A 270,277-nucleotide genomic window follows, 5' to 3' on the forward strand; every position below is an offset into this window, starting at 1 on the left:
TTTAGGGAGTTTCTTGAACAGATGGTGTAGCTTCTTTTGGTAACCCTCAGTGGGATCAGAGGGTAATGGCCTGTAGAATGTGGTGTCAGAGAGTTGTCTAGCAGCCTCTCGTTCATATTCCGACCTATTCATGATGACGACCGCACCTCCTTTGTCAGCCTTTTTGATTATGATGTCAGAGTTGTTTCTGAAGCTGTGGATGGCGTTGTGTTCTGCACAGCTGAGGTTATGGGGCAAGCGATGCTGCTTTTCCACAATTTCAGACCGTGCACGTCGGCAGAAGCACTCTATGTAGAAATTCAGTCTGCTGTTTCAACCTTCAGGAGGAGTCCAGGCAGAATCCTACTTTTTGCAGTGTCGGTAGGAAGCTTCCTGGGGGTTAGTATGCTGTTCAGCGGTGTGTTGGAAATATTCCTTGAGTCGGAGCCTGGGAGTGGTTGGGTCATTACAAAACCTAAACCTAATTTCCCCAATACTAATTTCCCCTTACCGTTACTCACACCTTCTTGTCAACTGTCTGAAATGAGCCACTCATTACCACTGCAAAAGTTATTTTTCCTCCCTTGGTATCCTGCTGTTAATTGATTTGTCTCGTTAGACTGACCTCACACTTGATAAGGCAACTCACATCTTTTCATGTATTTATACCTTCTCTTGTATTTTCCACTCCATGCATTTGATGAAGTGGGTTCTAGCCCACGAAAGCTTATGCTCTAATAAATTTGTTAGTCTCTAAGGAGCCACACGTACTCCTGTTCTTTTTGCGGATACGGACTAACACGGCTACCACTCTGAAACCAATAGCCTGTGAGAAACCCAGGTTCCAGTGTCTGCTCCATACTCATCTGGGATCTGAGACACCCAGGTACAACCCCCTGTTCTGCCTGATATGGAGTGGCGACTTGGGCTCCCACATCCCCAATGAGTGCCCTAACTATGGGGCTATTGGCTATTCTGGTCTCTCTCTCTCTTTCTCTCTCTCTCCCTCCCTCCACCCCCATCCTGGACCTGAGAAATCATCCTGACAAAAATTTCATTGAAACAATTACCTTTCTGCAAAACATTTTGGTTTTGATGGAGAAAAAAAAAAAGGTTCTTGGAATATTTTTCAATCACTTCTTAGACCCATTTTGTTTGAAAGACCTGATCTTCACTGGGCTTTGGATCAGGCCCCAAATGAAGTAGTGAACACAACATATTGTGTTAATGCCTGCTGCACTCCCCTCCATCCTGAGTAGAGGAAACGAAACAACATGAACTATGTCTTTGTTTGCTAATGAAACTTTGGATTTGCTGCAATGTCTCAAATTGCTGTTTTTCATGTTAGATTCTGCATGCTGGTAGATGCTGAAATGCTTTACATTCATTAAGATTAGGCCCATTTACTCTGTGCAAGCAAAGCAAGTACATATATCTCAGACCCACAAAGCATAAGCCTGGAATTACACAGCAAATAAATGAGTCTAAACCAGAAGTCCAGATTCCAGATCACTAAAGCTTAACAAACACCTTCGATACATGTGACCTATTTTAAATGAAACATTTGTGTAATTTGACAACTGTCAATAATTCCCTCGTTATGCCAGATGAACTTGTCATCCATGGAGGTGGATGGATGGCTGATCTTGATTTGCTGAGAAAAAATGCAAAGAGAAATTTCTGCTAAGATTAAAGTATCTGATTCTTAAAAACACAGTGGGGCACTTTCTAACATGTCCCTCCTGGAACCCTGGATTCTGACTGGGTGAGGCCCCTTATACGATTTCTTTTTCTAACCCTATCAGAATGGAGCTTTACCATATGAGAACAGTGAGCAATTGTCTCTCTAAATCACCATTGTCCCCTCAGTCTATTGTACTGAATTTATTTTTAATCATGGTGTATAATAGAAATAAAATCACTGGATTAAGCATATATCTAGCAGTGGGAGCCAATTATCCTTTTGACAATGTTCTGTTTCATTGATATTATATCTTCATCATAGACAGTTTCTTTGCCATCATTAGTCCTAAAATGACTATTAATTTCAAGAGTTTCTCCCTAATCCAGAATAAGATTTACTTGTTAACTCTACAAAACAAAACAGAGATGTGCTTCTATTGTTTTACTGCTGCAGAAGCCCTCTTTCAAGAACAGTCTATTCAGAACAGTTTGAGACTAAATCCAGACAATATAAATATTAAGTGTTTCTCTGCATGATTCTATAACAAGGAGGAAACCTTTGTGAATGTTGCCTGTGTGTTTCTCACAGTGGTTTAATGTTACCGAAATGAGCAGTGATGATTCCTTTGTTAGATTACCTGACTCCTGAACCAAGTGGAATCTGTGATTCCTCTTCTAGTGGTTTTCAGACCCATCAAAGGAAGCCCAGGTAAGGTACATTTTCTCTACAAAGCACTGAAAGAGGTTATCAGACTCCACTTGAAAGAGGAGGAGGAAGAGTCAGAAAAACTTCTGCGCGGGGTCACGAGCAACTCTCCAGTGATAAATGCCAGTTAATGGAGTCAGCACTAACATGTGTAAATAAAGAACTCCTTCAGCATACTGATTCCCTGGGGATAAGCCAACAGCTTTTCCTTTGCACCAATGGCAGTCACAGTTAAATCTAATACTGGATTTTTCCTTACCTTGTAGAATGAAGCAGAGATAGCCCAGAGGAGAGAGAAGGCCTATTTATCTTACAGATATCTTCAAGATGGCAGCCTTCTCTATGATAATCATTATCCCTACAGATTACCTCTTCTTAAGGGTGAGTTATTGATGTTAGGTAAGGGCTGGGGTAGGGACATGCACATCCTAAAGATAAATGCCAGGCTGCACAGATGGTGTCCTTGACCAGGGGATGCTATTCCAGAAGGAGTGCTGCTGGGAAGAGATGGGGTCCACCTGACCAAGAAGGGGAAGAGTATCTTCACACGCTGAATCACCAACCTAGCAAGGAGGCCTTTAAACTTGGCTCAAAGGGGGCAGGTGACAAAAGCCAACAGGTAAGTATTAAAAGGTAACCTTAGAATGCTAGATGTGGTGGGAGAGAAAATGGAAATTACAGTAGAATCATAGGAGAAGCAAGAGGGAAAACCATGGGGGAATTTCCTTAACATCTTAGATGTCTATACACAAATGCAAGGAATACAGGGAATAAATGGGAAGAACTGGAAGTCTTAGTATACAAGCTACATTATGACTTAATTGGCTTCACAGATTTGGTGGGATAAATCTCACGACTGAAATATTGGTAGAGAGGGGTATAGATTGTTCAGGACGCACGGGCAGGGAAAAAAGGGAGGGGCGTTGCTTTATATATCAAGAATATATACACTTGTTCTGAGGACAAGAAGGAGGTGAAAGGCAGACCAGCTGAAAGTCTCTGAGTGAAGACAAAAGGGGCAGAGGAAACAAGGGTGACCTCATGTTATGTGTCTGCTATAGACCACCAAATCAGGATAAAGAGGTGGATAAGGCAGTTCTAAAACAAAACAGAAATATTCAAAACTCAAGTGTTAGGATATAGATATTCTGGACTGTCTGTAAAGGCCTATACTCTAAGAATTTAGGTGTATTCTTATCACTTGGCTAGTTAGAGGTATAAAAGAAAATCAAAATCACTGTCTGCCAGTGTAAGGTCCTTCTCTTACTGTGACAGTCTGAGGCCCTGTTCTTAGGCTAAGGCCTTTGGCTAAGCAGCAGAGGCAGCCATAAACTGGGAAATGACCGGTCACATCCTCACAATCCAAACTAGTCACGTTGAAAGAAGGTGCTATTTGGCTGTTAGGAATACAATCCTGTCCTGATAGTGCCTATCACCTCCAGAGAAAGGGAAGTGCCTAGAAAATGTAAAAGGAAACTTAGTTTGATAGCATCCTGTCTGGCAAGAACTCACTTACCAATAGCTGGGATGTGAAATCCTCACTTCTGTATTGTTTTGTCATTATAGTTCTCACTTTGCTATTGTTTGTCTGTATAATCTCAGTCTGGTTCTGTGATTGTTTCTGTCTGCTGTATAATTACTTTTGCTGGGTGTAAACTAATTAAGGTGGTGGGATATAATTGGTTACATAATCATGTTACAATATGTTAGGATTGGTTAGTTAAATTTCAGGAAAATGATTGGTTAAGGTGTAGCTAAGCAGAACTCAAGTTTTACTATATAGTCTGCAGTCAATCAGGAAGTGGGTTGGGTAGGTGTGTGGGTGGGAAATGGGAACAGGGAATGGGGGTAGGGAAATTGGAATCATGTTTGGCTAAGGGCAGGAATGGGAACAAGGACACAGGTGTAAGGCTTTGTGGTGTCAGAGCTGGGAAGGGGGACACTAAGGAAGGAAACTGGAATCATGCTTGCTGGAAGTTCACCCCAATAAACATTGAATTGTTTGCACCTTTGGACTTTGGGTATTGTTGCTCTCTGTTCATGCGAGAAGGACCAGGGAAGTAAGTGGGTGAAGGAATAAGCCCCCTAACACCAAGACCTGGTAGTAATGAGGAACTTTAACTACCCAGACATCTGTCAGAAAAGGAATATGGTAAAACACAAAATCTCCAGTAAGTTGTTGAAATGTGTTGAGGACAAGTTCTTGTTTCAGAAGGTGGAGGAAGAAACTGCGGGGCAACCATTTTAGACTTGATTCTGACCACAGGAAGGAATTGGTTGCAAATCTGAGGGTTGAAGGCAATTTGGGAAAGAGTGATCATGAAATTATAGATAGGGATAATTATTATATATAAGGCAATGAAGGAGTGAGAGCGGCAGAATACGGACAGTGGATTTCAAGAAACAGATCTTAAACTCAGAGAACAGATAGGTAGGACTCCATGGGAAGATAATCTATGGGAACAAGGAGTTCAGGAGAGCTGTCAGTTTTTCAAAGAGACAGCATTAAAGCAAACAGCAGCAACCTGATGTGAAGGACAGATAGAAAGAATAGTGCTCCATCAGGAGCTCTTTAATGACCTGAAAAACAAAGGGAATCCTACAAAAAGTGGAAATATGGACAAATTGCTAAGGATGAATTCAAAGAATAGCACAAGCATGTAGGGACAAAATCAGAAAGGCTAAAGGACATAAAAGATAAGAAGAAGAGGTTCTAGAAATATATTAGGAGAAAGACAAAGGAAAGTGTAGGTCCGCTAGTTAGAAGGGCAGCAGAATTAATAACAAATGACATTAGGAAGCCTGTGGTATTTAATGCCTATTCTGCTTCAGGCTTCACTAAAGAGGTTAATTGTGTCCCGATGCTTAACACAGTTAATATTAACAACAAAGGGGAATGGACACAAGCCAAAATAGGGAAAGATCAGATTAAAGAATATTTAGATAAGTTATAAGTATTCAAATCATCAGGGCCTGAGGAAATTCACCCTAGGATACTTGGGAACTAGCTGAAGCAATCTCTGATTATCATTAATGATTATCTTTGAGAACTCATGGAGGATGAATGAGGTCCCAGAGGACTTGAGAAGGGAAAACATAGCATCTGTCTTTAAAAAGGATAACAAAGAGGACCCTGGGAATTTTAGACCAATCAGCCTAACTTCAATACCTGGAAAGATTCCAGAAAAAAATTATTTAACAATCTAGTTGTGAGCACTTTGAGAATAACAGGGTAATAAGTAATAATCAATATGGATTTGTCAAGAACAAACAAGGCCAAACCAACCTAATTTCCTTCTTTGACAAAATTACTGACCCAGTAGATCAGGGGGAGCAGTAGACAAGATATATCTTGATTTTAGTAAGGCCTTGGACACAGTTCCATATCTCATTCTCATGAGCAAACTAGGGAAATATCGTCCGTCTGAAATTATTATAAGGTGGGTGTATATCTGGCTGAAAGACCATACTCAAGAGTAGTTACCAATGCTTTGTTGTCAAAGTGGGAAAATGTATTTAGTGGGGTCTCACAGAGGTCTGTCCTGGGTTTGGTACTATTCGGTATTTTCTCTGATGACTTAGATAATGGAGTGGAGAGCATGCTTATAAAATGTGCCGATGACACCAAGCTGGGAGGGTTTGCAAACACTCTAGTGGACAGGATTGGAATTCAAAATGATCTTGATAAACTGGAGAATTGGTCTATAAAATCGAGATGAAATTCAGTAAAAACAAGTGCAAAGTACTACACTGAGGAAGGGAAAATCAAATGCACAAACACAAAATAGGAAATAACTTGGATAGGCAGTAAATACTCCTGTGACACTGAGCCAGCGAGGGTTAAGCAACCAACCAGCAGGCTGAATGACCTAAAAGCAACCCTTAAGGACATAGAAGAATATTGAAATGATAAACAGGGCCATTCCTTGTAGACATGTTAAATAGATTAGAATCCTTAATATGTAGGCCTGCATTGTTAGAGGATCAAAAGTAGATACTAATTGTATTTGTCTGTTTTTACTTATATATTGTTAGAAGTTTAACAATGTGATCTAATCAGCTTGTAGATGCTAAAATTCTGTTCCTGTCTTTAATGATTCATTAGGTATTCTATTGATTCAGAGGTCAAAAGGGGATATTATCATTTAGAAGGGACTTATAGTGTAATAATAATATGGTCTTCATTTCTCTTTGAAATTTGTAATTCCACCTGGTAAAACTACCTGTGAACTGTTTGAATGGCTAATTGCCTTATGCTAATGAATACAACTAGTTATTGATGTATGCCTAGGAAACAGACATTAGCTTCAAAGCAACAACGTACATTACCTATTCTTCATCCAAGGAAGGCTGCTGTGATCATTTGCTGTCAAGAGACTTATCTGCTGAACTTCAGCTATATGGAAAGTTTCGGGTCGGATCCTTTCTATCTCAGATCTGCTTAGTCTTTGACAGGGAAAGTCTAAGCCCACAAGACTGAAGTCTCCAGGTCTACTCAGGATTAAATCGTAATTCTCATGGAAGAATTTGAACAAACACTGCACATGGACTGCTTATTGGACTATAATCTTTTAAATCTATTCCAGAAGGATTTTCACAAATCAGCAGCATCACCATCTCTGCTATGAAACTGACCTAAGGACTTTATTCAGATCTGTATGTATATTGATCTTTTAACCATAGCAACTCTATTTTCTTTTTATTAATAAATCTTAGATTTAATTAATAAGGATTGGCTCTAAGCATATATTTGGGTGAGATATGAAATATTCATTGATGTGGTGGCAATGTGTCTGGTCTCTTGGGATTGGTAGAACTTTATATATGGTGAATAAGGTTGTTAGTAACCTGACTATATTAGACTTGGCTGTTTGGGTGGGAGCCAAAGGCTGGATTGCTTGAAGAGGACTGTATTTTGGCTTCTTGGTAACCAGTAAGGGATTACAGAAACTGTGTGGTTACTGTCTTGGTGAAATCTAATTATAGAATAAACCACCAGTTTTGGGGATTGTTTGCCTTATTCTTTGCAGTTTGCCCTGAATAAGCATTCTCAGTGTAGCCCCTCTAGACACCATCATCACAACTCCTGAAAAGGATCTGGAGTTGTAGTGAACCACAAATTGAATAAAAGCTAACAATGTGATGCAGTTGCAAAAAGGCCAGTATTCTGTGGTATGTAAGACACAGGAGGTAATTGTCCCGCTCTACTCTGCACTGGTGAGGCCTCAGTTAGAATATTGTGACAAGTTTTGGGTGCAATGTTTTAAGAAGGATGGGGATAAACTGCAGAAAATCCAAAGGAGAGCAACAAAAATGATAAAGTGTTTAGAAAACCTGATTTCTGAGGAAAGGTTAAAAAAAATCGGTATGTTTCGTCTTGAGAAAAGACGACTGAGGTGGGAATCTGATAATCTTCAAATATGTTAAGGGCTGTTATAAAGAGAACAATTATCAATTTCCACTGACGGTAGGAGAAGTAATACTTGGCTTAACCTGCAGCAAGGGAGATTTAAGCTAGCTATTAGGAAAACGTTCTCATTATAAGGCTAGTTAAGAATTGGAATAGTCTTCCAAGGGAGGCTGTGGAATCTCCATCATTGAGGTTTTTAAGAACAGGTTAGAGAAACACCTGGTCTAGGTATATTTCATCCTGCCTCAGCACAGGGGGCTGGACTTGATGACCTTTCAAGGTCCCTTCCAGCCCTACATTTCTATGATTCTGTGTTATCAAGTGGCACTCATTTTATGTTGAAATTGCTAGCAACGTTTAGAGCATCTGCATAGATATTTCAGCTGAGAGAGTGGTTTCAATACGTGTCTAAAATAGCTTTGCAGATGCTCTAAATGTTGCTAGTAATTTCAACATAAAATGAGTGCCACTTGATAACACAGAATCATAGAAATATGAAATCCCTCTGAAAATATTTCTGAATAGGGGAATGCGGAAGGCACATAATAATCATAGAAGGTTTTACATTGACACCTAACTACATGGAGTGATATCAGGATCCTCACTATTATTTCCACTTTTCAAGGGAAGGATTTTTGGAATTATGTCACAGATCAGTGGGTATTTCTGTAGCATCCACAAGTAGCAGCAGTGTTAAGTAAAAATATTCTCCTATTTGAATTGTCAAAAATTGTAAATTGTTTGCAATTATTCAGCTAATTTGAAATATTTTTCCATTAAGTGTCTTACAGTTTACAACTCAAAAGCCCTTTTAATAACAATATATGTCCTTCCCTCCCTTCTCAGTATTATATAAATTCTATTATTCAGTCACAGGAGACACTCAACTACAGAGGCATAAAAGGAAAATTTGTCCTCAACAATAGAGAGAGAAATATGGATCCATACAAGGGAAAAAGAAAACCTGGCAAATGTTTTTTCAGAGTCTCACAGGGACAAGAGGTTGCAAAGAACTAACCGGTATGTTTAGAATCCTAATGAAATCACAAGCCATTTTTTATATGTTGCTTTTAAGTGAACAGACTCTTTAAGTAAACAAAATCATTGCCAGGTAAGCTTTTAATAGTGTATTTGTACATGACATTCTCTTATGGAATTGCTGGTTATATGCCACCACATTTCTTGTTGAGTTTGCAAGTTAGCATCGCCTTGTTTCGTCTGCAAGTTACAATTAGAAATACACAACGATGCAAGTCGCTGATCAAGCTGCAGAGGGAAGATGGATGGTTCTAAAGCTGGAGCACATGATGTTGCTAGCATAGCCATAGAAGCAGCAGTGGATAGAAAAGCTACAGTGCCACAGACATCAAATGCCCAAATATCTGTTCATTTTGCTTAAAGCATCACACACCGTGTTCAGATCACTCCGAAGGTCCTGGACAACGTTTTCTATACTTCTGGTGTCTTTCAGAATTTCAATGCTTTGCGTGTATGGGTTGAAATACACTGAAAAGGGACGGTTGATTGATTTTGCAAAGTCCCTGAAAGAAAAAGAAAATTAACACCTATTTCTGCCACATCCAGAGAAGGGAAAATAAGATTTCGTTTTTAAGAGTCAAGGGAAATAATTTACCTCATCTTTTCTTTGGCTTCTTCAAAACTTTCTGAGACAAAGTAAGCTTCCTGAAAAGTGGTGATAAGGCATTCTTGCAAGCAAGTTGTCTTTGGATCAAATGTTCTCACACTGGCCTTGTCAGACAAAGCATGCTGCAAAATACACCACACAATTTGTTAAACTGTGTTATGAGGCTCCTGAATGCCTATGCAGTGTTTTCTGTATACACCCAGCTTTTATATCACTGTTATTGTACACTCCCAGTCAATAGCTAGTCTCATGTTTTACACACAATGGATCTTTCATCGTGAACAGAATAATTCAATCTATTAGCTAGTCTTTTTTTCTACCCAAAGTTATTACTTTAAATAATCAAGGGCAGTTCAGTTATGTATCTACCCCATAGGTATAGAAACTACAATCATCAGCTGGAAGAGGTAAAAGTAATAAAATATGTATATATATTTTTCTGGAATACAACTACACACATCTGTATCCCAAAAATCTCTCTTAAATGGCAGAATTTATAATTACCTCTGCAGGTAAACAGAGTCTGACTAAATCATTCAGATAATCTGTGCCATCCATTTTCAGGCCATATGTGCATGCCATTTGCGTTACAGTGAGTTTAAGACTGGAGCTAGATATCTGAAGACCATTACATAATGTTCACTTAGTGTGTACTGATGAAATACATTACCTTTCCACCAAGTACACTTGAGCAATAATGCACCAAATAAATATTGCATGGAAACAAGAAGAAACAGGCATATTTATGTACCAAACAGACATTAGAAAGACAAGGAAAACAAGTGTGATTACTTGGAGAATAGCTATTAGAGCTGTGTTCCTCCTCACATGATTGGCACGTGGCCACTAGGAACAAAGACTCTGGATTTCAATGCTGAGAACTAGCTATTGCAAAATTTTGAGGCAGCTCACCTTCCACTCCTTCACTTTTTATTTACAATACCTCTACTAGCTCCTGTATCTGTCTTATACCTTAGAGGACTAAGGACAAGTATATTTATATTTATTCTTGGTGCTCTGCATTGAGGTACCAGAACTGAAGGCAAGTGCATTTGTTTTCAGTAGTGCAAGTCCTTGATCTATCTATCTGCATTGAAAGGTTCTGTACATAAACCTTAGACAGATAAATTACACACGGGGAACAGGACTGCTGAGTACAAAGGTTCCTCTTTTTTTTTTTTAAACAGACTCTTCAGAGTAGCACAACACCAAGCACGTGCTAATTCAATTATTCAGGTAGAATATGTGCATGTATATTTACAATACAACATAAACCGATAAAAAGAACCATGTTGACCCAACTTGTCTGCCTTAGCCAGCACCCATTTTAAACGAAAATTGCATTCCAATACCACTTTACGTTCCTTGAATAGTCTGAACCCTTCCTGCACCTGGCAAGCCATGCCTCCCTTGCAGATCCCATTGGATACTCTCTACCTTTAAAGGGGCATTAGCAATTGTACCAGCCAGTTTGTCATATTTTCTTTTGAGCTCTGGTGCCACCATTGTCTAAGGGCTAAATCCATAAAGGGACTTTAGACATTGCAATGCTCAGTGTTGCAGTGCCTAACTTTTAGGTACTTTGCCAACCAATGGAATCCACAACCCATTAATTAGGTGCCTAGACTTCTTATACAAGCCATGAGGAGAGAGAGGTGCCTAAGAATAGAATCCACAAAAGCCAGCCCACTAGGTGGGGAGCTGCCTAAGCTAGCCAATAGCAGATGTAGATGCCAAGGAAAGGGGTGGGTCTTAAGCCCTGCCCCTCTCAGGGAGTTCGGTGCCTAAATCCAGGTTTGATGGAGGCACCTGTTTCCAGCTGGGTCTCACAGCTGTGAACTCTCTCCTGGAACCAGGCACATAAGCCATTTTTCTGCAGTGGGACATGCCTAACGACACGCAACATGGCAGTGGCAGCCTATAGCCCCATAGTTAAGGCACTCACCCAGGATGCAGGTGGCCCAGGTTCAGGGGATGGGGAGCTGGGATTTGTAGATGAGTCGCCCACTTGCAGGTGAGTGTCTTAAGCACTGGGGGATTCTGGTGTGGGTCTTTCTCGGTCTTTCCTGGTGAAGCTGAGCCACTCTGTATTTCTGTATTCACTGGGCCAAAGAGCAAGCGAGAATGACTCTCTAGTCCAATAGTTAGGGCACTTACCTGAGAGAGAGGAAACCCATGTTCAAATCCCTTCCCCTTACCAGGCAGATGGGGAAATTGAAATGGGGTCTCCCATGTCCCAGCTGAGTGCTCTAACCACTGGGATAATTGTTATGAAGGAGGCTGCTTTCTTCTTTTCCTTCTCTTCCCAGACGTTTTGTGTGGAGTTAGGCATGCTCTGAGCTCACCTACTACATTGGGTCTGATAGGCAATATAGATGGGACAACAACTAATTTGGGGTTTAGATGTGTCAAAGGCACTGAGCTCCTGGGCAAGGTCAAGACTGAGGCAGCTGTGTGCATACCAAATATGGGTGCTTAGGGTAATTTTACAGTGGCAATATAATCATAAAGGGACTTTAGGTGCTTGTAGGGTTAGACAGCAGCTGAATTAGGGGTTTGAGGATCTCAGTGGTTCCTAAATGTTGGAGTTGGGCACCTAAAGTGGCAGTTAGCCACCAAAGTCCTTTTGTGGATTTGGCCCTACATTTTTTAATTCTGAAGCACTGTGAACAATGGAGTATGCAAATTCTGAAATTGGTAGTGTCAGGGTGTCATAAGTATAAAGGGAAGGGTAACCACCTTTCTGTATACAGTGCTATAAAATCCCTCCTGGCCAGAGGCAAAACCCTTTCACTTGTAAAGGGTTAAGAAGCTAAGGTAGTCTAGCTGGCACCTAACCCAAATGACCAATGAGAGGATAAGATACTTTCAAATCAGGGTCGGGGGGGGGGGGAGGGGAACAAAGGGTTTTTCTGTCTGTATGATGCTTTTGCTGGGAACAGATCAAGAAGGCAGCCTCAGAACTTCTGTTAAGTTAGTAAGTAATCTAGCTAGAAATGCATTAGATTTCCTTTTGTTTACTGGCTGGTAAAATAAGCTGTGCTGGATGGAATGTATATTCCTGGTTATCAAGGTTCCTTCCCCACTCTGAACTCTAGGGTACAGATGTGGGGACCTGCATGAAAACCTCCTAAGCTTACTTTTACCAGCTTAGGTTAAAACTTCCCCAAGGTACAAACTATTTTACCTTTTGCCCTTGGACTTTTGCTGCCACCACCAAATGTCTAACCGGTATTATTATTAGGAAAGAGTCCATTTGGAAACGTCTTCCCCCCCCCTGAATCCTCCCAAACATTACCCCCCCTTTCCTGGGTAAGGTTTAATAAAATTCCTCACCAATTTGCATAGGTGACCACAGACCCAAACCCTTGGATCTTAAGAACAATGACAAAGCATTCAGTTTCTTAAAAGAAGAATTTTAATAGAAGTAAAAAGAATAACCTCTGTAAAATCAGGATGGTAAATACCTTTCAGGGTAATTAGATTCAAAACATAGAGAATCCCTCTAGACAAAACCTTAAGTTACAAAAAGACACAAAAAGAGGACTATCCATTCCATTCAGCACAGCTTATTTTCTCAGCCATTTAAAGAAATCAGAATCTAACGCATATCTAGCTAGATTACTTACTAAGTTCTAAGACTCCATTCCTGTTCTGTCCCCGGCAAAAGCATCACACAGACAGAGAGTGAGACTTTGTTTCTCCCTCCCCCCAGCTTTTGAAAGTATCTTGTCTCCTCATTGGTCATTTTGGTCAGGTGCCAGCAAGGTTACCCTAGCTTCTTAACCCTTTACAGGTGAAAGGGTTTTTCCTCTGGCCAGGAGGGATTTTAAAGGTGTTTACCCTTCCCTTTATATTTATGATACTGGTTTTGTGTCTTTTTGTAACTTAAAGTTTTGCCTAGAGGGATTCTCTATGTTTTGAATCTGATTACCCTGTAAGGTATTAACCATCCTGATTTTCAGAGGTGATTCTTTTACCTTTTCTTTAATTAAAATTCTTCTTTTAAGAACCTGATTGATTTTTCATTGTTCTTAAGATCCAAGTCTTTGGATCTGTGTTCACCTGTACAAATTGGTGAGGATTCTTATCAAGCCTTCCCCAGGACAGGGGGTGTAAGGCTTGGGGGGATATTTTGGGGGAAGACGTCTCCAAGTGGGCTCTTTCCCTGTTCTTTGTTTAAAACGCTTGGTAGTGGCAGCATACGGTTCAAGGACAAGGCAAAGTTTGTACCTTGGGAAAGTTTTAACCGAAGCTGGTAAGATTAAGCTTAGAGGGTCTTTCATGCGGGTCCCCACATCTGTACCCTAGAGTTCAGAGTGGGGAAGAAACCTTGACACAGGACTTGACAGAGAGCTCTTAGCCAGACCTCCTGGGTCCCTTCCTATGCTGTCTTAAAGCAAAGTGGGACAACAAGAACATCAGAAAGGTTGTAGGACATCTGGTTAATTTTTCAGGTGGACCCTAGTGCTGTGAATGTCAAAGTCTGCTTGCTCTGTAGGGAATGTTCTGTATGCTCATGTGCTCAGCTAATGCTCAGTAGGGAGTGCGCAGGGATGTGCTCGGTAGGGAGTGCAGAATCTCAAAGCAGAAAAACTATTAAATTGGTGGGTCCGGACCATTTTATATGGAGGTGTAATCACAATGTCACATCCTGGTTTCTTTAGGGACATTAGCTATTTATGTAATGTTGTAAGCAGTAAAAAAAACCTCACAACATGTGCAGTTATATTGGCTACCCACCATTTGCTTTGGATATGTTGTTTGCCCATATGTTTTCAGACAACCAAGATGTGGAAGTATCTAGTAAATATTTCCCTACCCCCATCCTCTTCCTTTATCTGTCTTCACGGAATGTAATTGCTAATGTGTATGTGTACCACAGCCTGCAGTTGAATGGAATGTCATGCCATCTCAAGGGCTCGTGGTAGAGGCCTCCTCTAGAGGCTTATTCACACAGGAAATAAACTGTTGCTCTAGTACAGTCAATGGGGATTTTCCATTAGCTCAAGCTGGGAGACTTGGTATTTTATGGAGCAATGGTTCCAAGTTCAATCCTTGCTGATACCTATGAAAGGTAGCAGTATTTGACAATGGGACTGCTCAAGAGTGATAGGATATGCTCCTTTTTGCTGGGAACAAGCATAATACCTCCACAGCATTTCCAGCTCTGCTAGCAAAGGCAGAGAGAGACAACCTATCAATGCCATATTAAAAGAGAGTTTTGTTGTATGCTTGCTCATTTGAGTGTAAAGACTGGGTTGTAATCATGTAACACACACTTATTGAGGTTTACAAAAATACCACCAAAAAACCTTCCGATAGCAAGAGGAGAAACTTGAGATGGGTTATAAATGCTGTACTCTCTGTAGGCCAGAATCAAACCCTTGGGTGATAAGAAATTATCCGCATCCCTGTATTGGTTTTATTGTCTTGTTATTCTGTGGGAGAACACAAGAGTACCCAGGAAAAACATGCTCCTAAATGTTTTTCTGCTGATCTGCAAATGGGCTATTTCCAAATTGTGTGCTGATGTTCCCAGAACTTTTTTATGATACCAATAGAATTTTATATATTGTTCAAACAAACAGAAAAACACTTTAGTGGTAAGAGGTAGTAAAATGTGTACTGGGCATCCAGGTGTTGTTATAGCCATTGTCTCCACCCTCAACAAAAAAAAAAAGTGTTGTTGTTGAATCCACTGCTCTTAGTTTTTAGGTTATAATCAGGGACATACTAGTTTTATCTATTCATAATCAGATGTTTTATTGTGAGCACCTTTGACTGAAAAAGGTATAATTCTACAGGACTGGAACTCTGCTTCCTCATTAAACACAGCAATGTGGCACAGTAGACCAGGTGTACAGCCCAATGAAGTCAGTGGGAAGACTTCCACTGACAGCAGAGTTCTTTGATTCAGACCCTTAATGAAAGGGCTCAAGAATACATTATGAAATCCATGGACAACATATTTTTAAACACATTTGATCTGCCTTTTTTAGAATCATAACTACTTCGTAGAAATAGCGTGTTTACTGAATTGTGTATTCAGTCTGACTTCTGAACCACAAATGTATATTGTGTAATAGCCTTATCTAGAGTTAACCTGACTTTATTAGGGCTGAACATTTTATAACAGCTCACTCTTTTGGTTCCTTTCCCACACTGGTTTTAGCTTTTAATCCTCTCTTTCTCCTTTGTGTGTGTCTGCATGTGCGAGCTTTCTGTATTTTCTGCTTAATGCATTTTTTCCCATGTAGCACATATTTTCTTCTGCATTTTGTTGTGTCTTATATTCAGACTAGTTCTAAATATTGAAAAAAAAATCTTTGGGGGGTGTAGTGGGGTGGCTGCCCACTCCTATCCTAGATGGGGCTTCAGCAGGCCAGGGAGGTGGTGCAGGTGGGTGGCCAATCAGAGAAGGCCTGCTAGGGAGCCAATCAGAGGCTGAGTTAGAGACAGCCAATCAGAGACAGACTCAGCCATATATAAAGGCTGCCCAAGAAGGGAGTGGGTAGTCTCCCCCTGGTGGTCAAGGGAGGAGGACTGGCTCCTGGGCTGAAAGGTAGCACCTTGGACAGAGCAGTGCTGGGGAGCTCTGACCAAGGAAAACCCCAAGCTGCTGGCCTAGGCCAGGCAGGGGCGTAGGGCCGAAAGGGAAGAGGCCCAGGGACAATAGCAGGGCAAGGGGAGAGAAGGATGGCAGAGAGGCTGCTGCTAGAGGGTCCCTGGGTCGGGACCCAGAGTAGCAGGTGGGCCTGGGTCTGTCCCCCTCTTCCCCTTGTGCTACACCTGGCAGAAGGGGAGCGTGGCCTGATCCAGGCTGTGGCTGGTTCCTGTGATAAGGGACTAGACTTAGAGGCTGCAGCTGGCCACTACAACAGGTGCAGATTGTGGTCTGCTGGTAACACCAAACCCCTGGAAGGGGGTGAGACTGGAGCAGTGGGCACTGCTGGAGGGCAGTATCCTGAAGAGGACGCTGCCGAGTAGGGAGCAACGAGGGTCCCTGAAGCAGCAGAGCAGATGAAGGGCAAGGCACCATGCGAAAAAGGTGCTCCATGACTGGACAGAGCTAATTCCCGGAGCAACCAGCGGGAGGTGCCAGCGGTGGTGAGTCCTAACCCCGTCACAGGGGGGAAAAAGCTGCTTTGTACCTACATTCCTCTGATTTTTAGTTTCTTGCTGCTGAAGCCATTGGCCAATTTTCTAGAGAAGAGCCATGTAAGGCAGAAAAAGAGAGAATGAGGTTTGGTTGAGTTTGAATATATGCCAAAATATTACCCAGCAAATTCACTCTTAACAGTTTGTGTTGCCTGACACTTTTCCATCTTGTTAAATATTTATAAACAAGACCATTAAATATGTATATTTACTATTCAGAAATATACTTGAGATCTAGATTTATTTGTATATAGGTGTGCCATAGCGGAGAGGGATGTCAGCTCTGAAGCAATTTGGTGATATAACTGGGAATGAGGTAGTGGATACAATTTTCAAAAACACTTAAGTGACTAAGACCTATTTTCAAACATGCCTATAGGCCAGATTTACGAAGGTATTTAGGTGCCTAAAGATACAGATAAGCACCTAGTGGGAGTATCAAAAGCACGAAAGCAGGTTAGGTGCCTAACTCCCATTGATAGTGGGATTTACATACCTAACTCACTTAGGCACTTCTAAAAATCCCACTAGGTGCCTATCTGTATCTTAGACACATAAATCAATTTGTAAACACCTAGACGATAATAGAAAGAATAGTGAGCACGGATTTGTCAATAATGCCAAACAAGTTTAATTTTCTTCTTTGAAAGGGGCACTAGTCTAGAAGATTCGGGGAGGCAGTAGATGTGATATATCTTGATTTTAGTAAGACTTTTGACACGACATTCTCATAAGCAAACTAGGGAAATGTGGTCCAGGTGAAATTATTATAAAGTGGGTTCAAAACTGGTTGAAAGACCATACTCTAAGAGTAGATATCAATGGTTTACTGTCAAAGTGGGAGGGCATATCTAGTAGGGTCCTGCAGGGTTCAGTCCTGCAGCCAATGTTTTAATTAGTGACTTGGATAATGGAGTGGAGAGTGCTTATAAAATTTGCAGATGACACCAGCTGGGAGAGGTTGAAAGCACTTTGGAGGACAGGATTAGAACTCAAAACGATGTTGACAAACTGAAGAATTAGTTTGAAATCAACAAGATGTAATTCAATAAGTACAAGTGCAAAGTACTTAATTTAGGAAAGAAATCAAATGCACAACAGCAAAACTGTCAATAACTGACTAGTCGGTAGAACGGCTAAAAATGATCTGGGAGTTGTAGTGGTTCACAAATTGCATACGAGTCAACAATGTGATGCAGCTGCAAAACAGGCTAATATCATTCTGGGATGTATTAACAGGAGTGTCCATATATATGACATTGGAGGCAATTGCCCACTCTACTTGGCACGGGTGAAACCTCAGCTGGAACACTGTGTCCAATTCTGGGCATCACACCTAAGAAAAGATGTGGACAAATCAGACAGAGTCCAGAGGACAGCAACAAAAATTCATAAAAGGTTTAGCCAATCTGATTTATACAGAAAGGTTAAAAATAACTGGGCATGTTTAATCTTGAGAAAAGAGGACTGATAAGTCTTCAAATATGTGAAGGAGTGTTATAAAGAGTACAGTGAGCTATTGTTCTTCATGTCCACTCAAGGTAGGACGAGAAATAATGAGCTTAATCTGCAGCCAGAAATTTAGAAACCTTCCTTATAAGGGTAGTTAAGCTCTGGAATAGTCTTCCAAGGGATGCTGTGAAATTCCCATCATTAGAGGCGTCAGGGATGGTCTACATTTACAGTACTTAGTCCTGCTTCAGCACAGAGGTTGGACTTGATGACTTAAAGTTCCTTCCAGCCCTACATTTCTTGGATTCTATCATTCTAAATATGTTTGCAAATCTGGCCCTTAGGCACTTTTGAAAATATTTTCCATTTATCCTTTTCGGATAAGAGGTATCACTGCAGAGCTGTTCTCCTGCACTTATTTTATGTAATACTTTTACAGTTTAATTATTCAAAGAAAAGTTCCCCATTTTTTCTCATATACAATTTTCATTAATAAATCAAGTTAATAAAATGTTCACTGACATAACATTAAACTATGTAACCCTGGAACCAAACTGACATACATGGTGAAATAAGAGGGCCTGATGGGTTGAGCAGTGAATAGATCCAATCAGCTGGAAGTGATAACACTGCATAATAAGGCACACAATAGGCAGTGTATTGATTGTACAATAATTCATGTTTACATGCTCTGTGGAATGAGACCTCCGAATGAGTGCCATCAAGTCACCTTACAGAGGCTAAATCCTGGTTACTTGACTCGTGCTGCAAATTAGTCCCCCTCTGTTATTGCTAGAGGTATATAAATATTGTTGCATATGTAACATAATAGGAAAAGTATTTGATATATGGTATGCAGACTAACCTTTGAAGCTGATCAATAGATGTCATTTATGTGCACATACATCATTTTTAGTGTTGCTTTGGAAAGGGTTGAAAGTTCATATTTTGAGATTACTGCTGAACAAATAATACTTATCTGGGGTCAGAGTTAAGGCTGTTTTTGTGATGAAATATGCTTTTCAGTATACTTGATAAGAATAATCTGTTCATTTATGGACAGCATAAGGTTTATGATCTTGACTATTCACATGCTTGCACATATGTGTTTATTTGTAAATAGTGTGATAAGTGACAACAATGAAATTACTTAACTGTTATTTTAAAGTAAGGGCCTGCTTTTCCATGGGACCTTGTGTAGATTTTTAGGACTCAGTTCTCAAAAGGTGTTGGACCAAAGGGATGGGAGACAGAAGTGTTCAGCACTTTAATGGATTGAGCCTTAACCCTGTAAAATACTACCATTCTGATACCGTGAGGAGTAAAATTGTCGTACTGAAATCCTGTGTTGTAGTCAGAACAATGATAAAAGTGTCAATATATTTTTTCCTTATCCCTTTTTTCATGTTTTTTTTACTGCTCTAACAATCTTAGTCACATAAGGGACATAATGAGTCTAACTAGTTCCAGCTAGGACATTTAAATACACAGAATAGACAAAAAAGTAGAGAGACTGAGTTATTAATAAAAGCACTAACAGCATTTGTAGGCCCCAGTACAGAAAAGCTTGGCTGTGCCTGACTAGAGCTGGTTGAAAACACAGTAAAAAATGTTGCAAATATCTTGTAAATTTGTCCTGTTTGGGGTTTTTTTATTTCAACAATTTGGATCCTGTGAATACTTATTGAACCCACATGCTTAAATTTACACAGTCCAATTGACTTCAGTGGAACTACTCACAATATGTAAATTTAAATACCTTTGGTTTTGAAGGATTGGGGCCCTATTCAGGAAGGTCAGTTAAGCTTACATGGCTTCCTGAACAAGGAGGGATATAAGCACATACTTAAATGTTTTCCTAAATCAGGGCCTTAATATTTCTAGATTGTGATCTGAACACTACTCACTTTACTCAGAGGAGTAATCCCACTGCAGTACACAGGATTACTCACTTAAATAAGGCAAGCAGGATTTGGCCTTATATTGCCATATTATGCAAACAATTTTTTTTACATAAGGGTCCCAGAAGCTGTGATATAAGAAACCTCCTACTCAGTAAATAGAAAGGGATTAATGTCTTCACTAGAAGTAAATTCATGTGTCTCATTGGCTACCAAATCTTTAAAAGCAAGCAAACACGCAACAACAAAAATGCGCTTTGCAACTTTTCAGTTTTAGCACATCAGTTCTTATTGACTTGTTTCACACGCCAAATTCCTGCTGAATTTTGGGAGTAAACCTTCAATCTAAAATACCTGACCACTTTTTTTTAAAGTAAAAATATTCACACTTCGTTAATAATTTTCCATCATTCTAAAAAACTTATTTCAGCCTGCAGGGTACTTTCACTCACATACCTTTAATTCGCCAATAGAAGACAGGAGTCCTGCCCCGTAAGCACGTAGCTGTCCCTCTTGCTTGCAAAGGCCAAATTCGATAGTAAAAAAATAGCACTGTGAAAATAGATAGATACAGATATATGTAGCGAAGCTGTAGACAAGCACTTGAGTAGCACCAATTGGTACTATTTTCACTTGAGAGCCCCATTTCCTCAGATTTTCATGTTTTTTAAATAAGTTGAGATCAAAGACACTTACTGTTACGTACTTTAAATGTCATGTTAGCAGTGAAGTAGAGCTGTATAAAAAAATAACACACTGGGAAAAAACCAGCAAGATTGTGCTTTTTCTCTGGTTTCCCAGTCACCAAGGGCCAGATTTTAAAAGGTATCTAGGTGCCTAAAGATACAGATTGGTGCTGAGTGGTCTTTTAAAAAAATCCTAAAGACATTTAGGTCTAGATTTTTAAAAGGTATTTAAGTGCCTAAATCCTACTGATTTCAATGGGAGTTTGGCACCTAACCTGGTTGGGCACTTTTGAAAATCCCAATGGGCACCTCTGCATCTTTAGGCACCTAAATACCTCTGAAAATCCCATCCCTAGGTCCTAGTTCAGGACACCATTTAAGCATATTCTTAATTGCAAGTAAATGCTTAAGACCCATTGACTGATGGAATTAAAGCTGACCGTGTGCTTAAGAACTTTCCTGAACTGGGGCCTTAGACCTCATAAGATTTTACTAACTTTGCCATAAGTGAAGAAAAATGTCACTTGCTTTCTAAATTACACAATTACAGCCACTCCAGTAAGCTCAGTGGACCAATCCTTTCCAATTGTTCATTGAGGTCTATGTTCAACCCATAAAACTAGAAGGGCAGTTCGTACTGTCTGAACAAAATTACTGATGAGAAATTGTGAAAAAGATTAGCATAAGAATAACTACATCTAATTTGCATTAACTACATAAAACTCTGTTAAATATTACAGAAACCTTTGGGAAACAGGTATTTCAATATCTCTAAACTGGAAAAGAAAAGCCAAATCACTTCTGCTCCTAACAAGTTTTTAGCTTTTGATATTACACATTAAGACTTTTTCTTTACCGTATATCAGCATGTAAAAATAAGGAAATATTATTGCTCACCCCAAATAAAGCATCCACATCAAATTAGAGTAGTAAATAACTATGTGCACACAAAGGTTTTGGGAATCTGGTTTCCAGTACCCATGGAAATACTTCATTCATAGATGTAATTGTGCACTATTGCTTTATCTGACACTAGACCAAATTCAGTGTTTGTGTAAAGGAAGTACAACATCATTGAAGCTAATGGAGTTGCATCTCTTGTATGAGATCTGAATTTAGCGTATTGTTTCAATTAAATGCATCCAGTAATGGATGATGCTCAACAGTATTTGGAGCTCAAGGTTCTCTTGAGAAAAACAGTCCAGAATTTAATACTTATTTGAAGCTTATCTGAACCTCTTGAGTCTGGATCACTCAAGAGTTTTTGTACTGGCTGTTTCTCTCAGCAGTTCTGCTCTTCTTCTTCTGGTAGCTGATAGAACTCAGAAATGAAAAATAGTTTTTAAAAGTTAACCAAACATTTCAGAAATGAGAGTTTCATATGGAATTTGGCTCCAGAAATGCCAAATTCCAAATGAAATGCATGGTTGGTTTCCCCCCCCACACACACACAAACTGTTTCCCCCATACAAATATTTATCTAGCTACTCATTAATATCAAATTTTTTATTTTCTTTTTCTCATATAAAAGTTGAGGAGGGACTACTAATTTGTTTACTACAGCACTATGCAAAAATATAAGGTAGAGTTTAATGAAAACATGCACCTATGGCCTGAATCAAAGCCCACTAAAATCAATGAGTCTTTCCATTGACTTCAGAGGGGAATTTATCAGGTACCACTGTAACTGCCAACAGGCACTGAAAATCACAAAGAAAGCATGGTTACAGCACAAGAGTAAATCAAGAAATCTAGATTCTATTTCCATCTTTGTCTTCGGCTTGTGCAACTCAGCTGTGGACAGATTTTCAAAGCTAGGCACAAGCAGCTAACATGCACTAGTAAATGAATGCCAAGTCAATTGTTTAGACAAGGCAGGTGAGGTAATATCTGTTGTTGGACCAACTTCTGTTGGTGAGAGAAGCTTTCCAGCTACACAGAGCTCTTCCTCTGATCTAGGGTAGGTACTCAGTGTCACAGCTAAATTACAAGATTGAACAGCTAGTTTAGCATAAGTAGCTAGCACACATTCTAAGGAACCATTCAAGGTGAAGTGGCCCATTAACACCCCTGTGCTTGGAGGACAAAAGGGGGGGGCAGAAGGCTAGTGGGTTACAGTGTGTTGTAATAAGCCATAAATCTAGTGTCTTTATTAAGACCATGATTTTAGTGTTTAGCAGAGTTATGAACATAAGTTCCCAGGCTCGTCTTTTGAAACTGTGTTGTGCAGGTTTTCTTTAAGTCAGTTGATTCACATATAGCTGCCCTTAGGCAACATGAAAACACCAGACTGTAAGCTCTTTGGGGCATTGACTGTTTCTCACTATGTATTTGCACATCACCAAGCACAGTGTCCTTGGCTGGTGTCTGTAGGTGCTACCATAATATAAATAAATACTTGAATTGCTCACACAAATTAGGTAGCTTGAAATCATACATTGGCCGCAGGCAAATGTGTACGCAAAATCTAGCCCTTGATCTCACTATTAGTTTCCCCATTTGTAAAATAGGGACAATATTTTCCTATCTGACAGGGATGTAATTAACCCATATTTATTTGCAAAGCTATTTGAGATCCCTGCATGGCAGATGCTATAGAACTGCAAAAAGCATTATCATTATTATAAAAGGAATAACTTTTATGAGCATGCACATGCTGAAAGAACAGATTTTTGTTAGAATGGCAGTTTTGGAAAGCCTGTATTCTCTGTGTAACTTATTTAAATCAAACATCTAAAGTGACCAGATGGTAAAATATAATGTGTGTCTGCCTACTACTAATTTATGGCAACGTTACACATTAAGAAAAACCCTTTAAATGAAAAGCTGATGTTGGGATACATTTGCCATATGCAAATAGCTACAATATATCCATATATATCTTTGAAGAGGTCTCTGCTTTAAGTAAGAAAATGAGATAGCTCACACAATGCTGCCATCTTCAGATCATTAGTCAGCAGTACATCATTATCACCACTACTGAAGATCCAGTTTATTATTATCTGTGATCTTGCAGGCTTTGAACAACTGTTCTACCAAGTCTACAAATAATGAAGCATATTGATAAAGAAGCTAAACATTAGTCATATTAAAAACCAGAGGCATAATATATGTGCACAATTGCATGTGTACAGCTGCATGGTTAACTGCCATGACTGCACAAATGGTATAAATGCAAATGCTGTTTGAGTTATTGAAGGAACAAAAAATCACCTGCCATGCAAAATCATTCAATTTGCACATGCAGGCACAAATGTGAGCATGCAGGCTTTGGTTCTCTGGTTTCAAAGAGATGACCGACAATTTCTCCAGTCTATCCAAAACACTGCAGCTACATTCATCTTCCTGCCCCGCTGCTCCAACCATGTCAATCCCTCTCAAACGCCTCCACATCAAGGTCAGCCTCACCTTTGCAGAGCTACTCTGTTCCACTTTAGCCTAAATCTGACAGCTCTTGATACTCTCCCGCTTGTGACCTATGCTGTTGCACACTCCCTTCTACTTAACTATCCCTGTGTAGCCTTCTCACACTGCCATCTCCATGCCTTCCGCCCACCCCAAGCCTCTTTGCCTGGAATAGCCTGGCTTAGTTCTTTCTACACACCCAGTACCATCACCCCTCTAACTCCGGCCTCAAAACACTCTCTCTCTCTTTCTGTTTTTCTACCGCCCAATCTCCAGTCTGGTGCTCTCTGCTCCCACTGTCACCTGTTATCATTTACAATGAAGGGAAATGCAAATACATTAAAACTGTAAACAAGTATTTTTAAAATATTACAACTCAAAATATGCACTAAATAAAACAAATCTCATCAGCTTCCATTGTAAACAATGAACCCTTTCAATATCCCTTTTTCCCCTTTTCTTTGTCTCTTATCCTTCCCTTCCAAAAAAGATTAATACTATATAATAGGAGCAAAGATCAAATGCCTCCATTCAACAGCATTGCTGGATATGTTTACTATAGCAATGGTAAATACTAACATTACACAATGTTATACAGCAGCTCCTAGCAATCACAGAGGTAGATGCTCTCTATTAGGGGCCTGATCTAGCTCTCCCTGAAATAATCAGAAACACTGCCTTGACTTCAGTGAGAACTGGAACAAGCCCTGGAATGCAAGATAGGCAGACAGGGAGTCTATTCTATTAGAGCACTGTGATTGTGGTTTCCTGGGGGAATGATCAATGCAAACAGCAAGCCACAGGAACAGTGGGATGACTCACAGAAGCAGAAAGTTTATCCTTCATTCCCCTGCTGGTCCTTGAAAAGCCTTTGCTTGAAATTCCACTTTTGACCAAAATCAGCAAAGTGAGAAGATGAAGCGAAGGGTCAAAAACTAAAGGGTTTAAAAGAAATGAGAAAACGAAGAGCCAGAAGTGGTGTTCAAGGCTGCGCCTACAGGTCCAATATATAGCAGATCTACAAGTCAGCATGGATTTAATTTTAGACTACTTATTTTGGCACATTTGGCTTAAGAATATGGAAGAGCATTTACAGTAGTGCACATGAAAGGTGTAAGGCCCCAGAGACGGGCACCCTCTGTTTACTGACAGGACAGGTACAGCAGCAAAGTAAGATTTGGCAGAACTTCCAGCCAGTATACCTCAGAGCTCGTTGTAGAGGTACCTCTCTCTGCAGAGGTCAAAGGGTAGTTCATTATCCATACACAGTATTTTGCCTTGCCACCTAGGCTGCCAACAAACATGCCAATTAGAGCTAGTTGGAAAAGATTTTTCATTCAAATTGAAATGGAAGCTTTTCAAAGGCAAAAATGGGAGTTAGATGCCCAACTCCCATTGACTTTTCATGGGAGTGGGGCACCTAACTGTTCATATCTTTGAAAATGCCTCTTACAACATTTCAGTGTCCTGTCCCGTCCCCCCCCCCAACCGCCATACCAGTTATGTGCTGGTGGATCTCTCTGCTGGGACCTGGGCTGAGGTCACCAATTCATTCACATAGCCAGCTGATGTGGGATCAGAGGATAATGTCCTTCAGTCACTATTTCAGCAGCTGACTTATGTGAAAAATCTCTTTATCCCATTCTATCTAATGTAGTTTTCCCATGGTACAGCTTCAGAAACTGATGTTTGCACTTAATAAACAGTCTTCCACATTATGCATGACATTTGATTTTAGCACTCCCCAAAAATACCTATTCAGGAATTATCTAAGATGATGATTTAGGGCCCAATCCTGCACACACCAACCCATGTCAGTAACTTTACACACATGCTTAGTCGCATTTAAGACAAATGATTGATCACAGGATGAGGGCCTAGGAAGCTTCTTTGATGTGTTGGTTCTTCCACTTGATCATCTGCTTAAGAGGGTATTTTAATGCACAACTCTTAACTCAAAATATCTGATATGTCCCAAAACACGCAAAGGAATATTCTTGTCTCCTCCATGGAAGAGGAGGAAAGCTTTGACCTTTTAGCTCTAAAATTGCTGCCCTGAGGACTGCATGGCTCAGAGAATTGGTAAATAGTTACATGCAAAGGGGAAACTTACAAAAATAACTCCAGTGCAGTTTAAGCCTGCAAGTTATAGAAAATTGAATACCTGAACAACTTGCCTACAAATATTGATGGAATTTAAAATACATTTTAATTCAAGCATGTTTGTGATCCTTTCCAGTTGGCTTTCTGCCCCACTGAGCTTTACTGGCATGAACGTTTGCAAAAATCCACTGTTAAAGGCTTGAACATTCACAAAAAGTGCATTCTGAATTGCACATTTGATTGAAATATCCTAAATTTGTGAAATTCACAGTTACATACAAGAGGTCATCCTATATAGGAAAGAGATACAATATATGACTTAGGTAAGTAACCAATATAGCACAAGTGTTGGAATTTGAATATCAAGCAGTCAAGTCTCCTTGGCAGCTCTTGATACAGGAAAATCTTTGCTTAGAAATTCATGCATAAATCAAAGAATTTTGTGATGAGCTCATGAATAGTTCACAAACAGAACGAGAGGCAAAATTCAATGAATAAATTATTCATTCCGGATTATTTGCTCAGTTCTGCTAAAAAAAAAGTGACCCTATTCATAGCCTACAGCATTTCTAAATAAGAAAACTAAGCTTACTCTAATTTTTCAGGCTAGTCTTCATTGAAGCATATTGTGTAGCTCACTACCTTGAAACACATTTGGGCTCATTCAGTTGAAGTTTCCTTCATGGCTTCCAAAGAATATCAGTATAACACTTTCTTTTATCAGCCTACTGCTTTGCATTCATCTTTTTCCGACAGTGAGTGTTTGGAATAAACTGTCTATACACAAACTTGAACATGTATGGCACCTATTCATTGGTGCATTGTGGGATAGAAGTAATGCAGCACACAGAACTTACAGTGGTTGCACTTCTGTTTGCAAACATCCACATTTTGATACAGCGTATTACTTCATGCAAATCCCTGATTCTGAGGTTTGCAGAGGTCATACTCAGTGACAATATGAACATTGCTGTCTACACTGACCCAAAGGTAGGGCTGTTATTTAGCTGCCACCCCTTACTGACTGGCTGCCAGAATGACACTGTGATCCCCACTGAACTTCTTCTCCCCATAATGCCTTCCTAGACATGGTGCTCCTGGATGTCTCTGCATGGAGGGGAGGAATAAAACAGAACCAGATGGAAGGTATTTCAATCCCTCTGGAGACAACACAGACAAGGCTAACAGTAGGCATAACCAAAGTAAGTATAAGACTTCTTAGGTTTTGAACTATGCTTGCAGTCCAGTGCATTTTTGCTTTTTAGAATCCTAGAAATACCATGTTTCTTTTCCAGTCAAACATTTGGAATTACCACGCAGTTTCCTGGGTTCTGCATTAAAATTAGTTCACTGCTGTCTTCAACTGTGTCCTCCAAACTTTTCCAGGATAGCTCTTTCCATCCAAGATTCTTCCATGTCCTGCCTTGATCTTGCACAGTGCAGGTTCAGAGTATTGTAATTAAAAGGACAAGATTTGAAAAGTGGTGACGAGGACGGGGAACACAGTGGGATCCAGTCCTGCACTGATGAAACCATCGCTGCTAACTTACTCCTCTCTAGAAGTAAGAATAATGCCAAAGAGAGGAGCACATAGCTAAGCATTTCATTTACATACTGAGGGTTGCATTGAAGTCTACAGCTTCTCAGACCTATCCATTCTCCATCCACACACTGACCTTATCCTACTTTGCTCTATTGAAAGTAAAGGGAGGTGTGCAAAAGGCTTCAGACTTACTTCTGCTCAGCACCAGGGCTGGATTAAGGCACAGATTCTACAGCACTGTAGCCCCTCCCTAGCTCCTGATCGTGTCGCTATATCAGAATCTCAGCTTTCTGTTTTCAAAAGTTTCTAGCCCCAAATAATGGTGAAGAAAAGCTTGAAAAAATAAACCAAGCATAGCTGCCACTGCAGCATCTGCCTGAGTCTACAGCCAGCCAGAAACATAAGCTCTGAGAGGTGTGATATTAGCAGCTCAGTGGGATATTAGCTCCAAGACCTACAGCTCTACAGGGGCCCACACTGGAAGGCTTAGAAGAGGAGTTTGTAGCAGGCATAACCAGCCCAGCCATGCAGATGCACCCCAGATGCTGGAGTAGGTACCGGGGGATCACCCTATTGCCATCCTTGCCTCTTGGGAAGAAGGAAAGAGTGAATCCCTGCTAACACCCCCCCCGCTGATCCTGAAGGGGCCCTACTGCACTTCTTGGGGGAGGGGAGAGGAGGAGCTCCATGCTGTTGCCCTGGCCTCTCTGGAAGGAGAGGGCAGGGCCATGGGGTGGGAGCCATGGGAGGGCCCATATGTTGGTGTGCCTAAGGCCCCAAATGATTTTATACCAGTCCTGCTCAGCACAGAGAACTATGTCTTGTGTCTCCACCTCACCACCATTCTCTCTTCACTGCAGTGCAACAGCTTGGAGCTCCCTGCTGCAGATTGAGCAAAGATGCAGAATTAAGACCTCTGTAACTAGCCAGTAGGTATTTCAACGTAACAGGGTGCTGCTGGTTAATTCAACAGTTACTATATCTCTGGCTAAAGAAACGGCTTTGGCATTAATTTAAAACAGGGTAGGATTACTACCATGCAAACAGGAAGTGCCCTCAAATGATCCAGTTCAGGCCAGCACTCAGTATTATTTCCAGTGTCACCCAGGAGACTAGGAAGAGCCCACACCATCACCAGTCTGTTACCCTGAGCTGCAGTTAGCATATCACAGAACAGTAAGGAAAAGAACCTCACATTTTTGCATCCTAATTAACTGGCAGGTCTGCAGCACAACGTAATTACAAGTAGATAAGACCACTGAAAGTCTCCTACGAGCTGCTGCTTAAAGCATCTGTTAAAAGTGCTGTACTTAAGCCCAAAGGCTTTGCTCTTCCTGGCTTCACTTCCCTGTCATTTGACTCTTATCTTCAGCAGCTCCCAAGACTTGGGGCTTGAGGTTTATTATTTTTTATGGCGTTATTAAGAATGAATGATGTGCAATAATGAGCAGCATTCTTTCCAATTTACTTTACAATGTGTCAGATGAATTCATATCCAAGGTTCTCCACAGGAGCTGGAATGAACATGTGCTCATTTGTTTTTCAAGCTCTTGCTTCAGTTCTGGCTGTCTGACGTAGCTCTTGCTGCTTGCTCAAGAGAGGAAGACCAAGGCTTTTCGACATCCTCTCTGGGACTCCAGGAGATGGGATCCTCTGAACGTCAAGTTAAAACAAATAAGCTCGGTAAACATGTGTCATCTCTGTCCTCCCACAGCTTATGGTGTCTGGCATGCCAGAGCTGCTATAGTATCATCCTTTGCAGTGCAGAGGCTAGAGTCAGGTGAATGTTATGTCAAGTCACCATTCAAAACAGTGGCAGCTTACAGTCCTTGAAAAGAGGCATGGCAGAGCCCTAAAAACAAACGTCCATAGCAAAAGCATTCATAATTGAATATAGTCTAGCCCTAGAGTGGGACCTCAGGAGTGCCTCTCAGCGTTCGGATTCATACTTCAGCATGGCACAACTTGAAACCTACAGCGGAGAACTCTGGACTCTGATGTCAATAGGATTGCACCAATCTAAGTGAGATTAGAATTTGGAACATATGCATGCTAAGATTAGAAAAGCAGAGAGGTCACCTTGCAGTCCATTGCCTGCTGGGATTTCCCCTATTTTCTAGTGGTTTATGTAGCGTAATGGCTCAGGAGATGGTGGCCCCAATCCTGAGAGCTGCACCTTTCAGTCAGTGCAGCTACACAGGCACAATCTGATGGTGGGCACAGATGACTTTAAGTTGCCCTGTGTCCTGGATTCTAGGCTTCTTTCCCCTCGACCCCATGCAGCTGCAGGGGCGCTGAATTATGGATGCTTCCTGCAGTCACTTGTAGGCCACCCCAACTGTCCAAAATAGTACAGCGCACGCTGGCCACCCCCTCTAACACTCCTGCATACACCCTAAGATGGGGGGCTGTGAGGAGGCACTGAAGGGCTGCTCCACCTGCCCTAGACGACCAAAGAAGACCCTAAATGCCAAGGAGACATTGGCCACTTTACACTGTAGGAGTATCATAAAGGAGCAATAGCAGGGAAGAGAATTGAGGTTAAAGTTTCCCCTAGCCTCCTTGGAAGGCTATTCCATTGCCCAGCTTGTGTCACCATGAGGAAGATTCTGCAGAGTTACAAGAAGCAAGGTCACAGCTACCAAAGGAAATGACAGAACCTCCTTACTTAGAGCTGGTCTTCACTACCGGGAGATCGACACTGCTGCAAACAATGCAGCAGGAATTGATTTATTTTAGCGGGTCTAGTGAAGACCCACTAAATCAATGGCAGAGCACTCTCCGGTCAACCCTGGTACTTCAGCTCTCCGAGAAGAGTAAGGGAAGTTGACTGGAGACTATTTCCCATCGACACAGTGCAGTGAAGACACTGGGGTAAGTAGACCTAAGCTACGTCGACTTCAGCTATGTTATGGAGTAGCATAGCTTAGGTCAACTTACCCCAGTAATGAAGACAAGCCATTAGTAAACAGAGAGCTTTCTGAATCACTGGCCTAAATCAGCCCAGAGACAAAATTACTTCTGGCTGCGGAGCCCTTTAAAACTTATGCTTGGCTAATGTACAGCCAGAGCCCAAGCCTCTCTGCGATGTTATTTCAGGGGACGCATGTGATCCCCCTGATGTCATTCCCTGGGGCAGACTGACCCACCTAACTGCCAGACCAATTATCACCCACAGCAATTGCACTCAGGAACAGTGTCAGGAGAGTTACTGAGCCTGCTGAGTGCATCCCCTGACATATTAGCTGCGGGTTAATGGGATTCATGAACATCTGGCTTGGTCAGCAGAGAAAGGCCTAATTTACCTGCTAATGAGGAGAAACCACCTCCTCAGAATTGTGAGCAGCCTCCATGGACTGTGGTGCCTAGGAGGATTTTGGAATTTTTGCAGGCTCTGCAGCTGTGGAGGCAAAAACCAGGCAGAAGATAGCACAATATAGTAAACAAGGGTACCTTTCACCCTGCCAAACCTCGCTGGGGAAAACATTTCAGGAGAAAACATTTAATATTTTTGGTGGTAATTTTCCTTTCCTAAATTAAAAACCTCAGTTTGCAAAAAAAATTATTAATTTCCTAATACATTTAAATTAATAAAATAACAAATCCTGCACTTTTTAGCTATTTTAAAAATTAATGATTTTTTTAACAAAAGTTAAATGTACTGTATCTGTTTACTAAGAGCTAATTCAAGAGCCAGAAAGTACATCCTTGTCTTTTAAAAAAAAATCTCAGATTCCAAAGAGTTTTACTGTTGTAGTTAAACTTGGAAACTCTGTTCTTTTTACCATTTTTATGTGAACCTACGTGGACCCCAGAGACCTTCTGTGGCTCTTGATGCATGTGTGTGTCCTGCTTTGAGGGGGGGGAAAAAAAAGGAAGACATCAGTGCAAAGGTATCAGTTTCCAGCTGAAGAACAGACCAAGGGAGAATCATAACTTGGGGAATTTTAAGTGTCTATTAATTATGTTGCTAAAAAATATACCCAAACAAGAAATTTTTTTCACAGTCCCTAAAAAAGTGTACATTGAGCATCTCCCAGCATGCTTTTCAGCAGTAAGGGCATAGACAAAAATCTGTCATAAATACAGATTAGCTGGATGAGTCACCGTTGAGTTTCCTGCCAGAAGTTTGTAAACATATCATAGATGATCTGAATATACCCAACAAAGTGGAAGCAAGTTATACTGAGCAAGTGCTTGTCATTACGAAGATCACAGTAATCCACTGTGTTCCCCAAATGGCCTGAACAATATACAGTACCTAGGATGTAGTAATAGAGGCATAGTAAGCTACCCATATGAAAATAACACTGAAGTCGTCACTAATCACACACAGACAGGTGGATAAGATCTGTCCTGTAAATTGCCCAAATTAACTGCATACGTATGACAAACTGTTTATAAACTGCAAACCCCCAAAGTTGAAAGTTTAAGTGTAGGAAAATATAAAAAAGTGAGAAAGTAAAAATGGCTAATTATATCATTATGGTTTTTGACTAGAGTTATTAGTGAATACAATCTTACTGGATGCCATAAGGATGCATTACAGCCAGTTATGCCTTCAGAGCAGTGTGCAAAGACCTGCTGGTTGCATCAATTCAGTTAGTGGAGTAGCGGATTTCTCTTGTCCCAGATCATTCATAGAAGTTTGCTTTTCCTCTCACAGACTCTGCTGAATTAGTACTAACTGAAGCTGACTAACAGGAGAGTTGGTGGGTGGATAAGAACAATGGAAGAGAGAAAGAAGTGAACGAGGGGAAATCCATGCATTGGCTAGAAAAAGAGAAAGATTTACACTATACCACCACTTCTCTATATCTAGTTCATTCACTGTAGAAACCCACATGCCTACAATGCTTTTTGGTAAGCAATGGATTAAAGTTGATAATGCAGGGTCAAATTCCATCCTCATATACATGTATGGACTCACACAAACTGTTATGGGGCTGCACACATGGAAAACAAAACAGAATTTGGCACAGAGGTCCAAACCCATTTAAGTCACTGGCAAAACACCCATTCATTTATGTGGTGTCAGAATTGGACCTGCTAAGTATGGTAGATCACCTAAAAAGATCTCAACTAAAAATCTGGAAGAGCACAGTTCATCCAGCACTTTGGTGCCATTTGATACTAAGATGACAACAGATATTAGAACCAGTTCAAAAGCTGTAGCACTAAGTAGTTAAGTATCAGACATAGTCAGCTCCTTACAGGTATCAACCATATTTTGTCTAACTTTTTTATTTTATCTACACATGCAAAGATGATGTCCAACAACATACCGGCTGAGAGAATCAGTTTGGTACATTTTGTTGTGCCCAGTTTGGCTAGACAACAATTAAACAAATGCACAATTGTGAATACTAAAATGAGCACTTTTTCCTTTGAGCAATAAGATAAAACTCCTGCTTACACGGCTGTGTAGAAACATGGATTTTCAGAATCTTTCCACAAAAAGATGACGTTTGTGCTAATGTTAGTAGACACAACTAGGAATATTCCTTTTGGGAGCAATTACTTACTGAAAGATTCCAGACGTTAACAAAGCTAACGTGTGGTTTGCAGACCTTTCCTTTACCCTTTATTGACTCAGTCCATACCTTTAGAAAAAGTCGGAACAGAAATCCTTGGCACTGCTTTATGGATGAGCAGAGCAGGCCCAGGTAGCAGTAATATGTATGAAAGGGTTTTATTTCCCAGGTGAGTATAGATTTCCTGCGGATTGGCTGGAGTAGAACATCGAGAGGCACCTCTTTCGTTTAGGCAATCTTTTTATAGTACGTATACGCAAGCATAGAAAAGGTAGGCTCAGATCGGTTGTTGATATGGTTAATAAATGTTGCAGTATTAACCGTAAAGGGAGTCTGAGCTGCTATCTCCCTAATCTCCAACTTTCCCTTATAGCTACACACTGCTGGAGGAAGACCTCAATTATTTGCACTAATGACTGGCTAACTACCATTGTGCGTAACTGAATCTTGCAGATTTAGCAAGTAAGTATACAAACACAATAAAAAAGCACGTATGCTGCATCATAAAATGTACTTTGCTCACTTACGCTGACATCTGTAGATTCAACTGATAGTAATTTTTAATGTACTGTAGTATGTTACACAAATAAAGCCTTAGTGACTTAGACATCCATGGTACTGATTTGAACATGCACAATACTGTGACTAAATGCAAAATTTTAAAAAGTAGCAGTGTCAACATGTATTACATTTTCACAGAGCTCGCTCTCTTGCTCTCTTTTTCAGTGTGTATGTGAAGGACAAGGAGAGTTAATGGGTTATCATCAATGTTGTGTTGACACCCTGCTCTACATCCTCCTCCTCATCAGGCTCAAGTGGAAGTATTTCTCTGCTCTCCCAGCAGCAGACAGACATAAGAATTTAGATGAAATCTAGCAGAGGCTGAAAAATTCAGGAGTGATTCTTGTTGATGGGGGTGGGGGGGGGGAGGGGAGGGGAGTGTTGTAAAGAAGAACTAGCCAGCCCTCAAATGGTCACTTTGGGGTCAAACTCAAGGAATTCACTGTGGTGCATAACAGTATCATGGTGCTTGCTTTAATGGCTATGGTTTACTCAAAAGCCTACTACTTCATGGCATGGCACATGAACTTTGCAGAAACTCTCAGAAGTCAGCCCCAAGGGTGAGCTCACAAAGACAGGGACAGTGATTCTGAAAATCACTCCTGCCAGAAATCCATCTGACCCTGAAACTGACCACATTCAGACAACATGGCAAAATGAGCCTTGCTTCCACTAATGAGAGTTAGCTGCCATTTCCCTGGGCAAGTAATCTCATTGCTGGCATTTCCTCTTTTTAATTGTTGGCCTGATACATGTGTAAGATGGAGTATGTGCCCCCTGCATTTGGTGAGCCTCTGCTGGTCTAAATTATACAAACTCTACCCAGCTGATATGGTGATGTCTGTGATGAACAAACAATGTTGCAAAAATCTCCCTTTCCAAAACTGTGCAAGAAGGGGCATCCTGGTCTAGTGTTCAGAGCACTGGGCTGGGATCCAGGGCACCTGGGTTCTAATCTCAGCTCTGCCACTGACTTGCTGTGTGACCTCAGCCTTCTCTGTGCCCATTTCCCTTCCCACACTTTACTATCTAGACTGTTCACGTCACGGTCTGTCTATTACTATGTGTTTATACAGTGCCTAGCACAATGGGGTCCCAAGTGCTACTGTAATACTACTACTAATAAGGCAGAGGCATGGAAGAGATCAGGCGCAAGTGCAATTTTTAACTGTAAGGGTCAAATTCCACTCTGATATTCTCTTGTGGTTCCCACTAACTTCAATCCCACGGATTTTTGCGGCTCACAGAACTACTAGGAGAGAATTTAACTCTGATGAACGTAGTTGAGTTTTTTAAATCTCTGCCATGGTGGGATCTTCATTTCAACCTTGCAGACAATAAATATATATAAATTTTAGAAACAGCAACAGATTTAGAACCCTTCAATTAATAAAACAGTTAAACAATTTTTTCTTTATGGAAGCCACTAACCCTCTAACTTATGTGATTTGTGTGTTTAGAACCTGGAATTTCTATAGACACGTGTGCAGTTGCTGCTCACTAGTGGCTCTTGCTGGGTGCCTCTCTTTCTACAGACTTCTATGGCGTTTACAAAAGACACTGTTTGTGCTTCTTTGCTAGCATGATTCCTGCTTTTTACACCTAAAAAGAAAATCAGTGAACAAAACCAAACCACAAAGACTCCATCAAAATACATTAGCCCCCTCCTACCTAATCTGAACTTCAATCTACATCAGCTAACACCAATGCTGAAGCGGCCAAGGTTCATTATTTATGCGCACACCTAAATTCTACAAATTCTCACAGAGCTACTTAGTTAGAGTATCTTTTTTTATTACCACTCTGGCAGAGCACACAGTCACTGTATTAGCTACTGAACTGCCAGCAAGGACTGCGATTGCAAAATCTGTACTTTCTTAATTATAAGAATGTTTCTCCTGAAAATAAGTAGTCATAACATTTAAATGTTTTGTCAAATCCACACCATTCTCTTATCTTGTAATGTCAAAATATATTACTTTTGTGATGTAAATTTGTACTTGTACTTCAATAATTCACTGGACAATTTTTATTATTTGACAAATTTTATTTCAGAACTATAAACACTGTCTAGACTATTATTACAATACACTGCTAAGTTTCCATGTAGCCTGTACATTTTCAGCCTTCTAAAGTTTTTTCTGCATTTTTAACTATTTAGGGCCTGATTTTCATAAACAGCATCGCATTTTTGCGGGAGCAATTTTATATCTAAGACACCCCAAATTGTGACCCGCAACTAATTTTCAAGTAGTCCTCTTATACATCTACCTACCTGATTACAATGCCAAATCAATGCCTTCATCTTACAGTTGGATCCCTGCAACACCTACATGAATTTGATTGCAGGCCTGGGGCCTAAGGAGCTAAACGTATTAATGATATCATGCCCAAGATCAATCTATAAAATCTGTAATTATTTGTGGGTGCAGAATTGTGCCTGAAAACTGGAGGCCCATTCAGCAATCAGGCTGAACAATTGCTTAAGCACGTCACAGCAATCTTTACTGCTTACCTTCAAAACAATAAATAACTTTCTATTCCTTCTCTTACCTTTGAATGATATTTTAGAAAGCATAAATGCTTTATTTCCACGTGCAAAGTGTATCCTGCTAGGACTAACCTACTTAGCTTATAAACTACCTAAGCAGGAACCTTGTCTTTTTAAGTGTTTTTCAAAACACATTTACTCTACCCTATAAATAATAAAAACAGCAGCCGCAATGGCCCAATTCTCCACCACAGTTGCAAGGCTTGGCACAGGTGATTTCTCCACATGTTGAATAATTTCTCTGTCTCCACCACAGAGCAGCAGAAGAGCTGCTCTGAAGCCCCTACTGCTGCCCTGAAGCTACAGGAACCCATTCCACAGGGATCCGTGACTGATAGAGCCACACAGCAATTGATCCACCAGGCTTGCCTCCTGCATAGTATCCAGAAGCCATTTCTTCCCTCTCCAGCAGAACCACGCCAGTTCCACTGCACCGGGGGTCCTCTGTAGCCAGAGAAGAGAGCAGGATTTTGGCTTTTTGAGATTATGGGATACCCCACTTCTAAATTCGGTACGAGTCAAATAAAATAAAATCTGGCTTGAACCCTCAACACCATTCATGATCAAAACCCAAACCACTTTGGAACTGGTTTGTTTACAGTAGCTCACTCTCTTGTTTGTAGCCTTAGCCTTTGTATCTCTCACTCTCCTTTCTTTTCCCAATTCTAAATGCATGATAGTTCCTAATCAAAGCCCATTGCTGTACCCTACTCCTGTCCAGAATGAGGAATTTAGCGGGCTGGGCTGCCCAAAATTTTCTTTGAAGTGTAACATTCTCTACCACTTGCAATGAGAGTACCTTTGGTGTTCTTGCTATTGTATTTTTTCTAGTGTCTTGGTAATGATTTTCTTAAATAACTGCGTCAGGATTAATTGCTTCTGACTCTCAAAGCTTGTTAGATATTGCCACTAAGCATTTGTTTCTCTGCCCATGCGTCTCTGAACTAGCGCCCTTGATAAAGCATTGTAAGGAGTGTAGCAATATTCTAATAACGCAAAACTGATTCCTTGAATCCACCAGGTCTTTTTCATTTAGTCTCGTTCTTTTCTGCTAGTTTATTTGCCTGTGCATACTTGAGGAAGGACTTTACATGACGTGCTGCAGCTGATTTAGCTGAGAGACTTGCTGAAATGAGCCACCTGCAATTATTAACAACTCAGCAGGAATTCCAAAATGAGAAACCTGCACATTGCAATGTGCAATTAGATTGCTACTCCATGTGCTGTGCCACAGCTCACTTTAGAGAACAAGAGAAGTAACCCACTCATAAGAGGTTATCTTTCTCTTTTAATTCAAAGAGATCTGTGCAACTCTTGGGGTGACTGGGAATCTCATGTGGTTTCAGGAGTTCTTTTGTATTCCATTTCTTATATCTATTGCAGATTTTACAATGGGATACATATCCAAATAAATCCAGTTGGAAGCATTTATGCCTGGCCAGAACAGAATGGCTCAGGTGTGTTCTTGTACTTCTCAACCAGACAGGCATTGTGGATCATGCTTAGCATTTTCATGATGTATCCCATCATGTGTGGCAGTTTCCTCTCTACTGTCCTAATAAGTTTTTATCATTGGAGGTGCTTGGGCCTTTCCTTTTGTCCAAGTATCTAGAATCACGCTCTCTAGCTTTTATCAAGTTGGCTCATTATGGGTTTCTCATCTGAGCCTGTCAAATTTTGTTTGGCAGAGGAGTAGATTTTGAGTCATATTTACTTCAAACTCTTCTTGCAACTCCCAGTTTCACTATTTATAGGTGTTTGTGGAAGCAAGATCTCTATAAGAAACAACTTCACTTATTCATTGTGTTGTACATTTTTACTGTGCTCATCCCTAGCAAAAAAATTTCAGAGGAGCTTGCTTTGATTGATCAGTGGAGTTTTCTGAAGGCTGCAGCAGTCCCACAGGCCTATGGGAATTTTAGTTCATTGAATTAATTGTTTCATAATGAAAGAGACAGCTGCCCAGCTTTTAACCCTCTCTTACAACTCAGAATGAATGAGAATCCTCCAAAATTGAGGTAATGTGCCAGCTCCACCTACAGGCAGACATACTTCAGGCAGACACTATGCAAGCCTACGGAAAGAGCAGTTACAAGGCAACTCAGTCCTTATCTTCAACAGCCCCATTTTTCTTGTTCTGGTTATCTCCTTAGCTGATACAATGGGCAATTGTCCTGAATTAGGTGCCTCCTGTTCAGTCTGGACAAAAGAGCTAGGATGAAGCCAACAAATTCAAATAATATTGATCTTCAATGAGGAAAAGCAAATGGACTAACCCAACGGACCACTTAGTTTACCCTTACTAAGAGATTTCTGAATGTTCATTTTTTAATATGCATACATACAGTATTTTGTATATACATGTATATAACACACATATATAGACAAATAGTCTGCTTTAAAAAGACTGACTACATCACTGGCCTCATTTATTGTTCAGTGAAGAGTAAATCATTTACATTTATAACAACAAGCTTGAAATTAATTTATGAAACCTCATCACGTTCAAATTCCTCCAGTTTCAGAAGCAATTCATTGCAGAAGTTTTCTGTACACAGACCAGCAAAAACAGGATAAATTGCTTGGTTTCCACTATGCTCTACTATCAAAATGTTAAAATAAATATTACAAAGGGAGAGAGAAAGGGGACACCGATTTTCACCTCTGGAGACTTCAAGGTTTAAATGCAGCTTCAAGTAAGAGACAACAGGAAAGAGTTTAATGCTGTCACTTAGTCTCTAATGGCCATGCCCTTAACTAGACAGATTTGTTGACAAACCTGGGGGAAAGGGGAGGCAATATCTGTATGCACTATTCCTGCTTTGGAGTACTAACAGTTAACACTTTCCATCCAAAATAGAGAGAGAGAATATGTGTGTGTGTGTGTAAAAATAAAAGTAAAATTAGGTCAGAAAACTGGAAACATGAAGCTAACCACAGTGCTCCAAGCAGTAAAATAGTCTGTTTTAGTGGTTTGTATTTTTACGGTGCTTTGTGTGTTAGCCACTTGCTTTCTATACTGCTTCTCTCTTTGCGGAAAATTTATTGGTTTCCTCCCTCCCCAGAACTTCTTAAAGAGAAAATCCACTCTGAAAAATTACTGTAAAAATGACCTTGTGGGCCTCTTTCGATATTTATTTTCTCTCAAGGATTCATAACACAAATATGCTCAGCTTACAGATAAAGAGGCTCTTCCTAGCAGCCAGAGCTTCAAATATCACCTGAGAGCTGAGAGTTAAGCTGAGTTCTTGCCTTCTCATGCAGCACCACCACTAATAACGGTTCAACAGAGAAACCACTGAATGCATCCAATGAAGTGAGCTGTAGCTCACGAAAGCTTATGCTCAAATAAATTGGTTAGTCTCTAAGGTGCCACAAGTACTCCTTTTCTTTTTGCGAATACAGACTAACATGGCCGCTACTCTGACACCTGTCATTTTCACACTGACATCTATAAAATATAAGTCTTTAAAATATGCTCTCAGTCACACCAGTGCAGTGTCACTGACTTTAATGGGCATGCACGGGTGAGTAACTTACTGGAACTTAGTGAACGATTCCGTTCATGTACAAGGAATAGAATCCCACTCACATTCTCTCAGTTGTGTTCGTGCTGCAGGATGAATGGGAGTTAAAAAAAAAAATCAAACTTATTTTTGCCTGTAATACACACACAGAGTAGATCTGCTGAGTAAGAAGGTGCCATTTTTACACAGTTGCTTTTCAGAGCAGAACCTCACTAAGTTCATGGAAACACCTATTAGGAAATCACCTGTAATAAACTTCCCCATTTCTGGTCTGAATTCCTGAGTTTTTTTTCTCTCTTCCCAAAGCCATTCTCCTTCTCAGTGATGTCTCAGTTGTTAATCTCATTATCTTTTGAAACAGGTCATGATAATGGGTTACTTGCTTCAGCACGTTACTCTAGGCACATTAGTATGCAAGCTCTAGGTCAGTTCATCTGTTTCAGTATTTACTTTGAAGCTGCCTAGCTGGAATCTCATTCTGTTTTCTGTCTTAGATCTTTGGCTGATAGTCTGCAGCTCATTTTGTTTTCATATCTCATTTCCATCCCTGGTTAAACATAAAATGTTGTTGTAAAAGTCAATTAATAGCAACTTGGATGCCATTTAATGGATAAAATTAAAGCTGTTCCCTTTGCCCGCCCCCCCCCCCACATGCTAACTGCTGAGAAGCAGTAAAAGACCCTATTCTTTTCACCTGCCCTCATGTAGACTCCCACATCCTGATCCTACATGTTATTAATGTGTGTGTGAAAGATTTTTCCCTGTATGGGAGATCACAAAGCAAATTTTAGGAGCTGCAGTGTGGTATTGGTCTTCTTGTTGCTGTGTCCTCATACTGCTTCCCACCACACCCGTACAGATGCGACTACTCGATCATGGCACTATGGCATGTCACTGGAAGAGCATTCTTGCTCAAGCAGCTGGTATCAGAGGAAATGGTTCATATTTTGAGGCTCTCTGCCACAGTCTTAGGTATAGGGGCCAGTGATGTAGCCTCACTTAATGATCAAGTCTCTAGACTGGCCAACTCTAGTGTGGAGTCGATTAAGGCAACACCATATAATCCAGGGGTGATCTGCACTGGATGATATGCACTCAACTAGTGGGAGCCAGAGCACATCATCTGCAGGTTCGTTCTTTATTCTTGTTTGTCATAACTGAGCCCTTGGTGACAATCTTAGGAGTTTAATGATGGCAAGAAAACTTTCTTGTGACTTCAGTCGACTCAATATTGGTGTTATATCGTACTACCACTTTCCCATTTCTTATTACTGTGATAATACAAAACAAAAGGAAGACGTCAATGACCAGAACTTGCATCCAAGCCTGGACACCAAGAGTCCTCCTTGAGACTAGTGCTATCTGTTCTCTCCATAAACGTTGAAGGACTGACAGCTTCTAAAGAGGCAATGATTGCTAAATGGTATTGGTGATTCACTAGGCACCCTTCCCCCTCACTTGTCGTCTTTCACAAGAGGATTAAAGCCAAAGTCCTGATCTTTTGTGGCCATTAAAATCCCATTACATATCTCACAGGAATGCAGGTGTTATTTCCAGTTGTCTGGCTAAATTCTAACTTGGGCATTTACGTTCTGCCTATTTAAAAGTTCTCTTGTAGGTTCAACTGCATATGGAATTTTTAGATATTGGAAATATTCATGTTTGTTGAGTTATCTGAAGAATGTGGTTTACAAAATTATTTATAGTATTTGTTTTATAAGGATAGAAAATGAAGGGTACAATAAATTAAAACCAAACTATAAAATGTATCAAATCATCTCGTTATTAGACATGCCCTAGGGGGAGTATCAGCTAAACACATTCATTCTAAATTCATTAGTCCATCATATACTATATTATATTGCACACCTTCAAAACAGATCAGAAAGAGGGAGACAGACAGCGGTACCACTAAGGGCCACATCAGCTCCCATATACAGACAGCTCCCATTTAGGAGAACTTGGAGCTGCACGCACAAACAAAGGAAGACATTTTCCCTAAAAATGTCTTAGTTGCTTTGTTTCCAGAACCTGGAACAGGAATAATCAATGTTAACTAAACCTTGAGATTAGGTGGTACAATATAGAAATATTAGTGTTACAAAGCATCCAGTGACCATATGCTTGTTCCCGCTCCTATTAAAGACAATGGAAAAATATCAGTGCCTTCAATAGGGGCCATATAAGGGCTTGTAATTGTAACACCACAGTCGTCATCTGAAAACTGAAGAATACATTTTAGAAGCCATTAGACAACTCTTCATTTTAGTAACCAAAGAGAAACATAAGTCAGGGAAAAGATGCAGCGATTGACTCACAGTAGCTAGTTTCTGAACTTCTTCATCAGATGCTCCCAGTGAGGCCAGTCCTATTTCTTGTGAAAACTGGGCAAACTTGGGATCAGCCAGTAGAGGCACATGCCCCAGGAGTTCATGGCACGTATCTCTGACAGGAATTAGAAGGAGAAGAGAATGTTACACATATAGAAATAGCATTAGCTAGTATATTATCACTGAGAGCAGTTTGATACAAGCCATTCTATGCACAGTTACTGCCCCTCAAATGTATATGTACCATTAGTATTTCTTACAGTTAAATATTTCTATTGCAGTACCAGCACACTCAAATGTATACAACTCTATATAGATGAATGCATTTGCTTTTACAAATAAATAGATTAAGTTATTCATTATATTACCATCGCACCTCAGAGCCCCAGTCATGGACCAGGTCCCCATTGTGCTAGGCACTGTACAAACAGAGAAAAGACATCCCCCGCCCCAAAGAGCTTAAAATCTAAGTGTCGATTATCCCCACTTGCCCCTTAACCTCACCAATCGTTATATAGTTGTCAGTAAGGGTCTGAGCACTGTGTAACTCGGCCAAGAGGGCAGCAAAGACCTAACTGCCCAAAAGAAAAGAAAATCAAGCCCACTCACGGATACAATTTTCACCATTTCTCCCCAAGTGGAGTGAACCTGGCACTACAAAAATAAAAAAAAGTCTCAACTCTCTTGGATTCAAGCTCTCGAGCACTGTGTTTTGTTATCTGAGGTTGAAAAATATGGTTGTGAAATTGTACTGTTTCTGTTGTATCCTCTTGCTGGGCACAAGTGATTGAACGTCCCCGCCCCGAGATCCCGTATTGAAGTTTAAACCATAAACATAACGGGCCAGATCTGCAACCTGCTTTGTTCCTGTAGTGGCATAACCCTCTCCTAACTGGCCATTTGAGGATTCCCCACAGTCAGGGGATCTTCAGGTGGTACAGAACTGCCATCACAGCTCCCACAGCACCTCCTGTCTCAGCTGCAGCACAGGAGGTCCCTGCCCCTAGATGATCCTCAGCTGCTGAAGTAGCTTCAGGCTGCTCTGTTTTGTGATGGGAAGTGTACTGGCACTGGGTTGGCTCCAGGATTAGGGGCTTAAAGTCACTTTTGCGCCCTTCTTCAGTTTTGCACGGAACACAGCTTAGCCAAAGCAGAGAATCTAGCCCGTTTCAAAAAGGCTTGGCATCTGCTCAGCCATGGATCTTTTGCAGTCCACAGCTGGAAGTACAATATTAGTCACCACAAAACGCAGTCACATATTCACAAATAAAGAGAGTATGTACAGCATCTAAAAAAGCTCTTATACTGAACATTCTCATAACTGTGTATTTGTTTCCAACAAAATAATGGACCTGGTGTAGTAAAGTTCGATTTAAAATCTAATCTGACATTTCCTTTCCTTTTGTCTCTTTAAAGAGGTTTCTTTTTTTATTGTAGCTGTAAAGAAATGTTTTAAAGGCAGCGAGAGAACGTCAGGTTTTTATTTTCTATCCAAAATCATCCCATTTGTCTTTTATAAGGTATGTTTTGTGCTGAATGACACAGAATCTGACATTTCAGATAAATCACAAAAAGAAAAATCAACTCTCTATTTAATTTAAAGGCTCCTATTTGTAAGCACTATTCTTCACTCAGAAGTATGTGGTGTCTGTCCCTAGGTAGAAAGTAGTTCCTGCTTTCACACAAAATAATGTTAACATTTTTGTTACTCTCTCCCCTCCTCTCACCCTCCCCCCCGCCGCACATCCACCCCAAGAGTTCACTGATTCAGTTGCATTTTGTGGCCTGTTATCCCAGCTGTCCTCAGTCACAACAGTGTAACGCAGTATTGGCTAGACAAGCTGTATTCACACTGCCCCACTCACTGTTGCTCCTAGTGAGACAATCATAGGTCTCTAGTTACGTAATGCTATCCACGTACATGACTGGCTAGTTATATGATACGAAAGAATTAGGCAATCTCACTTTCCTTATGTCTATTTTATCTGTATACACTTTCCTATGATAACAGGAAAATATGCCAGGGGTATTACGAATATAGTTGCAGCTTTAATCCCCAACATTCATAGCCTGGTCTGAGCATTCACTGCTCGCAAAACCAGACTAGTGATGTCTCCTGGCCAACTGAACAATGTTCCAGAAAAGCCTTGCACTGAGTATTGCCTTGAAAAGTTACTTTCTTCTGAGCACTACAGCTATCTCTGCAGAAGAAAGATGGCAAATTGGGGAGCTGAACATGAACTAATCTGATTTCTAGATTACCACCGGGTCAGGTGAACTCTGTGCAAGGAATATGGATGCACTCAGTCCACAATGACAGCCCACCATTTCTGCTCTACAAATACAAAACACATATGATATAGCTGACCAAAAGCAGTAGGAGACATTGGAAGAGTCGTTACCCTAATGTAAACATGAGGTAAAGCAGAGATACACAATGAAGAGAATTCCAGGTCTGAGATGCACAGTTACTCATGCTTCCCCAATGGCAGAACATTCACTGCTTTAGCAATCCTAATCTCCCTCTGTTTCCTACAATATCCCAGGTCAGCATGATTAAAGCACCAAAGTCTGACCACCTCATTTCCCAGAAGACAGCTGCAGCATGAACAAGCGAACAATGAGGGATGGAAGAGGTAATGGAATACACAGAAGCAACCATCAAGATTGAGACCCTTACTATTTCTAGAGTCAGGAACAGACTATCAGATCCAGTGGGAGGCCATGAAAACAGCCAGAGGCACATATGGACAGACCCAACAGGAATCTTGGAAACTCAGTGTCCAGGAGAGAGCGCTTCAGAAGGAAAACAATATCCCACAGTACCTCTTATTGAAAAGAAGGACTTCAGTGCTAAGCTCCCTAGAAGGTCACCCGGCACCCATTTTTCCCCCTCAACTAATGCAAACTGCCTGCAAAGGATGCACCGATGCAAACCAATAGAGGTGATACAACCATTTGCTGAAGCATTGTGTCCCAAAGTAAGTGCTGAACTAATTCCATCTAGGGGTCAAAGTGTTATGCCTTAAAGAAGGCTCCAAATCATCATAATCTTTCAAAGGTGCCAGTGAAGCAGAGCCCAAAAGCAATGCCTGCTCATTCTGAAGCTGTGATGTACCAATCCTTGGCAGGGGGGCTGTGGCCATAGGCACCGACTCCAGGGCTGGAGCACCCACAGGGAAAAAATTAGCTCTCCTCCCCGCTGCCCCACCTCCTCCTCCCCCCCAAGTGCGCCGCATCCCCGCTCCTCCATCTACCTTCCCGTCCGGCCGCCAAACAGCTGTTTGGCAGCATTAGCACGTTTGAGGTGGGGGGAGGAGCACGAACATGGCGCAACTCAGGGGAGGAAGCAGGGCCAGGGCAGAGACTTGGGGAAGGAGCTGGAATATTGGCAGGGAGGGGGCAGAGTTGGGGCAGGGACTTTGGGGAAAGGGTTGGAATGGGGGTGGGAAGAGGCGGGGCCTCCTGGAAGAGGTGGAGTGGGGGCAGGGCCAGGGCCGGAAGGGGGGTCAAGCACCCACATGAAAGAGGGGAAGTCGGCGCCTATGGCTGTGGCCATGCTGAGGCATCAAAATATAGGGTGAGCAGAATCCCATTTTTAACGGGACAGTCCCGTATTTAAGCCCTCCTGCAGGTGTACCAACGTTTTCTTAAAAACGGGCAAATTGTCTCGTATTTTCTGTTCCCACCCCCAACAGTACTGGTGGGTCCTGCTGCTGGCTGGATCCCTGCTCTCCAGCCAGAAGTGTGTGTGTGGGGGGGGTCCAATGGCTGACAATGGTGGGGAGGTGCAAGACTGGTGGAGGGGAGAAGATTCAGAGCGCAGGGCCAGCCGCTCCCCCTGCTGGTCCTTTAGCACAGCCCACGCTGCGTGCTGGCTCTTGGCTAGCAGGGCCCTGCCCCCCGTCCCGTTTCCAGCTGGCACAGGCTGCATGCTGTGGTAGGTGGTGAGTGGTGGCCAGTTACGTGTCAGCTCTGCTGACGTGCTCCCCCTCTTGCTTTCCTCTCCCTGCTTTGCCTCTTCACACACACCCCCGCCCACGCCCCGCCAGCCCCACTGCTCCTCCACATCCCCCCACAGCGGGGCGCATCCCACTTCCAGCGCTGTGCAGTGAACCAGCCCTTGGTCAGAATGCTCAGCTCACTAGCAGCCTGGCCGGCCCGCTCCTTCCTTCCCCCCACTGCCTCTGGCTGGGCTGGCACCCCAGGAAACCCCAAGACCCTCTGGCCCGGGGCGCTGGCAAGGAGGAACCGAGTCCTGCATGTGTCAAAGCTCCACACAGCGCTGGCACAGAGAAGCCTCTTCACCCCTCAGCTAAGCTCTGGAGTCATGGGGGAGGGGAAACTATTTCCAGCCTGTTCACACTGCGAACCTGCAGGCTCCACAGCAGCCCCCTGGGTAGGGGCTTAGTGCCCTCTTCACCCCCCACACACCCAGGTCCTGCCCCCCTGAGAGCGTGGGGCTGCTCTGGCCCCTAGGCACCCTCCTCTGCTGAGCCACCTTTCTCGTGGGGTTCACTGACGCCCCTGCAGTGAGGTTCCCTGGGCTCTGGTGCACAACGCATCCTAAGGGATTAACCCCTTCCTGCCTACACTGTAGCCAAGGGACAGGAGGCAGCTGGGTTACGTCGGTGGCCAGCAGCAGCCTGGAGGTGTTAGCTGCCTTTCGACACTGTGCGGGCAGGAAAGGACAAGCTGCTTCCAGCCACACAGGAGTGGTGGGGGAAGACGTGAGCTCTGCAAAGACACAGGCCAGGTCATCCCTTCCCCCTCCTCCTCCCCTGTGGCTGGAAGCAGCTCCCTTCCCTTCCCTCCCCTCCCACACAGTGCCGAAAGGCTGCTGCTGGCCACATTCTGATGTGAATCCTGGCAGAAATCTGGGGAGGGGGGCATGTGACCTTGTGTGCCCCCCCTCCACGTGTTGCCTCGAGAAGACATGGTGCCAGGTACCAGGAGAGGTGGGTCTATCCCGGGGGCCCAGCCAGGCACGGAAGATGGACAGCGCCAGATAGGGAGAGTCAGGTTGATTGGTCACCACCCGTGTGAGAGAGGGGTATGGGTGTGCATGTGTCACCTCTCCCTATGTGAATCCTAAAGCCTTAAAGATAAGAAGGTAAATAAAAAGAATCCAACTACACAGTATTTCTTTTTAAGAGAGGCTCAGTCAACTTGATGTTAATTTAAATGTTTGTACGATTGATTGCCATTGAACTCACTTGAATACGAGTGATTTTACCAGGTGTCCCGTATTCAGCATAGGGAAATACGGCCACCCTATCAAAATGCCAAGCCAAAATAGTTGAACAGCTTAAGCACCCGGAGCTCTCTAAAGCCCCAAAGTACTAACTCTTAATAGAGATGTTGGGGTTATTCTGAAGTGCTGATGTGTCCCGACATAGGCACTGAAGTGCCAAGACTCTGTAGACGCATGAGGGCCATTCTGAGCATACAGAGCTGTGCTGAGCTCCACTTCATGGTGGTGACAGGCTGAGGCTATTATGGAAGAAGATCTTAATGTGCTGAGGGCCAGGGCATCAACAGTGGGGCTAGCATCCCAATGCAATGTGAGACACTGAGTTACTGCCACATCAAGGACCTACTAAGGCCTTTTTTGCCCAGAGATAACTATGCACAGAGGCCTCATGTGCTGATGGCCTGAGGCATTAATTTGTCAAGGTTATAAGGCTTCAGAATAATGACGACTCACCTAGGGCCTCTCTAAGGTACTGGGGAAGGACACCACCAGAGTTACCAAGGGCCTGACAGACACAAAAGCTCTGATGCCTCAAGTCTCTAAAGTATCAAAGGCCTACTGAGACCTCGTCTGATGAGCCAAGGGCTGCTCCATTTCAATGATGCATTGAGACACAGATGAACTGATTCATGAGGGTTCTGAAGGCTGACCAGAGATCCTAATACATTGAGGGCTATGCTATGCCATGCCAAGCCAAGATCCATACTGAAGGTCTGTGGACTGCACCAAAGACCCAAGGCCTGTGAGGAGCAGAAGCCCATAGTGATACTGTTGTGCCAAGGGGTCACTGATGTCAGAAAACAGCACAAGTCTAGCCCTGTCCCCAACATACCAGTCTAGCTCGGCCAGCCAGTGCAGAACCTTGACCCCTTTCCAGGCCTCTCCACCCACACTGGAGAAGCTAATACTGTTGTCTATACTACAAGAGAATACAAGGACTAGCCCTGCACAAGGACTAGCCATGCACATGGCAACAGGTCTGATGAGAGGCTGTTTGCACCCTTTACATCCTTGCAAACCCACAAAAGGGTAGACATAATCTTGCCCTATCCAATTTGCTACATTAGCAACCACCCCACTTTTGGCTTATATATTTCTCTGTGGGAAAAAAATTTTTTTTTTTTTTTTTACATGTGCTGTTACAGAGAGTTGCCTTTAAAAAAAAACAAAACAAAAAACACAAAACAGTACCGTGCAGGCAGAATCATGTACCGATGTTTGGAATTGTCATAACAGTCTCATAGATTTCCCAGCAAGTCTGGTCCTTTAGAGATAGTCTAAACAATATAACTCTTTTCTTAACTACCAGACTCAATTCTTTTGTTTTGTGCTATTTGAAAAATAATTAAGTGGCTTTAATTTATTCATACACATTGAGAGGAAAAGATTTCAGTAATAGTTTTCACTGTGAAAGATTTTTGTAGGAGCAAATTGGCCAGCAGAGGAAATCCATATAGTTCTATGAAGGTAGTAGAAATATCATAAAACCAGGAAAGAAAATGTTTTAAAACGCAGATAGTGATGATAAAAATCAAAAATCAAGCAAAGTGAATTCCCTAATTTCCATCTGGCTCTACAGTGTGGGTGGGAAGCCTGATCATGAAACCTTATTCTCAAATAAATTTATTAGTCTCTAAGGTGCCACAAGTCCTCCTTTTCTTTTTTTAAAATCAGTAGGAGTCATTTCGTCAGGTTGATCGTATTCATATGCAACATTCACAGCCTCAGACACCTGCAACAAACCGCAATATGTTTCCATACATCAAATAAGAGAGAGCAGGGCACTGCAATTATTGTACTGCAAAAGGGTGAATATTAAGGGTGAAATCCTCTCCCCACTGGAGTCAATATGAGTTTTGTCATTGACTTTAATGGAGCCAGAATTTCATCCTCAGTTTCTGAGAGTATCTGCTGTATGCAAAATCTTATGAAAAATCAGACAACGTTAACAAGGTATTTATCATTTTTTGCTCTTCATTTTTCTGAAATTTTATTATTTTAGAACAAAGATCTGCATAAAAAGAATAAAGGTCCTTTTTATAATTAGCTTCTTAACAGTGTTTCAAATGCTAGTACTGTACCTATATAATTTATATAGGTCTAATGCTTGGAGTCATCAAGGCAATAAGGATTTCCCATTAAATTCAGAAACAAAAGTAATAATTTTAATTTCACTAGAATTACTACAGTGACTCTTAGGACACCATGAATGGGCAGTTTTTCATAAGAATTTCTGTTATTATTAGGGTTGCCAACTTTGTAATATTTAAAAACCGGACACTCGAGCAGGAATGCCAAAACCTCCTCTTCCCCCTGAGGACCCGCCCCTGCCCTGTCTCTTCCCGCCCAGGTCTCACCCACTGACCTCCCTCTTTTCCTGAGGCCCCACTCCTGCCCTACCCCCTGAGGACCCACCCCCCGTTTGCTCCTCTTTCCCCCCTTCCTCCATCACTCACTGCTTTTCCCCTCCTCCCTGCATGGGTCGGGACAGACTCACCTGCAGAGCTGGGGCTGGGAGCTGCAGTTGCCCAATGCAGGTAGGGGGCTGCCCCGTCTGAGACAGGGCTGGCACGAGTGATGACCTGGCGCCTCCCCACCTCCCCTGCTGGCAGTAACCGACTTTGGGTGTCCGGTCAGTTGATCTGACTGGACACCATAAGGTCCCCTTTTTGACCAGACTTTCCATCTGGCCACCCTAGTTATTACATATTACGACCTAATTTCTAAGACTTGCTACACAGTTCGGAGCCTGTATCAGACTAAGCATTGATACCATAAATATAGTAGCCAAAGGGACAGCTCATGTGAGCAAAGTTACACACATGCTTAAAGTGTTTGCTGTCTCAAGGCCTTTGCACTTACTGGGATAAATCTCCATAAATCTCCTTGCACTGGCTAAGAATATACTCCAATTGTTTTTACTTCATAAATATCATCCCTCCTCTGCTGAGTGTTAGCAGATTTTGGGGCTTGGCAGGTTGTCTCCCCATTGGAAAGATCAGTGTAGCAGAGTCTAGTATTTTCTTAGAGCTGTTTATTTATTTATGCTATGGGTTCGTCTACACTACCCTGCAGTTTGGACTATGGGGGGCGTGAATAGCAGTGTGCACCAAACTGCTGCACTGTAACTCCCCTGGTGTGCATGCTGAAGGTGAAAACTGAAAGGTTCCTAGTTCTCATTAACGTAGTCTTCTTCACACAGGATTATATTAATGCAGAGTAGGAACCTTTCAGTTCACACCCACAGTAGGTATATGGGGGAGTTACAGCAGAGCACTTTGGTGCGCCCTGATATTCATGACCCCCCCATAGTCTGAACTGCGCAGCAGTGTATACATGCCATATATACACAGAGGTGGTCAAACAGCATGCAATTAATCCCCTTTTTCAGGAATCTCAGCCAAAACACCAGAGCTCAGTTTCTTTGCAGCAGCTCTGCCTCAGGAACTGACTCTCCTTTGACGCTTGCCACAGCTTCCCCCAAAAGATCATGCATTACAAAACTAGCAATCCATCGTTTCTTCAAATGGTGTACAAAGCTCCCACCATAAGAAAGAGAACTTCTAGCGTGATGTGTAACAGTGCCACCTGGTGATTCCCACCATAATGGTACATTAAATTATTTTTAGATATAGCTTTTAACTGTAAAATAAATTTTAAAAATGCAGCTAGGTTATTGGATTTATATCTTAAGATGTTTTCCCAGGGCTTCAATGGATCTGCTCTTGTGAGCAAAGTTATGCATGGGCTTAAGTGTTTGCAGGATTAGGGCCGCAGATATTAACTCATTTGTAAAAAGAAAAGGAGTACTAGTGGCACCTTAGAGACTAACCAATTTATTTGAGCATAAGCTTTCGTGAGCTACAGCTCACTTCATTGGATGCATTTATGCTCAAATAAACTGGTTAGTCTCTAAGGTGCCACTAGTACTCCTTTTCTTTTTGCGAATAAAGACTAACCCGGCTGCTACTCTGAAACCAATAACTCATTTGTGTAAGCTTTGGCTTTGGTTTTTGTTGCCATATACTTTACAAAAATAAAATACACCAAAATGGTACATGCTGAATAAAGAAAGACCATCATTTCATGCTAGATATCTGATAATTGGTAAACTGCTCAAACATGGCCCTTATGGTTTATGCAGTCAGCAGTGTCTCTTGATGGAATTACTATTCTATTATTTACTTGCATAGAACATGAAACATTCAATACCAAAAAAAAAAAAAAAAAAAAAAAAAATCTCCTAGAGGAGCTATTTGGAATTTTTTTAAGGATATTAAGAGTTTTCAGTTTTCATCTAAAACCCAAACATTTCAATTTGAAAATGCTGGTGTGGTGCCTCATTGGAGTCATAGTTTGAGAGCCGGCAACGGCCGGGTATGGGCCCAACGCTCCAGCGCCATCCATTTTCAGGGCTAGTTGATTCGGCAGGTGAGTTGTTACACACTCCTTAGCGGATTCCAACTTCCATGGCCACTGTCCTGCATCTGAAGAAGTGGTGTTTTACCCATGAAAGTTTATGCCCAAATAAATCTGTTAGTCTTTAAGGTTCCACCAGACTCCTTGTTATAGTTTGAGAGCGTCACACTCAAGTTCTCTTCTATGGCCCAGGTTCTCTGATCAGATTACATCTCCCATATTGCTCCACAGTCCCCTCTCCTGGTGAGGGGAGGCAGTGTGTCATGGAATACCATGCCTGAGGTGTATGAGAAATGAAGTCAGGTTGGGGAGTCCAGCCCATAGAGTAGAACAGGGACATGGAGATACCCAAACTACTACTCCCAGGAGGCACCATGGTGGTATATCTACATTAAAAGATTTCAGTTTTTGGCCAAACACTGGGGGGAGGTGGGGTGGGAATTGGTTTTCATGCCTCTGGTTTGTAGACCAAAAAAGCCTGACATTTTCTGCAGACGCTTTGACGAAAAAATTTATTTAGTTGAAAACCCAAATTTTCCATCAAAAACAGCTGAGACAGGAAAAAATTCAACCAGCCCTACAAACAACAGATGCCAAATCCTCAGACCTACCACAAAGCCCACGTTAAAAAAAAACCCCAACTTTGGGTGAAATTCTTACTCCCCTTATGTCAGTCAGAGTTCTGCAATTGACTCCACCAGAGAAAAGATTTCATGCTTTGTGCAAAGGTTCTCCAACTGGAGTCTAGGAAAAGAAGTGGATTGTCGAAAGGGCTGAATCAACATAACAATTTAGAAAATTAAGTTATAGTTATAGTTGATTTTAATAACAAATGAATAGGACAAGGTATACTTACGGTTCTGGCGTGTAGAGAGGGTCAGAGCCATGCCGTACATATTGAGTGCAGTGAAAAACTCTATAGGCTAATCCTGCTAAAAAATCTCGAGGAGATAGATATCCAGCAACTGGTCTCACCGTGAAGCCAGACCTTTCTAAAGTGGAAGAGACAGTGAAAAGACCAAATTGGATACATCAACACCTGAGAGCAAGCAAGGATTTGTAGTTATTTATTCTGTCCGAAACAAGGCACTGAAAACCTTGGCCAAAAATGCTATACTATTTGCACCCACCTTGCACTGCTAAAATACCCTTAATTAAAACAGCTTGAAGTAATTCATGGCTTAAGAACTTTTACTAGAAAAGAAGTCAAGTCTATAGTGAGTAATAACATCATGAAATATCTGTTTTTATGTATGGCACCAAACAAGAACAATATAAAAGTTTCCAACACAGAACCTGAATTCTGTGAAATATGATGTAAATCACCTTTACTGAAATTAAACTATATAAAAAAATAAGCGTACATTTAAAGTACTATCTTATAAATTATTTAAACATATGGTGACATGAATATATCAGATGCTCATTTTTACATTTAATAATGCATTCCTTTGTCAGATTAGTCCTACAGGGGAGTTATTTCAGACTCACAGTGACTTTGAACAGGCCAGTTCTTTCCCAAGTTCTCTCTCTACTCATTAGTGGCTGTTTTCAAGGTGTTTACAGGAAAATATTCCAAGTTCAGTTTCCACAAAAATTGTGCCTGCTTTGACTGGTCTGAAAGTGTATTTCTGTAGCTCTGTTGCTGTTTTTAGCTTCTCATTAAGAAAAAAAGAATCATGATTCACCATTCCCTCAGACCAAGAGAACAACATATTAGTGACTTAGGAAGATATGACCAAACTCAAAAAGCGATGAGCCAATTGTTGCTGAATGCTGGCGACCATAAACAAGAGGTAAGCATGTAGCAGGGAAGAAGGAAATGGGTACAGTTATTCTTTCATACCAAACAGTGTATTTATTTTAAGTTAAAATTCTTCCATATACATTTTGGACACCACTGTTCCTTACCTTTTTTTGTATGGCACTTATAGCACAAAAGATTTTTGTTTTATAAACATTTGTAGGATATTATACACTTGAGCTCCCAGGATTGCTGCAAGAGACAGCAGCATGTTCCTGCCCCTGAAGTTCTCAAGATATCTTTGAGGGGAATGGACAATGAAAGAATTAGAACTGACAGACTGCTCTGAACCTTGAGGGCAAGCCACTAGAGGGCTCAACATCTGCATCTTCTCCTTTCATACAAGGCATGTTTTCATCAGAGATGGGGAAGAAGGGCTTTTTCAAAAGCAAATAATCATTTAGGCCTTGATCATTCAAGGAAATTCGCTGAAGGAGAACCTCTGCACCTTTATGGGGCCCTGTTCACGTGGAGCTCATTGCAGCGCTGGGACCTTGATAGGTGTATATAAAATGGGTCTGTCACTCCAAAACCAGAACTTCAAAATTGTACTGGAATCCTGCAAAGTTCACTTGGGAATATTCGAACACATCTGGATAAATGCATTCCCACCATCTGCAACCCTTGGCATAGATACAGATATTGTAATGAACGAGGATGCCTGAAGTCATCTTTAAATTCTACTATCTCAACATTTCATTCTTCCTCCCCACTAGGAGGAGCTACATGAGAAGCAGCGTTCCTTCAGTGTGTTCATTACAACAGCACAGCTATCTGTGCTCGCCACCCGTGTCACACCACAAGACCTTCCTCTACCTCCAATATAATTTTATATGATGTGTAGCGTGCAAACTCATTTAGGTGTGCTACCTAGCCACCTTTCTGAACTTCCTACATTCCTATTAAAACAACTATCACTCACTCCAACAATTTCTCTCCTGTGGAAAACATTGCAATGAGTGCGTGCTTGTTGACTAATGGCCTGATTTAAAATCCACGGACATCAATGAAATTTGGATCAGGTCCTAAGAGAAGACAACATTTTTCCATGACATCATGCCTATTCAAAAATCAAACATGAACCTTACCTTTAAGAAAAATAGAAACATCTTCCAGTTGGGGTACATTATCCTCTCTATAACCACAGTACTTGGTCAGCAAAGGGAAGTTTTTTAAATATTCACGACAAGCATGAGTGGGATAGAGTTTTGTGAGTTCCCTGAATACTGTCCCCCAAGTTTTAATTTCTTCAGCTGTGTACTCCACCCTGGGAATGGGTTGACCACTAAAAAGAAGGAGAAATATTCTTAAACACATAACAGTTGCTAGACTGATTTTAGACAGTAAATTCTTCGGAGCAGGAACGTCACTTCCATGTATCTTTTATTTCTACATCAGTAAATAACTGTGTGCATTAATGGTCCTATCTAAATAATAAAAACCTGAAATCAAACCTTCTGTTAAAACAAATACAAATATTATTGGGATGTTTCCTGACATTGCTTTTGTTCTATATTAATAATAAATACATTGTGGTATCAGGAAGGACTCCTTGCACCACATAAACCGTGTATTTCTGAACGTGAGGCCACTTATCCTTTCACACTGGCTGCATGAATATCATGATTCAGTCCCTTTGTTTTCTCTCTCTCAAGCAATTTCTGATCGATGACAGAAATTGTATCTGTCACCCTAGACTACTTTCTGTAGTGGCCCCTTGTGAGGAATTTGCCAAGTGCTCACTTAAAGTCCAAACAATTAAATCTACCAATTCTCCTTTATCCACTCTTTTGTTGAGGTGCCCAAAGAATTTTAATAGATTGGAGAGGCACACATCTCCTTAAAGAAGCTGTGTCAATTTGTCCGTATCGTATTGGACCACACCTTCAGAATTAGCCGTCTGGCATCCAGCTCAATTTAGGATGGAGGGCACCACTAAAATGCCTGTAAGCCACCTTCATGCCCCACCCATCCTCAGGCTGCCAGTCTGATCCTGAAGAGCATAACAGCTGCTCCAAGTTGTGTCAGCTGCAATGGACCTGTGGGGCTGTTCTATCAGCCAAGGATCACCAGAGCACAATGTTCTAGCCATGTCCCTTTTTCTGCAGCCACACTCTGTGCTGGGGAAGCATGAGGTAGAGGTTGGCACAGATCCAGCAACATCACTAGAAAATTCCCTGCAATATGGGAAGCCTCATCTGGCCATGTAAGCTGGCTTCATATCGGCTTTGTGTCACTGAAGAGGTGCAAAAAAGCTAAGAAATTGGGGCATTTTAAACTTGGGTGTTTTGTAATTTATTTGTTGTCCCAACTAATTCATTAGACCCTGGCTTAACGTTCATTCACCTTTAAATTCCCTATCAGAAGGTGCATCCTGTCTATGTGAGTTTGTTCTACCTGTTCCTCCCTCTTTCCATCTCATCATGACACCAATTTCCTCAGCTGGAGGATCAGTGAAGCCAGTTCTGAGTTGAGCCTGCTCTCTCACGTCTATACATGCCACATCTACAAATAATTCCATCTCACTGCCATCTTCCACTCAGCATCTCTGTCCACAGGCTCGGAGGCCCACGAGCTGCTTGCACCACCAGGAAAGTGGCGGTGGTGCATGATGAATTTGCAATCTGTGCAATGAACAGGGTAGCCCCAAACCTGAATGATGTGTTGCTGAACTTTTACTACCCTTAGTTACAGTGGAGGCTTTACTCAGGGCCGGCTCTAGGATTCTTGCCGTCCCAAGCAAAAAAAATTTTGGCCGCCCCCAGCTCCGCCCCTTCCCCAAATCCCCAGCCCTGCCTCCTCCCCCAGGCGTGCCACATTCCCCCCCACTTTGCTTCCTGCAGCTCCCCCCCCCCGCAACCCCCAGCCCTAGCTCACCTCCACTCCGCCTGCTCCCCTGAACACGCCGCCGCTCTGCTTCTCCCCCCTCCCTCTCAGGCAAGGGAGAGGCAGCGCGTTCGGGGAGCAGGCAGAACGGAGGTGAGCGGGGGGTGGGGAGGGAGTAAGGGAGGTGGTAGAGAAACAGCTCCCTGCCCCAGCTCACCTCCGCTCCACCACTGCCACCTCCCCGCTTCTCCTCCCTCCCTCCCTCCCTCCCAGGCTTGCTGTTTCGCGCGGGGCAAGCCTGGCGGGGGGAGAAGCAGAGCAGTGGTGGCGTGTTCAGGGGAGCAGGCGGAGGTGAGCTGGGGCGGCGCGGGCACCTTTCTAGGGGCGACATGGCCGGTGCCGGAACGCCGCCCCTAGAACTGTGCCACCCCAAGCACCTGCTCGTTTTGCTGATGCCTAGAGCCGGCCCTGGCTTTCCTCCAACTGAGGACTAAGGGTGACCAAGATTTTATCCATCTCTAAGTTAAAAGATGAGGGTTTTTTCCTGGCTAGCCACCCAAATAAACACACAGGATCTCGGATGGGGTTGTACTTGTGCGGGTTTAGCCTATGCCACTGCCTGGGCCACCACAGTCACACTGCTATTTGTAAACCGACTAGCTTGGGCGGAGGTCGCGTGTGTATGTCTACCCAAGCTGGGAATTACATCTCCCAGCCGCAGTACAAATGTACCCCGCCCAGATGGCTAGGTCAGACCAACCTGGAGCATTTGGTAGGTTCGTATCTATGTAAAAAACACGAGTAGGCAACAGTGAACAAGAGAGTGTAAGCAGGAGAGAGAAAATGTATTCTGTAACTAATCACAAGATACAAATGCCCTCCCTCCTCCCCCACTGTATAGTTATTAGCTTTATAGAAAAACATCATAACTTTTTACAGGCTGTTTTAAAAGGTTTTTTTTTTTCCCCTCTGTCAAGTTGGTTTTTTTCTACTCATTTTTTTTTTTATGTTTAAATAATCAAAGTAGATACAAACAAGAAAAATGACAAATCTAAAAAGGGATGCATAAAGTTGAAAAGAACAAGAAATTAATATGTGCCTTCCCCTATGTGCTAGGACTTAGGCCTATTACAAATAAAATTTGAATGTGATTGAAATTCATTTGACTTGGAAGCATGTGTGACAAGAAAATTACAACACAGCAGGTATTTGTAGGTAGCGCAGAAAAATTACTAACTCCTGGGGATGGTAATGAATTCAAAATATAGGCTTGATTTGGCAAGACAAAATTAAAAGTATGTAACTGTTGTATTTGTATGTGAAGGAACAGATACCATTAACTCCAGAGAAATTCACTACATCAATCAGAGTAGTGTTAGCAAGACTAATAAGGGTACTCTGCAATCTCCAGAATAAGAAAAGCAGAGAACAAAACAGCATATGACAAGAACGGAAAACTTAGATAGCAACAGGGAGAGTTTGGCTAACTTTAGTTTTCCTATTACCAAGCCAAATCCTGAAATGCTAATTCACTCTTTACTTATTTGAAGTCAATGAGACTAACGAATGAGCAAAAAGAGAGTTAGCACTTAACTACATGGCGACACTTGCAGATGTAAAAGCGCTTTGAGTTAAACCAGCCTTCAGAGAGCGCAATAGGGAAAGCGCTGCAGTCTGTCCACACTGACAGCTTCAAGTGCACTGGTGTGGCCACATTTGCGGCACTTGCAGCGGTGCATTGTGAGCAGCTATCCCAGCATGCAAGTGACTGCAACATGCTTTTCAAATGGGGTGGAGTGTGACAGGGAGTGTGTTGTGTGTATGTGGGGGGCTGAGAGCATGTCAGCATGCTGTCTTGTAAGTTCAGACAGCAGCAGACCCCCCTCCAACGCCCCTCCCCGCCTCTCTCTCTCACATGGCATTCCACACTAATGGTTGCTTTGTCTCGGAGCAGATAAGCAGCCGGCTGTCAGAAACGGTGCTTTCAAAGGGCATATCTGCATTCCTGCAGCAATTCAAAAACAATGACAAGAGTGGCCACTTGACTTAAGGGGATTATGGGACGTTTCCGGAGGCTGATCAGAGTACAGTAATGCAACACCTCGTTCATACTGACACCTGGGCATTTCAGCCAAGATGCAGCAAGCGTTAATCTTCTCACTGAGGTGGAGTACCAAGCCGTGAAGTCAGAGTGCTCTACGTGCCTTGCCAATGTGGATGGGTAGTGAGCTAGGGCGCCCGGGTCTGCTTTAATGTGCTCTAACTCGCAAGTGTAGCCAAGCCCTTGGAGGTACATCTGAAATACTATTAGCAGTGTGGAGACGAATGAGGGGTAGAAAGTCAAAAGGGGGCTGGGCACCTGACTACACTAGGGCCCTTTTGAAAAAACCCATCCTTAATTTACTATTGAGCCTGCACACAAAGTCAAGGACCATTCTCAAAACAGCTGATGTACACAGGAGATCAGACTGTCCCATAATTAATAATTAAGAGACTGTCTTGTCACCCAGCCACACCCCATTAAGGATTGCACGTACCAGTTACTCTGCATTTGGGGACCCACATACACACACACCCCCGCCAAAAAAAAACCACCCAAAAACCCAACAATTTTGTGACAATAATGACATGAAAAAGTAACACTAAGAAAATAGCTAATGGATTTTTATCTTCTTTTAATATGACTTAGCATCTGGAAACAAGGGAGAGAGCCAGCACCATGCAACTAGCCAGCACCAATCATACCACGAATTGCAATTTGTGAATCAGTACAGAAGATATTAGCTCGTGATTTAAATATTAATCAGACCATGGTCACTTGATCTTAACAGCTCAAAGGCATTTTATTTATTGATGAGTTTTTCATGTTGGTGGGGAACAAGTTATGAAATATCTGACTTACCCAACTGTCCAGATAGCAATAAAATATTTGCAGAGTAACATACCTGATACAGAAAAAGCATGAGCCAAATATCTGGCACCCCAGGAAATTCCCCAAAAGGACTGCTTAAGATTAGGCCTAAAATGGTCTCATTAGCTTCCAATACCAGAGAATGGGGAGAGGAAACTCCACCAAAATATGAGGAAGCAAGAGAGAAGTGTAAAGGAATATGCTACATTTTTAACTGATCTGGAACAAAACTGAATGAGGCATATATATAAAACTGTGGGCTAAATCCTGACTGAAGTTAATAGTAAACTCCCATTGACTTCAACAGAAGCAGGCTTGGGCCTTTTTGTATGAGAACCTTTCTTTGTGAGCAATGGGAACAGAATCTGGCCCTAGGGAACTTTGTAAAAAAACAACAACCAGGACTCCACTGGTTATTATCAACTACAGGAGGATTATAAAAGGGCCCAACTCATGTGCACTGGTTGTATATTGGTATAATTCCATCGACTTCACTGTAATTTGCACTGAAGTAACTTTGAGCAGGCTCAAAGTATTCTTTGCCCTGACTGCTTGACTTCAACCTGAGAAAACTTTGTACTAAACTACTGTAATTGATGTTTGCATGCACCTGCTAAGTCAGATCTATCATTTTCTGTATTTTATAGAGGGGTAAAATAGGTCTTATAGGTCACCATAATAGAGGCTCAACTTAAATGTATACCCCAAATTAAAAAACATAGTAACAGAACCAAAAAAGAGCTACTGTGGCTAAACAACAAAGTAAAAGAAGCAGTGAGAAGCAAAAAGGCATCCTTTAAAAAGTGTAAGTTAAATCCTAGTGAAGAAAATAGAAAGGAGCATAAACACTGGCAAATGAAGTGTAAAAAGCACTCAAGGACGATAAGGCCATTGCGGAGAAACTAAATGAATTATTTGCATTGGTCTTTACGGCTGAGGATGTGAGGAAGATTCCCAAACCTGAGCCATTCTTTTTAGGTGACAGATCTGAGGAACTGTCCCAGATTGAGGTATCATTAGAGGTGGTTTTGGAACAAATTGATTAATTAAACAGCAATAAGTCACCAGGACCAGATGGTATTCACCCAAGAGTTCTGAAGGAACTCAAATGTGAAATTGCAGAACTACTAACTGTAGTCTGTAACCTATCATTTCAATCAGCTTCTGTACCAGATGACTGGAGGATAGCTAATGTGACGCCAATTTTTAAAAAGGGCTCCGGAGGTGATCCCGGCAATTACAGGCCTGTAAGCCTGACTTCAGTACCAGGCAAACTGGTCGAAACTATAATAAAGAACAATATTGTCAGACATATAGATGAACATAATTTGTTGAGGAAGAGTCAAGATGGTTTTAGTAAAGGGAAATCATGCCTCACCAATCTACTAGAATTCTTTGAGGGGGTCAACGAGCATGTGGACCAATGGGATCTAGTGGATATAGTGTACTTAGATTTTCATAAAGCCTTTGACAAGGTCCCTCACCAAAGGCTCTTACGCAAAGTAAGCTGCCACGGGATAAGAGAGAAGGTGCTCTCATGGATTGGTAACTGGTTAAAAGATAGGAAACAAAGTGTAGGTATAAATGGTCAGTTTTCAGAATGGAGAGAGGTAAATAATGGTGTCCCCCAGGGATCTGTTCTGGGACCAGTCCTATTCAACATATTCATAAATGATCTGCAAAAGGGGGTAAACAGTGAAGTGGCAAAATCTGCAGATGATACAAAACTACTTAAGACAGTTAAGACCCAGGCAGACTGCAAAGAGCTACAAAAGGATCTCTCAAAACTGGGTGACTGGACAACAAAATGGCAGATGAAATTTAACGTTGATAAATGCAAAGTAATGCACATTGGAAAGCATAATCCCAACTATACATATAAAATGATGGGGTCTAAATTAGCTGTTACCACTCAAGAAAGATCTCGGAGTCATTGTGGATAGTTCACTGAAAACATCCACTCAACGTGCAGCGGCAGTCAAAAAAGCTAACAGAATGCTGGGAATAATTAAGAAAGGGATAGATAATAGGGCAGAAAATATCATATTGCCTCTATATAAATCTGTGGTACGCCCATGTCTTGAATACTGTGTGCAGATGTGGTCGCCCCATCTCAAAAAAAGATATATTGGAATTGGAAAAGGTTCAGAAAAGGGCAACAAAAATTATTAGGGGTATGGAATGGCTTCCATATGAGGAGAGATTAATAAAACTGGGACTTTTCAGCTTGGAAAAGAGACGGCTAAGGGGAGATATGATTGAGGTCTATAAGATCATGCCTGGTGTAGAGAAAGTAGATAAGGAAGTGTTGTTTACTACTCCCCATACCACAAGAACTAGGGGTCACCAAATGAAATTAATAGGCAGCAGGTTTAAAACAAATAAAAGGAAATATTTCTTCACACAACACACAGTCAACCTGTGGAACTTCTTGCCAGAGAATATTGTGAAGGCCAAGACCATAACAGGGTTCAGAAAAGAACTAGATATATTCACGGAGGATAGGTCCATCAATGGCTATTAGCCAGGATGGGCAGGAATGGTGTCCCTACCCTCTGTTTGCCAGAAGCTGGGAATGAGACAAGGGATGGATCACTTGATGATTACGTGTTGTGTTCATTCCCTCTGGGGTACCTGGCACTGCTATGGTCGGAAGACAGGATACTGGGCTAGATGGACCTTTGATCTGACCCAGTAGGGCCGTTCTTATGTCTTACTATATTAGCTTTGAATTTGGCTGTCTCCCACACTGCAAGCAAACAAATGCATTACCTGTAGAACTGTCACAAGGCTAATTGTTGAAGCATCGTGTCTTGGAGGACTAAATAAATCATCTTGCAGGGCAGGACTTAAGATATTTCTAATGCTCCTATCTATGTATTAGCTATGGCTGGAATCAATGATCTAGGCCTTTTTCCTCGCAAACATTTTATGATTCTATCTCCTGTACCTCAGGAATGTTCTCTCAGCTGTGTATGTGCAAACAGGGTAATACTTCTAACAGCTTGTTTTAATCCTAGGTAGTGACATAGACACTCCAGTGAGTGTGTATCATGTTCCTCTGCAGACACAGAAATCTACGGGCAATGCTCAGCATGTTTAGGCTTGCTTGTTCCTCTGTCGCTTTCAGGTTCCTGTTAATATAAGTTTTGAAATGGCTTATTTCCCTTCTTCGTACCAATGTTTTTCCTTACTTCTGTGGATTATATTATTTGCTTTGCCCTTTCACAGTTCTGATAAGAAACTCAGAGATTTAATACTAACCTCCAGTGGGATTCCTGCTGCCTCTTCAATAAATCTCACATACTCCTATTCTGTTCTAGAAGTTATTTTCCCAATCAGCTGCCTCATACCTCATCCTGTCTTTTCAAATTAATTTGTAACTGACCGTTTCCCCACTTTTGCTTTATGTTCTGGCCGTATAAGTTGGTTCTCTTTTTTTTTCTCTCTCTCTCTCTCTGGGGCTGGCACATAACTATCACCCAACCCCCAATACACACATCCCTCTGCTTTCCTCTACCTGCCTTTGAGGCCTCATTCTTCCCCAGACATCAGACTGGCTGGCACTTATTAATTGGTCAGAGGTGCTTCCCCCCGCAGCAGGAGCAGGTGCTTGCGGCTCCAGCCCCATGGGGTGGAGGGGCGCGGAGGCTCAGAGCTTTCGGCCCACGGTGTGGAGACTTGCCACAGGCCAGATGTTCCCCATCCCTACTATAAACCCTGAGAGACCCAGCTCCAGTTAAGCCTCCACAGCTTCCAGGGTTGCCAAGCTCCTGGCTTCATGGCTGGGAATGTGGAAGCCTGAGAGCCCCATTTTAAGCCTGCCTGCCTCTGAGCCCTGAAGGCTTCCAGAGTCTGCAGCTCTGAGGCAGCCCCACCATGCCAACTGCTTCAGAGTCAAGGACAACAGGACTTCCAGGCTCGTAGCAACTCTGGGAGTCCCAGCTGGAATCTCCTGCTGGGGGCCTCGGGGCGTCCAAACTTCCTGCCATGCAGCCTACGTCTGCCTGTGGCAGAAGTTCATAGAAATCTAAATGTTTCCATGAAACATTTCATTTTGGACAATTTAGCATTTTCTGATGAGAAAACACTTAGAAAATTCCCAATCCGCTCTAATCATGCAAACACTTTGTATGATGCTGCCCTCTAGTGGCTGTTCTGGAGAGAGAAAAGGGATTCCATTTGTAGTGGGGGAACTCTTCTTTGGCTCAAGTGCTAGAGGCCTATGTTCTGGAGTGAAAAGACCAGGGTTCTAGGCCAATTACAGGAGGCGTCTGTGTCCATGGCACATGGGGATTCATTTCATTATAGGATACGCAAACATTTGTAAAATAGCTCCTTACATTAAACTAGCCAGGAACATAATGGTGACAATGTAGCACTTAGCCTCTAAACGCCTCACTTGCTTATGGTTATATTGAAAATTATATGATTTCAAGCTTTTGGTTTGTCATTTGTAACATATACTAAACTGGTCAAAGATCAATGGCTCACTTCTTTTTTCCAAAACTTCATGCTAACAGAATTAAGTGGAGTGGAATTTTTTCTAACTTAGCAGCACAGAAAAGAAATATACCAGTACTTACTATTTATAACTCATGGCAACATCCACAAAATACTTTCTTCTCTGTCGATATACATTGTCCTTAAATCCCTTGAGAAAGGAAGACGAGATTAATTTATAACAAAGAGAAAGAAAATTAGCTGTAAGAATTTTAAAATTAATCATTAAAGTGTTTACTTTGCATTTAATTATATTGCTTTCTGATTAACAGCATCTATTTTAATAAGATATATAATAATAAATAATAAATATAATAATAAGAGAAAAATAAGCTAGTATCACACTTCCTCCAAAAGGAACATTTCCAGGAGAGGTGCTATGCACTAGTGCCATCACACAGCCAAAAATATTAAGTATGGGAAAACTGGTTATGACTCAACTTCAGCCCACCCAAACACCTCCATTACCTGACTGGAGTCTCCCAAGCAGGCAAGAATCTGGGTTCTTGGCTCATGCATCACACTTCTTTCATGGCTTGGAAACTGAAGTGCCTCAGAATTCATGAAGAGCTTGTTTTGAAGATGCTACTGTGATGGCCACCATCTTGGCTATCACGCTGGGGACTGAACCAAAAACCTCCAGAGCTAAAGCATGAGCTGCTGCAGCTTGCGCTAAAGTCCTGTAACTGTGGCTGTAACGGACTTATTTTCTTTGAGGATCAGCCGCAGAGGGACGTATGTGTAACGTAAACACCTGTGGGCTAGACTACTTTCTGTTATTCTAAACCCCATGCAACATTTCTTCTTTATACACAAAACACTCAGACACACTTCACTTTTCAGGCTAAGTAGTAAGTGTCAACTTCAAAGGCAAGATTGGAGTGGGTTAAAATTTAATTTCAAACAGGCATAGCAGCCCAGAAAGTATATTTGCACTCGCCCCACTCAACTGGGCAGTAGTGTAACCAGAAAAAAAATACCACTCTCCTCTGTCACTATGCATGGACAAAAACACAAAAATGATAGAAAAATGGCTGTTGGTCCACACAGCTTCGATTCATAGATTTCATAGCCAGCGGAACTATTTGTGATCATCTAGTCTGACCTCCTGTATAGCATAGAGAACTTCCCTAAAACAATTTTTATAGCAGAGCTTTTAGAAAAACCTCCAATCTTGATTTAAAAATGGTCAGTGATGGAGAATCCCACATGACCCTTGGTAAATTGTTCCAATGGTTAATTATCCTCACTAAAAAAATTTATGCCTTATTTCTAGTCTGAATTTGTCTAGCTTCAACTTCCAGTCATTGGATAGTGTTACAAAACTTTTTCTGCCAGACGGAAGAGCCCATTATTGAACATTTGTTCCCATGAAGGTAGTTATTGACTGTACTCAGGTCACACCTCCTCTTTGTTAAACTAAATGGATTGAGCTCTTTGAGTCTATCACTATAAGGCATGCTTTTTAATCCTTTAGATCAATCTCATGGCTCTTCTCTGAACCCTCTCCAATTTATCAACATCCTTCTTGAACTGTGGACACCAAAACTGGACACAGTATTTCAGCAGTAGTTGCATCAGTTCCAAATACAGAGGTAAAATAACCTCTCTACTCCTACTCAAGATTCCCCTATTTATGCATCCCAGGATCCCATTAGCTCTTTTGGCCACAGCATCACACTGGGAGCTCATGTTCAGCTGATTATCTATCATGATCCCCAAACCTTTTTCAGAGTCACTGCTTCCAGGGATAGAGTCCCCCCCCCACTGGAAGTATGGCCTATATTCTTTGTTCCTAGATGCATATAATTACATATTTAAATGAATATTGTTTGCTTGCCTAAGCTTCCAGAACATTTTGGATTTGTAACAGTCATGGGGCTCTCAGCCGCAGCTAGTGCACTAAGAGTGGCAGGAAGCAGCCACTATAAAGTACATGCACGCACACTTGTGTGTGTACACACACGTACTGCTGCGGGATGTAGGAGAGAAAACAAAAGGGATTGTGAAAGCATTCAAGCTTCCTACTCTCAAGCCACAGTCCAAGGCAGCAGAGGCCTTGCAACATCACTCAGATGTTTGGAGGACATATTTCCCCTTAGTTCCACTAGCATGACTCGTCTAGCCTACATCTACAAAGAGAAAGCTAGTTCATGAACGCTATTTCTTCACTATTTTGGTCGCAGCTTCCAAAAACCATAGTTATTCCCCTTCCCTCCCCCTATACTTTTGTTGGCTGCTGTACATTGTTTTAAGTGAATCTCTAATGAAGAAGAATAGTTCAGGGTGACAACGGTGAATTATATGGAAAATTATGGAAAAGGTTTCTTACAGGCATAAAGTTGTTGATCCTTACTGGAGTTACACCTTGACTGTTTAAAACCTTTATGAGTTAATAAGCTGCAGACTTTGGATCAATGGTTAGGGGGATACCTTTTTCCTCCTAAGAGAGGCAAATGATTTTGTAGGCTCAGGTAGAAAGGGACGGACGGTAGTATAACTGGTTTGTTGTGACTCAAGAGTGTGTGTCATATGTAGTGAAATTCTGTTCCTGTTAACAGGACTGGTCCTAGAGCTCAGAGGATATTTCTACACCAGGGGCAGGGAACCTACGGCCAGTGAGCTGGATCCAGCCCTCTGCCTAATTTCATCCCACCTGCAGCAAGTCTCCGTGCCGCGGGTCGGAAGCCCCAAGGCTTGGCGTCCCCCTGTGGGGCTTGACCCGCGAGCACTGCCTCACCCTGTTGCAGGGGGAAGCTAGGGTTGCCAGGCCATTAAAAGTCTGGTTGGGTCTGCACAGCTCCCGCAAGCAGCTGGCATGTCCCTGCGTCCCCTAGGCACAGGTGCGATCAGGGAACCATGGCTAATGGGAGCTGCAGGGTCAGCACCTGCGGGCGCAGACAGAGTGCACCACACAGAGCTTCCTGGCAACGCCTCTGCCTAGGGGCTGCAGGGACATGCCAGCTGCTTCTGGGAGCAGTGCTGAGCCAGGGCAGGCAGGGAGCCTGCCTTAGCCACACTGCACTGCCGGAAGCCACCTGAGGTAAGCGTTGCCCCGCTGGAGCCTGCACCCTGAACCCCCGACCCAGGTCAGAATCCCCTCCCACACCCCAACTCCCTCCCAGAGCCCAGAGCCCCTCCTGCACCCCAACCCCCTGCCCCAGTTTTGAGCCTCCTAATGGAGCCTGCACCCTGCACACCAACCCGCACACCAACCCCTTGCCCCAGTCCCGAGCCTGCTCTCACATTCCAAACCCTTTGGCCCCAGCCCGGAGCCCCCTCCTGCGCCCAAACTCCCTCATCCCCAGCCCCACCCCAGAGCCCACTGTGATGTGTCATTCCATATTCTTTATGAAAATATGCTTATGATATGAATATGACATAACTACGATATACTTTATGCAAAATGGCTCATGTGAGATATCATTGGAAAGGTTATGATTTACTGAATGTGATTATCCTATTTGTATGCATGTATCATTTCTGTATCTGAAATTATGAATATTGACTATGTATGTATATTTCAACTATGTTACTTTGGGTGACGCCCCCGCTAATACTTCAGGTACAACAATGAAAAAGTCTGACAGTGCTGATGGGCCATCAGCAAGAGACAATGGACTGTAAAAGAGCTTAGTCTTCCTGTGAATGTGTGGGTCAGCCTGTGAAGAATGGCTACAGGGGTCCTACAGAGGCATGTGACCAAGTCACCTGATACTGGAACCCATCTTGAATTCTGTACTTTTCCATGAGAAGCTGGGGGTGGGGGTGGGGTCTCAAACTAGGAAACAAAGGACTCCCACCTTATGTAAATCCCATTTAAGGGTGGGAGTGAGGTAATCCAGGTCATCAACTCTCCCCTGCTATCCCACCCAAGATGACTGCTGGAAACAACTAACACTGAACTGGGGGGAAGAACTGGACCCAGACTGGAAGGGTGTCTGGCCTGTGAAGAAGATTATTAGAACCACATTTAGGGTGAGAACTTACATGTAACCAGTTTCTCTAGTGTTTTAAGCTTAGTTTGCGTGCTCTGTTTTATTTTCTTAGTAATCTGCCTTGTTCTGTCTGCTCCCTCCTTAACTACTTAAAATACACCTGTTGTAGTTAATATATTGTAAACCAGAAATAAATTTAACAGTTCATGAGATTTCTAACTGGGGTGGGGGGAGAGAAGTTGTGTATACACTCAAACATTGAGGGAAGAGGCGAATTTCATATAATTTTGGGTTTGTACTCCAAAGGCAGGTGGACATCTGGGTGCTGTGGCAAGCCTCTTAAACTGAGCCTTCTCAGAGTGGCTCTGTTTCTCTGTGCAGCTGGCTGTGGCCCTGCCTGTGTGCTTGGCTGGAAAAGGCTGGGGAGCCTAGCCCAGCAAGACCAGGTAAAAGGGGGCACTGGCTGGCAGAAAAGGCTGCCTCAGTGGTGTCCCAGCACACCAAGTGACATCCCGAGCAGTCCAACCCGTCACACCCACATACGCAGCTGGAGCCCTCACTCCTCCCACACCCCAACCCCTGCCCCTCTGCAGAGCCCCCTCCCGAACACTGAACCCACTTCTGGCCCTACCCCGGAGCCTGGGGAAGCCCTGAGCCTCAGCACCCCCTCCCCCGCACAGGGCTGTGTGTGGCCCATGACTGATTTTTCTGTGGGTCATGATAGGACCTTGATAGAAAAAAGGTTCCCCACCCCTGGTCTACACGACAGTGTAAGCCTAGGGTTAGTAGAATTTGAGTTAGCAGATCCAGGGTTTCAGGGGCATGTACAGAAATTTAACTTTGACCCCTTTTGGGGTGGCATGTTCTGTTTCCCTTTCCCCGCCAGCTCTGGCAGAAGCTCACTCTTCCATCCCTCTCCCCTGCCCTGACTCCGGCTCCAGTAGGAAGTTGCTCTTCCCTCGACCCGACAGGAACTTGCTCTCCTCCCCACAGCCCCGGGGCCAGGAGGAGCTTGCTCTCTCTGCCACCATGGCCCCAGGGCTGGAGGAGTTCTGTGCCCCCAACAATTATTGGTGAGGCCCATGCCCCTACTTCCCCCACCCCCTTGTGTGCACCCCTGTTGGGTTTGTTAACCTAGGGCTTGAGCAGCTGCACTCATTTGTAACCCAAGGTTAGGAATTGTTGAATGTTGGGTCCCAATCTGGGGCTCCAGTATCTACACTGCATTATGCAGGTCCAAGTCCCACTACCCATAGTCAAGACTTGGCAGTGCTCTCCCAAAATGTGGCCGGTTCTACCCCTTTGTTCATGGTGCAGTGTGGGAAAACTTGACTGTCCTCTGAACTTAACTACCCAGAGAACAAAGAAAATCAGTCCACAGGATTGTGGGATACTTTTGGTGGACTCCCATGCAAGAGTCCAGTGGGGTGAGTCCAGGGTCTACACTGCAAAGCAATAGGCTTGAACCCTGGGTCCTGACTTGACTCAGGCTCAAACCATACACTCCCATGTGGTCCTGGGACCCTAAGTCCAAGCGCTGGGTTAGCACGATTTGTGTGCAGACAGAAGTGGAATTAGACTTGAGCCTGAGTTCAAACTCTGGGTTTACACTGCAATGTAGACATACCCATGGTGGCCTTGTGCTGCCCCTGCATCAGGGTAGTTCTTCATGGCCCATTATGACTCCTGTATGGCGCCTATACACTCCACAGAGGGGTCAGAGGAGAGACCAGAAATAGTCTATTGGTGTCCAACAGTAGGTTTTGTTCCATTTCTAAGTCCTAGCGTTCTGTGTAGGTATGGTACAAATGTGGTGTAAATTATGCCTATCTGAGTTGTCTAAAGTGTAATAAAAACTCTGCTTTTATTTCATGCAAATGTCTTTTTCATTGTGTATAAAACTAAAGTGATCTGCAGAAACCTGCCTTATGTATTCAGTGTAGGCACCAGCTCGAAATATAAAACAATATTAAGTTGATGATTGTGATGGGCCAGGTGAGGCTGAAATGCTTCTATTTGAAGCAGAGTTACTATTAGTGGCCACAGGTGCCAACTTTCCTTGGTGGCGGTGGGTGCTTGTGCCCCCGGCCCCGCCCCGTCCCTGCCCCTATCGGACACCTCCCCAAATCCCCGCCCCAGCCCCACCTCTTCCCCAAGTGCGCCGCGTTCCTCCTCCTCTTCCTCCTCCCCCATCCCTCCCCGCGCTTGCCGTGTGAAACAGCTGTTTCTTGGCGCAAGCGCTGGGAGGGAGGGGGGAGAAGCAGGACGTGGCGGTGCGCTATGGGAAGGAGGCGGAGGCGGGGCGGAGGCAAGCTGGGGAGGGGTAGGGAGCTGCCAGTGGGTGCAGAGCACCCACTGAGTCAGCGCCTAGGTTAGTGGCTGAAGGTAATCTGCAGATTTGGGAGTTTCCGAAGATGCAGACTCTCACCCTTGCCCATGATAAAGAAGTGCACAGAATGACTCAGGATTTCAGGGTGTGCTCCCCTTGGGTAATGATCCAATACAGCAGCCTTCAGCTATTGTGAGCTACACAAACGTAAATTAAACCAGGTGTCAAGGGTTCCTAGGGTCTGATACAGAAGCCAATGGTCAGCAAGGCACAAGAAAGCCCTGGTAAAGCCTGGCCATTTCCCAAGGGTAATAGGGAGGGGCTGACACAGCAGTTGATGGGCTGGCTCTATACCCTTATAAGATCCCCTACACTGAGGTGATCCTCCCTACAGTATAGAGCCACTTTGCACCAGAAGCACAAAGCAAAGCAGCCTCAATACAGAGGAGAATCCACGACAAGTTTATAACATGACAACGAACTACAGGTAAGTAACATGTGAAACAGTAATTTTTCCACTCTGTAAATTCTTCAAATATATATGAGTGATATATCTTACAGAATGTTTATCCCCTCCCACCCCCAGTTACTAAGTTCAAATGCTCTATATAGCCCAGTGGTTCTCAAACTTTTGTACTGGTGACCCCTTTCCCATAGCAAGCCTCTGAGTGCAACTCCCACTATAAATTAAAAACACTTTTTAATATATATAACACCATTATAAATGCTGGATGCAAAGCGGGGCTTGGGTGGAGGCTGACAGCTCGTGTCCCCCCGTGTAATAACCTCCCGATGACCCCCAGTTTGAGAACCCCATAGCCCCTCCCCATTCTGAAAACCAAAATAGAAGCAAGCCAACAAAAACAGTTGTGGAAAGTTTTTGATTGTTTCCATTCACTTTGATGATTGCCCATCTATTAGAGCAGAGACAATGCAGATGATATAAACAGATGAGTTTCTTCTAGCAGCCTATCATTATAGTTCATTCTTAAAGTCTCTTAGGTTAGGCATATGTTGAAGAAAACCATGATTGAATGAAAAAAAAAAATTACTAAGGGCTCATATTCCTTAGCTTTAGATTTGGAATATTTAGGCATTACACAGGGTATGAAATAGGGACTTATACACTGGCATTGATTTCAGAAAGCACAGTAAGAAACCTATCCATACACTGTATTCATGCAGAGATTGGAGTGTACTGTGCTGTTGTACCTTGTAACTATCCCCTAGTCTGAGGGCGAGCATTCTTTCAAATGCTTTGTTCTTCTACACCCACATTGATCTGAATTTTTATTTAATGTCCATATTCTTTGATTTGTGGCAGAACCTAGGTTTACAATAACCCAAACTGTTTAGAATATCAAAGCTTCTATCCGCCATCTATTTTAAAAATATGAATGCAGTGTATAAATGGGGATCAAACATGATTTTGGAGTGCCTCAGTTTTTGAGTCTCCCAACTTGAGAAACTGAATGAATTCATTGAATGACACCCTCTAAAGGGACCTGATTTTCGTAAAGTGCTGGTCACTCACCTGCTGAAAATCAGGCCCCTTTACGGTGCCAAAAAAATGGAGGCCCCCCAAAATTGCTAATCAATTTTGAAAATCTTTGCCATGGTGCTTATAACTCGACTGGTTAAACAATATGAATAACTATCTACAAAATTATTTTTAAATTCTGTTGTGGATAACAAATTGCCCTGCAACTAGGACTTAAAATCCAAATAAGATAATGAATTTATTTCACACTTACTGGGTGATCTGCATCCAGCTCAGAGCCATACATTAGAACTCTCTGCGAGCATTTGTCTAATTCAGCAATCTTCCTGGGGAACCAAGGGACACAATCAAGTTCTGTGGAAGATAGAGTGGGAGAAAATATTAGAGGATAAGACTGGTGTGGTTTCTAAATGAAATGTTTGCTAATTTCTAAATAAAGCAGCTTTACCGTCTTCATCAGTCCAGATGTTCTCTGGTGGATTAAGAGTTACGATGTTAGTCTGAAACTTTAGCAACTGAATTAGTTCATTAAATTCTTTCTTACTGCAGTCACATTCCACAAAAATTTCTACCTCTGAATTCCTCCTCTTGGATTTTCTTGATTCAATGTGAACCATACTCACATGCTTCTCCTGTGGGAAGATGAAACATTGGACTCTATATATAAACAATTCATTTAGAACAACAAAATTGGTAGCATGAATTTCTGTTATAGAAGTTCACATTAAAAATACTCAGCCTACTACTAAATGCATAACCAGTGATTTGTAGTGTATTAAAGAAAAAAATCTGCTCGCTTAAGGTAAAAATTGCTCTTTTTCATTAGATGACTATGATAGCTATAATATCCACAGGGGATTTAAATGTGATTTACCAAGACCTTCTTTTACAAAGGATATTATGTTAGTTGTTTTAAAAATGATAATACAATGCTACATTGATATCAAAGGTAGATATAAAATATGCAGTGCATTGTCAGTGTTAATTTCAGTATATTTTAGTTTTTCCAGCTAAGAACACCATTGGTACAAGAAGCTGCATTTATTCAATCTCTCTCTCGACAAGCTAAGAGAACATTTATTTTGTGATGATAATTATATTTCATTTCTCATCTATCTTCCTTGTACTAATTAGGAATCACCCTGGAATAAGAGTAACAAAATGCAAGTCCAGACCAACTGATTGTCTAGAATAACGACCCTGGTAAGATCTACAACCCTCAGTGAATATGGATGTCAAAATGGCCTTCCCCTGGTAGAACTCTCCCACCACACCACTGCTGATCTGCGAACGGGTGTCAAGAGGAGACTGCAAAACATTCATAATGATTTCTATTTTTGCATGCATGAGGCACAAACCTGTCAACCAATCCATTACTTTTTACTACCTTCCTCCCCACCCATTAAAGAATGCCAAATCTGAAGAGATCTCTGCCGCTGTCTACACTTGGCCCCTACACTGTATGTATTTTCATTCTGGGTAAAATTCACCCCAGGGCAAAGGGCCAAGCACAAGTTTCTGCCAGTCCCTATGCACCTTCAGAGGCTTAAATGGTATGCAGTTTTTCCTCTGGCTTCCTGTATAGGGGTATGTTTCACCCTTGGTTAATACATTTGCATCTAATACTTATGTTCACAATAAAAGAAGTTTCCACCCTGATCACTTGTTGTAAACTCAATAAGATATTTCAGTTCATGTATTCTGGTACTGAATGCATACCTAGTTGCATTAGTGACATTACCCCGGCACTATGCCTACTGGCACACTACAGCATCATTCCTGTAACTGATAGCGCTTCGATGGCCTGCTGTGCTAGCAGTCTGCCCATCTGCAATCAACTGTATCAGGGCCTTAATGTGTATTAACATGTCATAATTCCCATTCTACTGCCGAAGACCCTGATCCAACACCACACTTAAGCACAGGCTTTAAGCAAATGAATAGTCCCACTGGAGTCAACACCAACATTAGAGTCAATGAGATGATTCTTGTGCTTAAAACTTAAGCTCAAGCTTCAGTGCTTTGCTGGATCAGGGCCTCTGACAGCTAGAACTTTAAGCACATGAGCAGTCCATTCATTTAACGGGGACTACGTATGTGCCCAAGTCAAACACATGCTTTAAATACTTTGCTGGATTGGTTACATGCTCAGTTAGCAATCAAATTGAAAGTGTTATGTCACATGCTTCTTTGACTTCAGCGGAGCTACACCAGTTTACACCAGCTAACAATTGACCCAAATGTCTCCAACCTTTCCATTAATTCTAATGATTTGTAATATTTACCTGGAAGAGCCTGAGAGCTTTCACTAATCCACCAACTTCATTTTTCAAGGAAAACACTACAGCAGTCTTTCCGCTTTCAGAAACTGATTCACTTTTGCTGTTTCCTTTATTCCCTTTCTTCTCATCATTTTTACCAGAATTGGCTCGGTTTGGCTACAAGAAAGTAGATACAAAATACAGTAGTTTCCAATGCGCATTTCTGAAAAATATCAAACATTCCTTTCACACAGACAGCTTTTGTCAGAAAACATCCGAATGAAAGTGATCCAAAAAAGATAAGCAGCATATTCAAAATCAGAAAAGGTAACAGACAAATGTCAGAGACGGAAGAGACCAATACAGAAATATGACACAAATAAAGCAATGTTACTATAGGTAATAAACAAAGATTGGATGGAACAATTCCTCACCCGGCTAAATTGTCGTAGCTCTGACTGCAATGGACTGTGCTGACTGACACCAGCTGATGATCTGGCCCAGAATTTTGAAAATATTTGAATTGTCCATAAAATCCACAAGCAGAAACTTCATATTCCCCATTGGACTAGATTTAACGTTGCCGCCTACTTTTCATTGCTCCTAATGAACTAAAAGCTATCCACTGATTATACAAATTAAAAAGGGAGAGATGTTTAGGCTCTATCTATCATAGAAGAAATCTGAACTAACTGAACCTTTTTAAAATTTGTTTCAGCCAACTAAGTCTGACCTCCTGAGAACAATCCATTTATCCCAAAGGAGCATTTCCTTTTTTATTTTTACACTGTTGAGCTTCCCACACCTGTAAGATTCTCTCTGTGCTGAATTTCCTTCTATATTTTCCAATAGTGCAACATCCACAGCTTAAGTCTTTTTTGAGATGCCTCTAGGTAGTCCATACATATATCAAGAGCTTTAGTAATACTGGCCAAGATTCTCAAAAGTGACTAGCACTGGGTATCGTGCTTGAGATACCTGAATGCAGACAGATCTTCAGAGGGCATGTGTTCTGCACTTATGAACATCAGACCCCTTTAAAAGTGTTTCAGATGTTTGCAACCAAAAAACATGACTATCTTGGCCACTGTGTCCATTTCCAATGTAAATGTTCATTGGTAAATTCTGTTCTTGAGATAAAAACAGTGAACCAGCAATTTGGGGAGAGGGGAGCCAACAATACAGGAGGGCAGCTAACAAGGTTTGGAACCTTTAAAGCCATGTTCAAATCATTCCAAAAAACTATTTTTAAGAATAGGTGGGAACCCTGCAGCAGTTCACCTCCTTATTTCCATCAGATCCTCCAGTGACTTCAGTGGAGCTGTGACAATTTACTCCAACTGAGGAGCTGCCCTGAGTCCCAAACACAGTTTTCAAAAGCAGATTTAATAAGGTTTTGCCTAGTCCTCATTGACCAGGCACAGTATCTTAAACTTCTTTTATGCTAAATCCTTTAAAAATTGGATCAGATACTTTCTAAAACAAATCTCCATTGCTGACAAGGACTAATCTGTAATTGACACAGTTTCAGTACAGACAGTTCAGTGCATCCACACTGAACTGATTTAAGTTTTACCCCCAGGCTAGTCCATACTAGCAGTGTCCTAAACTATTTAAATTACAATGTCCTCTGGGTAAATAGCCTGCAATTCCCCGGTCAGTTCCCAGAAGCTAGGCATTCTGGAACATTTCACACAGTCACCATACATGGTGGGAAGGTAGAGAGGCGACAAGTGACGTGTTTCAGCTTCTCTGAATCCACACCGGCACTAAAGCAGTACAAGCTGAACCGGTTAAACTTTAACTAGTTACAAAACCAGTTAAAACCTTTAGCCTGTTCTAACCATTTATTCGAGTATTTGTATATCATCTGGGGTGTTTTGTCTGTGTGGACACAGGCATCCTAGAGGCTTTAACCAATTTAATTTTTCTAGTGAAGACTGTCTGAGCCCTGGTCTACACTGGGGCGGGGGGGGGGGGGGGGGGAAATCGATCTAAGTTATGCAACTTCAACTACGTGAATAACGTAGCTGAAGTCGGCATACTTAGATCAACTTACTGTGGTGTCTTCACCGCGGTGAGTCAACTGCTGCAGCTCCCCCGTCGACTCTGCCTGCGCCTCTCATGGCGCTGGAGTACAGGAGTCGATGGGAGAGCACTCGGGGGTTGATTTATCGCGTCTAGACTAGACGCGATAGATCGATCCCCGCTGTATTGATCGCTGCCTGCCGATCCGGCGGGTAATGAAGACATACCCTCAGTGTCAGTAACAAGTGCAGGTAGGTGCACCAGTGCTGTATGTAGTTTAGCAGTAAACTAGGCTTTCACACATTTTTTTTGGCCAGTCAAAACTTGTTTGAATCCAGTTTATCTAGAACTTGTAGAAAGGGCCAAGTGGTTCAGTAACCATGTGTGGGCTAGTTCCCTATTTTATGCTCAAACTTTTTTAAAAAACAGTTTTAAAGAATGTTTGGCCCCATATTGGGTGATAGGATTGTCTGAAATCAATCCAGCTGGAACTATGTTTAGATTGAGTCCAAACTTAAACAGTTTTCTAACATGGTTAAAAGTCAAGTGTAGACAGGGTCTGCATGAGTTTGCACTTATGAAATGGATCACCCCATTGTCTTTAGCTAGCAAGCCTCTTTTAGGCCCTGATTCAGGAAAGCACTCAAGTATATGCTTAACTTGAAATACGTGCTCCTGAATTGGGGCCTTACAAATTTGTGTTTTTAATCTTTTTTTTTTTTTTTTGTTATAGTTAAACATTTTTTCCCAATTATTATTTGGGAGATAACTTACATGTCAAGTATGCAGCCTACATGTGCTTTGACAAAAATACTATTTTTAATTTTGCAGTCTATCTAGACTTGTCTGTGTGTGTCCATTTTTAGAAGGAAAGTACAGAGAAGCATATTAATTTACTTCCCAATCCTGAAAGGTGCTAAGCACCAATTGACTTCAGTGGGAAATGATGGTACTCAGCACCTCCCAAGATTGAGCCCCCTGAGTTCTTGTAATTGTGTCAAATGGATAATATCTGAAATGTCTGCTAAAAGCCACCATTCAGCTTGTGAAAACTAGATGAGCTAATCATTATGAAATAACAGAAGAAACTGTGATACTATGAGAATTAACTTTATTAGCCATGCAGGTTATTACTGTATGTGATTAAATAATGACTTGTAGATGGTCTTTCCTAATGATGATGACGTATTATTATCAGGAGCAAGTGCAAATATTCAAGAAATCATAGAGTTAAAGCAGAATCCTAGTGAAGAGAGAAACACTAAGACATCTTATATAGGCAGTAAAACAGATTCACCCCGTTTAGTCCAGTGATCCTTATTCTAAGATTTCCCAGTGATATCAATAAACACCAATAAAACAGGTAGAGATGAGTAAACACTTAAATATGCATATATGATAGTAACACAAATAGGGATATTTCATCTTTACTATAAAGACAATGGGTCAAATCCACAGCTGGTGTAAAATGGCATAACTCCAGTGAATCCGATAAAGCTATGCTGATTTACATCAATTGAGGGTCTGGCCCCATATTTTCCACATCTCTCTCTCTCTGTTTTACTATTATTTGTCAAAGTAGATTATTAATATGTATGAATTATATTAGGATTTTATACAAAAATTTACAGATACCATTTGTTTGCATAAAAAGTTGAAATACAACCATGAAGTGGTTGGTGTAACACTCTGAAAATACCAAAGTATCTGCTGGGTCTTCAGATCATGCTACAAAGATTATTTTACATCTTTTGATAGTATTTTTACCTGAGGAGACATTTTTAGCTACACATTTTTCTATATGCTATTGTATCAAAAGAATCAAAACTCCAATATGTCAAAGCCAAGTATTCACACTGTATCAAAATGCTGGACTCACCAACTCAGTGTAAATGTATCTGATTTGTAAATGATCTCAAAATAATTGGTCCCAAACCTGCAACTGACTCTGTGAAGATAGACTGTGCTGCCCATGGAGCATCAATTGCAAGATCAGAGTCTATAAAATTACTTAGGTATTTTCCTCTTATTGACTCTGATTCAATCAAACACTTAAGCACATGTCTAATCTGAGAGTGCAGGTTAGTCCAATTGACTTTGCTGGGACTACTCACAGGCTTAACATAAGACAGGCATTTACTAACTAGCTGAATGGAGGCCAAACTCATTTACCATTGATTTTAGGAGTACTAAACATGGTGATTCTCTCTGATATTGCCTGTGAAATTTAATAGGCTTTTTGCTATATTTTATCTGAAGAAACTATACAAAAGTACTAGTGGTGATTAGGACTAGAAGGAATTGGTCAAACCTAGTTACAAATAAACAAGGTCATTCGATATTTTTAGTTACAAATAATTAAAAATATCGAATGACCTTGTTTATTTAAAAACAAGGCCAATAGGTAGCTTGCAGGGTTCCCCCAGGTGTGTAAACTATTTGTAGCATTAGCTATCTGAATAAAAATGACTTATTTAGAAGAATCTAAGAATAAGATTATCTGCTTTCCCTCTCTGTATTTGGGCTTATGTTATTTTCCTTGTATGCTTGCTTTCTTTGTTTTTGCTGCTACCACCACGTGATAATTACTATTCTGAAATATTGAAACCAAGATTACAATTTTCCTTTTGAGAGTTCTCAATAACTTCTGTTGCTTGCTTTGGAAACCACGTACTAAAGACGGGCAGAACCTTTGATGCTACTTTTTGGATTTAAAAAGCAAAATCAAGAAAGCCCTAAAATACGGAGCACATGCAAGCCCACCCGCTGAGCACAAAACACATCCCAAGAGCGATGCAGTGTTATTGTCCCCCTCCCCCCCGTATCTCTCTTTAGCATCACTGGATTAGAGGTTTACAGTCGGTGAGTATCGCGTGGGAATACGTACACACTCCAAACAGTAATTGACAGAGTTTGGGCGCACAATGGAGGTAAATCAGAGCCCATCGTTATCGAGCACACGGATGCCCTGGGCAGCTGCAGCGTGACAGCCCGGGATACTTACTGTCAGGTTGCTGAGTCCTGGGTGCTCCCCGGGCACGGCTGAGTCGAGGGAGAGCCCTCTCCTGGCCCAGTATTTACTGGAGAACATCATCATTGCGGGCTGCATGGGGCCCCGTGTGTAGTTTTCTTCCTCCACAGCAGGGGGAACCCGGCGGCAGGCTGCAGGCAGCGCGTTGTGAGCTCTCCCCTGGCGGCGGCGGCGGCTTTTATGCGCCCGGCCGGCAGCTGATGGGAGGCTGATAGGGAGGCTCGCGTGTGGCTGGCGGTGGCGGGCGGATGCCAGCGCAGGTTGCCTTGGCGGGAGCTGGTTCGTTCACACGCTGGCTGCGCTGTCGCAGCCCGGAGGAGCGGCCGGGTTAGGTTTTTACACCGATCCTGGAGGGGGGCGGCTTCACCTGCGGGCAAAGGGGCCCCAGCCAGGCTCGAGCCGGCGTGGCTGCTGTGGCTGGTGCCGGGAACCCCCCGCCCCAGCCCGGGAGCTAATGAGGCTGCTTGCGGTGTGGAAACGTTCCGCAGCTGCTCACATCTGGGCTGATGCCCGCCCCAGGGGAAGCTGTGGAAGGAGCCCAGCGACCCAGCCCCCCTCCAGGCTACCTTACACCTGTGGGGGGTGGGGCAGCGACTCAGCCACCTCCAGGGCTGCCTGACACCTGTGGGGCCCAGCCCCCCGCTGGGCTACCTTACACATGTAGGGCCCAGCCCTCTGGCCACCTCCCTGGCTGCCTTACACCCATAGGGGTCAGTCCCCCGCCAAACTGCCTTACATCTGTGGGGCCCAGCGATCCGGCCACAGCCCGGGCTGCCTTACACCTGTGGGGTCCAGCAACATAATACTTCTGGCCTGTCACTTCCTCCCTTCCTCCTCCACCCCCTAATTCCTTCTGTAGCACACTGTTTTGTCCCTGTCACTGGGCTACGCACCTAGAACATTATTGAACTCAATGTTAGTTAACATTATGATCGTCCTGAGGCAAAATGAACAGAAGCCAGCACAACACAGCTCCAAGTCGGGGAGGTAGTTCCTCCTTCACTCAGACCGGCATGGGGGGAAAGGTGACTTAAAAAACACAGCACAACAGCCTGAGTTGTGGCCTGCAGCCCTGCACTTATGATTTCCCAGGTTTCCCTCAGTTAATGCCAGCAGTGGCCTTTAAAGGAGAGCTGGAGAGGAATGGTACTCAACTTACTTCCTATTTGCATAAAATCACAGCTGTTAGAGAGGGGAAAGACCTATCAAATCTTCCAGACAGCCGTCCAAGCTTGATTTAAAGGTCTCATCCTAATTCATCGTCCAGCCAGTGCATAATCATTCCCTACTATGGAGCTTCCAGGGACCACAGATCTGTTATTGAACATTCCAGGTCCTCAGGTGTTCTCTACAGACCCTAGAACAGGGTCGGCAACCTGCAGCACGCAAACCGATTTTTACTGGCACGCTGCTGCCAGCCGGGGTCCCAGCCGCTGGCCCCACTCAGCCCACTGCCTGCCTGGATGAATGGGACCCCAGGCCGGCAGCAGGCTGAGTGGGGCCGGCGGACAGGACCCCGGCTGGCAGGAGCCGACGGACGGAACCCCAGACCGGCGGCAGGTGAGCCGCTGCCGGTCTGGGGTTCTGTCTGCCACCCCGCTCAGCCTACTGACAGTCTGGGGTTCCAGCCGCTGGCCCCTTGCCAGCCAGGATCCCAGCCATGGGCCCTGCTCAGCCTGCTGCTGGCCTGGGATACCAGCCGCTGGCCCCACTCACCTCGCTACTGGTCTGGGGTTCCAGCCGGGGTCCTGGCCACCGGACCCGCTCAGCCCACTGCCAGTTTGGGGTTCCGTTGGGGGCCCCGTAAAATTTATTATTGGCACGCGAAACCTTAATTAAGACTTGGCATGCCACTTCTCAAAGGTTGCCAACCCCTGTCCTAGAAGATCCATAGCTACAGCCCAACCCACACACTAGGCCTAACCTTGCTCACTACAAGGACCACATTTAGCACTACAGAGCTTTCAAGGTCCACAGGTAGGATCACTTTCAAAGTTTGTGGAATGATTATGCAGAACTTGTAGGCTGTGTTTATTGCTATTATCCCCATGACTCTCCTAAAGTCTACAGACCACTAACTACATTAAGTGAGTTTACAAACTGTACAGGCACACTCAAGAACATGTGTAAATTCCATGAGTCAAACAGCTCCCATTTAAGGAGCTTACAAAGCCAGTAGAACTGAATTCTGTAAGAAACTAAGCGGGAATTATTAAACCATCTGAGTCTGGTCTCAAAGGGAGTAAACACTGACCCACACAATCAAACCCCTCAAACAGAAAACTTTTTAAAGTAGGTGACATACAGAAAAATCCTTACACAATGAGTTTCTGTAGAGGATTTTCACCATGGAAAATTCCTATGCCAGAGTTTAGATGTGGATTTTTTTTCTTTTAGAAAGAAACTCAAGATGCAGAACTTTTTCTTCATAGAAACTCACTTAATTTTTCTTTTTATGTGAAAAATTGAAGATGGTTCAGAGAAGAGCCATACAAATTATTCCAGGACTGTAAAAAAATGCCTGATAGATTTAAGGAGCTCATTTTAATTAATTTTGTCAAAGAGCGTTTAAGAGATGATCACATTCAATAGGATTACCTAGGAAGGAGTACTGTGGAAAGGGATCTGGGGGTCATAGTGGACCACAAGCTAAATATGAGTCAACAGTGTAATACTGTTGCAAAAAAAGTGAACATCATTCTGGGATGTATTAGCAGGAATGTTGTAAGCAAGACACGAGAAGTAATTCTTCCGCTCTACTCCAAGCTGATTAGCCCTCAACTCGAGTATTGTATCCAGTTCTGGGTGCCATATTTCAGGAAAGATGTGGACAAAGTAGAGAAAGTCCAGAGAAGAGCAACAAAAATGATTAAAGGTCTAGAAGACATGACCTATGAGGGAAGATGGAAAAAATTGGGTTTGTTTAGTCTGGAAAAAAGGATACAGAGGGGACAGGATAACAGTTTTCAAGTACATAAAAGGTTGTTACAAGGAGGGAGAGAGAAAAAAAATGTTGTTCTTAACCTCTGAGGATAGGACAAGAAGCAATAGGCATTAGGAAAAACTTCCTGTCAGGGTGGTTAAGCACTGGAATAAATTACCTACGGAGGTTGTGGAATCTCCATCATTGGAGATTTTTAAGCACAGTTTAGACAAACACCTGTCAGGGATGGTCTAGATCAGGGGTGGCCAACCTGTGGCTCTTCAGAAGTTAATATGCAGCTCCTTGTATAGGCACCGACTCCGGGACTGGAGCTACAGGCGCCAACTTTCCAATGTGCCAGGGGGTGCTCACTGCTCAACCCATGGCTCTGCCATGGGCCCTGCCCCCACTCCACCCCTCCTGCAGTGCCCTTGCTCCCCCCCCCCCCCAGCCTCCTGCAAGGAACGAAACAGCTCATCAGGAGGTGCAGGGAGGGAGGGGGAGGTGCTGATCGATAGGGCTGCCGGTGGGTGGGAGGTGCCGGGAGCAGGGTAGGGGAGCTGATGGGGGGCTGCTGACATATTACTGTGGCTCTTTGGCAATGTACATTGGTAAATTCTGGCTCCTTCTCAGGCTCAGGTTGGCCACCCCTGGACTAGGTAATCATGATGATCCCATCTAACCTTAAGAATCTATACATCAATCTTTTTCTATGAATTCTTCTATAAAAACCTCAGAGGTTTTTTTCTGCTTATACATACCATGACTTCATTCCTCAGTTATACACGTCCATCTGAAGGGGTGAAACATAAAAGCTTTTAAGCAGCCCAAGACAACATAAGTACTGAACTTGATTATTGTACCTTAGGCAAATAAAACTTGGATAATTTAAGTGAGTAGAACTTAATTACTCAAACAGTAATTTAGCCAGAATACCATAGTTGAATGTCTACGTTTTGGAGGACTAGTATTGGAATTGTTTCAGGATTTGTTTTTAAATCAACAAAATTAACAATTTTAGACCAAATCAAATATCCCATTTCACATGGCAATCTTCTCTTGCTTTCTCTTATTTTTGCTCTCTTTCCTTCTTCCCTTTTCTGATGCTTAGCCATAAAAACACTTTGAATAAAGAAGTTATTTTATATAAAGTAAATGAAACTGAGCTACCAATGCAGTGGGATTTTTAATAAGTGTCAAAATCTCTGCTTTAAGTCTCATTCAAACATACTGTTTCCAGCTTTATAGTGTTCTCTAACGCCATTCTGGGGCATTGGTTACTACCACGTCAAATGAAAGAGTGCCCTCTATTGAGCCACCAACACAGCTTTCTGCAGAAGTTTCCCATCCAGCGACTGCCTAGGCCCAACCTGGCTGAGGAGGACATTAACAAGATCAAAGCCTAAAATGGTATGACTATAAAATACATACAAATTGCAAATGAGAAACTGCAAGTAGATGTCAGTGACTAGGATACTAGCTTATTAGTCCAGGGCTACACTAGAAAAGTTTTGTGGGCACAGCTGTAGTGGCAACCCTCTCTACCATAGATGCAGCTTATACGAGAAAAAAAATGGTATTGCTGTACCAGCAAAACTCACTTTTAGCTGGTATAATTAATTGCGGTTAGGGCTTATGCCACTGTAGAAATGTTGCAATACATAAATCCCCTCACCAACATTGCTATACTGGCGAAAGTTTCTAGTGGTAGGCCTGGCCTTTGTCAATCAAGCCACTTCTCCCCAGAGGAAGAATGGTCTTGTGGTTGAGGATTAGGACTGTGAATTCAAGTGTCATAGTTTCAATTCCCAGCTCTACCATAAACTTCTTGTGTGACCGTGGACAAGTCATTTAATCTCTGTGTCTCAGTTCCCTATCTGTAAAGCAGAGTAATACTTCCTTTCTCCCACCCTTTGCTTGTCTATTTAGATTAACTCATGAGAGCAGGGACTGTTGCTTGCTATGTATATTGTGACAAAGTTCCTCCTCTGCCTCGGTGGGTCCTGCGCTTATTGCCTCAGAGATTTCACGGCAGCCCTCAGTTTGGCCACTCTTGCTAGTGGCTCAAACCTGCCATCCACTCAGCTAACCTCATTACTGGCCGGCATGGGGGAAACGCAGAACAATCCCCACAGTCTCTGTGTCCCACCTAGTGGGTCGGGGACAGGGCAGATCCCTTTCCAATTTAGACCTTCCCTTCTGATGTTTCTCACAGACCAGGTCAACTCCTCCTGTGTCTGATCAGGAGTTGGGGAGATGGGGGGGAACCCGGGCCCACCCTCTACACCAGGTTCCAGCCCAGGGCCATGTGGATAGCAGCTGTCCACAATGTTCCCTATATCAGCTGGGCTACTTCCCCATTGCCTTCCTCCCAGCATCTTCTTTATCCTCACTGCAGGATCTTCCTCCTGAAGCCTGATCACACTTGAACTTTTCACTCCTCCAGCAGCACGCCTTCTCACTCCCTGCTCCTGGTGCGCTCCCCTACTAACTGATGGGAGGTCCTTTTTAAACCAGGTGTCCTGATTAGCCTGCCTACTGTAATTGAATCTAGAAAGTTCTTAATTGGCTCCAGGTGTCTTGATTAGTTTGCCTGTCTTAATTGGTTCTGGCAGGTTCCTGATTGCTCTAGGGCAGCCCCTGCTCTGGTCACTCAGGGAACAGAAAACTGTTCATTCAGTGGCCAATATATTTGCCTTCTACCAGACTCCTGCATCCCACTGCTCTGGGTCTGTCACAATATGTAGATGGTCCAAGTCAATCTCAGTTAGGTCCTGTAGTTGCTACTGTAAAACAACAACAAAAATGGGTAACTCACTTCTTGTAACTGTTGTTCTTCAAGATGTGTTGTTCAAGTCCATTCCAATCAGGTGTGTGCAAACATGCATGGCAGTTGGAAGATTTTTCCCCTAGCAGTGTCAGTTGGGTCGGGGTCCAGGCACCCCCTGGAGTGGCACCATCATGGCGCTCAATATAGGGCCTACTGACCTGCCACCTCCTCAGTTCCTTCTTGCCAGCTACTCTGACAGAGCGGTAGGTGGGTGGGTATTGGAATGGACATGAACACCACAACTCGAACAACTGTTACGAGAAGGTGAGTAACCGTTTTTTCTTCTTCAAGTGCTTGTTCATGTCAATTCCAATCAGGTGACTCCCAAGCCTAAATTCAGGGGGCGGCATCAGAGCTATCCACTGATCTACTGAAGGCCGCATCGCCTCTGGCCTGCTGGGTAATCGCATAATGCGCAGTGAGAGTAGGTATGGAGGCCCACGTTGCCGCTCTGCATATTTCCTGGGTCGGGACTTGTGCCAGGAACACTGCTGAAGAAACTTGCACCCTAGTGGAGTGCGCTGTTAGTGGAGGGGCAAGCACCTCTGCCAGGTTATAGCATTCATGGATGCAGGATGTGATCCATGAGGAAATTCATCGGGAGGAGACTGGAAGATCCTTGATCCTGTCTGCCACGGCCACAAACAGTTGAATGGACTTCCTAAACTGTTTCATTCTGTCGATGTAAAAGGCTAGCGCTCTGTGGACGTCCAATGAATGAAGCCTCTGCTCTCTGCCACTTGAGTGTGGCTTAGGATAGAACACTGGGAGGAAGATGTCCTGGTTGATGTGAAACTGGGAGACAAGCTTCGGGAGAAAAGCTGGATGTGGCCTGAGCTGAACCTTGTACTTACAGAACACGGCGTAAGGGGGCTCTGATGTTAGGGCCTTGAGCTCAGACACCCTCCTAGCTGAGGTTATCGCTACCAGAAACGCCACCTTGTATGACAGGTAGAGAACAAGTTGCCAGTGGTTCAAAGGGCAGATCCATCAATTTGGAAAGGGCCAGATTGAGATCCCAGGTCGGGGTCAGTTGCCGGACATGTAGATATAGCCTGTTGTGACCATTCAGGAAATGGCTAACCATAGGGTTGGCAAAAACCACCAGCCCTCTGAGCCTGGATGGAAGGCAGAGATGGTGGCCAAGTGAACCCTTATTGACAACATGGGCAGACCCTGCTGCTTGAGATGGAGAAGGTAGTCCAGTATGAGTGGTATAGAGGTGAGCATCGGGGACAAGTGATGCTGCGCTGACCAGAATGAGAATTTCTTCCACTTGGCAAGGCAGGTAGCCCTGGTTGAGGATTTCCTACTACCAAAGAGGAGTTGTTTAACCAGGTCCAAGCAGAAGAGCTCAGTGGGGTTCAGCCAGGGAGCTTCCACACCATGAGGCACAACGACTCGAGGTTCAGATGCTGGAGGTGGCTGTGATCCTTAGTTATTAAGTCCGAGAGGAGCAGCAGGGTGAATGAGGTTTCCACTCACATTTCCCAGGGTGATGTGTACCAGTGTTGGCGGAGCCAGGCTGGAGCTATCAATATGACTGAAGACTCTTCCATCTGTATTTTGACGAGCACCTTGTGAACGTGTTACCAGCACAAAATTCTCTGTTACTCACCCACTTAAGGGCACCTACCTTTATCCAGTTCCTAGGGCTCAAGGTGTAACCCTCTTAATTTAGGCACCCCCACCCTTTCCCAGTTCCTAGGGCTCTAGGCAAAAACACCGAACTTTACCCCCCGTGGGCTCCGGACAAACACCCTTTCCCTGTGGACTCAGGGCTTAATCTTTTGTGGGTTTACGGGGTCTTTTACTAGTGAAAGTTCCTTACTCAGTAATATAGTACATAACCTCTATTTATTAAAAATAACCAAAAACAGAATGCACACACTACACATACAATGCTCACCACTCCCAATAAGACAGATGAACTTTTCTTGATGGCCAGTCAGGATCAGGTCAGTGTTGAGGTCTCTGATCTTTGGGGCTGTGTCCTGGAGGTGGTTCCCAAAGAACTTCCTTTTGGACCCCAGTTTATTGAATCCTTTTTAGCTGTACCTTAACCAATCATTATACTAAAATTTTAATAACCAATCCTAACATAGTGTAACAAAATTCTCTAACCAGTCCTATCCCACCACCTTAATTAATTTATACATACATAATTAATTTTGCTAACAGACAGAAACAATTAAAGAACCAGACAGAGACCATATGGATAAACAATAGGGAAGTGGGGACCATAATGACAAAACAATAAAGAAATGAGGATTTCACAACCACAACTATTGATAAGTGATTTCCTGACAGACAGGAGGAGTCTGGTGGACTTTAAATGCATCTGAAGAAGTGTTTTTTTTACCCACAAAAGCTTTTGCCCAAATAACTCTGTTAGGCTTTAAGGTGCCACTGGCCTCCTTGTTGTTTTGTGTGCGTGTTTGTGTGTGCGTGCACACATACAGTGTACTTATTCCATGGCCTTGCATCTGGATTACATAAAAGATATTCCTTCATGTTTATTCATTATTGTTCAGGGAAAGAAGTGTGTGTCATCTTCTCCAGGCCCTGATATATCACACTGATAGATCTGAGGCATCTTGACAAATTTCCTGAGGTTGCCTGACTTATGTGAGCAAGATTGCCTGTCACTATCTGAAACGCTCCAGTGACTACAACAAGCGCTGCTGTGCAGGTTTTTCTTTTCTTGGAATGACAGAGCAGGGCCACCTCTGCTGTTAGATTCTAGTTTTCCAGCTAGGACATCACACAAAACTAAGATGACCCTGTTACCCAGACAGTAGCATTGCTCCTCTATCACAGCTGAGTTTGGTAACAAGCGTGTAGTAAAGGTATTCTCTCTTTTTCATTCTTTTAATTCTCTTTAGCATAACTGATGAAGACAAAGTGAATGAAGATGACACTATGACAGTACAAACTATAGAGCATTCAGGGATGATCAATTAATCAGATTACTCAACTGTTTTAACAATCCTACCCCTGCAATTCATTTCATAAACGGTTCTTTGGTGTGTTCCATTTTAACAGTTGGACTCTACCATATTAAGGCTACCCTGCGGGACAAACATTTACTGGACTAAAAGTTTATTTCATATCTCACTACTTTTATTACAGTGTACATATTTCTCTGGGAGTACCAGTGTTTATGCTACAGAGGTCATTCAGAGTTCACTAAACAGAACTACTTACCTTCAGTTCATAGTACTACAGGCAAAAAAGTAGAACACCTGAATAAATACTCAATACAAATTCACAGACCAAAAACTACATTAAGATGCAGTTAAAACGGAGTGTAAGAAACAACCACCATGAAATAACCATATAATTATGATTAACGGGCATTTTAGTGTTTGTGGTCCCAGATTTTGAGAGAGATTTTTCCTGATTTTAGCATCATTATAGGGCACAGCAAAATTGTTTGGGTGCCTTAACTGTATCTCTCTTACACTTAAGGTTATCCTAAAACATTTGGATTTCCCTTACCTCTGAATTTCCTGGATTTATAATGGTTGGTTTTGAGATAATGGCAACATCTCTGTAATTTATTTTTACCCTTAATTTATTGATACATACTCTCAACCTTAATTCCATTTTAATTTAAGTGTTTTTTTCTGGAATTTCCATGGAAACTCAAAGAATCAACTTTAAATCTTTATTTTATTTTAACATTCCAGGGCACATTTCACTGATACACCACAGCAATGTACTCAGAACACAGCCAGCCCATCAAAATGCGCTTACAACTGCTTTGCGTTGCCAGGTCACCACAAAGCAGATGAAGCATACTGGTGAGTTTGCCCCTTAATCTGAATTGACATACTGGCTTAGAGGGGTGCATTACTGAGACTGGAGATGTGTGAAGTGGGAGCAAGGAGAGCCTCGTCGTTAGGGTTGCTCCTGCACTTCTGCCTCAGTTTCCCCAGCAGTACTGTTTCAGTGTGCAGTGGAGCCAAGGCACCAATGCCTTTAAGCACTGATGCATGCAGACATGGAATCTATAAAAAACAGTGACAGTTGGGCCAAGAAATCAATGAGAATGTTTGACATCTCCCTCAAACCACTGAGTCATTACACCAACAGAACTCTTGCATGCAAATTACCTGTAGTGGAAAGGTGACGATGGGAGTTACTTTTGATGTCTCAGGGGACCTCCTTTCAGCTTGGTCTTGAGAAGAAAGGTGCATTCTTAAGTTAAAATCCCGTGAAGATGGCAGTTTGTAGTTTTTACAGAAGTTAGTAGTGGAGGAAAGTTGAGGAAAAAATTAGTCCAACTCAACTTGCTAATGTCTGTGAAAACTATGAACTGCTTTGTTTTTGCTAGGATTTTACCTTGGGTTAGGAAAGAAAGGTGTCTTATTAACTAATGAAAACAGCCTAAGAGTTATCTTAGCTGTTGACCGAAGGCTGTTTAACCTAAACAATATTAGTAATTAGATACATTTGTTAATTTAGTTTAATTATAAATTGATTTCTTCACATGTAGTCTCTGCAGAGAAGGTCAATTAATTTTAACTATATGGACAGTTTGGAAAGTCTGTTTTATTCCATTGTGAAGATTGCTGATGAAAAAGAAAACAGACTGACAAGTGCTAAATTTCTTTAAAGGCCCAATTTTAATTAAAACTCAAACTAACAAAATTTCTTGTAAATTCTCAGAAAATTCAGTCTCTTCCACAGATTAAGTGGTATCATTTTTGGAAGCATACACTGTATTTTTCATACCAAACAAAGAGGTTAAATCACTGCTTTAATTGCAAAATGGAACTCAAACTTAAGTCTGGAGTTGGGACCAGTGCCTCCATAATACAGCACATCTTAGGGCACTAATCACATTATTACTAAATTCAAAAATACAAAACATATTCTGAATCATAATTCCTTTTCTTTCTTCAACCCCTGAGTAAATATTCCTGATGTCTTCACTGAAGGAACAAATGTTTGCACACTCAAGTACAATGGTTGCACATGTAAATGTCTACTGAAATACTCCGCTGGACATTTGTGCATGCTATCACTCAATTTGCATGTGCAATCACAGCAATAATTTATCCTAATGCAGGTGCATTGGACAGACCTTCAGTCTCCTCTTAAAAATTTGCCTTTTAAGGGCCAAGCAGGATTGCCCATTTTAAAATAAAGAGGATCTTGTGGATCACCCCCCCCCCCATGGTTGTATAGCCCAGTTTCATCCTATTTTTAATAGCATAGAGAATCTTCTCTCCCATCCATGATCACGTAACACCAGTGTGGCAAATACAACAATTTTTTACATGAGACAATAATGTTATTAAAACATTGAATGTATTCTAGTTATTTTAATGTGTATTAGCACCCAGAGCCATGTGACCATCCCGTTCTCCATCAACCACAGAGGACCACATCTGGGGAAATTCACTGTTAGGGCTTGTCTATAGAGCCCTGCAAATCTGTGGATATTTGACCATTTTTGTGGATAATGGTTCGGATGCAGATACAACCACGCAGGGCTCTACCCACCGGCGGCACCTGGCCCGCAGCATCTAGGTCAGGCAACCCAAGGTGCACAGCGCACTCGGGGACAGTGGCCAGCAGCCAGTGTCTGGGACTGGGCAGCAGGCTGCAGATGGGGCTGTCCGGCACTCGCTCACTGTGCCGCTTCCTCTCCAGCAGCTTGGGCCTCCTCAGGCAGCGCCAGCGTATCCAGCCCGGCAGCACTGGCCACGCTCCCAGTCCTGGGCCTGGCCACAGGGATTGGAGTGGGCAGGGCCCCAGCGCCTCACCCGTCTGCCCCACTGTGATGCAACACGCAGTGCTGCTGTCATGTGCCATCGCTTGCGAGCCCCCAGGAGCAGCATGCAATGTGACACCCCTCAGGCCCCTTCCCCGCACCACCTTTCTTCGAGACCGTGCCCCCACACTGCTCCTTACTTCCAGTCCCCATCCTTGCACTGCCTCTTCCCTCCAAGACACCCCCGCCTCCCTCGTCGCTAGCCCTTGTGAGACGGCTTGCTGCTGCGGGTGTGGATATGGATACAGGTAAAAGATGGCTAGGGGATCGCACCGTGGGTTGATCCTGGTGGATTCGGATTGTATGTGGATCCCTATTTTTGTATCCACGCAGCGCTCTACTTGTCTACATGGGGAAATTGACTAGAGTAACTATTGTGGAATAAGTCATTCTGCTACAACTATTCAAGGATAGCTCCCCCTGTGGATGCTATTCTGAATAAACCGCATTCGGAAATAATGAGCGCCCTTCTAAGCAGAAGAAGTACTCCAGTACAAAATCACTTTTGTTCTGGAATTGTGTCCATGAGGGGAGTTATTCTGGAATAGCTATTGCAGAATAGCTTATTCTGAAATAGCTATTCCAGTCACTATCCCCAGGCAAACAAACCATCAGATAAAATATGAGAGCAGTTCTTAACAAGGGGCCGCAAGCAGGTTCCAGAGGGTCTGCCAAAATAAACTAGAGAGCAGGGTCGGCATTAGACTCCTTGGGGCCCAGGGCAGAAAGCTGAAGCCCGAGCCCTGCCACCTGAGGCTGAAGCCAGAGCAACTTAACTTCATGGGGCCCCCTGTAGCGTGGGACCCTGAGCAATTGCCCTGCTTGCTACCACCTAACACCAGCCCTGGCTTTTAATCTACTAGATATGCAGAAAACCAGTTCTTGTGGCACAAGTGAGCCATGGACTTTTTATAGCATGTTGAGTGCGCAGTGGGGGGGAGGGGGGTGTCAAAGGTTGAGACTGCCTGCAATATGAGTCTGTAACAAACATCACTCTCCTTTTTAAAAAGTGGAATTTAAAAAGCAGGCTGAAAAGGAGCAGATGTGTGGGGGGGGGGGGGGGGGGGGGGGGGGGAGACAAACTTTCTTTCTTGGAAGTAATATTTCTCTGATGGGCAACATCACTCTCTAACTAGATAGGGATTCACTTGCATCACACTTGAACAGCCATGAGCAGCCAGTGAAACTGCAGCATTTTAAAATCTGGTTGTCCCAAAGCTCCTGTTAACGTCTCTAGCAGTGAATGCCATAGCACTTAGAATAAAATGTACTTCCAAGCTGGGATGCAAGTTATGAAATGGGAAATTACTAGAGAACTTCTAGTGCTCACCAGCAGGGTCCATATTGGCCAGCTGGTGCATGACTCACTAATTTACACCCCTTTGGTGCGGACTAAAGCACCACATAGACAAGTCCTAGGAATGTAAAAAGCAATCACTATACAAATACAATTAGAGCAGAATAATCAACAATGCAACATTAAGTCACTAATTTGTCCTTAGGAAAAATACCATATGAAAATTTTTAAAAAAATTCTCCAAGTGGACAAAATCAGTAACAAGATGGGATCTGTTAACATTCTTTCAATTCTCAACTTCACTCAAACTTACAGTTCAATGCAAAAAAGTTGCTAAATAAAATAGAAATCAAGGAATTTGATATTATAGTCCTTAAAGCAACCACAACTCTTATAGCACAAACGTAGCACCTATACTGTTCAGAGGTATCATTTATGCCAAACCAATACATATTCTCTTCCATTGAAGAGTGTTTAAGACACATTCGCTAGCCCCCCCAACGGTGCACACACAATTGTTTAAAAACCATGTCTGACACACAAACCATCTACACATTTATTTCAGTTGAATTGAACTAGGTTTAAAATTTCAGATGTGTACAGGTAAGTAACGCTCTTCCTCTCACTAATCCATCCTTTCTTTCTGGCAACATTAAAAGCTACTATAAATCAAACACTTGAGTAGGTTTAAAAACTTTCAAGGAACCGCTGATGTTTCTCCTTTTTCCCATAGCTCTCCTCTTGCCCAAAACAAAAAGCAAACAAAAACCCAAGAGAAGGCATCTTCAAAACTAGTGTAATTTTTTGTATGAGCAGGCCTGTAAGGGCAAATCACTATTGTGGACTGTCAGATAAGCAAAACTATATATATTTTTATAACTGATGTAATAAATGGAGTTAAGGTTGAGAGTATTAGTACTTTAACAGTTTAAAAAAAATACAGGGATGTTGTAATTATCCCCAAACCAAGCATTACAAAAACCCAAAAATTCAGAGTCAAGTTTACACTTAAAATAAATCCAAGATCACACTACCATATGATTAAGGCTGATTGTGGTCTCAGATTAGAGTAATGCATCCATAAAAATCAGTGGTAGATTTTTCCCCTTCAGCTGCATCACTGAACAGTCTACAGAAGAAGAGTCTACTAATGAGTGATCTTGCAATGGAGCCATCACTGTCATCAAAACATATCCAACCCGCTCCAAGCCTTCCAGCAGCTCTTTAGCACCAGTTCAAGTGCTGACCCTTTTAATCTTCAGCACCCCAAAAGTGGCAAAGATCTATCAATCAATACGGTCATTACAGCAAGTGAAAGGCAGAGTTTAACCGAAGAAAGTTGCAACCTTCTTTTAATGTTAATAACACCTTCTGTGTAATAAAAATAAACAATTTAAAGAAATGATTGAAACAATTCAACCTGAATATATTCTTCCTAAACTTCTAATACACTTATGTTCACCATACTGTTCAAATCTTGTTGAGAAAGGAGTAACAGGCAGCACAGTTCTAAGCCACACTGCAGAAGTTCAACATTTCTTCTGCAGCCACCAGCTTCGTCAGCGGTATCTGAAAAAGGAGGACTGATACCCCAGCTTTCCAATGGCATTGAGTGGAACTCTCAAAGATTGTCTTTCTGTATTTTCCATAAATGTGTTGAAATATCCATGGATCTCAGGACAGTCTTTGATCTAAAGATAGGATTTGTTTTACACAAAAAGGACGGAACTCTATGGAGAGACTCAATTTACAAATTTCAGAGTAACAGCCGTGTTAGTCTGTATTCTCAAAAAGAAAAGGAGTACTTGTGGCACCTTAGAGACTAACCAATTTATTTGAGCATGAGCTTTCATGAGCTACAGCTCACTTCATCGGATGAAGCTCATGCTCAAATAAATTGGTTAGTCTCTAAGGTGCCACAAGTACTCCTTTTCAATTTACAAAAGCAATTCGAAGGGCTTGACAAATTACAGACTGAAGATATTGTTGTTGCAGTTTCAATATGGCTTGATTTAATTAACAAAACACTGGAACCACACACAGATACTTCAAATATAAGATTCTGAGTCAGCAGGACTGAATTAAAAAAATAACTGTCATAGCATGAGCCCATATGAAGATCCTAGCATGAGGACGAATAAGCTTAATGCTAGCTCATGAAACAAACATGTGTTCCTTCCTTTTCTACCATTTAACGTCGAAGATCCAGATTTGTATCCCAAATATAGATTTGCAAAGGTAGTTTTTCAACAATTCATTATATCAAATTGTTGACAGTAAGTTCACAGAAGCCAGGATATGTTGAATTCAGAATTTTATACAATTCTGAACACCTCTGCATTCCTTCCAGCCAGCTCAGCATCAACGGAACGTGTTTTAACACACACAGATTGTTTTGGATAAGGATAGGTATTACAAAAGCAAATAAGTTGGTAAAAGATACTGATATCTAAGGACAGGGTGAAGATTGGTAGGCCTACTGAATTATCGGACCGAGGGACTGTATTCTTACATTTTAATGAACAGAAAGGCAACCATTATAATTTGGAAAATGCGTGCCTCTTTAGATTTGAGAAATACACACACATACAAGATGAACCACACAATATGCCTTTAAAAAAAAAATCTTTGTGCATTTGGGAGGGATGGGAACCTGTTCCATTGTGCTTTTTTCATGAAAGAAAAAAGCCACACTAACCTTGCAGATTACACTTTGGGGACTTTTTTTTTTTGGGGGGGGGGGGGGAAGGGGGGGGTCTCATAATATAGAATACATGAGATAATGGCGAAGAAATGAGCAAAGCTTGCCATGACAGTCTTCCTACTAAAACTTCACAGCTTGTGTATGGTTTAGCCATATTACCGATATAACATTTCTTTCACAGGATTATCCATGCAAATATTCTAGAAATATATTGTGCAAGGTTCTCAGTGAAACAAGGTATTTTGCTCTAGAACACACTAAAGCAAAACTCCGTTAATTTTATACTTTTAACTCATGTAATATACCAGAACAAATAAAGCATTAGATTTTTTGTTATGTAAAAAGAATTACCCAAACGGGAACAAAGGTATCATGATGCTTCCAAGCAATTTCCTGTAAAACAGGAAATTAAAGACTGTGGAGATGCTGAGTTCTGAATCCTTGACTTTTGCTGAATGAGTTTTTTAGTTATTAACTGATGAGAGATAACACACTGATGATATTAAAAACAAAATCTGTACTGATTCAACTAACTCTTTGCCATGTTTGCTCACAACAGGTGTGAGAAGTTGAACCAGGTCTCCAGTCATTGCAATGATTTGCTTTATCGACTGAAGCCTTTCTGTGTCAATTTAAGTATTTGCTTTGGACAGTTCCAGCATCATTTATAATAGTAAGTTGTTCCAAAGTAGGAGGGGGAAATACCTCCTCTGCCTACTCACTGTCAACAAACGCCTTGAGATGAACAATATATTCTACTCTGGAGAAATCAGATTTTTCCATTGCCCTTCGTTACCCATTCAAAACAAAATTTAAGTGACTTGGAAACTGCCATTAGGTATGTCCCATCTTCTACCTGTTTTCTCATATCAACAACCAGACAATTAAGTTTTTTCTCTAAATATGATTTAATTAAAAAACACTAAATTGGTTTTGAGGTTTATTTTATAATATGTACAATAGTTGCAAAATAACAATGAATATATTGAATCAGTTTTGTTAAATACCACAAGACTTAAGAAGATCATACAGCATGGCATGGTATAAACTCACACTGCCTTTTTCATATACAAAAGAATGTTTTATTAAGATCATTGTGATTACTATTTTCCAATAGTTTTGTACCTGCTTTTAAATGCCCTAAGGAGTCGGACATAGAAACAGTTTAAGTAGGAGTTTACTGATCAGTTAATATACTACTAGCAAATTTAATAAACATTATTGGTAAAGATAAACTTTGCAAGAAATTAATTGTAAAATTACACCAGGCGTAGGACTGATCATGCCCACAAGAAATAGTTATTATTTAGAAAATAGTTTTCAAAAAGACCCCAGGTTGAAATTGTTGTGTATTAATTTGGTCAAACTGACTAATGAACAGTGAAGTTTATTCAAATATTGAAAATATGCCTATCCTTTTAGTATTCACACATAATTGCTTATGTAGATAGTATATATATGTAAGTGAAGAGATGTTAAATGTAAAAAATATATTGTTTGTCCATTCCTGGGTTACACAAAATTCAGCATCTGGACATTAAAACGTCATAAGTCAAAACGTCCATTTCAAATCTACATTCAAACAGCAACAAATATTTTTGTAAACATTTGAGAAGGAAAAACCTCTGTTCATTTACAAAATGTTCCTCTTCTGGAAATCAGCATCTTTTCAGCATGGAAATGCTGCACAGGAGCTTCAGTTCACCCATTTTGAATCTGATCAAAACCAAAGAATCACCAAAGCTTAGAATAATAAAAGTCAAAACTCAGCAGATGCATCATTTCCAAATCACCCACCTTGTAACTATTAGCCATTTCCAGTTCATCACCAAAAAAGAAATGCACTTTGCTACAAAAATAGTAAGGAATGTTATTGAAAACAAAAGGCTATTTCGGTAGAAGTAACTACAAAAATAATTAGGTCAGGTCATGTTGTAAAGCTTTAATGCAAGAGCATTACAGTACAGAATTTCTTTCCAAAACCTTAAAGCTTAATCAAACACCAAATTTTAAACATCCACCTCTCAAGTGCTTGGAAAAAGAGCTGCAGTAAAGTGTCTCTTCAAGAATTTAACCAAGTGAATTATGTAGGTGTCAATCTATGGGCACTATGTGTCACAGCCATATGTTGTGCGTTATCTTTTGTTCCGTTGGCAGCAGTTACAGGCATTGAGATATTTTGATATGTTGATGCAGAACGACTCATCATAGTAACACTTTCATCTTCTCCAGTGTCTGAATCTGGTGTTGTTACAGCACTGTTCTCCATCCCCAGGATCTCACAAACTGCTTGAGGCAATTCCTATGAGGAGGAAACATTTATCATTGTATTTTTTATTCTATTAAACAAATTAAATTGAAGAGTTAATTGAAACACATTAGCAAGCATATTATGCTTAATAACTTCTTGAAAGCACTTATAAGAATAAAAGTCTAATCTGTAGTGAAAATGTGTTTAAATATTAATTTTGCGTAAGGGTTGATTGTTTTCAAGAATATTATCAGCTGCTATCTTTGCTCCCTGAAAAGATCTTTAAAGGTGATAGGGAAACCTTTATGCCACAGTCTAAATTATATTAATGTAATTATTATCTGATTAACAATGCTATTCATCTTTGCTCTGAACCCAAAGTATAAGTCAAATCAAATCAAACCAAACATTATAAATTTCATAACACTGCCTAAAGCTTTTTCTACCAATCTATCAATACTCAACTTTTCAGCACACAACAAAACTAAGTCTATGTGCTTTTAGTCCAGTAGGTAGCAGGGTAACTCAGACTCCCCTCTCATCCCTCCCCACACATCAAAAATCAACTCACCTGTATACCAGCTAATCTAACCTGAACGAAGTAAAAATAACAACCTATCCAAGAGCAAAACTCCAGCTTTTTTCACACAATAATACACTTTTGATAGTGAATGTACAACTCTTGCCTGGACAAGTGTATGAGGCTTTTGTAAATATCTAATCAAAGGCTGACAGCATATTTCCATCACTTCCAAAAACTGAATTATTTCAAAAGGGACTATTTCAAAAGGTATACATGTATATGAATATAGACAACTATGTATTTTTTTACTATCTCAAATACTCATAGATATACTTTAAAATAACTTTACCTTGCAATTCATCATCTGGATAGAAATTGCTTCCGCTTTACAGAGTATATCTTCCACATCAATTTTCATAGACAGTTCATTTATATGCTAAAAATATATTCACAAAAAATAAGAATGGAACAGTAGACTAGAAAAAATATGCTGTTGTATTAAAATAATAATATTCTCCTCTATTGTAAGTGCCACGATGGACATTAAGGGGTCAAACCTCCAAAATGCTCAAAACACTGCACATGCATTGATAAACAGGAGCTGAATGTGTTCAATCTCTCCAAGCAATTGATCAGCATTTTATAGGATTCTTAAAACGAGTCTATATCAGTGTTTCTTACTCTAATGTAATATACAATAGCATATCACACCAGGCAACCATAATTCCCAGAGCTGAAGAGGTAATAATAAATAAGTGTATAGAAGATAAAGTAACAATGATTTAGATTTCTGCAACTTCCTAGACGGTTTAAAAAGAGTAAGTGCTAATATTCTATCTACTAGAGTGAAAGTATTATTGACACTTATTAACCCAACACTAGAGGTTTAGCCTCTAAATATAGGTGAAAAATTACTGATCCATAATTACATTTGTTGGGTTGCCTTGCCCCTTAAAGAGTTCTGGAATGAAGTAACTATAACCGCTCAGAAGACACACTGTACATCTATGTCTTTTTCAGTATAGAACCAGAAAAGAATCCATTCAAAGGGTTAATTTACACTTAAAATTAAGAACCTCAGCAGATACCTTTAGTATTTCATTAAAACCATAATGCTTGTCCATTATTTGCTGCTTTTCAGATTCCAGGATAGCACAACAGATGAGAAGATGAAAATTCTGGCAAGGCAACTCTGTCCACATTACCTGTTAAAACGTTAAAACTGCTTTTTAAATTGGAAATGAGAATTTATGCCTTTCTTCTGAAGAGCAAGACAGACATTGAAGTATAACAACTTTTCACATTTAATAATAATATAGCGTCAGTATGCCTCCTAAGCCTAATGGTTTAATTAAACAACAAGCTCCTTTTTTAAGCCAACTGAATATTACTATCACTGGCCAAAAAACAGTTAGTGATAAATAAGTCTAAGTAGTTACATGCACAGTCCATCAAGACCATAGGTCCGCTGAGGATGTCTACGATGGATACTCTCAAGCCCAATGTGCTTTTATGGTCTTACTGATGCCTGCTGGTTCTGTCCTAGTTCAAGAAAAAAAAATCTCTTACGCAAACAAGAGGACAGGTAATTGTGTACAAAACATTTATGAATTCTAATTGTTTTACATGGCTTGACAGGTCTTGGTATAAAGCCTGGAGAATCCAGCGAATTGACAGAAACGCTTACTGTGCTTTCAAATCTTTACAAAAGGTTCTTATAAGCCAAACTGCCCCTCCATCCTCACCCTACCACTCTATAACAAGCCTGTAGTCAAAGAGCATGTATGCAAACTAATGGCTTGCTGCTTTGGGTCAAATACTGATCAAAGAAATCAATAGAAAAACCCCTCATTGCGTTCAATGGGACCAAGATTTAGCTCTTTGAACACAGTACACTTATAATTATGATGGCTCCATTTTAACATTAGGATTGGTGACTAAAAGAGGAGATTATAACAATTGTTTGAGGGAAGGGGAAATCATAAATGAAAGACCGAAACCCGCAAAATCTACTTGCAAGAGTAGTCCTTATTCAAGTGAGTAAAACCACCGAAGTTAATGGGACCTACTCCTTTAGCAAAGATTACAAACAAGAGTAAGAGTTCAGGAATCAGGCTTTGTTTAGATATGACATGGGGGGGGTGAAGAGCGAGAGGAAGGTTTACATAAAATAAGGTTCTGAAGTTGCTGCTTTCCACAAGGCCCGCACAAGTTTATCCGTGCCCCCCCCCCCCAAACACACAGTCATCTTGCATTCTTAAATGAATATTCAATAAAAGAGGATATTTTCTAACTAGAAAACTTTTCACTGAATATCCTTCAGGGAATAGTATGGAAATGGTTAATCAAACATCTTTTGTGCCAGGTATTTTCCCCCATATACATACAGGCACGATGGCAATCGACAATACAATCAGTAAGCAATATTCTTAACATATTTCAATGAAAGAGTTGCCTTCCTGACAGCACCTTATTGGATTTTTACTTTTACTAGTGAAACTTAAAGCATTTTACACTTCCAAACATTGTACAAACATCAAATCAATCAATCCTCAACACCCCTTTGTGGGAAAATCGAGGCAGAATGATTAGATGACTTGGCCCAGGTCACAGTGATTCAGCAGTAGATCCAAGATTACAAACACAGGCGTTCTTGATTCAGAGGTCCAAAATCAACCCACCAGACTATGCTATCCAAAGACAGCTTGGATTCTGGGTTTCTAGACTGAGCTGTTCATGTTCTAGAAACACAACTTTTTTAAAAAAGGAAGCAAAAAAACTGAACACTACACTAACCATACAAAGATTACGACCTAAAAATCTAAAGCTGGAGGCTATACAATTACATATAATTCATTACTCACAGTAAAGTACTGCTTTGCAATCCCAGCTCAGACCAATGTCACATTGTGGCTGTATGTCCAGTGGTGGATTTAGAGTTAGTGGGCCCTGTGTGCAGCCTCATTTTCGGCGCCCCACCCCAGGGGACCCAGCCAAGAAAAAGAACATTATATCTCCTGCCCATTTTTCATTCTTTTTTCCTTCATCCTCCTCCTATATTATAAGTAATGGGAAGTAAATGAAAATGAAGTGAGGTACCTTGATTGGGGCAGAGGGTTGGGGTGCAGGAGGCAGTGCAAGGGTTGGGGTCTGGGAGGGAGTTTGGGTGCTGGGTGCAGGCTCTGGGCTGGGGCAGGGGTGTGGGATGGGTCGGGCTCTGGGAGGAAGTTTGGGAGCGGGCTGGAGCTGCGGAGTCAGCGCCCAGGGCAGGGGCAACGTACAGAGACGCCCCCACCCAGAGGCCGCAGGGATATGCCGGCCGCTTCCGGGAGGGAGGCAGAGGGAGGGAGGCAGAGCGGGCAGGGAGCCAACTTAGCCCTGCTGCTGGCAAATCTCTGCGCGACCCTTGGGGGGAGGAAGGCAGCAGGCCTCCGTGCACTGCCCAGGGTGGGGGCAGCATGCAGAGTTGCCTCTCCCCAGCCTGGTGCACGCAGAGAATGCCAGCAGCCGGCCCCTTCCGGGAGCGGCGTGGAGCCACTGGCCAACGGCATGGAGGCAGCCTGCCTGCGCCTTGCTGTGCCGCCGGCCGTGACTCAGGCAGGTTGTCAGATGAGATTTGTCCTGCATTCTGGGGGCTCTGTGCCATCGCACAGTTTGTTTCATGGTAAATCTGCTCCTGCGTACGTCTACCTGAGCTGGGAATTACACCTCCCAAATGCTGTAACCTAAGTGACTTGCCTGATGTCACACAGCAAGTCTGTTGTAGAGCCAGGAATCTAAATCAGATCTCCTGAGTGAGTGCTTTAACCACAAGACCATCCTTACTCTTAAATCAACTAATGATTAAGAGACCGTCAAGCAGAACTAGAAAACATTTAAAATTCTCAGAGCAGATAGCCAATTGTATAGGCTAAGCCCCACCATTCACACTGTAAGGGTAATGGCAAGAACTCAGCAAGAGTCACCGTTACTTTCTACGTTTACATTTACCTTTTTCAAATTTCCTGCCAAAATATTCTTTTGGTTTAGAGTAATACCATAATAAATATATGAAATGTCCTTGCCCATGTTTCAGCAAGTATCCAGCAGTTGTGTTCCACATTTCTTTACATTACTGTGGTATCTCATATAGTCCAAAAATATTTTTTTGCTGAATTACAGAAAAAACAAGTGATTTTTTTTACTACAATAACTTAGACGACTAGAGAAAAACACACACGAGTTCTGTGTCACTTTTTCCCAAAAGTAAATGTTTTCATTTAGGTATGAGCAGCAGTACTTTCAGCAACAGTCAGGAGCCCAATTTTGTACAACTCTCAGAGCAAACAAAGGCAGCCTCAAAACTGTTCATCATGTTAAGAGTCAGCAGAACAAGCAAAGAATGTGATGTTCTGCTCCTCTGCTTCCAGCAAATACTTCATTCTCTGGAGAGCAGAAATTCTGATTTCACCAAAGAACTCTGCAGCAATCCATTTATATTCCATTTTTCTCTCCATGTCTTTGGAGACCAATTATCCCATTTTCTTTCTTCATGCAGATTATGGGAACCCACTGGGCCCTAGGAATTGTAGGAGAGGGCAAGTTTACAGTATGACGCCTAAAAAAGATCACTTTTCCATGATCCTCTCCTGAGAAACTGTCAGTGGACAAAGGCCATGACTACACTGCACACCTCTTGCAGTGGCATGTAGGGTATGTGTAGCTACACGCTGCAATGAAAAGCAGGTGTCAATGAAATCATGATTCATTCAGAGCTCTCAGATTTGAAGGTAACTATTTGCACCTCTCAGTAAAATAGGATCATACATAGTTCTCTGAAGTCAGTTCTGACCATTCCTAACTCATGTTCCCATTTGGAGTGGGATCAACACTCAGTTTTCACCACCTCTGGCACTAGTAGCCAACCACTTCTAGTGACAGTGTTGTAGTTTTTTGTTTGTTTGTTTGTTTTTACTAACTAGATGATTTGTCCTTCAAAGAAAATTCCCCTCAAGGAATGTGATTAAAATTCTAAGTTAATTGTTCTATTTCAGAGTCTAGGGCAACCAAAATAAATTCATCTTCTAGTTAACAGATAATGTTTACAATAATCACGCTGAGATTCAAGGGTATCAGCTGCATTCCTTCCTTCAGACTTTTTCTGGAGTTCTAGGTAGCAGCCTTGACAGCAAGAAGATTTCAGCTAGAGACATTACTTTTTACTACTATTTATTTATTCTTATTTAACAGCCTCATGTACCTCCGTGAACCCCTTTGAAAAGATTAGTAGTGGGTGACCTCATCCTAAATTTATGCCCACCCAACACCCTGGGACTATAAGGTACAAGTTGATTTAATAGTATCTTCCTCACAGGGATATTAGCCATCCCCAGCTTATAGGAAGAGGACCAGAGAAGAGGCCCATCCGCTATTTAGGCAGTTTTGGAAGCTAAGGGAGGCCATTTTGGGTATAATTTGCCGCTGCAGAGCTCTCTTCCCACAAACCACAGGAAAAAAGTGGTCCAAGTTCTCAAAGACAAGACAACTACCACATATGTGTTTGCCTTGCCTCTGTCAGCAGTTAGAACAATGATGCAGAAAAATGGAGGTTCCCTAAGTGGTTTCTGAATTTTATCAGAATGTAATCATGTCTTCCAGTTTGTTTGGGATGTTTCTTTGATTAATACACAAAGCAGCATAGCAATTCTGAGGTATGTTATGCAGAGCACCAAATCCTTTGCGTCAAAAAGTATTATGCAAAAGCACCAAACCCTTCTGGAAATCATCCTAGTTTGACGTTTTTGGCAAAAAGTCTAAGGTGAAGCAATTTTTGCCCCGAGATTATTTAAACAATTTAAGTTTTACATTTAAATCAGCACTAGAGACACATGACACTCATTCTACCAGAATAGCAACCACTTCCAAGATTTCTCTCTGAAAATGTATTTATTATAGATATTTGTCAGATTGCCACTTGTCACTTTTACTCAACATTACTATTTCATAACTGGAGCCAAACTGAATGCTCATTTCAGTGAAGTAGTCCTCCAGTGTTTAATCAGCTAACCACTTTTCAAGTAGTATTTCTGAGGAATGTTGCCACTTGTTCATCTCTTGTAGTGTAGATCTGCATAGGTAATTTCAGGTTGGGGAAAAATTACTTGCATATGGAATTCTCTGAACATATTTTCTTTGCACAACCACACTGACCCCCTTTCCTTCCCTACTTCTTCAGATTTGTACAACTAGTTTAGAAGAGGGAGGGAGGAACCAAAGGTGGTTATGGGATAGTACCTTTTATAACCATGTTGGAACATCTGAACTGTAGGACAGCATTTACGTTACTTTAAAATAGTTTTGGGATAATAAAGCCTAGCAAACGACTCTTATAGTGGGAATGTGAAGAGGCAATATATTTTGAGAGCTCGGTCCTGGCAAGTAATCTTTCATTGTTTGAATTTTTTTTGTTATTATTACAAACAGATTAATATGTTATTTCCAGCAAGATTATCTCAAATCTCTAAAGTTCCACTTTAGCTAATATCTTGCAAGCTATATTATTTAAATGAGATGGGCATATAGTTACTACATTTATCTCCTCTCAGTCTCAAGTGTTATAAGTGCACTCCTGTGAGAAACAAACAGTAAACCCTCTTGAAGGCTGTACTGTACATTACACAAAATGTTTCCTCTATTTTCCTTCAAATGTTTGAAAATTTAAGTTGAGACGTCATTTAACATGCCTGTCTTTCTACAGCTCAGATCAATTTAATACCAATTCCAGAGCTGCAACTGATTGACTTACATTATCTTTCTGGGAACTTAATTACCTTAGCAAATATATTTTTCAGGAAAAAAAAATCATTCAGTTGGCATTTGGCAGGGTGACTGACTATTCTTTTCTGATACAGATTTTCATTTGAAGATATAAAATATTTCATTAACATTATCAGTGGCTCTACTCAAACCTTTTTCAACAGGTCATAGCATGTCCATTTTATTGTTATTTTGCTTGTTTTTTCTATAAATTAAAGTTTCCCTGCGTTTTCTCTCAATTCAAAAATTCATGCTTTACTACAAATAATGAAAACAGTTTAGATTTTCTTTCCTTACAGGCCTCAGGTCTAGTTTTCATCAGTTGTGTTAATAATTATTAATGAGGCAGAAACTTTAAGGAACCTAGAAGGGAAGCACTTAGAAGCCCTGAGGAAATTCCTCTGCAGAACATCCAGGGCTGAAAAGAACCAGAAGGGAGCTCCATTATAAAATTCTCCCACATCCCTTTTTGACAAACTCAAAAATAGAGTGAAGAATTCTTAGCTCCAGTCATCCCTGCCCAAGTATCAAAAAGAGGAACATTGCCCATGTTTTGCAAAACCTTGAAATGATGGCAACCTGGAAAAGACCTTGTTTGAAAGGCCAGGATCTTTTATTACTGTCACTGGGTGCCAATCTCTATAGCAAATATTTGCTTGGTGGTGTTCTCAATTATCCTATCACCAATGAGCCAAATCTCACAATAAGAGATGGGCAGATTTCCTTTAGCCTTCATGAGGCAAGACAGATGGCAGTTTGACTGGGCCAACCTAATGTGCAACTCAGTTTTCCTGGTACACAGTGGATCTGACAAATAGCAGAAAGTTTTGATGCTTTCTGTAACGATGCTTTGCTTTTCAAGACTTTCTTATTGGTTGACATAGATGGCTAACGCTATGCTATTGATAAAGAGAGACTTAACTGACAAAGAACAGTTTGGAGACTTCTCAGGGATAGCACAGGAGTAGCTTATCTATTACAGATCAAGTGCAGCAGCTGCCTCTGTGTCTTCTCTTCTTAGAACCATAGTTTAACCCTACACCTAAACCAAAAAAAAACCACCTGCACTTGAAGCATAAACAAGAGTACAACAAAAAAATAAAATCCAACAGAAGTCCAAAACCCTTTACCTCATGAGTGCAGGGCTCACCCCAGGTAGCTCAGGGACTCTCAGAAGTCTTTTGCCAAACAAAAACTTACCCCACTCTGAGGCTCTGTACACAACTCCCTGCCTCCTCCACAGACCTTTAAGAGGCTTATTCTGACACCTCGTCCAGGCAGTTCTTCCCTGGCTCCCTCTCAGCTAAAGACCCTACAGCAGGTCATGGCCAGTCATCAGTCACTGGAGAGCCCAGCACATTTTTGCTTGGCCACCTCACCACTCAGTGGTTTAGGACGACTTATTTTAAAGAAGCCAGCAGAATGACAAACTAGCTATGCTTCAAAGTTTCAAATACCTTAAGTATTGAGTAATATCTACTTAAACTACATAAAAACATATTTATATTGCATTTATGGTTGCAATATCCATGTGATGAACACCACCACCATACAATATATCATGCACATTTTACCACATCAGCAACAGTCTGTCCAATAATCCCTCTCTAATGAGACTACTTGTAACATTCTAAACTTTTGAGCAGCTTTACACAGCTGCCTTTCCTTCTTATGTGGAATTTCCCTGTGTAATTATACTGGTCTACAATAAAGGGCAATCCTATAAAACTACAAATTTATGGTTTGGTATCTGGCAAACTATCAATGGTAGAAATGGATGTTTTATAGCATTGAAGCACTGGGAATTCCCCCTTTCCAAAATAATTTATCATTTATTTTTAGCCCTTATTGTGTGTGAGATAGATATTAAAATAATATTAAGATGATCTATAATAACTTTTTAGAATATACATTATTAGAGGCTTCTAAAATGAGTTAGCTATAATTTTCCTCTCCTTCGAAGACCTGGTATCTTGGCAGCCTGGGAGATCACAAACGAGACAATATTTTATTGGCACTATTTTTTGTAAAGGTTTTTTTTTTTTTTTTTTTTTTGAAGACTTTCTAGAGTTTTTCTGGAAAATAGGTGGCTTAAACCAAATACACGCTCATATGGCGAGGTATAAAGGTTTTACTGCCACTGCATAATCTACTCATAGTATTCCAACTCATGAATAATAAAAGTCATTCCAAAATCATACTGACAGAACATTTCTAACCATCATAAGAACATAAGAACGGCCATATTGGGTCAGACCAATGGTCCATCTAGCCCAGTATCCTGTTTTCTGACAGCGGCCAATGCCAGGTGTTTCAGAGTGAATGAACAAACAAGAAAATTATTGAGTGATTCATCCCATCATCCACTCCCGGGTTCTGGCAGTCAGAGACTAGGGATACCCAGAGCATGCATTTTTGACCTTCTTGGCTAATAGCCACTACTGATTCATCTAGTCTCCATGAATTTATCTAATTCTTTTTCTAATTCAGTTAGTTTTGGCCTTCACAACATCCTCTAGCAACAAATTCCGCAGGCTGACTGTGCATTGTGTGAAGAAGTACTTGCTTTTGTTTGTTGTATACTTGCTGCCTCTTAATTTCACTGGCTGACCCCGAATTCTGCGTTATGTGAAGTAGTAAAAGACAGTTACCTTTTCTGTTACTGGTGTTCTTCAAGACGTGTTGCTCAAGTCCCTTTCATATCAGGTGTGCGTGCTTGCCACATGCACCAGTGTCGGAAGTTTTTCCCTCAGCAGTATCCATAGGGGACCGACTCTGGCACTCTCTGGAGTGGTGCCCACATGGCATGGTATAAGGAACGCCCCCGGCTTCCCCAGCCCCTCCTCAGTTCCTTCTTGCCGGAAACTCCGACAGTGGGGAAGGAGGGCAGGTTTCGGAAAGGACATGAGCAACACATCTTGAAGAACACCAGTTACGGAAAAGGTAACTGTCTTTTCTTCGAGTGCTTCCTCATGTCCATTCCATATTAGGTGACTCCCAAGCAATACCCATGCAGGTGGGGAGGAGTTAACGGACATGTAGATTACAACACAGCTCTGCCGAATTCAGCATCATCTCTGGCTTGCTGAGTGATGGCATAATGAGCAGTAAACGTGTGAACAGAGGACCACATTGCGGCTCCACAAATGTCCTGGATAGCAATGTATGCCAGGAAGGCTACCAAAGACGCCTGTGCTCTCATTGAGTGGGCTCTGACAATCGGCGGCAGTGGAACCCCCACCAGGTCCTAATGCACGAGGGGATCCAATTGGAAATCCTCTGCAAGGACACCAAGTGATCCTTCATCCTATCCGTTGTAGTGATGAAGAGTTGAGTCGATTTACGGAAAGGCTTAGTACATTCTAAGTAGAAAGCCAAGGCTCCCTGAACGTCCAGGGCATGAAGATGCCTCTCCTCACTGGTCTTGTGTGGTTTGGGACAGAACACTGGGAGGAAGATGTCCTGGTTCATATGGAATGTGGAGACCACCTTTGACCGGAAGGCTGGGTGGGGCCACAACTGAACCCTTATCTTTGTAGAAGACTGTGTATGGAGGTTCTGAAGTCAAGGCTTTAATTTCAGAGACTCGTCTTGCCGACATCACTGCCACCAGGAACACGACCTTCTACGAGAGGTGGGAAAGGGAGCAGGAATCCAGCTGCTCAAAGGGTGGGCCAGTGAGCCTAGAGAGGACCAAGTTAAGATCCCACTGTGGGACAGGGGCCCGTACCTGCGGGAAGAGTCTCTCAAGCCCCTTCAGGAATCTGACCGTCACGTCATGAGAAAACACCATCTGTCCTTGGATCAGAGGGTGAAAAGCGGAGATGGCTGCGAGATGCACTTGAATGGAAGTGTGCGCCAGGCCCTGGTTCCTCAACTGGAGCAAGTAGTCCAGGACAGCCTGTGTGGAGGAATGTAAGGGAGAGATGCCCCATTCAGACACCCAGCAGGAAAACCTCGTCCACTTGGCCAGGTAAGTCAGTCTAGTTGAGGGCTTCCTACTTTCCAGGAGGACCTACTGGACTCCTTCCGAACAGGTCCGCTCCTCCAGGTTCAGCCACACAGACAGGTGGAGAGATCTGATAGGTTGGGGTGTAGGAGTCGACCGTGGTCCTGTGACAGTAGGTCCGGTCGGTTAGGCAGGGGCCAGGAAGGGGGCGCTGACAGGCTCATGAGCGTGCTGAATCAGTGCTGGCGAGGCTACACTGGGGTGGGGGATCATGATGACCTGTGCCTTGTCTCGCTTGATCTTTGCCAGGGCTCTGTTGATGAGTTGAATCAGAGGGAATGCATACATCAGGCTTCCTGACCACGACAGGAGGAAGACATCGGAGAGGGAGCCCTTTCTCAGACCTTGCCAAGAACAAAACTGGTGGCATGTCCTGTTCTGTCTGGCAGCGAACAGATCCACTTGGAGAGTTCCCCATCTTTGGAAGATCATGCAGGCTACCTCTGGATGGAGCGACCACTCGTGGTCAGAGGAGAAGTCCCTGCTGAGCTGGGCCGCCAGTGTATTCCTAATGCCAGGAAGGTGACAAGCTTCCAGTTGGATCTCGTAGCTGATGCAGAAGTCCCATAGACAGAGTGCCTCCTGACAGAGAGCCGATGAGCGTGCTCCCCGTTGCCTGTTTATGTACAAGATTGAGGCTGTGTTGTCTGTCAGGACTCGTACCACCTTGCCCGACAGGTGGGGCAAGAAGACTCCGCACACCAGATGGACTGCTCGGAGCTCTCTGACATTTATGTGCAACCACACTTCATCCAGGGACCACATCCCCTGAGTCCAGAGGATGCCGGTATGTGCCCCCCAGCAAAGGTCCAAGGCGGCCGACACCAACTTGATTGAGTGTTGAGGGCTGTCAAACAGAACCCCCTTCACGACTGTCCTGCGGGCTGTCCACCATCACAGCAAGATAAGTATCACCTGGGAAATGGTAACAATCTTCTCCGGGGGGGGTCTCGGGACTGGGAATAGACCATTGCCATTGCTGCAGGGGCTGCATCCGGAGCCTGGCACGGTGGACCACGTAAGGGCACGCTGCCATGTGACCCAGGAGACGCAGAAAGACCCTGGCTGTAGTCAGAGGGAATGCGGAGACTTCTGTGATGAGGTCTGCCATTACATGGAACCCTTCCAGCAGCAGGAATGCCCTAGCGCAGGTCAAGTCGAGGACTGCTCCGATTAACTCTATCCTCTGCACTGGCACGAACGTCAACTTTTTGTCATTTACCAGTAGGCCCAGAGAGTGGCACGTAGCTTGAAGCACCACAACATCCCTTTGGACTTGAGACCTGGAGCTGCCCTTGACAAGCCAGCTGTCGAGGTACGGGTAGATCTGGATACCCCGGCGCCTGAGGTAAACCGCTACTACTGACATGCACTTGGTAAACACTCTCGGTGCTGTTGCCAGGCCAAACAGGAGGACCGCAAACTGGTAGTGGTGGGGCCCCACTGTAAACAGGAGGAAGTATCTGTGTCCTTGAAAGATCGCTATGTGGAAGTATGCGTTTTTCAAGTCGAGGGTGGCATACCAGTCTCCAGGATCCAGAGAGGGGATAATAGAAGCTGGGGAACCCATGCAGAACTTTAGCTTCTTTCGGTACTTGTTGAGGTCTTGCAAGTCCAGGATGGGCCACAGACTGCCCTTGGTCTTTGCGATTAAAAAGTACAGGGAATAGAACCCCTTGTTCCTGTACTCAAGAAGAATATCTTTTATTGCACCCAGCTGTAGCAACCCCTTTACCTCCTGCACGAGTAGACTTTCGTGAGAGGGGTCCCTGAAAAGGGATAGGGAAGGCAGGTGGGACGGGGGCAAGGTGGATTTGATTTAAATCACTAGTCAGGAAGACTATTTAATCATGGATTTTTACATAAAAGTGCATTCTTGTTGATTGTTACAACCTTATCTACTCAGAGATAGATGTAGGTTTCATTTTTAGAAGGTACACACTATAAATTTTTAAAGTGATTTATTTTGAAAACTTTTCAAATTAGTTTTACAGCTATATTAGAAAATGAATGATTGTTTGGTTATTTCATTTACCAACGGTAATTGAAGCAGGTATTTATGAAGTCATTGGGAGGTGAACTATCTCCAGTTTAACAAGTTAATCATTAATATTTGGTTTCAGAGTAGCAGCCGTGTTAGTCTGTATTCGCAAAAAGAAAAGGAGTACTAGTGGCACCTTAGAGACTAACCAATTTATTTGAGCATAAGCTTTCGTGAGCTACAGCTCACTTCATTGGATGCATTATTAATATTTGGAGGATTTTCTTGCCAGGCTGTATTAGGAGGAAAACATCACCAGACAGACATTTAAATTGTTTTATTTAAATAAAACAACGTTATGTACTCTTGATTTTTTTCTTCAACAGCAAACATAATATTTTAACAAAACAAGCATATGAATTTTTGAATTTAAACAGTTTTTTAAAATCAGGTTTGTTTGTTAAAATTGTTGTTAATTAAAATAGTTAAATGAAATAATTAAAAAAAACAAATTAAATTAAACGGACTATGTCAGCCAGATCAAAGGTAACTGAAGCAAATATTTATGAAGTCATTGGGAGGTGATCTTCAATTCAGCAAGTTAATCATCAATATTTGGAGGATTTTCTTGCCATGCTGCATTAGGAGAAGAACATCACCAGACCTTGCATTTCTTTGTTGCACTGTTTGCATTTTGCACACATGCCTGTCTTAAGGAACTTCACTAAAATATTCCCAAACTGGGGCTCTTTTACAGCCTGCGGCCATTATAGGTTTTCACTTCTAGTGAGAGAACGGTATGGTAAATCTCAAATCAATGAAGGCTACACTCAGAAAGACCTCAAGACTTCTGGAATATGCTGCTCAAAGACGTTTCATTTTTGTTTCTACTGCCTGTCCCTCCCTTCTCACATTTATCTCCAGACTTCTTCTCGTTGTCCAGATCTAATCCACCCCCCAACAACCTTCTATTCATTGAACTTTTTAAAACATTGTACTTTTAGAGAAAGTTAAGGGATTGACAATGTGTACACAAATTTGCAGAGGGACAATAGGGTTGAGGTCTGTTATTTCTCACCTCTATATATTTAGATATTTATTTAAAAACATTTTTGCTGTTAGCAAGCATGTTATCTCTGGAGAGACAAATCCACAGTTTGAGAACTGCAAAAATAAGCATCTCGGATGGTATCTTCTAGACTGAGCACTGAGTCCCATTGGGTAGATTGAAAGATTAACCTAAATAATCTATACAGGAGCCCCCGGAACCCCATAAGATTGGGTCCCTAATCCATGAACTACTGGAAATCATTTACAAAACTTTTCTTAAACATTACATGAATATATTGTCTCATACTATAGAATTAGAATTTATAATCCCTATTCCATGGTGAGATATCTTTGAGCTATAATCAGGGCCGGCTCTATGTTTTTTGTTGCCCGCAAGCTCCGAGAGTGCAACTGCCCAAGCAAAAAAGGATGGCCAGAAGGCTGCACATGCTTGCTTTGCTGGTGCCTAGAGCTGGTCCTGACTATAATGTATCTTAATTAAAACTATCTTCAGATCAGTTTTTTTGATAAAATGCTTTTTGAGGAAAAAAATACGTTTTTTTTATTTTTTTTTTTAAAAAAACATTGATTTTTATCCACCCTGGAAAGGGGGCGTAAAAAGGAACTATAGAGTATAACCCTGTTCCACTGTGCTGAGGACCCAGTGGTCCGAGGTTATAGCCGTCCAGACGGGGAGGAAGAGGGAAAGGCGGTTGGAGAACACTGGGAAAAATGGATCTGGGGAATAGTATGGTAGGTCGCCCTCGGGCGTACCCTCAAAATGACCATTTGGCCCTCTGCTTATTCTGGGTCGAGCCCAACTGAGAAGAGGGTGGAGGTGGGTGGCTCAGACGGTGCTTATAGCCCTTGGCTTGTTTATGGGGCTGGTCCTGCCGAGGCTGGTTCCCCTGGCCCTAAGGCTACTGCAGTTTCAACTGCTTATGCGCCTGCTTATGACCCTGCTTATGACCCAGGGTCTTCAGAGTGGTGCACGAGTCCTTGAGGCAATGCAATTTTCTGTCTGTTTGCTCTGCAAATAGGGCCCAGCCGTCGAAGTGCAGGTCCTGCATAGACGCCTGGGCCTCGGTGGACAGCCCAGAGAGGAGCAGACAAGAGACTCATCGCATGGAGATAGCGGAAGCCATAGTGTGAGCAGCAGCAACGTCTGACACCACCTGGAGGGTCGCCCTGGCTGCGGTCATGCCCTCATCGAGGATCCCTCGGAACTCCTTCCTGGAAGCCTCGGAGAGCAATTCTTCCAACTTGTTAAGTTTTATTACTTTTTTATATATATATATATATATATATATATATATATATATATATATATATATATATATATATATATATATATATATATATATGAGAGAGAGAGAGAGCGCGCGCGCACTTTTATCCCAAGTGCTTTACAAGAGTTAGCAAACGGTACAAACAACATTTGGAAAGATCATTAAGTGGTTCGATGAGACCCTCAGCAATTTTCAAGTGGTCTGCGAAAAAAAAAGTTTAAGAACCACTGGTATAAACTAATTTAATTCCTCTCATTTTGTATGTATAATTGGGATTATGTTTTCTATTGTGCATTAATTTGCATTTACCAACACTAAATTTCATCTGCTATTTTGTTGTCCAGTAACCCAGTTTTGTGAGATCCCTCTGTAACTCTTCACAGTCTGCTTTGTGCTTAACTATCTTGAGTAATTTTGTATCTGCAAATTTTGCCACCTCACTGTTTACCCCTTTTACCAGATCATTTATGAATATGTTGAACAGCACTGTCCCAGTACAGATCCCCGGGGGACTCTGCTATTTACCTCTCTCCATTCTGAAAACTGACCATTTATTCTTTCTTCCTACAGCATATGAAGCTCTTGATTCATGAACTAATGTCCTACACCCAGCATTTCTAAGATATACTACGCTCAAAACATAAATAGAACTACTTTCACATTTTATCAGAATTTTCTACACATCCTAAACTGATAACATTTAATTTGTATCAAACAAACGTTAATTATAAAGGATGGTGTATGCAGGGTAATAACTTTTTACAATATTTCCATTTTGTATGCATATGCAATATGAGAACATTCCAATATTATACTGGTAAATGCTGAAATTATGTACTCGGATGTAACCTAACAAACTTTTCTACAAAAAATGTCACTATACATATATACATGAATGAGTCAATTTGAAAAGACAGCTTGTTAGCTCTATCCCATTCCAAAAGTTTTAGCAAGACATGTAAGCTCTCTTCCAGCTTACTCTGAAGAAGTTGCTTAATTATTACAATTACACGGTAAGAATGGAAAGAAGCAGTACTTTGGTGTTGAATGACCTTTCACATTATTCTATTACATGTTTTCATTTTAAAATATTTTTGCACAGTATTACTTTACTTGACTATTTCAAGTAAGAACTCTTTCACTCAACCTACTGTATTTAGTTATTATAGGAGCATGAAAAAATGGGTTTACTCCATGGTTATAAGTTGATCTTGCAACATATGAAGCAGGGGCTGGCAACCTTTTAGAAGTGGTGTGCCGAGTCTTCATTTATTCACTTTAATTTAAGGTTTTGCGTGCCAATACTACATTTTAACGTTTTTAGAAGGTCTCTCTCTAGAAGTCTATATATTATATAACTAAACTACTGTTGTATGTAAACAAGGTTTTCAAAATGTTTAAGAAGCTTCATTTAAAATTAAATTAACATGCTGATCTTACACCGCCTGCCCGCTCAGCCCGCTGCCGACCTGGGGTTCTGTTCACCTAGGCCGGCAGCGGGCTGAGCAGGGCCTGCACCCGGTACCCCGGCTGGCAAGGGGTCGGCAGCCAGAACCCCAGACTGGCAGCGGGCTGAGCGGGGTCAGTGGCTGGGACCCTAGACCAGCAGTAAGCTGAGCAGCTCAGCCCACTGCCACCTCAGCCCGCTGCCGGTCTGGGGTCCCGGCCCTGTCCACATAGAGTAGGTACCTACTTTCTCCCTGGTTCTGGCCCATTCTCTTCCTCTCTCTGCACTCTCTCTGAGATGAGGGTGGGAGTGCACTGAGAACAGGGCTGGGGTGAAGGAGCAGGCTCGGGGTTGGAGTACAGGGTCTGGCCAGGAGCTAGAATGAGGGAGGGGGTTCAGGGTTGGGGCAGGAGGTTTGGGTGTGGAGCGCTTACCTGGGCAGCTCCCATTTGGTGCGAGGGGTGCAGGTGTGTGTGTAGGAGCTCCCATTTGGTGCTCAGGGTGGGGATGTGGATGTGGGGGGTGCAAGAGTCAGGGCAGGGGGCTGGGTATGTGTGGGGGGTGCCGGAGTCAGGGCTGGGGTTGTGCAGGGGTCAGGGCAGAGGGCTGGGGTGTTTGGGGGGTGCAGGGGTGAGGGCAGAGGGCTGGGGGTGTGTGAGGGTGGTGCAGGGGTCACTGCAGAGGACTGGGGGTGTGGGCTGAGGTCATGGGGGTGCTCCCAGCCGCCTGCCCTGAGCAGCTCACGGCAGGGGGCTGGAGGGGATATACCGATTCCACCCACTTCCCCAAGGTCCCCGGAGCAGAGAGCGTGCTGTGGCTCCGCTTTTCCCTCTCCCACTCCATAGCAGGGGCCATCAGCTGATCGGCCGCAGGGCAGGAGAGAAGGAGGGGCAGGAACCCTGCACGCTGGGGGAAGAGGCGGGGATAGTGGGAAGCTTGCCTGCCCTGCAAGGAGAGAGCGGTGGGTGGGGGCGGAGAAGAGTGGGCCGGGCAGGATTTTTAATTGCCTTAAAAATTGATACGCGTGCCATAGGTTGCCAACCCCGATATAAAGTAAGGAGAGACTGCCAGCCTTAAACTCATAAGCAATTCAGAGTTACAGCAGACCTTTCAAATTGCTGTAAACACCTGTTGCATTTAATTTTACTACCATATAGATCTCACTTATGTCCTGTGGCAAGCTTTATGAAGGATATTCAGCTCTATACAGGAACTGTTATAATGCATCATTAGTTTTATGCTGTTACATCCAGAAATCAATAAATTCCCTAAAGCAAATGCTGCACAGAAGGCAGACATTTATTAGGCCAGTTAAACAAGCCTGGTAACAGGGAAAAGGTATAAGCAATTCCTCCTTGAAATCTTCTGGTGCTCCATTTGTGTCTTTGATGTCAGGGGGTTGATATTAGAAGTAATTTCTATCCTAGCTAGCACAATTATAGTTTCTGCACTATTTAAGATTCGGGGTCACTGCTATTGAAGCTAAAAGAATAGTCTATTTCATTCTTGCACAATTGTCATTGCAATGCACCCAGCCCTTCACTAGAACTGCATAAATCTGAGTGATATCCAAACTAAATTCAATTAAAAATGTTTAATTATAATGCAATTAACCTTGAAAGTTTCATTTTACTAAGCCATGACACAGATTAAGAATCTATTTCAAATATCCGATATTCCTTTTTGTAATTAACTGTAATTCATTCTTTAGAAAGAAACAATGTAAAAGGGTTGATAAATAGAACAAACTGTATCAAAGTGAATTGCATGCAGAGTCCACTTCTGTGATAATTTTCTTTTAATTCTGCTGTTCTCACACTATAAAATAAACACACATTAATTGCCATGCAAGGATGTTGCTAGCAATCAAATTGTTGCCCGCCCACCCCAACTCCCCTGCAGTATACTCAAATTCCCCTGGTAGATACATCATTATTAAGGTCCTAATTAATTCGCAATATTGAGGAAATTGTGGATTCCGGAGTATTAGGCTTTCACCGTAATTTTGCTTTAAATTAGCTTACTTTGCACAGTCCACAATTTTGAGGTTTGCAACACACTTTTTTCCCCACTAGTACATTAAATAATCTTGGAGAGTTTTGGGTAGGGCTCTAACTAGGGTGAGGCAAGCTGCGTATCCGCCCAGGGTGCACAGCCGAATGTGGCAGTGGTCAATGGAAAAATGACTAAAAAAACAGAAGGGGGTAGAACCCTGCAGCAGGCATGGTATTGCCACCCTTACTTCTGTGCTGCTGCTGGCAGAGGCTGCACTATCTTCAGAGCTGGGCAGCTGGAGAGTGGCGGCCGCAGGCCAGGCGCCCAGCTCTGAAGGCAGAGATGCCAAGAGTAGCAGCGCAGAAGCAAGGGTGGCAATATCATGCTCGTTTCAGGGCTCTATCCCCTACTTTTTCTTCATCATTCCCACCCCCCGTGTTCCACCCGTCCCCAGCTTTGCACCCTGGATGGCTGCCCCACACACCCTGCCCTGGGTATGGCCCTGTAGTTGCGTCAAATTGTCTGGTTATCAAAAACATTTGAAGGCATAACATAATAGTTGAGTGTTTATATCGTTCCAGCAAATTTTTCTTAAACAAATACATCTACTGTGGCTTTTCCAAATTACTGCTATTAATAGAGGTCTATTACTTTTCTGAGATTTTCCATGTCTTGTACGCAATTATTTGAAGATCATCCTGTGATTCAGGTAAGGTCTTAATCATTATATATAAACATAATCACTAACGTAACAGGTATAGTTACTATTAACAGAGATCTAGCAGCATGTTAAAAGGAATATGGAGCTGAAAATGTCACCTCCAGGAATTTAAAATTGTACACCAAACACAAATGATGGACACCAGCCTACAGTAAAGATAGTGGAATCCTATCAAAATACAGCTTTGATTAAAGATCTGTCAACTTGAATATTTTTTCAAGTTTAAATTTCTTAAAAAAAATGTGGTTTTCTAATAGAAACCCCTTTAAACCAGATATACTGAATTTTAAAAATATCTTTTAAAGAAGAAGTTTTTATAAGAGGAGGTTACTAACCCTGTGCAGTAACTGACGTTCTTCGAGATGAGTGTCCCTGTGGGTGCTCCACTTCAGGTCAAGATGCATCCCAGCGCCTTCGATCTGAGATTTCTACAGCAGTACTCCTATGGACTGCGCATGTGCTGTGCCTGCTTCTTGAGCTGTCAGCGTTTGAATAGCGAGTGCATAGCCCGGGCTCCTCAGTTCCCTCTCTACAACCATGTGCATTACTAATTCTGAAGTAGAGGGGAGGAGGGCGGGTAGTGGAGCATCCACAGGGACACTCATCTCGAAGAACGTCAGTTACTGCACAGGGTGAGTAACCTCCTCTTCTTCGAGAGATGTCCCTGTGGGTGCTCCACTTCAGGTGACTGAAAAGCAGCATCCCTTAGGATGGTTGGGACTTCGGATGAGGCAAGAAGGCTGTTGACAAGACAGCTCTACCCCATCTGGTATCAGATGCTGCAGTGTGGATGAGAGCATAGTGATGAGTGAAGGTAAGATTCGATGCCCAGTAGCTGCCTTGCATATGTCAGACAGTGGGACATTACGGAGAAAGACCGTGGAGGTGGAGACAGCTCTGGTAGAGTGGGTTCTAATTGACATAGGAGGCTGTATTTGCCTGAGTTGGTAACAAAGGCATATGCAGTCAGCAATCCATTTGGAAAGTCTCTGTGTAGAGATAGCATTTCCTTGTGAGCGCTGAGTAGTAAAGACAAAAAGTCTGGGGGTTTTCCTAAACGGTTTTGTTCTATCCAGGTAAAATGATAATGCTCTGTGAACATTAAGAGTGTGCATTGTCGTTTCAAAGGCGTTAGCATGAGGTTCTGGGGAAAATGTTGGAAAGTGTATAGGTTCATTGAGGTGAAAGGAAGAGTGTATCTTAGGTAAGAACCTTGGATGCGTTCGGAGTGTGACCTTATCGCAGAAGAACATGGTATACAGAGGGTCCGCCATAAGCGCCCCCATTTCTCCTACTTGTCTGGTAGACGTGACTGCTATGAGGAAGGAAGTCTTCATGGATAGGTGGAGAAGGGAGCAGGTAGCCATCAGTTCAAAGGGTGTATCCATCAGGGCTTTGAGGACTAGGTGTAAATCCCAAGGTGCAGCAGGCGGTTTCACGTCTAGGTATAACATCTGGATACCCTTCAGGAACCTTTTGGTGATTGGATGGGCAAAGACCGTTACATTGTCAATCTTATGGTGGAAGGTGGTGATTGCCGCGAGGTGGACCTTGAGTGAGCTCGTGGAGAGGCCAGGTGTAACAGGTAATCCAGTATCAGTGGGAGTGAAGCAGAAACTGGAGACGTCTGCTTGTCAGCACACCAAGATGTGAACCGTTTCCATTTATGCAGGTAGGTAGTGTGCGTGTTTGTGTGTTCTGCTGTGTAGCAAGACAGAGCATACTTGGTCTGAACGTGTTACCTCCGCATTACAGACCCACTGATCATCCAGCCCCTCAGGTGGAAACGTTGTACGTTGGGGTGAAATAGTTGTCCGCTGTGTTATGACAGAAGGTTGCTGAGTGGGGGAAAGGGAATAGGTGGCTTGACCAACATGCGCAGGAGGAAGGGGTACCACGGTTATCTGGCCCACGCTGGGGCTATGAGAATGATGTTGGCTCTGTCTGTGCGTATCTTCTGAATTACTCTGTGTCATAGAAGCACTGGTGGGAACGCATACATGAGAGTTTCAGTCCAAGGGAGCATAAAGGTGTCTCCCCATGAGTGTTTCCCCAGGCCTACTCTGGAGCAGAATGTCGGGCATTTGTTTGTTTGTTGCTGTGGCAAGTGGATCCAGTTGGGGATAACCCCAGGTCTAGAAAATGTTGGAAAGAATGGTGTTGAGTTCCCAGTCGTGCTGTATGGGGAACGATTGGCTGAGCTTGTCCACGGTGGTATTCTGAGAACCTGGCAAGTACGAGGAGGAGATATGGATCTTGTGTTGAAGGCACCAGTTCCAAAGTTTTACCGCCTCTGCGCAGAGGGAGTGTGACCGGGCTCCCCCCGTCTGTTGACATAAAACATGCACGTGATGCTGTCAGTCATGATTCAAATTCGGCAGTTTTGGATGATGGGAAGGAAATGGAGACAGGCATTGCGTACAGCCCAGAGCTCTAGCAAATTTATGTGAAGCCTGGTTTCTGAAGTGGCCCAGAGACCCTGAGTGGTGAGGTGGCCGATGTGGGCTCCCCATCCTGTGAGGGATGCATCTGTGGTGATGGTAATTCAAGGGGGATCTCGTCAGAAGGGAATCCCGGTGCAGAGGTTGATGGGAGAGGTCCACCAGGGAAGCGAGTCCTTGACTTTCTGGGGCATAGTTAGTAACTTGTTTAGCCTGTGCTTGTTTGGTTTGTATACCATGGCTACCCAACCCTGAAGGCATCGCATGTACAGGCGAGCATTTGCGACCACAAATGTGCAAGTAGCCATATGTCCTAAGCGCTGTAGGGAGTCTCGGCCTGCAGTCTGTGGGCTGGCACGTATCTAGGTAATAAGGATGCCCGTTGTGTGGAATCTGTCCTGGGGGAATCGAGGTGGGTTCCGATGAAGTCGATTTGTTGGGTAGGTTGTAAGGTAGATTTGTTTTTGTTTATTTGCGTGCCCAAGGTGCGGAAGCAGTGAACGGTTGCAAGAGTTGCGTGGTTTGCTTCTAACTGAGTGGGAGACTTGAGGAGACAACTGTCCAGGTAAGGAAATATGAGAATTTCTTTTTTCCTGAGATGTGCTATTATAACTGCTAGAATCTTGGAGAAGACACGTGGTGCAGCGGAGAGGCCAAATGGGAGGACTTTGTACTGGTAGTGTTGTGCTCCCACAGCAAACCTGAGGAAATGTCGATGGGCAGGATGGATAGAGACATGGAAATGTGTGTCTTGGAGGTCAAGGGTTGAAAAACAATCTCCTTGTTCCAGCATTGGAATTATCATTGGGAGAGTAACCATTCAGAATTTCTGTTTCTTGACAAAATTTTTAAAACGTCGAAGATCAAGGATGGGGCGCCAACCACCATTTTTCTTTTCCATGAAGAAGTAGTGGGAGTAAAACCTTTTCCCTCTGGGTTGAGGGGGTAACTCCTCTATTGTTCCGAGATGTATGAGATGTTGTACCTCCTGACAGAGCAATTGTTCGTGGGAGGGATCCCTGAAGAGGGACGGGGTGGGAGTGAGGTAAGGAGAGGAAGGAGATGGCATAACCCAATCTGATAATTTCCAGGACGCATCTGTCCATAGTGATGGTTTGCCAGTTGGCCAGGAATGGACGCAAACGGTATAAAAAAAGTGGTTGGTTGGAGTTGGCGCTGGAGAGGGTGCGAGGTTTTCCATACCCACGACCAAGACTTCAAATTTGTTTATTTGGGTAAGGAGGGTGGGTTGCCGTTGTTAGCGGAGGGCAACGTTGTCGGTTCCTGGGCCTGTGTCGTTGTCGCGTATCATAGTGTCTGAAAGGTGGATGTTGCACAAAGGTATGGTAATGTGGTTGTTGGTATGGCTGATATCTATATTGTCTCTTCTTTGAGGCAGATGTTTGGATGCCTAAGGATCGGAGTGTGCCACAGGAGCCCTTCATAGAGTGAAGGACCTCATTGGTCACAGAGGCGAAGAAACTTGCCTCCATCGAAAGGGAGATCTTCGACCGTATTCTGTATCTCCTTCAGAAAGGAGGAAGAAGCACGCCATGAGGACCGCCGCATGACGACAGCTGTGGCTGTGGATCTAGCTGCTGCATCCGCAGCATCGAGGGCAGTTTGAAGATCTGTGTGGGAGATCAATTGGCCCTTGGACATCACTGCTTTAAATTGTTATCTTTTATCCTCCGACACATTATCAATAAATTGCACTACCTTGGCATAGTTTTTGTGGTCATATTTTGCTAAGAGCGCCACATAGTTCGCTACTTTAAATTGCAAGGTGGAAGAAGAATACACTTTGCGGTCGAAGGAGTCCAGTCTCTTGTTATCTTTGTCAGATGGAGTGGAGCGGAAGTGTTGGTATTTGTTTTTCTGATTGGCCGCATCTACCACTAGCGAATTAGGTGAGGGGTGCATGAATAGAAACTCAGAACCCTGAGATGGGACAAAATATTTGCAGTCCAATCTCTTGCTAGTGGGTGTTATTGTAGCTGGGGTCTGCCAAATAGTTTTAGCAGGTTCCATAATGTCCCTGGTAGGGCTATTTTGGAAGAAGTCGTGGCTTGCAGGATGTCGGTAAGCTCATGGTGTGTTTCAAGCACCTCCTCGGGGTAATCCTGAGCTCTTCTGCTACTTTGTGAAACTACTCTTGAAAGTGAGCGAGCTCATCAACAGTGGGAGGTGGTGGGGGTACCATGGCATCTTGTGGTGTTATCGCTATAGAAGAGGTGTGCGGCGGCAGTGTCCTCTGTAGGGGTGGCGGCCACTTCAGGTCTTATCTGGGTTTCAGTGTAAGCAGGCAGTGGGGAGGGTCTGACAGCTTTCCTCCAGGCAGCCCGCAGAACACTTGAGTGTGCTGTGGTGTAGGTCCATGAACCCCAGCGTGGCCATTGCCCCAGTGGGTGGGGGGACAGGGCATAGGTGGTCCCATCCAGGGATTGCCATACCAGTGTGGATAGCTTTGAGGATATGGAGATCGTGCTGTAATGCACCTCCCAATTGTAGGTAACTGAATCTAGGGAGAGTATTGAGAGGAAAACATCTGGTCATCGTATTCCTCTTACTCATCCTCCCACACTTCATTGGAGGGGCTTGAAGTGGTAGGGAAGTACTGAAGGTAGGGTGCTAAAGGTCTCGGTGATAGACTGGTGCCGAGAAGAGGAGAGTCAGGAGCATGGGACACCCTTAATTCCTCTCGCTGTAAAAACTACGGTGGAGCTGAGTGACCAGGAGTCGCTGCTGGTGTAGCTGGTGGAGGCAGAGTCTGCTGGGGCATCTGCTGGCGCACCGAAGGGTGTCCTGGGGGCGCAAGCTGTCTCCGCGGAGTAGGAGCTCCTGAGGGAGGCACTGCAAAGGAGGCTGGAGACCTCAGGGGGCTCGGTGCAGAGAGCAGCAGCTGTAAAAGCAGCGCTGCAAGATCAAAGCACAGTGCTGCAGCCACCACTTGTACTGTCGGCACCATAGCAGCTCTCGGCACCATACTGACAAAGGTGGCCGAAGGAGAGCTGAAAGAGAAGGGCAACTGGAAGCCCTGAGCCTCAGCACCATGTAGTGGGGCAGCCGACTCACGGTCGGTGGCTGAGGTGCCTGCTGCGTGGAAAGTGCTGAGCCACGGAGCCAGAGTTAGCAGAGACCGGAGAGCCAGTTTTAACTTTTTCCCTCAAGGAACGGCTCCTGAGGGGAGAGGAAGCTGGCTGTTTTTTTGCTTTCCTTTTGCCTCTGGAGGGTGTCACAGAGGTTTGCTGGGTCAGACGCAGGTCTGAGGGAGTTTTCCAGGAGCAGCATTGTAACCCTGAGCTCCCTGTCCTTGCGGGTCCGCGCTTTCAAATTTGTTACAGTGGATGCATTTTTGGGGTACACAAGACTCCTCCAAACAGCATACGCGCTGTGAATGCCTGTCTGAGATGGGGATGGTATCCTTACATGAGGCACAACTCCTGAAGCCTGGGGAGCCAGGCATCTCCGAAACCACGGAGGTGGTTGTTTTTTTGGTTTTTTTTTAAATAAATGTATCAGCTAATGTAACTTATCACTCTAATGACTGAAACTAAACAAACTGAGAAACAAACTAACTAGCTAGTCTCAAAGAGCACTGCTGAACTCCATCTCTAGCCGGGGACAGTAGTGAAAGAATTGAGGAGCTCAGTCTGTGCACGTGCTATTCAAACACTGACAGCCTGAGAGGGAGGCACAGCGCGTGCACAGCCCGTAGGGGTACGGCTGTAGAAATCTCCAGTCGAAGGTGCTGGGACACACCTTGACCTGAGGTGGAGCACCCACTGGGACATCTCTTGAAGAACAGTTTTTCTGCTCCATGATGAAATCTTATAGGGCCTGATCTAACTACCATGGAAGTATTGTTGACATCCATCAATTTTATTGGGAACAGAATACGGCTGAGAGAGCAAATGAATGTGCTGGGCTTATCCATATCCTATCCACGTACACAACTGCCAGCTGCTGCTTCCGTTCCAGACTTTCTGATAACAAGTCTTTCACAAAACAAGGAGAAAAGTGTACACGTGAGCTCCTCCAGGGGAGTGCATGACAACAATGTTCCAGATTAGCAGATGCGAAAGGAAGTGAAACCAACTAACAAAAATTAAATTGAGCATATACAAGTGCTATCAAAATCCACAATCTCAAAAAATTGAGAACAAGACTTCCCCCCACCTTCTAACTTTTCAGATACAGTCATCTTAGGGCTTACTTATGTCCACTGCTACCTCACTAGGTATGAATATTTGTAACAAGTACTAACACAAAAGTCCCAGTTCACCAGTGTCATGCAAGTCTTATGTCATTTGACTTGCACCAACGTAAAATGGGTTTAACACAATGGTGAATAAAGCCCTTACATGTGTTTAGTACATATTGCAAATACTCATGACATAAGAGTGGAATGGTCCAACTCTGCTAAATCACACTTCTGTCTGAAAATATTGCATTTACTGTAGACAAGTAACCCCTACATTTATTGTATGTGAAAGAAGTTTGACTTAAGAAATGGAGTATTTTTCCTGTTTATATTGTACGTTTGACAGCACTCTATTTTTGTATCAGTAGAATGGCCTGGGTATAAAACTGGAGTGATGTAGTGGTGAATCAGGCTCTAACTTTCTAAAAGAAAGGCATTAATCTTCAGATGGAGGAAATGTTGGCATAAATGCCAAATGTTGGCATAAATGCCTCAACTTGATTATATGTTAAATAGGTTTCTGAACATTTTAAAAAGCAAACTAAGCATGTGATTTTTAACTCCGCTTCTCCTGGCAACAAAACTGAAAAATAATGTTTGTACCATATTTTTTAAGATGCACTGGAAGGACCCAACAAATTATTTTAGTAGGATTCCACCAGTATCTTAGATGTCTTTATTCATTAGTTGAAAGGGTTTAAAATAGCAAAAAACAATCACTACAGAAAATAAATTGTGTGTGTGTACACCATATTTAGATAAGATAGAGATGTTATACAAAACTGACATAAAATGTCAAACCAATAATTAGCAATACTGAGTTTCAGATTCCTCTATAGACTTTTTAGAAATATATATGTGTTTATATAGTTCATTCAGAATCAATAGTGCTCAAAATGGCATTATCCTGGACTAGATTTCTCCTGATTAAATTTTGAGGGTCTCATCTTACAGCCTCTTTGTGCACAGTACCACACACTGAAGAAAATGACAGCAGTGGTGTTCTGTGCTCACAGCACACAACTTAAGGAAGATGTTATTGAGGATATAAAAAAAACCCACCAAATATGAGAGACACAAACAATTTAAAACTGCTATATCAGAAAACCCTGTGGATCCACTGTCTGGTAACCTATCTAAGCAGATGCTTCAAAAACGGTGGGGTGAGGAACCTCAGAAAAACAAAATAGCCAGCATACAGTGTTACAACATTAGAAAGGGAAAAGGAAAGAGGGTAGAAAAAACTCCTTCCAAACTCCTCTTTTGTGATCACCTTATGCCATGGAAAAATAGGCTAAATTCTTTTGTATTTGTGAATTGTGGTTCATTAGTAAATGTTGTTTATAAAGTTAACTAATCATTTAAAATTCTGATGAACTACTTGCCTCAATAACCTCTTAAAACAGAAAATTCCATAGGCTGACTTTACAATGGCTAAAAATGATTTCCTCTTTGCAGTTTTAAATTTACTGCCCTTCCCTTTCGTTGAATGACCCCTTTTTCATTTATGGAATAAAGTGAATAAAAGTGTCAAATCAGCTTTCATTTAATAATAACTGTACATACCTCAATCCGGCTGTCTCCATTTTTTTTTTCTGTTCCAGGCCAATTAATTCAGTTTTATGTAATATCTTTCTATTGCACACCCATCTGCACTGAGCCATTCATTGAGCCATTTTATTTATCCTGTCTGGACCTTTTCTATTATCTACTATACCCTTTTTGAAGTAAGTTGAATATATACTTGGGGTAAGATCATGCTAACATTTAATATGGTGTTGTATTTTAGTTTGTATTATTTCTCACTTTTAAAAAATATATTCAAGATTTTAATTTATTTAATTGGCATCATCAGGATAATTCCTAGACCACCTCAGACCACAATAGTATCCCACTAGCTCAGAGTCCAACAGTATTTCCATTTTTCCAGTAAGCATTGTTTTATATTAATCTACATATTTCTGGCATCGTGCAGTTCAATTACCCAGACTGATTAGATCCCCCAACAGCATTTTACAACCCCCTCCATTTGGATTAATTTAGTTAGTTCTGTGTTAAAAGCAAGTTTCCTTGTCTCACTATTCACTTCTAGACACGTCATTTACAAAAATATGGGAACACCTTTAACCCCAGTACCAATCCTGGGAATGCCCCAATAGACTTTTCACACTTCTGAGAAGCAGCCATTTATTTTGGCTGTTTCTTATGACCCAACCACTTTTTCAACCCTGACAGAGCATTACCTCTTATTCTCTGGTTATTTATTTTCCTTAAGAGTCTTTTCTGATGGATCTTGTCAAACACTTTTTGAAAAGCCAAGTAAATTATATCCATCGCATCACTCCACTATTACAGTGTAACTGTAAAAGTCTTCTTATAGGTTAGAGCGCCACAACTTATCTACAAAAGCTGTACTAGTTTGTCCCCATCATGTCAGATTTATTCCACTGTTTTACTACTCTGCCCTTGATTTTGCTTTCAGTCATCTTCCATAATCATTGCTCCTTATCTGAATAAGGGAACCACATTCAGCAACCTTTCAAAGACAAATGGAATTAAGTTTAGATTAAATATCTATGTTCTTACCTCCCATAATCGAAGAATATCTTGAAAGCTAAATTCTCTTTTAAATCGGATCAGAAGCCACCGGAAGCAAAAATAAAGGTATCCCGAGTCTTGAGATTCTAGGGCAAGAATGTCACATTTCTTATGAATATCAAAGAAAATATGATTATTATAGGGCTGTTATCCTGCCATCAATTTGTAAAACTAAGTCCCCAATAAAGTCAGTCAGAAGTTTTGCTTAAATATCAATGGCATGACATAGCTCTGTTATATTTTGCTATCCACGAAAACCAATTAAATATTCAAATTAAAAACATTTAATAGATTTTTTTATTGTTCATTTAGGACAACAGCGTAGATAGTGATACATTAAGGATTCTGCACTCTAGGGCTCAGAGAAATACAACAGTAAGTTTCTATTCTTTCAGAGGCATTGTACTAAAGCCAAATTATTAGAATGCGGCAGTCCTGCATTAATAATGAAACAGATTCATGTTGGAAAAGTGTTTAAGGGCACTTTAGAATGTCTATGCATATCTCTCTCTAAAAGTAACAAGTTGTTTGAGTTATTACACATACCTAAGTAATTGCAAAATCCACTGTCTAGCAAGCGGAGCAAAGTACTCAGTTGAATTAGCTGTGTCTTCATACCCTGCATTTGTTCCTCAAAGTTCTCGTGCTTGATGGGAAATAAATATTAGCACTCTGTCAGGTACTGATACTGGTAAATAGTTCACTGGGTCAAATACTGTTATAAACCACAAAACTATGATTAGTTTACATGCAAGTTAAATTAATTGTCCTGATGACAGACAGTATTATCCTTTAACTGTTTCACATACTAAGCATTTAAAAAGATGGAGCCAAGGTCTGGTAAATTTTTGCCTTCAACTGGAAGCTTAAAGCAACAAACAACAAACTGTGTCTTTCTGGCTCAGGGATATTTGTACTTAATCTTCCACAATCATACTTACACTGAAACTTGGATACAAGATTTGGAGTGAATAAATTCATCTGCCTCCAAATTGGAGCTAGAGAGTTGCAGGCAGGAATAGACAGACTGGAGAAAATTATTAAATTTTATCAGAAGACAACTGACGGTATTTTATTCTAAACCACTGTATTTATGTTTCACAACATCCCATATACAAAGTTATTCTTGGAAATGAGCACTTGTTTAAATGAATAAAAATTATCAAAACTGTAAAAATTATATTACTCGTACAAGAGCTTGGGCATCGACATCTTTGCCGTGTATCATACAGGCAGTATATCATATATGTAATAACAGTCATTCTTTATGGACCAGACCCTCAGCTCCATCACTGTTACGCCCAATCCAGCAGGACAGAAGAGGAATTTACTCACCTTGTGCAGCAACAATGGTTCTTTGAGATGTGCGTCCCTACAAGGTGTTTCACACTAGGTGTGTCTGCCTCCCTGCACTGCTGATTGTTGAACTTTGGTAGCAGTGTCCGTTCGGCCCACACATGGGCTGTGCCCACCCTTGTGCTCTGCCACGAGGCTAGCCAGCATCATGCAGACGAACCCTCCTTAGTTTCTTCTCTACCACAGAGTCAATAATGAGAACTCCAAAGTAGAGGGCAGGAGAGAGGGTTGTGGAGCGCCCATAGGGGGACACATCTCCAAGAATCATTGTTATGGCACAAGGTGAGTAACTTCCTCTTCTTTTTCAAGTATTGTTCCTAGGGGTGCTCCACTGTAGGTGACTCCCAAGCAGTATCCCCAATGGGAAGCTGGGGCTTCGGAGTCGAGTCTGCTATGGATGACTGCGTAGCTGAATCTAGCATCGGCATCAGAGTCTCCCATGATGGCATAATGTTTTGCAAAGGTGCGTGCAGATGCTCAAGTAGCTGCTCTGCAGATTTCCAGGACGGGGACATGGTTGAAGAAGGCAACCGAGGAGGAAACCGACCTTGTAGAGTGTGTATGGATTGTAGATAGAGGTACTAAATTGCGAGCCTGATAACAGAGTTTGATGCAGTTCGAGACCCATTCAGAGAGTCTCTGGGCTGAAATCACTATGCCTTTAGACCTATCCGCAATGGAGAGGAAGAGCCTATGAGATTTCATATAGGCCTCTGTCCTGTCCAAATAAAAAGCCAAGGCTCTCCTTACGTCAAGCGTGTGTAGAATGGCTTCTCTGTTATCCTGGTGAAGTTTGGGATAAAAGGTAGGAAGATGAATGTTTTGATCCACGTGAAAGGTGGAAGTCACCTTGAGGGTGAACTTTGGGTGTGATCGGAGCATGACTTTGTCAGAAAAGAACACTGGAAAGGGGGTTGCGCCATAAGAGCCACTATCTCCCCTATACTCGTTGAGGTGATGATGACTAGAAAGGCAGTGTTCACTGAAAGCTGTGTAAGCGAACAAGTGGCCATGGGTTCAAAGAGCAATCTGGTCAACGCTTTTAATACTAAAGTCAGGTGCCATGGTGGGGTAGAATGTCTGGGTTGGAGAAAGAGGTTTGTTATGCCTTTACGAAACCTCTTTGTAGTTGGGTGTGAGAAAACTAAGTACCCTTCTATCTTTTGATCTTTTGCCGCCAAGTGTACCTTTAGTGAACTAAGAGTCCTGATTTCTTAAGAGTCAGAAAATAATCTAAGACTAGTGGTAGAGTAGTCCATGTCCGGTAATTCCTCTAGAATGCACCATATCTGAAATCTGGTCCACTTTTGTAGATAAGTATGACGAGCAGTCAATTTCCTGCTGTATACTAACACTTCCTGTATCTCCTCAGAGAAGGATCTATCTATATGCTGGAACCATGAAGAAGCCAGGCTTTGAGCCGGAGTATACATAGGCTGGGATGGAGAGTACATCCTTCTTTCTGCGAGAGGAGATAAGGAGTGGGTTGATGAGTGATCGGTGGACACACTGCCAGTTGTGACTGTTAAGGGTTCCACATCTCTCTTGGGCAGGTAGGAGCAATCACTATGACATTTGCTTTTTTTCCTCTTTATTTTCAACAGGACTTTCAGCAAGAGAGGAAACAGTGGAAGGCGTAAAGAAGGCCCTTGTTCCATGAGAGGAGGAGAGTGCCCCCCAAAGAGTGCTCTCCGAGGCCTGCTCTGGAGCAGTACTGCGAACATTTCTTATTCTGGTAAGTGGCGAACAAATCTATTATTGATGTCCCCCATTACTGGAGTATGTTGTGGAGTATCCAGGGCTGGCCTTAAGGGAAATGGCACCCTGAGCAAACTTGTATTTTGGCGCCCCCCATTACTCCTGACCCCCATGGGCTCGCTTGGCTTCCCACACCCCCCTTCACCTCTGGGCTCCGCTGCCTCCCCCAGTGTTGAATTTGTGTTGAAAGAGATGCCAGAGCTCAGCCCTGACACAAATTAAGCACTGGCAGGGCAGCCTGATACCGGCGGGTGCTGGCCAGGCACCCAGCTCTGAAGGCAACGCCACTGCCAGCAGCAGCTCTGAGCTCGAGGAGGTAGATGTTAAGACACATCTCAGAGGGCGACCATTTACCCTGTACTGTGAGGTCATTGAGATGTGCACCCAACCCTATGAGGGATCCGTTGATGGTGAGGAGTGGTGGAGGAGGAGGCTACACAAATGGGATCCCCATGCAGACGTTTGCTGGGTTCTTCCACCAATTCAAAGATTGTTTTATCTTGGTTGGTAGAGATAGTGGTTTGTTCAGGCTGTCTTTGTTCGGTCTGTAAACCGAGCTGAACCATGACTGGAGGCATCTCATACGAAGTCTGGCATGAACCATCACAAATGTATCCATGGCCACGTGTCTCAGAAGCTGAAGACAATGTCTGCCCAATATCTAAGGGCTGGTTTGCACTGTCTCTATAAGCGTGGAGAAACTGAGCAATCTGTGTTATAGAAGGAGCGCTCACACTTGGACAGAGTCAAGATTGGCTCCTATGAATTCTACACTCTATACTGGGGTTAATGTCTATTTTTGTACATTAATTTGTAGGCCTAGTTTTCTTAATAAATCCAAAGTCGTATGGGTAACCTGCTGAGTTTTGTCAAAGGAGTGTGCCCTGAAGAGACAACTGTCCAGATAAAGGTAGATTATGATCCTCTGAGAGCGCAGGTGGGCTGCCACTACAGAGAGAACCCTTTACCTGGGAGCCAACAAGAGGCCAAAAAGGAGTTCTCTGTACTGGTAGTGGTCCTGCCCTAGTGTAAATCTGAGATATCATCTGTGAGAGGATATGACTGAAATATGGAAATAAGCATCCTGGAGGTAGTAGACTGAGAACCAGTCTCCCTGTTCCAACGCTGGAATAATTGTTGCTAAAGTGACCATCTTGAACTTTTGAGCCTTGACAAATTTGTTGAGTGCTCTGAGATCTAAAATGGGTCTCCAATCTCCCTTTTTCTTGGTATCAGGAAGTAATGAGAGTAGAAACCTTTGGTCTATCTGTTCTTGTAACAGATGGTTGGGTTGAGAAAAACAGTGTGGGCAACTGTGGTGAGCCATGAACCCTTTACCTGTCCTGGGTCGGGGGCCTGCAGGGCAGGGACACAGGCTGGGGGCTGCTCTCAGCCCCCTCACCCTGGGCAGATGTGGTGAGGGTCCATGGCTCCTGGCCTGCTCTGGCTTCCAGCTTGGCCTGGGGTGGGGCCTCAGGCGGAAGAAGCAGGGCAGGGCCATGGAGGGGGTGGGGGCACTGCCCTCCCCCACTTTTGGTAAAGCTCTGGTGGTGCTGACCTTTGGAGTTTACCACCTCCACAATGATTGAATTGGGGTGTGGGGGTGGGAGAAGAGAAATTCTGTGTCTTTCACTGGCACGTAATATTTCTTATTAGCATGCCTACAGGTTGGCCGGACCGCTGCAGGGGTCTGCCACATAAGTTTGGTTGGGTCTAATAGAGCCTCGTTGATAGGGAGAGCTACTCTGAATGAGGCAGAGGGGTGTAAAATATCCAGTAATTTATGGTGGGATTCTGTCACCTCCTGTAGTGGTAACTGCAGTATGTAAGCCACCCTCTGAGCTAGTTCTTGAAAAAACTTAAAGTTGTCTGCTAACAATGGTGGAGGGACATCACTGTTTCATCTGGTGATGAAGATGGGAAATTAGTTTGGGGTGTAACCTCTTCCTCAATATTGTCCTCCTGTTCCTCCCTCATCTCTTTAGGGGGCTCAAAGGCTCTGGCTGCAGTGGCAGAAGGAGGGTGCCTCACTGGTTCCTGGTAAGCCATGCTAGAACTTCAGGAGGCATGATGTCTATATGCCTGCCATGAATCCCAGTAAGGCTACTGGGATGGCAGGAAAGGTCCCAGTGTTTGGTACCATGGCTGACCATACCAGGGAGGCTGAGGGTCAGATGGACAGGGAGGCTGAAGAGGTCCAGATTGGTAATGGATACCATAAGGTGCATGAGGAGCAATGGGAGACTACCTCCTCCTGCTCATTGTCTGACTCCCTGCTAGAGAGTGCAGGTGAATGGCACAATGCAGAAGGAGAATCTGGAACTCAAGGCAGACTTGGTTCCAGAGCCCTGGTAGTAAGTAGAGGAAACTCCAGTACATCAGACACTATAAGGTCTCTTGAGTATCCGAAGTCAGGAGGTGCAGTAGGTAGCGGTACTGGGGGTGGACGATGGTGCCGGAGTGACTATACCAATGGAGCTGGTGATGCGGTCCTGGTTAAACGATTCACCGGTGGTTGGCATATCTTTGACGGTACAGATGCCATTGTCCATACCAATGGAGCTTTCCCCAAGGCAGAGTATCTCTGTCTCACCCAGTCGTTACCGATGTTTCATTGCCTGGGCCCATCGGGTCCTCAGGCAGCCTAACGTGTTCTGCTGGAACAGTACCGTGCGAGCTCTAGGTACTGCATTTGGATGGCTTCTGTACTGTCCGTACCGATGATACTGAGTGAACTGGCGGTTTTCGGCTGGTTCAGGGCTTGCTGTGGGGACTCATGGCTCTCTTTTTAAAAGCCTTGTGTGAGTGGCTCATAGGTGTCTTCTTAGGCTCACCCTCCTTGGATGTAGAGAGCTGTGGTGAGGATTCCCATCATACTGAGTCCTGACATGGGTCTGAAGGCAGTTGGAGAGCTGCTTCCACTGGAAGAAGTTTAAGTCTCAGTTCTCTATCCTTTCGGGACCACAGTTTCAACTGCTGGCAAAATCCACACTTCTGGGCAATGCGATTTTCCCCAAGGCAAGAGACACCAGGATGGATTCTTTGCAGCTGAGACGGGGTGGTCCCAGACGTGTACGTGTACGTGTGTGTGAGAGAGAGAGAGAGAGAAACCAAAATCAAAAACAGATCTATTTTTAAGACTAAAAAAAAGGGCACATAAAGGAAACTTCAAGGAGTAGTTAGAAAAGAAATGATTAACAAGTCTTTGATAAATTAATAATCTGATAAACAGCCAGCTGAAAGCTCCATCTCTAGCCAGGGGTGGTTGAGAAGGAACTGAGGAGGGTTCGCCTGTGCAATGCTGGCTAGCTTTGTGGCAGAGCACAAAGGCGGCCGGGGGTGCGAGGGACGGACGACGGACAAACCATGTGTGGGCTGAAAGGAAACTGCTACCAAAGTTCTTTGGTCAGCAGCACAGGAATGCAAACACACATATATTTGAGCACCCATTGGGACACTACTCAAAGAAGAATAATGGTAGCTTTATCTTGGTGCCAGCTAGGGGCTATTTTGGCAATCAGCATAACTCAGAATAGCTTCAGGGCTGCAAGCCCTCCCAAAAGAGCTATGTTCTGGCATACAGAGATCACAGCTGCACTCAGAGAGGAAACAGGGGTCCTTAGAGAAGACACTGTCACACCCAAGACCTCCTCTTACACTAGGAGAATTTCCCCGTAGATGGTAAACTTTCTGAAGCTTTATATTCCCAGAAGATCAAAAGCTACCATAAGCTGTGTCAAGGACCAAACGTGTTTATTTTACATATAAACTAACAGAAGAAATATAAGGGAGAAAACAGGAGACTTGGAAAAAACCCTATCTTCCCAATTTTTGTCTGCCACTGAAGTATATATACACATTGATAAATATGAGCACTTTTGGGTAACACAATATGGCCAGCTTCTCACTGACTTGGAAGCTGAACGGTTGTGGTGGTGGTGTACTTTTATCACTCCACAGATGGTGTAAACCTCTAGTGACTGACTGGCAATGATGGGCATTTGATCCTCCTATCTTTAAAAAGAGAAGATAAACAAGTGCCACCTACTTTACATGGGCATAGTCCATCTATTGGACAAACGTGCCTCTGAGCTATTCTGCAGTCATACATACACCAATATTAAACTGTTTCTTTCTGCTTTGCAAATATTAAACACTTCTTTCCACTAAAGACAACAGAGGAAGTAGTGCAAAATTTTCAAGTCTAGTCATGAAGACATAAGAGATAAAATGACAACGTTTTACATCTAAATTCAGATAATGAAAGCTGCATGAACACTATGAAATAAATAATCTTGTTTTTACCATTTGATCCATGTATGATACAAAGCACCAAAAGGCATCCACTTCATTTTCCATGACATACAAGACAGGAGAAAGCAAGTCACTCATTCCCTGAACATACCCTTAAAAAAAGAAATAATTAAACTTAATCTTAGACTGTTAACTAGTGATTTACACAATTATGAACTCTAAATTAAATGATTTTCCTTCCTTATCTTTCAAGATGCCAAGCTTCAAATTTGTTACTGAACACTCATTGTTTGTACAATTATTCAATGGTACAGCAGACTGGTAGGTATGTTCCAAATCAGCATAACTAAATAGTCTGAAAATTCAATTTCCTCTGTATGACTTAAAAAAATACCTGCATTTGATCATTAAAAGTTTATGTTCTGCAAACATGGACAGAAACTGTATACATATATACCCTTGATTCTCCAAATCTTTAGAAAACGTACACCCATATTTCTATTTCATTTAACTTTAACAACCTTCAGAAAGTATATAATTATACACTAAAAGATTTTTGAAATGCAGTAATACTCTGAAAAGTGATCCTTGCTCACTAACCATTAACTTTTTATAAAAAAATATTCAGACAAGTCCCACTTACCTAAATCAAAGTCATACATACAATAGGTCATCAAAATGTCATGAAGCAAGATCAATCCTGGATTATCTTGGCCTTCATAGAACTTGTTTGTTCGGTCTGTTCTGTTTACATCTTTTTCTGAGAAATAACCCACAGATACAAAACATTTTCAAAACAATTTTTACTAAGCCTACATCTAACAAATGCACAATGCTCTTTAAGTTACTGATTTCTCAAAACACTATTGCAGAGCTTTGAAGTGTTTAATAAACCAACTATATTCACTGAATGTCATTATAAAATGTTTAAAGGGGATTTTAAGGGTAAGTACTTAAAAGAAAATTCTTCCTGTCTGGAAAAAGATATACTTACAAGCAGATTTTCCATTTTTTTTTTTAATTATTACACACTTTTTACAGAACCCTCATGATTAAATATAAAATATTTTTACTGAATTCAAAGCAACAAAGAAGACTACTTTTGATGAGTTAATTGTAAAATGCCACTCGAATGCATATGATATGCAGCATAATTTAAAAACTATAATGGGAAAAAGCTAATATGCTAACAAGCATAAAGTGATTTTGTTACACTTGTAATTGGTTGGTTCATTATAGCAAGTATTATTAAATTTTAGTTTGTCTTGTTTCTGTAATCATTACTGAGCTGAAACTGCCTGCTTGCTCCTAGATATAGACTGTACATTTTTTGTTGTTTCAATGAACAGAGTTCACACTGCCTGAATTTGATTACAAACTGCACTTCTCTTGTATGGCTGGGGTAGAGCAGCAACTACAATTTCACCTAAAGTTGATTGAGCCAAGTGGCTACATCAGGAGTAGCAGAATTTATTGCAGTGATGCCTCCCTCATATTTATAAATTGGGCAGGAGATAGGGATATGTTCGATGGTCTGTTATGGGGAACCACACTCACACACCAAGGAGTCCTTGATTTTCCATTTTCCATAGATGTCCACATCTAGCATGGTTGGTTCAAATTCAGTTCAGACGTGACCCAGATAACTATAGAAGGTCAAATCCAGGAACCTTCTGCATGGGATCTGGCAAAAGGTGCTTATTTTAAGTCTTGTTTAGCCCAATCTGCTTTCCAAGCCTCCTCCTGATCACAGCCTGATTGCATGAGGTTAAACGAATGTTCCCAGAAAGGCTTGCAGGACTTAAGACATTGTGAGGTGGGGGGGGTGGGGTGGAGGGTGTCAAGGTCTTGGTGAACAGGAAGACATCTGTTTTCACAGGTTCACTGAGCTTCGCAGAACGTTTTAGCAGTTCGGCGTATTGGCAGGGGAGCAACGTTAGACAGGACAGGTAGCCATGGTGTTGGAGTCAACTTAAGGGTTCTCATGATGCACCGCATCACTGTATTTAGCTGGGTATCCACAATTTGTGTGTGGCTGCATCTGCTCCATACTAGTGCACAACAGTCAGCTACTAAATATACAAGTGCTATTGCAGATGTTTGCAACACTGATGTACCCCACGTCGTACCTGCTAGTTTCTGGATTATGCTGGCTCTCATTTTTGTCTTAAAATGAGATAAAAATGACAAACTGTACTCAATATTGCTTTCATAATTTCAGAGCCACTGAAGACTGGATGGTACTCCTTTGAAGCAAGCCAGTGCCCTTCTTCACTGAGGAGGTCTCTAATTAATTGAGGACATACCCATACACTCCAAGAAGCTTTTTAAGAAAGTTAAGTGAAAGCTGAGATTTTGGAGCTTGATTATGCAGCAAATTCTCTGGCCACAAGATACACTGACCAATGGCTCTAGTATTCTAAATCTCAAGAGCTTCACTTCTCTTTTTTTTTTTAAATCTCGCCATTAATCTAATCCATATCCATATGTTGCACACTAAACCTGTAAAAGGAAAAATTACCTATAAGACTCTTATAGTCTCTTAATCTTGAATTTCGTTTTTCTTGCTCATCACTGACTGATTTCCACTGAAGTTTCATCCTGAAATATTCATCTCTAAAGAAAAAGAAAGGTCATTTTTAAACTAAATGCAACTTGCTAAGTCATTTCACTTTTCACGATTTGAATGTCACAATCTCTCAAAAAATAAAAGAACGGCGCAAACAGGAGTAAGCCATGGATAACTGCATTCAACAACATTAAACAGTTAGCATTCTGCAGACTTAGGAAGACTTCCACATAACTACAATAAGCATATGCTTGAAAAAATTCTGAAACTATTTAAACCTACTTCGTAGTACAAAAGTGTGTCTGTACTCACGTTTTTCTTTTTTGCAAATTAGTTCTTTCCTCTCTGGTACTGTGCCAAGGAAAATAACCCAAAAGGAATTTCCATACTTCTTTTCTCAAAGCATGGCAGAGTCCCTAAGGGAAAATATGCATATGCAATAAATAAAGAATCAAAGAATGTAAGATTCTAGCTCTAGCGATGAAACAATGCCACAGTAAGCAGACACGGCTTAAAGTAATAATTGAAAACAAAGGTTAAGATGATTTTTCAGATTAGCTGAAGGCAAAGAGTATCCTCCCATACAGCTTTACAGTACCTACCACCTCACCTTGTTATTAGGTTTCACAGGCGATGTCTACATTACAAGCTAGGGGTGTGATTCCCCAGTTTGTGTACACATACTCGCATTCTCATCACACTAGCAAAAGTATAACAGCAGTGTGGCCACAGTAGCACAGGTAGCAGCAGCAGAGAGACAGCTGAGCTGTGCTGAGTACATACCCACTGATTTCAGATGGGGTTGTACTCAGCACAGCTCAGATGTGCCGCCACTGTTGCCCTGGATTTGAGGGGTGTGTAAACCCCAGAATGTGATTAAGCTAATTGCAATCATGTTGTGAGCATTCAGCCACCCTGAATTAATTAAACAGGACGCCATATAGTTAAGGGTTAATTTGGACACAGGCTTTTAGAAACAAGCTCAAATCTAGCTGGCAGTTTCTGCTAATCAGAATGGGAGGAGAGGACAGACAAGTAAACAACTGAATCTGAAAACCTTGGTGGTTGGAAAACCTTGAATTTAGACACCTCTGATATTAAAAGTTTATTGAAAGCTAGAAAAGTGATGATACAGTAGGGGTCATTATGACCTATGTGTTTTGTAGAAGTAAGTTATAAAATATTAGCTAACAGAGTGTGCTTTGGAGCAGTCCTCTGAAGCCATCTTGAGAGACTTTTTCCTGACACCCTTTCTTCCCGGTGGGCCACTGGCCACTGCAAACCTGCTATTAATTACTCAATACCATTCCAGATGTTAGGTTTAGAACATCCCAGGTATTTACCTATTGCTTATGTTTGTGTGTGCTTAAATCTAATAAACTGCAGTTTTAGAGCATGCTTACTTGCATTTTTCCTTGATCAGACAGAAGTGCTGAGTTCCTGTTGATTTAATCCTTATACTGCCTGGAGTGAAATAGTTAAGTTACCCCTGTTAGGGGTTCTGAAAACCCTGGATAAGACCACTACCCATGCTACTATGGCCTCACTACTATTTATATTCGCATTAGCTTGACGAGTAGGGCCCTACCAAATTTCATGGCCGTGAAAAATGCGTCATGGACCATGAAATCAGACTTTCCCTGTGAAATCTAGCTATTGTAGGGGAGGGGGATTGGCAGGGCTGTGGGTGCCTCACTGGGGGCTCCCATGCACAGGGCTCCAGCTACTAGTCCCAGCAGGGCTCGGGAGGAACGAGACTTGCTCTGCACAGCTGCTCCTGCAGCGAGATCAGACCCACCTCCGGGTTCTGAAGTTCACAGCTGGGTTCTGAAGACAGCAATCACTGAGCTTCCTGAAGCTGGGGGAGGTTGCTGGAGATGGGTCTGATCTTCCCCATGCTGCTGGGGAGTGCCCCAGCTGGGGGTTCCTAGCTGTTAGTCCCGGCCAGGCTGGGTAGGGATAGGACTTCCTCTTCCCCTGCATGGCTGCTCTCAGGAGGGAGATCAGGCCCACCTCCGGAACCTCCCGTATCTGCAGGTGGCTGCTGCCTTCAGAGCCCAGCCCAGCTCTGAAGGCAGCACAGAAATGAGGGCAGCAATCCAATGACCCCACTACAACAGCTTTGCGACCTGTCCACAAACCTCTTTTGGGTCAGGACTGCCACAGTTACAACATGATGAAATTTCAGATGAAAACATCTGAAACCTTGAAATCAACTATTTTAAAAATATGATGGTGAAATTGACCAAAATGGACCAGGAATTTGGTAGGACCCTACTGATGAGGATCTACACCAACAGGGGAAATCACACTCCTAAGCTCATAGTGCAGACAATCAGTGAGTTGGACAGAGAGAATCTGATTAGCCTTTACCTAGAAACACATTTAAAGAACCAATGCAATTTGTTTGCCAAATGACTGGAATAAAATCAAATGATTACATAGATGCTGGTGAAAACTACCGAAGCACCAGGCACAACCTGGCAACAGTGAAAAACTATCACTAGAAGATTAAGTCACATTTCACCCGACACTTCTCTCCCTCCCCAGAAACATCATTCTTGAACCTTTGTATAAGCATTAAAAGATAAAGATAAATTCTAGACTTAAAACTCTGTACTGTAACTAACAAGTCCAAACTTTATTTTGCAACCCCCAAACCTGCTCTCCATTAGACCCAATTACCCAATACTCCAAGGTCTGGTACACCGTTTGTAATATAAAATACACCTGGTGTCATAACTGTAAATAAAGAGCATATAGCATGCAGATGATCCCACCACACAACTCATAATATGGGTGTGTACTTAAGAATGTTTATTTCTCAATAACCTTTCATAGTAAATCTGGTACTTCCTACTACATTTCCCTCCTATATCAAGGACTACTCCTTCCTGAATGTTACCTGCCTCAAATAGGACAAGCCCCTGCATCTCCTATGGGCAAGCATCTGCACTGTGCCTGGGAGGACAAAACAAATCTACTTCTTGAACACTGTTCAATAATCAAATATTAGCCACTATAGCAACAGTATTCCTTTACTCCTCACTATATTCCCCTCTTCTTCTAGGTTAAAACAGGTACAATAGTGCCAAATATTTGCTGCATCACTTGGCTATGCCACCAAGTCAAGTGTAATCAAACCCAACAGATGGGAAGCAAGGAGGGACCTGGGTTCAGAAGGGCCTCAAGTATTCACTTCTCAGGCTGTCAGATGCTTAGGGCATTAAAACATGCTGGCCTTCAACGTTTAGGGTTTGCAGGGTAATGCTGAGAGGGCAAGCAACATGCACATGGGCTGCACTGTGACAACAGCCAGCCAATGAGCCTGCTCTGCAACAGGCTCCTGGACTGACTGCTTTGGGTACAGGGTAGTTAAAACACCCAGGCCAGGTGGAAGAGGCCCTCATTCTTGCTCCACCCTCCAAGGCATGTTTTCCATCTTCATGCATATAAGAAATAGTTAAAAATGGATGTAAGACTGTATGTGTGAAAGAAAGTGGTGGCCCAAAATAAAAATGGTGGATATAAGGTTATTACTCCATTTTAAGAGGTCATGCATTTCTAAGTCCCTGGCTCAAACAGGCAAGACCTCCCTAGCACACTGTAGAGATTCGAAAGTGAGCAAGAGAGCCCACTGGAGCAGCATGAAAACAAAAAAAGCAAACATCACACATGACAACTGATTAGGAGATGTGTCCTTGCTATAACTGTTCTTCATAACTTTAGTTTGTATTTACTATTAGATTTTCACTACTGAAGCTGAATTCATATATTACAGGACTCCACAAAACAAGGCTAAAATTAATGAAAATCTTCAGGGTCAGCTTCAGCACAGCCCACAACAATTTCTCTACCAGAACAAACCACAGAGAGCAAGAAACAAGGGCAAGATAGGAGAGGAAGACTACGAATTCAGAAAAAAGGGGACTCACTTCCTAAAGAAAATAGCACTTTCATTAAAGCATTAACAGTTTCTTGGGAGGCACCTTCTTAGGCCTGGTTTACACTGCAGAGTTAGGTTGATGTAAATAGCTTTGCATCAACTTGTTTGCGCTCACATTTATTGCCTGTCAATGTAAGAGCCTCATTACGGCAAGGCAGCAATACCACCTCCTCGAATGACGTTGAGCCATGGATGACATATTGTGGTCACCACAGTGCGAGCGCTGACACTGTGAGACCCGTATTGACGTTAATGATCCTCCAGCAGCTTCCTCAGTGATCGACAGAGACCGCTCTAGTCACATTTGTGAACTCCATTGCCCCTGGGTCATGGAAGCCACTCGCTTCAAAACTCTGTATTTTTGAAATGCCTTTTTCCTAATTGCACTCCTTGGAGAGCACACCTAGCAGCTCTCCCTCGTTGTATCCGACTGCCCAGCTGACCTGCTGGCTACATGCTCTACACTTGCTCCTGCCTGGAGTGGACAGAAGGTATTGGATCTCCTGGGCCTGTGGGGAAAAGAGGCTGTGCAGGCACAGCTGCAGACCAGTCATAGAAACATACAAAATGATCGCACAGGGGATGCAGGTGAAGGGGTATGACAGGGATCAGCAGCTGTGCCACACGAAAGTGAAGCAACTGTGACAGGCATACCAGAAGGCCAGAAAGGCCAACAGTTGATCTAGTGCTGAGCCATAGGCCTGCCACTTTTACAATGAGCTGTACACCATACTTGGCAGAGACCCCACCAAGCACTTCACATACCACTGTGGATACCTCTTAGGAGCCCAAGGCCTCAGCCGTGAACAGCAAGGAAGAAGCAGAGGAGGGAGATGTAGCAGGAGGGTCCAGCTGTGCTGCGAGCCAGGATCTTTTTGAGACTCTACCACAATCTAACCAGTCCTACCAGCCGGGCATGGGTGAGCTCAATGAAGGGAAAGGAATCTCAGGTGTGTGCATGCATTCTCCTTTACAGTGTTTAAATGTCAAGATGGCACTCAGCCCAATCCCAAGGTAGAACTACATAGTTATCTACTTTTCATTGTTTTTCTCATATGAGAAGAGATACAACAGAGGTAGAGCTCTCATCTGCTTTTTACTCCACTGTCAGGTTAGGTGGGGAAAGGGGAGCCATGTGGAGCAGTTTGTTTATGCACATTGGGATGTCCCTAGAATCCTCTTGAGAGATCTTGATGAAACTTTCACGGAGGTAACTGCAATCCTCTTTTGAAGACTTCTAGGGATGGCAACCTTATTTCTTCCTTCACAATAGGACATTCCCATGCCACTCCACGATGACTTCTGCAGGACTCAATTGCAGTAAACAGGTCAGCAGCATACAGACCCAAGCAGCTTTAGGACACCAGCAGCAGCTGTGATCACTGTGCCTTTGTTGCCCCAAAGAATGAAGTTATCAGCTGAAATCATTACTCCCTATGGAAAATAGTGCCAGTACTCATTGCCACTACCCTGTGCTCATACCCATGGAAAAGGGATAAAATTTTATTGTTTTATGCAACTGAACAATTGCCTCATTTCCTACCCCACCATCCATCCCTGGCAGGTCAGACTCCCCATGTACAGAGGCACTTCAAAGCTGCGGCTCCAGCAGGACTGCGGCCTTCCACCCTCTGTGGCTCCTGTCCGGGCTCAGGAACCTGGGCTGGAGGCTGCCACCCTCTGCAGCTCCAGCCCCTCTCCCGCCTGGGCTTCCACCCCATGGCTCCTGCCAGGGATGGGCACCCATTTTTTCAAATTGTCCAGGGCCCCTGGGCCCATATATTAATCCACCACTGGCCCCGACTAGCAGCTAGGATCCCCCGGTTGGGGCGTTCCCAGCAACACTGGGGAAATCAGACCAGCCTCCACCTCCGGGAGCCTCCTCCAGCTGCAGAAAACTCCACAGCTGCTGCCTTCAGAGCTTGGCTCGAAGGCAGCACAGAAATGAGTATGGCAATCCTGCAACCCCCCTACAACAACTTTGGGACCCCCCCCACCTCCTTTTGGATCAGGATCCCCCCAGTTACAACAGCATGAAATTTCAGGTGTAAACATTTGAAATTGTGCAATTGACCAATTTTAAGACCCTGCGGCTGTGAAATTGACCAAAGTGAACCCTGAATTTGGTAGAGTCCTATTAATAACATGCCTAGCAATACTCAAGGCACATCACTTGTAATAGAACAGTACCACAGAACTCACAGGTTCAGTGAAAAAGTCGTGTAATAATTATAAATGTAAAATAGACAGCACAAAGTTCACTGGTTCATTTAAAGATGTGATTCATAAATGTACACCAAGTGCTATGCAATTCCTAGTAACCCTCAAAACTTCAGGGCCAAGTAGAGCATAGTCCAGCTGAACACACTACCGTGGCTGACCATTAAAGTGCTCTTTCAAGTTCTCCTATCAGCCACATAGCATCAAGCATCATTAGATAATCTTCTAATTACCTTTTGTCTTGCTGTTCAAAGTCAGTAGACAGCCTCTCCACCTTTGCCCTCCACTCCTGCTGCAGCAGCTTTTGCCTCTTTGCCTCACAGATATTAGGCAGGGCACAACAGGCAGATATAACCATTGGGATATTTTTCTCACTGAAATCTAAACTAGCGAGTAAACACCGCCGGCATCCCTTCAGTCTACTGAAAGCACATTCAACTGTCATTCTGCACCTGCTGAGCCAGTAGCTGAAACTTTCCTTGGAGCTGTCAAGGTGACCAGCACACAGCTTCATGAGCCAGAGAAGCAAGGGGTATGCTGGGTCTCCCAGGATCACTACTGGCATTTCAACATCACCAATGGCAATCTACTGGTTGGGAAAAAATATCCCCGCTCGCAGCTTCCTGAACAGTCCTGCATTCTTAGAGATGTGAGTATCACGCATCCCTGACCAGTCCACATTGATATCCATGAAGAATCCCCATTGATCCACCAACACTTGCATAACCATACAGAAGTAGCCCTTTCTGTTGGCTGGTACCGGAGAAACTCCCCAGACTCCATTTTAAGTTTCTAATCTCCATTTTCTAACCCTAGCTTTCCACTTGAATAAGCAGGAGTCACTTCACCACTGAGTGTTGTGGGTCACGTGACCACTGCAAGTAAAATGAGGTCTGACCACAAAGTGTTTCTAGGCTGAGTATGCCCAGTGCAAAAAATGGGGAAAAGGTCATTGGCAGAAAGCCAAGAGTATCTAAGATGGTGATTTGGCAAAAAGCCAAGTAGGGCAAGGTCTTAACTGTGCAGTAAATAACAGCAGTGAGCATGTGCAGAATGTTAGCATACATCCAAGAATGAGGTAATGTTTAACAGTGAGCATGCTGACAGAATAAAAAGGTTTAAAAAGGTGAGCAGTTAAAACAGTTGAGAGCAGAGCAGAGCAACTGCTGAAGGAGGTCAGCAGTGTAGCTGAAAGAAATGAAGAGCAGAGCTAAGAAGAGAGAGAACACATGCCACGCTGATAACTAATGGGAGTTGGCAACAGCAGCAACAGCAATCAAAGAGTGACATCAACGGATTTCAGAGTGTTTGCTAAATCTCATTATAGTATAGTGTGGGATTAGCGCGCGCGTGCGTGTGTGTTGATAAAGGTGCATAAAATGTTGTGTTCACTCCAATTTACCTATGTAAAATTGGAAGTTCAATTTAAGAACTGCTGTCAGCACCCTGTACAGACTGGTCATCTGTAACAGAGCACACCCACTTAACATCATTCAAACTGTACTGCAGTTTGAGTTCTCTTTAATTTGCAACAAGTGATTTCTGTTTAATCCATGCTTTTAGATTACACTGTATTAGGGATTATTAGTTATAGTAACAAAAAGATACTTTGTGTTGGAAAGAACACTGCCTGTGTCAATCATTTTAATCAGAAGGCTATATCCGTATCCTCAAAGTGTTTCCTTGACTACCCTGGAGACCCATACCTAGGGAAGGACAGATTAAGGGAATGATAGGAAGAATTATTCTAGGGGTGCCCGCAAACCTATTTTTCAGAGTAACAGGGCTGGGGCCAAAATAGGAACGTGCATGCCATCTATCGTTCCACTGCAGATCAGGAACCCAATAGCTGCAAATCTAGCCACAATATCCTGCACACGGCCTAGAGTCACAGTCCTGCACGGCAGGATACAATTAACAGCTCTAAACGCTTGCATGACAATGGCTGCCATTACGGATTTTCCAACTCCAAAAAGATCTCCCACTGACCGGTAGCAATACAGCACTGCAAACTTCCCAGAGTGCAATCACCACTTGCTTCTCAACTGTCAGTGCAGCTCTCATTCTGGTGTCTGCGCTGAAGGGCTCGGGTGAGCGCTGTATACAGATCCAGGAATGTAGCGTTTCACATCTGAAAGTTCTGCAGCCACTGCTCATTGTCCCAAACCTGCACTACAATGTGATCCCACTAGCTGGTGCCTGTTTCCCAGGCCCAAAAGCTCCATCATCTGCAGCTACTCCATTAATGCCACCAACAACCTTGAATTGTTTTTCACTATGTTCCAGTCATCTGTCCTCAAAGAAATCAACATGTCCTCTGTTGTTGCAGAACTTCCTGCAGCTCTGAAAATACCAGAATATTGTTCATTCTGTGTTTGCAACGTTAATGACAATAGCGCAGAGTTCTACGGACTCCACGCTTCTGTCAGAGATGGTTGACAGCAAAAAGTGCCATGCGGGTTTGTGGGATTTTTAGAAAAGGCATAAATTATGGGATGGGGACCACATTATGGGATGGGAAAAGTTGCATGACGGAAACTTGACCCCTTGCTCACAGCTCCCCCCCTACGCACAACTTGTGTGTGCTCCACAATGCACTGCAAAAATTCTGCAAAAGGCACTGCACCACAGGGTAACGTGTGGCATACTGTAATATCTACCCATGACGTACCACACTTTGCATCAACACAAGCACTCCTGGAGAGTAGTCAAAGACCAATGCAAGCAGCCAAATACGAACTCACAAGTGATGTATTAATCACAAAGGCTTTTACACTGGTGTAACTTGCATCAACCAACGTCTGTAGCATAGACATGGCCGTAGTTAGAACGCTTTCCCTCCCTAAGTAGTTTTGCCTCTTCTATTGTATTGGCCAAGGTCCAGTCACCTATCTCCGCCTTTTTACTTCCAAATTCTCTTACCAGCTAATAAAAGTCTTCTGTGTCTTGGGACTGCATTTCTTTGTGTTGCTGCAGACTTGCCTTAACATTGTTTGAACACCTCAACAGACTTTGTTTAATCTGTCCATCAACACTAACAAGTTCAAAGCCTTCTGGAAATTGCAAGCATGATGAAATCAGCTCAGTAGCAGAGTTTGCAGAGAAGTGGAAAGAGAACTAAAATTTGACCGTAAGGGGTTGGTTGACTCAGTTCCTAGCAACAGCTTCATTAATGAACATAAATTACCCCTTTGAATATCATTTGCTTTATGAAGTCAGCATCTAAGATTCTTCCTTCTGAATCCATGTTCTTAGTCCATTCTTCAGCAGACACTGGCTCTCTTCTGATAACGTCAGGTCGTTTACCTAGATCAATCTAAAAATATTAAAAAACCCTATGTTACATGAATGCCATTACATTGATCCATTAATTTTCTTTTAAAAAAACCCACACGATAGTATTAAATCCAGCTCTCTCCTCCATATTCACTTGGGGCTATGGCCACAGCAGATGCACTGTGTATAGGGAGTTAAAAGGGAAGGGGGAATGGACAGATTTGAGGAGCATGCCACAGTTCCAAAGGGGGTTCTTGCACATCATAGCACAGTAGGGATTTGGGGGTGAGACTAGCAGATCATTTGCTGTGTACACACACTGGCCATTCTCCCCTCAACTCCGGAGAGAGGGCAGTTTTGAAAGTGCAGCAAAGCTCCATGGCCAGGAAATTACTTTCCCCTCAGTCCCCAACCCAAATATTTGAGCACCGAGTAGGGCTCAGGCTTCAGACATAGTTTCTATTTTAGCCCTGCTGCTCAAAATATTTTGCTCATGGCAGCAACAAAGCCTACTTCAGCTCAAGTTGGTTTTAACTGCTTAGAAGCCACACAAGTTTAGCATATCAAAGCACACAGGTCAACATTATCTCAAATAAATCATATACTTTCTGTAACATCCATGGTTAACTGAACAACTGCTGGGTAGTAAATCCAAGGAATCTACAGATTACATAGTTGAACTTGCTGACAATTTTCATTTTCAGCTATTGAGAAAACCTGAATGATTTGAGTTTTTAAAAGTTTTATAAAAACTGCTTCTGATATATTTAATGCCACCTCAAAGCATTGGGCTGTTTAAATAATTTCACTGCCATGAATCACTTAATAATTGCGTTTTATTTATATAACTGTAAAATATATCCACAGAGTTCACAATAAGTGATTCATGGTAGAATTACAAGTGCATGGAATTACTTGCTATCCCCCAGTCTTTACAATACAACTGATCATTCCATTTAGTATTTTGTTTTAATACAATTAGACCTGTTTAAGTATAAATGGATAGTCTAAACTGTTTAAATTAACCATACAAAAATAAGGTTAATTGCACATATATATTAAGAGAGATTGAAGGTATAAGTACATAATATAGATCTAAAACCAAACACAGGAAATAAGCCAAACATGAACTGAACCAGTTTCTATGGGGATGGTCTTGTAAGATGAGCAACCTGAGCTTCCACTGGCGTCAATGGGAGATAAATTGGATGCTAATAACAACAACACTATTTTTCTCTGAATGCATGAAAGGAAGAATTTTGATATACATTCTCAAGCTATTAGTATTGATTTTATGCTATGTCATGGTTTACAGTAGTGCCCTGCAACAAGATGGGATGCAACTACAAGTGTATGGTCTGGATCGTGTGGAAAAACAACTGGACCCTCTTGGGCTCTCCTCCTCCAGCCTGTGGGGTTGGCACAGCAGTGACTGCGTGCCCTGCTCTCGCCATCCACTGCCACCTTGCGGCGTTGTGCCTTTCACTCTGCAGCGCACACACTGCACAGCAGGCGCCGGCATTCAACAGTAGCGGAGCATGCAGCTGCTGCCATGCCAACCCCACAGGCAAGAGGAAAGCGGACCTCATGGGTAGGAGGTGGCAATGCTAGCTCAGGTTCAAGGAGAAGGGTCAAGGTCTGGTTGGGCTGTAAAATTTGCTGACCCTCTCAGGCTCAGATTAAGTTAGGTGGGCTTGGATTCAGCCTAAGAAGTTAGGCCTGAGCAGACCTCTACTTTATAGACAAGACATAAACCAAAGCCTCAAGAGCAAACACAACATGCTTCAACAATTTTAAATTCAGTGATTGTAGCGGTGAAGATATTCAGTATGTAAGAAATGTGCTTTATGTCTATATTATGCTACTATGCTATCTACACACTCACTCGTGTAATAACTTCAAATCCTGGTTCCTCCTGTTGATTTATCTTTAGCCCTGGAATAGCATCACTGAGAAAGTCTGCCATTTCAGATGGTGGTCGCTGTTGAGTTGAAGAGTCACTTCCTCGCAAACTATCAAAAATATAGTTTGTCACTTTGGAAAATCCTCCCATAGTTGCTGTATATGGATCCTTCTTCAATTTCTATGTAATAGTAGGAGAGGAAAACAAGTTAACAGTAACAGCTTCATATTTCACACAACTACCCTAACAAAAATATAAATTATAAACAAAATTTCTCAAAAATTATTCTGAAAGTTAAAGGTTTTATAATAGCAATTTTGCATAGCATAATTTTAATGTGCTAAAAAAGTCTAAAACGAGAAATCACAACAGGTAGTAGCATAACACTAATGATTTAATTTGAGAGATTGGCCAGTGATGTGCTAGCTAAATCTAGCCTACTTATATCAGAATAATAAGTCATGTCCAGTGCTTACTTTCCAATGGTGAATGGCCCAAAATGTCTTTCTTCTGTCTAGTTGCTCTACCTTCACAGAGAAAATACATCTTGAAGCAAGAAGCATCCTGCTAGAAATCTTACAAAAAAACTCTCTTTGATCACTAAATCTGAAAACTAATACAATTTAGTCAATATTACTTCCTTTGTAAATCAAATCAATAGGATGAGATCTTGGCCCCAAAGAAGTCAATGGGAATTTTGCTACAGCCTTCAGTGAGGCCAGGATTTCACCCAGTAATTGGCAGTTCTAAAACAGAATAGTTTCCATCTGTGCAATATTGTGCACTGAACAGCACATATATTAGGTGAAAGAACATTATTGGTAGAAATATTCTTTCCTTGAGTAATTACCTAACATTTGGGCAAGACTTGCCTTGTGTTTCTTCCCCCACCCACCCTATGAAAAGAAGTCATGGAGTATATTTGAATAATCTAAAATACTTATATCTTTATGTATAAGGCTGTAGGCACAGCTGAAGTAAACAAGGTTTTGCCTATTGAAATAAAATCTGTACAACATGGAGGAGCAACACTTGGACCTTAAGGAATGGCTGATCATATGAAAAACAATGAAATTTTATGAACACATAGTTATAGTATACAGGTAGAACATAAGTTCTTCACTTTCTACAGAAAGCTGTAGAATTGTTTGGGAAGTTTTTTTGGCAGTGGAAGGGCAGAGGTGTTTTTAGATGACTTAGTTTTAAAATCTGAAAGGAATACTGAGGAGTAGTAGGTTTTATACATAGTACATACCTGTATTAGACCATATGTTGGTTCATCAAGGAGATTTTCAAAAGACTGTGAAAGACTCTTGTTCTGACAATTGACAAGAAGAATTCTTTTATCCTGTTGAGATCTGTAATAAAATACAGTTTGTATCACAAGATGCCAGTTTTTCTACAAATGTTTTTAAAATTTTAGGTTTTGTAAGTTACAATTGGTGCTGTGTGTGAGAAAAGCTGATGCTGAACATAAAATCATTCTTAGCCCCTTTACACAATACACTCACAAAAATATTTACAATATGCAATTTTTTCATTTTTATACATAGTTCTCAATCTATTTAACTGTCAGAGTCGCATTGCCATTTACAAGGTGCATTAATTTTGTTATACTCATTATATTCTGAAACAGAACTGTCATATTACAGCCCTGCAAAAAGGTATTCTAGTTTGGAATCCAAATGCTAAATCCACTCTGAAACCTGATCATCAGATGGCTGCTTTCAATGTATTTGAGCAATCTAGTATTTCAGAGAAGCATCTAAAAAATTATGACAAACCCTACCCTCCACTGCCCTTCACCTGAGGCTCACTATTCGGGAAATCAATTGGTTAAATTCACCATTTCTAGTCTTTGAAACAAAAATTATTTTATTTCATTGCTACATAGAACACATACTTGGCTATTAAAGCCTAAGATAAGAACTTTAATAACTGTTATCTCTTTTCAGTTCCAACATGACAGGATACAATGTTAATGCAGGAGGATATGAAATTCAACAAGAGATCTCATTTCAAGTCTGCCAGACCAGTCATAGGTCTCTGGCAATGGCAGTTAATAAACCTCAACTGGGTTTTGCTAAAAGCAGCAGAGGGGACAAAGGTTGAGTCATGTACTATGATTCGTCAAGCCAGGAGGATGAAAACCCTTATAAGAAATTTCCATTTTAAATTAAACATTCTCCCTCTGGACAGATACTTGTTCAAAACAAAACGTGGAGCTACGCACATTCACAAAAGCAGTTATTCACAGAATTCCAGCTTTGACAATGTGGCATCAGAACAGGATTGTATTCAATAAAAACAGAGATACAAAGCCAAACTAAATAGCACAGAATGTTCAAAGTGACAAATCCAATAAATATATTTGTTCCATCTCAGCCACTTCAGACATACTGACTTGAGCAGTGACTGAATACTTTCATAACAGAATATTAGATGGAAGGCAAAAAGGTTATCAAAGTTCAGGAGGAGGGGGGAATGCCAGCCTGCCCTATTATTATATTGTTTTACAAAGCAGTTATGCTATCCCTATATGAATATCAAGGATACAGTATGTATGAATAATGGAAACAGCAAGAAAGCAAAACATTAAATAACTGATTATGTAACATTTGTATATACTATCACAGGTTTCTATGACACATCACAGAGATAATAAAAATAGTGCCTTTTCCCAGAAAATATTGTAACTGAGGTTATACATGTCAGGAAATAAAGCAAGGAGAGATGATACTAGCAAGAGGAGGGAAGGAGATTTACACATAATAAGGTCTGAAGTTGGTTGTTTTCACAAGGAACATATGATCTCTTATTTTTCTTTATGTTGATCATATTAAGCAGACACAGAAGTTCAAATATTTGTTGGAGAAACTATGGAAAGAAGTGCGTTTAGAAGAGAGGGAAGATGTGGGGTACAGAATGAGAAAACATTATTCCAAGTTGAGGAGGGGAGAAGACGACTGAAGAATTTCAAAAATACACATTTATTAAAATTAAGATTTTTAAAAGCAGATAAGTCAATGACACTTGATTATAGATCTGCATGGAGCTAGGACCACACTAACAACCTCGATTTTTGTTAGCTACCACAACCATGCATAACTCTCAAGCACTCAAGGCACCCTACTTCTCACCATATTAAAATAAAAATCATTATTAGTCAAAAAAAAACATTAGAAAGCACTATTAGTGTTTTTATATCAACATACTATGCACAGTAACAAGCTGAAGAGCAAATGATGGGCAGAACAAGGAAACATCTATAATGATGGAACAATAAAAATGTAATGTAAGAACGGCCATGCTGGATCAGACCAATGGTCCATCTAGCCCAGTCTCCTATCTTGTGACAGAAGGAAATGCCAGGTGCTTCAGAGGGAATGAACAGAACAGGGCAATTTATTGAGTGATCCATCCCCTGTCATCCACTCCCAGCTTCCTGCAGTCAGAGGCCAAAGCATGGGGTTGCATCCCTGACCATCCTGACTAACAGCCATTGATGGACCAAGCCTCCATGAACTTATCTAATTCTTTTTTGAACCCCGCTATAGTTTTGGCCTTCACATCATCACCTGGCAATGAGTTCCACAGGTTGACAGTGCACTGTGTGAAGTAGTATTTCCTTTTGTTTGTTTTACACCAGCCGCCTATTAATTTCATTGACTGACCCCTTGTTCTTGTGTTATGTGAAGGAGTAAATAATACTTCCTTATTCATTTTCTCCAAACTATTTGTGATTTTATAGACCTCTATCATATCCCCCCTTAGTCATCTCTTTACCAAGCTGAAAAGCCCCAATCGTTTTAATCTCGCTGCATATGGAAGCTGTTCCATGCTCCTGATAATTTTTGTTGCCCTTCTCTGTACCTTTCCCGTTTCTAATACATCTTTTTTTGATATGGGGCGACCGGAACTGCATGCAGTATTCAAGGAGTGAGTGTACCATGGATTTATATAGTGGCATGATGATATTTTCTGTCTTATCTATTCTTTCCCTAATGGTTCCAAACATCGTTAGCTCTTTTGATTGCTTCTGCACATTGAGCAGATGTTTTCAGAGAACAACCCACAATGACTTCTAATCTCTTTCTTGAGAGGTAACAGCTAATTTAGATCACATCAAAAATAAAAGTTCCGTTATCATAGGATGCACAAGTCCTGACCAAGACAAGTTGCTAAAAATTTTAAAGAATGGGCACACTGAAGATAAATCAGAACAAACAAGTAGAAAAGACTTTTCCCTAAACTGTATTAATTATTCTTTTTGGGAATTTTACTCCTCCTTCTGAAGCATTTGGTACTGGATACTAGATCTGCAATAGAGAAAGCTGATTATGTTTAGCAGAGGATTTCAAAATTTGGTTTCATTCCAATTTGCAATGAAAACGAAAAAAATTTCAGAACTCTCGATGACCCAGACCCTCTTGATAGACTGTACCAGAGCTGGGGACACTTGAAACCAGGGGGAGATAGCTGGAGGAAACCAGACAGATTTCCAATGGAATCCTGCCTGGGTTCTGTCAGAACTTTGTCAAAATTAAACGGTCTCTGTGAAATGTTTAGATCTCAACCAATAGCCAAATTCCAAAGAAAAATGTTTCAGAGTGTTTCACCACCAGTGCTAGTGGACGCTACCGGAAAGAAGACACCATACTAGGAAGACCATTAGTCTGATCCAATATGGTAGTTCACATGCTACTTTGGGGCCAGGTTGCAGCCTGTGCTGCATACCAGCTCAAGGGAGTAGAGGCAGGGTGGACGTGGGGACACCCTATTGCTCCCTTGTACCACTGCTTCCTGTGTGAAAAGGGAATTAGGCTTTGCAGAACTGCTAGGTTTCCCCTCCCAGACAGGTGGGCAAGAAGGAAGGGAGTCATCACGGCATCCCTCCAAAGGGCCTGGCAGCATAATACACCAGCGCATCATGAAGTGTAAACTCCTCCCAATGGTCTAGGGAAATCTGGAGGGAAACTGACTTCCTAAGTCACAATCTCTCTCCCAGGCTGCTCCAGGAGTAGCCCTTTACTAACGACTGGACCACAAACTGACAATCCAGTCTTTGGTAGAAGTATACTTTAAGCAGCAGTTATATATTTGGGCCTGGTTTGCACTTAAAAGTTTTGCTAGTATAGCTAAGTTACTTAGGGGGTATGATTTTTTGCTGACATAATTATTCAGGCAAAAGCATTAACGTATATGTAGCTATACCAGCAAACCTTTTAAACAAGGTCTAATAATCCTGCCTTATTTCTTTTTGTGATACTGCTATTATCATGTTTATAGACAAACAAAGAAGGATGTTTGTTTTGGTTCAGAGCACACTTAACGTCTTACAAATAGTACTGAATGCATGTTGTGAGAAGGTATCGACTTTACTGTCGAAAGAGTGCCACTTCAAAAGAGGGTTGTCAAGAAAATAAGAGACCATACATTCATCTTTGGGCTACACTAATGCAACAACAGATCATGCTGGAAAGGAAGTAGTACAGAGTAAAATATGGGCCAAATGGGATAGGTGGAGATAAGGATAAATTATTCTTGGCTTATTCTCCAAATGCATCAGATTTATACTCAGCTACAAAAAAGAAAAAAGCATTAAACTTTTGTGCTAACAAACTAAAGTGAGTATTACAATTACTGTATTTACAAATTCATAACTTATCTTGCTAGTTGCCTTAAATTACTTTTCTAATGTAACAAGAAAAATAAATTAAATGTGTTGCTAACTTAATGTTATTTCTAGAAAACATCTGGAATATTGTTTAAAAAAAAGAGAACTCACTCACAAATATAGCTAGCATGCTTCTGAGTCACAAAGTACGTGAACATGAAGCACTCGCTCTAATCCCCAAAACATATTTTAAACACTAGATAGATCTGTAAGAAAATACAAAGCATTAGACAGCTTTTCAAATTAGAGGGGAGTTGCATATCGAAAGGATATTTTTCAGTTAGAAATTATGACTGTCTATAGTAACTATGTTAACCCTATGAAGCTTGTCACACAGTGAACTGGTCAAAATATTTATTACAAAATTTCATAATCATTATTTCCTTTTTTGACAAGGTGGTATGTTGTGGCCTAATGTAAAACCATCAGATTTGTACTAAGAAAAATTGTTGGGTCAAATGGAAGCCTCAACTAAAAGTGTGCATTTCCTTCCTTATACCTCAGATCAGTACAGAAAATCTCCTAGTTTGGCTTCAGTACCCTCCAGGAGATAGGGCCTGATTCCAGGAGACTCCCAGTGAAACCGGGAGGGTTGGCAACCCTAGATCTGCCCCAAGGCCCGGTCCTTGCTCCCCCTCCGGTGGGGCCTCAGCTCAGGCCAGTGGCCTGCAGCCTGGGGCTTGGCAGGCCAGTGGCCTGGGCCAGCTCCGGGGTCAGGCCAGTGGCCTGCGCCGGCTCGGGCAGGCAGCTCCGACGGTTCGGCCAAGGCTGCTCGGGGCGCCTTGAGGCTCTGGCAGGAAGGGTAGGGGCACGGGCTTGGGCTCAGGCAGAAGGGGTGAGGTCAGGGGGCTAGCCTCCCCAAAGGAGGGGGTTCACCCCACACCCACCTAGCCCCTCCACAGACCGGAATGGAAGATTTCTACCACCAAATCTCTGTACCCATGGAGGGCAAGGGTAGTGGAACATAAACAGGGCAGAGATAGAGAAGTGGCGAAAGATCAAAATACTGCTGTAAAGATCATTTTCCTGGCTCATAGCTTTGACCACATCTACTGTCCTTCATCACAAGAACCAACTACTTGTCCTCATTTTCAAGATTCTTCACAACCTATACCCACCCTATCCGTCATATCTCATACACTATTGGGATGCTGACTCGCCCCTCTGTTCTGCCTTTGTTGCCACCCTTCATCACCCACTTGCTTTATTTTCCAACCACCTTCATGTTTTCTCCCATACTGCCCTTCTCGCATTGGAGGAAGAGCTCCCCATTAAAAAAAAATCTACAAAGCCATCTCATTATCACCCTTCTAATCCATTCTTTGCCATGATGCCTACAAAATACTTGACAATGCTTAGACAGCTGATGTGTCAAATTTAGATTCTAAGCTCTTTGGGGACATAGTCTTTACACTGTACAGTGCCTAGAACAATGGGGTCCTGGTCCATGACTGGGGCTCCTATGGGCTACCATAATACAAATAATTAAAAGACACCAAACAACAACTTCTGGAGCTCAATACAGTGGGAGGTATTATGAAACATAAGCTATGCACCTGATCAGAAAACAAATTCTACTAGCCAGAGGCCAACACAACAGAAGTTCCTGCAAGGCAGAACCCCAGTGAGAAAACCAGCCCCTCTGATACTATACATAAAGCTAGTCTAATAATGATGTAATATCCTCTCAGGAGGGTATCAGAGTTCAAGATTTATATTTAGTCCTTCATTTCTGGGTCAGCAGGAGCAACTTCATCAGAAACTGGAAGGATTCATGGTCAGTTTTCTTGGCCAGTTTTTTTTTTTTTCCTTCAAATCCTTAAGAAGAGAATGTGAAGTTGTTAAAATCAAAACAGGAATAAATGGAATTCTGAAGACCACTTTGGAGGAAACATTTATATATAGATTTGGATGACGGGGTGTTACTTTTTTTTTTTTTTTAAACGAAGTTTAACTTCTAGACTCATTTATCCTGACAATGTCACCTACAATAGAAATTATCATCATCAATAATAATTATTTTGCTTATATGTGAGACACACAAAGTGGGTGAGATAACATCTTTTTTTGTACCAACTTATGTTGGTGGAAGGGACAAGCTTTTGAGCTTCACAGAGATTTTCAGGTCTGGAGAAGAAAGCTGACAATCTAAAGTGATTTACACCGGTTGACTATTATCACCCCTATATTTAGATGAGGAAACTGGAAGAAAGGATAAACTCACAGTCACAAAGTCTAACAATAGTGAAGTGAGCAACAGAACACAAGTCTCCTTATTCCCATTCTGTACCCACTAGAGGGTGCTAATATCATAAACCATTATAGCTTTTTGCAAAGGTTGTTTGATTTTCAATAGATTGATGAAGCTTGTTTAAATATATCAAAACATTTGAAATGAAAACATGATTAAATCAATTGTTAGAAATGAGATAAACTATTAAAGTAGTGAGAAATAAGATTAAAGGGAAGGGATTTTATTAACTTGTCAGTGTTAAATTTTCAGAACCTACTTTCATACTTGCAAATGTATTACTAGAATTTACAATTATTGCCGTTATTTATATGATATATTAACATAATTAAGAACTGTTTGATACTTACTCACACAACACCACATATTTTTCAAGGGACACAATCAATATTTTGCTATCACCATGATGGAAGTGAAGAGCTGGGAGGATGACATCATCCTTTAGACAGAATACCAAATAAGACCATCCCATGCCTTCTTTGTTTTGTTTGATTGACTTCAGATCTGTCAAACTGAACTGGAATGACCACTTGCTTTCTCCATTTGCATGAGTTGTAGCATCTTTAAAGACAAAATTGTGACAATTACAGTTTGGTTTCCACTATTAGCATCTACATATACCCAGGAACGGATTTACAATGAAACAAACTGTGTAGTGGCACAGGGCCCCCAACGACAGGTGGGCCCACAAAATGCAAGACAAATCTCATCTGACAACCTGCTCTTGAGTCCCGGCCAGCGGCACAGGCTGCCTGCATGCCGTGACCAGTGGCCCCATGCCACTCTCAGAAGCCACCGGCTGCTGGCACATCTCTGCAAACCCCTGGTGGGGAGAGGGGGCTCCGAGTGCTGCCCGAGACTCACTGCCCTCCCTCCCCACAAGGGGCGCACAGAGACGTGCCAGCAGCAGGGCTAAGGCGGTTCCTTCCCCACTCTGCCTCCCTCCCTCCACACCACGCCCATGCTGCTCCCTGAAGCGGCCGGCTTGTCCCTGTGGCCTCTTGCGGTGGGGACTGCGGCCAATGGGAGCTGCGGGGGTGGCACGTGGAGACCCTCTGGCCCTCCCCTGCCTAGGAGCTACTGCCAGAGGGGTGGGTGTGCTGGTCACTTTGGGAGCCGTGCCACGTGAGGTAAACGCCACCCCACTGACCCCCTCCCACACCCCACACCCAAACTTTCTCCCAGAGCCCGCACCCCACACCCAAACTTCCTCCCAGAGCCTGACTCCTCACCCCCCCACATCCCAACAGCCTGCCCCAGCCCGCACCCAAACTCCCTCCCAGAGCCCACACCCCTGACCCTCTCCTGTCCCAATTAAGGTACCTCACTTTATTTTCATTTACTTCCCTTTACTTATAATATAGGAGGAGGATGAAAAAAAAAAGAATGAAAAACAGGTGGGCGGCAGAGATAAGAGAAAATGTTCTTTTTCTTGGCTGGGTCCTGAGGGGAGCGAGGGCACAAAAATGAATCTGCGCACAGAGCCCCACTAACTCTAAATCTGCCACTGCATATACCCCACATCAATACTGCCAACTTTTCAGAAATGTAACACTAGCTCTGGGAATGGAGTGTACACTGTAGCATTCTTCAGTTCTCACTATACCTGTCCACATCCCAGAGGCTTCTAAACAGTTAATACAGCTATCAGACATCATTTTCCTGCTTATTTCCTACACAGTTTGTCTACCATCTGTAAATTCACTGGCTATATGAAATCCCAACTACAAGTGCCATGTCCCATGATCCGCCTAATGGCTCCAATCAGATTGGGGCTCTGTTGTGCTAGGCACCGTACAAACACACAGGTAGGCAGAATCCTTGCCTCAAAGGGACCACTATCTAAAGCCCTGATCCTGCAGCCATATACATGTGAGTAGATCCCTCACCCCAGTCAGAAAAAAGGTTATTCACTTGTAAAGTTAATTCTACTCTAGGTACATGTCACAGATCCTAGCAAAGTATCTCCTCCTGGCCACCCACTAGGACTCTTGTGAGGGGAATCCAAGCCTCTCCTGCACTGGATTACCATGGTGTTTCAAGCTCTTGGAGCCTCAGCTGGTTAAAGCATTGGTTCCTCCCTTGACCCCTCCAGCACATTTCCTGGGCACGGACTCTCAGTCTGCTAGCTACCACTTCTCAAAAATGGAGTTCCGCAGCCCACCTGCCCTGAGCCCCCAGGATCAGCACTGACCTTCAAGATACTCAAGTTACTTAAACACACCCTATCCCAGAATTCCACCACAGACGTGTGAAGCTTTTGCTTTACAGGTTCAATCTCTCAGGGGCACACAAGCAGTTGTGAACCACATAACACATTAATACTTAATCATACAGAGCACAGGAGAGTACAACTCATACAAAACAACAAACATCTTAAACATGCAGAGTCCTTCACAAGGGAAGGTGAGTTAGGGAGTCCTACTTGGGGAACCATCTAGGTCCAGGAAAGTAGGCAAGGTGTCCCCTGCCTCATGCAAAATGTTACGTGGTGACTCATCTCTCCCTCATGGAGCCCCTTTCCCAGCTTGTGGCCCTGCTCTCTCATATCCCACATTTCCTTTTCCTGTCAGGCTCATTGTTCTTGTGCATTCCCTGATTTCAACTCCTTCTGGTCCCCTGGGCTGCCTCTCTTCTGCTCCTGGTAACGTTGTACTGCTCTTACCTTCCCACACTCCCTTCAGAAGGGTTATGCTAAAACCAGATTTCTAAGGATGCAACTGCTTTTCAGCCTAATCTCTCTGAGGTCTAAATACCATTGTTAACCTTGAGTATTTCCCATTGTTCCTACTAGTGTGTACCTGCTACAAGACCTGTCAGCAATAGCTGATCCCCACACACATAGGCACTCATGATACAGCAGGTTTTCATAATACACCTTCACAATATCAACCAGAATTCATGAACTGGGACTATGTTTGTACAACTTATAGTATACATGCACCCCATGTGCTTGAGACAGGAGATTTTAGCTAGCAGTGTCCATTTGTTTTGTGTGTGCACGCTGAGTACTGTGCCTCATACCAAGGGTATAAAGGGCAGTGCAGAACTAACTACCACTCCAGGTTCTTTGCCATCTTGGAGCCTGAAAGTATAGGACGACTCCAAAGCAAGGGGAAGGAGGGTGGGTCATGGAATATACATATAAAAACATCTCAAAGAACTCCAGTTACTGCACAGGTAAGTAACGTTTCTTCTTCAGATGCTTCTCCACATGTGCATTCCATTCTAGGCGACTCCCAAGCAGAGATCTAAATTAAGGTGTTAGATGCTCAGTGTCTTATCTAAAAAGAGACTGAAGGACTGTTCTATCAAAAGAAATGTCTGCTCTAGATCTTTCTGTCACGGTATAGTGGTTACTAAGGTGTGTATGGAACCGCAGGTGGAAGCTTTACAAATATCAATTATAGGTTGTTTTTTTTTCTCAAAGTAGCAGCTAATGCCACCTATTTCCTAGGGGAATGGGCCCTGACAATACTCGGTGGACCTAGTTTAGTCAATTCATGATGCCCTGAAACCCACCTTAACAACTTTTGAGTAGAAATATGATGGCCCCTCATCCTTTCAGCAAGGAAACAAAGAGTCTTGTTGAAGATCTAAAGGGTTTTGTCCTCTGAAGGTAAAAGACAAGGACCCTTCAAATATCCAGGGTCTATAATCTCACTTCAGCATGTTTACAAACAGGGCTTTGGAACAAATATGGGTAAATGAATGGCCTGATTTAAAGGAAATTCATGAACTTCGGACATGTCTGAGGGATACATTACCAACTTTAAAAAAACTGTGGGGGCAGGGGTATCAGCCATAAGGGCCCCTATTTCTCCCACTCTCTTTACTGATGTGATAGCTATAAGGAAGGAAGTCTTCATAGACAAGTGCAAGAGGGAGTATGAAACCACAAGTTCAAATGGAGGTCTCAGGAGAGCTGTCAAATTACATTTAGATCCCATATAGAAGATTCCATTCCCTTATAGGTGGGAATATCCTCACTAGGCCTTTAAGAAATCTGATCACAGGTAGGTAGAAAAACACCAAAAACCCCTGTGTAAGTGGGTAGTATGCCCTTATGGTACCACGATGTACCCTGAGAGAGCTGAGTGATAGACCTAAGGTTGTTGATGACAGCAGATAGTCTAAGATAGTGGGAATTTGCAACTGAAGAGGCACAAGTCTACAATGCTCACACCAGGTGATGAAAATTCTCCACTTTGCATCGTAGGTTTTTTTTCTAGTGGAGGTATTTTCTGCTGTTGATCAGAATATTTTGAATGCTAGTAGAACATGCTCTTTCTACTTCCGACACGCATCCAAAATTCACAGAGATGAAGTGTGGATAGGTTGGGAAGACAGGTTCGACTCCCATCCTGAGATAAGAGATCTCATACAGTACTAGCAAGAAGAAATGTTGGGAGGGCTGCTGGAGAAACATATGAGCTCCAGAAACCAAAACTATCTTGGCTACCAATGCAGAAGTTATGAGGGAAAGTGTGACTGCATCTTGCCTGGCCTTCCTGAGCACTCTTGGAAGTAACAGAATTAGTGAATATGTATACATCAGAACACAAGACCACAGAATGAGGAACACATCTACTACATGTTCTGACCACCTCTGGAACAGAAAGTTGGGCATTTCTTGTTCTTGTGTGTCACAAATAAGTTCACTGAGGTGTGACCCCGCTTCTGGAAGACTGACTAAATTAGAGTTGTGTATTTCGTATTCATGATCTGCTGAAAAGTGTCTGCTCAGCTTGTCTGTCAATGGGTTCTGCAGACCCGGTAAGTAAACTGCTGTGAATGTAATGCAATGCTGTATGAACCAATTCCACAGCTGCTCTGCTCTCTACACAGGGGAGATGACGTGCCACTCCCTGCATGTGTATATAAAAGATAATAGTTGTATTGTCCGCCATAATCTGAATGCAGGCATTTTGGATTACTCTTAGCTCCAGAATATTTGATGTTCTGGGTGGGTTTCCCAACCCAATAGAGAGGCATTTGTAACTATCACCTTTGTTGGAAGAGGTGGGGAGAAGGGAACTCCCATGCACAGTGTGGGTTCTTCCACCAACTAATGGAGGCAAGAACCTCAAGGGACCACTAGCGGCAGGTACAAACTGTGATGGCTCAGTGTAGGGAGCCAGGGTGGCTCCCCTCGGAACCAGAGGGTAAAGAGCCACCCTCTCAGCCTGAGTGGGCGGGGCCAGACCAAGTTTACTCCAATCCCCAGAAGGGGAGAGGTGGAACAGGAAGTACAAAGGGCGGGGCCCTTTGCCCAGTGAGGGCAGCACCAGGGAGGGAGACAGACACAGGCTGCCGACCCAGGGGAGGCCCTGAGCCAGGAGAAACCTGACCAGGAGGAAGGACTGAGGCGACCAGAACTGCCAGCTGCCGAGTACCCGGAGGGGCCAGCCTGTAAACCGGGCCAGCGTGAGCCTGACACAGAGGGGGAGCTGGAGCTGCCAGCAGCTGAATACCCGGACGAGCTGGAGGGACCGGAGAGGCCCTCTTGAGAGACCGGGTAGGAAGTAGCCCAGGGGCAGAACTGCAGAGTGTGGTGGGTGTATTTGGTCAGCGTGGCGCGGATGGGACCCTCTCCTCCCGCCACTGTCAGGGCCCGGGGCTGGAAGGCAGTGGAGTTGGGTGGGCCTGTGTTCCCCTACCCCAGCCAACCCGCCTTGGGTAGCAGAATCCCGAATGCCGCAGACTCGTGCCGGCGCTCCCCTGCCTGAGGGGCGCGCCGCAGACTCTGGCCAGCGCACCTTCTCCGCTCATTCTCCAGTGACAGAAAGGTGTGACTAAAGCTTGCCAGTGGGACAGTAGCTCTCCATCGCCCCCTAGAGGCTCGGTGGACCGATTGAAACCTGTCACACTTAGCATATGAACAAACTTCATCCAAACTTGCAGGCAGCATAGGTGTCATCTGGCATGCAACATTATGAAAGTGTAAGAGGTCATATGGCCTAGTAAGCTGATAAAAGTCCTTGCCAACTTCTGAGGCACTGTCTAAAAAGTATTGTGGTAAGTCTGGCCATAGTCTCAAACCTGTTCTTGAGGTAGATAGGCCCTTGCTGTTTTGGAGTACAGTATAGCCCTGATAAATTCTATTCATTGTATTAGAATGAAACAGCGAAAGCACTGACTCACAGACAGAGATCCAAGCAGATGGAGAATGGTCTGAGTGGAGGTCTGACCTTCTTGGTAAGAGTTCTCTTGACCAACCAGTTGTCTAGGTATGGAAATACTGATATCCCCTGTTTTCTTAAGTGAGCAGCCATTACTGCTATGACCTTTGTAAATACTCCTGGAACTGTGGATAAATCAAAGGGTAAGATACTCTTTTGGCCTACCACAAACTACAGGAATTTTCTGTGTGCAGGATATATGGCAACATGAAAATAAGCATCCTGCAGGTTGAGAGCTGCAAACTTATCTTTCTTATTTAGCAATGGTAACGCAGATATTAAGGTAATGATCCTGAACCTTATTTGCTGAATGAAGGTACTGAGCATACTGAGGTCCAGAACAGGTCTCTAACTTTCCTTCTTCTTGGGCATGAGGAAATATTTGGAATAGAAACCTGGAATAGGACTGAGCAGGGCATGAGGTTGAGCGATTACAGGGATGATGCTCTCTGTAGCAAGGAGGCTGCTTCTTAGGTTAATATTTTGGATGCCTATTTATAAGAGCAGCCACTTCCTCTGCTGCAGGTGATAAATTTTTTGATACACAAGAGATGTGTATATGTCTAATGATTTCAGGCTTGCTATTAGAGTTTTTGAGCAAGTATAACATACTGTTTTCTCGCCAAACAGCTCTGACCCTTCAAACAGTAGGTCTTTTGTAGAGACCTGTACTTCAAGCACTAAAACTTCTCTGAGAGGAAGTCTAGAGAGCAAGTTTTGTGAAAAATATGTGGGAAAATCTTCTCCACTATGCTAGGAGTGAATAAAATATATCCGACTCAAAGGGAGAAGCTGCACAGGCAGGGGTGGTAGAAGGTAGAGCCAGTTTTGGGGTAAGTACAGGAGAGGAAGTGGATACCACTGAAGTATTAACCTCCTAAATCAAAGAGATATGCACCCTTCCTAATAGTAAAAGAGTCAGGCTTCCAGTACTACATCCCTTGGTACCATGTATTTAATCAGTACCAATGTCAAATGAGCTGGGAACCTCAAAAATAATATAATCCCTTTGGGGGCGGCTGTGATTAAGGTGCTCAGTACCAGCCTACCCTATGCCAATAATGAAAATCTGTGCTGATGTTACAGCACCCTAATAGGCACCGATGCCCTGGATATAGGAACCAGACAAGTGGTACACCACATTCCACAAGAGATCCACCACTATCCATTCCAAGCCATGGAGTCTTGGGAGGCAATTTAGACCTCTTCTTAGAGCATTTATGGAGAGATCTGCCTCTAGATTGAGGGAGATGGATATCCTTCAGCTCTTTCCCCAACATTTCCCTCCAGGATTGTTTAGTAGATGAAGACCTATCTTGTCCCACATTCTTGCATTACTGGGAGCAGAGCTTGAGGGGCACACTTTGAACTTGCTGACCAATGAACTGGGGGTGGGGGCTATTGATGGGTCAGGCTCCCTGGCTGGTCCCAAGGAGTAGTCCTATATTTTCAGTCTTGTCTCTGGTTTTGATACCCTTTTTGAAAAGGGCTTATACACACTGCTTTTTGAAGGGGATGAGTGATTCCCATAAACAAAAGACAACACTGAGTGCATCCATGACTAAGAGGAAATGCTAACTTGCAAGAAGAGCACTATCTGAAGCTAGGTGATTTAGGCTGAGGCATTATCACCCAAAAAGACCAAAAAACCCTGGGGGGGGGGGGGGGGAAATGTGAATGAAAGCTTCCTGAAAGCTAACTCAAACCTATCAAAAAATTATAAACAGCTATAAAATGATCATCAACAAGCAAATCACTAGTCTAACATTAAATAATCACTATGTGCAACAATAAAATAATAGGAGTGCAGGACGCTGAGCACTCCATCGCAGTCATGGGCAGTGAGAAGGAACTGCAGTGGTGGTTAGTCCTGCATCGTCCTTTATACCCTTGGTTTGGGGTACAGGCGTACTCAAGGTGCATGAATAGACTGAACAGTCACAGCTAACTAAATATCTCCAATATCCAGCACAGATGGCTCATGTACACCTGGAGTGGAATACACATGGACATTCACTCTAAGAACCACTATCATTGATGGGGTGCCACATAAACATAAGGATCCCTTGTCACCAGCTCCTGGTGTGGTCTTTTGTGGGGTCTCTGCTGCCCCTGACTGGTCCGCCTTAGTTTGCCCCTGGGCAGGGCAGTTCTTGGACCCTCAGCTCGAATTAAATCTAGAAGTATGTTTCAGTCTCTTGGCTGTTCATAGAGGCAGCCTGGTGCAAGGGTGTTACCCATTTGCTGTCTCAGGCTGTTCTGCATCCCTTTCCTTCTCTGCACTCTCCCCTTTATAGCAGGCTGTTTCCCCTACTGGATGAAGCTCTTGGAGCCTGCCTCCATGACTGGCAGCTCTGGCAGCTGCGTGAAGGTGTGGTCATGCTGTTTGTTTACAAGCTGTTCTCCTCCCCCTTCTGTCTATGCTCAGTATGGGGTTTGTTGGCCCCATTACAGTCCCCAGTTACAGGACTGGTGTTTAATATAGTGCAAGACCATGAATATAAAAAGATGGAGGGGGATTACAGAGGGAGGACAAACCTAACTGTAAGAAGATCACACAATTACAAGCAAAACAATAATGGGAAACATAAGAACTGTGCACACTCTAGCTATGAAAACTTGATTGTTCCAAATTCTTTAATTCTTTCAATTTTCCTGTATTTATTTTCTTATTTTACCAGAACTTGAGTGTTAGGAGTGAATAGAGTCCAATTCTCCAGCTATTTCTCTTTTTTTCTGAAGTGCAAGCTCCCACTGCACAGTAGTATACTCAATCTCCCTCTGGTGTTCCACTAGTGAAGTAGCATCTGCTTAATACAGCATTAATCTTCCCATTCTCTCTCCTAACTACTGCATACATTTGTTCAAGTTTCACTTGCTTAAGAGAGATGTGAAGGTCATATGCATATTAAGACAGGCATACCAATGCTTTATTACACAGTAGGACGAGCTCTTAAAATGCTGGTTAGACATAAGCTTCAACCACACAATTCCCCCTGGAGCGATTTGGAGAGGAAATCAGATTGAAGAAGCAGACAGCTTTATGGGTGCAGAGATCAATTCAGCTGGGAAAATGGAAGTAATTCAAGCCACAAGTCTCCTCAGCATTTCAGTTCCTGAGGGAACACATCTGAGAGTATTTTTTATAAACTAATGATCTTTCAAAACCAAGGGAAATATTTAAAATTTCAGAATTTATTTTTTCATGTACCTCCATTAGAACGTGGCTTCTTTTTAAACGAGACTGTGTTGACCATGTCCCATTCTGCCTCATAATTATTCTGGTGGTCTGACCCTCGTGGAGATTTTTCTTTAGGGGTTTGTGTCCACTCTACAACTGAACTGGAATCCTAAACAAAATTTAAAAAAAAAAAATAAGAAATGAAGTCATAAAAACTAAAACTGAATTTTATCAGTAGCGAATTTCAAGATTTAAAAAACACAAACACCTTTGGTAAACTGGAGTTAAGGCTGAAAGTACAGACTTGAGTGTTAAAATCCTCAGAAGAACATAGTTATCAAACAACTATTAGGAAAAAAACAAGAAATTCCATGTTCAGTTTAAATTCAAAAGAAACACAAACATTTGAAACTTATAGAAAAAGACAGTGAAGATCACACAAAATCTTAAATCTGCCCAACTAGAGATGTACTAAGAACAAGCAGAAATTTTAATACAACCTTACCTATTCATAATTGACAAATTGATCTCACCCCAGTAATGACAGATGTATCATTTATTACTCTAAATTGTACAATTCTTGAGCCACTTCCACCCTTCTTTACGACCATAGACAACAGAAAAGGATGCATTTTAACAATTACAGGTTAAATAAATAGTATTTTAAAAGCAATCATTCCCAACTCCCTGCAAAGATTCGATGTGTCAATTATACCATAGTGAGAAACAGAATTGGCCTTTGTTCTAAATCAAGATCACAGCATTAAGGCAGCAACACAGAAAGAGTAAAAGTTATTAAGATGGCAAACATTACACTTTGTGTCCATATTGTGTGCATTCACCAATAGCGATGGTTCGCCATGTGCAGCTGCTCTGTGAATACCAAAAGTAATCTAGAATTGTTTCGGTCCACGGCACGCACCACAGATTCCTGTTCAGATTTGTAGCTCATGAAATACTGCATGATCAGTGAAATTATGTTCATAACACTCATCACAAGACCAGAGGGCAGTGCAGGATCCATGTTTTTAGGCAGAGATGGTAGGTGCACAGTTTACAGGGGTGGTTGAAAAATGCCACGACACAAAAAATGCATCATGGGACAGGGAACCTGCGCCCATGATTCACTGCAATCCATTCCCACAACTTCTAGCAGCAGAATGTGGCGAGTTGCACAGTGAGATAGCTACCCACAGTGCACTGCTCGCTCTTTCTCTATGCTAGAGCATCAACTGTGCATTCACTCTGACACAAGGAGCACTGTGTGAACACGCAAAAGTGATGTAATTATAGCGGGTTTCAGAGAAGCAGCCGTGTTAGTCTGTATTTGCAAAAAGAAAACGAGTACTTGTGGCACCTTAGAGAGACTAACAAATTTATTTGAGCATAAGCTTTCATCAGCTAGAGCTCACTTCATCTGATGCATTCAGTGAAAAATACAGTGGGGAGATTTATATACACAGAGAAAATGAAACAATGGGTGTTACCATACACACTGTAACGAGAGTGATCAGGTAAGGTGAGCTATTACCAGCAGGAGCGCGCGGGGGGGAGGGGGTTGGGGGGGTTTAGGAAAAACCTTTTGTAGTGATAATCAAGGTGGGCCATTTCCAGCAGTTGACAAGAATGTCTGAGGAACGGCGGGGGAGGAATAGTTTTACTTTGTGTAATGACCCATCCACTCCCAGTCTTTATTCAAGCCTAAGTTAACTGTATCCAGTTTGCAAATTAATTCCAATTCAGCTGTCTCTAGTTGGAGTCTGTTGGAGTCTGTAACCCCGACCAGGGGTATTGTATCTGCTACCCAAGATCCATAAACCTGGAAATCCTGGACGCCCCATCATCTCAGGCATTGGCACCCTGACAGCAGGATTGTCTGGCTATGCAGACTCCCTCCTCAGGCCCTATGCTACCAGCACTCCCAGCTATCTTTGAGACACCACTGACTTCCTGAGGAAACTACAGTCCATCGGTGATCTTCCTGAAAAAATAATCCTAGCCACTATGGATGTAGAAGCCCTCTACACCAACATTCCACACAAAGATGGACTACAAGCTGTCAGGAACAGTATCCCCGATAATGTCACGGCAAACCTGGTGACTGAACTTTGTGACTTTGTCCTCATCCATAACTATTTCACATTTGGGGACAATGTATACCTTCAAATCAGCGGCACTGCTATGGGTACCCGCATGGCCCCAGAGTATGCCAACATTTTTATGGCTGACTTAGAACAACGCTTCCTCACCTCTCGTCCCCTAATGCCCCTACTCTACTTGTGCTACATTCATGACATCTTCATCATCTGGACCCATGGAAAAGAAGCCCTTGAGGAATTCCACCATGATTTCAACAATTGCCATCCTACCATCAACCTCAGCCTGGACCAGTCCACACAAGAGACCACTTCCTGGACACTGTGGTGCTAATAAGCGATGGTCACATAAACATCACCCTATACCGGAAACCTACTGACCGCTATGCCTACCTACATGCCTCCAGCTTTCATCCAGACCACACCACATGATCCACTGTCTACAGCCAAGCTCTACGATACAACTGCATTGTCTCTGTCTGAGGAGTTGGAGCAAAACATCTACAAGATCTCCATCAAGCGTTCTTACAACTACAATACCCACCTGCTGAAGTGAAGAAACAGACTGACAGAGCCAGAAGAGTACCCAGAAGGCACCTACTACAGGACAGGCCCAACAAAAAAAATAACAGAATGCCACTAGCCATCACCTTCAGCTCCCAACTAAAACCTCTCCAACGCATGATCAAGGATCTACAACCTATCCTGAAGGACGACCCATCACTCTCACAGATCTTGGGAGACAGGCCAGTCCTTGCTTACAGACAGCCCCCCAACCTGAAGCAAATACTCACCAGCAACCACACACCACACAACAGAACCACTAACCCAGGAACCTATCCTTGCAACAAAGCCCGTTGCCAACTGTGTCCACATATCTATTCAGGAGACACCATCATAGGGCCTAATCACATCAGCCACACTATCAGAGGCTCATTCACCTGCACATCTACCAATGCGATATATGCCATCATGTGCCAGCAATGTCCCTCTGCCATGTACATTGGCCAAACTGGACAGTCTCTACGTAAAAGAATAAATGGACACAAATCCGACATCAAGAATTATAACATTCAAAAACCAGTCGGAGAACACTTCAATCTCTTTGGTCACTCGCTTATAGACCTAAATGTGGCAATTCTTCAACAGAAAGACTTCAAAACCAGACTCCAACGAGAGACTGCTGAATTGGAATTAATTTGCAAACTTTGGCTTGAATAGAGACTGGGAGTGGATGGGTCATTACATAAAGTAAAACTATTCCCCCCCCCCCACCTCCCCCGGCTGTTCCTCACCCGTTCTTGTCAACTGCTGGAAATGGCCCACCTTGATTATCACTACAAAAGGTCGCCCCCCCGCTCCCCCCCGCTCTCCTGCTGGTAATAGCTCCCCTTACCTGATCACTCTCGTTACAGTGTGTATGGTAACACCCATTGTTTCATGTTCTATGTGTATACAAATCTCCCCACTGTATTTTCCACTGAATGCATCTGATGAAGTGAGCTGTAGCTCACGAAAGCTTATTCTCAAATAAATGTTAGTCTCTAAGGTGCCACAAGTTCTCCTTTTCTTTTTGTAATTATAGCAATTTATGATTGTCAGCATAGCTTGCGTCAACTTAGGCTATATCTACACTACAGAGTTAAGTGAGTTCAGTTTTCAACCACAGGGTATAAAGGGAATGAAAGAAGTTGGAGACTGACATTGCCATGAAGAAAAGAAAGTTATTTGGGTGACCTTAATTGTGCACTCTCACACTTTCATATGTTTGTGCTTTTAGTAACTATCAACACAGAATTTCCTGGCTTTCTAGACTTGTGGGTCATGTGTTTTAAGCAACACCACTAAAGGATCTTTAACATTCTAATCTTTTATAGTGCTTTTATTGTAACAGACTTAGTAGGCAGAGGCCAAAATTGGGCTTCTCATAGTGGGGAAGTAGAACCACTATAGCTGAGGTAGATATAAGCTTACTGTTAAAGCACTTAGAAAAATTGGAAGTTAACATCTACATACATATGAATATTGCATAGATCCCTGACCAGCCCATGCAGAGAGATTTCTGCAACATCAAGAGAGGAATAGGAAAGAATTACTTGTCTTAGGCCTAGTCTTTCTTGACTAGGATTTAAATGTCTGATGTTCGGTCACGTTACCTACCTCAATTTAAGACCTTCCAAAATGCTAAACAAAACAGGGCAAATTTTATTCATTTGTATTATAATAGCTTTGTTTTAGCACATACCAAACTAGTACATTTAAAGCCTAGAGGCTTTAATCAAGATATTTTCTCTCCTAGACTTAAACCATTTTAGTTAGGGAGTGTGAGCTAACATCCTAACACAACATCTTTAAAACCTCGTGTAGGCAGATCCACAGAGGTAGCACTCCCCTCTTTCATACTCTGAAGATCAGGTTTCATTGGACCCTAGCACCCTCCACTCAGACAGCAAAACATAACCGTCTTTTTGTTCTGTCTGAACAGTGCTTAGCTTAATGGGGTCCAGGACTAGGGCGCCTAGGCACTACAGCAACAAAAATAACCATCACCCTGAATAAGTAAACTTCTAGTTTTAGGATCATCTAGCTAAATTTAACAGATGAACAATACATACAAAACCTGCAGAGAGAGATGAAAAGGTGAATGCAAGTAATTAATAAGCATACCTTTCCAGCACAGAGGATATTGGAAGAGTCCAAAGTATCATCCAATGGTCTCCAGTCTACTATTACTTCAGCTTCCTACAATACAAGTTACACTTATGCATCAACACAAACTCAGTAAGATTATAATTAAGAAAATGAAGATCTCCCTTATTTATGCAAAAATTACGTATGTTTATTTTATACATACATTATTTTAGGTATAGCTGCCAATCATCATGGTGTACATTAACAAATACAAACACTAAGGATTTTTCTTTTAATATTTTAAACTTGCAAAGGTATGTTAGATGCACCGAAGGTAAATGTAAGGGAAAAAAAAAAAAAAACAACTGTATCAAATGATTACCTTTTCTATGACACGTAGTACTCCTGATATTATACTGTCCTGGTCGTCATTTTTTGCACAGGATGAATGAATGAAAACCCCTTCTTGTTCATACACAACCTGGTGGGGGGGCGGAAAATGGATCAACGTCTTGTTTTAACGGCAGAGCAACATTTAGACAACGTAAATACCTAGACAGATAATACAGGGGGAACTTTACTCTCAGTATTACTGTCATGTCCTAAAAATCACATTTACAGCACCAAAATGGTACAATTAATTTGATCTATAATTTTGATTTGTCCTGCAATTCAAAATTAATCCTGCTGCACAGACACAAAAAGTGAGTTGCCACATCCTTATTCTGGAAAAAGAAATGGTTGTTGCACAAAATACTTGATTTCAACTTCAGTATATTGAAAGATTAATTTATAGGATCAATGGAATACTGTAGTACAAAGTTACTTGGGAAGAATTTTACATCTTTAAAATGAATCTGAATGGTGACCTTTGAATGCATCTTATATTTGACTATCTATATGATGTAAATTTAAGTGCATCAAAAGTTAAAGACTAATTGTGTATAATCTGCTGAATGAGATTATATTTTCCTTTATATACAAATTAATTTGCAAAAATCTAAACACTGTGTTCTCTGCCAAGATTCAGCATGATCTCCTGGGCTGCTTGATACAAATAACCTTAATCAAAAGTCTACCAAAGGAAGTGAAAACCAGGGTCATTGTAAACCTGAACAAACCCACTCATTTTGCTGGGGGGGTGGGGGGAGAGGAGGAGGGGAGGAGAACCCAGTGAAAAAACCCCAAACATTCAAACACTAAGGTTTTGAGAAGTGAAAACATAAAACATTATGTGGTTCATTTTGTGGACATATTTGTTCCTCAAATATAAAACAGTATGCATTGTTCAAAATGGAGAAATGTACACATCTGGAAATAAAATGTAATAATCCCCTCTACTAACTAGTTTCAGAGTAGCAGCCGTGTTAGTCTGTATTCGCAAAAAGAAAAGGAGTACTTGTGGCACCTTAGAGACTAACCAATTATTTGAGCATAAGCTTTTGTGAGCTACAGCTCACTTCATCAGATGCATACTGTGGAAAATACAGAAGATGTTTTGATACATACAAACCATGAAAAAATGGGTGTTTACCACTACAAAAGGTCTGGATTTGTCCTGGAAATGGCCCAACTTGATTACCATATACATTGTAAGGAGAGTGATCACTTTAGATAAGCTATTACGAGCAGGAGAGTGGGGTAGGGGGAGAGAAAACCTTTTGTAGTGGTAAACACCCATTTTTTCATGGTTTGTATGTATAAAAACATCTTCTGTATTTTCCACAGTATGCATCCAATGAAGTGAGCTGTAGCTCACGAAAGCTTATGCTCAAATAAATTGGTTAGTCTCTAAGGTGCCACAAGTACTCCTTTTCCTTTTACAAATGTATTTGCTTTTGAAAAGTTGTTGCCAACTTAAATACTTTGTCACTAGATTTAGTGACCTTTTGGTTTCCCTAGCAAGAAAATAAAGTGTCAAAGTGACCAGTGACAAATCTAGTGACTTTCACTGCCAATTAGTGACATTCAGAAAAAGAAGTCACCAATATGTATAGTCAAAAAAATTATTCACAAGCAACTCAGTAGTGTTAATAGAATCCATTCCATGTTCTTCTTACTACATTCTTTTGCACACCAAGTCAATGTCATTACATCTCAATTGAGCATGTCCTCAGAAGGAATTGCATTCCAGGGCTTCTTGGACTGAGATCATTATAATCCGCAGGAGAGGAAAAGAAGTCTGTGGAGGCTAATTAAATACTTTGCTAAAGTCTGGCACACTTTGGAGAGAGTACCACATTAGCCAGGGCTTATTTTACCCAAATGCATTCTTTCTTGCTGCTCCATAGTAGGTAGCAAACCCTGTGATGCAGGGAAAGATGGCTAATGAAGTGGGCAGGATTGGGAAGGCAGGTTAGCTGGTGAGGAGAGCTGCACGGATGGAAGGTGTGGTGGGATGAGAGAGGACGATGTGCGCCAGTGGGAAGGAGGGCACCAGGGATGAAGCCCTTACTATGGGATCAAAGGTAGAACTAGCTTGATTTCAGCTCCTCTTCACTCTTTCCCCTGGTTTGGCCTGGGGTTAGCTGCCCTGCTGTTTTCAGAAATCAAATCCTGGAAGAGTGGGGAAGGGGTCTGGCTAGCAAATTTTTGTTTTTAAACCTACTTTCTTAGTGCCCTGCAGCCCCGAGCTCAGGTCAGGTGAATTCTCTTTTTCCTCTGGCTCTGGGCTCTCCATTTCACTAACCTGTCTGCTCAAATCCAGGCTGGCAAGAAAGAGAGGCTCAGCTGAAATTAACCAACCTCAGCCAACCTGGGCTGCAGTGTACAGAGCCTTCCCAATGAGCAGAGGGCTGCAGTTTCCTTTCCAATGAGCAGAGGGCATCCTCCTGATGAGGACAGTGTACCGTACTAGTTGCTTGAGGTATGTAGCAAGAAGAGCATAGAATGGATTTTAACAACACTATTGAGCTGCTTGTGAATGATTTTGTGGCTATACGTGCCTGCATGCGCACGTGCATGTATGTAATTCTCTGGAAATTTTGTTAGTGACATTTTTGACTCCTTTTGAGTGCTTAAACAGCTACATCTAATGACTTTTCAGGGTTTGACTGTGCTCAAATAATAGGCAGTCAATTGACTGGTTGCCAAACCTAGCTTTTTGGCTTTCTAGTTTCAGGGGCACCTGATCATAAAAGCCAGACGGAATTAGTGCACGATTCTAAAACACCACCACTCTTCACTTAGATAGCATGAGAAATATACACATCTATATGCTTTTCCCTGCCTCAGGTTCCTCACCTCTCTGAAGAGTTCTTTGGGCTTGGGCTACGTCCGCTGGAGTATCTGGAATCCTTCTGCGTATTGCAGCATGGATGCTGGAGCCAGGCTTTGGGGCCTGGGTCCAGAAATGCTAAATCTAGAGCGTCACCAATAAGTGTGGATGCTCAAGCCCTGGCATTACAAATGCAGAGTACATGGACTCAAGTCCTGATAATCCTGAGTTTAACACTGTAGTGTAGACATGCCTTTCATCTACTTTGCCCCATCTTTTAAAAGTAGAGCTCTAATGTCAATATATCATCAAAAGTCTCATTACTAATTTGTACTGCAGCTTCTTCTAGATCACGGGATCTGGGGTACCCTACACACATCGTATTAAATATAATCTTGAACTACGACAAAAAGTTGTAATACTCCATTTTACATATATATTTTTGATAATGGACAGATTTTTCCTTTCAGGTTAATAGGATATTATGTCTTACTTCTTTTATGACTAGCATGGTACACAATTTCCCTGCAGTCCACTTTACCTTTAGAAAAAACTTTTTTATTCTGTTTTCTTTTCAGTTCTGTACTGAATAAAAGCTGAGATGAAAAGGAAGATGAAGTAACAGAACTTTTTAAGCATGACTCTCAAATAGCAAAGAAATGTCAGGAAGAAGGTGAGATCTGTCGGGAGAAACTAAATGAAAGCAAATAGAAATACTACTTGAAAATGAAGCAGAAAGGAAGAGAAGCTTAGAGAAGCTTGACTGCAGGTGAAGATGATGACAAAAGATGCCTATCGCTATCCAGTAGATTCAGGAGGAGGATCTCACAAGCAAGAATTTCTTGTTTGGAATACTGAGAACAAAGATATCAGTCCTGAATTAATTTTGGATGAAGAACTGAAGAATGAAACTACCTAAGGGCTGGCTAGTAGTGATCCAGCTACAAGGAAACAGTTAACAAGTGCAGACAAAGATTTGCTTGTACTGAATAGGGTTCCCTAAGAATTCAGCCTCTTTTCCATGAGATTCCTGTGGCCATACTTTTCCAGTAAACATTGTTGAAGGCCTTGCAGAAAGACAGAAAGAAAGTCAAGAAATTGGATTGTGTGTGGAGTCAGCATGCTCAACAACCATTCTGCTTTCCTTGTTGTCTTTTTGATGGATGCAGTAAACAACAGCAACAGAAGTATCAGTGCTTTGCATGTCCGGTGATGGACTCAAAAGTAACTAAGATTGGGTTGAAAGCCACGAGCACACTTCTGTCCATTTTTCACTCTACTTCGACTGGAAAAAAGTTTGAAGAACCACACTGGAATTGATGGTGCTCTTCAAAAACAAGTTGAGGAAGAAACCATAAAAAGCCACGAAATTTTGAAATGCATCTTAGATATCATATTAGTTTTAGCTGGTTTCATTTTGCAGATCTAACAGCAAAACAGGAGACCAAGGGAACAGCCTTTTCTTTTGTACTTTACCATTGCTTGAGGTATCAGAATGGAGTTCAAAAGAGGGTTAAAACCAAATCCAAAACACTTATCCAAAATGTACAGAAAGCACTCTACTACGACATGACTGTTACCAGAAAACCAGATGCTTCCCATAGAGAGCAAATTATTTTTTGCTTTGTGATACGCTCAAACTCAAGATAACATATGGGAAATTAAAGAGTGCTTTTTGATGTCTGAGGACTCGGGGGTGGAGGGCGGGGGGGAGAAAGGACATTGCAGAGCCAATATGCAGAGTACTTGAAAAGAGTGGTATCGACCTTCAAAATTGTAGAGGTCAAAGACAGGACAATGGGTCCAACATGGCTAGAATTTCTGAAGGAGCACAAACTAATTTTACAGAAGAATCCTCAGGCAATCTACTCTCCACATAGTTCACGCAGTCTGAGTCTTTGTGGAGTGCACGCAGCAGACCCAAGTGTGGACATAAAGGGTTTGTCTGGAAACGTTCAAACTCTGCAACTTGTTCAATTCCAGCCCTGCCTGATGAAAAATTCTACAGAAAGCTGCAAACATTTTGTTGCAGACTAAGTGGAATTCAAGAACTGAAGCAGTGAAACCACTATCAAAGTGATAGCCCTGGCCTACACTAGCAGTTGAGGTTGAATTTAGCAGCATTAAAATCGATTTAACCCTGCACCCGTCCACACAATGAAGCCCTTTTTTTGACTTAAAAACTATTTCTTTATTCCACCCCTAAAAAGGGGATTAGCGCTGAAATCGGTCTTGCCAGGTCAAATTTGGGGTACTGTGAACACAATTAGACAGCATTGGCCTCCGGGAGCTATCCCAGAGTGCTCCATTGTGACCGCTCAGGAAAGCACTCTCAACTCAGATGCACTGGCCAGGTAGACAGGAAAAAGGCCCATGAACTTTTGAATTTCATTTCCTGTTTGGCCAGCGTGGCAAGCTGCAGGTGAGTGCAGAGCTCATCAGCAGAGGTGACCATGCAGAGCTCATCAGCAGAGATGACCATGATGGAGTCCTAGAATCGCAAAAAAGCTCCAGCATGGACCTAAAGGGAGATACAGGATCTGATTGCTGTATGGGGAGAGGAATCCGTGCTATCAGAACTCCGTTCTAGTTTTCGAAATGCCAAAACAGTTGTCAAAATCTCCCATGGCATGAAGGACAGAGGCCATAACAGGGACCCAAAGCAGTGCCACGTGAAACTTAAGGAGCTGAGGCAAGGCTACCAGAAAACCAGAGAGGCAAACGGCCACTCCGGGTCAGAGCCCAAAACATGCCGCTTCTATGGTGAGCTGCATGCCATTTTAGGGGGTTCAGGCACCACTACCTCAGCCGTGTTGTTTGACTCCTTCAATGGAGATGGAGGCAACATGGAAGCAGGTTTTGGGGACGAGGAAGAGGATGATGAGGTTGTAGATAGCTCACAGCAAGCAAGTGGAGAAACCGGTTTTCCTGACAGCCAGGAACTGTTTCTCACCCTGGACCTGGACCCCTCGAACCCACCCAAGGCTGCCTCCTGGAGCCGCCAGGCGGAGAAGGGACCTCTGGTGAGTACCTTTTTAAATAGTATACATGGTTTAAAAGCGTGTTTAATGATTAATTTGCCCTGGCATTCGTGGCCAGTACAGCTACTGGAAAAGTCTGTTAACGTGTCTGGGGATGGAGTGGAAATCCTCCAGGGACATCTCCATAAAGCTCTCCTGGGTGCGCTCCCAAAGCCTTTGCAAAAGGTTTCTGGGGAGGGCAGCTTTATTCCATCCACCATGGTAGGACACTTTACCACTCCAGGCCAGTAACACGTACTCGGGAATCATTGCGGAACAAAGCATTTCAGTGTATGTTTGCTGACGTTCAAACAACATCCGTTCTTTATCTCTCTGTGTTATCCTCAGGAGAGTGATATCATTCGTCGTCACCTGGTTGAAATAGGGTACTTTTCTTAAGGGGACATTCAGAGGTGCCCGTTCCTGCTGGGCTGTTTGCCTGTGGCTGAACAGAAATGTTCCCCGCTGTTAGCCAAGGGGAGGGGTTAGCCACGTGGTGGTGGGGAGGCAAAATGCGACCTTGTAACGAAAGCACATGCGCTACATACGTAATGTTAATAACAAGGTTTACTGTGAAAGAGTGTACCCATTGTTCTATAAAATGTGTCTTTTTAAATACCACTGTCCCTTTTTTTTTCCCTCCACCAGCTGCATGCGTTTCAAGGATCACAGGATCTTCTCCTTCCCAGAGGCTAGCAAAGATTAGAAGGCGAAAAAAACGCACTCGTGATGAAATGTTCTCTGACGTCATGCAGTGGGAATATTGGTGTCGCTGAGGTCTAACTGAGTCAGTAAACTGCGCCAGAGCTTTTTTAAACGTCCAAATGCCCACTCTACCACCATTCCGCACTTGCTCAGCCTGTAGTTGAACAGCTCCTGACTACTGTCCAGGCTGCCTGTGTGTGGCTTCATGAGCCATGGCATTAAGGGATAGGCTGGATGCCCAAGGATAACTACAGGCATTCAATATTCCGAACGGTTATTTTCTGGTCTGGGAAGAAAATCCCTTCCTGCAGCTTTTGAAACAGACCAGAGTTCCTGAAGATGCGAGCGTCATGTACCTTTCCCGGCCATCCCACGTTAATGTTGGCGAAACGTCCCTTGTGATCCACCAGTGCTTGCAGCATTATTGAAAAGTACCCCTTGCGGTTTATGTACTCGCCGGCTTGGTGCTCCGGTGCAAAGATAGGGATATGGGTTCCGTCTATGGCCCCACCACAGTTAGAGAATCCCATTGCAGCAAAGCCGTCCACTATGACCTGCACATTTCCCAGGGTCACTACCCTTGATATCAGCAGATCTTTGATTGCATTGGCTACTTGCATCACAGCAGCCCCAACAGTAGATTTGTCCACTCCAAATGGATTCCCGAATGACCGGTAGCTGTCTGGCATTGCAAGCTTCCACAGGGCTATTGCCACTCACTTCTCAACTGTGAGGGCTGCTCTCATCTTGGTATTCCTGCACCTCAGGACGGGGGAAAGCAAGTCAAAGTTCCATGAAAGTGCCCTTACGCATGCGAAAGTTTCGCAGCCACTGGGAATCGTCCCAGACCTGCAACACTATGCGGTCCCACCAGTCTGTGCTTGTTTCCCGGGCCCGGAATCGGCATTCCACCACATAAACCTACCCCATTAGCACCATGATGCCCACATTGCCAGGGCCCATGATTTGAGAGAAGTCTGTGTCCATGTCCTCATCACTCTCGTCACCGCGCTGACGTCGCCTACTCGCCCGGTTTCACTTTGCCAGGTTCTGGTGCTGCATATACCACTTGATAATGTGCATGGTGTTTAATGTGCTCCTAATTGCCAAAGTGATCTGAGCGGGCTCCATGCTTGCCGTGGTATGGCGTCTGCACAGGTAACTCAGGAAAAAAGGTGCGAAACGATTGTCTGCCGTTGCTTTCACGGAGGGAAGAAGGGCCTGATGACATGTACCCAGAACCACCCGCGACAATGTTTTTGCCCAATTAGGCACTGGGATCTCAACCCAGAATTCCAATGGGTGACAGAGACTGCGGGAACTGTAGGATAGCTACCCACAGTGCAACGCTCCGGAAGTCAACGCTAGCCTCGGTACTGTGGAAGCACTCCGCCGAGTTAATGCACTTCATGAACTTAGAGCATTTTGTGTGGGGACACACACAATCAACTACATAAAAACAATTTCTAAAAAACCGACTTCTATAAATTCAACCTAATTTCGTAGTGTAGACATACCCATAGAGAGAAATTCTACAAGTTTTGGTGAAACCAAACAAAGAAGTCAATTTGTCTGCGGACTTATATAAGGAGACTATTTGTCTGTCTGGTTAAAATATTTCAAATTCATGTTACTGGTTTAAAATCTTGCAAGCCATCAACACTGTAAGATGTTTACTTCAAGACTCTGAGCTTACACTGTGTGAAGAATCAAGGCTGATGAAATCACCTGTAAGTGAAATGGAGCACCTTCAAGAATCTTGGCCTCTGATTCTTGATGAGTCCAAACTTGTAGCAGCTGGCCTGGGCCAGAAGAACAGGGGCAGAAAGAAGAAGCCATTATACAACAAAGACAGGATCACCACATATTACCAAGAAACCAAGTTCAAGATTGACTTTATGTTGCTATAGACATTCTTATCAGGGAAAACAGAAGAAAATCTGAAACAGCTAAATAAAAACTCACGAACAATTAAAATGCTACCCAAGAGATTTGATAGAAGATTTTGTTGAAAAAATTCACCTTTTAAACATACTGGCACACAAGAGTTTGGAAAAATTACTTCAATTAAGCTGTTATATGAGATTTACGAACAAGGACTGCAGAATGTTTTCCTGCAGACCAGTATCATTCTAAGGACTTTGATCTTATCTATTTTAGTTTCCAGAAGGAATTGCTCCTTTAGCAAGTTAACCCTGATTTAAAAACAAAAAAAAAAAAAAAAAAAAACACTGCTCCCAATCTACCATGGGTAAGGTTAAGATTTTTTCATGGTGATTTTTACTAAAAATCAGGGACAGGTCATGGGCAATAAACAGTATTTCATAGACACCTATGTCCTGTCCCTGACTTTTACTAAAAATAAGAGGCAGGCAGGGGAAAGGGCTGAAGCCCAAACCCCACAGTAGTGGAGGAGGACTGAAAGCTCAAGTTCTGGCCCCTGCCTCTGCCACAGGGGCTGAAGCCAAAGTCATCACAGAGTTTCCTTAAAGTCATGGAATCCATGACCTCCATGACTAAATTGTATCCTTAATCATGGGACGAGACCACATATCCGCCTTAGTGATGCTGTCAACAGAGGACAATCTTGCAAAGAGAATAAATTACAATAGTATGTATTATAAACAAGCAAGAAAGATAAACGTAACGTGATTTTTCTTTAGTGATAATAAATCAGTTTTAAAGTTTTCAACAGCATTCTTCAAACTCTTTCTTCATTTTGCCCTGGGCCCCCAAAAACTTCTGAGTAGCCCTAAGTCTTAGCTAAATCAAAACTCCCTTACACAGCAAAAGTATAAAATGTGGGGCATGTAGATAGGCTGTTGCCATACTCAGATGTGGTCTCTTCACCTTCACAAACACTTTCCTAGTTCTCTGAGATTTTTCCTTCAGTTGCTGGAAGTACAAATTGTTCATTGCATTGGGTCAGAATCTTTACCAAATTATCTAATTTTAGACCATTTCACAGTTTCCAAGAAAAAATAAAAAAAAGCCATCAGCAGTTAGCTTAACTATTGCAAATTATCAGAATGTTAATATGTTGGGGTGAAAGCCATATACATTAATGTAATGCAGCTGCTATCCAACTAAGATACTGGAACACACAGGTCACTCTCGGAACAGCAAATTAAGACCTTTGAAAATGCCTAAGAAAAATATGAATGTATTCTTTAACTATATCTCAGCATATGATGATTAGTAACTTTAAAAGTTATGCTACATTGTACTGAAACAGAAGTAGAACAATTGATTGTAATAAGGCTACACTTTACATAACTACTTCCAAGCACAACAGGCCAAAGAGGAAAATGTTTCCTTCATTAATATTCCAAGAATGGAAACTATCCACTAACTATTAATGCTTTTTCCATATCTGGTGCTCTTCTCCTTTAATTCCTTGGATGGGTCAAATTGTGAATATGAGTATGCTAAGAAAAGAAGCCACCGTGTAAGCACCAGCTTTCCAACTTCCTTTTATGTCTGAACCATGAGGCTTATCACAAAAAACATACTACTATGGCAATTTCATTTATTTATTTATTTATTAATTATGGGAAAGGAAACAGAAAGGTAGTTATACAGATAATGATAAAAGTGCAAGCTTTTAAAGATTCTGAAGTTTACCGTTTGGAATAACATGCATGCACATCATAAATTAGCTTAGCAAAACATTGTGAATGGTAACTGTCTATGCCCTGAAAATGTACCTATATACTGAAAATACTCAGGGTGTGTGTACTCTAAAAACTTAAATGGACCTACATTAGGTCAACTTACAGTCACCACAGTAATTACTGCGGTGGTCCATGTCCACACTACCCTCCATGGGTTGGTGGTGCACGTCCTCACCAGGAGCGCTTCCACCAAACTAAGAGACAGTGTGGGGAGCTGAGAGCCCCATCTCTCAGCTCTGCTGGCAGCTCCCTGCCAGGAGCCTGGCTGCCCCACAAGCTACCAGGCTTCCAGCTGGCCTCCCAGGGCTTCTCACCTCCCAGTTCCACACCGGAAGCGGGGCTTCTCGCCCCTGGGAAGCGGAATCCAGCTCCCCAGACTTCTCATCCACCTCAGCCCCCACCTGCTCCCCACCATGAGCTAGGAAGCCTTGTCAATTTCACAGCTCCAGCATAGAGCTGTGAAAATGACAAGACAGCCAATATTCCCAGCTGAGAGCAGGGGGAGAGAAAGTCCTTGGGAGCTGGGTCCATTCTCGCCCCAGCTCTAAAGGCAAGCGGAGGGAGCTCAGCTCTAGCTGCCCAGCTTTCTTGTCAATTTCATGGCTCCGCTGGAGAAAGCTAACAGCCAATATTAGTAATGCAGTGCACAGACACTACATCGCACTAACTACACTTACATAATCCCTACACCTCTCGTGGAGATGGAATTATGTTGGTGTCATACAACACTTACATTGCCAGGACAAGGCTGCAGTGTAGACAGTGACAATTAGGTTTCAGAGTAGCAGCCGTGTTAGTCTGTATCCGCAAAAAGAAAAGGAGTACTTGTGGCACCTTAGAGACTAAAAAATTTATTTGAGCATAGGCTTTCGTGAGCTACAGCTCACTTTCTCAGATGCATGCAGTGAAAAATACAGTGGGGAGATTTATATACACAGAGAACATGAAACAATGGGTGTTACCACACACACTGTAACAACAGTGATCAGGTAAGGTGAGCTATTACCTGCAGGAGAGCTGGGGGGAAAAAACCTTTTGTAGTGATAATCAAGGTGGGCCATTTCCAGCAGTTGACAAGAACGGGTGAGGAACAGCCGGGGGAGGGAGAGAGGAATAAACATGGGGAAATAGGCTTGAATAAAGACTGTCATTACACAAAGAAAAACTAAGTTAATTGTATCCAGTTTGCAAATTAATTCCACTTCAGCAGTCTCTCATTGGAGTCTGGTTTTGAAGTTTTTTTTGTTGAAGACACTTTTAGGTCTGTAATCGAGTGACCAAAGAGATTGAAGTGTTCTCCGACTGGTTTTTGAATGTTATAATTCTTGATGTCGGATTTGTGTCCATTTATTCTTTTACGTAGAGACTGTCCAGTATGGCCAATGTACATGGCAGAGGGACATTGCTGGCACATGATGGCATATATCGCATTGGTAGATGTGCAGGTGAACGAGCCTCTGATAGTGTGGCTGATGTGATTAGGCCCCATGATGGTGTCTCCTGAATAGGTATGTGGACACAGTTGGCAATGGGCTTTGTTGCAAGGATAGGTTCCTGGGTTAGTGGTTCTGTTGTGTGGTGTGTGGTTGCTGGTGAGTATTTGCTTCAGGTTGGGGGGCTGTCTGTAAGCAAGGACTGGCCTGTCTCCCAAGATCTGTGAGAGTGATGGGTCGTCCTTCAGGATAGGTTGTAGATCTTTGATCATGCGTTGGAGAGGTTTTAGTTGGGAGCTGAAGGTGATGGCTAGTGGCGTTCTGTTATTTTCTTTGTTGGGCCTGTCCTGTAGTAGGTACCTTCTGGGTACTCTTCTGGCTCTGTCAGTCTGTTTCTTCACTTCAGCAGGTGGGTACTGTAGTTGTAAGAACACTTGATAGATATCTTGTAGGCGTTTGTCTCTGTCTGAGGGGTTGGAGCAAATGCGGTTGTATTGTAGAGCTTGGCTGTAGACGATGGATCGTGCGGTGTGGTCTGGATGAAAGCTGGAGGCATGCAGGTAGGCATAGTGGTCAGTAGGTTTCCGGTATAGGGTGGTGTTTATGTGACCATCGCTTATTAGCACCATAGTGTCCAGGAAGTGGTCTCTTGTGTGGACTGGTCCAGGCTGAGGTTGATGGTAGGATGGAAATTGTTGAAATCATGGTGGAATTCCTCAAGGGCTTCTTTTCCATGGGTCCAGATGACGAAGATATCATGAATGTAGCACAAGTAGAGTAGGGGCATTAGGGGACGAGAGGTGAGGAAGCTTGTTCTAAGTCAGCCATAAAAATATTGGCATACTGTGGGGCCACGCGGGTACCTATAGCAGTGCCGCTGATTTGAAGGTAAACATTGTCCCCAAATGTGAAATAGTTATGGATGAGGACAAAGTCACAAAGTTCAGTCACCAGGTTTGCCGTGACATTATCGGGAATACTGTTCCTGACAGCTTGTAGTCCATCTTTGTGTGGAATGTTGGTGTAGAGGGCTTCTACATCCATAGTGGCCAGGATGGTGTTTTCAGGAAGATCACCGATGGACTGTAGTTTCCTCAGGAGGTCAGTGGTGTCTCGAAGATCGCTGGGAGCGCAGGGCCTGAGGAGGGAGTCTACATAGCCAGACAATCCTGCTGTCAGGGTGCCAATGTCTGAGATGATGGGGCGTCCAGGATTTGCAGGTTTATGGATCTTGGGTAGCAGATAGAATACGCCAGGTCGGGGTTCCAGGGGTGTGTCTGTGCGGATTTGTTCTTGTGCTTTTTCAGGGAGTTTCTTGAGCAAATGCTGTAGTTTCTTTTGGTAACCCTCAGTGGGATCAGAGGGTAATGGCTTGTAGAAAGTGGTGTTGGAGAGCTGCCTAGCAGCCTCTTGTTCATATTCCGACCTATTTATGATGATGACTGCACCTCCTTTGTCAGCCTTTTTGATTATGATGTCAGAGTTGTTTCTGAGGCTATGGATGGCATTGTGTTCTGCATGGTTAGGTTAGGGGGCAAATGAAGCTACTTTTCCACAATTTCAGCCCGTGCACGTCGGCGGAAGCACTCTATGTAGAAGCCCAGTCTGTTGTTTCAACCTTCAGGAGGAGTCCACTCAGAATCCTTCTTTTTGTAGTCTTGGTAGAAAGCTCTCTGTGGGTTAGTATGTTGTTCAGAGGTGTGTTGGAAATATTATTTGAGTCAGAGACGTCGAAAGTAGGAGTCTAAGTCACCACAGAACTGTATCATGTTCGTGCGGGTGGAGGGGCAGAAGGAGAGGCCCTGAGATAGCCCAGCAGAAGAATCTGTCCTAAGAGTATAGTTGGATAGATTAACAATATTGCTGAGTGGGTTAAGGGAACCACTGTTGTGGCCCCTTGTGGCATGTAGTAGTTTAGTGTCCTTTTTCTTTTGTAGAGAAGCAAAGTGTGTGTGGTAAATGGCTTGTCTAGTTTTTGTAAAGTCCAGCCACGAGGAAGTTTGTGTGGAAGGTTGGTTTTTTATGAGAGTATCCAGTTTTGAGAGCTCATTCTTAATCTTTCCCTGTTTGCTGTAGAGGATGTTGATCAGGTGTTTCCGCAATTTCTTTGAGAGTGTGTGGCACAAGCTGCCAGCATAGTCTGTGTGGTATGTAGATTGTAATGGATTTTTTACCTTCAGTCCTTTTGGTATGATGTCCATCGGCTTGCATTTGGAAAGGAAGATGATGTCTGTCTGCATGAGTTTTTTCATGAACTTGATAGATTTCCACTCCATACGGCTAAATTCAGTGCCTTGCATAATGACAGGTTTCAGAGTAGCAGCCGTGTTAGTCTGTATCCATAAAAAGAAAAGGAGTACTTGTGGCAGAAAAGGAGTACAAAAGGAGTACGGAGGCTCGTTCATCTGCACATCTACCAGTGTGATATATGCCATCACGTGCCAGCAATACCCCTCTGCCATGTACACTGGCCAAACTGGACAGTCTCTATGTAAAAGAATAAATGGACACAAATCAGACGTCAAGAATTATAACATTCAAAAACCAGTCGGAGAACACTTCAATCTCTTTGGTCACTCGATTACAGACCTAAAAGTGGCAATTCTTCAACAAAAAAAACTTCAAAACCAGACTCCAACGAGAGACTGCTGAAGTGGAATTAATTTGCAAACTGGATACAATTAACTTAGGCTTGAATAAAGACTGGGAGCGGATGGGTCATTACACAAAGTAAAACTATTTCCCCATGTTTATTCCTCCCACCCCACCTCCACCCCTTCCTCAGACGTTCTTGTCAACCGCTGGAAATGGCCCACCTTGATCATCACTACAAAAGTTTTCCCCCCCCCCAGCTCTCCTGCTGGTAATAGCTCACCTTACCTGATCACTCTTGTTACAGTGTGTGTGGTAACACCCATTGTTTCATGTTCTCCGTGTATATAAATCTACCCACTGTATTTTCCACTGCATGCATCCGACAAAGCGAGCTGTAGCTCACGAAAACTTATGCTCAAATAAATTTGTTAGTCTCTAAGGTGCCACAAGTTCTCCTTTTCATTTGACATAATTAGGTCAACGTAAACTGCCTTACATTGACCTAATTGTGTAGTGTAGACCAGGTAATAGAAATGTTTAAGTACTAACTAAACAGTTACTTATTTTATATTTCAACTATCTGGAATAGTTGTAACTTTAACCATGGGTCTATCACACAAATCTGTACAGTTCTAATGACAGCTTTTGTGATGCCAAACCAAACCATGCTAAGGAATGTCCATATCTGACTTAAATAAAACAAAAAACCCTAACTCAATAAGAAGTCACACATGGATAATACAAGTCTGGAAAGGAGTGGAGACATGGTACTCCAGTTTTATCAACTATAATGGATATAAAGGTCTCAATGAATCAATCCTAACTAGGTATTCTATGGTACAGTAACCCTAGTAAATGATGAAGCAGTGCTAGCAGTCATCAAAATCTCACTATTGCAAGGTTTTTCCTAGGAGTTGTGGGCTGAGGAAGAACTGAGGCTGAAGACTCAAGATAAAAGCAGTGCAACAGTTCATATCTGGAAGCTTATCTTTCAAACTATTTTTAAATTAAAGCTTAAATTCTGCAGAAATTGAGGGATCTGGATTCTGGTATTGCCAACCATAAGCATTCAAAAAACATCAATCAGGCCCCTAAAAGATCATGAGATGGCTTAGAATTCAGAAGCTTTTAAAAAAAATAAACTGAGTCTTTATGTGGCTTCTGCTTTTGGAGCATTCAGGGCTCACGTCTTCAAGCGCTTTCAGGGCAATGATGAGGACTAGAAAAATCAGCTTTTATTTATTTATTTCAAGTGGAATTCTCATTTCATTCCAGGAGTTGGGGCTTTAAGTAAAAATTCACCCAATACTGACAAGCTTGCCAGAGTTGGAAACTATGGGAACCACACACACAGTAAAGGTTTCTTACTTGATGGAAATAAGCAAATTTTTCAAGTCCTGCCATAGATGCATTGAAAGTGTCTTGAGCTATTAGAATAATTATACAGTAACAGTGGTATTTAAACTAAAATACAAGTCTCTTAAGCACAGACAGGAGAAGAACCTCAGGTAGTAATAAGCAAATTTTACTGTAAGCATTTATGCAAGAGAAGTTCTATAATGGATATAAAATGCAATTAAGAATAAACAGAAACTTTCAAATTATGAGTAAAGGAGAGTTATACTTTATCTCTTCAGCACAGTGAAACCATAACTGAGGCCTTGTCTATACTTAAAAGGGTTTACCAGTACAGATATATGCTATAGCTTAAACCAGTTCCCTGAATGTAATATACTATGCTAGCAAAAAGACTTTTTGCCTGCATAGCTTTCGCTGGGACAGCTATGTCAGTTAGAAATGTGAAAGGCGCGGGGAGTGGGGGGAAATCACATTCTTAACAGACACAGCTACACTGGTAAAACACTCTAATTTAGACAAGGCCTAACATTCAGAAGAACTCCAAGCGGGCACAGGCCTCTGCTCACAGCATACTATGAGGCTTGGTCTACACTAGCAACTTATGTCCGTACAACTACGTCACTCAAGGGTGTAGAATATCTACACCCGTAAGGGACACAGTTATGCCAACCTAACTCTCAGGTTAGATAGCACTATATGAATGGGAGGGCTTCTCCCATTGACATAGCTACTGCCTTTCTGGGAGGTAAAGTGCCTACGCCGACGGGAGAAGTCCTCCAATTGGTGTAAGTAGCGTCTTCAGTGCAGTGCTACAGTGGTGCAGCTGGAGCAGCATTTTAAGTGTAGAGAAGCCCTATATAATCCGTATGTTAAGCGATGCCTTAGATTTAGAGGATATACAGAAAGGCGTCTAATTCCACGAAGGTTACAGAGATTCCTTTGAAGCAGCACATATCAAATGACTGGAGAAGGCTGAAATCAAATATTGAATAAACTCACATAATGGAAAATGTATATTGGTCTTAATGACCAATATATTTAATTAGAAGGCTATGCACGGTAACACAGAATATTCCCACCTATACAGGGTAACAGAATGTTCACACCATGTAAAGAAGCACACAAGAGAAAATAACCTCCCTGATGACAAGTGTACCAATGAGTGTGAGATGGTAACACAGAGGGAAAGATCTAACAGCCAAGATACTGAAAATACACAAACTCCAAGAATGTAAAAACTGTATTTGTCCATAAACAGACTAATTATAAAGTATCCTATTGAGTGAGGTTGCTTTTCAGATTTTAAAATAAGATTTTATGCCACAACTTTTTATTTTTACTTTCTTTTCTAACAAACCTTGCTTTCTGTAGAAAGAATAGTAAATATGGCAGGCGACCAGCTTGGCGTAACAGTGAAATCCATGCTGATCTTAAAACACAAAAAAGAAGCTTACAAGAAGTGGAAGATTGGACAAATGACCAGGGAAGAGTATAAAAGTATTGCTCGGGCATGCAGGAGTGAAATCAGGAAGGCCAAATCACACCTGGACTTGCAGCTAGCAAGAGATGTTAAGAGTAACAAGAAGGGTTTCTTCAGGTATGTTAGCAACAAGAAGAAAGTCAAGGAAAGTGTGGGCCCCTTACTGAATGAGGGAGGCAACCTAGTGACAGAGGATGTGGAAAAAGCTAATGTACTCAATGCTTTTTTTGCCTGTCTTCACAAACAAGGTCAGCTCCCAGACGGCTGCACTGGGCAGCACAGCATGGGAAGGAGGTGACCAGCCCTCTGTGGAGAAAGAAGTGGTTCGGGACTATTTAGAAAAGCTAGACGAGCACAAGTCCATGGGGCCGGATGTGCTGCATCCGAGAGTGCTAAAGGAGTTGGCGGATGTGATTGCTGAGCCATTGGCCATTATCTTTGAAAACTCATGGTCATCGGGGGAGGTCCCGAACGACTGGAAAAAGGCTAATGTAGTGCCCATCTTTAAAAAAGGGAAGGAGGAGGATCCTGGGAACTACAGGCCAGTCAGCCTCACCTCAGTCCCTGGAAAAGTCATGGAGCAGGTCCTCAAGGAATCAATTCTGAAGCATTTAGACAAGAGGAAAGTGATCAGGAACAGTCAGCATGGATTCACCAAGGGCAAGTCATGCCTGACTAATCTAATTGCCTTCTATGATGAGATAACTGGCTCTGTGGATGAGGGGCAAGCAGTGGATGTGTTGTTCCTTGACTTTAGCAAAGCTTTTGACACCGTCTCCCACAGTATTCTTGCCAGTAAGTTACAGTAGTATGGGCTGGATGAATGGACAATAAGGTGGATAGAAAGCTGGCTAGATTGTTGGGCTCAACGGGATGTGATCAGTGGCTCCATGTCTAGTTGGCAGCCGGTATCAAGTGGAGTGCCCCAAGGGTCAGTCCTCGGGGTGGTTTTGTTCAATATCTTCATTAATGATCTGGAGGATGGTGTGGATTGCACCCTCAGCAAGTTTGCAGATGACACTAAACTGGGAAGAGAGGTAGATACGCTGGAGGGTAGGGATAGGATACAGAGGGCCCTAGACAAATTGGAGGATTGGGCCAAAAGAAATCTGATGAGGTTCAGCAAGGATAAGTGCAGAGTCCTGCACTTGGGATGGAAGAATCCCATGCACCGCTACAGATTAGGGACCGAATGGCTAGGCAGCAGTTCTGCAGAAAAGGATCTAGGGGTTACAGTGGACGAGAAGCTGGATATGAGTCAACAGTGTGCCCTTGTTGCCAAGAAGACCAATGGCATTTTGGGATGTATACGTAGGGGCATTGCCAGCAGAACGAGGGACGTGATCGTTCCCCTCTATTCGACATTGGTGAGGCCTCATCTGGAGTACTGTGTCCAGTTTTGGGCCCCACACTACAAGAAGGATGTGGAAAAATTGGAAAGCGTCCAGCGGAGGGCAACAAATATGATTAGGGGACTGGAACACATGAGTTAGGAAGAGAGGCTGAGGGAACTGGGATTGTTTAGTGTGCGGAAGAGAAGTATGAGGGGGGATTGGATAGCTGCTTTCAACTACCTGAAAGGGGGTTCCAAAGAGGATGGATCTAGACTGTTCTCAGTGGTAGCAGATGACAGAACGAGGAGTAATGGTCTCAAGTTGCAGTGGGGGAGGTTCAGGCTGGATATTAGGAAAAACTTTTTCACTAAGAGGGTGGTTAAACACTGGAATGCGTTACCTAGGGAGGTGGTGGAATCTCCTTCCTTAGAGGTTTTTAAGGTCAGGCTCGACAAAGCCCTGGCTGGGATGATTTAGTTGGGGATTGGTCCTGCTTTCAGCAGGGGGTTGGACTAGATGACCTCCTGATGTTCCTATGATTCTTTTATAAGGAAAATCCCTTGGGGCTAGTCTACACTAACACTGTAAGTCAATATAAGATACACTAGTTCAGTTACATAAGTTATATAACTGAAGTCGACGTAATTTTAGGTTGACTTACAGTAGTGTCTACACTGCACTATGTTGACAGGAGGCACTCTCCCATTGACTTAGGGTATCTTCACCAAACCCGCTAAATCGACACCACTGCATCTATCACAGCAGTGTCGATTTACCCAGTAGCGTAGACATGGCCTTGGAGACCATTCCCAAAGACAAAGAAAACAAACTGGCCTCTGGTAAGCAGCAGAAAGAGGTAAAGGTACCCATGCTGAGGCATATAATCAAAAGCACCAGGGAAGAAGGTCCTCATTCCCAAAAAAACACTAGCTGTAGTTACTTGCATGCACAGAAAAACATGATGACTGCAATGAAGAACAGAGAACTAAAGCGCACAAGTGTTTTAATGTAGATGGTCACTATTTGAAAATGAATCTGAATCATAACCATAATTCAAAGAAAACAAATTAAGTAAATATTACAAATTGGCTATATAGAGAACAGAACAATCATTGTAAAAAGAGACAAATAAGGCTGGGTCAAGGGTCTTAAGGGAGGTGTGGCAACGGCAAAGAACCCTACCAAAGAGTGCAGGAACAAACTATGGCAAAATCCTAGCTGTCATGTAATATCTCAGGAACATTACTTATATAACAGAGGCAACATATGAAGCAGAAAACAGAGCTACAAAAGAATGAGTACAGCTAAGATGTTGCCCTTACGACTGGTAACAACACACACCCAAGTAAAAAGGGGGAAGAGAGCAGAAAAACAAGGTCCATGTGTTGTCCTCAATTGGCAGCAAAACTCCAATGAGTATCAAGAAACATTTTGCATGTTGATCAGGAGCAATATATGATCAAAAGGCAGGACCATTACAAATAGGACCCAGAAAGTAAAACTGACTTGGACATGTTGCGAAAGTTGAATACCCAGTGAGGAAAAAGTGAGTGACTGAAGCCCTCAAGAAAGGACTGCAATGGGACAGAGATAAAAGTTCAAGTAAAGAAGTGAAAGAATTAGGATCTAGGGCAGTGGTTCTCAAACTTATTACATATTGTGGGCCGCATATGCGGCCTACAATGTGTAACCTGGGTCGCAGGGGCTGGGCAGCAGGGCACTGGCAGCCCATACCCTGACCCTGGACCCCCGCTGCGCGGCTGTCCAGGCTCTCAGAGCTTGCAGGACCAGGCGGCTGCCCCAGACTCCAGAGCTCGCAGGGCCAGCCAGCTACCCGCCTGGGACCCCACCGTGCAGCTGTCCCGGACCCTAGAGCTCACGGGATGGGACGGCTTCCCCAGGCCCCACACCATGTGGGGCAGGCTGGCTGCCAGCCCCAGTCCCCCGCCGCGCAGCTGCTCAAGCCCCCGGAGCTCACGGGGCCAGCCAACTGCCCTGGACCTCGGACCCCTGATCCTCTGGGGCCAGACGGTAGCCCCAGGTCCCGGACCCCGCAGGGCAGGGCAGGCCAGGCCAGAGCCTGACCCCGCCACACTAGGCGGCGGGGCAGCCCAAACCTCTATCCCTGGGCAGCTGGGAACCTGAGACCCCGGGCACACCCACAGCCTTTATCACACAGCTGAGCTGGGCCGCAGCTGTGTGCTAATGTGGGCCACAGGTTGAGAACCACTGATCTAGGGTAACTCAGGAAGCAAAGGAGGAGAATTAATAGAATTTTAGTTTAGTTAATAAGAATTGGCTGTAAGCGTGTATTGGGGTAAGATCTGAGATATTCATTAACCTAGTGGCTGATGTGTCTGATCCTTTGAGATTGGTAGAACTTTTTATATGATGAACAAGATTTTTAGTAATCTTCATCATATTTGACTTGGCTGTATGGGTGGGAGCTCAAGACTGGGTTACTTTAAGGGAACTGTATTTCTGGCATCTGGGTAACCAATAAGGTATTGTAGATGTAGGTGCCGACTCCGGGGGTGCTCCACAGCTGAAGCACCCACGCAAAAAACATTAGCAGGTGCTTAGCAGAAGCCAAGCTCCCCTCTCACCCCAGCACCTCCCACCCGCTGGCAGCCCCACTGATCAACTCCTCCTGCTCCCTCCCAGCGCCTGCTGCATGACGCGGAACAGCTGTTTTGTGGCATGCGGGGAGAGGGAGTGGGGGGCATACTCAGGGGGGAAGCGAGGCAGGGATAGGGCCTGGGGGGAAGGGGTGGAGTGGGTCGAGCACCCCCCAGGTAGAGAGAAAGTTGGCACCTATGATTGTAGAAGCTGTTTTGTTGCTGGCTTGGTGAATCTAAGTACAATATTAGAATAACCACCAGTTTTGGGGAGTATCTGCCCCATCCTTTGTAGTTTGCCCTAACTGAACAATCTCAGCCTGGCTGCCCCCCCGGAGATCCCGGTCACACATGGTTATACTGATGTAACTGCTCTGGTGCAAACCCTGAGGGAGATGCTTTGAACTAGCATAAACCATGACTTACATCCATGGACCTTTACCACAACTTAGTTAAGTCCTTGACAGGGAGAGAGTTTTTTCTCCAAGCCCACATGTCAACCTGGAGTTTGCATTTACTTGGAAAGAGCAACAATCCACATGTTTTAGCTTGTATCTATGACATTTATGAGCTACAATGTGAAAAATGAGTTATGCAAAGAATGTATGCATTTTATCTAGCCTTGCGAAACAAAGTTCCCTTCAGTATTCAAAATAAATGAAAGAAGTTAGTAAAAAAAATAGCAGTCAAGCCTACAGACTGTCCTTTTAAGATAAAAAATTACCTAGGAGATCCACAAGTAGGTTTTAGTCTGTCATTATGCCCTCAGGATATGAAAAGGAAACACTTGTCTGTTGTATAACACCAGCATCTACTTTTCTCATCATTACAGAAGCCTACACTAACACTGTTCCAATTTCCATTTCAACTTCTCATTGCTGAAGTTTTCAGAATAAGGTATCAAGTCCCTGATTAAGGAAAGAAGAGTGATGGGGATTTCAAGGGAACAGGCACAGACACCTAGTAATGAAGAGTGAGACTAATGTTGATCATCCAATAAACTGCTGGCCTGAATTGGACACAATTTAAAATTTCACCCAAAATTTAATTTTTGTGAAAACAACAAGTCATTCTTCAAGGAATATAGTTCCTTCAAAACAAATATTCCCAGCAGCCTTTGAAACAAACACTGCAGCATTAGGAATCTGAAAGTTGTACTGATTAATAAGAAAAACTGATTTGATTTTTGTTGCTCAACTCATGAAAAATCCTAAAAAGTAAACAAAACTCAGTAACAAGTAAACAGGCTTTTTAAAAAATTCAAGTCTAAAGTGTTTAGCATTAAAGAAATTTGTTTGCAACATATTTTTCAATTGACAGTTCCGCTCATCCAACTTGCAACTAACAATGAAAAATGGTCTTCTGCATTAGTTTCCTTGTAGTCTCTATCTATTACCTACCTCTTTGCACTAAATTCTTCCTCTAACTCCACTCAATTAGATGCACTACTCAATGCCCTCTGAGAAAGGTACACTTGGCTAATTATGTGTGTTCTCTTGTGTTCAGAGTTATACCTCTGAAAGTACCACGTTCTGACATTTACAAGGAGACTGAAGTAGGACACCAATCTTTATTTTCAGACTTTGGTGAGGTGCACCACTGAGCCAACATACCCAGGATTTTCAGGTACATCCCCAGCAGCCGATTCTCAAGGGTGGAACATACAAACATAACTTTTAATGTTTTTTAATAAGCAATTCATTCTCAACACAAAGAATTGTGATAAGCACAATTTTTGGTTGGACAATAAAAAACATACTGAAGGACAACTTGGATCCAATTTTTTTTATCCCATCAAATAACTGCAAATCAAGATTCACATTAGAGTTAAATTCCAGAATTTCTCTTTGTTAAATCATGGTACTACACTCAAAGACCACCCATGAATTAGAGCCCTGCAATGAAACTTGGATCCCATGAGTCCCGCAGGACCTGCTGCCATAAAAGCAAGAGCAGGTAAAAAGTACTTTGTTGTGGGTGGAATTAGGTGGGCAAAAAAAACCAAAAGAACAAAAACAAAAACCCAGACTTTAGTAATTTGCTGTAAAATGCTAAATCTCTCATCAGTTCAGCATGTAAAAATTGTGTCTGAATTCTAATTATGTATATAATGTATTAAATGACCATGGTTTTTTTGTTTGTTTTTTAGTAGCATGGGGGTATCAGTCTCTCTTGCGGGATTGGCAGGATCTAAGGTTTTTGCAGGTGGGAGTGCGATAAAAATGCAAGAAACAATGCGGGAGTAGGTGGAAGTTGGAATTGCGGAGTCGGATGGGATTAAAAAAAGTCCCATCCCGGGCTCCACCATGAATCAAAGAACACAGATATTTATGTTAACGCAATTATTAGATTTATGTTAAACTATCTTCTCTTTACAGACCACACTACATCCCAAAGTATCAAAAGGTGGATACACCCACGCCACTGAAACCCAACCAAGCCTGGCAAAGAGCGTGGCTGCTAAACACCAGCATACCATGGCCAAGGACAATGAGACAACTCCACTTCTTCACAAAAGCGCTACGATTTTAAACAGCCACGAAATGACCAGCAGCCTGGCATTCTCCTCGGAAACACACACACCGCCGAGCGAGTGGAGCGGGGCTGCCTCCGCCAGAGGAAGGGCCGAGCAACAACTCGCCGCCCCCAGCACTGGGGACACGCTGGGGCTGCAGCGGGACAGGCTGGCGGGCCCGGGCAAGACAGACGCCGCCTCAGTCGGGGCCAGACACCCGATGTCACCAGCTCCTCGGGAGGGAGCAAGGCGCTCGCTGTCGGTCACCAAGCACCTCCCTTCCCCCACCAAGGAGTCCCCAGCGAACCAGCGCAGGGTGCCCGGCCTCCCCCCGCTCTACAGGGACATATCCCCCCCCCCCCCACTGGGCGCCACGGCCTAGGGAGACACCCCCAGCCGCAAAAGGGATCTCCGCTGCCCCCCGCCCCGCCAGGGCTAAGGAGCAACAGAGCCCAGCAGTACGAGGGGCCGGGCCTCGCTTCCCCCACCAGCCTAGGACAGACAAACAGACACGCGGCGGCAGCACCAGGGCCGGGCGCTCCCGTCGGCACAGGCCTCGCCCCCCCCCCCGCTCCAGCCGGCGGGCAGCAGGCATCCCCTTCCCCCGTTACCTTTCCGCTCCCCGGAGCCGCCATTTCCCCTACTAGTGTTTATGATGACGTTGCGCGCTTCACGTGCTTCCAACAGCTTCACAACAACCTCGGGCCCCCGCCTCTCGCGAGCCCCAGGGCCAAGCGGCCGGCGCATGCGCCCCGGACAGCTCGCCTCGTGGCGGCGGAGGAAGGCGAATATGGCGAACCGGGGGCGGGGTTGTCCTGACCTCGCGCTCGCCCCGCCGGAGCCTCTCTCCCGGCAGCTGCCGGCGCACCGGTGGGCCGCCTGCGGGTGGGGACGCGTCCGGTGCCGCCGCCTGTGGAGACGTACCCGTGGGCGAAGCGCTCCCCTACCCACTCCCACATGCTAGGGCATGGCCCTTCCCCTACACACCACCACTGACCCCGCATAGACGTGTCCCTGCCTCACATACCGGGGTTTTACCCCCTCCAGGGTATCGGGGCCCTCTGGAGTGATGCTGCTCCGGTTCCTTTCTAGAGCTGCATGGGCTGAGTGGGAATCCTCTGTCTGAAGTGACCTCTGTGTGTATTCTTCTGGACCTATATATTCTAAATCCTTTATTTTTCTTAGTAGTGAGGTTTAGTCTAGTTAGTGTAATTTAGTTCTTCCTCCCCAGCTGAGCATTTCTCTGTAAAGACCATGCCCGGAGTCAGGGTTTAAGAACTGAATTTCTTGCCTTCATTCTTTCTCCATGAGTTCTGAGCACCAGTGTTGCCTTTATTGCCTTGGGGAGGGTCACATCTCTTTCATGTACAGCATTTGTCAGTCCTTCCCTCTGTGAATCATAGAATATCAGGGTTGGAAGGGACCTCAGGAGGTCATCGAGTGCAACCCCCTACTCAAAGTATGACCAATCCTCAATTTTTGCCCCCGATCCCAAATGGCCCCCTCAAGGATTGAACTCACAACCCTGGGTTTAGCAGGCCAATGCTCAAACCACTGAGCTATCTGTCCCCACCCATTGTCCCCCAATGAACCCATGAGGGATGATGGCTCCGACTAAAGAAGCATCTCATGGAGAAGGCCATAAGAGCTCAGCTGGACCTGGGATAGAGAGGCGCCCTCCAGACAACCGCCTCAGTCAGAGGGCAGTGCCCCTCCAAGCGCAAGCTCAGGATCCAAGGCCAAAGCAGCTAAGTCTAAACAACTGTTACCTAGGGCTTCTCACAAGAGTAAGGGGCACTTTTGCAAACACAAGAACAGATATCCTTCCAAATCTGCACCTAGAGTAAAAGATCTCTCCCTGACTCCATCCAAGTCAATTGAGTCCTTGCATGCATGTCCTAAGGACTTAGGTCCAGTCAAATCTTCTGAACATGAAGGTATGGCACAAAGGAATAAGGATCTGTCAGTACCAACTTCCATTCTAATACATAAGCCCAAGGATCAGCACCTACCAACACCATCTAGGAGTTCCAGATGAGACTCTGCTCTGGCACTGGCACTGCCCCACGCCCCATAAGGAACCACTATCCATCACAACTTAGGATGCACTGGATCCATCTGTCCTGACCACTAGAAAACCCTGCACTCTAGGATGGACTGAAACCTACAGCTCCCCAGAGGATATCTTTACCCTACCTTATCCACAGTTTCCTCTCCTGGTGGGTATGACCCTATTTAGGGACATTACAGCACTGGAGAAAGAAGCCAATGTGAAGAGATAGGAATGCTCCCCCACCCATCCAGCCAGAGTATTTGTCCACCAGTACCAATGGCTCTGTTGGTTGAACTGGAACTTACCTTCTCATTGGCCAAGTCAGAGGCTTCAGACGAAACATCACCTCCGCACAGGGATGCTAGCCCAGACAAAAACTCTCAAAAGCCTGGGATCCATCCTTCACCCAGACATGCCTATCCATGGGGACTGATGGTACCCAATGTCATAGGGTCCACCCAACCAGTCAACCCTACATACTGGCATTGTTGGGGTCCATGGAAGTCTATGCTAGACACCCTGGACCCTTGTATGAATCTCACCTACCATTTCCTAGCCAAAACCAACCAGCTTTGTTAGAGTACAAGAGAAAAGAAAAGCCAGATCCGTTGGGACCAACAGTTCCAATGGGAGTATCCTTCTCATCAGATGAGGTGATTGTCCTTCCAGCATCATTCACTCCTGATGACCACAGACAGTATCAAGAGCGCCTGCAGAGGGTGGTGACTGAGTTCTAGATCCAACTCAAGGAGGTCCAGGATATTCAGCATAGACTCCTAGACATTCTGCAGCCTTCTGGTCCTAGGTGGATGGCCTTTCCAGTGAATGAGGCTATTATGGAACCAGCCAGGGTAGTTTGGCATATTCCTGCTTCCTGCACCCCCCACCTCCAAAAGGGCTGAGAAACATTATTTTTGTACCAGGCAAGGGAGTGGAGTTCCAGTTTACACCCCCAGCACCCAACTCCCTGCTAGTGTAAGCAGACACTAAGAGGTCTAGGCTACCGCATCTCAAGGCAACACCCATGGACAAGGGTACTAAATGCCTTGACTGCCTAGAGCGGAAGGTATTTTCTTCCACCAGCCTTCAGTTTCGAATTGCTAACTACCCGGTCCTATTAGCAAAGTATGATTTCACCAACTGCTCCAAATTCTGGACTTTAAGGACAAACTCCTTCAAGAGGACATTTCCAAGCCCTCATTGATGAGGACAGACTGATAGCTAAAACATCTCTTCAGGCTGCAGTGGATGATGCTAATGCCACTTTGACAGGGATAGCTTCAGCAATTGTCATGAGGCGCAAGTCTTAGTTCCAATCCTGAGGGTCCCGCAGGGAGGTACAAAATACAATTGAGGATCTACCCTTTGACGAGGCTAACTTATTCAGTAAATAAAATTGACGAGTCCCTTCACTCACTCAAAGACTCCTCATTGTCTGGGTAATTTATACCCCTATCTCCGTAGAGGAAACACCACAAATAGAGGTATAGGCCAGGATCGCCCCCTCAGCCATTCTGTGACCAGCACCCTTACAAATTGCTGTTCATACACAAGAAGGTACAGAGACCTAGGTAGGTGACTTCTTCTATGTAATGGGGTGTTCACCCCACACCACTCTTGAAGGTGTTAATGTGGCTCAGAAGGGGCTAATTAACCTGCTAGAACTACACAGCTTTGTCGACAATTCAGCTTTCATCGACAAAACAGTGGAGATGTACACACAACAATGCTCCTCCCACCAATTTAACTCTCTTGCTATGCCAACAAAATAAAACCACCTTAAGAGGCATAGAGGTTTTTGTAGCAAAGTTAGATCAATGCATTGTCAGTGTGGATACTGCGCTTGCTTATGTCACCCTAGTTGGCCTCCAGAAGGTGTCCCACAATGCCCATCATGACTGCTCTGGTCAGCAGTTTGAACTCCACTGCCCTGCAGCCTCCGGCATCTGCCCCTCCCTCATTTAAAGGCCCAGGAATTTTTGAAATTCCTCTTCCTGTTTGCTAGGCATGGACCGTTCATTCAGCATCTTCCCAGCTGACCATGCCAGCTTTCTACAGTAGACGCGCTCCAACCTGGAGTACAATGGAGCTGCTGGTTCTCTGGGGAGAGGAGGCTGTGCAGTCACAGCTTTGCTCCAACCATAGGAACTTTGGGTTGATTGCTAGTGGGATGCAGGAGAAGGGGCATGAAAGGGACACACAGCAGTGCTGTGCTAATATCAAGGAGCTGAGGCAGGCGCACTAGTTGGCAAGGGTGGCCAACTGGTGCTCTGGTGCGGCACCAAAGACATGTCGCTTCTGCATGGAGCTGAATGCCAACCTTGGTGGTGACCCCATCTCAACCACCAAAAACCCCATGGATACTTTGAGGGGACTGGAGGCAGCAGCCAGCACAGTCAGCTCCGAGGACGAAGTGGTGGTTGAGGAAGTGAAGTTGGAGGCAGATGTGGAACACTCGACAGGGTAGTCTGATGGTGCAGCGAGTCAGGACCTCTTTTTGCCTCTGGAGGGGACTAGCAAGTCCCAGCACTCCAGTTCTGGCATGCCTGAAGCAGGGAAAGCGAGCTCAGGTAAGCACACATTTTGCTTTGATAGTGCACAGTGAGAGGAGGTTGAGCTGTCATGTATTTTGTTATATGGTAGAGGAGTGATAAGGGACTGCAATTAACAGATGATGCTATGCAGTGGGGGCCCAATGGGAAAGTTTGTTAATGTACACCAGGACGTCCCAGGAATCCACAATAGTGATCTCTAGGAAAGTTTCCTGTAGGTATTCTGCAATCCTCTGCTAAAGGTTCCTTGGCAGAGCTGCCTTGTTTGTCCCCCTGCTGTAGGAAACTTTGCTGCACCAACTGGCAATTATTTCTGCAGGGACTGAACCCAGTCTGAAGCCACACGTATGCAGGAGATGCACCCTTGCATCCTGGGTTACCCTCAGGAGTGAGATATCGAGTTCGATTATCCCAGCCTGTGGAAAAGGGTGCCAATATTCAGAACACTCTCCCTAGGTGCATTTAGTGACTCTCTTCGCAAAGCACCCAGGCCCTTTGTCCCTTCTTGCCCATTCCCTCTTCAGTAGCCACCCCCTCCCGGCCAAACTCACCATATTTCGGGCTCTCGCTGAGCTGTGTGCTAGCAGAGAGACAGTCAGAAAGAGGTGTGTGTAACTTTTGTGATCATGGCTGTGAGTGAACTCACAATACCGTCTCTGTTCATTGTTTCTTTGGTTCTGCAGATGTGCCCTTGAGGACCTACTCCTCCACACTGGTGGAGCTCCTTCATCAGATAAGGTGGAAAACCGGGAGGAGTAAGGAGGATACATTTCACAAAGTGCTGCAGTCAACAGATGTAGCACATAGTGAAACAAGAGAGTGGAGTAAGACTATAAAAGAAAGACTCGGGCTGGATAGCCTGGAAAGGACACAGGGGCAGCTGGAGGACCAGACAGAGATGCTCAGGTCCCTCATTTCGCTGCAGTCTGAGCACATCCATGCATGACTCACCCTGCAGGCAATACAGAACTCCGTTCCATGCCCTCCCCAAACTCCTGCGCCACATTCCTCGCATGTTCCTGGTCCCTCGCAGTACCCCATGCACTCTTCCCCTAGGAACTGGTTTTACAATGAAAGCTGGAGTTACAGTCAGCTGTGAGAGTCGTAACCGAGAGACTGATCCTCATTTCCATGTCCCCTGTTTGACAAAAATTTTGTGTTTTGTCCTGTTATTACATATTAGTCTTTGAAATAAAATGAGACTTTATTTGTGTCATACACACGTTAGTTGGTGCTAACATTCAAACACAATAGCTATAGGCAGGAATATTTGCTCAGTACAATTAACACGCAGGAAGCAAGTACTGCAGGGGTCATTTAAGGTGGCAAGTAAATATTGCCTGGCTGAATGCATCACATAAAGACACATTACTGGGAATCATTGTCAAAATGCTCCTTCAAAGCCTCCCTCAGTTGATCTACCTCAATGCTCCTTTTCCCCCTTTGCTTCACAAATGTTATGCAGAGTTAGTACAGCAGGCTTCAATGATCCTTGGAATATTTTCGACATTGAGGGGTAATCTGCCAAATGGGCAGTGCCAGCAACCTTCTAATCAGCCAAAGTCACATTCGTCAGTCATTCAGCACCTGCTGAAGCGCTCCTTGCTGCTGTCTAAGTTCCCTGCGTTTATAAGCCACGGGAGCAAGGGGTAGGCAGGGTCTCCCAGGAGAGACTATGGTCATTTCCACATTCCCCATTTGAATCTTTTGGTCTGGAAAGAAAGGCACAGCACACAGCTTGCTATCAGTCCCGTGTTCCGAAAAATGCGCCTTCCCCGACCCTCCCACATTGATGTCAGTGAAACAGCCCCAGTGATCCACCAGCACCTGCAACACCACAGAGAAGTAGCCCTTTTGGTTGAGGTATTCCACCGCAAGATGGTCTGTGGCCAAAATTGGGATATGCATTCCATCTATTGCCCCACTGCAGTTAGGGAATCCCATTGCCTCAAAGCCATCTAGTATTTCCTGTGCATTACCAAAAGTCACAGTCCTTCGTAGCAGGAGGCAATTAATGGCTCTGCGCACTTGCATCATCACAGCCCCCAGGCTGGATTTTCCAACTCGAAACTGATTCGCGTCTGACTGGTAGCAGTCTAGAATTGCCAGCTTCCACATAGCGATTGCCACTCGCTTTTCCACAGTGAGGGCAGCTCTCATTTTGGTGTCCTTGCACCACCGTGCTGGTGCGAGCTCTGCACACAGTTCCAGGAAGGTGGATTTGTGCATCCAAAAGTTCTGCAGCTACTGCTCATCATCCCATACATGCATCACAATGCGATCCCACCACTCAGTGCTTATTTTCTGAGCCCAGTACAGATGGTACAGCTGTACTCCGTACAGCTACTCTTTGAATGCCAGCAGCAATCTTGCATTATTTCTTTCCATGACACACAGAAGGGCAGGCACCACCAATTCACTTTCTGATTCGCAGCTCATGAAATACTGCAAGACCAGCCGGATTGTGTTCATAACGCTCATCACCAGACTGGTGAACAGTTCAGGATCCATGTTTTCAGGCAGAGATGGCGGGCATACAGTTAACAAGGGCTGTTGAAAAATGGTGTGAAATATAGCCGGAAACCTATGGAATGATGGGATGGAAAGAACTGCATCATGGGATGGTGAGCACTCCCTCATGATGCACCGTGATCTGTTCCCAGAGCTCCCAGAGGCAGAGGGTGATGAGTTGCACAATGGAATAGCAACCCATGATGCAACACTCTCTCTGTCAGTGCAAGAACACCAACTGTGGACACACTCTGCCAACACAAGGAGTGTTGTGTGGACGTGCACAACCGATGTAATTAAAGCGGCTTATGATCATCAACATAACTTAAGTCAACTTAGCTCTGTAGTGTAAACATGGCCTTAGGCTTGACTGACAAGCACTAATTTAAGATGGAGCTCATCTGGGCAGGAGTAAACAGACGTGTATAAAGCCAGAAAGGGAAAGCAGAATGGGCTGTAATGTGGAAGTCTGCAATCAGTCTCTGGGCCTAGTGAGGAGAGAAGGAGGAAACCCAAGAGGAGAACAGAAGGCATGGGATCCTGATGCTGAGGGGAGGGGTTTATTGAGTAATAGAGAAGAAAGCCAGCAAATGGCAGAGAAGGAAGAAGGCCAGGGAAATGTGAGCAAGGGTGAGAGGTGCAGACCTTGACTGCTGAATGTACGGACTCTGGGATGGAACCCAAAGTAGCTGGAGGGTGCAGGTTCCCCAACCAACCACTGAGAAATGGCACAGTCTTGAACAGGAGACTGCCTGGACGTCAGGTCTGTTGAGATTTTGTTACCCCAGAAGGGGAAGACCATATATTGACTTGGCTGGAGGGACAAGCCACAAAGAGAAAGTACTGCAACTTCTAGAGACCAAGAGGGGCTGTGGCATGAGTGACTGAAGGAAGGGATCATCAGACCAAGCATGTAACCCATGTAACCCATCTGCTAGGTGGAGTTGGCAGCACAAAGGGCTGGGTTCAATATTTAGGGGTTCCTTTTAACAATACAAAACAGAACAGGCTTTAGCGCCACCCAGTAATCTGGGAAAACGTATCACCACTCCTGTGCACCTCCAAGAGGCAATACTCCCCCTCTTGCAAGCACAGAGTCTGTGTATAACAAATGAGAAATGTTAATAAAAGGGAAAGAGAATCAAGCATTAGTTTGGGAAAACACCACAACCACATTCAAAAGCACACAACCATAAGCAAACACCCGACCGCACAATGTGTTGGGCAGTGCCCTTTTCCTGAGTTTCCCACCATTTGATGGGAAAGTCTGACAGACTAATCTCCCTTTAACACAACACTCCTCTCTCCCTCCGTTGCACCTCACCCACAGTTGGCTGTCCGAGGTCAGAGGTGTGTTTGCAAGGGTTCACCTCCCACCCCAGAAGGGTCATTGAGCAACGTCTCTGTGGTCACTGCGCACCTCAGCAACTGGCTGTTTACTGCTACTGCTCCTGTTTTTCTGTGCTGCCAGTGGTTGTTTGCTGTCATTGCTTTTCTGTGCTCCTGCCATTGGATGCTTACTGCCACTTCTGCGATGCTATATTCTGAGGTTCCTCACTTAACCCAGGTCCGTAGTGATTTCAACTCTTAGTGATTTCACTGGGTAGCAAAGAACCTCATTGCCAGTACAGCCTCTGCAGTGTCTTTTCCTTTCACCATTGTCCCAACACCATGGTTAAGGCTTATCTCCTTGTTTTGCTTATCACTGAACAGAAAAAAATACTCTCAATTGAGTCTAATTAGCTCTGTCATTAAACGCTGGAGAGGAGAAGATCAAATGGTATCTAAGACTCTTTAGGCAGTCCACATCACCAGGTAGGAACATCTGTTCTCACTTCCCCCTTTCACTGGTATTTGACATCCCTACTCCCTGCTTACCAAATAGGATTCAGTTTAGGGTGACCCCCCTCAATCAGGGCAGGCTAAGTGTAGTTCTGCTGCTCTTTCCTCATACAATAAGGATAACAACATTTCATTACCCCACACTCAATATTAAAGTGATTTGTAACACAGCATAAGCCAAACATGATAATTTTGGCAAATAGTCCATCATGCTGCTCTATGTAAACACGGTCTGTTCCTGAAGTCTTTTCCCCCCAGCTCATCTCTAGATGTCAGGGGAGAGCTCATTCAGACCCTTCTTATACCCAGATTCAGCCACAGGGAGAGGTACCCCAGCGATGAGCAAACCCTGTGACACTCCACCTTAACTGCTGCTGCTCAATCCCACCCATCACCTTGGGGTTTCTTTTGATGGGACATTCACGAACTGTGTTCCTCTCTTGATACCATCCAACACTGCCCCCCAAACTTTTGGTGGCCACCTCACCCATTTCATTCACAACTGGAAAGCAATAACAACAGACAAGTGGGTGGCAGAGATCATTCACTCCAGCTGCACGATCAAGTTTGTCTCTGTGACGCTGCACTCCATAATGCTTTATAAAAATATGCATATGAGTGTAAATATGACATAACTGGAATATGTTTTATGCTAGATATGCCATGTAACATATCTTTGCAAAGATTATGATCTACTGAATATATTCATCCTATTTGTATGCATGTATCATTTTTATATCTGACTTATGAGCATTGGCTCTATGCTTGTATTTAAAGTGTTTGCTGTAGGGAACACATAAGAAAGGTTTGACCAACATGTTGTGAAGGAATTACTCAAGTAATTGGGAGTACTTAACTAACAAGGGACTTTGGGAGATGCCAATCCACATCTGAGCTTTCCTGGGAACATTCAAGCTAACATGTAAACAATGGCGTTGGCCTTCAAAAAGCTGAATCATTCATGGATACGTGACTTGCACAGGTGGCTACAAACTCCATCTTGTTGCTGTGATTTTACATATCAGGTCACAGTCCCAAGGGGGTTTCTGTGATCCAACCCATCACAGTCTCATTTCCCCATAACAAACCCCCTTTCTGGTACCTCTTCAGGGACCACTCATGAGGAAATCCTTCATCAGGAGATGTTTCAGAGTAACAGCCGTGTTAGTCTGTATTCGCAAAAAGAAAAGGAGTACTTGTGGCACCTTAGAGACTAACCAATTTATCTGAGCATAAGCTTTCGTGAGCTACAGCTCACTTCATCGGATGCATACTGTGGAAAGTGTAGAAGATCTTATTATATACACACAAAGCATGAAAAAATACCTCCTCCCACCCCACTCTCCTGCTGGTAATAGCTTATCTAAAGTGATCACTCTCCTTACAATGTGTATGATAATCAAGTTGGGCCATTTCCAGCACAAATCCAGGTTTTCTCACCCCCCCCCCCTCCACACACACACAAACTCACTCTCCTGCTGGTAATAGCTTATCTAAAGTGACCACTCTCCTTACAATGTGTATGATAATCAAGGTGGGCCATTTCCAACACAAATCCAGGTTTTCTCACCCCCCCCCACACACAAACTTCAAATCCAGACTCCAGCGAGAAACTGCTGAATTGGAATTCATTTGCAAATTGGATACTATTAACTTAGGCTTGAATAGAGACTGGGAGTGGCTTAGTCATTATGCAAGGTAGCCTATTTCCCCTTGTTTTTTCCTACCTCCCACCCCAAGACGTTCTTGTTAAACCCTGGATTTGTGCTGGAAATGGCCCACCTTGATTATCATACACAATGTAAGGAGAGTGGTAAGTTTTGGATAAGCTATTACCAGCAGGAGAGTGAGTTTGTGTGGGGGGGAGGGGGTGAGAAAACCTGGATTTGTGCTGGAAATGGCCCAACTTGATTATCATACACATTGTAAGGAGAGTGATCACTTTAGATAAGCTATTACCAGCAGGAGAGTGGGGTGGGAGGAGGTATTTTTTCATGCTTTGTATGTATATAATAAGATCTTCTACACTTTCCACAGTATGCATCCGATGAAGTGAGCTGTAGCTCACAAAAGCTTATGCTCAAATAAATTGGTTAGTCTCTAAGGTGCCACAAGTACTCCTTTTCTTTCATCAGGAGATGGACTTTCTTCCTTAGCAAGTACTATTTCACCAAGGGAAAGGATTTTACTCCCCATATTTCTTAGTTCCCAAGAAAAACAGATGATGGAGGCCAATTCTCAGTCTACACAAACTGAATGTCGGTATTCAAAAATTCAAAATTCTGCATGGTCACATTGGCATCAGTTATCCCCTCTCTGGAGCAGGGCACATGGTTTGTGCCTCTCAATATGAAAGATGCTTACTTTCATATAGACACTCACATGTCCTGCACAACGTTTCTCAGGTTCCTGCTAAAACAGGAGCACTACCAATTCATGAACCAGATGAACAAGTTTAAACCAATTTACCTACTACTGAAGTTAGACTTACTAGCCTGTAATTGCCAGGATCACCTCTTGAACCTTTTTTTAAAAATCGGCATCACATTAGTTTCCCAGATCTAGTGACTCAGGAGAATGGTGAGATCAGACATACCAACCCACACCCTCTTCATTTCAGAGCTTGGGATTGGGATGGGCATCAGACTTAGAGTGTTCTTGTTCAGAGGCCTTCCAGTCTATTTTCCCTGAGCCAGGACCCAGAGTAGAGGACAGACCCGGGTCACCCTACCAGCCACTGGTGGAGTGGCACCAGCGAGGCAGTGAGCAGGAAGACTGTCTGAGCCCATTTGTTAAGAGGGATTTTGATACCCTGGAAGGGGGGGGATCATATATGGTAGGGTTGCCAGGTGTCCAGTTTTTGACCGGAACACCTGGTCAAAAAGGGACTCTGGCAGCTCCGGTCAGCACAGCCTGGTGAAAATGAGCAAGTGATTGAGGGTGGAGGAGAGCGAGTGATGGAGGGAGGGAGGATTGAGTGAGTGTGGGGTAGGGCCTCGGAGAAAGAGCATGGCAGGGGGCAGGGCAAGGGCATTTGGTTTTCTGCAATTAGAAAGTTGGCAGCCCTAATCGTGACCCATCTGGAGAGTCAAATCATGAATAGGAGGCTGCAGTTCTTGGAGTAAGAGGGGTCTTGAGGGCGAGAGGACGATGAGAGAGATGCCGCCGGGGGGGCACAATGCCTGGCCTGGCTGGAGCTAATCCCCAGGACTGCCAGCAGGAAATACCACCACCAGTGAGTGGATCCCATGATACCCAGTGCAGTGCTTTCTGCAGGTTTGCAAATACAGGAGAATTGTGTGTCCTCTATTTGCAACATTCATGAGGATAGCGCAGAACTCTATAGGGTGCATGCTTCTGTCAGAGATGGCAGACACTGAAAAGTGCTACTCAGGTTTGTGGGATATATTTTTTTTTAAATGATGGGATATGGATAGCATTATGGGATGGAGAAAATTGCATTCTGAGAACTTGGCTTCCTAGTTCCCAAAGATCCCCGAGTGAGTCATTTCTATCCCACAACACATTACAAAAATTTCCCAATAGTCATTGTGCCAGATGGTGGCACGTGGCATACTGGGATGCAAACCCATCTACCCACCTCACTTTATATCGACACAATCACTTCTAGGGAATACTCGCAGTGCTGAGGCAAGCAGCCAAATATGCACGTGTCCAAGCAATATATAAGCTTGAGCAGCTGTACACCAACATAACTTGTGTCAATCGCAGTTTGTAGTGTAGCCATGACCTAACATTGGTTGTCTCATCTGCATATGCCTGTGAGTATCTCTGCCAGAATCAAACTCTTCATAAGAAGCTTTTCCTGTGAGTGGCTGTGAGGATGTGTTACTTTAATCAGAATCAACTAAACACAGCAGGAAAAATACAAAGAATTAACAGCAGAAGATCATTAAAGTCCTGGATACATCTGTTATTAGGCATTGCATTCTATTTTATTCCCACCAAAGAGAGAGAAACAAAATAAAATTGGGAGGACTATGAATAAGTAGAGAGACAGGAAAGGACAAGAAAACAGGGTAATGGAACTGAAACATATTCAAGTAGAGAGAGTAAAAAACTAAGTGGAAAAAAAGTTTAAAACAGCTATAAATTTGTAAGGCTATAGATCTGAAAATCAGTCTGATCTGGTTCTCTTGGGCTAGTGAAAACAGCAGCAAAAAGGGTGAAATCGGTTAAATCAAGTAGTGAAGTAGTGCAAATAGTGAAGTGAGAAAATTCAGTGTTTTAGTTCCCAGAGCAACCAGAACTATTAAGATCCATTAGTAAATTACCTTCCAAGTCTTTCAAGAGGCATCACATGCTTTTTAATTACTGTGACGTACTTCCCTGGGGTGCAACCTGGAAGTGGGGTACTGCTGAGCCCTCTGTACTACCAACCTGGGCTCCCTCTCACATTGTGATTCTGTGACAAGCTGCAGACCCCTTCAGATCCTGCACTCACACAAACATTCACAGACAGAGACACACCCAGCTATGTTACATGAATGCTTTCACTAGCTACCCATGAACCAACAATACAGAGGCTCCAGCCAACTTCCCCTAGGTCTCCAGCCTAAGACCCCAGACCTGTACCGTCTTGCCCTGGTCAAAAGCCTGACCAGTGCAAGTTATTAACCAGTCCACCCCCTCTCAATATGGAAAGGACAATGCACCGCCCCTGTTCCTGAGATTTCCCTTTGCAGTTCAAACAACACACTGTCTTAGGTAAAAAAATATAAAACAGATTTATTAACTACAGAAAGATAGATTTTAAGTGATTATAAATAATAGTGTACAGATCAAAGTTGGCTGCCTAAGAAATACAACAAAATCACAATCTAAGTTCTATACACTAGGCAGGATTTGAATCAAGCAGTGTCTCACGCTGATGGTACAAACAGTCCACCAATCTTCCATACACAGCATAGAAATCCTTTCATCCTGGGACCACCTCCCTCAGTGCTGAGATGCTTCGCTCAAAGCATGCAATTGGAATCCTCACTTCACTAATCATTTCTTCAAAGAAATTTTGAGTTTTTCCATTTTTCGAATAACAATGACAGGTCTTGTAAACCATGTAAAATTCCATAAACAAAAATTACTCGTTGAAAGGAATTAAGAATGGTGAAGCATATCAGGTCTGTATCATGAATGAATTGGAGAACTAGGAGTGGAGAGTGCTTCTGGTGTTGCAAAATGTGACAGATCTTGTCCAATTTGCCATAGAGGCCTTTATCACTGATGTCAGTTCCTCCAGTGATTCTCCATATATCAGCATCCGGTGAAGGTCCATACAATCGTTCAAGAGTATCCTGTCTGCTGGCAGCTTACTACGGTCATACAAAAAAACCCAGGTCTTTTTGTGGTGCTTCATTTGTCCAAACCTTTCTTCTATGGTCACTCGAGCAGTGTCAATGAGTGAGCTGAAAAAGTCCGTATTGAATTTTTCTTCCAAGCTTCCCATCACCTCATCTCTACACTTGTAAACAAACTGTCTCTTCTTCTGATGAATACGAGTTTTCTTGAAGACTGGTTCAACTCCTAAGTTTTCCACCATTTCTTTGGCAGCAGTGATGGCATCTTCAAATCCATTATCTCTGTAGGCCACAATGAAATCAAGGCAACTTCTCATCAAAGTAGTAGAGGTCACGATGTCCATCGACTGAGTTTGTAATGCCTTGCTTACAACATTTACTTGGAATAGGATATTGTGCCAAACAACAATTAAGACCAGAAATCTGAAGTCAGTGATCTGGTTTGCCAGGCTTTTAGCCTCATCTCAGATTCCAGCCTCAGCTTTACTTGACTGCACTAGTGTGATGTTCTGTACCTTGGGGAAACACCCAGCACCCCCATGTTCATCCTCATAATATGATTGTGTGGTATCTAATGCAAAGTTTGTCATGTCAGGTATCTGCAGAAGGCTCATGATGCACTGAGCATTGTTGTTATAGTAATCATTGTTATAGTAATGTTATAGGTTGTAATTTCATATATATAGTTATGAGGCTGAGAATGTGTCCTCATGACTTAAAGCAAGCCCAGGCAAAAACTTTCCAAGAGCAGAGGGGCAGTTCACACCCCATCAGGGCATTTTTGGGACAAACCCAGCCCAGCCTCACAAGAACAAAGGACACTGGCCTAGGAAACAACAAAGGATCTGTTGGACTATTGAGTGAGTCACCCCTCTTCTTTTGGTCAGTTTGGGACTGCGATGAGGTAATGCTCACCTGACTCTGAAGGTGGGGGGGGGGGCAAAGCCAAGAGGAAAGAAAGACCATGATAAAAGGGAGAGACATTTGCCATGCTCTTCCTCTCTCTTCCACCTACATCTACAGACACCACCACTGCCAAGCGACTGAAGCGCTGATCAAAGGGGAGAGCCTCACTGAAGGGCAACCAGCCAGCCTATGGTGAGCAGCATCTAAGTTTGTAAGGGCACTGAAAATGTTAAGATCAACTTAGAATGCGTTTTGCTTTTATTTCATTTGACCAAATCCGACTTCTTGTGCTTTGACTTATAATCACTTAAAATCTATCTTTCATAGTTAATACATTTATTTGTTTATTCTACCTGAAGCACTGCGTTTGGTTTGAAGTGTGTCAGAGACTCCCCTTGGGATAACAAACCTGGTACATATCAATTTCTTTGTTAAATTGGCAAACTCATATAAGCTTGCAGCATCCAGTGGGCATAACTGGACACTGCAAGACAGAGGTTCCTAGGGTTATGTCTGGGACTGGAGATATTGGCTAGTGTCATTCAGTTACAAGTAGCTGGGAGCAGCTTACATGCCAGAGGCTGTGCATGAACAGCCCAGGAGTGGGGGTTCTCACAGCAGAGCAGGGTAAGGCTGTCTCCCAGAGTCAAGGATTCGAGTGACCGAGCAGATCACCAGTCCAGATAACACCAGAGAGGAATGTCACAGCCAATTCTCTCAGGATATCATAAACCTCAGTAACTTGGTACCTCACTGGCCTCATGCTGTCAGTGCGGCTCTCCCAGCTTAGCAGAGTCACGGTTAGATTTGTAACCTTGTCCATGAGGATCTTCCACCTGATATCTGATGCTGAAAACAAGATGTACGTCCTTTGCAGTACTCCGAAGAGAGATACTGAATCTAAAGAAGATGACGCTGCATCTGACACAACCAGGTTGAGGAAACGGCAGCCACAAGGCATGAAGAAAGCTCTTGGATTCAGCGCAAGGATCGTTGCCTGGATGCCACTGTTTCTTCCCTTCATGTTCATGCTATTGTCGTAGCCTTGGCCGCGGCAGTCCTGAAGCTTTATTTTATTCTCATTCAAAACATTCATAAACAGTTCTGTTAGGCCTTTTCCAATAGAGTCATCCACAGACTGGAAATAGATAAAGTGTTCCTTTACTTGGATACAGCCATCCTCGTCATGAACAAAACTTACCGTAAATGACATATTTTCACTGTGACTAATGTCAGGGATGTAGTCTATTACTACTTCATCAGTATGTTATCAAGCACCTTCCTTGCCATAAGGTTAATCAGTTCATTTTGAATTGTTTTGCTGCAGTAATTGTAATAGCTACTTTATGAACTACTCAACGTAGATGCTTAGTCATGACATCATCATATTTCCCAAGGAGCTCTACCAAATTGAGGAAATTACCATTATGTTCAGTGAACAACTTATCCGACAAGCACCGGAAAGCCAAATTATTCTTTGCAAGGAAGAGGGTAATTGAGATCAGACGCTCGAGCACATTCCTCCAGTGCTGGGTTTCTACATTAATAATGCACTGGTTTTCTGCATCTAGGCATTTATTCAGCTTGAGCCTGGATTTGACCTCCATCCATTTGGAGTATGCCATAAAATGGCTGGATGACTTTTCATGTTGCTTCAGAACATCAGCAGTTAGGCTAGTAATTGTACCTGGAAAGTGCAAGCAATGATTTGGCATTCTTGTCAAATATTTTGCAACAAAAACAGAACACTTTGTCAGTTGATTTTGAGTAAACTAGCCAAGACCAATTCAGTTTCTCACCATTCTTGAGCCCTCTTTTGCAGTGTGACTTTGAGAAGTGTCACTTCTGCTCATTTACTGGAAATGTCATTGTCATAAATATAAAGGGAAGGGTAAACCCCTTTAAAATGCCTCCTGGCCAGAGGAAATCTCCTCTCACCTGTAAAGGGTTAAGAAGCTAAAGGTAACCTCGCTGGCACCTGACCAAAATGACCAATGAGGAGACAAGATACTTTCAAAAGCTGGGAGGAGGGAGAGAAACAAAGGGTCTGTGTGTCTGTCTATATTCTGTCTTTGCCGGGGATAGACCAGGAATGGAGTCTTAGAACTTTTAGTAAGTAATCTAGCTAGGTACGTGTTAGATTATGATTTCTTTAAATGGCTGAGAAAAGAATTGTGCTGAATAGAATAACTATTTCTGTCTGTGTATCTTTTTTGTAACTTAAGGTTTTCCTAGAGGGGTTCTCTATGTTTTGAATCTAATTACCCTGTAAGGTATCTACCATCCTGATTTTACAGGGGGGATTTCTTTATCTCTATTTACTTCTATTTTTATTAAAAGTCTTTTTGTAAGAAAACTGAATGCTTTTTCATTGTTCTCAGATCCAAGGGCTTGGGTCTGTGGTCACCTATGCAAATTGGTGAGGCTTGTTATCCAACATTTTCCAGGAAAGGGGGGGTGCAAGTGTTGGGAGGATTGTTCATTGTTCTTAAGATCCAAGGGTCTGGGTCTGTAGTCACCTAGGCAAATTGGTGAGGCTTTTTTTTTTTTTACCAAACCTTGTCCAGGAAGTGGGGTGCAAGGTTTTGGGAAGTATTTTGGGGGGAAAGATGTGTCCAAACAGCTCTTCCCCAGTAACCAGTATTTGTTTGGTGGTGGTAGCGGCCAATCCAAGGACAAAGGGTGGAATATTTTGTACCTTGGGGAAGTTTTGACCTAAGCTGGTAAAGATAAGCTTAGGAGGTTTTTCATGCAGGTCCCCACATCTGTACCCTAGAGTTCAGAGTGGGGGAGGAACCTTGACAGTCATATCCTCAATTTTGCCTGGCCCGTTCAAAATTGTACAATCAATATCAGCAGACTTTAGGATCATCGGCCATAAAGCAGGATCTGACATATCGATTTCTGGGGTGCAGTTTTTCTCACTGATGTTTCTGTCATCATGCAAAGCTGATTCTTCTTTATCATTTATCTCCTTTTCATGTAAACCAGATTTTTATTTGTCATTGCTCTCCTTTCCATGTGAGCCACATTCTTCTTTGTCATCACTCTCCTTTACGCCATCAGGAAAACTTGACAATTCTCTATCACTTTCCTCACATTTGCATTCCTTATATTCAGGTAAATCTGCTAATTCCTTAGTAATAAGACTTCCATCATTTACACTTCACTCCTCAATTTCTTCTGCACTGGGACAATCGCTACTGCCTAAAGCCTGGTCTGTGTTGTTCTGTTTCAGATATTTCCCCATCAGTTTTTCCCCTTGGTGCAAACTAGATTGCAGTTGAGCTTTTCACTTCCTACACTGAGCTCCTGAAGTCTTCCTCAGAAACATCTTTTTTTTTCTCTGGGGAAAACAGACAGTATTAGGGAGAACAAAAGTCTATGTTCCGCGGTCTAGAAAGTCATCAGACATTATGTGTTAAGCATGGCAAAAGAAGTAACAGTATTTCATTTATATTGTTGCATAGATAGGGGTTTGATAGATATCTCTGGTGTCTCATTAAATATGCCCTTTATTAGTGACCACTTAGATGTCTTCAAGTCTTAAAAGACAAGTACACTTTCACAATTACACAATAAAACATGGTTCACAATATAGCAGCTGGGCACTTACTTCACTTCACTTCGTCCTTATATCTTACTGTCTGACTGGCAATGCCAAGCCCCTTATAAACCCATGAGGTCATGGCTGACAACTTTCTAGGAAGCATGAGGAAAATGTAGTTCTCAGAAAGTCTGGAAGGTTCCACAAGATTCTACAAAGGTCCAGAACATTCTAGGAAGTTAGTGACAAATGAATACACATATAGAATACCTGAAACATTTTGCTTCAAACATTTTATTTTCCCTTTTGTCACTAACAATAAAAACAGCACCCAAGCCCGGCACCCCCCGAGCCTGGCACCCCAGGCTGGGTCACCAGCCCCTAAATCTGGCCCCGATGATAGGGTTGCTCAGTTTGAGATTGATCACTGTATGGATCTTGAGGCACAGAGGCTGAGTCATAAAGAGCAGCAGATTCAGCAGACACAGGCTGTTATCTCTTCCACAATATCAAGCTACATATGCATTCAGTGCAGAAAGGACTGCCACTCGTGCATTGGCCTTTTTAGCTACACTCATACTCACAGGACATAACACATATCATCAGTGTCATCTTTGGTCACAAAGGACAACAACGTACATATACCTTACTCAGGCAAACTCCTGTGAAAGCTGTTGGTTCTGCCGGAGTGAGGACTGTAGAGTAGGCTCTAATCATGCAAACATACTGCTGCAGCGTTTAGGTGAGCTGTCATAAATATAAAGGGAAGGGTAAACACCTGTAAATCCCTCCTGACTAGAGGAAAAACCCTTTCACCTGTAAAGGGTTAAGAAGCTAGGATAACCTCGCTGGCACCTGACCAAAATGACCAATGAGGAGACAAGATACTTTGAAAGCTGGGGGGGGGGGGGGGAGAAACAAAGGTTCTCTCTGTCTGTGTGATGCTTTTGCCAGGAACAGAAAAGGAATGGGGTCTTAGAACTTAGTAAGTAATCTAGCTAGATATGCGTTAGATTCTGTTTTGTTTAAATGGCTGATAAAATAAGTTGTGCTGAATGGAATGTATATTCCTGGTTTTGTGTCTTTTTGTAACTTAAGGTTTTGCCTAGAGGGATTCTCTATGTTTTGAATCTGATTATCTTGTAAGGTATTTACCATCCTGATTTTACAGAGGTAATTCTTTTACTTTTTCTTCAATTAAAATTCTTCTTTTAAGAACCTGATTGCTTTTTCATTGTTCTTAAGATCCAAGGGTTTGGGTCTGTGTTCACCTATGCAAATTGGTGAGGATTTTTATTAAGCCTTCCCCAGGAAAGGGGGTGTAGGGTTTGGGAGGATTTTTGGGGGGAAAGACGTTTCCAAGCGGGCTCTTTCCCTGTTATATATTTGTTAGCCGCTTGGTGGTGGCAGCAATAAAGTCCAAGGGCAAAAGGTAAAATAGTTTGTACCTTGGGGAAGTTTTAACCTAAGCTGGTAAAAATAAACTGAGGGGGTTTTTCATGCAGATCTGTACCCTAGAGTTCAGAGTCGGGAAGGAACCTTGAAATAAGCTTTAAGTAGTTATATAAAGTGGCTTTACAGAGAATCTCACTCTGTCAATGGAAGAATTGATAACATAGTTAGAGCCATAATCTATTAGACTTTATTCCCTGAGTAGTAACAACACAGAGAAAAGCCCACAAAAAGGAAAGCTATTTACAAGTAAATATTAAGCTTTCACTATGCAGCCACAACAGGGACCAGCAGGCTAAGGCTACCTGGAGTAGCTGGCAAATAATTGGAAGATTCAGGGATAAATCCTGCTCACGTTACTCATGCAAGTAGCCCTATTAGCCTGAATGCAAGAAAAGTAAGATAATATGGCTTCAGCTCATAGGAGTAAAGCAGGGGTAGTCGATTATTTTTGTCAAGGTCCAAATTTCTTGGTCAAGGTAGAGTCACGGTCCAGACTCTAGAGAAAATAATAATAAATAATAATAAAATAACAACAAGTAAATAAGAAGATTTTGGGATCTGTTCAAAAGTGTCTGGTGGTCCGGATTTGGGCAACGGTCCACCTATTGACTGCCTCTAGGGCAGGGGTTCCTAAACTTGGTTCGCGGCTTATTGACGGTAAGCCCCGGCAGGCTGTGAGATGCTTTGTTTACCTGCTGCATCCACAGGTATGGCCAATCGCAGCTCTCAGTGGCCACGGTTTGCCGTTCCCAGCCAATGGGAGCTGTGGGAAGCCGTGGCCCGGCCTGCGCTGCTTCCCACAGCTCCCATTGGCCGGGAACGGCAAACTGCAGCCACTGGGAGCTGCGAGCGGCCATACCTGTGGACGCTCAGGTAAACAAAGCATCTCGCAGCCTGCCGGGGCTTACCCTCAACAAGCCGCGAACCAAGTTTGGGAACCCCTGCCCTAGAGTAAAGTATGAATTTGTCTATAATCCTGGTGTAAATTTTTGTGGGCTTCTCACTCCGCCTTTCTATTTTTCTGTGTGTTTGGTGTGTGTGAATATCTTTTTTTTTTAAAAGATGTTTGTGTATTTCCACGATTTTCTTAATTAATTTATTCACATGTTTAGTCTAAATACAGATACTCACCTAATTAGAACATTTATGTAATGATTTACTTATGGGAGTGACACCACTGGAGTCAGTAGGATTATTCCCCTGCACAAAAATGTTGAGGATTGTGTCCTAAACAGACAATAAATTGACAACCAATCAATCACATAGAGCTTGATCCTGAGAGAAGTTGAGCTCTCTCTACTCCCAGAGCCACCACTCCCCCTGCTCCACTGCTGCTCCATGGACAGGTGGGGTTGGGAGACAGGTGGGATTGTTGCCCTGGGCTCAAATGCAATAAGGGGCTCAGGAAAAAGAAGCCAGCCTGAGCTTGCGTACAACTCAGTGCAGTTTTTTCAACGCCCGCACTGAGAGGGGAAGAGAGAAGGACAGAGCTCCGAGAGGCAACATCTCTACTGCTTCCCTCCTGATCGTGATATCAGTCCTGACCTGGCTGCTGTTGGTCTGAATTCCTCCTGTGCTTCCTGACATCCCTGAACACAGTGGCAGGTCCGGATCTAACCTCCCAGAGTCAAGGCAGAAAACCAGAGGAAACCCTTTCCGGAGGATTTTGATCTGTAAAGTACAAATGCCTCCATATATTATACCTTAGGGGAAAAGAGGTCTGGGCTTCACGCACTCACAAACCTCCAAGTTATATCTTTATTTATCTACTTACCCCATATTTAATAAACCACTTTCTAGCTTGTTTAATTTGTTCCTTATTAGTCTTTCACAGTAAAACCAGCAGGTGACAGATCCTGACTCGGGGATAATCCATACCTGTGCCTTCTTTAGCAGGGGTCCTGTAATAGTTTTCTAAATTTCCCCATTCCAACGAGGAGAGGAATGAAGAAGAATCCTTCCACCTTTGCCTAGCCATTAGGGGTGGAGACCATAAGAGACACTAGCCTTTGGGACTAGGGAGATTCCTTCACTCTCGTTGATTTGTCCTTCCCCTGCTGCAAGAACTGGGAGCTGAAAATCCTTGCAACCCCTGAGAAAGCACATACACATTGCAGAGTCCTGAGCTGGGCAGGCACAGCATACTAGGGCCTAGTGGTGTAAACCCCCAGGTTAAGCCCTCTGCACTCTGCTGCCATAGGCAGGGGCAGCAGGGACAGGGCAAAGAACAACACATAAAACCAAGCTTAAGGGAGGGAATAACAAGAATCCGCCAGCACCATAGTATTGTTTGCATAGTGTTTGTAACTGGAACCTCTTGGGATGTGCGAGGCACAAAGGGAATACACGAGATAGTGACATTTTCTTTTGTTTTAAGTGTGTGTGTTGTTTCAAATATCACTTGTGTAACCATAACTCTAATTTAACCAAAACCCACATATTTTTGGGTTAGAATATAAATTAATAATAGAACTCAGAGTTTAAAAGGGCCTCAGAGAATTACATAGTCTGGCACTGGCTGATGAGAGAACTTCGTTAGTTCATAACAGAATTTTATGTCTGGAATGGCTTATTCGCATAGATTTATAATGCCTCTAGTTTCTTTGAGTGGGATAGGGAAGTGGTTTTTAATACCAGACAGCCAAAGCAGAGTACTAAAATGAAATGCTCTGAATTTGCCAATTGGAGAACGTTGCATGGTTGTATCAGCCTCCAGATAGACTAGAGCAGAGGTGGGCAAACTACGGCCCATGGGCTACATCTGGCCCATGGGACCATCCTGCCTGGCCCCTGAGCTCCTGGCCCGGGAAGCTAGTCCCCGGCCCTCCCACACTGTTTCCCCTCCCCTGCAACTACGCCACCGCATGGGCAGTGGATCTGTCAGCTCTTGCAGCTCTGAGCGGCATGGTAAGGGGGCGGCGGCGATGTGCTCGTGGCAGTGGAGGGTTGGGGACAACGGACCAGGGGGCAGTCAGGGGACAACGGACCAGGGGGCGGTTGGATGGGGCAGAGATTCTGGGGCGGTCAGGGGTTGGGGAACGGGGGGGTTGGATAGGGCCAACAGCAGGGGATGGACAGGGAGCAGGGGGGGTTGGATAGGGAGTCCTGGGGGGCCTGTCAGGGGGTGGGGGTGTGGATAGGGGTCGGGGCAGTCAGGTGACACGGAGCAGGGGGATTGGATTGGGGGTGCGGTCCAAGGGGGGCGGTTTGGGGCGGGGGTCCCAAGAGGAGACAGTCAGGAGACAAGGAGCAGGGGGGGTTGGACGGGTCGGGGGGTCTGAGGAGGACAGTCAGGGGGCGGGAAGTGGGAGGGGGCGAATAGGGAGTGGGCGCCAGGCTGTTTGGGGGGCACAGCCTTCCCTATCCGGCCCTCCATACAGTTTCACATGCCAATGTGGCCTTTGGGCCAAAAAGTTTGCCCACCCCTGGACTAGAGGGATGAGAGGTGATCCTGTGAGTGGTGACGAAACAGAGGCTGATGTGTTGCTCGCTGACTGGCAAATGGCAATATTGCCAAATCTGAGCGTTCAAAAGCAGAAGACAAATAAAAATAAGCCCATCCCCAGTGCACATGCACTACAGCACTATTACAATTAGCAACATTTCCTGGAAAAAGCAGAAAACGTACAGGACAATTACGGTAGGGTGGGGATAATCACTGCTGTACCTCGCTTACCATTCAGAAAGCACGGCTTATGACTTGGCCATATTACACAACTGCTGCCTCTTCCATCAGTGACCCCCTTCCTCCAGCCCACCTTCAGACCCACCTCAGAGTTCTCTATTTTTTTCTAGCCAGGCTGCTACCCTGAGCCACCCAGCCTCTTATTAATAATAATAATTTGTATTGTGGTGGTGGCTAGAGGTCCAGTCAAGGTTCAGAGACCCATTGTGCCAGGTACTGTACATACATAATGAAAAGATGGCCCATGCTCTAGAACTGTTACAATCTAAATATACTTTAAAACTTCTTTAAGCCTGGATAATCCATCCACTTCCCTGACCAATAGGAGCTGGTCTCACAGTCCAGCAGTGCACTGTGGCTGCTGTAATGTCATAACACATTGTCTTCTGGGACAAGGATCTCCCACAAAGTAAGATTAGCTGTGCTGAATGCCTCTTGCTAGGTGAGATATTCAGCCCTTAACTATGATTACAGGCTGTCATTCAAAATAACACATTTGCTGAAATATAGAAACATAAATGGGATAGTGACAGTGTGTGGGAAGAAGTTTGTAAAGCGAATTTGCAAAGGACCCTTTTAAGGTGCCGACAGACTAAACAACTGTCTTCATGGTTTTTTACTGTGGCACTCATTAACAAGAGAGAATGAAAGGACCAGCCAGTGCCAGAAATAGCCCAAGCATCCGCCACATTGCCCTGCTCGCACACTCCTATTCTCACATCAGCTGTCCTAGCCAATTCCTAGGTTTTCTTGTGCAGACACTTTCAATGGCCCAGTGTTCACAAATGTCCATTAGTGACTTGTGACTCAATCAGGATTTGAACAGAAATCACTGGAGTTAAAAATCCAGGGCTGGGCCTTGGTTCCGCCTAGCCTTTTGTGCCACTCCAGTAGTACGCAAGGGATAGAGACCAACCCTGCCAGGGCAGGGTGGTGTAAAATGGGCATATGTGGCTCTCTACCACCTTCTTCTTTCCAAACCCCAGGAGGCATCAGGGGCTCTTCTGGGTAACATGGACAGGTGAGGGAGGGAGAGCTGCATTCTGATGATGCCCAGCCTGTGGTATAGTCTTGAGGGGACTGTTTTGACTAACTGGTATAATTTAGAACAATCCTTCAGCTGCTCTGAGTTCTGCCAGGGCTGGTTTGGCCTCTTAGAGCCACCTTCTGCCCCAGCATGGGTCCTGTGCTGAGTGCAGCTCTGAGGGACCCAGAGTCTGGACTCATATTTGTCACATGCATTAAAAAGAGTAGCAGTCTCACCAGCGCTCATCTGTCACTCTTTTAGCAAATCTTTCTTTATCCAAGCTCTAAATTTTCTCTGCTCTAATAATTCCAGGATTGGCTGTATTTCAGACTGTTCATCACCGACTTTGAGTTTTGTGGCTTGCTATCCTTTATATTGTACAATAATGCTACTCAATCATAGGCCGGGTGTTTTAGACTCTCCGGCTCTATTTTCTTTTATCGATCTTCAGTACACTAATGGTGTCCCATCTATTGATCCACACTACCTTGTATTAAGAGTGTGGTTTCTGAATATTTTTTTCACCTCTTGTATTTGGCATTGAATGAATAGCAGTCATACTAAAGATGGTCTTTAATCTTGTTTCCCTTTCTGTTTGATTGATAGGTTAGTATTCCTTGGAGTTTTTCACGGAATTGACTCCAGTTAAAAATGGTGTTGAATAAAACATTTGATCTAAAAGGTTTTCAGAATTCCAGCAGCAGTGATATATTGGGAAAGTGAAGGTTTTGTGAAGTACTATATGTACTATTTATGAGGGTATCATTTCTAGTCTCCCGTGCTTTCCAATTTCCAAATGGAATCCTTCTACAAGACCTGACATTGCCACTTTAGCTGATGTATGGTTTGAAGTATTGCATCTTTTTCATTTACTCCTGCTACTGTGGTAACTTTTATTTTTGGTTTGGAGCACAGTATTCTATCAACTTGATAGCGCTTGATGAGCAACATTCCCTTGATGAAAACGGTTCATTGTGACAGCCACTGAGATACCCTAGTGGGATTAAATAGGATCAACAACATGACACTCTTTCTGCCTCCATTTCTCTTATTTTACTAAGAGAAATAGCCCATTTAGGCTTTGTTTAATTTTCTGGGTTGCACAGGGGAAAGTATTTTCTGTCCGACATGACAGGTCACAATCTAATAGCCTTAAAGAGCTGAATAATTGGTCACCATGATAATGGTTCATAAATAATCTCCTTTTAGTCCAAAATATCGGCATGGGAAATGCAGACTCTCTCCTCCACTTTGCCAACAATGCCTATAAACCACTTGACAATGTTCAGGCAGCTGGCGTTTTGTGATTGCTGTTTATAATTGTCTCACGGTTTGTGCTCTCCCATATCTCCCCTCTGTCTGTTGTTGCTCATCTTAAATGTAGATTGTAAACTCTTTGGGGCAGGGATCATCTTTTTATTATATATTTGTACAGTGCCCAGACCACAAGGCCCTGGCCTCTAGGTGCTACCACAATACAAATAATGATACAGGCAACATGGAACACTATATTTTAACTGACTCTAGTCAGGTAAGTGTTGTGCAAGTTTTGCCACACATCTATTACTGCTAAATCAGTTCATTCTTGACCTGCAGACCCTGACTAGTCTAGTCCTCACTCTTTTCTAGGACAGCTAGTATGGCAGTTTAGTAACGTGGATAGACATTCCCTAAGGACGCAGTGGAGACCACCAAACTAATTTCATCAAAGGTGATCTTTAGTAGTAATCATGGAGGGTCTGATTAGCAGAGCTGTGGGACACAAGAAGGTGGAGGAGGGGAGATGGCTTAATTCCAGCTTGCAGCCCCTCAATTATAGGGGTGGCTAGGGTCCAGTTCTTGCCCTGACATAAGTTAAAGCAGCCTCAAGGCTGCTTAGACTTACACCTGGTTGCTAGCAACTGAAAGGGGCCATTACAATAACCAGTAATAGTATGAGCAGAGGGACTCTAGCCACACCACCTTTCCCTTGGCCATGCTCCTCACGCTGGCGGCTGTGAATGGAAGTGGAATGGAGCGGTATGTCATCTGTACACTACCCAGGGATTCTCCTACACTGGTGCAATTTCCAGATGCACTAGCTTTATGGCCAGTTTGTACTGGCAGAGGGTCTATAGTCTGACGGAAAAATCAGGGCCTGAATTTTCAACCAAGCTATTGTCCATTGCTCTGGCCAGGTCAGATGTGATGGAGCTGTAGAGCTGGATGTCAGTTAGCATACTGTATGCATTGCAACTCATGTCTCTCTACTAATCTTCCTTATGGGCTCATATCTTCATTGCAAAAGAGGGGTGACATTATAGGCACCCGCATGAGAGAGCAATCAGGGCAAGGCAAACAAGTAATTACTATTTGGGTTCTCTCCACAAAATAAAAGTGGACTCACTCCTGCTCAAGTCTAAAATATTATGATCAAGACCTCTCAAAAGCTGATGACAAATCTAAAATATTCATTTATTGGTCGAGGAGATCATCAGCTAGTGCTGTTTCTAATCTATACCCAGGTGTATAATCCAAATGACTGGGGTCAAGGAAATGTAAGGATATTAAGTGTAGTGAGCCCAAGGGTAGAAGGGACTATTTAGCATAATAATAGGGGTGGCAGATACAGGCTAAAACCAAGGTCCAGATTGAGGCTGGTCCTGCATGAATGCACAAAGTGGGGAGGAGAGGTTCTTTTCCCTACCCCCTCACCATCCCTGTTCTGGGGCCAGCTTCAGTGTGTTTGGGGAGTGCAGGCAAAGCACTAGACTCCCTGAAAAGGGAGTCAGGAGGGGAGCACCACATTTCCCAGTAGCCAGCAGAGCTGCCTGGGTACAGGCAGGTGGAGTACATGCTGTATCCATTTAATGAGTGGCAGAGCCTCCCTCTAATGTGCATTCACAACACAACGCTATGTCTTAAAAGCACAATCTAACCCTATCGAAGGGGGAAATTAGGCTGAATTAGAGGAAAATCCTTCCTGACAATGAGTGTAGTCACCCATGAGGAAATGGTGGGAAGATACATCACTCAGAAAATTTAAAAGAAAGCAGGGTTTGGGAGCTCTTTGGGGCAGCAACCATCTGTGTGTTCTGGGTTTGTGCAGCACAATGGGCTCCTGGTCTATGACTGGGGCTCCTTGATGCTACAGTAATGCAAATAAATTATAATAAATTAGCTTTTTAGGAGTTCTCATTCTGACAAATGAGGGAAGTCATCCTATGCTTTGTGAGGAAAAATACTAGGGCCCAGATCCACAAAGGGACTTAGGTCCCAGTTTTGGCTCCACTGCGGTGCACGAAACTCCAGCCAAACCCAGTTGACACCTAAACTCACTCAGTGCCTAAGTTTTCAGGGCAAAAGTTCGCTAAGCACTTATGTTTCTGCCTCTGGGCATTTGCACTGCTGCCTCCCTCTTGGCATCCAGACACCTATCTCCAGCCTACACCCCAGAGCAATTCACAAGCCAGGGGAATACAAACATTCAGCTGCCTATGTCACATGTGGGGCCAGATCCAGGAAGCATGCTCAGGAGCCACATACTGAACTGGGTCCCTTTCAAAATTTCACCACAGAAGGCAGTGGCACCAGCCTTCTAACTTTGAGCCAAATGGTTCAACTACTCACCTGGGATGTGTGAGAACCACGTTCAATTCCTCCCTCTCTGCTAGAAAGGGAGAAAAGATTTGAATAGGGCTTTCCCACTTCTCAGGATCATGCTGTAACCACTGAGCTATGGGATATTCTGAGGTGGGCGGGGGGCTCCCTCCATTTTGCCTGTTGAAGCTGTTTCACTATGGATAACTAACGAAAGAGTGATTAGAGCAAGAAGACTAAATCTGGGGGTCTCTCTCACCTCCCAGGTGGGTGCTCTAACCACTGGACTACAAAGTAATTCTCATTCCCTGGCCCAGTGACTGTTCCATTGTGGATAAATGCTTAAATGGCCAGAGGAACAGAGTGGGAATGATTCTGTAGTCCAGTGGTTATGGCAACCCCCTGGGAGGTAGGGTACCCCAGATCCAGCCACCTGCTCCAATCATTCATTCATTATATATCCACACTGGAACAGTTTCAACGGGAGCAATAGAGTGAGCCCCACAAAATACGTGAACTGTATACATTTCACCAATGAAAGTATCATTCATCTCACTGTCTAGGCTAATCAATTTTTAAATGTATTGGTACTGTCTCTGGAATTCTGTTCACACAGTTAATAGTTGTCTCTATCTTTATTAAAACAACAGGTAACTCACTGAGGAGGAGTAACCTAGGAGACCAATTTACAGGAATCTACCTGAATAATCTAATTACCATCATTAGATGATAACCTAGCAACTCCACCAGGTCCCAATAGCTCAGGAGACTGCAGAGCTGACTTTCCTAGCTTCAATAGCCCAGTGCCAGACCCCTCACTTGCCTTTCTCTTTCTATCCCACTTCTTCCTTCTGCTCTCATGACCTCCACCTCTCCCTTTCTTCCATTCTCCCGTACCTTCATCTCACTGCCGTTTAGTCCTCCTCTTCATAGCTGCTAGTGACAACTATTCTACTTCTGGTCCCAAACACCCCTCCCTTACCTCTCTCTTACATTATTTATGCTAACCCTGTTACTTTTCGCTGCACCATCCCATCTCTTCTGGAAACTCCATTTATCTTCCATGGCCTTTTAATGTCTTACAAAACTCCTTTTCCTCACCTGACTTGAAACCTGGGAGAGGATAAGGGTAGAAATGATTACATCTGTTTGAGAGAGGATTGAAGGTGGAGGACTGGCTGACTATGAGTCAAGCAGTTAGAGAGACAGGAAAAATGTGATGGAATAAAAGAATTAATAGATGTTTTTAAATATTATTGGAAGCAAGCAACTACTCACAATCTGCTGTCATCACTGAGAAAAACTGGCAAGCCAGAAGAGACTTATAACAGTTTAATTGTCTCACTAAATACTGGAGCAAGCTACTCTAGTTTAACTTAAAAAGTTAATTACCACCAGACATGGACCCAAGCCACAAAACTCAGATTTGAATTTCAGATGCCCCCAAGTTTGGATCTGGGGTTTCAGATATTTGCAGAATACAAATTTAGATTTCAAATAAACATCCCCAATGTTTCTAGACATTCAGAGTTTGATTTAGGCTCATCTCTAAGGATCATAAGTCTAAAGTAATTTTGTGGATAGGGATTTCCTCTATCTTCTTGACTCACAATCAGCATCTCACTTTTTTATTAAACCTCTCCTAAACAGATCTTATAGCCTAGTAGATGGTATTTTAAAAAGTTCAAAAAGACTTTTATTTTAATACATTCTAGATAGCTTGTGCTAGATAATAAATTACCTGGTGCAGCATAAAAGTTTTATTGACATTGGTTTGTGATTTTTGATTTCCTCAAACATAAAACAATGAGTGGAGGCGTGTAGGTCATCCCAAATGTGCACCAGTAAAACCTTCATGCAGTGCTATTATGTTCTATGTATGCCACATAGTTTATAGAGAAACTAATATAAAAATGCTTTAAATTTATTTTTTTTATTGGTAGTATATATAAGAAGGGTCTGAATGAGCTTTTCCCATGACATCTAAAGTGATGAACTAGGGGAAAAGACTTCAGACTGACCATATTTGCATGGACACACCTACTCTACTTGGGTGTGTAACAGACGGAGCTGCTTTGCCAAGGTGATCAATTTTGGTAGATTTTGGGTTATAGTTCACTTTAATATTGAATGCAGGGGTGATGAAATGTTGTTATCCTTATTGTATGAATAAAGAGTTGCAGAACTCTACTTAGCTAGCCCTGATGGGGGGAGGGCGGGGGGGGAGGGTCACCCAGGGATAGCAATGCCCAATTCTAATTAAAAAAAGAGGGGGTGGAGATGGATATTTCTATGTAGTGGTGTAGACTTTGCTTAAAGTGTCCTGGATGCTCTCCTTAGTGTTTAAACTCAGAACTGATCAGACTCAAGGGACAATCCTTGTTTCTGTTCTGTGATCACTGGAGCTAAACTTACTGATAACTAGATCCAGGGGCTAAGCCTTGGAGTTGGTGTGGGGGCAGTGAAGGACACTGCAGAGACTGCACTAGCAGTGTGGTTTCCAGCTACCCAATGAAACCACTGAGATGATCTGATTCTAAGTGGTAGAACCTCAGAACACAACATTGCAGAAGCAGCAGTGATCAGGAGCAGCAGCAGTGACGACTAGGGCCCTACCCAATTCACGGTCCATTTTGGTCAATTTCACGGTCATAAGATATAAAAAATCATAAATTTCACGATTTCAGCTACTTAAAATTGAAATTTCACAGTCTTGTTATTGTTGGAGTCCTGACACAAAAAGGAGGCTTGGGGGGGGGGAAGGAGGGGGGTTGCAAGGTTATTGTAGGGTGGGGTTGTGATACTGCTACCCTTACTTCTGTGCTGCTGTTGATAGCGGCGCTGCCTTCAGAGCTGAGCAGCTGGAGAGCAGTGGGTGCTGGCCGGAAGCTCAGATCTGAAGGCAGATCTGCTTTCAGGGGTGGGGAATCACTTTTGGCATGTTGTCCCTACAAATGTGGCAAACAGTCCCCTTTGATTAAATGGCTAGGGCTGCATGTTGAGGTAGGAGAACTACAAGTCCCATCCTGCTTTGGTAACCATCTGATCGCTTGGAGGAGAGAGGAGAAAATGTGCTTCACTGATAGAAGTCAAAGGAGTCTGGAAATGTTGGAGTTAATAGGGCCTGGCGCTCACGTGTAAATCAGCCATGCTGTAGGTCTGCAAGCTGAGCTGGGGTATGTATGTTGATAACTCATACAGGTGCTGACAGTCACTCACCAAGACATACCTAGACATCACCATAGAGCAGTGGCCTGCTGTTTATATGTGCAAGGCATGCATTGCATGCCCTGCATGCTCAATCAGCTGTGTGCTGTCCAACTGGCAGCCCGTGGGACAATTCTGACTGGACCCTGCGATAAATGAAGCGGGGAGTAGGAAAGCTCCCTTTTATGGATATCCAGCTGGCTAGTTAGCTATGAAATCCCTGTTTGTGGCTGTTCTCTACTTGCTTTACCTGTAAAGGGTTAAAAAAGTCCACAGGTAAAGGAAGGGAGTGGGTACCTGACCAAAAGAGCCAGTGGGAGGGCTAGAACTTTTTAAAATTGGGGGGGGGGGGGGGGGGGGGAGGGGGAAACAAAGTTTTCCCTTTGTTGGTTGTTGTTGTTCTCTGGGGAAGAGGGGAACAGGGCAGCAGTTATGCTATGAGAAGGTTTAAGCCAGGTATGAAAAATCATCAGGTCATCCCTAGAACTACTTATTTGAAACCCCCCAGATTGTAAGTAGATCAGGAATGTTTAGAAAGATGGGATTAGGTTTCTTTCTTATGGTTAGTGGACTCCTCTTTGCTAACCCAAATGCTTTTGTTTTGCTTGTAACCTTTAAGCTGGACCTCAAGAAGGTTATTCTTGATGTTTAATTTTTGTAAGTGGGATTTTTAAATCTAGCAAAGGCTTAAGGTCCAGATTTATTAAAAACAAAAAGAATACAATTTACCTTCTTTAAGAACAGGATTGGATTTTTGGTGTCCTAAGAGGTTTGTGCATGTTGTTTAAGTAGCTGGTGGCAACAGCTGATTTCCTTTGTTTTCTTTCTCAGCTCTCCCTGCCCGGGAGGGTGGGGGGGGACACCCTACAGGAAGGAATTCCCAAGTGTGCCTTCCTGGGTCCTCAAAGGAGTATCGCACTTGGATGGGTAGATGCTGCCACCACCCAAGGTCAAAGAAAAACTGTAACCTTGGGAGGTTAATACCAGCCTGGAGTGGCCAGTATTAATTTTTAGAATCCTTGCGAGCCCCCACCTTCTGCACTTGAAGTGCCAGAGTGGGGAATTCAGCCTTGACAGACACCATGGAGGATGCCATTTTGGCACACTTAAGGCACGCAAGTGAGTTGTTGCATGTTTAACTAAAAATGTGACTGTTGTAGAACTTTTCATACCTTCATATTTCCTCCAGTTCAGACAACCACCAAAGCAGAAAGATACTGTTCCTAAACCGACTGGAGATAGCAACAACTGAATCTGTGACACTTGTATGAAGAGGGAGGATGTTGTCAAGACAACTGTACTGTGTTCCGCTCCAATCCAGGAAGTAGCTGACCTCCAGTCAGTTTTTAAGTGTCTTCTCCTAGGGTGGGGTCTGCAAAGGAACTTAAGCATTGCTGTGCTCACTGTCCCAGCACTGTGGATGTATGGGAAGAGACAGACCCCTTACAACGCAATCCACAAAAGCCAGTATGCTAGCCAATGGGATATGCTGATGAGGTATGTGCACTAAGCCCTACCTGTCTCTTGGAGACAGAGGCCTAAGTCTGGGCTGAAGAGACACCTATTTCTGCTTAACAATCCCTGAACAGGAACCACTGGCAGCAGAAGAGGGGTGGGGTGGGGAGGGAGGGAGGGCAGCCAGGGGCATGGATCTCCCACTTTTTAAAATTGAAGAGGCCTGGCCTGTCCAGTCCACTTTTTGCCACGGAAGACAGGCACTCCTGCCTCCACAGCCCCTGCAAAAGCCTGATGCAGAAGAGAGAGCAAGCAAACAGGGAGTTCAGAAGTATTTTTAAATGATCCATAAATTAACCCTGTTAAATTTATTCCCAACTAACTTGAGGAAAGAACAGTGACAGACCTACAGAGAGACATCTGTACTGGTATCAAAAGTTAGCTCCTTTAGTATTTTGAGCTACTGATATAGAATCATGTACACTTATTTCAACATAGTAATATGGTTCTGTATTGCAGCTAGTTTACATGGTCTTTTAACAGAATATTTAAATCTTGTGATCAGACTTTTCATTAATATTTTCCACACAGTCATTTATAGAGGCCAGGCAATAGCATGCTATGTTTTCTTGCTAGTTAAGATGTATACGCCCTTTACACAATGTTTGAAAAGTTACCTAATTAGGTGTGCCTGTCACGTTTAAGACCAAGGTGGCTATGTTTGGATTGTGGAAGTGTAGGTTCCTACTGTTTTACCATGAAGTACTTAAAACTAAATTCTATCATTTTTGGGCAGGGAAAAAAGGAATAAACTACGGATATTCAGTGTATTCTTGTTGTAGTATAAATGGATTTGCCATCACCTATATACTGTAGAATAGATATTTCCCACACCTTTCAGTGCATTTACAGTTGCTTAAGTGATACTGATTCTGCCCTTCAGAACAAGGAAAGCCAAAGAATATTCTATTTTGTCAGACATCACTTTTACTGTTTTTCCAAAAACATGACAAATTATGTGTAAAAAAAGTCAGAGCACAACAGTTTAAATTTTAATTGCCACCATGTGTGTTCCTTCTGCAGATATTTTTTTTTAAACACTTAATATTTCCAAATAAATCTCTGCCCAAAACCTTAAAGTAAGCTTCACCAAGCTTTACAAAACCAGCAGAGCAGGAATATAGTTTAGTCCTGTCTAGTGTTCCTATAGTTACATTGCATCTTGTAAGTTTTTACATCTTACATTTATAGTCAATAAACCACTCAAAATCAAAAGTAACTCAGGAAAGTTAAATTTCATTTACTTATTCACTCAAGCTTTGTAGTATGAACTAATGCTCATTAAAGTTTAAAATGCTGTCTTGGGAGGCAAGGGTACTAATACAACTTTTCACAAACATTGTTTAGTGGCTACCAGATGGACAAGGGCTAATTTAGGATTAAGCTTCCTTGGGAGACTAGGGAGAGGATGAAGCAATTGCAGACTTGAGAGGGCAGTGTGCTCCACTGTTCATCTGGGACTCAAGTCCCTCTGGGTTAACTGGAGTTTAAAGGAAGTGCTCCCTCCCTGTCACCAGAGGTGCTCTGTAGCATATTGCTGCTTGCCAGGAAGAGACTTTTAAAGAGCGCTGTGTAACTGAATACACCAAAACCCCTGTTAGGAGTCTGCAGGAAGAGCGGGTGAAGAAATGAGCAATCTTTTCACCAACTGTTATTCACTTGACACTCACTGACAAGGCTGATGTATGTATTTCTGCACCTGCACTTGTAAAAGCAGATAAAATATTTAATATGTAATTTACAATGTATTTTACCAGCTTGGCATACAGACTGGATATAGAGTATATCAAAGTAGTTGACAGTTATGGGCTTGTGTAAGCCCTGCAAAAAAAATAAAAGTTCAGGTATCTAATTTAGAAAAAAAAAATCCGTTTGCAGTTTAGAAGTGATACAGTTGAATCTACCACAAAATACAAACAGCTGCAAAAACATATGCCATTCTAACAGTGTATATAAGTTATTAAATAATGATCTGATTTAAAAGAATATAAATGACGCCTTTAAGTAGGTCTTTTCTACATGCATATTATTCCTCATTAAAGAAATATATGTAAAAAGGCCATTGGTAATTGCTTTGTTAACCACTGTAGAAAATGCCAATTCTCTGGTCTCAGACTCCACTAGTTTAGCACTTGAGGTCTCTGCAGTGTTACAAGAGATTTTTCAATACTGTTAATTCTATTATTCCATTGGTAAAGAACGCAGGGACTTGAAATATGGCAGTCTTCATGTTGAGGGGGCAATAATCCACAGTTTTATACAGTTATCCAGAAGAACAGCACCCTCCACTGCTCTGTACTTGGGGCTCATCATCAATAATCTGTACACCCCGCCTTGTAGTTCCTGACTGGCTGGAACCATTGCCTCTTGCTCTTTCATCCACTTGAGCAGTTTCTATCATTCCTGGAAAATAAGAACTCAAATCAGGATGACATTCCATTACCATTTTAAATATTTCAAAGCTTTGAATTCTTCAACAAGCTATTTAATCTCTGTGCACACAGAGCTGTTATCAACCTGATTTAGCAAAACGAGATACAAACAAACTGAAATTTTTCAACATTCAAGTGACTTTTTTTAAAAAAAGTGATCCATCTGATACCACAGACCAACATTTTAAAACAGGTTGCTACATATGAAGTCCGAAACCATAATTCGGGCCCAGAAATGCAGAACATCTAGCAGCTCTAATTGGACTTCAATAGGAGCATTTGGGTGCTCAGTAGTTGAGTTGGTAAGACTATTTGGGCCTAAATAAATGACCCCTCTCAATCATATTAACTACGGCACTAGAGCCTGTACACAGGAACAAAAAGTTACTGCTGAAAATTCTACAAATAAAGGAAAGCAACAGCAGACAGCTGAATGATTCTAGATTGGTTTTCTTCCTAATTTGGCTCCTTTGAAGGGTTAAGATGCAGTTGTTCACAAAGAATTCAAAGATGCAGGGAGTAAGACACCTATATTCCAATCCAGACCATTTGGAATGTGGTTTAAGATCTTTGCAATAAACTTCAAGTTGACTCTGGACAGCAAGTGAATAGAGAACTTCAAATCAGAATTCTGAAGCCAAGTCTGTGGGATGGAGGATTGGAAGGGAGCAAGAGTGGAAGGAGAAATAGTCATAAGGAAAATGGAAGAGGAAAGTGCGTTTATGTACTTTTTCCTGTTTTCAACCAACCAATGCTCAGATAGGGTGAAGGGGAGACCTTGGACAGAGTGCAGAGGTATAAGAATATTTAAAATAGTTGACTGTAATTTTGAACACTATATTCCACTATACAAGCCTTAAACTTGGTTTTCATTTTTACTTTGTACACTAGACCCTCTATTTTAACAACTAATTCAGGCAACTGAATGTCTCAAAATTACAACAGGTACAGTGCACAAGGCAACATATTAATCATTCAATAATATGCACATAACCAGTGTATGCAGTGTGGCTGTTTTATCATCTTTGGCACCAAATCTTAGTCTTTTCAAACCTGCAGCAGCTTGAACATTGGCTCAAGGACTGAAGACATTCAGCAATAGAAAGTTTGGCATCAAAAGATTAGGTAAAACATCAATCTTATGAATGAACAGTTATGTTAACTAATCTATTGTAGTTTAATTTAGTATCTGTGAAACCCATCTTCCAGCCTATTATGTAAAAGGACTTTATCCTGATGAGGGCTTTTTCCATCAACTTGTACCATGTAAGCTCACCACAGCAAATGCAATACCTACTTTTACAGAGGTCAAGGAAGAGTTCTTCAATTCCTTTGTTTTGTTTGGCTGAAGTATGATAGTGTTTTGCTCCCACTGATTCTGCATACCTGTATGTAGTGCAAATACCGAAAAAGCTTTTACTTATGAGACCACATGGAATGTTAAAGAAATCAAAAATCCTTTCAAGTCTTCATACTTTGAAGCGTACAATATTCTTTGTAAGACAAATATACAAAGTATGGAGGATATTTACCACATTGAACTTTGCTATTTAAATTTGATGCCACTCCTGTATATTGCATGCAAAAAACCCAAACCCACCTTTTAGCGAACAATAGATAACAGAAGCTTGGAATGGCAATAGAGCATAGATCACTTGATTACCTATCCTGATCATTTCCCCTGGGGCACCTGGCATCGGCCATTGTTGGAAGACCGGATACTGGGCTAGATGGATCTTTGGCCATACCAGGTCAGACCATTCTTATGTTCTTTTCAAGTACATAAAAAGGTTGTTAGAAGGAGGGAGAAAAATTGTTCTCCTTAACCTCTGAGGATAGGACAAGAAGCAATGGGCTTAAATTGCAGCAAGGGTGGTTTAGGTTGGACATTAGAAAAAGCTTCCTGTCAGGATGGTGATTAAGCACTGGAATAAATTGCCTAGGGAGGTTGTGGAATCTCCAGCATTGAAGATTTAAGAGCATATTATACAAACACCTGGTCTAGTGTTGGGATGGTCTAGATAATACTTGATCCTGCCATGCATGCAGGGGACAGGCCCAGATGACCTCTCAAGGTCCCTTCCAGTCCTGCCATTCTATGACTAGTGTAGATTGAGAAGCATCACTGAAAGGGAGAATCTACTATTTTAAAAACACTTCAGAAGCTACAGTATAGAATATACTGTAATTTAAGAGTGTTTTGTATAATTTTGAAGCTTTAAATCCTTGAATACATGTGGAGTAGAACATGGATGGAACGTTACTATAGTATTAATTTTGGCAGATAATACAAAAGCTATGGTAATTAGCTACAATCGTTCACTAAAAGCACTACTGCTTCTTTAGTCTTGTGATAAAGACACTAGTTATAGCAGGATTGATTTAACTAATTTAAAGTTTAAGAAAAAAGCCAAAAAAAACCACTTACGTTTCTGCTTCTTGAATTGAAACATGCCTCTCTTTTTCCAAGTCTATTTTGTTACCTGTCAGAGAGAGAGACACCAGTCTTCAGATCTTTTCAGTGTGTGTAGAACAAACTAAAGAAAAAGTCTACAGACTATTGATCAGAGGTGGGCAAACTATTGCCTGTGGGCCACATCCGGCCCATGGGACCCTTCTGCCCGGCCCCAGAGCTCCTTGCCTGAGAGGCTAGCCCACAGCCCTTCCCCCACTGTTCCCTCTCCCCTGCAGCCTCCGCTCACTGCGCTGCTGGTGCAATACTCTGGGTGGTGGGACTGTGAGCTCCTGGGGCGGGGTGGGGCAGCGCAGCTGCAGAGCCCGGCCTGACCCATGCTCTGTGCTGGTGTCGCTGGCTCTAGCCAGGCAGTGCGATAAGGGGGTAGGAAGTGGGGGGGGGGGGGTGTGTGGAGTGGATAAGGGTTGGGACTGTCAGGAAGGTGGGGGGGTTGGATGGGGGTTGGTGGTGGGCAGTCAGGGGCAGGGTTTCTAGGGGCAGTCAGGGAGAAAGGGTGGTTGGATGGTGAAGGGATCCCAGGGGAGGCTGTCGGGGGGGGGGGGGGGTCAGGCCACACACCCCTCCCCTAAGCGGCCCTCAGGCCAAAAAGTTTGCCCACCCCTGCTATGGATCTTTCTTCCTATCACTTTCCAAATACCACCTTCAAAAACACAATCTAACATCGAGCTGGTTTTCTTTAAAAATATGTTTTACATGTTAGGGGAAAATCTTTAAATACTGCTAACCCTTTTCACCCAAATACTTAGGATGGGATCCACAAAGTCCCAATTTTAGGCTCCATTGTGAGCCAAAAAACTCCTGCCAAACCCTGTAGGCACCAGATAAGTTTAAGTACTTAAGTTTTCAGGGTAAAACCAAGAATCTTCCTAGTGCCTATCATGCACACTGCAGCCTTCCTCTAGGTGTCCAGACACTTATCTCCAGCCTGAGCTCCAGAGTGTCCATGGGCAGGTGAATGCTCTTCCCCAGTTCATCTCATATGCAGGGCCTGATCCAGGAGACATGCTCAGAAGCTGTCTATTGGATCAGGGTCCATTCAAAGTGTGACCACCAGAGGAGGAAGTGCCCACCTTATGACTTTTAAGTCAGTGGTTAGAGCACTCACCTGAGAGGTGGGAGACCCAGCTTCAATCCCCCTTGCTGCTTAGTGACAATAAGATATGAACAGGGAAGGGGTTTCCCACCTCTCAGGAGAGTACTCTCACATGAGTGTCCCACAGCTCAGTCACTGAGAGACAAGGATGGAGTCTGTTGAAGCTGTTCCACTGTGGATAAATAATGAAAGTAACTAGAGCAGGGGAATTAAACCCTGGGTCTCCCACCTCTCAGATAAGCATCTGAACCACCAGGCTACAGATTCATTCCCATTCTCCTGGGCCAACTCACTTTCATTTATTCATAGTGGAATGCTCCAACAGGAGAGATGGGGAAGCCCCACATCTGAAAATCCCATAGCTCAGTGGTTAGAGCACTCAGAAGTGGGAGAGACCCCTGTTCAAATCCTCACCTCCTCTGGCAGAGGGAGGGAATTTTAGCCTGGTGGTTAGAGCACTTGCCTAGGGAGACCCAGGTTAAAGTTATAAAGTGGGCAGCCCACCACCTCCAGACATTTTATGTGGGGTAAGACAGGCACCTAACTCATTCCCACAGGAAACACCTGAAGTACCTAAGCCACCTGACTCCAAGAGACAGGTTCAGGTTTACAGATCATTAAGCAGAGATAAGTACCTCCCAATGGCCCCAACTTAGGCTGCTATCTCCAAGAGAGAGGGGCAATACTTAGAACAACCTCCTCTCTTCAGCATCTCCCATTGGCTAGCTTAAGTGGCTCCTCACCTAGTGAGGAGCTTTTGTGGATTGCTTTCTAAGGTACCCATCTCTTCATTCATTGTATAGGGAGCCCAGGCACCTAACTCAGTCTTACGAATTGCAGTGTTGTTCCTGTGATTTTCTAGGTGCCTAAATGTTACGCACCAATCTCAGTGTTTTGACACCCAAGTCAGTTTATGGATCTTGGCCTTAATACATACTGAGGGAGCTAAAGTTAATTTCTTTCCACACCAAATCTTGCATATACTTAAGAATTTAAGTATCATTAATATATAATATCTGTTGAGTTCACATTTGGTAGCAGGCTGATCTGTACTGTAAGACTGTTTCACCACCACAAAAGTAATCATGCAATGTTTAAATAATTGCACATTTACAATAAATTACTCATGCACTCAAAGCAGACTAGATTAAAAATAAAATAGCCTTACCAACTATACATAAACAGATTTCGTTCCCCAACATTTTTCTTAATTCCTTGACCCAGTTTTTTACCTGCATACAAATATCAGTTAGATGTATTCTCATTTTAAGAGGCATGTATCATCACTTTAAGGTCATGGATCCAACTATACAGCTTTAAGACTAAGACAGATACCTATGCAAATGTCTTCCTGACTTTGTCCTTTTAATTCTATAGAGGGCGATCTGGAATCCAGAGAAGTTATGCACCTCTGAGTTGTACTAAAGGTAATCCAGCATCTGTTATCCCAGTCCCAAAGAGCAAGTTACAGATCAAATGTGTGATATAAATGCACATGAGGTTGCCTTTTAGGTCAAATCTGAGTTCTGTATTGACTGCTACATAGATGGGTCAGTGATAGGTTAGCGTGCATGGTATTCTACTAGAAGAACTGGGGCCTGCTCGGAGTGTTTTATAATCCAATGTAGACATAATAGATGGACTGTTTTGGGAGGAACAGAACCAGACAAGAATATTACTTTTGCAGGCATGGTTGGAGATAGGCCAATAGAAAATACACTGTCCATACTGGGACTACATGAGGAGTGTATAAGCTTATGAATTTCTATTTCATTATGGTTAAGTAATGAAGGAGGAAGTTAACTGCAAGAAAGTCAAATAAAAATTAGATCCCATGATACAAACATACAAAAAACCAAGCTTTTACATGCTAACAAAAAACCACACATTTTTCAACAGAGTGTGTCTCAATTCATGGAGAAAAACTTTATTAAAATAAAATCCTTCAGAATCTTACCAAGTAATATTCTAATAAGCAGATCATTTAGATTTACGGACTAAACTCTGGAATATAGCAGCAGCTCTATATAGACACACGAGCTCCAAACCTTGCCTCTACTTACTGTTACAAGGTATTAATAATCCAGGGGCACTGTTCTTGGAAACATTTTCTTTAGTGTCGTAACTTGGAAATTATGGTAAAGTAGTGCATTCCACAAGCAAGGCATGTTGTAGCATGCTATGTTTCAAATAATTAAGACATATGCAATAAGCATGTATAGTACCTACTGTTATTGTTCCATCACTACCACATTACTATATATTTACAAGCACAGCACTTAGAGTAGATTTGACCTAATTACTTCAGAATATAAATTAAACTCTAATGACAGTGCCATAACAGCATTACTGTTTTACCAGGAGCAAAGAGAAAAAAAAGTTCCAACTTAACCAAAACTGAACAGTTTAAGGAAGTATTTTCTATTATATTAGATAGAACAATCATTCAAATTGATCAGTTATATAAAAAACTGCAGTACATTCTAATTTAGATAATGACTGCCTTATAAACTTAGTTTATAATTGAAAGTACATTTAGTTACTGATGAAATGGAAACTTCCAAGTTGCACACTCATACTGTGGGGAAGCTTTGAACCGGTTTACTTGTGGGGAGATGGATGCATCTGTCACAGTACCTTCTGAAAAGAGTCTTCATCCGTTATGTCGTATACTAAAATAGCTCCATTAGAATCTCTGTAGTAAATTGGACCCAGTGCATGGAATCTTTCTTGACCGGCTGTATCCTGCATTTGATAGATACATTTGTGTTAGTGTTCATTAAGGCAAAACTGACGACATCATTCAAGGAAATCCAATTATTGAACAAGAGTGACACCAGAAATAAGTAAAACTTTGAATTCTTGCCAAGAATTCAACTAGAATCTCAAATGTGTATTCATTTATTTTGTGCTTAGTATTTTAAGCAACAAGACTTGAATTCCATTGTAAAAGTGAAAAGTTGAAGTTTATAAAAGCAGAGTGAACAGAAACGTAAAAGGCAGATAAGCAAACATACCCATATTGCAAGGTTTACTCTTTTTCCTCCAATATTTAGCTTCTTTGTTAGAAAAGATGCCTAGAACAGAAATTAAAATATGTATGAAATAGTTTAGAGACTAGAGTCATTATGGTTAATTTTTACATTTATGACTAATCCAGAGAGTTATTTATAAACCTGTCATTTATATTTGGATTATTTTTGTATCTTATGATTTTAAAGAGAAAAACAAATCCTGAAGCAAAATCTGTTCAGACCACTGTCAACCATCAGGAGGTGTGGAGGTGATACAGACCAAAAGATATAATATTATGCAAGGCTGGGGATTAGGCTAGCTCCAAGAAACCACACTTTCAGCTTGCCTTTTCAGAGTATCTCCAGGCAAGTCTAGAAGAAGTTTATAACATCTCAATATTGCCTCACCATTTGGGCAGCATCTAAGTAGTAACTGTCATTTATTCAGTCTGGAGTGAAAACAGGTAAGAATAAATTCAGGAAATTTTTCCCATTATTATGTTACAAGTTATCTGGCATCCCAAGACAATTATGTAATATTTTAATTACAAGATCTAGTTGTTTAATGAGAACAAGTAGTTATGTCTTAACCCATAAATAATGGACAAATTTAAGATTTGAGCATTAAACAAGTTAATCAAAAATACACTCAGCTTTAATTAGTGTGACTATTAGCTAGCTATTATCCTTTGGCATCCATGTTCATTTCTGATCCTCCATGAGAACATCCCTGCCTTCAGATTAGTCTGTTCTCCTTGATCTGAATCCTAGAGGTGTTTTAGTTATACCATAAGCCAAGTGATTTTTTTAATTACCACCACCCCCCATTTGGAAAATACTAGGGCAACTGAACCCAGGACTGATGTAGCCCAATTTAAAGAATTAAGAGCTCAAGGCATGACAAGTTTGGTGGCACAGTGGCCTTAGCTACCATAGTGACTGAAATCTTCCTTTGAGGGGATTTTTTTGAGGCTTGGCAAGAGAGAAATACTATGTTGCAACTTTCCCCACATGAAATAGACTGGCCCTTCTGTTTGAAATTAAACGTTTGTGGGTAAGAAAACAGGAAAAACCACCACCAGTGCAGCTTCTTTCATAGAAAACCTACAGAATCCAGATTCAGACTACAGCAGCCAATTCACATGGTTAAAAATACTACAACTCCAGACTGCAGCCAAGTAAAATAATGATCTGGACACCATACATATTATGAATCTACCAGATCACTTTAGATACTATGAGGAGGTAAAAGTACCCCCAACATTTAGATTTCAAACCAGATGGACATTCTTCAGATTTCATTGCTTTGAATTAGAATCAGAACCAAGACTAATAAATTACTTCAATCTCAGCCTGGTAGAAATGGCATTAAGTTTGTATTAAAGCTAGAGACAAAAACTAAACTAAAGTTAAAGCCTGAAACAGTCCAAAAAAATGAAAAGCAGAAGTGTTGTCGGTCACAGGAGCAAATGCTTCATGTAATTTGCTTGAAACTGTTGCCCAAAAATTGGGACAGGCATATTTTCTTTGATGAGCAAATGTAAAGTCTTAGCTGCCAAACAACAAGTGATTAGAAGATTTTTCCCCAGCCTGAAGCTAAGCAAAAGCAGGCTTCAAGTTATATTTTTATGATTTGGACAATATGCTAGAGTTACAATATAATGCACAACTGCTTTACCCCTTTAAGTTGCATGTGTAGTTTAAGGAGTTAGGCAGCAGAGGTAACTCCCCTGGTTGGTAGGCTTCATTATTGGGTTAACAGAGTTTAAATAAATTTTCAAGCAATGTCCCCTAGTCACTTAGAATTTCTAGCATTTGTGACTATAAATATGCTAGTATATTCAGTGTAAGGGTTTGTTCTTAGCATGTATACACCAGTGCATTTTAGTCTTGGATTCTTAAGGGGAAAAAAAGCTCAACTTTAACCTGTTAGATTTCCAATTGCAAGAAGGCTCTTCACTTCTGTTTCATTCGACATTAAGAGCTGCAGTTCTGAGAATTATGCAATGTAACTTGGAAGATAATAGATTCTTATTCATTTCAGCCCTTTTATAGCTTTACTAAATATAAAACATTAGTGGACTGAGACTAGTTTAAATCTGAAAGTCATGAGTTTTAATTTCTAGTCATTTCTTTCAACTTTTTTTTAAAATTTCTATGGCAATTTTTTGGATGTGGTTTCCAAAACACGAGACCAGCTGAAGTTAACTGCAACTACTATTGATTTATTGAATCTTGTGATATCTTCTGACTTTTCAGTCCTTTGATCTCCAGTGAATGCTTCAACCTACAATTTACACTGAACTCAGTTATGCTTAGCTTATTAATCTCCTACAATTGTTAAGAAATGGTCTTCCATCTATGGGCACATTGAGGTGTTAAATATCATTTCCTTAAAGAGCAAACGCCTCATCCCCGCTCTAGTCCCTTTATGCTGGATAAGAGCCTAAGCAGTATTAGAAAGGCCCTAAAAGCCCCAGATCCAGTTAGGAGAGGATTCCCTTAGGATGCCCTCAAGCCCTGATGTAGGGGGAATGCCAGGGGCGTGCTGGGTGCAGGATTACTGCGTGCATCACTGGAAATTCCAGACAGTGCTGCAACCTATATGGCAATCTAGGGAGGCTATCATAATTTAGAGAAGCCCCCCCAAGTCTACTTAAATTAGATCAGAGGTGCTCCAGCCCCCCAGAGCAACCCAGGATTAGGAAGGTGCAAAGTTTACTTAAAGCTGCATTAGCCCCTCTTCATCTGGACTCTGTGTGCCATTCCTCTTTGTATTTACTGTAGTTTAGATTTGAGAAATCATTCCTAAAGACCAAAAAAAACCCACCTATTTCAGACAATTTTTTATCACTTCAGCTCCAGAAGGCAGATTAGCAACTTCCACCATTTCAGTGATTTGCAGTGCTTATCACTTTAGCAATAGACATGCATTATTAAACTGTTTAAGATCCAACTTGAAATCAAATAGGGCTGACATGAATTAGTATATACCCATGTACTAGCAGCATCCTAACACCAGAGTCCTGGGGAAGTTTCACCTAGAATGGACATTTTCCTACCAGGGTTCTCCCTGTAGTTTCCAATGGGAAAAAAAAGCCCCTTTCACGGTTAAAAAAAATCTTGCTAAATTCTGCTAGTACAGAAAGACTACACTGCACTGAGTGAATTTGTGGAAAGTAGCACTGAAGAACTATGGGACTCTGATGGGGATGAGCTGGATACACATAATGTAACAGATCAAACAGGTCTGAGGATTTTAACTACAGCAAGAATATTGCTATGCGCCAGCTTTAGTGATCTAGTTCAGCCTTTATAAATTCATTAATATGAACTAGGTTTATTCCTTGTCTGGGAAGCACTAGGTAAGGAAAGAAAAGATTAAAGAAGCCTGTCTCCACCCATAAAGAGTAGGCCCAGCCCATCTTCCAATGCTAGGGAGCGAGCCGGTTCTGCAAACAGAGCTAGCTGGCCACACTGAGGACATTTCTGGACAGAGCTAATGCCTCACCACCCTCCTGCATGTTAGAATGCTCCAACTTTTCAAGAGTTTAGCATGACCCACATTGTACTGTTCTTCTCCCCTCTTATCCCATGGCAAAGGGCAACTTTTAAAGAAAGCAACAGTGCTTCCTGGCCCATCCCCTCTCCTTCACATGGCTCATCATATGGCCCAATTCAACAAGTTGTCAACTTCAAAGGGAACTATTCATATGCTTAGGTACTTTGAACTGGAACCATAATGCAGAACTAAATCCTTACAGTCTATTAAATTAGACTATAAATATTTTTTACAAACTAAAAATCTGCTTAAGAACAATTTAAACCACACCATTTCACTGCTTGATCATGTTTCAGGATAAATGAGAATACATTTAGTTTAAAGTCACTGCCAGTTTCACTGTCAAGTCATAACTGGCGGAGCTTATGAGGCTTTGTGCTCTCAAGTTGAGAGCACGTCTGTCTAATGTGGTAACTGATCTGACGCACCATTCAGAGAATGTTCTAGAAACCAGTGGCCAGAACTCTATTTTTTGGGGGGGACGAAATCAGAAAACCAAGGGGGGGGGGCGCGGGCGGGGGAAGGGACACATGGAGCCCTGCCATCTATTTCATGCAGTCATAGCTTCAAGCACTTCTCCAACTGTCTTAAAAACCAACTGTTTGACAGCACCCATTAATACCCAACTCTCATCTTGCTTATCCTTCCAACAACAACATGCTGACACACTGAATAAGTATCAGGGGGTTGCTGTGTTAGTCTGTATCCACAACAAGGAGTCCGGGGCACCTTAAAGACGAACAGATTTATTTGGGCATAAGCTTTTGTGGGTAAAAAAACCACTTCTTCAGATGCATGGAGGCTCTGCAATATAGATATACCCTTTTGTGCCAGACAAACAACAATGATCAGACCAATGATCCACCTAGCCCAGTATCCTGTCTGACAGTGACCAGTGCCAGATGCTTCTGAGGGAGAGAACAGAACAGGGCAATTTACTGAGTGATTCATAATCTGTTGTCTACTCCCAGCTTCTAACAGTCAGACGTTTAGGGATACCCAGACCATGGGGTTGCCTCTCTGACCATCTTGGCTAATAGCCATTGATGTGCCTATCCTCCATGAATCTATCTAGTTTTTTTGAGCCCAGTTATACTTTTGGCCTTCACAATGAGTTCCACAGGTTGGCTGTGTTGAGTGAAGTACTTCCTTATGTTTTAAGCCAGATGCTTATTAATTTCAGTGGGTGCCCCTTGGTTCATGTGCAATATTAAGCAGTAAACATCACTGCCTTATTCACTTTCTCCACACCATTCAGGATTTTTTAGATCTCCATCATATCCTCTGTCATTTCTAAGATGAACAATCGCAGTCTTTTTAAATCTCTCCTCATATGGAAGTTGTTCTATATGCCTAATCATTTGTCCCCCCCCCATCTCATATCTTTTAGGATTGAAAATGATCAAAATTTAGGTAGGTCAAAAAGAACTGCACAGTATTCAAAGTGTGGGCATAACATGGATTTATGCACTGGCATGATATTTTCTGTCTTATCTACCTCTTTCCTAATGGTTCTTAGGATTGTTAACTTTTTTGACAGCTACTGTGCACTGAGCGGAGGTTTTCAGAGAACTACCCACAATGACGCCAAGATTGAGAGTGGTAACAGCTAATTTAGACCATCATTTTGAATGTATAGTTGGTACTGTTTTCCAAAGTGCATTAATTTTCGTTTAACACTGAATTTCATCAGCCACTTTGTTGTGCACCCAGTTTTGTGAGATCCCTTTCTAACTCTTCAGTCTGCTTTAGACTTATCTTGAGTAATTTTGTATCATCTGCCAATTTTGCTACTTAGCAGTTTACCCCCTCTTCCAGATGAGGATATTCATAAATTAACAGCACTGGTCCTAGTACAGATCCTTGGGGGACTATTTACCTCTCTCCACTTTAAAAAAAAAACAACTAACCATTTATTCCTATCCTTGGTTTCCTATCTTTTAATCAGTTACTGATCCACGAGAGAACCTTCCCCATTATCCCTTGACTCCTTACTTTGCTTTAGAGCCTTTGGTGAGAGACATTGTCAAAGGCTCTCTCAGAAAGCAAGTACACCATATCCACTGGAATCATTTATCTACATGTTTGCTGACCTCCCTCAAAGAATTCAGCTAGATTGGTGAAGCACGATTTTCCTTTATGGAAGCCAGATTGACTCTTCCTCAACGTGTTGTGCTTGCCTATGTGTCGATAATTGTTTTTGTTTTACTATAGTTGCAACCAAATTTGTCTAGTACTGAAGTTAACTAATATGGAGCCCATCTGGTACAAAGGCTGATCTAAGCAATACATTACATACCGATGAAGCGAGCTGTAGCTCACGAAAGCTTACGCTCAAATAAATTTGTTAGTCTAAAGTGCCACAAGTCCTCCTTTTCTTTTTGCGGATACAGACTAACAGCTGCTACTCTGAAACATATCACAGTTAGTAAGTATTTCTGCAATATCATATTTGAGTTCCTTCAGAACTCTTGGTGAATGCCATGTGGTCCTGGGGACTTACTATTCTTTAATTTATCAATTTGTTAATAGAAGAGATTTTGGAACAATCTAATACAGTTCCTCAGATTTGTCACCTAAAAATAATGCCTCATGTGTGGGAATCTCCCTCACATCCTCTGCAGTGAAGACCGATGAAAAGAATTCATTCAGCTTCTCCACAACAACCTTGACTCTGAGTACACCTTGATTGTCCAGTGAATTAAGTACATCAGAAGCTGGAAGCCTGCCAATCTACCTTTTGCTAGTTGCTCTTCAAATTCTTTTTTTCCTGCCTAATTAATATATTTTAAACACACTTGACTTGCCAGTTTAGGTTCCTTTCTATTTTTCTCAGTAGGGTGGGACTTTCAATTTTTAAAAGGATGCCTTTTGTCTCTAACCACATCTTCTACTCTGCTGTTTAGCCACAGTGGTGTTTTTTGGTCCCCTTACTATTTTAATTCTGGTATATACATATAGTTTGAGTCTGTATTATGAGTTTTCTTTAAGTACTTCCATGGAGGCATTTCCTTCTTGTGACAGTTCCTTTTAATTTCCATTTAACTAGCCTCCTCATATTTGTGTAGTTCCCCTTTTTGAAGTTAAATTCTACTGTGACGGGTTTCTTAGATATTCTCCCCTCCCCTCAGTACGTTAAGTTTAAATTACATTATGGTTGCTATTACTGAGTGATTCAGCTATAATCATCTCTTCAACCAGATCCCATGTGCCACTTAGGACTAAAATCAAGAACTGTGTCTCCCCTTCTGGGTTTCAGGCCTAGCTGCTCCAACAAGCAGTGATTAATGGTGTCAAGAAATCCGCTCTGCATCCTGTCCTCAGGAGACATATCCCCAACTATATATGTTGTGACTAAAATCCTCAATTACTGCATTTTCCGTTTTTGTAGCTTCTCTAGTCTCCAAGACTTTCACAATCACCATCTGGATCAGTAAATTATTCCTTCTACTAAATGCTTATTATTCAAGCATGGAATTTGTATCCCTAGAAATTCTAAAATATAGTAAAAATTTCTATGAATCAAACTGTATTTGACTATGCTTTTTTCACATGTAGCGCCACTCTCCACCACCAGTGCAACCTACTCAGTCATTCCTATAATAGTGGGGGAAGCAGGACTGGGGATACGTAGGCATGCAGTACAGGGACGGGAGCACAAGAGAAACTGGGGGACCCTAGTCTGGGGAGGGAGGCATGGGAAAGGGGCATAGAGCCCCTTCCATGTGGAAAAACAGAAAATGCTGGAATGGGAAGAAAGAGAATGGAGGCACAGAATCCCTGGCAGGGGGAGAATGGAGAGAGTTGCAGAGCATCCCTGAACTACAGGATGAGAGGGTGGCATACAGGGAATTTGTGGGGGTATAATGGAGGGACATAAGGAGCCCCCGGTATATGCAAAAAGTATAGTCTGCAGAAGCCAGGAAGTGTGCGACCCCTTAGTTTAATCCACATGCTGACCATATATGGTAGTAAAATACACTTTAAAATAGGATACAGGAAAGCAACTACAGTAAGAGAAGTAGTTTTGAAGTGTGAACTGTTCACACAGTTAAGTTCCAACACCAACTGACCCTGCAGCTTAACGTTTTTAGAATTTAGGGGTAAATATGCTGGGAAGAGAGAAGAACCAGGGTCACTGGAGAGAGAGGATATGTAGTAGGATTGACTGAAGATATGTCCAGAAATGTACCACTGACACCTCAGCATAGGATGCAGATACACAATTTCTAGACACCATTAATGACTGCTTCTTGGAGCAGCCAGTCCTGGAACCCACAGCGAGGGGGGTGGGGGGAGAGAAGAGAGACAATTCTTCATTTTCTCTTAAGTGGCACACAGCATCTGTTTAACAGATGACGATATCAAAAAAACTATAAGTGAGTCAGCTAAGTCTAGTGATGTTACAGCCCCACAAAGATTTCATTTTTGTATATCCAAGGACTAATGATAGAGCGCCACCCCTTTTCATGCAATATGGAAGTGCATTCTCCCCACATAAGTCCCTACTCTGAAAGCTTATTTACAGGTTTAAAAAACAAAAAAACAAAAGCCACACACTCCTTTAAAAGCAATAAATCCAGAGAGGACAAATTCATTCTTTTGGTTTTATTTTTAAAATTGAATTGGTGGATCTGCAGCTTCCCTCACTCTGTTTCCCCAATATCCACAGAGTATTGATTCAATTCACTTTTTAACCTCAAGAAATCAGTGCCTGAATTTAGATTTCCAACTACAAATTACACCAACATGCTTAGCTGAAACTGAGACACATCAGATGACAAAACTATTAATAGTCTAATGTCACAGCCTTTGGTTTTACATTGATATCAGAACTTAGGTATCCACTGGAGGAACAGGGCTTGTTTACACTTGCAGTGCTACAATGGGGCAGCTGTAGTGCTTGGTGAAGACCTACTAATGTTGATGAGAGAGCTTCTCCCATTAGCATAGGTAATCCACTTCTCCTATTGACATAGCTATCACCACTTGGGGAAGTCTTCCCATTGACCTAGCACTGTCCACACCAGGGGTTAGGTTGGTATAACTACATTGCTTGGGGGTGCAGATTTTCCAGGACATAGTCTGGATTGGGCTAGTTCCAAAGCAGTGACATACACTTTGTCCTTATTATATCTGAAGTGCTAACATTGTTCTGCTACAACTGCATCCATTGCAGACATGTGCTGTCAGCAAGTACAGGAGTATTTAGTCACAGTTTAAAACTCTTCATTACCTCTCTAGAGCTAAAAAATTTGGGAAGAAAGGTTTGTTAAAGAATCAGCCCCAAGCCATGCACCTTCAATTAAGGTAAGCGAGCTCACACCTCAGACCCTCAGGAAGTCCTCCAGGAAAAAAAACCAAAAAACAGAAGATCAGACTCATAACCATGAAAATATTAATGTAGAATGTTTTAAAAGTATTTCAAGCCCTTATGATAAGGAAGGAAAAACTAAGTACTTAATCCTTTTGGAACCATTCTGGTCTCCATTACTGTAGTATCATATCTCAAAATATTTAAAAAAAAAGTGTAAAATTTTCTTCACAGAGCTGGTTGAAAAAGAAAATTAAGTTTTTCTTGAAACAGATAATGCACAACTTGCTTGCAGCTCCACTCTATGTTGTCATCCTTAAATGGTTTGTTCTCACTCTAGAGCAGTATATCTGGAACTGCAGTTCACAGAGCAGTGGGATACCCAAGACAATTAAAAAGTGGTTCCAGACTCTTAAGGTATGTGTACACAGCAACTAGACACCTGCAGCTAGCTTGTGTCAATGAACTCAGGCTTGCAGGGCTGTTTCATTGCTGTGTAGACTTCCAGGCTCAGGCTCCAGCACAGGCTCTAAGACCCCCGTGAGGTGGGAGGGTACCAGAGCCTAGATGTCTACACAACAATGAAACAGCCCTGCGAGCCCAAGTTTGCTGGCATGGGCCAGCCATGGGTGTCTAGTTGCTGTGTAGACACACCCAAAGAGTCCGAGAATCACAGGTCCTGAGAGTTTGTACATGCACTTCAATACATGTCAAATAATAAATGTACAGTGAACTACAGGATTTTGGTGCTGCAAATCTGAGGCCAATAATTTAGACAGATTTATTCTCAAACATTTTAGCTGTTGAACAATTACATGGAGTGGCTCTTTCAATATTTAGGATGTTAGCATTTCTGCAATATGAGGATTAAGCCAGTTTTAGCTAAGTTCACCAAACTTTCTAATTTAGCCTATTTCACCAGTAATTTACTACAAGTTGTAGTCAAAAAATTCTTGATGTTTTTGTTGAGTTTTTCAAAAACCTAAAGATGAAATCTGAAGGCACTCACAATTTCTTTGAAGATACTGACCTTCCTTAATACTTAACTTTACCACTTAGAACATTAGCCACAGCAACGAAAGCTGGAATTTGCATATAACACTTAGTCATCAGGCCACTCATATTGCCTACTTAGTGAGAAGGAATTAACACTTTCAGATCACGTTTCCCCATACCAGGATTGCAAAGGCCCGAATGGAGAAAGCTGAGAGCCTGAACAGAAGGTCACAGAAGTCAGAGAAGAAAGATGAAGTATTTAAACCCAAACCCCGACCATTTGAGGTGTAAATGGAACTACAGAACCTCTCCCCCCCCAAACCAGGAAGTAACCAACAAAGCTGGCCACTTAAAACCAACAATCAAATAGGCAGGAAGAGAGAGAAAAGAATTAATACACGTATGCCATTCTTCACCCAAGGAAAGGGTCATGGCACCAGCCTGGACCTCACAACAGCAGCAACGACAGGAGCAGAAAGGGACAGAGCCCTCTGAACAGGACTCAGCCCGGGGAAGAGACCAGAGAGGTCGACTGACACCAAATGGGCGTCGTAAAATAAATAATAAAATGACGTATGCTGGGAACAGACAGCGCAACAGCCCGACTGCCCTCAATATATATAGAGAGACACACACAAACCCCTCGGCCCCCGCCCCCCGGCCGGGCCCGCCCCGCGCGCACCTGCAGGGTGGTGATGTGTTTGTCGTTGAACTTATTCTCGCAGTAGCGCAGCACCAGGGAGGTTTTCCCCACGCAGCCCTCCCCGAGCAGCACCACCTTGAAGGAGAAGCTCCGGCCGCCTCCCCCCGCGCCGGAACCCGCCGCCGCCATCCGCAGCGAACCCGCCCGCTCGCCGGGCCGCGGCCTCACATCGGCGGCGCAGCCGCCGGACACCGACCCCGGCGGGGAAGCCGCCGCGAGGAGAGCCCGGGATGCGGGGACCGAAGGGGGCAGCCGCGAAGCGAGCCTGGGATGGAACCAGGGCACTTGTCAAAGCCGCTCGCCCCGCTCCCTCTAATGGCGTCTTCTTCCTTCTACGTCACGCTTCGCTCGGTCACGCGACATGTTGGCAGCCAACAGGAGGGGCCGACGCTGCGGGAGCCGAGGCCACGCCCAGAGGCCCCGGAGAGGGAGGGGGAGCAGCGGGGGCTTCCCAAGGGGCGGGGCTAGATGAGATTCCGGAGGGGGCGGGGGGGAGTCTGACCCTCCGTGAAAGGAAAAGGAGTACTTGTGGCACCTTAGAGACTAACCAATTTATTTGAGCATAAGCTTTCGTGAGCTACAGCTCACTTCATCGGATGCATACTGTGGAAACTGCAGAAGACATTATATACACAGAGACCATGAAACAATACCTCCTCCCACCCCACTCTCCTGCTGGTAATAGCTCATCCAAAGTGACCACTCTCCCTACAATGTGTATGAAAATCAAGGTGGGCCATTTCCAGCACAAATCCCAAGGGAGGGTGAGAAAACCTGGATTTGTGCTGGAAATGGCCCACCTTGATTATCATACACATTGTAAAGAGAGTGGTCACTTTGGATGGGCTATTACCAGCAGGAGAGTGAGTTTGGGGGGGGGCGGAGGGTGAGAAAACCTGGATTTGTGCTGGAAATGGCCCAATTTGATTATCAGGGAGGGTGAGAAAACCTGGATTTGTGCTGGGAATGGCCCACCTTGATTATCATACACATTGTAAGGAGAGTGATCACTTTAGATAAGCTATTAGCAGCAGGAGAGTGGGGTGGGAGGAGGTATTGTTTCATGGTCTCTCTGTATATAATGTCTTCTGCAGTTTCCACAGTATGCATCCGATGAAGTGAGCTGTAGCGCACGAAAGCTTATGCTCAAATAAATTGGTTAGTCTCTAAGGTGCCACAAGTACTCCTTTTCTTTTTGCAAATACAGACTAACACGGCTGTTATTCTGAAACCTGACCCTCCGTGGTCTCCTCAGACTGTTGGGCGTCCGCCCTGCGGGCGAGAGTTGGCGCCGGCTTGGGGCCCAGGCTTGTGTCGTTAGAAGCAGACGGCAGCCCCAGGGCTCCGCGGGCCCCCTGCAGGCCAGGGGCAGGGAGGCTCCTTCCCCTGTAACAGGGAGATCCGGCTGGGAAGAGTTGTCCGGAGGGGTCGGGGTGACCGCGCAGGGCCCGCCCGAGGCCAAGGCACAGCCTGGTATCCAGCGGGAAGCCGCAGCTGGCCTGGCAGGCCGGGTGCCCCTACGCAGTAGTGTGGCAGCCTGGCGCTGAAAGGTGCCCTGTCCGATGGCATAGGCCGACGAATAACTCCCTGAGCCGTAATAGTCTTGGGTGGTGTAGGGCTGTGCTGGGCACTGGGGATGAGAAATCCATGCTTGACTTGTGGCTAAAGTGTGTGTAAAGCAGGTGTGAAAAGCAGGTATTTCCTCACTTTACATCCAAGCGGCACGCAGCCCCATCAGGCCAACAAAGGGTGGAGGCAAACCTCACACTGACAAGTGGGGGAAGAGACAGCCAGGAGTCCATGTCCCAGCAGGAGAGAGAGCGAGATGCTTGGTCTGGGTTTTCTTTTTCAGAAGGATCCATTTCAAAGGTTTACTGGTCTGTGAAGACAGGAGGCTGAACCTCAAATGCTAAGCAGCTAAATAAACAGATTGCATACGATATTGCCGTATTACAAAATTGTATAGAGTGAGGTCTTTTCTGAAAGCTAGTGACAAAGTGGTGATTAAACTCATTGCGAAATGTATGTATTAACACTATGTAAGGAATTATGAATACTCATTGACATTAGACTGGTTTCAGAGTAGCAGCCGTGTTAGTCTGTATTCGCAGAAAGAAAAGGAGTACTTGTGGCACCTTAGAGACTAACAAATTTATTTGAGCATAAGCTTTCGTGAGCTAGTGGGCGGTAGCTCACGAAAGCTTATGCTCAAATAAATTTGTTAGTCTCTAAGGTGCCACAAGTACTCCTTTTCTTTTTGATATTAGACTGTACAGTATGCCCAGACAGGAGGGAATGTTATGGCTACCTACTTGTCACCTATGTAAATTAAGGATGGTGGAAACAGAAACAATGGAAGTCCCATTTACATTGAAATCATACTGGAGACGGAAAGTGCACAGGAAGGGACGAATAGAATGAGGTAATTTTACCTCTTGAAACAAATTCATTGAACTTCAGAAGATTTAAGCAAGGACAGAAACCATCATTGGCATTCATTGCTAGACAGACACAAGAGGCCAGAGTTCTTGCAAACTGAGAAAAGTGGGGCATTCAACCAAAGGAGGTTTGTGGGCGGTGGTGGGCAGTGTTTGAAGTCCCTGGAGCTGAATATAGGTGAGCAACCTGCCTAGGCAAAGATTTTCTTCGAAGAAGATAAGGGAAGCCAGCACCTTTTACTTTTGTGGAAGGTACCGACTGAAGGAAAGTCAGCCATGGCTGGGGAGACGAATGACTGGTGAGAGAAACCGTTTTAAGCAAAACCTGTAGCTGGTTAAGTCTTGGCCATTAGAAACATATTTTGTTTTGCTTTACTTGTAATTCTATCTTCAATCCTTTCAATTGAACTCACTTAATCCATGCTCTTTTTTAATACAATTATTTATATTTACTATAAACCAATTCAGTGCTGTGTTTAAGGGGAAGGATGTATGTATCTCTGTTGAATTGATAAGTTGTAATGTGTTTTTGTCTCTTTACAGGAGCAATGAACCTTATTATTTCTCTGAGCTGTCCTGGAGTGTGCTGGACACTTCACGGCACACAGTTTGGGGAAAATTCGGGACTGGGAACATAGGCACTGACTCCGTGGGTGCTCTGGGGCTGGAGCACCCATGGGGAAAAATTGGTGGGTGCTCTGCATCCACTGGCAGCTCCCCGTCCCGCCCCCCTGCCCCAGCTCACCTCCGCTCCGCCTCCTCCCCTGAGCGCGCTGCCGGATCCTGCTTCTCCCCCCTCCCTCCCAGCGCTTGCGTTGCGAAACAGCTGTTTCGCGCAGCAAGCGCTAGGAGGGAGGGGGGAGAAGGAACGTGGCACACTTGGGGAAGAGGTGGGGCAGGGGCAGGGATTTTGGGAGGGGTCCAGTAGGGGCAGGGAGGGGGCGGAGTCAGGGCAGGGGCAAGGTCACACTCTGAGTGTCCATGTATAACTGCAGCCCTGATCCAGCAGGGTGGGGGGGCATGAGCACCCACTGTCACCAATGAAAGTTTGTGACTGGGAATGGTTGGGGGTCATCTTGCTGGTTGTAGACAAGGTTGGTAGAGACCAAGGAATCTGACTTGCTGGCAGGCTGCTGGGGTCAGAGTTCCTGGATCAGGGATGCAGTTATACACGGTCACTCAGAGTGTGAGCTGCCGTCTTGTTGCTGACTGTGACTGTCCCAGGAAAGGAGTTACAGTAGCAAAGCATTTGAGGCACCCAGGGTTACAGGGCCGGCAGTGACCTAACCGCTTACTCGTCTGAATTGCCCCTGAAAGCGTGACACATAAGCATTATTTTTCTTGCTTCTAACTGATCACTGAGAGTAGTTATACTACTGTAGTTCTAAGTAGTTAGTGTAGATCATTTTTTAGTTAAGGGATGATTTTACAAGGCAGTAATTTAGTTCCTGAATATATAAGTACTCTCTCAAAGAAAGGGGAATAATATCAAGGAACTCTGTAAAAGAAACTTGCTATCACTTTCTCTTGCCCTCACTCATCCCCATTTGAAAACCTTCCCATTCATAGGGCCTGATCTTGCAAATACTTAAGCATGTGCATAATTTTACCTACCTGAGCAATCCCATTAAATTTAAATGCATAGATCAGGGGTGGGCAAACTACGTTTTAAGCCATTTTAAGAGTTTAACTTAAGCCCTTTAACTTAACTTAAACGCTTAAGCCATTTTAAGCTGGCCCACGAGCTCCTGCTGGGGACTGAGATCTGGGGCTTGCCCTGCTCCGGCGCTCCAGTCGGGGTGCAGGGTCAGGGGCAGCATGGCCCTGCTCCGGCTCCTATGCAATCCAATAGCCCTGGTCCAATGACCCTGCTCCAATGGCCCCCTCCAGCGTTCAAATGGGAGCTGCAGGGGTGATGCCTGGAGACGGGGCAGTGTGCAGAACCAGCTGGCCATGCCTCTGTGTAGGAGCCGGAGAAGGGACATGCTGCTGCTTCCAGGAGCCGCTTGAGGTAAGCGTCGCTTGGAGCCTGCACCCCTGAGCCTCTCCCCATGCCCCAACCCCCTTCGCCAGCCCTGATCCCTCTCCCACCCTCCAGACCCCTTGAGCACCAGCCCAGAGCACCCTTCTGCACCCCAAACTTCTCATCCCCAGTCCCTCCCCAGAGCCCGCACACCTAGCTGGAGCCAGCACCCCTTCCTGCATCCCAAACCCTACCCCAGCCCGGAAACCCCTCCCGCACCCTGAACTCCTCATTTCTGGTCCCAACCGAGAGCCCACACCCCCTCCCACACTCCAACCCCAATTTCATGAGCATTCATGGCCTGCCATACAATTTCAATTCCCAGATGTGACCCTCGAGCCAAAAAGTTTGCCCACCCCTGGCTTAGGTGCTTGTGGAATCAGGACCATGTTTATTATTTTTGTGTGAATTCCTTAGACCAGCCGTGTCCAATAAGTTCGCCACTAGCCACATGTGGCTAATAGGCTATTGAATTGTGGCTAATGCATGTGGCTTTTTTATAATGTGGCTTAATGTGGCTTTTTTATAATGCAGCTAATAAGAAAAATTCAAAACCACAAGTGTGGCTAGCAGTGTGGCTAGCATCGAATTTCTATTGGACACCATTGCCTTAGACACTGAGCCCCTGATCCTACAAAGAGTTGTATGTGAGTCCTTTCTCGTAGGTTGATTTGGAAAAAGAAAATCCTGCTGCTGTTCCCTTCTGTGGCTGAGAGGCTGGGGCAGGCAGGCTGGGGGCCGTGGTGCGCACAAGACCCCCCGGGCTGGGGCTACGCCATGCCATCCGTCCTCCTGGTGCTGGGACTATGGTGCTGACCGCACCGCCCGCCCGGTGCTCTCGGGCTGGTGGCGCTCTGGCTGCACTGTCAACCCACTATGCTGGGATTGGGGGCACGCAGGGGGGCCGGCAGCCGCGGGGGGTGCTCTGGTTTCCAGCAGGAGAGGGGGACAAAAGGGGTGGGGCCTCATGCAGAGCGGGAGGGTCTGGGGGCTACCCTCCCCTAAGGGTGTGTTCACCCATGTCCGCAATTTTGTCATAATGCCATTGTTAGGCAAGTCTGAAGCATACATAAAACTTACATGTATATCTGTTTCTACTGATGTTTTGTTCCAGACATGGGGCAGTTAGCTGTTAAAATTAGGCCACAGACATTGCTCCGGTATATTAGGATAGGTTGCAATGTGTTGTCAAATAATTTTATTTGTGGCTTTTATTGATGTAAAGATGTTTTCTGTAGAGGGCCTTTTTCTTCTAATAAGGCCTCCTGGTGTTGCAATGAGCTTTTTGTGGACAGATCCCCTGTGCCCACCGAGAGCCCCCTGGGTGGCATGGCTCTGTGCAAGCACATTACAAGATTGGGTCCTAAATGTGTAGCCAGCTTGAAGCTCTCAGATGCATTTATTGTAATACCTAGAGATGTGCAGCTGAATGTGGAGGGACGGGACACTCTAGGCCTACTGTGACACTCTGGGAAGGGTTTGGGGATGCAATCTGGATGAATGAAGGGTTGTGTCACCACATACCCTGCAACCCTGGATGCCTCGCTACTATAGGTCCCATCCTGTGATGCTCACAGTCAGCAGGAAGCATGCAGGTCAGACCCTGTGTGTCTGTGCTTAGACTGGCCTGGTTCAGCAGCTCTTACCCCAGCAGCCTGTCTACAGCTTCACAGCCCCACTTTGGCTTCCACAAGCCTTGGTTACAACCAGCAAGATGACCCAGCACACTACTGGTCCCCACCATCTCCTAATAATACCGGGTGGGGAAGGGCTGGCTCAGTCCCAGGCAATTATTACTTGCTTGTTTTGTCGCTTCTTCATAAACTTCAGAATTGCTGTTTTAGTTAGCTTGCATAGCCGATGCTGTTGGGTAAAATTTCATGAAACATTCAATAAATTATTTTAACTTCACACACATACCCCTGGTGTGAGACCCCAAGTGGTTCCTCTGGTTGCAACACCTAAGTCCCTTTGTGGATCCCACCCAAAGCAACCAGAAAGCCAGGAAAAAAGTCAGGGAAAGCAAGCAGAAAGCCAGAGAAGTAGACATACCTGTGGCCCTGAGAGGGAGCAGTGACTGAGCTTCTTGGGGCACAGGACTGTCTTGAAAGGCAGGCTTGGAAATTGTCAGCAACAAAATTGCCTGCTGTTGTTTGTTCCTTCTGTGTTTAGAGGAACAGACTTTGTAAATAAACATGATTATACCAAAGACATACCTGACTCATATTATCAATGTCTCTTCCTAACAGGAACAACCTAGTAAGGCCCTGATTATTGGCTAAATCATTCGGGCCAAGGAGCAACAATATTTATAAACAGGGATAGGGACATAGATTGTCTCCCAGTGTGAAAGGGGTAAAACTCCAGTTTCATGTGCTCCTCCCCTTGCACAAGTGCTGCGGAGAAGAGGTATTAGTTACAGGAGAGAGAGAAGTAATATAATGTCTGTGAGAGGGTCATACATTCTGAGTGGACCTACATTTAAAACTGTTTATATCATAGTCGTGTGGATTATTTTACTGAATTGTATATTCTCAAAAGGAACTTTGTCCTGCATCACTGTTGGAAGATACGTGCAGCTACAAAACACAACAGTATTTTACCATTTCCTTTTGCCCTTTCTTGCTGTTTCATGGAATCAGTAATGATTACTTATCTTGTGTTAAATGAAACCAGAAGAATGGTCTTGTTGAGAGTAATTTTCTGTCTGAAAGAGCTATAAAAATATCTCTGTTCTGCAGTATTCTTGTATGGGTAACTATGACATGCCAAACTCTGTATAACTATCTGTGATAAATAAAGTGAAGTGTAGAATGATCAATCACTTCATCAAAAAGCCATTTTCCAAGTTCCAGTCATTTTATTAATATCACTGATCTCATCTGGCAGGTTTTTGGCTCATTTTGTTGTCAGCTTATTCCAAAGACAGAATGCATCTTTTACTAATGGTCTGTTTAATTTGGTGTGCTTCGAGTTTTGATGTTGAATGATTAACAAATATCTTTAGAAATAACTAATATTGCTTTTCTCTTCATTTTTGAATTCTTGAGCACTTGATCACTTTACATGGGCAGAGACAACTCTGGGTCTGGCCAGGTTTTAGGCCCCTGCAGTGTGTTTTGTGGGTTCCTTGTAGTCTTCAGGATATCTGAGCCAGCGAAGTCCTCTCCCGCGCCTAAAAAGGGCTCCAAGAAAGCAGTGACCAAGACCCAGAAGAAAGGAGATAAGAAGCGCCGCAAGACCTGGAAGTAGAGTTACTCCATTGATGTCTACAAGGTGCTGAAGCAGGTTCACCCCGACACCGGCATCTCTTCTAAGGCCATGGGCATCATGAATTCCTTCATCAATTATATCTTCGAGCATATTGCTAGGGAGGCGTCCCGCCTGGTGCATTATAACAAGCGCTCCAACATCACCGCTCGGGAGATCCAGACCGCCGTGCGCCTGCTGGTGCCCAGGGAGTTGGCTAAACATGCTGTGTCTGAGGGCACCAAGGCTGTGACTAAGTACACCAGCTCCAAGTAAGCAGGGGCTGTGCCATTCTGGGAAGCTGTTATACCTAAAACCCTGCAACCTCTCCAAAAATATAGGGATTGTATTGATAAAGAAAACACTGAGCTTGGAACAGAAAATCATTTAACTAATTTTATTAAAAGTGGACAAATTTAGTTATGGTACAAAACTACTCGTTAAAGCAATATTCAATAACGATTGTTTTATTATTTTTTTAACTTTATCCCCCCCCCCCACCTCTAAAGCTGGGTCATGCACAACTTTTATACTCATAGTTTTCAAAACAAAAAACAAAAAAAACCTAAGCAGACAAGACAATCTAACCTGAGTATTTTCCAAACAAGCCTACTACAGGATCAGCTTCATAATTATAGTCCCTAATACTTTCTCTCGTCTTGGGCTTTCAGAATCACCAGGTTTTCTGTTGCAGAGTGCTGGCACCAAATAGGTTTATTAGAATACTGCGCTTCTTATAACTAACTGCCATTGAGACAACATGTTGCGGTAACATAATCTTGACAGATAGGATCAAAGGGGAGTCACAAGTACCATTTTTGCAGCATAAGTTCTGGAACCATAAACATCTTGTACAGTAAATGTAGACAACTGGGCACAAGCACCAGAGTCTTTAATGTCTACTCCTGAAGGCATTCTGTGCCCCTCCCAAAAAAAAATTAAAAAGTATGCACATAATATTTAAAAATTCTGCAAAATTCTGAAAATTTTATTTATCAAATAAATGTGGAGGCTCCAGCATGGCATTTGGGAGCACAGGCCACTGGCTGCACAGAGATGGGAGATCACTGTGCAGCTCCTCCCACCCAGGACATGAACTCAGTGGTGAGACTGCACCCAACCCTGACACAGCGCAAAGATTGGGCCTGCTCCAGGAGCAACCCCCCCCCCGCCCCCACGTCTGTGCCAGGTGCACCAGGTGCAGGCAGGCAGGCTCAGCAAGGCATGATCCAAGCGGGGAGGGGTTTAGTGTGGGGTGATCCTGGTGTGGGTTGAGGGTTCTGTGTGGGGCAATCTGGTTGCAGGTGGCCAGTGTGGGATCTGGGTGTGGGGGGGATCTGGATGCACAGGGGCTTGTTGGGTGGTTCTGTATGCAACAGTAATGGGACTCTGCAGGAGGGTCCAGGTGAAGGTGGTTGGGGCTCAGCAGGGGGGTCTTGATGTAGGGTGGATAGAGCTCAGCAGGGGGGTCTAGGTGTGGGGGGCCCAAGGGTGGGTCCAGATGCTGTGGGAGTGGGGCCCAGTGGGACGGGGATCCGGGTGCAGGTGGCTCATTGGGGTGGTTCAGCTGCAGGGGGAGTGGGGCTTATCGGCGGCGGGGGAGGAGGGAGGCTCGGCGGGAGGGTCTGGGTATGAGGGGATCGGGATGCATGGGGATTGGGTGGTGGAGAGCAGCTCCCTGTACAGGGATCCCTCCCCCTGCAGCTGAGGAGCGATGGTTGCAGGAAGCAGGGGTGGGAGGGTACTTTGCAGAGCTTCCTGCAGCAGGGAGAAATCTGAGGGTGGGGCTGACCCAGCCCTGGATGCCGTGCAGGGGAAGAGAAAGTCCCATCCTCCCCAGCCCAGTCAGGAATAGCAGCTGAGCCTGGCACAGGGTAGGGAGCCAGGTCTTCCCCAGTCCTGCCACCTGCCCCACAGTGATTTACCTCTCTGCCGGCTGCTCTAGGCACCTGAAATATAGTGTTGTGGAGGGTTGCATGACCGTTCTTGTGACTTCCCTTTGCTTCCCCATCAGAAATCTGCAGGGGACATAAATTCTGTGCATTTGCAGTGGTGCAAAGTTCTCCCAGGAGTACAATAGATATGAAAATGGAAATGTTGTCTGTGTTACTGATTTCATCATACATGAAAATGGCTTTTTAAAATCAGTTTCCTACTCCATAATATGCCTGTTAAAATTGATTGAGATGGTTATTCTCCAGCTAGTACACTGCAAGCACCATTGCATCCACTGCCATTTCTTTTCATTGGTCTTTTTTTAGAACTCTACTCGTGCTCTGGCAGTTGGTATTGACTACATTGGTGCCATTTCTGAAGGCTGCAAATTGTTCAACTCTGAAGGTTTGCAACATTTTTTTTTTTTTTTGGTATGCATTCTTTGAGCTCCTTATCAAAGTGTTTGAAGTCTTATCTCCATTTTAAACAGGACTTCTCACCATGGTTGTGAAACTCTTTCAGTAATCCTGTATTTCTTAATTTCTTCTTTCCAAACTTTTCAGGTCATCTTTTCCCTTCCTTATCCAAGTGGCTATATCTGTCATAGCATTACTTGTATAGTAACTTTTAGGGATTTAAGGTAATGTGTTTGTAGAGGCTCCAGAATCCCCCTGCACTGTTGATCATAGGCACCGACTCCGTGGGTGCTCTGGAGCACTCACAGATAAAAAATAGTGGGTGCTGGCAGCCCCCCCAATTAGCTGCTCCTCCTCCCTCCTAGCACCTCCCGTCCACCGTGGATCAGCTGTTCAGCGGCATGCAGGAGGCGCTGGGGAGGAAGGGGGAGGAGCGAGGGAGGGAAGAGGCAGGGTGGGGGCGGGACTTGGGGGAAGGGGTGGAGTGGGAGCAGGGCCTGGGGGCGGAGCAGGGTCTAGGGTCTAGCATCCCCCCCCCCCCCCCGGCAACTCAGAAAGATAGCGCCTCTGCTGTTGATGATCTGTGGAATATGTGTGATCTTCTAACTCGTTTATAGTTTTAGGTTCACTGGATGATCATCACATACATGCTTATTAGTACCATGCAGAGAATCTATGCCTTGCAAATAATTATTTTTATACGTAAACTTGCATGGGATCTCTGGAATACCCCAGCATCTTCCATTTCTCTGACAGCATTTTTCATTGTTACATTTCAAGATAACTGAAACTGGTGTGATTATATAGTGTTATTTTGACAAATCATATTTGCAGAATTTTTAATGTTTTGACGCAGAATTCCCCCAGAAGTAGTATATTTATCTGTACTGATCAAGGTGAAAGTCAAGCTTAGGAGAGGGGACAGTAAACAAACACTTCTCCACCTTCTGGTAGTCATAGGTAATACCATTGTTTTACTTTAATGATCCAAGACTATTTATTAAAGTAGTAGGCACTTTATCAAGAGATCAATACTTTGGATTGTTTAAAAAAGTTATAATTCAGCGAAGCATGAAAATTTCTTTGCAACAAATATGGACTAATTTAAAAGATACAGTCTGTTCCCAAAAGAAGAAAAGGTGCTCAGATACCACAAGGATGAGCATTGCATAAGCTCCTGAACAGAAAAGAACCAATTGTTCAGACAGGACATTCACCTCTAAGGGACTTTTCTGAACAGTTTGTACCACTCATGCAAAACTAAGAGCCACAAGGAGCCCTTTGGGACTTATTCTTCAGGTTTTGTAATACATTTTATGGGAGAAATTTTTCACAATCTACAAATTGAAGATGGAAACTGCTTTTAGTGAGGAAACAATATTGGAAGGTAAAGAATTTTTAAAATGCTTTTCCTTATAGAAGGAAAAACAATTTGAAAACTCTTTGTTTATCTCCAAGCTGAAGAGCAGACTTCTTGTAGGTTTATTATACCCTCTAGGATAAGCAGTTCTGAATCCTTTGCCATTCTGTATCATCACTCCTCACATGCAGTGATACTCACAAGGCTGCATTTCAAGTTTTACAGCTTAAGACTCTGAAGCCCTTTCCCTCCGTTTCCTAGCAGCCACCACATTTGACAGGGGGTTTCCTGAGCAACTGATAAAACAAGGAACTTGCTCACGAAAGCTTATGCTCAAATAAATTGGTTAGTCTCTAAGATGCCACAAGTACTCCTTTTCTTTTTGCCCAAACAGTTTCTCACTCCCACCTGTCTGCATTTACAGATCAAGCCCCTGCAGGGGTTGAAGACATTGCTCAGGGTTTCCTTCTCTCCAGCTGCCCCCAGGATGGTAAATCCTGTACTTCAGGGGTCTGAAAACAGACCTGCTGGTGGAAGGAGAAATTGGGAAGCCATGTGTGAGATGGAGGGGAACAGAGGGAGAAGGATAGAAAATACAGTAAAGGGTATTAACAGAAAAGACTAAACAGGAAGCATCAGGATAAATGCTGTTTTCTGCCATTCATTTATTGTAACTTGTCCCAGTTTTATTGTGAGGGGAGGGAAGCAAGTGAGTATAAGGTGCTCTTGGCTGGGAATAGGAAGGGGCAGGCTGGGCACCACTTTCTCCTCAGCTACCAAGGCCTTTCCCTTCTCCTCCAACACTCCCAGCCACCCTAAACTGTTCCCCTGACAACCATCACAGTTTTTCCACTTTGAAAATGTGCTCAAACCCTTAGAAAAGTTCCCTTGGCCAGTGCTTGTAAAAGCACTTTTCCCTTCTATAGCCTCCCACCCAAAGATCTAGTCTATATAGGTACTTCTATCATGGTTAGCACTGTGGTATCTGAGCTCTTTCCAACAGTGCACTAAGGAACATGACTACACATCTGTCACGTGTTGTATGATCTCCAATTCTTACTGTATTATTATTAATAATTATTATCAGTTGTGCTCCACAGTGGTGTAAGTCAAGACAACACTCTGGCATATCTTATTTATTACATGAAATAAAGTATTTAAAAGTTGACTAGTAAATTAGATAATTATTGCCTTATGTAAGAAGGTACTTGGTTGGGATTTGCATAACTCAATTTGCAATGTAGTCACCCCAAAGTCATATTATATATGACTATACCTATACATCAATTTTTATAGACCATTGGTAAGGTATTCCACTTTATTAACATGTAACATGGATAGTTACATCTGCTTACTAAAAGACACTGTACGCAACCAAAAATTGAGACCTATCCTAAAGCAGTTTTAAAAACTAGGAAATGGACAGATTAGAAATCCTTTTTCAATCATAGTTCTTAAGCAATGTGGGTAGAGACATTGTCTAGGTATTCTCAATGTTTTGGAACAGAATTGAATTCAGTTGTATATGTTTTCTTTTCCAAGCCATGTTTCCTAACGTGCTTTACAAAGCAATGAGTTGCAGCAGATACTGGTGCTGCAATGAGACAAATGAAAGCAACCATTATGTGCACACTGCTAGCTCACGTACAGTCTTGGGCTCTAAAATATTATGTTGAGAGAGGGAAGGTTGGACACTAAGATTATCATCTACTCCTTTTTAAAAGTGCTTTATCTTCTGCTGGAAGCCTGGAAGAGCCACTAAAATGGAATCAACCAATCTTGTGAACCAGATAGCATTTTTCTTTTTTTTCATGGGTCATATCTTGAGTAAAATTCTGCTCTTAAAGATCAGGGAGTGAGTGCAAGTTTTGGTTTCCCCTTATACAGCACGATCATGTGCATCTTAACATTCAAGTGTTCCCTTCCATAACTCTGCTGCTGTAACTCATTGCTGGCAATGTAGAGTCACTGTCTTTCTTTTGTGGCCTAAACTTGATTTACCTTATTTTAACTTATGGTACGTGTAGCAAGGTGGAGTGGCCTCCCTCAGAACTGGAGAATGAGGGACCACTACACTCGGCCTGGTGTGCACAGCCAAATCCATCCTGCCCCCCCTTGCTGGAAGTATGAGGGACGGATGGGAAGTACAAAAGGAGAGCCTTGGAGCAGTTGGGGCTGGGCCATGTGTGGAGCAGACGCCTCTTCCAGGGAGCGGAGTTAGGGTTGCCAGGTGTCCGGTTTTTGACCGGAACGTCCAGTCAAAAAGGGACCCTGGCAGCTCCGGTCAGCATTGCTGACCAGGCCATTAAAAGTCCGGTTGGTGGCGCAGCAGGGCTAAGGCAGACTCCCTGCCTGGCATAGCTCCACGTGGCTCCCAGAAGCAGTGGCATATCCCCACTCTGACACCTATTCATAGGGGCAGCCAGGGGGCTCCACACACTGCCCCCACCCCAAGTGCCAGCTCCTCAGTTCCCATTGGCTAGGAACCATGGTCAATGGGAGCTGCAGGGGCGGTGCCTGAGGACGGGGCAGCACACAGAGCCGCCTGGCCACACCTACATGTAGGAGCAGGAGCGGGGATATGCCGCTGCTTCCAGGAGCTGCCTGAGGTAAGCGCTGCCCAGAGCCTTCACCCCAACCCCCTCCTGTGCCCCTACCCCTGCCCCAGCCCTAGTCCCCGTCCCACCCTCCAAACCCCTCGGTCCCAGCCCGGAGCACCCTCCTACACCCCAAATCCTTCATCCCCAGCCCCACCCCAGAGTCTGCACCCCCAGCTGGAGCCCTCACACACCCCTGTATCCCAACCCTCTACCCCAGCCCAGAGCCCCCTGCTGCACCCCAAATCCCTCATCCCTGGCCTCACACCAGAGCCTGCACCCCCCCAGCCAGAGCCCTCACCCCCTCCCACATTCCAACCCACTGCCTCAGCCCATAGCCCCCTCCTGCACCCTGACCTCCTCATTTCTGGCCCCACCCCAGAGTCTGCTCCCCCAGCCGGAGCCATCACCCCCTCCCTCACCCCAACCCCCTGAGCCAGCCCCGTGAAAATGAGTGAGTGAGTGAATGTGGGGAGAGCAAGCGACAATGGGAGAGGGGATGGAGTGAGCGGGGAGGGGGTGCTCGGAGAAGGGACAGAGTGGGGGCAGGGCAAGGGTGTTCAGTTTTGTGCGAGTAGAAAGTTGGCAACCCTAAGTGGAATCCTCTCCAGGATCCCGAACCAGCTCCTGAGTGGACCAACACCTTGCGGTCGGAGGAGACATGAGGACCCTGAGGAGGGACTGCAGTGGCTGCTGCTTCACTGTGAGGTGATGAGACCAAGCCCCCACTTAACGGAGCCTCCGTGACTAAGTGGGGTAGGAAGTAGCCCAGGAGAGCCGGACCTTGAGCCAGTTGCACTGCTGAGAAGTGAGGCAGCATGGTTCAGTGGCTTTCCCTAGTGATCCAGTGGTGAGACTGCCCGCCACTGAGTAAAAGCCCGGGTCCCTCTGGATCTCCCTCCCCCTGCCATCCCACACCAGGGGTGGCTGCACTGAGAGGCCTGTACCTATAGACTGTTGATTACTGTCTCCCTGAGCCTGGAGGCTGTGGGTTAAAGACCGTTTGTGCTCTGCTCCGCCCAGAAGGCCAGAGCCCCCCTATAGCTAGGCATTTTCCAGCTGCCCCAGACAAGAGGCAGTGGATTAAAAGACTCTTTAGGCTCTGCCCTGCCCAGAGGGCCAGAGCTTCCGCACTAGACTATTTTTCCCCTCTGTGTAGCGAGGCAGAGTGGCCTCCCTCAGAACTCGAGAACAAGGGACCACTACAAATGCCAGAGTGTGTTCCTTACTCCATTCTCAAACCTACAGTAGCACAAAAAGCAATAGCCACTGAGGCATCAGAAGAGATAGTTTCTGAGCTTGAGTGGCAGTTTCTCCATCCTATAAAGCCAAATTATTCTGTGTATGCTGACAGAAATTAGTTTATTTCTGAGGAAGGTACAAAGTGTTCCTGGTGTATTCATTTAATTTACAAGTAGACTTGGCAGAATTTGGTTTTTATTTTTTATAATTTTGACAAAATACTATCAATGTTTATTTTAAAACAATTTATATTTTCATAGTCGTGCAAAATTGTGCATTTTAAGCATCTTTTTCTATTTGTATCCATTTAAATTTTCACAGTTATGGGAAATTATGGGGTTTTCAGATAGTAGAAGGGGTCAGACAATTATTCAATGACAGTAGGTGTTGCGATTCAAAAAGTAAAAGCTTTATAATTGTTAAAACACAAATTGTCAACATCACATGTCAAAATATACAAAGTAAATATTCTTAACTCAAACTTTAATAAGTTCTTAAGTAGCATTTTTCTTACTCGCCTGTCTGTAATTTTCAATTATTATCAATGGAAATATTTTTTTCTTGGTTTGTGTGTGTGTATGGTGAAATCTCCATTGACCGACATTTACTGATAAAAATCTAATCCTTCCAACCCTATTTATAAGGTTTAAAGAAATGGATTCCTTCTGCCAATATATAAATGAATCAAGTCAATAACATTTTGATACGATAATGCTAAGGTTATGGTTACTATGTTTTAGTATCATTGTATACTTTCCTCTTCCCTTGTAAATGTATAAAGAAGTGTTGCTACCTAATCTGATAGAATGGTCCTTTTTATGATGTTGATGTAACAAATGCAATTTTGAATAACTCTTGAGGACAAGAGTAAAATGTCATGTACAAACTTCTTGTGAAATTGCACTCATTTTACAAACACTTGGAATGTCTCCTTTTCATATTTATATGATCCAATCATTGCTATCATATTTATGACTTTCTGGCATCAGTAACATTTTCAGCATCATGACTAGAGCTATAGGATTGTCATGTTAAATCTTGGGAAACATGAGGTAAAAGTCATGGTAACTGAGGCCATGTCTACACTACAAAGCTAAGTTGACTTCATGTAAGTCGACATCAAGCCTCCGATTTAAGCAAGTCGATCTTGCGTGTCCACACTTCACTCACGGGGTCAGCAGAGTGCATCCTCACTAGCAGGGCTTGCATCAACGCACAGAGCACTGCACTGTGGGTAGCCATCCCACAGTGCACGTAGCTGAGTGGAATTTTGGGTTGGGCTTGTGTCAAAGTCAGATTCAGGACTCACATAATTTGTCAGACCACTCTGTTTATTAGCAAAGCGCTTTGCTAATGCACCCAGATGTGAACCCCTCTCTGAGGCTCAAGATAACTTATTTATACAGCTAAGCCAAAGCCAATTTAACATAAGAGACAAAAGAAAGCAGAAACTGACAAATATACATACATATCTTATTTGCATACTAACGTTTACCAATCTCCTAGCTCAGTAGGAGCTCTAAGTTAATTAGTTTGAGGACCCATTGTCTCACACTCCTTAATGTTTCTGTTCCTGACAACTATATTTCAACAAACCCTTCAAGTAGCATTTCTTTAATGACTTATAATTTCAATATAATTCATTCTACTTTCACAATCCCTCCTTTTGGTCAAGCTACGCAATGACCAACAATGACTGGGTTCCACATATCAATCGTTCTTTATCCCTTTGTTCATCAGTGATATTTAAAATCATCAAATTAGCACTCTGGTTTGGGGCAGCTATCTTTGTAGCATGCCTGACACAATTTTGGATACAACAGGAAAGTAACTGAAAACATACAAAAATTATTAGGATTCCAAACAGGAGAGTTAGGGCTCCCTGAAACAACCAGTTTCCTATGTCAGAGAAATTGAAGAGGTTACTTAGCCACTTCCATAAAGAACTTGGCTCTTCGTGGGGAAGATATGCGATTTGTTCTAAGTGGCTAGCACGATCTATTACCTCATTGGTGTTGTCTGGTATATATACACAGCAGTCTTTTCCAATGAGAGCACAAGTCCCTCCTTTTGCCGCCAGCACTATGTCCAATGCCTGACGGTTTTGGAGGGCCATCTGTCGGATTGCCCCTGTTTCTTTGGCCAGGGCTCTTAAACTTTCTCCGGTTTCATTTGCCGTTATTTCAACTACTGCTTGTAACCTTAGGAGCCTTTTTGCATGATGTATTACTCCCCCTAATGGTATTAAGGAACCGCCAATGGCCTCTTCCCAGGTTAAGGGGCTTATGTTATTTACATACCATTGGGCATCTGTTAAGTCCCTTCTTTTTCGCCTGAAATTGCGGAGGCGTTCTCGAGGGAAGGTTCCTAGCACTCCGAATTGTGGGAAGAGCCGGGTGGGATAACAGATTCCTGACCAATTAGCTGGTAGTGCAGTATAAGCTCTGGTCCCACAAACCCAGTGATGGCCTATTAAGGCCAGGAAAGGTCGGTTGCACCCATTTGTCATATAGGTGTTTGCAAAGAAGGAGTAGTATCCCCCAAAGAGTACAGGGTAATTCTCCTTACAAGGAGTGGTGTTATTTGCATGACATTGAGAGATTGTATTGTTTTCACTAAGGTTACTGTAGGGGGAACATGAGATTGATTTCTCTGTTGGATCCCAGGTTAAGAAAAAAATTCATATCTCCATACCCGGCCCGCCACTTTTTAGTTTTGTTTGAATAATCCCATACACCATTGGCCACAATATGCTGAAGGCAACGGCTTTTCCCCAGATCCAGCCCTGTCCCATTACACACCCAACACCAATGACCTTTTCCCTCCACCACACTTATCCATTTAGATGCATTTATTCCCACCGCTTCCCAAGTGTCATTGCTGTTCCATATTTTGTTAAACGGATGAGGCCCTCCAGTGAGGTCTGGGGACTTGAGTGGGATAGCCAGGACAGGAACACCAGTTTGAGAGTGGGCTGGGATGTGGCTGCAGACCCAGCAATTAGAAATATTAAGGGTCTGAGCTGTCCACACCTGCTGCTGGATAAAAGAATTGTCACCGTGGTCTCCCCAGACCGTAAGATACCAGCAGCCGAGGAACAGGCAGAGGCGCATGTTGGAGGCAAGGCTCTTCTGGTTCTGACAACCTCAGCTGAGGGAACCACAGTCACGGTTTTATGCCCACCAGGCAGTAGGCGCTAGGCTCGCTACCTTTTTTTTTTTTTTTTGTTCGTCGTCTGCTTCTGGCAACCCTTACGAGAGCGTAGATTGTAAGGCATTGCAGACTGTTCCTCTATGTCTTCTTCTGGAGTCAAAATTGACTCTGCATTGTCCTGAGGTGATGATTGGTTCTCTGGGGATGGTGCCTTCTTACACCATGAAGCATGTATCCACGCTGCGATGCCAGATAGTTTAACAGCCATCTGTGTAGTAAGCAGTACCTGATGAGGACCCTTCCACCGGGGCTCCAAGGCATGCTTTCGATGATGGTGCCGTACGTAGACCCAATCACTTGGCTCAAGGTTGTGGCAAGCATCGGAGGTGGGTTCCGTGGGCCAGGCGACTCGAACCTGTGAATGGAAGTGACTTACAGCTTGCATTAGTCCCTTGCAATACTGAAGGAGCGCACTGTGAGTCAAGTTCAAATCTGGAACGGGAGTAATGGTAGTCATAGCTCGCATAGGGCGTCCCATAACAATTTCAAAGGGACTTAATTTATGCCTTTGGGGTGGAGTGGATCTCATGTCCATAAGGGCTAATGGTAAGGCTACTGGCCAGCTTAATCCTGTAGAGTCACAAATTTTAGCAAGCTTATTCTTAAGTACACCATTTCATCTTTCAACTGCACCTGCACTCTGTGGGTGGTAGGGACAGTGCAACAGGTGTTTGATATGCAATATACGGTCCAGGTGTTGAACAAGTTGTCCAGTAAAATGTGTATCCTGATCACTGGACAGAGTACAGGAATTCCCTTGGTAGGCATAATATGATTTAACAAACATTTGGCAACAGACAGTGAGTCAGCCTTGCGACAAGGAAAGGCTTCAATCCAACCGGAGAATAAACATACCATAACCAATATAAATTCATATTGTTGACACTTAGACATTTGTGCAAGAACGGTGCTTGAGGCAGGCCCCAGAACCCCTGGGCCACTTTTACAGGTTTACCAATATTATGGCTTTGGCAAATGGTACAGGCTGCACAGTGGCAGGCTGCAAAAGAGCTAAAATGGGGGGGCCCACCATCCTGTCTTTGTCACAGCAGAGACCATCCCCTCCTTTCCGACATGCGAAACACCATGTTGCAGGGCGGCCAGAGATGAGTAGAGTGAAAAGGGGGCTACAAAGGTGCCAGTAGGCGAGCGCCAAAAGGAATCGGGATGTAGAGAGCAACCCTGGGCAACCCAGGATTCTCTCTCGGTTTCTGGGGCAGAATCTTGGAGCAGGGTGAGGTCAGTGAGGGACCAGGAGGGTAAAAGGAGAGCGGAGAACAAGGGAATCAGACATTTCGACTAGGCACGCTGCAGCAGCCACAGCACGCAGGCAGGGGGGTAAGCCTTGGGCAACAGGGTCTAAAGTGGCAGAGAAATAAGCCACTGGGCAGTTCTTTTCTCCATGCATCTGAGTGAGAACTCCAAGTGCACACCCTGACAACTATATTTCAACAAACCCTTCAAGTACCATTTCTTTAATGAATTATAACTTCAATATAATTAATTCTACTTTCACACTTGCAATGCCTTATGGGACCAAAACATTGGTGCGGGTGGTTATGTGAACATGCCATCAGCCTCCCATGATGCACCTACCTCCCTGAAATCAACAGCAAACAAACCAAACCTTTTTTTGTGACTTTTTTGGTAAGCCTGGGTTACCCACACGGATGCCATGGCATGATAAGCATGGACCCCACTCAACTGCACACCGTTGTTGTGAGCATTACAAAAACCTCGCACCTTATCTTGCAGTATTTACACAGTTGGCACAGGAGCCACTGCACGGAACAATGCGATGCCATACAAGCAACCCTACTGGAAGACATAGAGTGGAGCAATTTGCAGTTGCTGGCAACAGTTACGCATCATCTTGACATGGCTGAGCACCATTTCTGGGCCCGAGAAACCAGCACTGATTGGTGGGACTGCATCATTATGCAGCTATGGGATGATGAACAGTGGCTGCAGAACTTTCAGATGTGTAAGACCACTTTCCAGGAACTGTGTGAAGAGCTTTCCCCAGCCAAAATGAGAGCTGCTCTGACAGTGGAGAAGCGTGTGGCGACAGCTCTGTGGAAGCTTGCAACATCAGACTGCTACTAGTCAGTGGGGCATCAATTTGGAGTGGGTAAATCTACCGTGGGATCTGTGATCCAAGTTTGCAGGGCCATCAATAGACTTCTGCTAAGAAGACTTCCTGCTAAGAAGACATAGTGGATGGTTTTGCCATGATGGGGTTCCCTAACTGCAATGAGGCGATAGACGGAATGCATATCCCTATCTTGGCACCAGACCATCTTGCCAAAGAGTACATAAACTGAAAAGGGTATTTCGCAATGGTGTTGCAAGCACTGGTGGATCACAGGAGCCATTTCACTGACATTAAAGTGGGCTGGTTGGGAAAGGTGCATGATGCACACATCTTTAGGAACACAGGTCTGTTCAGAAAGCTGCAAGCAGGGACTTTCTTTCCAGACTGCAAAATAACCATTGGTGATGTTGAAATGCCAATCGTGATCCTGGGAGACCCAGCCTACCCCTTGCTCATGAAGCCGTACACAGGCAGCCTGGACAGCAGTAAGGACCAGTTCAACTATAGGCTGAGCAAGTGCAGAATGGTGGTGGAATGTGCCTTTGGACATTTAAAAGGTCACTGGCATTGTTTGCTTACTAGGTGAGACCTCAGTGAAAGCAATATCCCTATTAAAAAGAACAGGAGTACTGCAGGGGGACTCTAGCTTCCAGCTGCCTTTTTTGAACCTCAGCCAGACATCTCAACATGTCTGATTGCTCCTTCATAATCCGCAGCATCTCTTCCTGTGTGGCATGCTCTTGTTCCCTGCATGCTCTCCTTTCCTCCCTCTCCATGTCCAGGTTCTTGGACAATATAATCCTCCATGCACTGAGCTCCGTCTTGTCACTCTCTGAGGCGCGCATTAACTTATGGAACATGTCCTCCCGAGTCTTCTTTCTCTGCCTTCTAATCTGGGAAAGTCTCTGTCCAGGTGTGGAGGATGCACCGATGAAAAAGGTTTCAGCTGCAAGGGATGCAAAGCACAAGGGTAGCATTGACAGTGCATACATTGTTTCTGGTACAAGGTTAATTTTTTTTACAAAAAAACCCCCCTCAATACACTTCACTGCAAGCCACAACATAATCACAACTGCTGGCTATTGCAAGAGTCAGTTTGCTGCTCCAGACATGGTGAGTAAGACCACAAGGCATGGGCGAGAGGTCGTATGCTGCTGCTTTTGTGACAACATCCTTGGGATCACAGGTTGGAACTTGAGAAAAGCCCTCTTTCCCCTAGCAACCTGGATGGTGCTTGAGGACAGGCACCAATGTAAAGCCTCCCAAATAGTTTGTTTTTTACAACAGTAGCACCGGGTTGAGGGGAAGGGAGACAAACAGGAAGCCACTCCCCCCCCCTTTTTTTTTCAATGCTGCTTGCCATACATGGTGATCCCTTCCAACCACAACCATGGCACTTTTGGAAAAGTGTGGTTGTGTGACCCAGATTTCACCAAACAGGGGCTGGATTACTTGTTGAATTGTTTGTGGTTGAAGGCCCAGCATTAAAAACATCCCCCATTTCCCCTAGGTGACCCTATGCGATATCACTCTCCTGAGGATAACAGAAGTAGCAAGGGAGCAGATGCTGCAAACGTCTGGGTTCAGACCTGATCCTTATGTTGCAATGCTGTGTTCTGGAGTGGCGCAGGAAAGTGTCCTACTGTGGTGGGTGAAATAAGGCAGCACTTCTCAGAAACTTTCTGCAAAGGATTGCAGAGCACCTCCCTGAAAGCTTCCTCGAGATCTCCCTGGAGGATTCCTGGGCCATCCCCGTGCACATAAACAGTCTTTTTCAGAGTGCACCCTCTGCATAGCTAGAATGGCCACAGATACCCATGACACCTACTTTTTTGTTCAGATTAAACATAAAAAATAATATCATGTAATCCCTACAGTTTGATTGGAAACATGTACTCACCAGAGTTGCCTTCCCCGGCATCACGCTCAGCATCACAACTGGTCCTGTGAAGGGATGGGCTCCAGGGTTAAAACAGTTCATGGCTGTCGGGAAGAATGGATCCTCCGCTTGCCTGCCTCCTCCTCTTCGTCAACAATGTCCTCCTCATTGTTGCTGGAGGTCACCCGGGGCTCCTGGGAGGTATCCATGGAGCGTTTTGGGGGTAGTGGTGGGGTCGCCACTGGGAATCGCATGCAGCTCCTCATAAAAGCGGCATGTCTGTGGGGCAGAACCAGAACGACTGTTCGCCTCCCTTGTCTTCTGGTATGATTGCCAAAGCTCCTTTGTTTTCATGAGGCACTGCTGTGTGTCCATGGTGTTGCCCTACTCCTCCATTCCCTGCACAATCTTGGCATAGATGTGAACGTTTCTGCTGCTGGATCAGAGCTTTGACTGCACAGACTCTTCTCCCCACCCAGCAATAAGATCCACCACCTCCTGTGTACTCTATGCTGGAGCGTGTTTACAGCCTTGAGTCTCCATGATCAGCTGTGCTGGTGAGCTCTCTACGCTGATCAAACAGGAAATGAACATTCAAAAGTTCCCAGGGCTTTAACAAGGGAACAGCTGTTTCCTGTGTACTTGGCTGACGTGCAGTGGAGTTGAAAGTGCTCTACGGAGCAGTCACAGCAGAGCACCTCCTGGAGGCCAATTCATTCGAATTGCACAACGCAGTAGTGTACACTATCCCCATGTTGACCTGCGGATGTTGAATCAAGCACTACGCCTCTCGCGGAAGTGGAGTACAGAAGTCGACTTTAAAGGCCACTTAGGTTGGTGGAAGGGATTCGGTAGTGTAGACACATACATTATTAAATCGACAACACAGCTTATGTTGACCTAAGTTTATAGTGTAGACCAGGACTAAGAGTGCTAGAAAGCTATTGCAGGCATGGCAAAAATTATGAAGTCATACATAGGTTTGTAGCAATCAAATTATCCCTAAGTCTCTGTATTATTTTTTTAGATAATTATTTGACTGTAGAAGTGTGCTGCTATTGGGGGCTGGTGGGAGGAAGGGACTGGAGAGCTGTGCAAAGGCACTGGGCCCCAACCCGCCAGGATCAAAATTCTGTCCAAGAAAGCTGCTTGGGATGTAAGTCAGGGGAGTGCATGACTCACGATATATACATTTACTTAGATAGAAGACCTTCAAGAAAACTCAGGATGTTGCAGGAAGTGATATGAGTGATTAAATAGGTGGCACCCTTCCCCTCTGGATCATTACAGAACTGACACCCATGCATAATATTAGCGGTCATTGTTCTGTAAGATGTGACATGTTACTTCTGTAAGATAAGACATAAAACTGGTGCCTTGACCTCTGCACTCATCAAAGATTCCAAGCATTTTTCACATGAGTAGCCATGCTAAACATCAGTAGTCTGGCTAAATTCCAGCTTGGCTAAGTACATTCTTCCTGTCTAAACTTCTTCAATTTGGAGGAGTCTTTCTCCATCTACGAATGTGTTGCATTAGGTTGTTATTGTGTTCCACGCTAGCTGTGGCTGCATATCAATGGTAAGTGAAGTGCCCTCTGGACAATACATACATTTTGTTATATGTACTGGCTACTGTGGTGGTATACAGGGTGCAAGTCAAGGCAAAATTTAGCTCACTGTTTGTTTAAACAACAAACAAACACTTAATGAGAGATCCATCTGGACAGTTATCAACTAAGAAACTTCTTGGTGCAAATAATTTGTGAAAAAAAATGTTGGTAGATTTCCACATAGAGTTGGCAGGAATCTTTCTATTCTAGGCAGGATATTTTTTGACCGCTGCTCTTCTACTTTTTGAGTACTTTTTCCAAACAGCTGTAACCCATGACCTGGCTAGAAATCAGAATCAACAAGGTTGGACTGGAGCAGAGGTAGTTCTAAGGAGCAGGACAGAGATGGTCCTTCT

The 270,277-nt window shown here is 43.3% G+C and overlaps 3 protein-coding genes and 1 pseudogene across 10 annotated transcripts; 1 reads left to right on the forward strand and 3 right to left on the reverse strand.

Moving 5' to 3' along the window:
* Positions 1 to 8,879: 8,879 nt before the first annotated feature.
* On the reverse strand, positions 8,880 to 79,670 carry TPH2 (tryptophan hydroxylase 2). 2 transcript variants are annotated; one of them, XM_007054798.3, is made up of 11 exons: positions 78,956 to 79,670; positions 73,948 to 74,100; positions 72,111 to 72,294; positions 71,916 to 72,016; positions 63,978 to 64,045; positions 54,743 to 54,939; positions 52,707 to 52,842; positions 42,166 to 42,292; positions 20,394 to 20,489; positions 9,412 to 9,545; positions 8,880 to 9,319 (listed from the first exon to the last, which is right to left on the reverse strand). In XM_007054798.3, the coding sequence occupies exons 1-11, from the start codon at positions 79,058 to 79,060 to the stop codon at positions 9,145 to 9,147; spliced, it is 1,476 nt and encodes a 491-aa protein (XP_007054860.1). In that variant the 5' UTR covers positions 79,061 to 79,670; the 3' UTR covers positions 8,880 to 9,144. The 2 variants fall into 2 exon arrangements, with proteins under 2 accessions (XP_007054860.1, XP_043403689.1); XM_043547754.1 differs by lacking the exon at positions 20,394 to 20,489 and having other exon boundaries at positions 78,956 to 79,151.
* A 12,680-nt stretch (positions 79,671 to 92,350) lies between these two features.
* On the reverse strand, positions 92,351 to 193,834 carry TBC1D15 (TBC1 domain family member 15). Of its 7 annotated transcripts, XM_037886405.2 has the most exons (18): positions 193,687 to 193,833; positions 169,508 to 169,606; positions 169,162 to 169,236; positions 164,429 to 164,567; positions 155,386 to 155,596; positions 148,363 to 148,465; positions 147,584 to 147,634; positions 147,090 to 147,287; positions 145,116 to 145,244; positions 136,075 to 136,178; positions 135,715 to 135,809; positions 133,837 to 133,953; positions 133,245 to 133,345; positions 126,372 to 126,471; positions 125,814 to 125,911; positions 98,384 to 98,500; positions 97,645 to 97,731; positions 96,449 to 96,823 (listed from the first exon to the last, which is right to left on the reverse strand). In XM_037886405.2, the coding sequence occupies exons 1-18, from the start codon at positions 193,708 to 193,710 to the stop codon at positions 96,605 to 96,607; spliced, it is 2,067 nt and encodes a 688-aa protein (XP_037742333.1). In that variant the 5' UTR covers positions 193,711 to 193,833; the 3' UTR covers positions 96,449 to 96,604. The 7 variants fall into 7 exon arrangements, with proteins under 7 accessions (XP_043403698.1, XP_043403693.1, XP_037742333.1 ...); XM_043547763.1 differs by lacking the exons at positions 96,449 to 96,823; positions 97,645 to 97,731 and adding an exon at positions 92,351 to 92,438 and having other exon boundaries at positions 98,299 to 98,500; positions 193,687 to 193,834; XM_037886422.2 differs by lacking the exon at positions 169,162 to 169,236.
* Positions 193,835 to 227,181: 33,347 nt separating this feature from the next.
* Positions 227,182 to 246,215, reverse strand: RAB21 (RAB21, member RAS oncogene family). Its single transcript, XM_037886439.2, has 7 exons — positions 245,842 to 246,215; positions 235,291 to 235,350; positions 234,911 to 235,018; positions 233,442 to 233,505; positions 231,133 to 231,187; positions 230,002 to 230,090; positions 227,182 to 228,675 (listed from the first exon to the last, which is right to left on the reverse strand). Exons 1-7 carry the CDS (start codon positions 245,989 to 245,991, stop codon positions 228,536 to 228,538), a joined length of 666 nt encoding a protein of 221 aa, XP_037742367.1. The 5' UTR covers positions 245,992 to 246,215; the 3' UTR covers positions 227,182 to 228,535.
* A 5,968-nt stretch (positions 246,216 to 252,183) lies between these two features.
* On the forward strand, positions 252,184 to 254,353 carry LOC102930256 (annotated as a pseudogene).
* The last annotated feature ends 15,924 nt before the right edge of the window (positions 254,354 to 270,277 follow it).

The sequence above is a fragment of the Chelonia mydas genome, chromosome 1, assembly GCF_015237465.2.
Source record: "Chelonia mydas isolate rCheMyd1 chromosome 1, rCheMyd1.pri.v2, whole genome shotgun sequence".
Taxonomy (NCBI): domain Eukaryota; kingdom Metazoa; phylum Chordata; order Testudines; family Cheloniidae; genus Chelonia; species Chelonia mydas.

Coding starts and splice junctions, on each gene's coding strand:
- TPH2 (XM_007054798.3), bottom strand. CDS start 79,060: ATGCAGCCCGCAATGATGATGTTCTCCAGTAAATACTGGGCCAGGAGA. Junction 74,101..78,955: donor CAGGACTCAGCAACCTGACA/GTAAGTATCCCG, acceptor ACTTTCTTGTAG/CCAAACCGAGCCAATTCTGG. Junction 9,546..20,393: donor CTTCTATTGGCGAATTAAAG/GTATGTGAGTGA, acceptor TGTATTTTGCAG/CATGCTTTGTCTGACAAGGC.
- TBC1D15 (XM_037886405.2), bottom strand. CDS start 193,710: ATGGCGGCTCCGGGGAGCGGAAAG. Junction 135,810..136,074: donor AATTTGCAAAAAAGAAAAAC/GTGAGTACAGAC, acceptor CTTTTTCTTTAG/AGATGAATATTTCAGGATGA. Junction 133,954..135,714: donor AGACTATAAGAGTCTTATAG/GTAATTTTTCCT, acceptor GTTATTTCTCAG/AAAAAGATGTAAACAGAACA.
- RAB21 (XM_037886439.2), bottom strand. CDS start 245,991: ATGGCGGCGGCGGGTTCCGGCGCGGGGGGAGGCGGCCGGAGCTTCTCC. Junction 235,351..245,841: donor AACACATCACCACCCTGCAG/GTGCGCGCGGGG, acceptor TTTCTGTTCTAG/GCATCTTTTCTAACAAAGAA. Junction 233,506..234,910: donor ATGAAGACTCTTTTCAGAAG/GTACTGTGACAG, acceptor ATTTGTATGCAG/GTAAAAAACTGGGTCAAGGA.